The sequence below is a fragment of the Callospermophilus lateralis genome, chromosome 14 (genome assembly GCF_048772815.1).
Source record: "Callospermophilus lateralis isolate mCalLat2 chromosome 14, mCalLat2.hap1, whole genome shotgun sequence".
Classification (NCBI taxonomy): Eukaryota; Metazoa; Chordata; class Mammalia; order Rodentia; family Sciuridae; genus Callospermophilus; species Callospermophilus lateralis.
Window position 1 is genome coordinate 107,912,468 of NC_135318.1, and position 288,358 is coordinate 108,200,825.

The following is a 288,358-nucleotide window of genomic DNA, read 5'->3' on the forward strand; positions in this document are numbered from 1 at the left end:
CTTATTCTATTTATGATACCAGACTTGTGGTTGTCATTGATGTGGAGATTCATTGTGGTGTATTCATATATGTACATAACAAAGTTGTGTCAGATTCATTCCACTGTATTTCGTATTCCTATCATCCCTCCCTTCCTTTCCTTTCAACACATGAATGGATAAAGAAAAAGTGGTGTATATGCACAACGGAATATTACACAGCCATAAAAAGAATGACTTCATGATTTCTGCTGGTTCAATGGAATGATCTGGAGACTTACATGCTAATTCAAGAAAGCCAATGTCAAAATACCAAAGTTCAAATATTCTGTTTGATAGGTGGATGCTAACACACAACAAGCGAGATGGGAAAAATAGAAGTTCAATGGATTAGACAAAGGGAATTTCCTTTCTTTGTATAATGATGAGGTATTATTTTGGTTTTCTTTGCATGATGACAGAGTATTTTCTGGGTCTAAGGTCAGGTTAATTAAAAGAGACCATGAGGTGACTCTTATTCTAAGATGGGGAATACATTTCAAAATGGTATTGCCTCTGTCAAGTTCTACCTAACATTCCCTATAATAACATTGAATTTAAATAGTCTAAACTCTTCAATGAAAAGACATAGATAGGCATATTGGATTTAAGAACAAGTCCCAAAAATATGTTGTTTGCAGGGGACTCACCTTCCAGGAAAAGACACCCACAGACTGAAGATAAAAGTATGGGAAAAGATATATTATCCAAACTGTACCTGCAAACAAGCAGGGGTAACCATTCTCATTCAGACAAAGTAAATTTCAGGCCAAAATTAATCATAAGAGACAAAGAAGCCATAAAAAAGAATGAAATTATGGCATTTTCCAGTAAATGAATGGAAATGAAGACTATCATGCTAAGTGAAATAAGCCAGTCCCAACAACCCAAAGGCTGAATGATTTCTCTGACACATGGATGCTAACCCACAACAAGGGAGGGTAGGGAGGGGAAGAACAGAAGTCCATACAGAAGTCCATTACATTAGATAAAGGGGGATAAAAGGAAGGGAGGGGTGTGGGAATAGAAAAGACAGTAGAATGAATTGGACATATTGTTCCTTTGCTCATATATGAATACACAGCAGTGTAACTACATATTATGTACAATCACAAGGATGGGATCCTAATTGGAATGGATTACTCCATGTATGTATAATATGTCAAAATACACTCTACAGTCTGCATGTTTTAAAATAACAAATAAAAAAATTAGCTGGGATTTTTAAAAAGACAACAAATATCACTTTATACTGGTGAAGGGAATTGTCCAACACCAGGACATGATGATTGTAAATATTTATGCCCTAAACAGTGGTGCATCTACATAGAGAAAACACTCTCTTCTCAACATTAAAAATCAAATAAACCAAAATACAATAATACTGGGTGACTTCAACACACCTCTCTCACCACCAGATAGATCATCCAGACATAAACTAAGATGCTTCAGATCTAAAAGTACTGTTAACCAAATGGACCAAACAGACATCTATAGGATATTTCACCCATCAATGACTGAATTCATATTCTTCTCTGCAGTGCATGGAACATTTTCCAAAATAGACTGTATTTCAAATCACACAAAAAAATCTTAGTAAATAGAAAAAGATAGAGAATGGAGCAAAATTAGAAATCAATGACAAGATAAAAAACAGAAATCATTATAATGCCTGGAAATTAAATAATATACTTGCAAATGGTGAATGGATAGCAGAAGTAATCAGGGGAGAAATAGAAAAAAAATTGCAAACAAATGATAGAACATATCAAAATCTCTGGAAAAGTATAAAGATAGTTCTAAGAGAAAAATTTATAACACTAAGTTTATACATCAAAAAGAAAGAAATATATAATACTGAAGAAATAATCTAAAATTATGTATCAAGGTCCTAGAGAAAGGAGAATAAATCAACAGCAAATTGAGTAGAAAACAGAAAGTAATTAAAATCAGACCCAAAATCAGTAAAATAGAGAATAAAAAATACAAAGGATTAATGAAATGAAGAATTGGTTTTTTGGAAGGATAAACAAGATTGATAAACCCTGAGCCAAATTAACCAAAAGAAAGCAGACTCAAATAAACAAAATTAGAGATGAAAAAGAAAATATCATCATAGATACCAATAAAATGCAGTGGATCATCAGAAACTATTTTGAAAATTTATGATTATTGGAGAAAATATTCTAGAAATTCTTGAAGATATTGACAAATTCCTAGAGACATATCAAATACAAAATCTGAACCATAAGGATAAAGAAAATCTAAACAGATCAGTACCAAGTAATGAAATTGAAGCAGGTCTCCAAAGCTTTCCAACAAATAAAGCCCAGGACTGGATGCATCCTCAACCAAGTTCTGCCAGACACATAAAAAAGAATTAATACCATTCCTCCTCAAATTATTTCATGAAATTAAAAATAAGGAAACACTGCCAAAATTATCCTACAAAAACTGTATAACCCTGATACCAAATCCAAACAAAGACACATCAAGGAAAGAAAATTTCAAGCCAATATCCTTCATGAACATAGATGCAAAAATGTTAGTAAAACATTAACAAACTGCATTACTCCCCCCAAAAAAATTGTAAAAAATACTGTACAACAATCAAGTGAGTTTTCATTCCAGGGTGGTTCAATATATGCAAGTCAACAAGTGTAATCCATCACATAAATAAAATTAAGTACAAGAATCACATGAGTATCCCAATAGATGCAGAAAAAGCACTGGACAAACACCCATTTGTGTTGAAAACACTAGAGAGACTAGGGATAGAAGAAACTTACAGTCATCATTGTAAAGACTATATATGACTAACCCCAGATCACCGTCACATGGAGAAACATTGAGAGCATTTCCTCTAAAATTGGGAACAAGGCAAGGATGCCCAGTTTCACCACTCCTTTCAACTCAGTCCTTGAAACCATGCAAAGCAATCAGACAAGACAAGAAAATTAAGGCAATACAAATAAGAAGAGCTCAAGTTATCTCTGTTTGCTGATGAATGATTTGATATTTAGAAACTTCAACAGAAGACTTCTAGCTCTGATAACAAATTTAGTAAAGTGTAGCAGGATCCAAGATCAGCATATATAAATCAATCACTTTCCTATACTCCAATAACAAACCTACTGAAAATATAATTAGGATAACTATTCCACTAACAATAACCTCAAATGAAATAAAATACTCTGGGATTAATCTAACAAACTATGTTAAGGACCTCTATAATGAAAACTATAGAACACTGAAGAAATAATTGAAGAAGAGCTTAGAAGATGCAAAGACCTTCTGTGTTCTTTATAGGCAGAATTAATATTACTAAAATGACATAAATCAAAAGCACTATACAGATTCAAAAGATTCCCATCAAAATATCCAAGACATTCTTAACAGAACTAGAAAAATATTCTAAAATTTATTTAGAAAAATAAGAGGCCCAGAATAGTCAAAGCAATCCTGAACAAAAAGAGTGATGCGGGCAGCATCACAATACCAGACCTCCAAATATACTTCAGAGCTATAGTAACAAAACAGCATGATACTGGCACCCAAACAGGCATGAAGACCAGTGGAATAGAAGACACAGAGATCAACCCACATAACTACAATTATCTGATACTAAACAAATGTGTCAAAACATTTGGTGGAGAAAAGGGACTTCTAAGAAAATGGTAGGGAGAAAACTGGAACTCCATATGTAAAAAATGAAACAATACAGGTCAAGACCTGTATTGCTCACCCTGTCTTTAAGTCGACTCAATGTGGATCAAAGATCTAGGAATTACACCAGAAACTCTGCAAGTACTAGAAGAAAACATAGGCTCAACATTCCAACATGTGGGCACAGGGACCAATTTCCTTAGCAAGACTCCAAAAGCACAAGTAATAAAATAAAAAATCAAGAAGTGGAATATCATCAAATTGAAATGCTTCTGCACAGCAAAGGAAATAAGCAATCCACACATTTTCCCTTTCCTTTGCCTGGGATGAAAACCACCTTCCCACATGGATCCGAGCTCTTACTTCCCACTTCCATGAACTGCCAGATTCTCCTACATTTCTGCCAGGAGCCCACAGAGCTGTGCAAAGTGCTGGGTGAGGCCAGCAGTTCCAGGGCAGGTCTGCTCCCCGCTGCTCTCCTTTCTCATGGGTGGGAGAAGGCGTCATAACTAGTAGCAATTCCTCTACAACCTTTCTAGATGGATTCTTAAGAGATCCCACCACAAGGTCACTCATTCTGGTTTAATCCAACTATCTGGACGTGGGAAGGAGTTGTGTGTTTTGAATTTCTTCTCAGGTGACTGGTCAGCTGTGGGATCCACAGAATGGCTGCCGTTCCAAGCATGGGCTTCTCTCCACAATTTGGGTCTCAGCTGCTCCACCACCTTTCAATGACTCCAGTGCTACAGATGCATTTTAATTTGATCTATTTTCTTTCCAGCTATTGTTAAGGGGTGAACATTTGTGCTTTTCCTCTCCTTCTGTTTTCCTCTCCCCCAATCCTCATCCTGGGCTGGATTGGGGATTAGGGAATTCAAGACTGATGGGAATTTGAGAAGAGCAGACTGAAGTGTGTACTCCCAGGTCAGCCCCTTGAATCGGAGCTGCTGTTCAGGATTTAAACACCCTCAAGTCTCTCCTGATTTAATAAACACTTACTGTTCCCCTTTTAAGTAGCTGATGACAGGTACCTTCTCTAACTCTTCATCATTCATTTTACTGTGGTCCACAGAAGCCCATTGCAAGTGTTATTTCCAAAGTCTCTGAGGTCCTTATTGCCACTAAAGCCATGAATAGGTTTAAGTCCATATCTTTCTTGATTTGTCTGCATCCTTTGAAATGGTCTCCTCCCTCAACTTCTCTGACAATAAACATGCCAGATTGTTTCTCCTACCTCTATAGCAGTATTTTCTCATTTACTCTCATCTTCTTCTTCAGGAATTTTAAAATTCTTCTCTTTGCTTTTGTTGTTGCTGCTTCTTTGTTTTACTGTTGTTGTTGTTATTTTTTTCTGTTCACTCTTTGAGACATCCATTAAATGACTCCAACTCTTTTTATACACTTAGATATGTATCTTCAGGCTAAATCTTATTCTTGAGCATATTGAACTACTATTTGGATTCCTGTTAGCATCTCAAATTCAACTCATCTAAAACAGAACTCATTACTTTGGACTATAAAATGTATTTTGCTTGGTTTCCTATTTTATCAAATACACCATCAGTTTCCAAGGAAAACATCTTCCTCTCTTTTCCACAGCACATCACCAACACTTTTACCTCCTTAATATTTCATAAACCCTCCTGCTTCCTTCTATTCAAACTGAGTGGTGCCTAGTTGTTATCATAGCCAGCATGGATTTCCTCTTCATTCTTCCTAATTGAATAGAACTCTAGAGTTCACCCTTCTCCACAAACCTTTTGTACCTCAGAGGAAATGGAGCTCAGCCCCAGCTCCAGGAATGAGCCTGACTGCTTCAGAATAAATCCACTCTTCTGAGCAGTGGTCAGGGTAGGAACAGGCATTGACTACCCTTTAGACAGTAAGGGCTGGGAACAGGCAAGCTGAGAATTCAGACCTGCAGGACATTTCCCACTCTTCTGGGACGACTTCAAGAAATCACCATATCACTTCCTCTGGGAGTCTAAGTTGCAATTTTAGATAGGAAGGTGTCACAACAATTGCCAAAAGTTCTTGTTAGGAATAAGGTGCATTTATTGGGTAAATACCTATTATGTACAAAGCACTGTGTGGGGGGCTAGTCCACATTGGAAGAAACATCAAAGAGGGCAGTCATCATGATCCCAAGTGCCACTTACCTTGGGAAATTCTTGATATTATTAGGAATCATCATATTCCTAAAATGAAACCAAGATTTTTAAAATACCTAGACAGGCATGGTGGCACACACCTGTAATCCCAGCAAATCAGGAGGCTGAGGCAGGAGGACAGTCCTGTCCCAAATTAAAACATAAAATGTACTTCAGGTGTAGCTCAGTGGTTAAGTGCCCCGAGGTTTAACCCCTAGGAAAATAAATAATAAAAAATATACAGAAATATTACAAGTATGAAGTTTGTTTTATACTAAAATTATATGTGCATTATTAGGACAATAAATTCCTCTATACTACTAAAGGCAGACTGTGATCAAACAGGCCAATAGTATTTTAAAGATACAAGTCCCATGCTCCTAACATTAGAAGTTCCAAAATATTAAAAGTTGGAGTTCATGTATTTCCTTCATTTTGAGCCAGGACACAGGAATGTACTTGGTCTTAGTTGAAAAATACCCAAAACACTGCATGTGCAATTCTTGCTCTCCTAGGTCACAGAAGACAGTGAAGGGCAATCAGAGAACAGGAGTGGCAATACTCAGAGGAAGTGAACAAGTATTGTCTTGGACCACTTAATTACTCAGTGACTTTGTGTAACGGACTTTATCTTCTCAGAGACTGTTTGCTCATCTTTAAGATATGAATACGAATGGTGATCAAGAATATAGGCCCATACAGCCAGATCAATTTTATAGCAGCACAATTTATAATAGCTAAACTGTGGAACCAACCTAGATGTCCTTCAGTGGATGAATGGATTAAAAAATGTGGCATATATACACAATGGAATATTACTCAGCAATAAAAGAGAATAAAATCATGGCATTTGCAGGTAAATTGGATGGCATTGGAGAAGATAATGCTAAGTGAAGGTAGCCAATCCCAAAATAAACAAATGCCGAATGTTTTTTCTGATATAAGGAGGCTGAATCATAGTGGGGTAAGGAGGGGGAGCATGGGAGGAATAGATGAATTCTAGATAGGACAGAGGGGTGGGAGGGGAAGGGAGCGGGAAGGGGCTTAGCAAGGAATGTGGAATGTGATGGACATCATTATACAAAGTACATGTATGAAAACACAAATTGGTTTGAATATACTTTATATACAACCAGAGATATGAAAAAAATGTGCTGTAATGTGTAATAAGAATTGTAATGCATTCTGCTGTCATTTATTTTTTTTTAAATCAATTAAAATTTTTTTGAAAAAGAATATAGGTCCTGACAAATATTGAAGTATCTTAGAATAAAATGATCATATCTGCTATTTGCACTAAATTATTTCAGGTAAAAAAAATGATATTCACAGTTCAGTAGGAAACAACAGTAAAAATAAGACCAGCCACAAGTTAGTAACTATCGAAGAGGGGTGGTTGAGTACTAGGAATGTGTGTATTTGGAAGTCTTAGATGATAAAAAGTTAAAATCATTATACAACACTTAAAATATCAATACAGTTTCTGGAGTCGGGCTGGATCTTATTGCTAGCTTTTCTGTTTGTGGGCTTCATGATCTTAAGCATGTTCCACAGTCTCTCTAAATTAAAGTTTCCCCTTTTGTAAAAGGGATATATCAATAATATATGCTTATCTTTTTATAATAAATAAATGGAATGAAATAATAAGCATAGACTCAAATGCCTAGAAAGCATCAATTACTCAGAACTTGTCATTCACAAGGCACAGTGGCACATGACTGTAATTCCAGTGACTCAGGAGACTGGGGGTTGCAAGCTCCAGGCCAACCTGGGCAATTTAGTGAGATCCTGTGTCAAAACAAAAAGAAAAAGGATTGTGATATAACTTAGTGGTAGAGTGACCCTGGGTTCAATTCTCAGTACACAAAAAAGTCATTTAAAAAAGAAACGTTATTTTTCCTCCCCCAAACTCTTACCGGAGTTTACTAGTATTGATTGTGTCCATTTCTCCTTCTTTCTCTGACCTTGCCTACAGCTGCTTTCTTACAAACCTGGACTTTATCATTTGACTTTCCATAGGTGCCTCAATCAACATACTGAAAGCTCATTTTTAAAATCATTTTCCATGCCTGCTCTGACTGTAAAATTGCACAGTATCCCCTCCTGTCTTTGAGTTGTTAAGATTTGTTTAAAATTATGCTGTTCATTTCAGAACTGTCGTCTATCTATCCTCATTTGGAAACTTGCTGACCCTGTGTAGCCCCCACTTATCAACTCTCCAAACTTCTCACAATAACTGTTTCAGGCATTTTCCACTTACTATGAGAATCAAACTTATTCTAAGGAGATGACCTTGCTCCCATTTTATTGAAATCAAAACACTACAAATACCCATCACCTATTTTCTAGAAGGGGTCTAGATAGCCCCTAAACTTGAGACACATACCCAACTGCTTTCTTGGCCTTTCCATTTGTATTTAAGGGGTACACATGGGATGTCCTATATAATTACTAATTTTCTGAATGGGTTCCATTGCCCTTCCTGTTCCTTGGGGGAAGAGAGTAACCTGACAATTAACTATCCACAAGGCAAAGCCCTCTTCTTTTCCCTAGTCCTGCTCTTCCTCTAGCTTTTGCTGATTCTATTACATGGGCCAGTGACTGTTCCATGAGTACTGTTTTCAACATGTCCCTGCTGTGCATACATGCATACTGAGCAGGTTCTTGATGCAAGGGGATTTTGGAGAAGCTTTAGGACAAGAAGTAAGAAGTATGGCAACCACCTCCTGGCAACATGCCATAAAGAGAGAGCTGAAGTCTGCACTAGGGACCAAGTAAAAGTAGGCAAAAGGGTTTTGTGTGACATGTGTCAAGAATTGAGGCTTAAGATTTTTTTCCTATTTGCAATTAATCCTGCCACAGTTTAAGGGATGCTGGCAGAAAACCTCAGACTCTGGGGTCAGAGACAAAGAACATTTTATACATAAAAAGAGCAGGAGTAAGTAGAAGAGCATTTTCCTAAAAGTTGATTCCCATGGAAAATGAAAAGACTAATTCTTAGCAGTGTACTGTATTAGAATAAAGGACTATGAGCTTAACATCCTCTAATTTTTAGTAATGATCAGTAAGTCTGTCTCTTCTTTCCTTAAGAAAGAGACATTGTCTTCTAAAGCCAGAACAAATGCAGACTTCTTGTAAAGAAGGTAGAACATAGAGATCCACGGAAAATTGTATCACAGCAGTGTAAAGGAAGTAACCTATAAAATTAGTAAAATTTGATATGTACCCTAGCTCCTATCTTTTACTCTGGGGAAAGAGATTGTGTTTCTTTATTATCTGAATATCCTAACAATAATTAGTTAAATGTAACACTTAATCTGTGAATTGTGACATTCTATGCACACACACACCTCAAAACAACAACAACAACAAAACCCTGGAGTGACCCCTGAATGTTTTAGTCACAAGCAATAGGGCAGTCTAGAACAAGAGAGATCATTGTCTATCTTTCTTAGTGCTCAGATCAAATCTAGAGCACTGTGTTCAGTTGGATGCATCATTCAAAGGGATATTTTCAATCTATGAAACTATGAAGGATTGTAAATCCTGAAAGCCAAGGAAACATGTAACATGAGCAGAATTTAAAATACAAATAAATGTGGTATCAGGTATGTTAGGCCTACAGTGAGAATCTCCAGAAATGAAAAAAAAAAAAAAATGACCAAGAGCCCCAGTCTCCTCTGCCTGAGTCCCACCTTCCCAAAAGGACCCCTCATTCTGCTTCCCACTGCCACAACCACAGTGATCCCATGAACTTGCTCCTTCCCTTCACAACACTGGCTCAGCTACCTACCAAAACTCCTCCTTTGCACTTACTGATCCCAGCTGACACAAGCTTCGTGTTTAAAAAGAGTAAAAATGACTAAGAAAAAAATCTTGTGCCAATTTCCGTTTGTTTCTACACTGCTACTTAATTCTGTGGGTCCCTGGCTACTCAAGGTAGCATCACTCTACTCCCAGACACATGAGTTCCCAGCTCCCTGTCTACTCACCAGCTAAGCAGTTCATTTCTATAAAGAGAGCTTTTGATACAGTCATGGCCTCATTTCACAGTACTAAGTACTTTTTACTAAGCTACTTAAGCCTGCTGCCTTTTCTTTCCATTATAGCCAATTATTCAGTCTAGTCAACATATTGATTGAATTCTACTTCATGCAAAGCACTCTCCTAGGCACTGAAGATATAAATAAGAACCAAAACATGCAGAAATACTTTCTCTTAATGATCTGTTCTGTGTCCTGGAAAACATCAAGGAAACACAACAATGTTAAGCATTGCTTTGGATTTTTTTGTTTTTCATATTTGTAAGTACACCCGTGTGTGCACGTGAGTAATAATGTGAGATTATATTTCTTGATAAGGACTGAGGCTTAAATTTTTGTAAAACACAAAGTGCAGGGAGTAAAGCTGCATTGAAATACTAAGTAGAATGACCACAGAAAAGCTCACGGAGAAGATGACCATCAGGAAAGACCATCAGGAGGTGAGGGTGGAGCCACGTGATCACTGGAGGAAACATCATCCAGGGGAGGGAACAGCAAGTACCAATGGACAGGAAGAGGTAAGTGTTGAGTCTGTAAAGGGGACTGGGAGGTAGACCATGTAGGACCATATAAACCACCGTCAGGACTTGGGGGTTTTGGTGGTGGGGAGCTGCATATGGAGATTGAACTCAGGGGCACTCGACCACTGAGCCACATCCTCAGCTCTGTTTTATATTTTATTTAGAAACATGTCTCACTGAGTTGCTTAGCACCTCACTGTTGCTGAACTGGCTTTGAACTCATAATCCTCTTGCCTTAGTCTCCAGAGCTGCTGGAGAATTTTGATGAAGGATTTTGGTGGGATAGTGAATGGCATTTCACTAAAGTTTGTAGATTGTATACTCACAAGGTCATTGTTGATCTCAGGCTACACAAAGGACAGCTGGCATTATGAATATATAAGTTAATGTCTTTTTTTTGAGGAAATATAGTGAAGTATTTAGGGATAAGTGAACATGTCTGTAATTTACTCTTCATACTTTAGATGGTCTTTGGTCTAAGCCATCCATTCTGTGGTGTTTTATTACAGAAGCCCTAGAAAAGTAATAAACCTATAACCTGATAGAGTAAACACAGAGAAGCCCATCACAAGTAGAAAACAGAATATGAACACCTGAGAATCATAGACATTTATGTTTGAAATTGTTATAAAATTTTACTCAATAAAATAACATATAATGCTGACTGACTACAGCATGTTCATGTTATTCTGGAGTATAATACCAGAGAGCTAATATTTTTTTTTTTTTGTCATGGAAACGAAAGGACTGTTTTGAGAGTCAGAAGTCCTTAGTTCTGGTACTGTCTCTGCCAGTGGCCATTTTGGATTTTAGCAAGTATCTTATCTCTGGTTTCAGTTTCTTATGAGGTATAAAGGTCCAGAGGTTGGAACAGATAAACCAAACTCAATTCACTTCTATTCTAAGCATTATGTTTATCAAAAACATTTAAAATATATAATGTGGCTAAGCCACATCAATTCATGCACACTGGGCTTTATTCATGCTTACATTAAGAGTTGTAACTAAAGCTATACCTTTATAAAGAGCCAAGGATTCGGTTTTCTATATAAAGTTTACTACCATATTCACAACAAAAAAGATCAGGCATCTTCCTGGACCCTCCCTAAGTAACAGGTGCATTCTAATAAACCTCTGTGGGAGATGATAGAATGGTGTCACCATGTATACCAAGCTGATAGATATTTGTACCTATCTAGGGCTTCATAATTTCCTCAATTTACATTTTTTATAATATTACATTTTTGGGGGACTGTTTGTTAACATAGAGCAGTCTCCATGTCTTAAAACAATGTGCCCAGTACCACAGTACATATTATTACAAATTCACTGGCCCTATGTTTTGTTTCCATAACACGTTCAAGGTGGTTTTTATTATCTTTTTGAGATTTTTCCTAATAAAATATAGATATTCTTCCATAAACCTCTGTTACTTTTATGATTATAAGGAAACATTTATTAAATAGATTTTATATAGATATGTTAAGCTAACATATTCTAAAACCAGGAGCCAATATTCAGTTGATAGGATGTGAAATATAGAGAAGACAATATTTCTAAAATCAAAATAAGGTCTTTCAAAATAAGGTGGTGCACACCTGTAATCCCAATGGCTCAGGAGGCTGAGGCAGAATTGTGAGATCAAAACTAGCCTCAGCAACTTAGTGAGGCACTAAGCAACTTAGCAAGACCCTGCATCAAAAACCAAAACCAAAAAGGGCTGGGTGGTCTTGGATGCTTAATAAAGAAATCAAGTGTCTCCCAAAATAAAGAAATCAAGTGTCTCCCTCAAAAAGAAGGAGGAGGAGGAGGAGGAAGAGGAAGAGGAGGAGGAGAGAGAGGAAGGAGAAGGAGAAGAAAAAGGAGAAGAACAAAGAAGAAAGGAGAAAAAGAATCCAAAATCAGAAGCAAAGAGAGAAAAAGAAAACTAAAGAGTCAGAGCCAATGTCCACTTCAAACCAGCTGGCAAAACCACTTTGTCTGCCACCCAGAGAGGTGGGTCTTTGGCCCTTGGCAGAGGAGTTACATTGGGCATCATCAGGGGGACAGAGGAAAAGTGACATCCTAGGAGCCACCGGGCAAGAGGAAGAAGAGACCCAGAGAGGCAAGAGAGACAGCTGAGCCTTGTGGCTTGAGGCTGGGGCACCAGCAGTGGGACTGGAAGCAAGTACCACAACCTGCCAAGGAGGAAGCAGCAGGCACCCAGTGGGCAGCAGGTGAGAGGACAGCTTTGCTCCAGGGCTGGCCCAGTGGCCTCGTGCCTGAGCTCCTTGCCAGCCCTCCTGGCTTTGCAGGGCCCGGGGCACACCCCTGCAGCCTTCCAGGGAGGAGGCCCAGTGCCCCTCTAAAGACCCCAACTTCTCTCGCCTTCTCACATCACCCTGGTCCTCTGGCTTGGAGGCTCCGGTTGGGTGGGGGAGCTATCCCACCAAGGCTTCTCTCCTTACAGTTTTTTTTTCTTTCACCCTCTACTGCACTCCTAACTTTTCTCCCAGTCTGTTTCTTGCCTCTGGAGCCAAAGTTGGATTGAGAATTTGGGGTGCAGAGTAGGGAGATGCCTGCTCCACCCTGCATTCCTCTGCTTGCTCAGCGCCTGTGGCTTCTGGCCTCCAGGGACAGAATCCAGTGGGCCTTGGGGCGCTGAAGTGTGAGGCATGCCCGAACCTGGGCTGCAGGCTGTCTGTGGGGCAAGCCACTGGAGTTCAGCCTTGATCACCAAGGTGGATAAAGCATCCCAGGAAATAGATGAAGTATTGTTTCTAAAAGGATCCCCTTCTGGAAATCTAATAAACCTCTCCTTTACTTTAATAAAAACCATAGAAATTAAAGCCTTTCAGGATTTTCTTCCCTTAGACAGAGTTGCAAACTTTGTGAGTTGATTAGTGGGATGGAAGCTAATACCAGTCAGTCCTCCTTCCACCTTCGGAGGGTGATGACTCTGGATTAATGGGAGAGGTCCCAGAATCTCAACCAACTGGGAGAGGAGGGGACTGGCAGCTCAGGGTGCAGTTGACCTTTAGTTTACTGGTGGGGCAGGATTCAAGAGAATAGGAATCCAGGAAGTGTCCTGACCCTGATGCTCTCACTTTGTCTAAACCTCCTTTAGAGAGACAAGTTCATAGTTTGAACATTTAAATGTATCATGTTTATTCAAGCAGTATGATTTTAAGATAAATTGGGGGGAAATAAAAACACACTCACATAGACACAATAAAGCACCCGCGACACAAACTATTTTGGCTGTACTTGTTATTTAAGGGAGATCCCTGGGAAAGGAAGGGCAGGTACCTAGAAGGCTCTTCATGGTGCAGTGTTTTGGATTGAAATCAATTGCTTAAGTGGTCCTTTGCCCCTGCCTTCCTGATTGCCTTCTCCCACCCTCACCTCACCCTTAAGACCCAGATTGAATGGACATCTCAAAAGCCCATCTGTTTCAGGCATTTACTGATTTCATTTTTAATCTGCCATATCAGGTCATAATACATTAGCCCTCCCAGGAGATTGCAAGTGACAGGGAGTCCTTGTGGACACTAGGTAAGGGAGAGGGCTCTGGGAAACTTCTGGATAGTGCAGTCTCTGAGGCTGGAGAGTTAGACATTGGATGCTCTTTTTCAGGAGGGTAAAACAGTCCTCAGAGACACCTACTATTCTTTTCCTGCCATTGTATCTTTCTGTTTCTCTTCTGGTCACCTCATTTCTTATTGCTGCACCTGGGGAAGCTTCACACAGAGATCTCCTTTGCATCTTCAGGATATCTGAAGCATCTCCACCTGTGTTGCACTCTCCACCAGAGGCCTTAGGTTCTTGTTTCATGCCTGCCGACTTCCCATTCACTGGAGGCGATCTCTCCAGCTTGCTGATACCTGGATTGGTTTAATTCTCCTCCCAGAGGTTTGGGAATTGTGCTCTCAAGTGAGCAGGTTTGAAAGAGAACAGGCTTTACTTAAGGCCAAGGAAATGATGCACTTCTGCTCATCCCTCAGTTTAGGAAAAGCAGCCAAGAACAAAAGCTAGGTCCTGTTCCTGTTTGTGCTGGCTCTGCAATTAGCTGAACAACAGGTCAACGTCCAGAGTCGATTTCCTGTCCATCACGCTGTTTGTGCTCCTTTTTCTGTAGCAAGGCTTTGGTTTGGGAAAACTCAGGGACTAATGAAAAGACAAGGCCTTCATCTACCCAGGTCCCCTTTACAAAACATGGAATTGCCTAACAAATTCTAGATGAAGACGAGGCATGCACACAGTATCATTTTTGTTCGATGCCAAGTCAATTGCATATACGTTGAATTAACAGAGAATCTTTCGGGGGATTCCCTGAAGCAGTGTTTTTTCATTGCATATTTAACTACAATCAAATTGAACAACTTTCAGGAAAAAAAATCACAGCAATATTAAAAGAACCTTGCACACAAATAATTTTATTGCATTGCAAGTTGAGAATACTGTTATATTTTCACTTCTTCCAGAAAAAAAATTTTTATTTTCTGATGTTAAGACAAATGCAGAATGTCTTTGACAGCAGTCTGTAATCAGAGAAAGCACAAGTTCTATCTTCATGTTTTCTGCTCACCCTAGAAGAGCATTTTATAACCACTTTTCAGTAACTTTTTAAATGTTCAAGTTTCACAAGTTCCATTTAAAATAGGAGATTCTCATGTTCCTCTGGGTGAGCTCTGGTAAGCAGCTCTTCAGTTATGAAGGGGCTCATCATTCCATCCACATAAAAAAAATCACCTCCCCAAGAGAGCTGGCTTGATTACCTGGATATTGTATAAATAAAAATACCACATATTTACAGACTTCTATCTCATGACACTTTTTATTAGATTTATAATTTCTTATTTTTTTTCCTACTCGCTTGTTTTAGAACCTTTGTTTTCAGGAGAATGAATAGATATGTCATTCAAATGGCTTTTAAGGCACACCAGATTTTTAAGAAATGGTAATAAAAATTAGAGATTTGAGAGCCCCACTGTCCTCTGCTGGACTCTGTCTGCAAACTACTTGGAAGGCACATCTGCGGATCCCTGTCCCCTTTAATGACCATGTAGGGAGTGAGAGTCAGGGGCCTGTGCCTGTGTTCACTGGTTCATTTTTGTTCTAGAAATGATCTTGAGGACATCCAACTCAGGTCTGTTCTGGGAACATTATGTATTCACACAGGCAGGCAGAAAAAATGCAAGATGCAAGTGGGAACTGCTGATATATTTGTTTCCAAAGCAAACTCCACGGATGAGATGATTAAATAATTTGAAGCTATTTGAAAGTCATTAAAATGGCCATCTGGAATCTCCAATTGTTGCCTCTCTCAATCTTATCTTTATAGAAAAAAAGATGTGCCCTGGGCATCCTCAAATATTCTCAGACACCAAAGTAATGCCTAAAAATATTTGAAATTTTAGAAATTAAAATTAACAACAGGCACAGCTGGATAATCCTATTATTAATACATCCTTAATATTTTGCAATGCTTAACAACAGGAAAACATACAATGCAAAAGTTTTAGAGCTAAGGAGCTTAGAGAAATTACACAGGAAAAAACAAACCTGGATCACTTCTAAAAGCATCTGTCTTGAATTTTGCTCACCTAAATAAGAATACCCTTGCCATCTGTTTATTTAAAAAATAATAATAATTAAATGCCCTGTATCTACTCCCCCAGCCTGAAATTGAATCTAATAAGCTCTTTCTGGATCCACAAAGATTATCATGTATTACCCTTTAATTTAGTTTTAGATAATGAAAGTGGGCGTATGAACCCAAAAGAAACCACCCAGAAGCTGCAGGAGCTATTTCAGGATCCAAGATCAAAAACTTTGTATCAGCAGGATAAGGAGAAAATAAGATTGCATTTTTTTTTTTTTGAGAGAGAGAGAGGAGAGAGAGAGAGAGAGAGAGAATTTTTAATACGTATTTTTTAGTTTTCAGTGGACACAACATCTTTATTTTATTTTTATGTGGTGCTGAGGATCGAACCCAGTGCCCCACACATGCCAGGCGAGCGCGTTACCGCTTGAACCACATCCCCAGCCCGGTGGGAAAGATTTTTAAGGAGTTTCTAGCTCTTCTGCATCTCTTTCCAAAGACTATGCTAATTGAAAAGGTATATAGTGTCCATTTATGCTAAAGGAAAGGTCTCATGTTAACACAAAGCTACAAGACACTATGAGGGATGGAAGGAACAGAATTCTGCAGTTTATGTTACCAAAAAATTTAGATCACTGAGCTGAATTAGTTGTGCTTTCAGAACTGAATAAATTCGCTGAACTCATACCTGAACTTTCTTCTTAAAGCCACATCTAACCATTTCTATGGAAATAATATAGTTTAGATATTAAGGTGGGCAGAACACAGCTATTGTTTATAATGAAAATAGTTACAAAGATAAAACAGAGTTGAGATAAAAAACAGAGTTGGCAGCAGCCATTCTGCCTGAAATGAATTTGCAAGGAACTTTCATATTCCTTGACTAGATCATGAAAAATCCATGATACGGGACATACAAAAATGAGACAAGGATCAAGGTTGTCTATAGGGTGAAAACATTGGGTAAACAAGAACAATAGCATATAAATGGTTCCATATAAAGTAAGCATGAGGCTTACTGTAAATCACTTCCATTTATCAGATCGTTGGAATTTTCTGTGTATTTAGGAGGCTTTCCCTTATACCCCAGGGAGATATGAATATAGCTCCTGTGCCGTAGTCTGGCTGGGCACAAATCACGAGCCACTGAAGCAGGAACAAACTTTATTTTTGAACTGCAAGAAAACACTTCACACTCGCTCCCGGGGAATTCTCCCGAACGCCATGCGGCTCGTCCAGGAACCTGCGCCGGAAAATATCTCCCGGAAATCCCTCCTCCTGCACTTCCCCAACCAATGGGAACTCTTGGGGAATCCCCGAGAAGCCCCACGAGAACTCAAAAGTAGCGGCGGAGGCGAATAGTAATGCCTTGCCTGTCAATCAATACTGTTGGCAAAATGCCAGGGGCCATACAGACTCGGCCATGGCTCTCAGCATCTCCCCGCTTCTGTTTAATTAAACAACAAGCAATGTGGCTTAGGGACCGTGCCTGTTAGGTAGTCCAATTCAACATATGGTCCTTAACCATCATCGGATGAGCTGACCTCTAGGCATCAGCCTCCTGTCTTAGGTTGGTACCATTGCAATTGGATCATACCCGTCACTGACTACCGGTCCAGCATACAGCCATACTTGTGGATAGGCCTTTGCACCAGTGGAGGGGTGAGGTTCTTTGCCTCACCTCTGTTGGCCCCCAAATTTTAGATCATCACGAGTAGAAGGGAGGAGGATGCAAAATGCCATGACACTAAGCCAATTGAGGGCTCCTTTGAAAAATTGTACCACCGGTGACACCATCAGCAAAAATACTCCAGCACTACCACAATTCGCTGCACCAACAGGTAGTTCACAATGCATACAAGTGATACATAGTCCAGGCAAGTTCTGCAAGCAGTTCAAAGCAGAGGAATCTGTCAGTATGTCCATTTCCTCCCAAAGTAAATTCACTCCTTGATTGAGCATCACTTGAGTTATTATTCATTGATGCACCAATTTATACAGTTTGTTGTGATAACTATCAAAGAAGCTGTAGTTTGGTTTTATCTTTGTCTTCACTGGCACTGGGATGAAGATAGGAATTCTGGCAATGATGCTAAAAAAAAATTATGTAACATTCCAACAGGCACTAAGAAAACAATTTTTTGAACAATTTACATTATCCTGAACAGAATTATTAAATATAATGAAAAGGAAAGGTGAAAGTAAACAAACAGATCTGTTAACCTCCTTATTTGTTCACATATTAAAACAATTTTCAACAGCTCTTTACCCAATCTAAATTAAACCATTAAAATCATGTGAATAAAAAAATTCCGGATCCATTTATTCATGAGCGCTCCTCATATATGATATATGGACATACGCACATGCAGACATACAACACAAAACAGAAGTGTGCACACATAACATACAATACATAAGACAATAGTAAAGGCCTTGTAGCTTTACCTAGGTGAATCTCCATTGCAATGTTTAAAAATTCCACAGTCAAAAAATAAAACTGATCAGAAAAACATTAACCTAGGTCTGTATGAGCTCAAAAATAAAATAGAACTTTATGATGTGGGAAAAGGCAATAAAAAAATAGATATTGAAAAAAGCATCCTGGTTAATCACTGTCACAGATGTAAGAATAGCCAAACTGGAGCTCTGGATATCAGCTGTTATGGATTTGAGTCAAATCACCTTTTTTGGGGGGTCTGTAGAATTCGCTTTTGTTAGTTCCTCTGGAATCCAAATCGGCTGCTGTTCTCCCTGTGGAAACACACAAACAGAACCCTGACTCCAGACAATCACTGGATCAGGAACTTAGTTAACCTCTCTGGAATCAAAATCAGCTGCTGTTCTCCCTGTGGAAACACAGAAACAGACCCCCAATTCCAGACAATCACTGGGTCAGGACCTTTCCATTGTCCTGTTAGAATATCCTTCCAAAGTACTTTAGGCTTATGTACATTCTTTGGACACATATGCCTTTCTGCAGTACTAAGCCCAGATGAATCCAAATTTAAAAAGTTTAGAGTAAAAAGGGTTATTTTAAGTTTATCTTTGGGAGATATATACCCCTTCCCAATTCCCTATTTTTGCTTTAATAAGTACATTTTAATAGTTTGATGAGCTCTTTCAACTATGCCTTGTCCCTGAGGATTGTATGGGATTCCTGTTATATGAGTAATGCCAAATGATGAGCAAAATTGTTTAAAAGAGGTAGAAGTATAACCAGGACCATTATTTGTTTTTAACTGTTTTGGAACGCCCACAGTGGCAAAATTTTGTAAGCAATGAGCTATAACATCTTTAGTTTTTTCTCCGGCATGAAGGGAGCCCATCAAATATCTGGAAGAAGTATCAACTGTAACATGCAAATATTTTAATTTTCCAAATTCTGGCAAGTGTGTGACGTCCAACTGCCAAATATGGTTAGGTATCAGTCCTCTAGGATTGACTCCAAGATTAACTTGTGGTAAAAAGGTCACACAATTTTGACATTGTCTTATTATTTGTCTAACTTGATCCTTAGTTATTTTAAAACACTTTTGTAAAGTATTAGCATTGACATGGAACCTTTTATGAAAATGTGTAGCTTCTTCTAGTGTAGAGAAAATATGTATGTCATGTGTAGTTTTATCTGCTAAATCGTTGCCCAAACTAAGGGGTCCAGGCAATCCTGTATGTGCCCTGATAAGTCCTATAAAGAATGGATCTTTTCTGTCCCAGATTAGACTTTGTATAGCAGAAAACAAAGAGAAAACAGTAGAGAAAGGGGAAATCCTACCAGCATCTTCAAGGAATACTATAGCATTAACTATATACTGACTATCAGAAAATAAATTAAATACAGAATCTTAAACATCACAAAAGCTTGTAAAACTGCATTAAGCTCTACCTTTTGAGCTGATTGTTTGGGTACTAAAAATGTAAAAGTTTGATCAGGGGTAACTACTGCTGCTGTACCATTATTTGAACCATCAGTGAATATATTTGGAGCATTCATGATAGGGGTTTTTCTTGTCATTTTTGGAAAAACTACAGGATGCAAAGAACAAAAAGACAACAAAGGATTAGATGGTAAGTGATTATCAAATGAAACATTAGATTTACACATGATTATTGCCCAAGTATTTAACTCATTAGCTAACTCATCAATTGGATCCATAGTATATGGAGTAATAATTTTATTGGGAGAAATTCCAAACACTCCCTTTGCTGCTTTTATTCCTTTGAGTATTAATTGTCCTACAGCCTCAGGATACCTAGTAAGAATAGTGTTAGGAGAATAAGATAAATGTATCCACAATAATGGACCTTCTTGCCAAAATACTCCTGTAGGAATATTTTTTGTTGGTAGTACAATAAATAATAAAGGCAAACTTATATCAATTCTATCCAAATGCATATTTTCCATATATGTTTCAATAATTTTTAATGCCTTTCTTGCTTCAGGCATTAACATGCAAGGTGAATTTGGATCTGATGGACCTTTTAGGATATCAAATAAAGGTCCCAACTCTCCTGTTGGTATGCCTAGATAAGGCCTTATCCAATTTATGTCTCCTAATAACTTTTGAAAGTCGTTAAGTGATTTGAGTTGATCTACTTATATTTGAATTTTTGATGGACGAACCATGGTTGAGGATAATAGAACTCCTAAATAATTAATTGGAAAATTTAATTGTACTTTATCTATTGCTATCTCTAGATTATAATTTTTAAAATAAGTTTGTAAGTGTGGCATAACATTCTAGCAGTGTGCTTTTAGCTTTGTGTGCTAACAATACATCATCCATATAGTGAAATATTTGTAGTTCAGGATTTTGATTTCTAAGTGGCTGGATTGCTTTGTTAACATAAATTTGACACATAGTTGGGCTGTTAGCCATCCTTGAGGGAGTACTTTCCATTCATATCTCTAATCAGGACCTTCATGATTCAGTGCAGGGATAGTAAATGCAAAACGTGGGCTATCCTCAGGATGAATTGGAATTGAACAACAACAAAAAAACAATCTTTAATATCTATAGCTAAAACGTACCAGGTTTTTGGCAAAGCAGACAATTGAGGAATCCCCGATTGAGCAGGTCCCATAATAACCATCTCATTATTAATGGCTCTTAAATCTTGCAATAATCTCCATTTACCAGATTTCTTTTTAATGACAAAAATGGGAGTATTATAGGGAGATACGGAAGGTTGTATATGTCCCTCCACTAATTGTTGTTTGACCAGGTCATGGGCTGCTTGTATCTTTTCTTTAGTCATGGGCCACTGAGGAACCCATACTGGTCTTTCTGATTTCCAAGTAATTTTTATTGCCTCAGTGACCCCTTCTGAAAACCCAGTCTATGTCTATTTATTCCTTGATCTATTTGAATTGGTGCTGCTATACCTTGTTCTCCTAATCTTTTTTCTTTCCTGAAACCTTGTCTAGCCCTAATAGTGGGCGCATTTGAATTGATGTTATTTGTTAATGTCAAACCTAATTGATCTAGGACATCTCATCCCCATAAATTTATAGGAAGATGGTCCAATACATATGGCTGTATAGTTCCTTCACATCCTTCAGGATCCTTCCAATCTAATACCATTGCACTTCTATGGGGGTTAGTTGCCACTCCTAGGCCTCGAAGCGTTTGAGTGGCTTGTTGTAACGGCCAATGTTTTGGCCATTCTTGACGAGATATGATGCTAAGGTCTGCACCTGTGTCCAGTAGCCCATTAAATTCATGTCCTTGAATATTTAGGTTTTTTTATTTTTTATTTTTTTATTTTTTTAGTATTTGGCAGACACAACATCTTTGTTTGTATGTGGTGCTGAGGATCAAACCCAGGCTGCACGCATGCCAGGCGAGCGCACTACCGCTTGAGCCACATCCCCAGCCCAAATATTTAGTTTTAGCATTGGGCAAGAATCTAAATTCAAAGACAGCATAGCCCAATCTACACCTGTGGAGCCTAATCCCCTGGAACCTCTTTCTATACTACTACTGGAAAATTTATCATGTAGGCTGGGTATTATTAATAACTGTGCTATTCTATCTCCTGGTGAAATTACTGATATACCCTTTGGAGAACTAGCTATAATTTTTATTTCACCTTCATAATTGGGATCAATTACCCCGGGACTTATCATAAGTCCTTTTAGCGTAGAAGAACTGAGTCCTAACAATAAGCCTACTGTTCCTTGGGGAAGAGGTCCTTTTACTCCTGTGGGAATGATATGAACTCCCATCTCTGGAGTTAGTACTGCTCTGGCAGAGGCACAGATGTCCAACCCTGTGCTCCCTCTCATTCGTCTGATGAGAGATCTGATGGATAATGTGTCCTGGGCACTACCCTGATGGTGTTTCTGGGTTCCTCCAGTGCCCCATATATTTGTGGTCGTGGGCCCCGGAGCATTGGGTCCCCCTGTCCATTTTTTGGCAATGGAGCCCAATGCCTTTCTCCACTTTATCGTGGGTAAACACCTGGTCCTTGTCCATTTTTTGATAGCGGAGTACCCTCTATGGTGGTTTGAGAACGGCATTCATTAGCCCAATGTCTCCCTCTACGGCATTGTGGGCAAATACCCGGTATTCTATTCCTTTGATACCTAGCTTTGTTAAGCCCTCCTCCTATGGGGCAATTCCTCTTAAAATGTCCTGTTGGTTCACAATTGTAGCATGTTTTTGGCCTGGCTTCTAAAGCCTCTGGTACTGCTGCCAAGACTTGTCCTTGTTCATTAATGTCTCTACATAATTTAATATATGTGTTTAAATCTTCATGTCTCCATGGTCTAATGACCTCTCTGCAGCAACAATTTGCTTGGTCATAAGCCAGTTGTTTTATAAATGGCATTGCTTGTTCTGTATCCCCAAAAATTCTGGAAGCTGTTTGAACAAGCCTATCTACAAATTCAGCGTAAGGTTCATTAGTTCCTTGTATTACCTTAGATAATTGACCTTGTAAATCTCCATGCCCCTGTAAAGTTTTCCATGCCCTAACCGCATCTACAGCAATTTGTGCATATACGCCAGGATCATATTCAATTTGATGCCGCTGACCCTCATAAGGTCCTTTTCCTAACAACATATCTAGATTTCTTTGAGGGTAACCAGCTGCTGCATTTCGCCTAGCCATCTCCATGCAAAATTCCTCATTGGCAACCTTCCATAACAAATATTGTCCTCCATTTAGCACAGATTTACACATACTAGCCCAATCTGCTGGCGTCATGTCCAAGTTGGTAATGGATTCGACAATGCTTATAGTGAAGGGTGCATGAGGACCATAGGTTGTTACAGCCTCCTTTAACTGCTTCACTGTTTTGAAATCTAAAGCACAGTGAATTCGCTGCCCTCCTGCCTGCTCAAGTACAGGGTATGCTAATCTTTGAGGTCCTGTCTCAGGATCCCATCTATCAACTATGGGGGTTGAAGGCCACTCAGCTATCTCCATAGGTGGAGCTGTTGGTTGAATTACGTGCTCTGGTGATAGAATGGTGTTAGTAGCAGCCTCCTGTTGTAGCTGTTTCCCTAATAGCTGTTTCTCCTCTAAGCTTTCTTCCTTTAAATTTTCTTCCTCTGTCTGACTAGCTCGAGAGACCTTCTCTTTTGCTTGATCTAAAATGTTTTTCTCCATGGTCTGAACCTCTAACAATTTACTTAACACTCTTTCAGTTTGTTTTTTACTAATTTCTAATCTGTTATAAAGATAACACAACCCAATAAGATAACACAAAACAAAACCGAAACAGAATGAAACAAAAACAGAACAAAAAATCGTTGTATCAATTTTCCTATTTTCTTGACATGTGCATTTGTGGTCCATTTCTACCTCTTCCTCAGGGGTGAACAACTTCAAACCTTGAGCCAAACATTTTTCCCAGTCTGCCTGAGAAAATTCTAGGGATAGGCAGCTTGAAACAAAAACAAAACCAATCAAAACAAGAACACATTGTTTTTTAAAATGCCACCCATTCTCTCACCTTCCCTCAGGGGCGAGCAATTTCACTTACCCCGAAGCTTCAGATGTTCCCTGCACAGGCTGCCAATTGCCGCAGTCTGGCTGGGCACAAATCACGAGCCACTGAAGCAGGAACAAACTTTATTTTTGAACTGCAAGAAAACACTTCACACACGCTCCCGGGGAATTCTCCCGAACGCCACGCGGCTCGTCCAGAAACCCGAAGCCGGAAAATCTCTCCCGGAAATCCCTCCTCCTGCACTTCCCCAACCAATGGGAACTCTCGGGGAATCCCCGAGAATCCCCACAAGAACTCAAAAATAGTGGCTGAGGCGGATAGTAATGCCTCGCCTGTCAACCAATACTGTTGGCAAAATGCCAGGGGCCATACAGACTCGGCCATGGCTCTCAGCACTCCTGGGCTAGGTGATGCTGTAGAGCTAAATCTGATCCATGTGTTCACTCCCATTTGGTTCGGAAGAAATATCCAAATGAAAAGCTCAAAGTGAGCTTTATATCAGAATTGCCTTCAGCTATTTTCCATTATTGGAAAGTTGGGTACACTGCTTTACATGTTTTCCTGTTTCCCCCTTGGGATTAACTTTTAGGTTGCGGTTGGAGCAGTGGAATAAGAGGAAGTGACTGGGGTTCTGGTTGCAACTTTGCACCATGCTGGAAGGTAGCACCAAGCAAGCTCTGAAGATGAGCCTCACAGGAGAGCAATGAGGAACACAAGTCTTGGAGTCAGCCTGGTCCAAGTTCAGATCTCTAGGTTCCGTCTCCTCATTGGCTGGGTCAGTCCATCATGCGGCCAGCGCAATGGTTTCATTAATGAGGTTCTTGGCATAAAAATTATCTAGTGAGATCGAAATAAACACACAGACTCAGTTACCTTTTTCTATGACCAGGTCCCAGACGGCTCCCCTCTCTGGTTCTCACCTCTAACCGCCCGGCAGGGCAGCAAGGATTACTCAGGGCTAGCAGGAGAGAGAGAGCGAGCACTCCAGGGAGTAGCCTTTTATTGGGGAACAAGAAATTCAGGGGAAAATTCCATCCAATGAAGGTTGAAGGGGGGGCCACACTCCAAGTCAGGGTCAGTGATTGGGCCCCCGGGGTCAGTGGTCAGTCGTACCCCCACACGGACAGGTTCTCTCATCAGGAGAGGGCCGGGAAAGCTCCGACACAGTCAGAATGCCTCAGACCCAAACCGGGAGTCGCCCAGTCACGTGTGAGAATGGCTCCCCACAGGTCAGCTTGGTCAGCCAATTCAAATCTCTACCTCTACCTTTTAGTCTATAAAATTGGGCCAGTTGTAGTTCTTTTTATGTCCCAGGTTTGTTGAAAGGGTTGTATGAGACTGGGTCTGAGAAAGTACTCAGAACCTGGTGGGTCCCATGTGGATAGGAGGGAAAGTGCATTTTTACTCTAAATAGCCAGACCTTGGAAATTTCATACCAGATGGGAAATGAGCTACACACCAATTATCATAGACCCAGGAGTCCAGGGAACTGAAGGAAATCAGGCTGGGTGCATTGGGGGTTTAAAAATTAGCAATACAATGGCTGAGATATTTGGGAGCCTCTGGACCTGAGGCGGGCTTATGCCAGGCTGTCTGGAGCCCTGCAGCAGCTCAGGGAAACTTTCTTCAGGAACAGGAATCACAGAGCTCCCAACAGTCTCAAAAATAGAAATGACGACACCTGCTGGGGCACCGGGGCCCTCGATATACCAGCACTGGACCAACGGCTTTAACCCTGACTCCACTATTTAAATAGCTATTGCTTCTTGAGTTCCCACTCTGGGCCAGCTCCCATTCTAATAGCTGGGTCTGGGAGTGGACAGTATGGCTCTGATCCTGGCAGACTTGCCCTACAGTTGAGGGAAGCAGGAGAATATCCATGTAATGGTATAAAGAAAAAGATGATTTTCATATAGAAAAATACATCATGATAACAATCATTTCATATAAACAAAATTATGAGAGCAGAACTTGGGACAACCTGAGTGTGGGCAGTCAGGGAGACCTCTCATTGGTGGACCTCACTGGGTCTTGTTCCTTACACCTTCCTATGCACACATGCAGGTATAATCCCTGTTTTGCTGACAGGGGTGTGGATAACATGCAAGATAACTCATTTTAATCAAGCTGGGTTTGAAACTCAGCACTCCCTCTTTCCAAGGCCCAAGTTGCTCATCTGTTCTGATTCTTTATCTAGACTGGCCATGGCAATTTATCAAGAAGGACCCTTTTTTGCATCTATTGTGTTGTCTACACCTGTGCTAGGGGTGAGGGATATGGACCTTTCAGGCCAACTACTGTCATGAATGTGCAGTTTATTTCTTTAATGTTGTTTCATGTATGTAAACATGTATTCATGCATTCATTCCTTCATTCAGCAAACAGTGATGGCACACCTACTATGAACCAGGCATCTTTCTCAATGCTGAGGATATAGCAGTGGGGGGAGCGGGGAGAGGAGAAACAATATCCCCTCCCTGGCACAGCTAATATTCTTGTGAGTCTAAAAAAATCTAATGCACAATAAAGTTCCATAATAATTAAATATAGTTATCGAAAAGTGCTAATTGCATTTCACAAAAGTAAACCAGAATTATTGGGCTTTAGAGAGAGAGCGCTGGGAAGATTTTCCTTTACATAGAGTAGTCAAGAGTGGAATTTCTCCAGTGGTGATTCTGTCAGGACTGAAAAAGTGAGAGTCTAGCAATCCACTGAGCTGGTAGAAGCATCTAGGGCAGAGAGAGCAGTAGATACCAAGGACCTGAGTCCAGAATGGACTCGCTTGTCTGAGACCACTGGAAGTGGATGGGTGGAGATGGAAGAGAGTGTTAAGGATGAGACAGGGGCAGAGCGAGGACAGTCTTCTAGATTGCATTCTAAGTGTGGTGGGATTCCACAGAGTGGTTCCAGCAGAAGAGCAATGCAACCTGGTGGGGATATTAGTGGAATATTTGCCTGCATTCCTAAGGTGCAATGAACCTGGGTATGTGTAGGAGCTGTTGTAGGACCAGCCTCCCAGGGAAGGTGAGTGGACGAATGGATATATGGCAGGATGTGTAGATGGATGGATGGATGGAAGGATACATGGCAGTATGGAGGGCAGGATGGAAGGATGGTGGGTGGGTGGATGCGTGGATGGATGACTATGTGGCAGGCTGGCTGGATGAAAGGATGGGTAGATGGCAGGCTGGATGATGCCTGGCTAAAATGAAGGGTGAAAGAATCAATGAGTGAGTGAAGACGATCCGCGGCTGTCCAGGAACTCCGCTCATTGTGTGTTTGTTTCCTGATCTAAGTGTTGAATTCCTATGTCAACAGTGTTGAGCACTAATGTGCTGTGAAGCTCTCCACATTCACAGTTGGCCTTTTTCACTCCTCACTGAGGGTCCTAATGTACTCTGTGCCTTCCTTCCCTCTCCTTTCCTCTCAGAAACTGTCCTCATCAGATGTGCTGACATTTCCAGAAAACCCACTCTGTGCCAGGCATGGTCCCAAATGCCTGGTGCACTTGACCTCATTTGGTCTTCCTCTCAATAGGGAGGTGGGCACACAATGATCTGATATTCTTGATAAGAAACAAGGCTTAGGTCTCCTAAGTAATGTGCTCATACAGTAAACACAGATGAGGCCGACATTTGAGGCCAAGTGTGTTTGACTCCAAAGCCACACTTAGTACACAGCCCCAGCACCTTTAGAAGCCTGGGTGAACCCTGTGGTAGCACACGATACACCATGCATCTTCTGGTGACTCAGTGGAGCCCTGGCTCCAGCAGCTGGGAAGAGAGCCGTGGGATGGGCTGGCCCCAGGGCTCCCTCCTTGACTCCTTCCTTCAGAATCTCTGCACATGCTGGTTGCAGTGTCCACCTGGCAGCATTGTTCCTGTGGCTTAGTGGCCTCCTTCCATGAACCCTGACACATGATCTGGAGGTCTCATCCACCCACGTGTTTCTGCACAACCCCATAATTAGTGACTGGCCTCTGACCCACCAACCTCTGCCAAGAATATGTCCAGGACCTCAGGAGGCAGCCGTGTTGAGGCCAAAGCAAAATCAAGTGGCATTTGCAGCACAAGGGGATGGATACTGGGCCTTGTACTGCCTGCTCTGTAGGGTTAGCATCCAGGCCTTGAAGTCAGTCAGACTGGGGTTCAAATCCAGGTTGCTATTTCCTTTTTGTCTCATTTTAGAAAAGCTATTTAAACTTCTCAGCACTAGTTTCCTAACGCAACATGCATGTGCTTGTGGCTGAACCTGTGTATCTCCAAAGCCACGTGCCCTGGCCACTGCTGCCTTGGGCTGATGCATGTGCAATGCCCTGTCCAGTTGCTCCTGGTGAGCAGCTGCTCACTCACTGTGCTGCACAAGCTGACAGGAAAGGTGATTATGCTGAACAGGAGCCACCTTTGATTTAAAGTTACGGAAGTGCTTATTTAAATGGAGTAGTGATCAGGGGGTTCAACCTGTGCTTGGGGACACTCATCAAGAGCGTCTGGGACTGCTCACAGGGCAATGTTCTGTGGGCCCATCTTTTTCGCCCAGGTGGTCTTAGAAGGCCCTGGGTACCTGGCAGGGGTGCAGTGGAGGCGGTGTGTCAGAAGCTCTCTTTCTCACCTGTCCTCCTAAATGTCACCAGAGGACAAATCAAATCCACTTTCATCACCCTGACCCCTGGACCTGCATTCCTCTGTGCCCAGCCCACTGGCTTTTTCCAGTCACCTTCCAGATGGTCTCAACCCCACCATGACCAGCCTCCCTGGGGGGACTGCAGTCCTGAGATTTCTAACCTGGGTCTCAGCTTAGACATCAACAGCCAAACTCAACCAGTTCCTTAATCCTCTAAGGATTGACTCTGAGATGAGTTCGTGTTTGTAAGATTTCATCTCAATCTCATGTGTGGTTATCATTGCTTTCCAAAGATTACCTGGACACGTGTGTGAGTGTGTGTGTGTGTGCACGCGCGCATGTGTGTGCTTGTGTGTGTTCTTTTAGCAAGCCTAGGATGATTTTAAAAAAGAAGAAGAAAGTGTGGGTGCATAGGTGTTGAGGGCCACAGCCGAGTCGGGATGACGCACGGCATTTTTGCCAGAAGTAGTGGTTGAGAGGTGACGCTAGCGAGCCATTAAGATGATGGCTTTTGAGTTCTGGCGGAGTTCCCATTGAGTTCCACTTGAGCTCTCACGGGGGGATTCCCAGAGAGTTCCCATTGGTTGGGGAAGTGCCGGAGGAGGGATATTTCCGGTTGCTGGTTCCTGGAGGAGCCGTCTGGCATTCGGGGGAGTTCCTGGGAGCGTGTGTGGAGTGTGCTGGTGGAGTTCAGAAATCAAGTTTGTTCCTGCTTCAGTGGCTGGTGATTTGTGCCCAGCCAGACTGCGGCACACAGGGCTGTCTCTCCACTGCCTTCCAGAATTTCTAAGTTGCAACCTCCAGGCAAGGGAGTTCCCACTGGGCAAAGGCACTTGTTCAAGGCAATGTCAACTATTATTGGGGTTGAGTTGAATGTTGGCAGATAAATCAACAGCAGCAACCAGGAAGGAGCAGAGATATCAACTCTTTCTTTCTTTCTCTCTCTTCCTCCCTCCCTCCCTGCTCTATCTATCCTTCATTCCTTCCTTCTTCTATGTGTGTGTGTGTGTGTGTGATTTCCCAAGAATTCCCAAGTTCCAGGCATTGGATTTTGCTCCATGATAATGGTAAGACAGGTTCCTAATATTCAGAGGGGTCTTAGGAAAATCCCTTTTGGCCCTCAGGACAAAGACATGGCCTAAAAACCTTCCTCCCCTAAACTCAGTTCATGGACCAGCAGACTTGCACCTGGGAGCTTATTAGAAATGCGAATTCTCAGGCCCACCCAGACCTAGAACCAGAATCTGCATTTTAGCAAGATGTCCACGTGAGTTGTGACACACACAGATTGGAGAAAGACTCAGCCCCTCACTGCTTGGCTCTGCCCACCTTCTGAGGTGAAATCTCCAAGTTTCTGAGCTGGCCTTGGCCTTCGTCCTGTTCTCATTCCATGTCCAGCTCCAGCCTCCTTCTCTTCTACTCAATGCCTTCACATGGTCCAAATCTGGGCTCCAGCGGCACTTGCTCAGGGAACCATCCTCTGACTCTTTAGATTACATGTCAAGTTCACCTCTGGCTCCGACACAGATCTGAAGGCCACATAGATCTATCTCGCTGCCTTCATGTGTTTAGGGCTGTGCTGTAGGATTCTTGGCTCTGGTGATTCTCATCTGTCACCAATTCCACACAGAATGTAAGTTTCATGAGGGCAAAAGCTGGGTCTGGCTTATTACCCCAAGTCCCAAGACCCTAGCACAGTGTCCAGTATGTGGCAGAAGCTCAATAAATATATTTCAGAAAGCAGATGCAAGTTGTCAGACCTCGTCATTAGGATGTCACAGGCACACTGCTGGCCACTCAGTTTCTCTTTGGGCATGTTCAGAGAACTTCTACAACTGTGGTCTGTTTATAAATTTCCAGGTAATGAGAGAAACCAACACACAGAACTACCACTTTGGGAGCATCTGCTGCTCATTCGACTTCATCCTGTTTGATCCTTACAGTGTTTTCTAAATGATGAACCGAGGCTGAAATCCACGGTTTCAGACCAAATATCTGGGAGGAAAACCAGGCTGCACTTTTGATTGCTGCTTCCAAGACAGAGGAGGCTGGGACTCAGGCCCTGCCCTGGGTGGGCCGGCAGGTTGGCCCCCACAGGTGCATTGCTCCCTACTTCCTGCCCCTGTTAGCACAGGTCTTGGCTGAGCACACTGCCTGGCTGCCCTGCACTGTTCCAGGCCTTGGGAATACCAGTGGGCCAGGTGCTACCAGGCCCTGGCTCTCATGGGAAAAGTCAGAACACATTTTAGATGCCAGGTGGTAAACAGGGCTGAGGAAAACTAAGGGGTGATAAAAGGAGGGAGGTAAGGAAGGGAGGCTGTAGTGTTGAAGGACCTCTGCCTCCTCATGCATTGCTAGCACGTAGTGTGCCATTTAATAGCTCCTCAATGAACACTGGTGGATGACTGGCTGACACATGGAATCCAAGACTCACAAAGAGGGCAAGAACCACCTGTGACCATAAATCAGGGCATAAAAAAAAGGCATTCTGGGGTTTGGAGTTGATTCTGTAATTATGAGATTATGCTCTCTCTGAGCCACAGGTTTTTGGTTGGAATCATCAGATTTGCCTCAAGAACTTAAAAAAAAAAAAAAGTCACTAATGCTCAGCTTATTCCTTGGACAACTTTTGGAATCAGAATTTCCAGAGAATGAAAACTCAGCCTGTTAAAGAGTGATTCCACAGTGGAATCCAAGTGCTTGGAAGGCTGGGATGTCCTCCTTTGAGCACATGAGGAAAAAACACTGTCTCCTATTTTTTGCAAGCCTACTGTGTGTCAGGCAGAGTGCTCAGGACTGCCAGACCCTGGAAAGAAAAGGTGGCGAGATGCTGGCGATGGGTCCAGTGAACACTGACTGGGGCCAGGTGGGGTGCGAGCCCCCCACAACTCCCCTCTCCTCCTAGCCCTCCTGGGAGTGGTCTTATCACGTTCACTGGCTGTTTTAAGAAATTTCAGAGAAGGCTCAAAAAAACATTGGTTTTGTGATTAAAATCAGAGACTATGGCCCCTGAGCCCCCATGCAGCCTACCAGCTGTTTTTATAAGACCTGGGACCCAGACTGGCTGTTTTGTTAAGGGACTAGGAGAAAATGTTGAAATGTGTTTTCTCTTGTGGCATATAAATGCCCACACAATATCCTTGATTTATGCTTTTTGGTCTACAAAGCTCAAGATATTGACTATTTGGTACTTTACAGAAAAAGGTCTACTAGTCCCTACTCTATCATTTCCAAAATGTTGCATTCATAAGAATCATATGAAAGGTAATTTTAAGTGGTATAAGCATGAATAGGTTAATAGTATATTAATTTACTCTGTGTTAGAAGGGAAAAGTAAAACTAACACAATAAATCCATGATTTCATGTTATTGCTAAATACAATGTAAAGAAAAAATTAAATGAGTTCATTTGAAATCAATTTTTATAAATAAGCATATAATGGTTCAGGTAACTGTTAAATAAAACAAAAGTCAAGCCGGTGATAGAGAAAAGATAAACATTGGATAACAGGGCCAGAAAGTGGGATTTATAGGAAAAGAGAAAATCAGGTTAGAATGTAACTTGGATCAGTAACAATAGGAGGCATGACTATAGCTCCTTCCATTCTAATATCTGAGGATGTAGAGTTTCTTTGGACCTGGAGTCTTGAGACTCTTGCTCTCTGGAGGTTTGGGCCAGTCCAGTGGTTCCATGCAGTGATTCCCTGGAGATAGGGACACAAGCTGGGGGCTTTCCAGATACTTCTGGCTCAGAGCACCATACTTCAGCAATGCCTCTGTTGACTTAGATGAGCGGCCTCAGCAGGCTCAGAGGTTTGTTGAGGGAATCTCAAAGGTGCTCCAGTTCAGCCCGTAGAGGAAAAGGGGACAGCAATCTGATAATTACTGTTGCTATTTTTGAGACACAAATAGCAGTGATGGAGAAAGTGTGGTGAAAAAAATCACATAAAGAAAACTCAGAGGGAACAACAGGAACCACTTGGACCCCAGGGAGGCCAGCTTTGGGTTTCCAGTGCCCGAGCTATGTGAGTGTGTGCAAGTGTGTGTGTGTGTGTGTGTGTGTGTGTGTGTGTGTATTTGAGGGATATGCTGATATTTTTAATGCAGAATATTTTCTTCTTTGCAATTAAAGCTTTAGTTTAGTGCTTCAAGATAAACAGAAAAATCTGTGCTATTCTTTACAGGAACACAACAAAGCAGGTTTCTGGGAGCAGTCAAAATGTCTATCAAAGGGGCTGGGGTTATGGCTCAGCAGTAGAGCGCACATCTAGCATGTGTGAGGCCCTGGGTTTGATCCTCATCACCACATCAAAATAAATAATTAAAGGCATTGTGTCCAACTAAAATTGAAAAACAAATATTAAAAAAGAAATTTGTATCAAGGAAGGGAAAAAGATTATGAGGTATTCATGACCCATTTGAAAAACTAGTGTTAAAATCAAGAAGGAAATAAAATTATTCTCAGTGAGCACATTGGGATCGATCCCAGGTTGAACTAGTATAAAGAAGAACTGCTTCTCAGAGCTGATAGGCATGTTTTCATATGGAAACATCTTTGCCATCTGTCATCCAGAGTTACCTGCAGGCAGGAACCTGCATTTCAAGTGAGTTTTCAGAAAGGTCTGATGAATGGGTTTCAAAGAAACTTTGTGAAATTGATCTTTTTAGCAATCCCTCTTGACTTCTCAAAATGGGTGATCCTAGGTGCAAGGAGTCTCTTCTAAGTAAATATTGTAGTTTGGGCCTAAACTTGGCTCTGAAGATGGTTGCTGAAAATATTTTGGGAGTGCAGAAGTGAAGCAGTTTCTGCCAGCAGCTTCCACATTCAGAAACTCACCCTGTTCTCAGTGAGCACACTGAGGTTTTCCACTGGTAAAACTGGCATGAAGAACAACCTCTTATCATGGTGTTAGTCATTTTTCCCATTTATGCATCTATACCATTTGTCAATGGCAGTTCAATGCAGGCAGGCACTTGCATTTCAAGTGAATTTTGTGAAAAAAGATTGAGCAATGGATTTCAATAAACTTTGGGGAATTGATCTTCCCAGCAGGCCCACATTTCTTCTCAAAGTTGCTGAACCTAGGGATAAGAGCTCTCTTGCTAGCATACATGGGCTTGAACTGAGCTCTGAATGTGCTTCCTGAAAATATTTTGGGAGTGCAGCAGAGAAGAAGTTTTTGCAAGCAGCTTCAGTATTAGGAACTAAGTATGTTCTCATTGTGCTCATTGAGCCTTGTACCTGGCTGAAGTGGCATTAATATCAACTGCTTCTGAGAGCTAGCAATAATGATTTCGATTTGAAACATCTATGGTTGGTGAACAGCAAGTTTGTTGCTGGTGGGCACCTGAACTTCAAATGAGTGTTTAGAAAAATTTTAACCAAGGGAATACAATGATGTGCAATTCATCTTCTCAGCAGTCCCAATTTCCTCTTTAATATTGGGGAATCTAGCTAAGAGTACTCTCTCACAAGGAGATATATATATATATATATATATATATATATATATATATATATATATATATATTTCAGGTATTGTGTTCTGAATGTGCATCCTGAGATCCATTTGTAGGGGGCAAACTGAAAATATTTGTGTAAGCAATATCAATTTAATGAAGTTACCTTTCTTCTCAGTTGACACACTGGAAATTTTCCCTGTTAGAACTTGTATGAAGAAAACCTATTCCCAATGCTGATGACAGGGATTCACTCTTAAGAATCTTTGCCCTCAAAAAACAACAGTTCATTGCAGACATATACATGCAATTAAAAAAAAAAGTTTTCAGAATCAATTTGAGGAATACATTCTAAAGAGTCTTTGAGAATGTGATCTACTCAGTAGTCCCATTGTTCCCTCATTTTGGTGCTCCATTGTACAAGGGCTCTCATGGTAGCAGACTTTGTATACTGGGCCTGAACTTCCAAAATATTTTCATCAAGAACCTTCGGAGCACAGTTCTGGCCTGATATAGAAAGTGACCTACCAAAGGGCCCTGTACCTACAATCACCCTCATGAGGTACCTTCCCATCTTTGGTATCGAGGTGTATTTCTCATTGTGGTAGAGATTTCTCCCAGCTCAGTTTTATGCATCAACATCTGACCTAGATTTTTTGCAAACTCTGTGCAGCCCCTACATCTGGACTCTTTGCAAGCCCTGCATAACATGCTCAGATGCTACAGGATTCTGTAGACAAGTCCAGGCAACAGTAAGCACTCATTCATTGACTATGGTCTACAGATTACCAGATGCATGGCATTCATTATCATTAAGAGTGTGTGTATACATATATATATATATATATATATATATATATATATATATATTACATATATATATTACATATATATTACATATATATATATATATATACATGTATGTATATATATTACATACCAATTTGAAAAGCTAGAATCATAAATGTTCCAAAATCAAAACAGTGGATCCCCATTGTGATGATATAAGTAGGAAATTCCACACCCAACCTCAGGGAATGATTCACAGTCAAAACACAGGTGCACGAAATATACTGCATGACATGACCTTCAGATTATGTGTAAAATCGAGTGAGCAGCACTCAGGCATGTCCTTTTTAGACTTGGGTTTCATCTGCAAGACAAGTTATGCAATTGAAAATATTCCAAAATTGGAGAAATGTAAACAATTTCTCCAAAATATTTTAGCATAGACCTGTATGTGTTCCTATGTCCCTTCGTGGTTGATGGTCACTCGGCTACCTTGTCGCAGGGGGTAGAGTTGTGGAATCAACACAGACTCCAGGAACTGGTGAGAGAACTGGCTGGAGACCACCTCAAGTCATCATCCAGTAGCTCAGTTTATTTTTGCAATGCACCCAACTGTTATAGGGTTCGAGTGGGGCGTGCCCGTCAATCATACATGAGCAAGACAATATCCAGAAGCCAATCATCTTCTGCCTAATGTAACCACACTGTGAGGAAACTCTAAATATTGCTGTTGTGGCAAAAAGCAATCTGGAAGGTTCTATGGCCCTCACTGAGTCAGGGATTTCATGCCCTGAAGCCCCTGACTCTTGGTTTCCTGTCGGGCAGTTTGGCAATGCTAACCACAAGTGCTGAGGATGTGGTTTCACCCCATCCTGCAGGCCCTCCTGTCAGGCGTGAAGGAACGTGGATATTTCAAGCACTTCCCAACTGCTCGTAGCTGCCAGCTGTGACTGGAAGTTATTCCAGCATAGACAAACTCAAACTGTCTGTCTCTCAATGAGTGTTTGTGCTGGTGTGTGTGTGCCGTGTGTGCCGTGTGTGTGTGTGTGTGTGTGTGTGTGTGTGTGTGCGTGTGTGTGTGTCTTTGTATTTGTTTGTGTCATGACATCTGATATTTCACTTCTCCCATTGGAAAATTGATTCAGATAATGCCATCGGCCATACTCCTAAAAACAAAATTTCTTTGTGATCGAATGAAACATTCCTCCCTGTTGTTTTTGATTCTTAAAGAATCACTGCTACAACTAATATACTCAAATCATCAAAACAGATCAGACCACAACAACAAAAAAATACATTTTAAAAAGTACTTGGTTTAAATAACAAATACATGATATAGTAATGAATGTGTTACTAAAAGGAATAAATAACAAATATCTAATGTCAACTTCAAAATTTTGAATCAAATATTAATAAATGTAAAGGATGCTTCAGCACTGCCCAGCCACACAGCAGCAGAATGTTCTTAGAAGGATTCTGTGAAGAGCTTGAGCCTCCTATGCCTCACCATAAACCTCTATCACTGGGAATCATTCAATGGTACATATTGCATAAAATAATCTCATTCTAGTCTCTCTCACCCACAATGGAGAAACTGGAGCCAAAGGACTTAGTCCCTTAGTTCCTACCCTAACTCACTGCTCTTTCCATGGCACCAATACATACACTTTGGTAAATTAGACTGCTTTATTTAGTCATCGAAAAATTGTAGGCTCTCTTAGCAATGTCAACCAGGAGCAGGAAGTAAACAAGAAAGGGTTTCTAAAGCAAGCAATAAAAAAAAAAAAAAAAAATGACAGGGGTAAGAGACAACCCCCCCCCAAAGGACACAGACGTGTGACTGTGTCAATTAAAATTGAAATACCTTGGGGGGTCTTTCTTCTAAACCGGCCTCCCTCTCCCCAGGTCACACTTTGCTCATCCTTGGCGCTCCCACTCTGAGGGGACCTGCTGGCCTGGGGGTCGCTTCCCCTTAGCAGTCAGGGTCCCGGAGACTGCTGAGGCCACCGCACCCGGACAGGACCCTGCAGATGCGAGTCAGCCCAGCTGTGAAAAGCATCTCGTGCGAGGAAGGGCCTCAGATGAGGACAAGGACACGGGGGTCGGGCGGCAGTGACCTTGGGGACTCGCACGAGGCGGGCTCTAGGGGACAGGCAGCCCAGGACCGAGTCTGCAGAGCTGCCGCGAGGGGCGCGGGGCGCGGGGCCGGGGCGGAGACAGTCCTCCCGGGCTCCCACCCCGTCCTGTCGCCGAGACCGTGGGAGGCTCCCGGCCAGCGCGCCGTCTCTGCGGCCCGGCTGGGGCCCTAGGAGCCGGGACGGCAGCTCCACCGCCAGGTCGCCACTTCCGCGCCCGCCCTCCTCGGACCTCCGCGCGGCTGCGGTCAAAGCTCGCGCCCTTCGACAGGCCCCGCCCCCTCGTCCCACTGGCAGCGGCTTCCGCTTCCGCCTCTGGGTGCCGGGGGCGGTGCCCTTCGCGCCCTGCTGGAGCCGCTGTCCCCGGAGCTGGTGGCCCAGGGTGCGTCAGGATCTAGCCTCCTCACCTGGACACAGACGCCCTGGTGTGAGGCCTGGTGCCACCTCTTGGCCCTGGGACCGTGGGGACTCGGCCCGAGGCTGGCGATTCCCGCCTGAAACAGCTGCCAGTCAGGGGGACGGGACTGCCGCACAGGGGGACAGGGCCTGGGAAGGCGTCTGCCAGTCTCCTGGCCGTGGGGACCGCGCGGTGGGGTCAGACCGGTGGCCTGGCTGGCCAGGGCGCCGCCCAGGTGGAGCGCTCCCCTGGCATTGCTGGTACGGTGACTGCGGTGGATCGAGACACCAAGCACGAATTGCCGTCTGCATTCATGAAAGTTATTAAGATATCCGTCACGACCGTTTTTCTACTTCTATCATGCGACTGTTTAGGTCCCCCATAAGTGATACCCAGGGGCATGTTTCTTTCTGTACCTGCTCCTGACAATCAGCCTGGAGTTCCCCTGGCATAGTTTGTGCTCCGGGAGTGGAAGCTATATTATGAGGGGTTTATCCTGAATTCATTTATTTAATTAGGTCTATACGGCAGCAGAATACATTTTGATTCATTGTTCACAATTGCAGGACAAAGTTTCACTTTTCTGATGGTACACAATTTGTAGTATCGCACCCTATGTGCAGTCCTACCTAGGGTAACAATGTCCATCTCATTCCACCATTTTTCCTGATCCCAAACGCACTCCCTCTCCTCCCTCACCTTTGCACAAAGTTCCTACATTTTTCCCATGCTCGGCACCTCCCCCCACACCCCGGATTTTGGATTAGCATCCAATTATCTGAGAGACCAGTCAGACTTCAGTTTTTTGGAATTGACTTGCTTTGCTTAGCATGATATTCTCCAACTCCACCCATTTGCCTGAAAATGTCATAATTTTAATCTCTTTTAATGCTGAGTAATATTTCATCGTGTGTGTGTGTGTGTGTGTGTGTGTGTGTGTATACATCACAGTTTATCCATTCATCTATGGAAGGGCATCTGGGTTGCTTCCATTAGTCTAGCTATTGTGAATTGAGTTGCTATAAACATTGGTGTGGCTGTGTTACTATAGTACACTGATTTTAAGTCCTTTGGGTATAAACAGAGTTGGGTAGTTGGGTCAGATGATATTTCCATTCCAAGCTTTCTAAGGAATGATAGGGTTTTGAACTGCCTGTTAGCCTCCAGATGATACTCCATGGGTTCCTCTAAGCCTGGCTTGATCTACCTCTCCTGATACTTGGGGATGAGCCAAGTGCTCAAGCATGCAACTTGGAGGGAAGATGGCTTTGTTATTTCCTGCCCCTCCTTGGCTTCCAGTGCTAGGTCATCCCCCAAAATGGAATTGAGCAATGGATGAGCAGGCACTGTTCGCATATCCTCCTCCCTCATGAAATGGAAGAAACATCCCTGAGGTTTATTGTAGTCCCCTCGCCCAACAGTTTGTCTTTCTCTCATTAAGGGCCTAAGTGACCTCATTCCACTCTTCCCCAAAACAATGCCTTTTCTTCTTGGATCAATACCTCTCATTCAACACCAACATTTGCAAGTTGCTGCAAAGATAAATGTGGGTGAAATGCTAAAATTCTTAGAACAGATCATATAGCATTGAAAATGCTGCAAAGATACTTGGCTACATCACCAAAAAGATCTGTCATTGACTTTATATCCTTCCCTGCTAGGAAATTAGGCAAAGTGCTATCCAGATGTAACTAATCTCTGTTCTCTGGCTTTGATTCTTCAGAATCTCTCTCTCTCTCTCTCTCTCTCTCTCTCTCTCTCTCTCACACACACACACACACACACACACACACACACACACCTGCCCTCAATGAAATAAAATTTGGCCCAGAGCACACATATCAATAAGTTAAATACTAATTATTTACAGATGAAGATTCTAGACCATATGTTTGCTTGATGTTATTGTTTTTGTTATTTTTCAAGAGATTAAGAGCAAAGAGGATCCTGTGGCTCTCATCCTTAAAGTCTTCCATGGCTCTTCCTTTCTGGCAAGTCTTGTGAGTTGTGCAGCCAGGAAGGGGAGTGACTTTGGAGGACAGAGCTAAGGACAGCCCAGCATGTGAAATCAGATTTCTTTCTGGCACAGTTTGGAGCACTGACCACAAGAACCCAAAGATCTTTCCAGAGAGTCAACTTTGAAAACACTTTTCTTTACACATGGAAGGTGCATCTTCATGGAAGACTAAAGGAAAGAAATGTGACTTATAATTACTGTTAAGCATGTATTAGCAGTTGTATATGCTAAAATGGCCCATGATGAATGCCTAATTTATGCCCTTTTTCCATAACACACACACACACACACACACAAATTCTAACACTTAAAACATCCATGACATTCCGTCAAATAATTTTCAAAAATGGGTAAAATTATATGTATAGCAAAGAAATTTCAGAATAACCTGCTGAATTTGTAAAATGAATCAATTTTTAAAACCCATCAATATGATGTCTCGTGGTAAACTATATTAAATATATGTTTATTCAGTGCAAAGTGATTGTTTCCTTCAAGAAAATGTTTCATGATACAAATAGGCCAGGAGCCAAAACCTGGAGATTTTCTCAGTTGAGAGAAGCCAGGAACTTGGTGTTTCATTGGACAGTTTCTGCCTAAATCTCAGAAGCTGGACCTCAATCACATGATCTGATAGTGGGTTTATTGGAGAATGTCCCCCATTCCTACCATGATATAATGAACCATACCCCCGTAGGCCAGGGGTAGTTTTGGCTTCTGCCTTCTATTTGATGCCATTTTCCCCTCTCTGCTCCCCCACAGTTCTCTCTTGAAAGGGCTTCTGTTCTGCCAGCCATAGTGACATCTGCTGGCGGACATAGGAAGTCACAAATCTGTGGGGACCCTCTCAACCAAACCTTGTTAATGCTGCCATTTATCAGAGGGGCAGGGGTGCGGGCTCTGGAGGGCTGGGCGTCATGTCATTTCTCCCATACCCTCTCCCAAGAGAGCAACCATGTCTCAAGCAGCAGTTCCCACCTTCCATTCGCAGAACTGAAAGGCAGGCAGATGCAAACCCCAATGTTAGCGTGGGCCCTGGAAAAGAAGCCACCATTCCAGGTGACAATAGACTTGACTGGATGCTTGGGGACTGAAGCAAGGTAGTTCTTACCCACCTCTGCGCCCTCCTCATTTTCAGCAGGCCTCTGCCTGCAGCTAGGAGAGGAGTGGAGCTTTCTCCCCCACCAGGCCCCGCTGTCTCAGCGCTGCTTTAGGGGCAAACTTGCAACTAGGTGATTCAAAAGGGGATTATTCCAACTCAGAGTTTCTTTTCTTCTGAACTAACACAGGAGATGTCTACTTTGCGATTCTGAGAAGTTCATGGTGTCCTAAGAACTCCACGTCACTTTGGCTACTCAAAATGGAGTCGCTTGGTCAGCAGCACCAGCATCCCTGCTCAGAGATTGTTAGAAACGCTGCCACTCAGAGGTGCTAGAGTTTTGCACTGACAGAAGCCACGTTTGAAACAAGCCCCAAGGGCATACCTTCACACACCCAAGTTCATGTGCTTGTACTCCACACTGGGTTCCTCACCTTGGCGCCACTGGCCCATCAGCCCAGATCCTTCTTGGTCTACAGAGGTCTTCCCGTGCAGTGTAGGCATTCAGCAGCACCCATGGCCTCTACCTGAGTTGTGCACCAGCACCCCTGACTTGTGATAAGTCAAAAGGTCTCCAGGCATTGTCAAATGACCCCAGGGGAGGGGGAAAGTCAGTCACCTGTGTGACCCATCACCTTTAGGGTCACCTGAGTCCTTGTTACAAACACACATTCTCAGACCCCACCCCAGATTGGCAAAACCAGGAGCTCCAGTGGGGCCCGGGAAACTGGGTAACTCTCTGCGAGACACAGGCACTCTGAGGTGGAAGAGGACTCGGGAAAGGCCCTGCAGTGAATCACTATTTGGTGACAAAGAAGTCACAGGGGCCACAGCATGACCAAGAGGTTGCAGGCCATGGTTGATAAAGAGCCCAAATCTGGAGCCACATGGGAGGGTTTGCAGCCACACTTCGCCCTGTGCTATCTCCATGACCTTGCCTATGTGACCTGATCTGTCAGTGCCTCAGTTGCCACCTGTGGACAACAAAAGCACTGTTTCTCCTGCAACTATCAAGGGATGAGAAAGCCTTTACGGTAAGTTGCTTAGAAGAGTGCTTCGCACCAAGAGCTTCGGCCACGTCACCTACTGGTCTCATCTTCACCATCACTTGCCTGTCTTGCCCCCGATTGTTGAGTCCCCTACAAGTCAGCCAGGCAGGTGCTTCATTCTCTGCCACATCCTCAGCAGGGAGCCCTGGCCTGGCCTGCATCAGGCTCTCAATGAATATCAGTGGAGAAAGGCATTGCAGTGCCCACGAGGACATGAGGACACCAGCAGAAGCCCTCTGCCTCAGGGGCTTGATCTTTGCTGTGGATCCTGTATGTTCTGCAAAGGGACCCCAGCTTCCTAGATCCAATTCTATTAGAAGGTGTCCTTGCAAATGTGGCAACTGGGCAAAAGTGAGCTTCTCTATCTGTGTGGATTAAACGGGACATCAGGTAGATCTACAGGCATGCTGTAACCAACAGTCAATCAACACACGCTTAGAAAATCATGGAAAGTCCAATGATGGGGGCGGGGTGCTTCACAGATGCCAGGTGTTTTCTTCCTCTACTTCTAGGAGTATTTCTACCCAACTCCTGAAGTCAGTCATACAACTATCCCCATTTCAGATATGCAAACACTGAGGCCCCAAGAGGTTACAGAACATGCCCAAGGTCATTGTCCAGTAAGCAGTGAAAGTGTTCTTCTCATGCTGGTCTCTGATTCCAAACCCACACCTGCCTTTCTTCCCAGGGCACTTCCTGGTCTGCACACAGGGATTACATGCCTTAAGATTGGGAGGGCAATCCAAATTTCAAACCTTCTACCTCACCTTATGCTGAAGACAATCCTAAGCAGCAGAGCACGTGTCTTATTTGGTTTAAAAACTCCATCTCTGGTAGTAATGAGATCTCTATGCCACAGCAACGCCAGATAGCCACCTGGGAAGAAGGCAGAGTGACCACACGAGTGTGGAGAGAGAGGACAAAATTCGGGAAAGCGAAAGACGTAGAAGCAAGAGCTGAATACACTAGAACAGACAGGACCAGCAGAGAGAGCGCAGCTGAGAGGCCTGGAGCAGGGTTGGGGCGAGCCAGCACATTCCAAGGGGATTGATGAAGGTCTGCTGTGTGCCTGGCACTATGCTGAGAAGTAGACGCTGCATTGGGCACAGTCTCTGACCTTGCCCTGCTAAAGATCCCAGTCTGGGGATTCAAAGCTAGATGACATTGTCCAGCACTATGCCATGTCTTCACACCCCAGCTGACCTCCAGCCCCCAGCACCATGGCCCATTTGCCTACAGTGAAGGCCAGCAGCAGCTTCCTGCCATGGCTGGCAGGAGTGGGTGGAGAACACCCCAGCTCTCTCACCCTGTAAGAGGGCTTCTATTCGTAGCATGATCTACATGGAACCCCAGCACTCCTTAGCAGGCCTGTGCTTGGTCGCTCAGTGACTAATCACTTCCTGTTCCCACCTGGAGTTTTCTAGTATTGCCTCCCAAGAAAACTACTTGCTAACAAATCTGGATCACAGGTCCCCACATTTTAACCTCAGGGAAGCCAGAGCATGAAAGAAGGTTCTAGAAAGGTGTGCAGTGATCCCAGTCTATTTGGCCATTTTACGCTTGTATTTAGTTCTCCTTGGCTGCTCTGACTGCCCTGATAGGTTTAGGAGAAAAGACAAGCCATATTTTGGCATGGAAAAGGCATTCAGGCCAAGTCTCTTTAAAAACACAACCTACCAAGTAGGTGTAGAATCTCATGAAATTTTAAGGATAATAGAATGCCAAATGACTACTCATTCCAGTGAAGACAGGCTGCCAATAAGACTTAGAAGATGTGCGGCAAACAAGACTTAGAAATGGGTCCTCAGAGCAGATTCTACCATTCTGCATTTGCGTCTGAAAGTAGAGGACACCTGTTGGTACACAGTTCTAATAAGCCCAGGAAGACAAGGTTGATGCACAGTTGAGTTGGCATATGATGTACCAGAGCTCAGGACTTCAAGGCAGCTTTCAGGTGGTTCCCGGGCTCTTCTGGTCCTCACCTTCACTCAATGTCTTTTTGTTGGGGATGTAGTTCAGCAATGGATTACTGGGCCAGAGACTTGTTCAGTATTGCTCAGCAATAGCAAAACATGGTCACCAGTTGTAGGTAGCCAACTCCAGGTGAGAAATACGATAGATGTTAATGCTCACGGCTCCACACCCCCAACCTTCCCTTCAGTGAAAATGCTCTCTAAAATGTGCATCATGCTTAATTGTGTGGAAGAATTCTACATCTAGCCAAACCCCATGAGCTTTCAAAAGCCAGTCCAATAACATTGAGAAGATTCACTCTCCAAAGCAAGCTTGCCAATGCCTGAGTGCCCACGGGCACCTCCTTTTAGAATGGAATGCACACATCCACCAAGATATCACTGCCTGTGTTGGTTGAGCTGGCCTTTGCAATGGACGAGGTGGATGTGATGTAACATGTGAATGAATTAGCATTTACCAACAACTGGAAGAAAAAAACTCACTCTAAGATATGATGATGGAGCAGCTCTATGATCTAGACCATCCCCCTCTCCTGCATCCTCTCTGTGTTCCTCTGCCTGGCTAGACCTCCAACTCAGCCCAGAAGGATGTGTCCTTTCTAGTCAGAAGCCCTGTCATTGCTTCCAATTCCAGGCCCTGATTCCTGGTTAATGCAGCCAGATCTCGCTTTCAAGGTAGTCTCTTCAGATCCCTTCCCTACCCTAACCACAGTGTGGGCTCTGGCCCCACCCTTACTCTCTACACCACCATTCCACATTATGGTCTTCCTGTCCCTCTCTGTGACCCAGGACTGCCCGTGACCGACCCCACCCAACAACAAGCTGTTGAACCAGATGCCATCAGAGGGTAGAAATGACCAGAGATTGCTAACTTGAAAATTTCACAGAATAGTTAATAAGACAAAGAATATCCTGAACCAGTCAAATGACATAAGAGGAAGTCAATGAATTCTAACCTCAAGGGCAATCCTACAAAACACTGGCTCTCAAATTCAGCTACACACCGGAGCCACCTGAGAGCTGTGCATAGTACTGACCGCTGGACCACCCACTGGCCTTGGGCTGATGGAATGGCTCTGGGCTAAGATGCGACACTGGGGTTTGTAAATTACCAGTTGAGTATAATATAAAGCAAACTTTGAGAACATTGCTTTTTTCCCCCCACATGAAGAACTAGGTGCATACAGATGCAGAAGTACACAAATCTGCAGCATAAGGCTCCTTCAGGTGCATAGATTAAATGCACTGCAGTGACCAGCACCCTGGCTAGGAACACCACAGCCCCCTGGAAGCCTCCTATTTCCACCTTCCCAGGTGACCACAGCCCTGCCATCCAAGCATGGAGGAGTCCTCCCTGCTGAGAGACATCAATGTGGAGAATGGAGAGCTCCTCTCTCCTGGGAGTCCCTGCTTTGACAACAAGTGCACTGGAGAAGTTTGAATCAAGTGAGAGGCACATGGGCAGGCTTCCTGGATGAGGCCCTATTGAAGGGAGGATGGGATCTGAGGAGTGGACCAGAGAGAGGAAAGATGGGAAAGGGAGGGAAGCTGGCGAGGGCAGGGCGGCAGATCACTGGAAAAGAGGCCCCAGGAGGAAATTCTACAGACTCACAGCTGAAGACACCCGAGCGGGCCTGAGGAGTTTTCAAGCACAGCCTTCCTTGCCAACGTGTGAGCTTCGTGTGCAATAGACATTTCAGATTTTTTTTTTTTTTTTTTTTTATGACAACCACTACCATGCTGGACTTGGATGAGTTTAGTGGTAAATGACATTCAGGGATCTGCATGCAACAAACAAGTTTCCTGATGGCACAAAGGCTTCAAAGTGAAAAGGTGTCTGCCAGTTATTATATGTCATTCTGCGGCACTCTAGTTCAAACAGGGACAGCCACAAATTGCTCACTGGGAATCCACTTTGTTCTGGGAAGTGAAAGCTGCTTGGATGAAGGGCTTCATGTCTGACCTTCTGAACTCTCCTGAGCAAGCACATTCAGACCCCCCTTCTCGACCAATAGGAAAAGTGTACCTGGAAGAGAGCCCTTGTAGCTCCAATCACCAACTTTAAAGAGGAAAGCTGCCCTTTGAAGAAAATACATTTGCCAATGTTTCATTGAAGTCAACGGTTCCCACTCACTCAGAAAACAAACTGGAATTGCAGGAGCCTTCATGCAGGGAACCTGCATTTCCAATAGAACAGATGCTTCAGAGAGAAACTGAGAGTGCCAGCTCTGAGAAGCAGTTCTGCTTCAGGCAGCTTCAACCAGACACAAAACCCAATGTGCTTACAGAGAACAAGACCGTTCCTTCAACTGGAAGCTGCCTGCACAAAATGCTTCCATTCTGCACTTTCAATCTTTTCTCAGCCAGCACTTTCAGACAACACTTTACATCCAAAGTGCAAATTGTGCTACCCAGAGAGCCCTTGGACCTAACATCACCAATATTCACATGGAAAGTTGGGCAGTTGACAAGATCAATGCCCCAGAGTTTCATTGAAATCTTTTTCCTCAAATTTTTTGAAAAGTCACCGGAAATGAAGGTGCCCACGAGCAACAAACTGTGCTTTATACAAGACACAGAAACTTCTAAGTAAAGCCCGTGACTGCTGGCTCTAAGAAGGGGTTCCAATTCCTACTAGTTCAAGCAAGCCAAAATCCCAATGTGCTCTCCAGAAACACTTTTACATCCTGCAGTTGAAGCTGTTTGCACACCCTGCTTCTCTTCTGCACTTCACACGCTTCTCATTGAGCACATTCAGAGAACAGTTCAGGCTCAATATCCAAAGTGTGCTAGCAGGAGAGCCCTTGTACCTCCGAGCACTTGCTCAGATAGGAAGCGATAGGTCTGATGGATGGTTCCATTCCTCGATGAATCTGTGGAATCTATTCCTCAAACGGATTCTGAAAACTATCGTGAAATTGCATGAGCCTGTCTGCAATGACCTGTGCTTTATTGAGTGCATAGATGGTTCCAAGTGAAATGGTGCCATCAGCTCTGACAACAGGTTCTGCTTCCTGCATGTTCAACCAGGGAAAAACCGCCACTGAGAACAAAGCTACTTTGTGCACAAACTTTTTCTGTTTGCCCCCTTCAAATGCATCTCAGGATGCACATTCAGAACACATTTCCTGCAAAACACATGAGAAAGTATCATTGCAAAAGTCCACTCTGGTGTAGCATCACAAATATTATTAGGAAATGAATTGCACAAGGTTTTGTTGTATTCCCATGGTCTCCTTCTTCTAAAAACTCATTGAAACTTTCATGACTGACAGCAACCAACTTACCATTGACCAAGAGCTCAGTTGTTTCCAATGGAAACTGTGCCTGCTAGCTCTCAGAAGCCATTGGATTGAAGGCTACTTCAGCCAGGTACAAAGCTCAATGGGCACGATGAGAAAAAAGTCATTTCCTAATATGAAAGCTGTTTGCCAAAAATCTTCTGTGCTGCACTTCCAAACTATTTTCAGGAAGCACACTCAGAGCACAGTTTCAGCCCATATGCAAAGAGTGCTAGCAAGAGAGCCCTTGGACCTAGGTTCAGCAACTTGGAGGAGAACTGTGGGCCCACTGGGAAGAGCAATTCCCCAAGGTTGATTGAAATCCATTGCTCAATTGTTGGTCACAGAATTCACTTGAAATGCAAATGCCTGCCTGCATTGAACTCCCACTGACCAATTGTACCAATGCTTCAAAGGGAAAGTGCCACCTCTGAGAAGCAGTGGTTCTTCAGGCTAGTTTAAGTAGTGACAAACCCCAATGTGCTCACTGAGAACAGAATGAGCTCCTGAATGTTGAAGCTGCTGAGAGACTGCTTTACTTTTGCACTCCCAAACTACCCTCAGCAAGCACATTCAGAGCCGAGGTCAGGCCCAAAATACAAGTTGGCTGACAAGAGAGTCCTTCCACCCAGGATCACCAATTTTGAGAAGGCCATAGAGACTGCTGAAAAGATCAATTCCACAAAATTCCATGGAAACCCACTCATCAGACCTTTCTGCGAACACTTGAAATGCAGGTTTCTGCATGCAAGGAACTCTGGGTGACAGATGGCAACATTTGCCAAATGCAAACATTCCTACCAGCTCTGAGAAACCGTTCTCATTCACACTGCTTCAACCAGAGAAAAATTCCCATGTGCTCACTGAGAACAAGTTAGCTTCTGCTACTTGAAGCAGCTTCCACAAACAGCTTCACTTCTGCACTTCTAAACTGTTCTCCTCAAGCACATTCAGAGCACAGTTCAGGCATGAAACACAAAGGGTGCTAGAAAGACATCTCTTGAATCTAGCATCACCCACTTGCAGGAGGAAAGAGGACCAGCTGAGAAGATCAGTTCTCCAAAGTCTCATTGACATCCATATGTCACACTTGTTTACAACGTACACTTGAAGTGCAGGTGCCCACATGAGTGAACTGTTTTGGATCAATGGCACAGAGTCTTCAATGTGAAAGCATGCCTGCACCTGTAAGAAGCAGTTTTGCTTTCTTCTAGCTCACCCAGAAAAAAAAAAAAAAAAAAAAACACCATGTGCCCACTTACAATAAAGTTAGTCCTGCAAGTTGAAACTGCTTGCAGCAAATGGCTTCCATTCCCCACTTGCAGCCATCAGTGGTTGACAGATGGCACAAAGGCTTCAATGTGAAACCGTGAATGCCAATCATTACAAGTGCTTCTGACACACTCTAGTTCAACCAGGGACAGCCCAAAGTGCTCAACGAGAACACACTTTGTTCCTGCAAGTGGAAGCAGCTTGCATGAACTGCTTCAATTAGAAAATCCCAAGCTTTTCTCAGCAAGCACATTCAGAGCACAGTTCTGGCCCAATATAAAAAGGGTTCTAGCAAGAGGATCCCGTACTTATGATCACCTTCATAAGGTAGCTTCCCAACTTCTGTGTGGAAGTGTGTTTCTCCTTGGCCATTACGCTGTTGTAGAGACCACTAGGAGCTCAGCTTTGTGCAGGATCATCTGACCAGGACTTTTTGCAAGACCTGTACAGCCCTCACACATGCTCAGATGCTACAGGACTTTGCAGACCAGTCCAGGCAACAGTAGGCACCCATTCATTGCCTACAGTCTCCAGATTCCTAGATGCATGGCATTCATTATCATCAAAGGCAGAATTTTGATCAAAAACCATATATATGTATATATATTTGTCTCCAATCTGAATCAAGAAAATAGAAAATATCCCCAAATCCAAAGAGTGGATCACTATTGTGATGCTACCAGTGGAAAATTCCATAGCTGACCTCATGGGATGATTCACAGTCAAAATACAGCTGCATGAAAAATATTACATGACATGACCTTGGGGTTATGTGGAAAGTGGCATGTGAAGTACACATTCATGTCTTCTTCAGACATGGGATTCATTTGCAGGACACCTTATGCAATTGAAAATACTCCAAAATGAGAGAAATCAGAACCATGTCTCCAAAGTATTTCAGCACAGACCAACTCCATCTATCTATCTCTCATTGAGTGTGAGTGCTCTAGTGTGTGTGTGTGTGTGTGTGTGGGTGTGCTCTAGTGTGTGTTTGTACCATGATGACTAGTCGATACTTCATTGCCCCCATTGGAAAACTGACTCAGATAATGCCATCTGCAAAACTCCTAAAAACCAAAGTTCTTGCTGATAGAATGAAACATTCCTTCCTGTTGGTTTGGATGTGTCCTTTAGGAATCACTGCTACATTTAGTACACTCAAATCATCACAGTAGATCAGGTAACAAAAACATATACATTTTAAAATAATAATATATTAATGGAAACAACAAATACAGGATAGAGTAACAACTGTGTTACTAAACAAGGTCAAGGACAATGGCAAACTATAGGTTCAAACTTTCCAAGCCAATAGTAATCAATGTAAATATTCCTGGGCTGCCTCAGCCCCGCCCAGGCACACAGCAGCAGAATGGTTTTGCAAGCATCCTCAGGAGGGCTGGAGCCTTCTTTGCAGGAAGAGAGGGAGGTTGAGGCTGGATCCACTCATCATTCTTTTGGGAGAGGCTCCTTTTCCTCAGCACGAAGTTGGATTTTGTGTGAGGGTTCTTTGCATAAAATACGTTAGCCTGCGCTGGAATCCTCAGCTCTGGGGAGAGAGGCAAGTACAAAAAGAAGGTGGCACTCAGGAGGTGCTCCCTAGGACACCCCAACATCTGACAGTCTGTGCATGCCAGAAAGGACCTGAGCCACACACCTGAGAGCTCTCCAACTCAGCACCAATACCAACAAAGACAGCCTCCACAGTCCTCCCTGAGCAAAAACTAGGCAGAGCACTTCAACAGACCTAATGTCTGTTCCTTCCAAAGGCTTTGGACTCCAGAACATCCCAGGTCCTCTTGCATCTGCCAAAGCACACCACTAGGGTTTGCATCTGAAATTTCCCACACAAGGCTCCTGTGCCGAAGATTCAGACCCCACATGGGCCGTCTTCATAGGTGGCTTTGGAGGGAAGCATTGGATGGTGAGTGCTCTGATGTCATCATGAAATTCTCATTCAAGATGAACATATTACTGGGAGGTGGGAAGGACTGGAAGAAAGGGTGGGTATGGTTGGAGGAAGACCTAAACAGGGGTGCGCCCTGGACAATAGTACCTTGTCCCTGTTGGCTCCACTGAATCCTCATCCTCCAAGTAGAGGTCCTCCTCTCCTCTGTCTTTCTCTCTCTCCCTCTCTCCCAGCCTCATTCTCTCTCCCAGTCTATGCCTGTTTGGCAAGGGCTGAGGAGCTCCCACTGCCACACACTAGAGCTTTATGGACAGCCTCAGTGCACAAGCAAAGAGAAAGCTAGGAAACCCGGAGAAAAGGCCTAGGATTCCTCTTCTGAGTTATTTTCCTCAAGTATGGCCACAGTGAGGACAGGCTGACCAGAACAGATACCACATTTGAGCCATGCTTCTGCCATTGTTGGTGCCCACCTCCATGTGGACCAGGCTTCTGAGAATGGAGGCCACACTCCAAATGCTGCCCTACTGAGAACAATGGTTCCAAAGACCAGCAAAGGGAATGCTTCCCTCCAACATGGTGTATGGTCCAGTGGTGCCATGACCCCGAGTGGGGGAATACAACAGCCCGCTTCTCCTTCCTCTGCACACCTGTTTCCTGTTGCCCTCCTCTAACCTAGAGCCTGTTCTCCATCCCTTCTGGGTTGGGTGTGTGGATCTCTGCTATGAATTTCTTAGGCTACCAAGGTCCCAGACCGACTTCCTCTTCCATAGACTCTACTGACCTAACATTATGTTAAGATAGGAGAAAATTGATCCTAGAACTCATAGGGGTGGTGGTCTTCAGCGTACATAGGCTGGGATCATGGCTGCTGTGGGTGTTGGGCTCACAAAAACAAACCAACCCACCAAAAAGCGCTGGCATTATTAACAGATGAGCTTTGTGGCCGACGTGCTCAGGAAGCCCTCATGTGAATTTAGTTATTGGTCATAACCTGGCTATTGTGATCACTCCTTGGCAAGTGGACTCAGGTGCGGAAGACCATGGACTTTATCCAAACACAGATGATTCAGGCTGTCTCCCAGGCTGTGTATTCTTCCCAATTTCATCCTGTTACTGCTTGCTAGAATCCTGGCCATGCTCTGCCCAGGCAGTGGTTTTCTGGTCACACAGAAGCTTTCAATATTGCTGATTCAGTCCACAAAAGTGCCAGTTCCATCTTTAGCCCATGCATTCCCATGTTCCTCTGAAACCACTCCTATCCCAGACCACAGCCTGTAAGCAGGCTTTCCTCCTCACTCCTCACTGATGTCAGCTTTAGATGCCTGTTCATGTCCAGGGGAGGGCACCTGGTGGGGAGCCGCAATAGCCACTGGGGTATACCTTAGAACCTCGAGAATTACACCAGCAGAAGTGCAGTTGTCTTTGTACACGAGCCCCAATACACCCTGCTGGAGTGTTCTTGGGGGTCAGAGACTACTCTTTGGTGCTAAGAGTTGACCTGAGTCCACATCCTGACCCTTGCTCCCTGCCACCTGATTGTTCCACTTACTCTGACGGTGAGAGATGATTTGGCCCAGCTCATATTCCTCCGGCTTCTCCTGATCAAGCAAGTGTAGCTCGAGGGCCCTGCGGATGACGACAGGAGCCCTATCGTGGCAGGTCACCTGGAGCAGCATGAGAGACAGGCCTTCAGGAAATGGGCCTTGAAGTGACTACTCAAGGACAGTGGGCAGGGGAATTTTGGAGGCACCTCCACTCTAAATACAAGGACAACATCCATGACCTTACTACCTGAGGCTGGCTTCCTGCTCATCATGTGTGCTCTTCCCATAGGCTACTGGCCCAATCCTTGTACATAGGACTTCCTGGACCTGCCATTGCTCTTTGTGGAGCCCCACTCCACTCGAGGTGAAAGGACTCCACTCCCGGTATACAGATGCAATCTCATCTCACAAGTTGGGAGGAATGGGACAGTGGCCTCCAAGATCCCAGGTTTGCCTGAGGATGCAGGCGGCATTTGGGTGGCCTAGACACAAAACCTAGAGGGCTTTGGTCTGGATTGCCAGTGCCCAAAACAGACCCAGGAACATGACCACACACAGGAGTGCTGAAAGACAGCCACGAGAGCTCCTGGCCTCCAGAGCCTCAGTGCTGGCTGGGGTGTGGGAGGGCACCTCATCCGACAAGGGTGGTCATTGGAAAGGGCTCCTGTCCTGCAGATTACCTGGACATTTAGTGTGCTTGCTCTACACATCCATATCGACTCTGCAGAGGGACCCTCTCAGCTCCTTGTTCAAGGAACATGCAGAACCTCACACTGCTGTCCTCCTCCATGGATGACAGCATCCCATACAGGGGAACCTGCCACCTAGGTCCCGTCCTATTCTCATCTGTCACCCATACCTGCCTCTGCCCTTCTGTACTGCATGCTGCCACCTGACACACAGACTCCCTCAGACGTGGCGGTGGACAGCTGCTGCTCTCCCTCATCTCAGCTCCAGCCCTTCACACTGACCTCTCCCTTCTTGATTCCCATCTATCCTCCTGATCATCCAGAAACTCCAATGCAAGAGGGCATGAGTAGTCCATGGTATTGGACCAGTGTCTGCTCCCCACCCAGGTGTAAGCACCAGGGGACACCCCTGCTCCCAGGCTTACCAGGACAGTCTTGGCCAGCTTTGGACTTTGTGTTTCTAGGTGGACACGAATTAAGCAGGTGTCTCCCACCTGCTTGTGGGAAAGTGGCCTGGAGGACTTGCAGGATGATTCTGAGAACTGTGGGGGATGGAACATCAGCAAACCCAGAAACAGAAAGCCACCCCAGCCTGTCAGTTAGCTCTATGGGCTTCTAGCACATATGTCCAGGTGATGAGGCTTCTTGTTACAAGAAGTGGAATGGCAGCACAAGTACAGCTTGAATAAGGTAGGTGTTTACCTCCTTTCCCTTGACCTGGGGGCGTTTCCTCACGATGAAATGGTATTTTATTCGCGGATTCATGGACAGATACATGAGTGAGTGGTCAGGGACCTTGATTTCTGCAGAGAGAAGTGGAGAGAATTGTTAGGGGGCACTCAAGGATTATACCACAAAACACCCCCAACCCCTGAGAGTCTCCGCCAGGGCAGGCCAGCACCAGACTTGAGAGCCCTCCAATCCAGCTACAGTGCCACCAAAGACTCCCTCAATGATTCTTCCCTGGAGAAGATGATGCACAGGATTTTAACCAAAAGAGCACCTGACAATGGAAATAGCACCTTTGAACTGGCACCCCCTTTCTCCACAGAAAAGCCTTCTACACACATGGCTGATTTGAAGACTGTCAGCAAGAGAGTCCATGGTAGATAAACTTCCTATTTTCATGTCACCCTGTTTACTTGGCCACTGGCTAAGAAGATACCAACACCACAGGTGTTGGACACCTTCTTACTAGTTTTTCACAAACGTATCCAGTATAGTACTTTGAAGAAATGTGCAAACAAGGCCTCTGGCTTTGAGCTGAGCTGCACAGAGATGTCTACATTTTTTTTAAGATAAGTTACAAATGGGCTCCATGGTAACAGCTGGCAGGGGGAGGAAAGAAAGGGGAGAAGAAGCTCTCCCCTTCTCAGGTGTTGTCCTTGAAGAGTTAACTTGCCCACAAAAGTGAAAGAAAAGCTGCTTTTATGTGAACTTCTGCAGACTGTGAACTTCTGAGCCCCTCCCCTTACATGCTGGGTATAAAACCCTGAAACTCCCTGAACTCGGGGTTCAGGGGATTGATTGATTACAGTGAAAGCTGTACCCTCTGAACCTGGCTGCAGCCAAATTAAACTTTTTCCTGCTATCTTCAGTGCCTTGCCTCTTTGGCCCTACAACACCTTGGGCCCCAGAACTTCTCAGTGCAGGTTGCACCTGCCAAAGAGACACTGCTAGACTTTGCATCAGGATTGGCACCCCAAAGGCTCCTGCATGCTTACACATGGGCATTCAGGGAAGCGTTGGATGGTGGGTCAATTCATCCTCTTGCCTGGATGAATTCACTCATGGATGAATACACGGAGGGGAGGTGGTATCCATCAGAGGTGTGTTGGGCATGGACATGGGAGGACTTCAGCAGGGTGGTGCCCTGGAGAACTCTATTGTTTTCTAGGTTCGCTCTCCTTCCCCTTGTTTCTCATCATGACTGTCTACTTGGTGCTTGTATTCTGGTTCTTGTTCTACTTGTGGCTCTTCTTTCTGTCCTGCATCTTCTTGTAGTTCTTTCTGGGTCTTTTTCTTGTTCTTACATGATTCCTTCTTGTTCTTCTTCTTGTGTATCTCCCTCCACACTTCCTTCCGTTTCACCTCCTTTTTTCCTTCTTCTCCTCCTGCTCTTCATCGTGTGATCCTCTCCCCACTCAGGAGTGTCCTCTTTCTCCTCCTCCTCCTCCTCCTTCTCCTTCTTTCTCTGGCAATGGCTGGGCATCTTGAGGAGTTCAAATCTATCACACTCTTCTGCCCAGATGCAGCCCCTCTTCAGAACCCCAAGATGAAATCAGTTCTCAATCAATGGCCGGGAGTGAAACCAAGACCAAAGACATGTGACTTCCTTTCTTTGTCATACTCATAGTCAGGAAAGATTGAATAACAGACACCGCATTCTGGATAGGCTTCTACCTGTGGTAGTCAGCACCTCATCTGGACCAGGATTGCTAAACTAGATTCCACCTCCAAAAAGCTTCCCCAATGAAAACAAGATTTTCAAAATCTAGGAAAGGGCCAGCATCACTGCCACCCTCCTGCCATAAGACATAGATGCCATCACACCTAGTGGGTTCCAGGCCCCCTGATAGTCCTCCCTTTTGACGTTTGTTACACACAAACTTCCCCTGGTCTGGAGCCTGCTCTCAACTGATGCTTGGGTTGAAAGTGTGTTTCTGAAATCACCTTCGTAGATTCTCAGTTTGGTAATTCCTTATTGACTGGCTTATTTTTGTACCAGGGATAAAACCAGAGGCACTTAAGCACTGAGACCATTCCCAGGCCTTTTGACTTGGGTACAGGGTCTCCCTAAGTTTCTGAGGCTATTGGGAACTTCTGGTCCTCCTGCACAGCCTCCCAAGTCCCTGAGATTCGCAGACACTGCCCCCTTGCCCAGCTCCTTGCACCTCAGTCTTCCTCATGTGTAAGACAGAGCCAACCCAAATGAGGTGGTGTGTGAAAATGGGAAAACTCACTTACATGCCCGACAGATGGTGGATTCTATTGTGGACAGGCTGGGATGGTGGAGGCTAGGAGTGTCTGGCTCACAAGAAAGGAAAGAGCACTTTCATTGTGGACAGCTCAGCATTGTGGCCTATGTTCTTCAGATGCCCTTCTTTATTGCTGGAAGGAATCATAACCTGGCCATTCTGGTATCTTCAGGAGATGGGCACCCAGGCACAGAGGACTTGGAATTATTCCAAAAAGAACCCAAACAGGCTGTCCCCTGGCCTTGACTTCCTCTTCACTGAGTCCTGTTCCCAGCTGCTGCCATCCTGACATTCTTGTGAGTAGGCAGGACTTCTCATATCCTGGCCATGGATTGGGACCTGTGCTGCTTCCATCCATAGCAATGCTGATCCAATCAGGACCCATGTTCTCCTCCTCTTCATTTGAAGGCATCCTTATCAGTGAGCCATAAACCAAACTGACGATTGATTAAGCCTCTCTCTTCCTTGCCCCTCATCCATATTAGCTTTGCATTGCCTGACCAGGTCCAGGGGAGAACACATTTAGGGAGGTCCAGCAGCCCCCTGGGGCCTCATTGAGCACCTCCAAATTGGACACGCCCATCACTGCAGTTGGTTTCCTGCACCAGGCCCACCACACTCTGGTTTTTTTAGGGCCAAGGCCCACTTTCTCTAGTGAGTTATCCTGAGCCCACTGTGGATCATTTCTCCCTACTGTCTGATTGTCCTACTTACTCTCCTGCAGAGACATCATTCGCAGCAGCTCATAGTTGTCCACATCCTCATGCTGCAACCTATTTTGGTCCAAGGCCCTGCGGATGAGGCTAGTCACCCTCTCCTGGCAGGTCACCTGGATCAGGGTGGGACAAATGTCATCAGGGAATGGCTTTTAGAGGAGCTACCCAGAAGACTGTGGTCAAACATTCAGGACAAATCTCAGCTACATAGACAAGGGCACAATCTTGTTATCCTGCTACCTGAGTGTGGCCTCCATATACCCCCTGGGTTCTTGCAATGTGCTACTAGAACAATCCTGATACAAATGTCTGCCTGTACCTGCCATCCCCCCTCCCCCTGGGGAGCCACATTCCACTCAGGTCAAAGGACCAAACTGCCTATGCACAGACACACTCTCAACTCACTGAGATGAGAGCAATGGACCAGGGACCTGCGTGCCAAGTGTGCTCTGGGATGCAGGCTGCCTTTGTGGGTGGAAGAGGCAGATACACTAAAAATTTTGGTCCTGACTGCCACTACACAAAACAGACTCAGATACAAGTGTGTGCACTTGAGTGCTTCATGATAGCCTCGAGAGGCCCTGGCCTCTGGAAGCTCGGTGCGGGTCTGGTTGTAATGAGGTACTTGACTCAGCACTGGCAGGCACTGGACATGTCTCCTCTGCAGCTGGACACCTGCAGCATTAGCGTGTCTACTGCACATCCATAGAAATTCTGCCAAGAACCCCTTTAGCTCCCTATTCACATACATGCAAAGGCTGACATTCCGAAGCTTTGGCATGACCCCCCAGGTGATCCCGACCCCAAATTCCCACACCTAGTCATGCTAAGGAGGTTCTCTTCGCAGCCACCAGCAACACATCCCCTCCTACCCATGTGACAAGTCACTGTCACCTCCTCTGCTCCAACCTCACTCATTGAGAATACCAAGTTCTAGGCACTGCAGCCTGCACCCTGGACATTTCTCTGACCTCATCTGCCCACAGCACTTCCGTCTGCACTTCTGGCCTGCAAAACCCACAATACACAGGCCCACTCACCACTGGAGCTGGGCATGCTGAGGCTCTCCCTCCTCAGGGCAAGCCCTTAAGATGGACCTCTCTCTTCTTTATTTCCCACCACAGCCCCGGGGTTGGCTGTGTCTCCTGCCTTCCACTGTGTGGACACCCAGAAGGCAGCCCTGCTGTCAGGCTTACCAGGATGCGCTTTGTCTCCCTCCGGCTCTGTCCCTCTAGGAGGACGTGAACAAAGCGGCTGTCTTCCACCTGCTCGCTGGAGTGAAGCAGTGAGGAGCTGCTACTGGTGACTTTTCTCTTGCCCCACTCATTGCTTTGGGTGGCCTGGGGCAATGGTCCTGCAGCCACTGCAGAGCTGCTGCTCCCAGCTGCTGGGATCCTGGATGCCACTGCCACAGAAGGCTCCGAGAACTGTGGGGGATGACAACATCAGCAAAGCCCAGCACCTGCACCCCACCCAGCCTGGCAGTTGGCTCCGTGGGCATTCTACAACATCCATTCAGAACCTGAGGTTCTTGTCCCCTTGGAGGATGTGGAGTGGCCCCAGGAGTAAAGACTGAAGAAGGTGGCTGATTACCTCCTTTGGCTTGACCTTGAACCACTTTCTGGCAGCTGTTTCCCGAAGAACGAAGTTATAATCCACTCTGCCATCCAGGGCGTAATATACGTTCCCATCAGCAGGGAACCTCAGCTCTGGAGAGGAAGGGGCAGAGGCGTGGTAGGTGATACTCAAGGAATACACTACCCAACATCCCCCACAACTGAGAGCCTCTGCCAGCGCAGGTCTCACACACAGACCTGAGAGCCCGCCAATCCAGCTACTGTTCCACCAAAGACTCCCCACTGATTCCTCCCTGAGGACCCTCTATGCACAGGAGGTCCACTACAGGATCACTTTCAAGGAAATAGCCCCTTGCACCCCAGAACCTCTCAGTTCATGTTGAACCCGCCAAAGAGAAACAGCTAGACTTTGCATCTGGATTGTCCCCCAAAGACTCATGTGTTGAAGGTTTTCTCCCCACTGCAGCAATGATCACAGGTGGGTTTGGGGAAAAACACTTGATGGTGGGTGCCTCCACCTTGCCAGTGCATTCATCCACTCACACGGGGCTACGCTAACTTGAGGGGTATGGTTTGGAGGTGTGTTGAGCGTGGGTGGAGGATGTCCACAGCAGGGCTGTGCCATTCAGAGCAATATATTTCTCTTGAGTTCCCCACTTCTGCATTTCCTCCTCATGAGTATAATTCTCATTCACATTTTTAATCAATTTATTGTTATACTTCTTGTTCTGCTTGTGTTTCTCCTTCTTGTTCTTGTCCTTCTTTATCTTCTCCTCATGCTTCTTCTTATAGTCATCTTGACCATCTAATTCATTGTCCTCTCCTTCAACTCATTTTCACTTTTCTCCTCCTCCTCCTCCTCCTCCTCCTCCTCCTCCTCCTTCTTTCTCCTCTCTCTCTCTCTTTCTCTCTCTCTCTCTCGCTCCAACAAGAGTTTACAAGCTGTGAAGGGTTCTATTCTACCACACACTTCTCTCTAGAAATGGCCTCTGGTCCTAAGTGGACTCAGTTTGCAATGAATAGAAAGATTGGAAGCCAGAAATGATTCTTCATTGAACTGCTTTTCTCATGTACTTGTCTCAGTCAGGAAAGGCTGCCAAAGTAGGCACCCTGTGGTTGTCTGTCTTCTTTGACACAAGACAAAGAAGCCTCTCTTCTGGGTCCCTCATGGATAATAGCTTTGCAATGCCTCCTCAGGCCAAGGAAAGAATACATGGTAGGCAGGTCCACAGTCCCTGGGGAATATGAAGAACCTACAGATTTATGCCCCATCACTACACTTTGTCTTGTGCACAAGTCCCACCATACTCTTCCTGGGCATTTGGTGGACGCACACTGTGTTTTGGCTCCCAGTTTTCTTGAGCCCACTGTGACTCACTGCTCCCTACCCTCTGATGGTTCCACTTACTCTGATGGTTCGAGACAATTTGCAGAAGCTCAAAGTTTTCTGGATCCTCCTGCTGGAGCAAGTGTGCATCTAAGGCCCTGCGGATGATGACTGGAGCCCTGTCCTGGCAGGTCACCTGAGCAGGGTTGGAGAAAGCTCATCAGAGAGGGAATTTGGGAGTAGCTACCCAGAGGACAGTGCTCAAGGACAATCAGAGACAACTGAGCTCTCAACACAAGGGCACCATCTTGTTACCCTGCTACCTGAGGCCTTCATGTGATCATGTGGGGTCTTCCTATGTGCTTCTAGCCCAATCCCAATCTTGGTACAAGAGTTTGCTTCAACCTGCTATGCCCTGCAGGGAGAAGGGAATAAGGACCAAAAGGCTTTACACAGACACACTCTAGTCCCATCAAGTTGGGAGGTATGGTCCAGTGGATTTCCATATCCCTGCTCTGGTCTGGGATGCAGCTGCATTTTTGTGTGGACCAGGCACAAACCCTAGGTGCTTTGGTCCTGACAGCCAGGGCACAACACACACTTAGGACTCTTTAATGATAGGCATGGAAGCTGCTGGGCTCGAGAGTGTCAGTGCTTGCTGGGGTGTCAGGAGGTACAGACCCAGCAGGTGTGGTGGTTCAGCATGGCTCCCCTGCAGCTGGACACCAGAGTCTCATGATGGATACTCCACACCCAGGAAAATCTGCAGAGAGAGCCGCTCACTCTCTATTCACATACATGCAAACTAGGACACTAATGGGCTCCTCCAAGGCCCCCAGTTGTCTGTGACCCACACCTACCCACCTTAATCATCCCACAATGGCTCCCTTCCCTTCAACCAGCAACATGTCCCCTCCCACACATAAGAAAATGATGCCAACTCCTCTGCTTCAAACACCATGGTTCAATATGCTCCTCCTCAATACCAAGGTCAGTAGAGGATGGCCTGTACCCTCGATATTTCTCTGACCTCCTCTGAACCCAGCACTCACTCCTGCACTTCTGACCTGCGCACCCCAAAACACACAGGCCCACTTTCACCCAGACCTGGCATGCTGCTGCTCCCCGCCTCTCAGGTCAAGCTCTTAACACCAAAGTCTCTCTTCCTCATTTTCTGCTCTCCTTCCTGACCTTCCAGAAGCTCCAATTCAAGAAGACAGGCCTAGTCCAAGGTGTTTGCTGTGGACTTGGTCTTCCCCAGTGTGGGCTCCCAAGAGACTCCCCCGCTCGAAGACTCACCAGGATGCTCTTATACTTTGTCCTTTCATTTTCCATGTACACGTGAATGAGGCATCTGCCTCCCACCCGCTTGCTGAATTGGGGCCATGAAGAGTTCCTAGTGGAGACCCCTGATGTCCTGGACTCCGGCTCTGCCCCTTCCCAGGGAGAAGGCTCTGGCTCTGGGGTTGGCTTAGGAGCCGTGACAGGAACTGAGCTGGTAGCTAGAGGAGAAAAGATGCCAACATGACTGCCTTGCCCTGACCTTGGAGCAGACAGACAATGCCCCTGCTGCCAAGAAGACCTCAGGCCCTTAGCCCACACAGGACCTCTTTGCACACTGGGGTCACTTCCTGAGTGGACAAAGGCTTATCCTAATTTCCAGCCCAACACCGGACATACAGACATCCCGCAATGGGACAACACTCGGACCTTTCCTCATGTACCCTTAGGTACTCACCCCAGTCCGCCTGGCTCTCAGGCTCTGCCTGGCTTGATTTGCCATCTTCAATTGCGGCCAGGAGGTGGTGTGCCTGGTGCTCCAGGTTCAAGCCACCCAGCAGGAGCCACATGGATCGCAGCAGCAGCTGCAGACTCAGCGAGCCTGGAGGCTGATGGGAAGCCTCAGTGTGGAAGTTCACCCAGGTCCCCGGGAAGGAAGGTGAGGCACTGTGGGGAGGCAGGTATGGAGTCAGCAAAATCCTGGCCTCGCCTTCGCCGCGGCCTCCAGAGCAAAACTCGGACCGTATACTCCTGAACCTTCCCTGGCTCTGCACACACCAGTCCACCCCAGACAAGACACAGTGGCTGTACAGGCAGGGACAGGACAGGTCGCTAGGCAAAGAACCTTCAACCAAGGAGCGTTAGATCCATGGCATGACCAGCTCTCCCCTCCTCTGGGCAGGCCTGACACTCTTCTTCCTCTTGGCTACGTGCTCTCCAACCTGGAATGCACCTTCCAGGAGTGTCTGTCCTCCTGCCCACTCTTCTCAGGGCTCAAGAGACACCTCCTCCCCTGGCGTGGGCTGCAATGCTACCTCATTCTCTGTGAGCTCTCACTGAGTCCCCCTGAGTAGCAGTGGACCTTTCTTTTCCCATGAGTGCAGGCCACATCTCTGTGGCCCTGGGGGAGGACAGGGAGGTGTAGTGTGGGGGGATCCATTGTCCCAGGGGCTTCCCCAGAGGACCATGACTCCACCTACAACTCCCTGCCTTACCCGTCCTACTGTTGAAGCCCCACACCTTACACTGCAGGCAGAAAACAGAATTGGGGAGAGCAGTCTTTCCTCAGCCTTCCCAAGTCAAATCACCTTACAGGTCCCTATTCTGGAAACAGGAGCCCACCCTCTTGACCCCAAGCCCATTCCATGTTGAAGTTGGTCCAGGGGTCTACCATCTTCACTGAAGAGGACAACGTGCAGTTATGCCTCATGGAGTCAGGGATGCTGTCACATGTAGGATATGTACTCATGGCACCTGCGGTTTCGGGCTGACCCTCATGACAAGGGACACAGTGGCAGTCATTTGTACCCCATTTTTCACTGAATTATGAAACGTGACTGAAAACGTGTCTTCACACAGTGGGTGCTTTCTCCATGTTCATCAGTGAATGAGCCCAAACTGCTGATTCCCACATATCTCTCTGGGTGTGGGAGCTGCCATCTCCAAAGCCCCTGTCCAGCTATATCCCAGCTAGGAAGCTCTGTCCCACTATGTAAACTCACATGTCTTTTATGAACCCAAAAGTGCTTTGCCCAAGGCCTGAGTTATGAGACGCCTCTGGCACAGAACTATTTCTTCACGAAGCCAACATCACACCAGAACGGCCACCTAGCCTCACTGAGTCCACCTGGGAATGAGCTCAGCGTACACCATTGAGCTGTGGTGCCCAGTGTGTGGGGGCTGCTCCACGGACCTCTGTGGACCACCTGGAGTCAGGATGGTTCTCTGCCTGAGAGGGGGAGTTCATTCCCCTTGCAAGGCTGTGGCAGGCACCTCCAGGATTCATCCCACTCGGGACTGACATTCCACTATGAGCGTGGTCCTCTATCTCACTAGGTATCACAAAACTTTGGGTCCCTGAGAGGTACATGGCAGCCCCAAGACCCAGGCATGAGGGGGCTACACACTTGGGCTTGGTGGTCTGGTGCTTACCTTGGGAACAGCAGGTCCAGCACCTGCTGGGTGGGGATGAAATCCCAGTAGATGAACCCCATGTTGCTGCTGAAATCTAGGTTCCTCCCACAAATGACAGGCAGGAGCCGATTCCTAAGCTGGTCTTGCCTGTAAGGTACAAGGCTCTGTACCCTGCAGGGCTCATCCGTGTTCTGATCATTTTCACCCTGGGTTGGGACCAAGAATGGTGGGTTCAAAATGGAAAAGGTGACAAACAGAAAAATGACTTGAGTCAAAGCACAATGGGACAGTTCCCATCAGTACAAACACACACACACACACACACACACACACACACACACACACACACAGTCAGAATAGGAGTCCTGGGCCATTCATCAGGGATCAGACTAGAAGGCCTGCTGGGCTCACCTGCCCTGTGCTACACAGGGTTACTCTTGAGCTCCTCTGCGACATTCGCCAGAGGCTCTGGCATCTAAGATGAAGCCTCCAATGTTTCCCCAAAAGGGCTACTTGGCCCCCCTGAGATTCCTGGGGGCCTGAGGCTCGGCATTGTTTGCAACCACAGGAGAACATCCTTCTCACTCCAGTGACTCCAACCAAATGAGCTCGGATGGCTTGGTCAGTGAAGTGGGTGCCTGGATACCAGGGTTCCATGTTCTGTTTGATCCATTGTCAAGACAATGATGTCATTTCCTGTGCTCCCCATACCTGAGACTCTTTTCACATAAGTCTACTTTGAAAAGCTCTATGGGCTGCTGATTTCTCCCCCGTGCCTACCAACATCAACTGCACATGAGTTCACCAACAAATACCCAAATACCCCCACCAGTGCCTGCCCAGCTTGGTTTCAATAGAATTCCAGCTTGGAGCCTTCCCAAATGCATTCACAACAAGTCCATCCCTCTCACCAGGTTTGGGACTCTGATCCCATCATTGTGCCACTCATGGAGTGCCCAGTCTTTTCTGGAAAGTAGGGTAGCATCTAATTTCTAGGGATTATTGTGTCTATTGGCCCATAAAACCCTGTATTCTCTCGGAGACCAGAGATGGGACTCATAGGTGGCTAAAGCACAAACGTAGAGATGGGACAATCACAAGAAGGGGAGAGACAGAGAATGCACCCTAACTCAATCAGGCCTGTGTCCCACACAGGGACGTGGCCAATGTCCGTCCCATCGTGGCTGAAGTTCCCACTCTACACCATGGCAAGTTGGAGGTGACTGAGATGCAGAGGCTGCTCCCCTCTGCCATACAACTTCCCAAGGCTTCTCCTAAGATTTCAAAAGGGCCAAGTGTGTCTAGTGTTGGGGTCCCACAGAGACTCCGAGGTACCACAGCATCCTGCTGCCCAGAACCAGTTCACCCCTCACCTCAAGAGGGCTCAGACTCTGTCTCTGGATTCATGGGAACAGAACAAATCCATTTAGCAAGTGTGTCCTGGGATAAAGACATGACAATCACCTATCCTCTCATCACAAAAGCCCTGAGGCTAGCCAACATGGATCCCACCAGGAACACAGGCATGAACTCAGACTCTGATCCTCCCAGCCGAGCCTCGGTAGGGCCTGGACTCCCAGCCTCCTGAGACAAGGAAATAGAGGTGCCTACCCAAGCCATCTTGGATGAGCTGCACACAAACTGAACTTATCAATGCCTCTTGCAATTAGTTGTGAATAAGAGGGGAGGTGGCGTTTCACAACCCTGGACATCAAGTGCAGGCTCTAGGCTTTGGGGTGGGCCCTGGCCTCTCTCTATCTGCCCAGGCCCTCCAACCCACACTGGCCTTTTATCCAGCCTCCTTCTAGGGCCAAACTCAATCCTGCCTCTCAATTTCTGCTGCCTTCCCCAACACACTGGTCCCAAAATTGAGCAGGGCTGGCTCTCTGTTATCATGCTGGTGCCAGCACAATGCCACCCCACTGACATAATTCTGAGTCCCAACCTAGGCACGCAGGCTGTCCTTGCCACACCTGGCCTGTTTGGGCTCTGGCTCTTGCTCTTTTCTTTCAAGGGCATGTGTTTGGAGATTTTGTGTCTCTACAGCCACAGATCTACAGTTACAGCAGGGTAGAGCTCATGAGGTTCCATTCTGAGCCATGTTCAAGCCTGTCAGGACTGTTAACTGTGGTGACTGCTGGAACACGGTGATGAGTGAACACATGAGAGGTGGTTGGACTCACCTTGCCTCTCAGGGGATCCTTTCAGGACAGGAGTGCTAGGGATGGGAGCCCCTGGTGTGGGATGCTTTAGACAAGGCGTGACCATGGGCTCTCTTCCCTGGAAACACTGGCTCCACTGAGCATGGAGAGCACTGTCATTCCTGGTGGCTAACACCAGCCCTGGACCCCAGTAAGGACCCCAAACTCAAGACCTACCCCTGAGTGTGGGTGTCCTTGAGGAAATGAGGTCTCCTGATCCCAGGTGCAAAGGGGTAAGTCCTCTCAAGTCCAGGGACAATGAAGGGACATCTGAGTTTCCCTTGTCCTTCTTTCCCTCTGCTGAACCCAGGGTGTCCTCACACTAACCACAGGTAGGACCCTGGCATCAACCTCAATGAGGATCATTAGGCTCCATAAAGGACAGTCTCTAAGGTGTTCAGTGGACAAACACCCTCTGCACAACCCATAACCCTATTCATGAAGATGCAAGAGGATTTCTATTCAGGAAAACCAGGAAAGGGAGAGCATTTCTCAAGGACACAAGGACATTAGTGGGTGAGGGAGTACTTAATGGATGGAGAACTATGGCCACCACCAACTTCCAGGAGCATATGTGGCCCTTTGGGCACAGGTCCATACCCTTTTTTCCCATCAAATTTTTCAGAGAAGTGAAGCTGTCTCTTAGATGGAACCTCCACACCAGGAGGGTCTCCTATTTCTTCCACAAGAAAATAGTGGGCAACGGGCTTCCTACTATGTGCTTCTGAATCATTCAGGGGGCATCTGTAGCCTTTCAAGACCCTGGGAACCATGGGGGCACCCAGCACCAGCAGAGCATTTCTGCACATCACAACAATCACCCCGGGTGGGAACTCTCCATTCCACTCTGTACTATGCCCTGTCATCTGACCTGATCAGTCGGACCCCTCTCCTTTCTGTTTCTTGATTGTACTGCTATGGTTCCAGACATGGATGCCAGGGTGCTTGTGGCCCACCACAACCGTCTGGGTACCAGGAACAAATGACACAGTGGAATGTGTCTGGGAACTTATGGATGATGGGAAGTCCCACCCTCCAGGTTTTCATCTTCAATGCAATGAGTGCAGAGGGAGCCAGGAGGGCTCTGTCAGGTAGAGAGAGGTGGGAGCTCACTGAGCCTCAACTAAGTGCCCAGGACTCTGGGTTCAGAGCTGGTGTTATGTGGAATTGTTGAGAGATGTGAAGAAAACCCAGCTCACTGTATGCAGAGACAGCAGATGCCCTCATAGTGGTCGGGCAGCTGTGCTTCTCAGAGCCCTGAGATGTCCCATGGGTGTGGAGCTGGGGAACCCAAGTGCCATCCCAGGCTGCTCCTGAGCACCTCGACCTGGATTCGAAGTATGTGACTCTGCATCAGAGTCATCACATCAATATATCCCGGCCCCCCACCCCAAAAGTTCTCTCAGAGACACTGAGATTCCGCTGGCTCTGGACTTGCCCTTTCCTCTGGGATCCTGAGGGCCTATTAATTAGGAGGTCACACCAATTCTCAGCACACGGGCTGGGCCCCCTCACATCCCAGGAGTATCCAGGCATTGGTTCTATTTATAGTCCATCATGACCTACAACACAATGGACACATCCTGCAATCAGCTAAAGAAACCACCAGGCACAGAGCCTTCATGCACACTGGCCTGTAGAGACCTGGAGGAGGAGGGGACTTAAAGGCTGCGTGGAACCCAAGACCCTAGATCCTGGGATCTGAGCTGGACAGACGACAGCTCATGTGAACACAACCACCACTGTCACTGAGAATGCAATTGAGACACCCGCAGATTTGGCAGTGGACCTGGTATGCCCACGAGTGGGGGTGAACTGCATCCCTTGAAAATGATGATGTCCAGAGAAAAACAAATTTTGTAGGATCTCACTCATCTCAGGTTCCCAATTATCAGGTTCATCAAAAGATAAAGTACAATGTTTTTTGCCTGGGCCTGGGAGGCCACTAGAATTCAGTACTGATGGCAAGAGTATATCCATGTGAGTTCTAGAGATGCATGGTGGCGATGCCTATGCACCAATATGAACATGCTTAATGCCACTCAACTGTGCACTCCAAAATGGTTCAATTACAAAATGGATGTTTGGTGTTGATTACCACAATGTAAACACTTGGGAAACTACTGATTGACTCATCTTAGCATAGTTTGTGTTGTGATGGCAGAATACAAGACACTCTTAATTCATAGCTCAGATTTTATTTCTCAAATTTGGGAGGCTGGAAGACAAAGACCGGGGGCCAACTTGTAAGAATGTTCTTGTTGTGTCCTCCTGGGGAAGCAGGTGAAACAGGGACAAGGGCTGCTTTGAGAAGACTCTTCCCAGGAAAGAAGAATCCATGGCCTAAGCACATCTTCAAGTTGCCACCCTCTAACACATCATAATGCAGAGACAGAATAGAATGACAGCCCATGCTCCCCAGAACATCCCAACTTCTTGCCATGAGTCCATTTCTGCAACATTTCACAAGTCATGATTTTGGATAAAAGACAAGAGCTAAGCTAAACACATGGGGAGAGAACTCCCTTCTCATCTGCTGCTTGCAGTGTTGCATGTGGCCTTACAAGCCATCACTGAGGTTCTGCACAACAGCTCCGACTGCCCCCCTATCACATCCCCATGGGGCTGACTCACACTCAAGTCCTGAACACTCCCAAGCCCAAAAACCAGAAATGTCACAGGAAATCCAAGGGAGATTTGTTCAAAGTCCTCCAAAAACACCAGCCACACAGGCTCAAGTCTCTTACAAAAATGCCAGAGTATTTGCATCTAAATGCTGCATATCTTCTTCCTGTAGCACTTCCATTATCTCCAGATGACTTCTGACACCTAATACAATGAAAGGGCAGTGTCATTCTCTGTAACACTGTAAGATCCAGGAAACAAGGAGGAGAGAAGTATCTGTCCAGAGAGACACAACTCCTTTCCTGATAGTTTGGATTTCCAGCTGGTGGGGACCATGGATGCAGAAGAATGGGTGCAGGGCCAACTGCACTTTCTTGCTTTGCATTGAGGCGAGGAAACACTGCAGCCAGGATGAGGGCTTCTAGGAGCTGATATCCTTCCAGTCAACATCTGGACACATCTGACCTTCAGGCCAGAAGAGTTTCTTGCAGGGGATCCAAGGACTTGCCTACTGTGGGAGGAATCCAAAAGAATAACTTACTTCAAAGGGCATCAAAGAGGTTCAGGAGGGAGGGAGCCAACCCAATTGTCTAGACACCTTTAGAGGTCAGGGGGTGGGTTCCAATGCAAACACCGCAGTCCCATGGAGAATTCTGCAGTGTGTTGGTGATTAAAGAGAATGTATGAATCTAGGGGTCACTAGGTCCTCTCAGCCATAAGGAAGAAACCTGCCATAAAGGAATTAGAACAAGGGTGCAAGGAAGGCTCAGTGGGGAGAGATCTGAAGGAAGGAAAGTTTACTCATTAGAAAAGTGTCCCCTGAAAATTCTTAGCCACCCAAAATTCGTGCGAACTTGTGTAGAAAAAGAGTCTTTGCACAGTGATGAAGCTAAGAGCTCACATGATGGAATACAGCATCAACTGGGCCCAAATCCAATATCTGATATTCTTGTAGGAAGAGGAGAGTCTGGACCCAGAGACCAGGGAGACTTGGGAACACTGCCTACGTGAGGTTGGAGTCAGGAGGGGATGCCCATATGGGAACCACAGATCGTGGGCAGCCGGAGGAGAGTGGGCAAGGGCTGACAGAGTTGGGGGGACACTCCCCTAGAAACCTGGGAGGGGTTTTGGCACTGGGACAGCCCAACACCTACTGTGTTGAGCCTCTGGATTTCAACCAGAGGCCCTTCCTCTGCTGTAGGCCACCCAGTTGATAGGGTTTGGTTGCAGCGCTTAGGACCCAGCTGAAGGTCTGAGCATGTTGGCCATGCAGGGTGGATCTAGGTCACAGACACACTCTAATGACTGTAGGGTCTCAGCCCTGAAGCAAGAAAAGCGCCAAGTCAGGCCAGGTGGGGAAAGGGCTAGGAACACACTGTGGGGGCTGGTGCCTGTGTTACTGGGAGCACTTCTGATCCCAATTCCCTAATCTGCTGCCAACAAAGGCTACGAGGAGGGTACAGGGACACAGAGCAGGGATCTGCCCCACTCAGTGGGCCCAGGCATATACCACATCCAGCAACCTCGTGCCATACCCAGTGAGTCCCAAAGTGGCCCCCTCTTCCTATCCTGAGAGCTCTTCCCTTCCTCATGTGCCGCTACCTCCCCACTGTCTCTGGCAATATCTACTCGGTGAGATGACAACATCCCTGGGTACTGCTCTCTCATCCCAGGACAGTGTGGTTCCACACACCCTGATGAAATGGTCCACCTGGACGCTGGACCTGGAGGTTTTTGAGGCTGAATGGCAGGTGCGGTCCTCTGGCACTTTATTATTTAAGTAAAAAAAACAAACAAAAAAAAAAAAAAAAAAAAAAAACCAGGTCTTGGTGCTCAAAAATATTTGATTTGTACATCCTCATACCACAAACCCAATATTTTCATTATTTCTTCAACATATGAAATTTGACTAGCAGAAAGTTAATTTTGTATAATACAAAGTTGATTGAAATGACATTGGTATAAATAATCAATCACCATACTTTCAATTTTTGTTCTCCTTTCCTGTTAGAAACCGCTTGGATACAAGAGAACAGAGGACAGACTCATGGAAATGCTTGAAATGACAAGAAGCTCCCATTCAAGCTCAGCATTCAGTCCTGGACAGGGTAAGACCAGGCCACTTTGATGTATGCTCCAAAGAGTCTAACAGACAGAATCCTCTGACTGATCCCTGACTGAGTCATAGGAAATGGCTAGAAAAGCCTTCACATCCTGAATACATTCTTCACCTCAGAATACTGGACAAGCTTTGATATCCATCTCTCGTCACCTTGCTCCCCAGCCAACCATTTTTCAACAAATTCAAAGGAGCAACTCATGTAAGCACACAGACAGAGATATTCAATACACAAATCAATGTGTGAAAAAGACAACTGGTATTTCTTGTTTGGGCTATTTCAAATGAAATCCCTTCTGCATGACCTCCACAAACCAAAGGAAAATATTTGTGAAATTCCCAAGTACAAGACAAGATACACTTGCCAAGGAGACAGCGCCATGAATTTTGACACTGCAAATGTAGTGTGTGTGTTTAGGAGGCAGTCACAGTTCCCATGAGAGAGTCCCATGAAATCAATTAGGAAGATCCATGCTCTAGCCCGATTATACAAGTGATGTGACCTTGAAAGAGTCACTTGGTCTTAGCAACCATCATCACTAACCACTAAGTCAATGAATAAAGGTCCTCAGGTGTCAAGCCACACGATGCAGGATGAGCATGGATGAGGATGGGTGGGAGAAGTCTCCCCCTCTAACACAATTGGGGAACGCTGTGCCTGCCCTCAAGTGGTGGGGGGCCTGGGATCCTGCCACAGAGGGGGATTCCAGACCTCACATCCCCTGACCCAGGCCAGAAGACCAAGTAGAGTCCAAGGACCCTGGAGCAGCCCAATGGCAAAAAAGGTCCAAAGGAACTAGGGATCTGCCTGGACGCTCAAACCCAAGACGAGGGCAGAGGCCATCCACAGCAATCTGCCTTTACAGGAAAACGGAGGGACTGCAGGCTGCCTCTGGCTCCCTGAATCAGGGTGGTGTTTTCACAAAGCAAGACCACTTCCTCACATTTGAGCAGCAGCTCATGCGCTGACAGCATCATGGCTGGCTTGACTCAGGCCCTGAGAAATGACATAGAAAATTCATAGCAAACCCATCTTTAGCTCTTCCACATCATCAGGGGCTCTGATTCATTTCCGTCAACAAAGATGTCTGAAATGGTGTCTAAACATGCTGGGGACTCACCTCTGTGTGGAACTTTTCAGGAAAAGGGGGATCAAATCTCATGCAGCAACTCTTCTCTCTTCTAGCCCATGGGCAATGCAAGGAACCTGCATGATACCAGAGGCTCACTTCTCTCTTCTCATGTCTTCTGGAAAGGAATCATTAATGCTTCCTTCAAGGTGAAGCAGAAACCTGGATTCCCAGCTGCACAGAAGTGTTTGAGGGCACTGTCTCCCTTAAAACCCAAGAAGAAAAAACAGGTCATTAAAGAGGCATACGGATTAGAGTACTAGTTCAATGATCCGTCCTCCCTGGAGCCCTCCACATGACCATCTTCCGATTTCACAAAGCAATGCTTGGCCATTCTAAAGACCAGGAGACCATGATGCGCATCACCAGGAAGTCATTAAAGGACTCGAACAGAGCAGCATGGATTGCAGAAGGTGGCACACCAAGGATCTTCAGCACAGCTGCTAGAACACAGAAGCTTAACTTCGGTATTGACTTTCTGCCACCTACCAAGTACGATGTTAGTGTCAAGCACAACACGCAGACATCCAAGTAGCAGGTGACACCCCGCATCCATTCACAGAAGTGGGCAACATCTGCATCGGAACAAGGAAGTATCTTATCCTTACTCATAAAAATCATCATACACAAAGAAAAAAATGGATGCAAGATTTCTCATTTCACTATTATGTAGCTGTTGAAATTCCCCATTAAATAATACCTCCTCCAAAATAAAAAGTATCTCAGACATATGTCAACTGCACAATGAATGACATTTTAAAAATTACGGTCTTTACTTAATAATTACGTATGCAATATGCCTAGTAAGACTCTTTGGGAGAGGAGCACATAGAATTGCATCTTGGAAAAGCGAACATTTGCTGATAAATATTACTGCTGATGTCAGGCATGGTGATGTGAAAACTGGATTACTTTAAATACTCAAAGAATGCAATGTTGTAGGACTGGAATCCCTGATTCATAGACAGCATGTGGTTTCTATGAAAGCCAGTGACGGAGCTGGAGGAATGAAGCTGATTGAACAGATGATGTCGGGGGGATACTGAGGGATAGGCCAAACTGAAGAACCTGTTCCAGCTAACTACTGGCATGTGGGCTCGTGAGCCCAAACCTGTGTTTGAAAAAGCACTCATGTAAAAAGGTCTACCATTTAAAAGTGTGTCATTTAAATGGGATCTAGTTGCACATCTGATAAAATGGCCTGTAAATTGATGAACTTCATGCAAGCGAAAAAAAACAGATGATGGTAGATATAAAGATAAATCCTTGTCTGCACCAGGATGCCTAGAAATAGGTTTTATTTGGCTAAGATGCAAATATCTTTAAACAGAATTTGTGATTTCTCAATGACCTTATTCAATATGATACTACACAGATCACAAGGTTTTCTTTACAGAATAGTCTCTTCTTCAAGCCTCACATAGAAAATGTCTCACAGGACATATGAGGGGAATGATCTAAGGGATGAGAAAATGGCTGGAACCATTCTCAAATGTGCACATGGAGCCTGAAGGGGGGAAATGGGACCAGACACATTGCCTCTTCAAGACTGCACTAGAGTTGCAAGTGTATCAACAACTGTCATGGCTCCATGTCACTAACTATGCCGAGGACAGCTAACAACCTCAGTTTGAAGGCACCTAAGACAACCTAAAAGAACTATCACCCTATTGGATCCATGAATTAATACATATCACAACTTGACCACTTAAACCAAATCCCAGAAAATTGGAAACAGATGATTATTTCCTCAGATACCCTGACTTCCATTTCATTGCCCAGAGATATTTTGGAAAGAATAAAATAGAACCTCATGCTTTGAATATATCATCCAACACTTTTCTTCCCAAAATGCTAGCACAATTTCTGGGCTCACTTTCTCTTTAGGAATTTACTAATTGTTTGAAAGTTCTAGAGGGCCTGTGTTGGTCTCATAATGGACAAATAATCCAACATCTCCAGAGAACTTACATGTGCGATAAGAAAAAAACAAGGTCAAGCAGAGGAATGGGTAGGGGGATCCAGAGGAAGCTCATTTTCACGGGAGAGAATCCCCCAATGAAAAGCATCAGAATAGACACTAAGAAAAATACCAACAAAAACAGTGTGCTAGCTACTCAACATGCACAAGTCAGAAACCTAGAGAAGAGAATGCTGGCCATATGTGGACAGGTTGAGCTCTTCAGAAGAGCCACCTGGCACTGCTTAGTCAAAGATGTAAACAGACATTCTTTGACCCAGAAATTCCACCTGTCCTTACTTTACCTACATATTGCTTAAGCAAGGGGACATGCATAGGGATATTTATCCTCATGTTCCTTATAGACTTGTCTGTGTTGACAGGGAGTTGAGGGCCATCAGGATGCCCACAGCTGGGAAAGTCAAGAGCTAAAACTGTGACGGCTGCCAATCTGGATCTATTCAAAGAAATCAATGAAAAACAACAGATGGACACATGACAGTCAAATCCCTGAATTCAAGTTCTTCCTATCCTACCTACCAACAATCATGCTTGGTCAACACACTGGCATACCTCAAGGCAAAATAAAAAATTTTTTTAAAAAAAGAAAATATTATGTCATGATTACTTTTCTTCAATGCAACAAAGGAAATGTCAATATTTCCCCATCCGAGATCTGTTACTCAGTTAAGCACACTACATGAGATTATTGTGGACATGCTTACAAATAATTATCTACTCAGATACTTTCTGTGACTCACCAAATGCAAAGATCTAGGAAGAATTAAAGTCTCCATACGTGAGTTCATCATCAAAAGCCTTGAGTCAACAGGTGCTTCACAAAATGGCTTCTCGGCCAACTTGATGACCTCCTCCTCGGGCAATGTTTCCACCTGAAAGATGTCACCAACTCGTTCTCATTCACATCTCCACAGTGCCAGTAAAAAGAAACAAAGTCTGATATTCCATTGAATAAATCCTCAAGTGGACCAAACTCCATACTTCCTTCTATATTTTAAAATGAACAAATGCAATTCAACTCAATAACTTGTATTAGGGAACATGCAACCCTCACCTCGCACACTGTGCTCTTTTACAGACTCACATGTCCTAGGTTCTGACTTAACATACATGGAGCAGTCAGAACACGTGCTAGTTCACGTTCCTTACAGGTGTCCAATTCATTCTCTGCCAAGCTGAATATAAACCCCTGGTCACAGGAGAAGGGAAGCCCATCTCCCACAACAACATGCATCAGGAAACACTGAGGTTTTCAATAAAAACTCGGGCACCGCCCTTTTGAAAACCACTTAACCCTGCCAGCTCACTTTCCTCACCTCTAAACAGAAGGTCCCCAGGACTGTCCACCTCGTGGTTCCATGGAGTTTCCTAGAGGAATCAGGGCTTAGGCTGGTGTCTGAAACCAAGCAAGCAGACAACACGTTTTAGCAACCAACCGCCATCGCTGGGATCATCCCGTGGCACAGACTGCAAAACCGTCCTCAGGCGACTCTCTCACAGTGGAGACCCTGGAGCCAGGACGCACTCCCTGTCCCACCCTAAGTCGCTGCTCTCTCCGAGGCACTTCCAGTAACTACACGATTAAAACCCCGCAGGGTCTCTGCCCAGTGCTCACCAGGAGCAGGAGGACACAGGAAAGGGTTTTTAAAGCGAGGACTTAAGACAAGACCCACAGGTGGACAGGAAACAGAAGGACACAGAGTCAGTGAGACCCAAGTACCTGGGCGGGTCCCTCTGTAAACCGCCTCCTGCTCCCAGGTCACCTGGCTCCTCGTCGCCCTCCCCTCTCCAGGGGCCTGCGGGTCAGGCCACCTCTTCTCCTCTGAGGTCCGCGGCGCAGGCCACACTGCTGAGGCCACCGCATCCTGAACAGGACCCTGCAGATCAGAACCCACCAGCTGTGGCCAGCAGCTCCGCTGAGGAGAGCCCTCAGGTGAGGACCGGGACAGCGGGGTCCGGGTGGGCGCTGTGGGGACCGCCCTGGCGGCTCCGGGGACAGGCAGCCGGGACCGAGGCTCCAAGGCGGCGGCAGCGTCCTCCCGGGTCGCACCCTCGTGTGGGCGCCTAGACCGGGGCCGCTCCCGGCAGCTCACCTTCTCCTGTCACGGACCCCGCGAGCCAACCCGCCAGGACCTGCAGCCCCGCCGCCGGGCGCTACTTCCGGGCTCCTCCCACACGGAGCTCCGCGAGACAGCCGCTCCAAGTTCGCGCTCTGGATAGGCCCCGCCCCCGTCTCCCTGGCGACGGCTCCGCTTCCCCTTAGGGTTGGCCCCCTGGGGGCGGTGCCCTCCGCGCGACCGCGGCTCCATGTTCCCGCCCTGGCAGAGGCCCCGCCCCCGTCTCCCTGGCGACGGCTCCGCTTCCCCTTAGGGTTGGCCTGCTGGGGGCGGTGCCCTCCGCGCGACCGCGGCTCCAAGTTCCCGCCCTGGATAGGCCCCGCCCCCGTCTCCCTGGCGACGGCTCCGCTTCCCCTTAGGGTTGGCCTGCTGGGGGCGGTGCCCTCCACGCGACCGCGGCTCCAAGTTCCCGCCCTGGAAGAGGCCCCGCCCCCGTCTCCCTGGCGACGGCTCCGCTTCCCCTTAGGGTTGGCCTGCTGGGGGCGGTGCCCTCCGCGCGCTCCGCCTGCTGGCCTGTCCCCTCAGCTGGTTACCTAGGTTGCCACCAGATCCTCACCTAGACACAAACTCCCTAGTGTGAGGCCTGCGGCTGCCCCCTAGTGGCCGTGGGACCCTGTGCACTGGGCCGGATGCTGGGCTTTCTGGTCTGAAACAGCTAGACAGGGTGACAGGTGACAGTTAGACAGGGTGACAGGACTGCTGCACAGGAGGACAGGGGCCCCGGGAAGGCACAGCAGGACCATGCTATATCATTGTGTTTTGTCTCTACTTAGTGGTTTTATACTTTCAACGTGTGTCTCCTGAATATGATGTGTTAACAGGTGGGGACATTAAGAGGTCATTAGGCCATGGAGACTCCTTCCTTGAGAATGGCATTAAGGTCCTTACAAAGGAGGCTTCTCAAAGCCGCCCTTGTCCCACCCTGTTTTACCTTCTGACACAGGAGGTCACGGCAAGAATGTTCTCAGAACGTGGCACCTGATATTGGATTTCCAACCTCCAGAACTTTGAGAAATAAAGGCTCTTCTATAAATTACACGGTCTCTGCCATCACAACACGAACAACCCCAAGGAGTAAATCAACAATTTCTCTAATTTTGTAATTGTGTAAAATACATGAAACATCCATTTTGTAATTTTAGCCATTTTTATGTGCACAGTTCAATGGAATTAAGTACATTCATGTTGCTGCACAGCCGTCACCACCATCTATCCCCAGGACTCTCATTTTGCTGTCAAGACTGAATTCTAGTGCCCTCCCCAGGCCCAAGAAAAGAAAATTCTACTTTATATTTTTATGAACCTGATTACTGGGAATGTGAGATAAGTGAAATTCTAAAACATTTATGTTTTTGTGAAAACTGTCATTGTAATTGGATGCAGTTTACCCCCACTCCTGGGAATACCAGGTCAACTTCAACTCTGCAGGTGTCTCAATTGAATTCTCAGTGACAGGTAGTGGTGACTATGTGCTATGACCTGTTTGTTCATGTCAGTGGACTGCTCTGATGATAGGATCTAGGGTCTTGGGTCCCAGCCTGTGGGTTCCCTCCTCTCCAGGTCTCTACAGGCCAATGTACAGACGTGAGCATGCTAAGAAGTGGGCTGGGGCCATCCCCATGGTGAAGAGGAATCTGATTTTGTCCATCCACACACTGTCTTGTGGGTCATGAAGGCTAGAGGTAGAAAAAACACTACCTGGATTCTCCTGGGATCTGAATGCGCCCAGTCTGTGGGCTAAGAATTGGTGTTGTCTCCTAAAGAACAGGGACTAGGGAGTCCAGAGGACAGGGCTATTTCAGACCTGAGTGTCTTTAAGCCCACTTTCAGAGGGGGTTACATTGTTCTGATGATCCCTGAGGCAGATACACATGCTTCAAATCCAGATAGAGGTGCCCAGGTGCAGACTGGGATGTTATGTGGACTCCCACCTCCACACACCTGGGATGTCCCAGGGTTCTGAGAAGCACAGCAGCATGACCAGACTGAGGGAGTCCACCTTCTCTTTGCATCAAGGTAAATAGGTTTTCTTCAGGGTCCCCAGCAATTCCACATAAAACTAACTCTGCACCCAAGACCTGGGCACCTTTGGAGGCTCAGTCAGTTCTCACACCTGTCTCTATCTGGCAGAACCTTTCTGGCTCCCTTTCGACACATTACCTTGAAGATGAAAACCTGGAGGGTGGGGCTTTCCATCATACACAGGTTCCCAGACATATTCCACAGTGTCACTACTTTCTCTATAGATCTCAACAGTTGATCCCAGAAGGGTAGGGTGGGCCACAAGCCCCCTGGGTTCCATGAACTAACCGTAGAAGGACAATCAAGGAACCATGACAGGAAAGAGGAAGGACTGTTCAAGGCACATGACAGGGGCAGAGTCCAGAGTGGAATGTAGGGCTCTCACCTGGGATCTTTGCATGTGAAGTGGAGAAATGCTATGCTGTTTGTGGAATGTCCCCAAGGTTCCCTAGGGTCAGGATGGGCTGGGGATGCCCCAGCATGCTCTTGAAAGACATGGTATGAGGTCCATTGCCCACCACTTGTTCCCATGGAAGAAGTAAGAGATGCCTTAGTGTGGGGGTGCCACATGAGAAGCCTCACTTCCTCTAAAAAATCAATGTGGGAAGAAAATCCAGGTGCATGAGCCAGGGATGCAAGGTCCATGTATGCTCCCAGTAGTTTCTGGTGGCGACAGTTCACCATCTATGAATCACTTGCCTAACATGATCCTTGGAAAATTATCTTCCTTTCCCAGGTTTTCTCAAGAGCAAGAAGCTTGGGGTTAGGGGGAACAGGGACTTGGATTGTGCAGAGGGTTGTTAGATTGGGCCACTCCTCCTGGTATCGTGGGGCATGTCACTCAGAAAACACACACGTCCCAGTTTTGTCCAAATTGAAGAGTCTTTATTTAGCCAGACAGCCAGTGACTGCTCCCCGCACTCCCATAACTGTTTCTGCAAGGAACAGCCCCAAGCCTGAACATTTTAGAATATTTAAAGGCAAAAAACCATCTGGGGTGACGTAGCTCCAAGCAAGCAGGTACAGAAACTGAATTAGGCAGTTAGCAAGACAATGCAATGGGTACGTTGGTATTTCCCATGGGACTTTCCAGGTTGGCATAGCAGCAAGCAAGCAAGAAGGGAAGTGGGTCAAAATGACCCTAGTTCAGTACAAGTTAGAAAATGGATACTAACGTCTAGACAATCAATCTCTGAGAAGGTACATTGCCCAAGAAAAATGGAAACCAAAAAGAACAATTTTACATTGTATAAGAATTGCTATTTTGTGTTGCCAAGTATGTTATGCTAGGTAACTATTAATAGGTACAGAGGAGGGGCTTTCCCATGGGAGAAGCATTTGTTACATGATATGGAGTCTCACTGTAAAATGGGATGTGTTTGGTCATTGCCCAGATAGCCTGGCCCATAACACTGGGTCCAATGAAAGGACTGTCCTTTTGAAATCTAATGATCCTCATTTGGGTATGGGGCCAGGGTCATAGCCCTGGCTGAAGTGAGGACAACACTCTGGGTCCTGCAGAGGGAAAAAAGAAACAAGGGAGACTCTGATTTCCCTTCATTCCCCTGGAATTTAGAGGATTTACTGCTTTGCACCAGGGACTCTGAGATCTCATTGCCTTGGGAATACCCACACTCAGGTCAAGGTTTTGATTTGGGGTTTCCTCCCTGGGGCATAGTGCTGATGCTGACCACCAGGGGTTGCAGTATTATCCATGCTCAGAGGGCCCTAGTCATGGTATGTCCAAAGTGTCCCATGCCATGGGACCTCCCATCATTAGCATTCCTGTGCATAGTAGGAGCAACTAAGAGGCAGGGGGTTTCTGAATCCATTTCTTCACTCATCACTGTATTCCAGCACTCACCCTACCTAAAGGTCATGCTGGGCCTGCACAGGCTCTGAAAATCACCACCATGAGCCCTACCCTCTGGTAGCTGCACATCTGCAGCTGGAGGTGCACAAAATCACAAAGCAGATGCACGTGAAAGAATAGAACAAGAGCCAGAGGCAAAATAGGGCCCAGTGTGAAGGAAAGCTGGAGTCACTAGGTGGGGACTGAGAACCATCTCTGTGATGTGGCATTGCTGCAGGAACTAGAATGACAAAAGGAAGCCAGTCCTGCTCATTTTGGGAACAGTGTGTTGGGGAAGGTATGGCCACATAGAAATTGGAAGTCCTGATTCAGTGTGGCCACAAGAGGAGGATGGATAAAAGACCAATACGGCTGGAGGGCCTGGGCAGATAGGGATAGGTTAGGCCACACCGCACAGCCTGGAGACTGCACTCAGTGTCCAGAGTTGTGGATCATCACCTGCTAACTCACAACTGAAAGCCATGGGCATTTATAAGGTCAAGTTTCTGTGCAACTGGGTCCAAGGTGGCTCAGCTGGATGCCTCTGTCTCCATGTCCCTGGAGGCTTTGACTGCAGATCCCACTGAGGCTTAGCTGGGAGAATCTGCCCCTGAGCTCATGCCTGTGATCCTGGTAAAAAACCAGTTTGGCTGAGACTCAACACTTTTCTGATGGGAGGACTGGTCTTTATCACAAAGTTGTATACAAAGACAGCATATCATTTCATTCCTTGGATCAAGATTGAAAGGGAGACAGAGTTGGGGAAAATGCTGGAGAGGGAGCCAGACAGAAGTAAGACTTCCCATAACTCAATCTTGGAGATGACATCCCATCACTTTTGCCCAATTCTATTCCTTAGACACAAGAGGGAACCAGGAAGCTATGGTATCTTAGAGTCTCTGTGGGTTACCTATCTCCTAGACTGAGAAGAGGCACTTGGGCCAATGTGAAATCTCACAAGAAGTCTTGGGAAGTTCTATGCTAGAGGATTGACAGTCTGAATCCCAATAGCTTCAAACTGACTATAGATCAGAGTGGGAACTGCAAACAAGAGGGGAAAGTGGCATTGCCCAGGTCCCTGCGTGGGACACAGGCCTGAATGGGTTATGTTTCATTGTTTCCTTCTTGTAATTGTGAATCCTGTCTTTGAGTTTCACAGACAATACAGACATTTATGGGCACATTTGCCCAATGACATCCTAGGAAGTGGTGTGACAGTAATTCCCAGGGAAGAGCTGAGGACACTGGAGCACCAATGAGGCACAAAGGTAGGTCTACCATCACAAAGCTCGTGAGGAGGGGGGGACTGGTTATGAATCCCTGTGACAGTAATTCCCAGGGAAGAGCTGGGGACACTGGAGCACCCATGAGGCACAAAGGTAGGTCTAGCATCACAAAGCTGGTGAGGAGGGGGGACTGGTTATGAATCCAGTTTTTGAATCCTCAAAGCTGGAGCTCTAGCTGAAGCCAAGCCGGGCAAGGGATGATGGGGATCGTTAGTGAAAATCTGTTCAGTTGTGTACTTGATGTGGGTGGGTGTGGGGACAGTCAGCAGTCCATGGGGCTTTGGAGTGGTCTTGTGTGAATAAAAGGCTCAGGTACAGGGACAACAGGAAGTGCTTTCACTTGGTGGATGGTTAAAAAATAAAAAAGGTACCCACTTTCCTCACAAAGCTGTCCCAGCTCTCTTGCTTGGGGAGGCTGGAGTAAGAGGGGTGTTCTGTTCCACAGCATGCTGAGGCTCAGGCCTCAGGAAATCTCAGGGGTGCCCCATTGCCCAAGAGTGGGAACACTGGTTGAGCCTTTGCCCTAGTTGCCAGAGCCTCTGGCGATTTTTCCAGAGAAGCCCAAGACTAACACTGAGTAGCAAAGGGAAGGTTAGCTGAGGCAGGCCTTCATGTCTGATCACTCATTCATGGCCCAGAATTCCAACTCTTCGCCCCCCCCCACCGTGTGTGTGTGTGTGTGTGTGTGTGTGTGTGTGTGTGTGTACACTGAGGACAACTGTTCTGCAATGGTTTTACTTTACTTTATTGGAAGGAGTCATTTTTCTGTTTGCTGCTATTTCCATCTTTAAACCCACCATTCTTGGTCCCACCCCAGTGTGAAAATTAGCCCACTCAGAACATGGATGGTATCTGTAGAGATCATTGAGTCAAATAGGGAGGAAGAGTTCATGAAGCAGTTCATGCCTGTCTTGTATGCAGGAACCCAGACTTAGGTACCACCTTTGTGTGCAACTACTCAAGGTTCATCACTACTCAGCAGGTGCTGCACCTGCGGAGCTCCCAAGCTAAACACCCAACCTCTAACCCAAAGATACCACCACCTAGCTGAACTTGAGAATGGCCTGTAACTTTCTAAGTCCCAATTTGCTGTGTGAAAACTGAGGAGTTTAGAGGACCATCCTCACAGTGTATTGTCAGGACCAATGGGATGAGTCCTGGAAGTGTCTGCCACTGCCTTGCATTAGAAAGTGGATTCACCTTGTCACCCAGACTAAAACACCCTGTCTCCAGCCGGGCCACAGAAGTATGTGGAGCAGCCTACTCACACTGGGGGGCCTCACTCCTTGATATTGTGTTCCCAGCTCATTTCCAAGTGGACTCAGTGAGGGCTGTGGGTTTCTCTAGTGTGACATTGAAGAAGGTGTCTGCCAGGGGCCTCACTTAACTTGGGCAAAGCAATTTTGCATTCATAAAGCATGTTCCAGATTCCATAGAGAGAAATTCCCATCCTAGTTATAGCCAGAGAAGGGCCGGGGGGCTGGCAGCTCCCATGCCCGGTGAGATATGTGGTAAACAACTGGTTGGGCTCATTCTTTGATGAGCATATATAAGAAGCACCTATTGTGTGAAGACGTTTCTCAGCACATCACATAATTTAGTGAAAAATGGGGGGAATCCGTGCCATCTTTCTTCAGAAAGTTATCCCAGCTCTCTTGCTTGGGGAGGCCAAGCAAGATAAAATTGCCATATAATTATATCAGAATCAGAAACCTCGGGTGTCATAAGTACATATTCTAATTATCACATCAACCTGTCCTCTAGAAGACATGGCTGCATCTTGTCCTACTCCAGTGAAGATGGTGGACCACTGGATCAACTAAAAATGGAGTTGACTTGGGGTCAAGATGGAGGGCTCCTATCTCCAGTGTGGGGATATATAAGGTTTTGTGGCTTGGGAAGACTGAGAAAACACTGGTTCTCACAATTTTTTTTAACATTTTTTATTATTGTTTTTTAGTTGTAAGTGGACACAATACCCTCATTTTATTTTTATGTGGTGCTGAGGGTCGAACCCAGTGCCTCACACATGCTAGGTGAGCGCTCTACCTCTGAGCTACAACTCCAGCTCTGGTTCCCACACTTTTGAGTCCTGCTTGCAGTATAAGGCCTGGAGCCTCAATTGTAGAAGAAGGTAGGAGATGTAGGTGGAATCTTGGTCATTTGGGGAATAAGGAGACTTTGGCCTCAAAGCCAGCTCATGTGCAAATCGACCCCACCACACCCATCCCATTCTGAATGCACCACCCCCTGTTCTCTCCCCTAGGGCCACCGAAATTTCTAGAATAGTAGCACTCATCCAAGGCCTCACTTTTTGGAAATGAGAGCTAGAATCTTGCTCCCCACTGACACTATTCTTTTAGAGGGCACTCAGGCACTCAGCGAGTGCCCTCTAAAAGAATAGTGTCAGTGGGGAGCAAGATACACAGAGAGATTACAGAGAATGAGGTAGCATGGCAGAAACCTGGGTATGAGGTGCAATAGAGCCCTGACAATGATGGACAGGAGGACAGACCCTCCTGGAGATTGCATTCCAGTTTGGAAAGCATATGGCAAACCAAAAGAAGAGTGTCAGGCCTCTTCCACGGTACAGGAGAGCTGGTCACACCATGGATCTAGAGTTTGGTTTTTTTTGGAAGGAGAGAGACCTGTCCTGTCACTGCCTGTATAGCCACTGTGTCTTGGCTGGTGTGGACTGGCCTGTGGAGAGACAGGGGAGGTACAGAAGTCAAGGTCCATAGGAGTGCTATAGAAGGCTGTGGGAAGGAAAGGCCAGGCTTTTGCTGACTGCACACCTGCCTGCCCACGGTGCCATGCCTTTCATTCTGAGCACTGGGATAGAGAGATTTCCATCAGCCTCCAGGCCTTCTGTGCCTTCAGCTGCTGTTGCCTTTCATGCAGCTCAACATGGGTGGCTTGAACCTGGAGCACGGTGCCCACTACCTGCAGGCCCAGCTTGAGGACATGAAGGGCACGCTATGAGGCAGAGCCTGAAGGCAAGGAGGCCTAGGGTGAGTACATAAGGGTAAATGAAGAAACAGTTATATTTTAGCCCACTGAATGGAATCTCTTGAGTCTGGTGTTGGACTGGGAACAATTATAATGCTTTGACCACTCAGGCAATGGCCCCAGTCTGGAGAAAGGTCCTGAGTGGGCTCTGGGGCCAAGGTCTTCCTGGCAGATAGAGGTATAGGCAAGGCAGTCATGCTGGAATCTTTTCTCCTATAGCTACAGCCTCAGGTCCAGCGCAAACTCTAAAATCACCTGCAGAGAGAGCGCCTTCTCCAGGAGCTACACTGCTGCCCAGTCAAGTGGCAGCACTAACGTCAGATCCAGAGCTCAAGTCAGCTCCAGCATCTCTTTGGAAGCAAGAGGTGGTTCCAGTGTTAGATGTAGTGTCAGCTCCAGAGCTAAAGGTAGCTTCAGCTCTTGCTCCACTGCTGGATCCAAGTCTGTCCCCAACTCTAGATCTGGAGTCCACCCTAGTGCCAGTTCTATCAGTAGAGCTTGCCAGTCTTATCCTGTGGCCACAGAGAAAGTGCTGAGGGAGGAAAAGCCTCAGGTGTTAACATTCCCTCCAGACCTGGGGGCAGAGAGCTTTGTGCTGATGGATGAGGTGTATTGGCATGGCTGATCAGGGCGGTTGAACTTCCTTCTGGTCTCTGCTGCCTAGAACTGCTGTTCCATGCTCCAGAGCCTGTGTTCCTGTCCCAACCCCAGGTCACCATTGCAGCCAGGGGTGCTGACTCCTGGGAGGTGACGAGGTTCCAAAGGAAATGATATGTCCATGAACTCCGAGCAGGGCAGGTGAATCAGGACAGCATCAATGGCAGCAAAGTGACAGTCCTCCCAATGTCAGTGGGGTAGGTGTGCCTTTGTACTTTCCAGAAGGAGCAGCATGCAGAGAGAAGCAAGGTAACCAAAAGTACAAGCGGCATTTTGGGGGATAAAGAACCTTTAGAAGCAGACCCTGTGCAAAGTTCAGCTTCCCTGTTTGGTGGCAGAATGTGAGGACAATGCTGTCTCTGACTGCATCCTCAATCTTTGTCCAACCCAAGGAGCCAAGATGGCTCATGCATGGGTATAATTTCCAGAACCCCCCAAACAGAACTGTGAACCTGATGTATCCCGCAGTTTCTGAGATTCTACTGATGTTGCCATCCCCATGGTTCTTGGAGTCAAATTCAGAGTCCTCGGCAATGATGTCCAGCATCACTGCATCTTTGAGCAGCACCTCTTTATGTCATCCAGGACCTTTCCCATGGCCATCAAAAGCAACATTGAGTCCAGTATCTCATGGGTATCCAGTAGCAGTTCCTCACTGCCACATATCCAGCTAGAGGAGCAGAGCATGGAGTGCAAGAGCATCCTAGTGTGGCTGACAGCAGGGGTGTCACCTGGGTGCCCACACTGGAAAAGGCAGAAAACATAGCAAACACCATGACGAGTCCTGTCCTCTTGAACAGGAGCATCTGGATGGTCAGGAATGATAAGATGGGAATGAAAGAGAAGGCTTTGACCTGAGAGGAGGGAGAGCACCATTATGCCCAGATCCAGGTGTGAGTGGGCCTGCATGCTGTGGGGTTTGCAGGCCACAAGTGCAAGAGCAAGGGCTGGAGGAAGATAAAGTTAGAGACGTATCCAGGGTGGAGTCTACACAGTGTGGACCTTGGTGTTTCTGAGCCAGACTCTGGGGTTTGTTACAGAGGAGGTGGCAGGGATTTCTCCAATGTATGGGAGGGGATTTGTTGCTGGTGGGGAGGGGCTGAGAGCCTCCTTGGCATGATATAGGTCTGTTATTTGGGGTCTACACTTACCTAGGAGCCATGAAAGAGGCCAGGAATGTCAGAGTCTGCATATCCCTTGAACGAAGAATTGGAGGGTCTCTTTGTAGAAAAATTTGTATGGATGTGCAGTATATTCCCAATATTCCAGATGTCCAGCTGCAGAGGAGCCATGTTCAATCCTCCCCCTGCTGACTAAGGGGTTTGTTTGGTGTCTTGGCTGTCAGGACTAAAGCCTTTAGAGTTTCTACCTGAGATAAGCAGATTCATCCTGCATCCCAGAGTAAATCTGGCATATAGGGTGCCACTGGCCCGTTCCTCTGATCTCAGTGGAAGTGGAAAGTAGAATGGAACTTCTACTCGAGTGAAATGTGGCTCCACATAGGACAATGGCAGATACAGACAGTCTTTTGTATGAAGATTGGGCTAGTAGCCCGTCAGAAGACCCCATATAATTACATGGGGACCAGACACTAGAAGCAGGATAACAAGATGGTGCCCTTGCATTCATAGCTAAGGTGTCTCCTGAATGTCCCAGACCACTATCCAGTGGGTATCGCCTCCGGGGCACATACCCTGATGACCTGTCTCCCACCCTGATCCAGGTGACCAGCCAGGGTAGAGGGCTTTAGACCAACACTTGCTTAAGGAGGAGGGAGGATCTGAATAAATTTGAGCTGCTGCAAATCATCTCCAAGCATTAGAGTAAGTGGGACAATCAGACAGTGGGGAGAAATGATCAATGAGCAGGCTCAGGACAACTCAACCCAATGGAAGAGTGCCTTAGCCTAAAAAAACAGGCAGAATGTGTAGTGGGCCTTGTGCACCAAGGAAACTGCACTGAAGTGGGCCTAAATTCTGTAGTAGATTCTCTGTGCGGCCCCAGGGCCTGTTGGACCTCCCTAACATGTATCCTCCCCTGCACCTGATCAGCCATTGAAAAGCTAACATCCATAGGGGCAAAGAAGAAAAGCTCCTTCAAGCAGCAGTATAACATGGGTCACTGATAGGGATGATTTAACACTAACATGGGAAGAAATGGGCTACAAGTGAATCAGCACTGATGTGGACTGAAGCAGCACATGTTAAAAACCAGGTGTAGGACCTGAGAAGCCCTGCCTACTGGGAGAAATGTCAGTATTGTAGCAACTGGGAACAGGACACAATAACACATAAAGGCCAGGAGACAGCCTGTTTGAGCTGTCTTTTGAATATTCCAAGTCCTTTGTGCGTGGGTGCCCATCTCCAAATGAGATCAGAACAGCCAGGTTATTATCCCTTCCTGTGTCAGCTAAGGGCATCCTAAACACATAGGCCAAAAAGCTGATCTGTATATAATTTCATTGCTGTTTTCTTTCCTGTGAGCCAGGAACTCATAGCAGCCAGGATCCCAGTCTGTCCACAGTGAAACATACCATCCCTATGGGCTCATATGATCAGTTCTCTAACATTTTCATAAATAACCAAATCTGAGGTTGGAGTGTCTTACATGCAAGGAAGGCTCAGGCCAAGATTGGCTAAGTTGCAGGCATGGTGTCTCATGCCTGTAATCCCAGCCTCTTGGGAGGGTGAGGCAGGATGATCACAAGTTTCAAGCCAGCCTCAGCAACTTAGCAAGACCCTGTCTAAAATGAAAAAACCTGGGAATATGGACCAGTCGTTAAGGCCTCTGGGTTCAATCCCTGTAACCGCCCACCCCCCCAACAAAAGAATAGCCTAAGAAAGTGGAATCAAAAGTAGACACATCCAATCCATCATTGATTGAGAGCAAGCTCTGGGCCAGTGAGGATTGTGGGTAACAGATGTCCAAAGAAAGGACAAGCTGGATGCATGAAACCCACTTTGTGTTATGACATATGAATTATGGCAGGAGGGTTGCAGTGATGCCAGACCTCTCCTGGTCATTGGACTCTTGTTTGCATTAGGGGAACTATGGAGTGTGGCCTCTACTTTAGAAAGCCTGGTCCAGCTGGAGGTGGTCGCCACCAAGAGAGGAAGCATGGTCACAGTGGGGCGCCTGGTTAGACATTCTTTCTCTCATGACTGTGACAAGCACCTGGAAAATCCTTAAATGAAGAGACATTTCTTTCGGCTTCTGGGTGCACTACTTTCCATTCTTTGTGAACTCACTCCATTTTGGGGTCCTTAACAGAGGCCATACATAGGCAGAAGTGTGTGGGAGAGGCAAGCTACTCAGAGCAGGCCAATAGGCCATAGAGAGAAAAAGAAGAAGGATAAGGGGAAGCAAGATATGAGAGGAGGAGGAGGAGGAGGAGGAGGAGGAGGAGGAGGAGGAGGAGGAGGAGGAGGAGGAGGAGGAATATAAAAAGCACACGAAGATATGAAATAACCAGAATGAGATTCCAAATCAGAAGGTTAATGATGAGGAGGAAGAGGAAGTGGAGCTGATCTAAAAAATATATAGTTCCTTAAGTCATCCTTCATCCATGCACAAAAGACTTCCAATTTATACCACCTCCCAGGACTGTATTCATTTATGAATGGATTAATCCACTAAGAAGGTCAAAGCACTCACCATCAAATGCTTCCCCGAAAACCCATGTGTGGACATGACTTCACTGGGAGAAGAGCTTCAGCACAGGAGCCACTGGGGCAGATCCTGATGCAGACTCTAGCAGTGTCTCTTCAGCAGGTCCAACCTCAACTGAGACATTCTGGAGTCCAAGGTGCTTTTTCACTGAAAGGTGGTAGTTTGGTTTAGTTCCTGTGCACAGTCTTTCCTCAGGAAAGAATCACTGAGAAAGCCTTTGGTAGAACTGTAGCTGGATTAGAGGGCTCTCAGGTCTGTGGCTCAGGCCTGACCCTGGCAGAGACTCTCAGGTGTTGCACGTGTCCTGTGGTGTACCCCTTGAGAGTCACTTACCACCCATTGGCCCTCTCTTCAGAGCTGAAGATCCCTGACAAAGGAAATGTCTTTTATTCCATGAATACTCGAGTCAAATATGACTTCAGAGAAACCATACACCAGCAAGTGAGACAAGGTAAAGGAAGGAAGATAAACACCCTCCTTATTCACTCTTTCCTCCTGGTGCCACTGCACATCCACACGAGGAGGTAAAAACCCTCAGCTCCTGGATATATGTTCTAGAAACAGGCTGGGGTGGGTTATATTTTCTGGGCTTTGCTGATGTTGCCATACCCCACAGTTTTTCAGATCAACTTTGGAGTCCTCTGCAATGATGTCCAGCATCACTCCAACCTTGAACGGCACCTCTTTTCCAAAAGCAAGACCTAGGTTCATGGCCACCAAATGGATCAAGATGTCCAGTGTCACTGGAGGCATTATTTGCAGATCCTCAAGGACCTTCTACAATAAGCGTGTGGGAGACAGCTGTTTGGTTCATTTCAGCTCAGAGGAGCAGAGCAGAAAAAAGTACAAGAATGTCCTGATAAGCCTGGCAGCAGGGGTGTCTCCTGGTGCTTAGCCCAGGGAGGGAACTAACACATATCAAAGGCCACTTAGAACTGGAGCTTTGCCACAGTCTGCTGGCACAATTCAGGAGCCACTTGACAAAAGTAATGAACTTTATTTTTAGAACACACACACCAAACCACACAGCTCCTCAGGAAAAACCTTCAGAGCCCAACTGCCACCACCGGCTTCCCACAAACCTCTCAACCTCCCCCACTCCTCCTGCTCTTGAGGCCGATTGACTGGGTCGGTGGGCAGAGTCCAAAAAAGTCCCCCAATGAGCAGCTCCATGGTCTGAAAGGGCCGGGAAATAGCCCAATGAGCATCACCGCAGAGGAGCCAATCAGTTGGCAGCTAGAAGTTTGCTGGGGCCTCTGTGAGCCAATCATCAGCTGGCAGCTGGAAGTTTGCTGGGGCCCCTTTTGGCTGTGGCTCTCAACAGAGCTTCTGGATGGTCAGGAAGGATAGACAGAAAAAAGAGAGAGGTCAATATGAAGAGCTTGACCTGAGATGAGGGAGAGCACCAGCATGTCCACCCCACATCTGGGGGAGTCTGTGGTTTAGATCCTGTGCATAATCTTCCTTCAGGGAAGAATCATTGAGGAAGTCTTTGGTGGAACTGTAGCTGGATCAGAGGGCTCTCAAGTCTGTGGCGCAGGCCTGCCCTGGCAGAGACTCTCAGGGGTTGGGGGTGTCTTGTGCTAGAATCCTTGAGTGTCACCTACCAATCCTCTCCACCTCTCTCTGCAGAAGTAATGTCCCTGACCATGCAATCATCTATTTCTCCATGCATCCTCAAATGAAGTATCATTTACTCGTGAGAAAACATCCCACCATGAAGAGGACCCAGGTCAAGGGAAAGGAGGTAAGCACCCACCTTATTCATGCTGACTCCTGGTGCCATTCCACATCCACACAAGGTGATAAGAAGCCTCATATGGACATATGTTCTAGAATGCCCATAGAGCAAACTGGCAAGTTGGGGTGGCCTTCAGTTTCTGGGCTTTGCTGATGTCCATCCCCCACAGTTCTCAGAATCAACAGCTCACAGTTTTCAGTATTCATTGTGATTCTCATTCTGTGATTCCAGGGAAATTAAGCACACTTGCTATTCACAGTTTAGAGCAGAAGCCCACCACAGACACAGTGGTCAGCCTAGGCCATTCTACTTTTCCACACCTCAGGGGATTCCCACAACCACAGTGGTGTCACAGGGTTGTGTGTCCTTCTGACGAACAATCAGTGGCCATGCTGGAACTGACCTCAACCCCAGATCAAGCTGGGCCCAAGAGTCACTAGTCTTGGGTGCCTTGTGAGAAACATTAAAATATCTCCCCCTGCCTCCTGCCACCACATGATATGGCTACTGCCATGGTCTGGGGACATTTCTATCAAAGGTAGAAATACATCACAATTCCTTTGGGTCAGATCTATGGGCTCTCCCCGTTAGATGTCTAGCTGACTTAGATGCCCTGGCCAGAGCAGGACTTCTGGATAGAGCTCTGGACACAATTCCATACTGAAACATCGACCAGGCACCTTATGTCATTGTCTGGTAAACATTTCAATGATCTGAACTAGTTCATGTTTAAAACTTACTAAGAATAAAAATGCTTCATAATTCCCAATTAATAAAAACAAAATAGTTATCAATTGCCATATTAAAAATGATTCAAAGTTCAAGGCCAACCTCATAAACTTAGCAAGTCCCCATGCAACATAGTGTCACCCTAATAAAATAAAAAATAAAAGGGGCTAGAGATGTGCTCAGTGGTAAAGTACCCCTGTGTTCCATCTTTGTATGAAAATTAAAAAAGAAAAATGAGCTGTTTCTGGAAGGTTGACCTTTTGTGAGATAAGTGTTCTTTTTTCCTAACCTATGATATATTACTGGTTATTGTCATTAATCCATTTCAATATCCTTTCTACCCTCTTTTGTATCAAATCTTCACTTTTCTCTTGACTCTGATTATAGAATATAGAGTATGAAATTCAGAATCCAGCAGAACTTATTGGAAAGAAATCAGATGACAAAGTTCCAGATAAAGGTATCCATTATACCACATTTGATGTTAAGAAGCAGAATCCATGCCAAAATATTCATCATGTCCTGCTGAAATAATGATGTAATTTATGCCTCTATCATGGGAAAATGTTTTCATATTTTCTTTTGGTCAAAAGAATTTTTTTAAAAAAATTGCTGAATATTTCAGAGGATTTGGAGAGTTTCCTGTGGGTCAGAAAGATAACATCTGTGATGAACAAGTCAGTGAAAGGGACTACTTAAAAAACAATAAATGTAACCAAAGTGTTTCATTAGCCACTACAGGAAAGGGAAGTTTGTGGTCTAAAACCAACCACCTGTCCCCAGTTTCCCTCCAGAGTTCTGGCTGATAAGGTAAAAATACACAAAATTTAGTCAGAGGTGGTAAAGACACTTCACAGAAGGTTTTATATATCAGAAGGATTCTTTCATTCAAAAATACTTTTTGAGGAGTCATTGTGTACTTGGCAAAGTTCAAGGTACAGTTTAAAGCAATGAACAAAATCAAATCCTTTCCTTGTGAAACTTACATTGTAGTGATGAGAAAAAAATGAACATGAATAATATATGTTAGCTGGATGTTTTAATATGACACAGGGAAAGGTACTAGGGATTGCAATAACAGAATTGAAGGAATCACCTTTACTCTTCCTCAAAATTACACCTTCAGACTTCCTAGGCTTTCTTGGTCAGATGATATGCAACAGGGAACCAGAAAAAGACAACAGAGGCCTCAGACCACTTATTTTTCACACAGTGGTCTCAATGCCCAATACCCTTGGCCAGCCAGGCAGTAGCCTCTCCCTGAGTCACAATCCAGTCTCCCATTGATTTTGGTTTGAATGAATGGACTCACAAGGCCACCTGCCTCCTGGCTATTGGTGAACACAATGAAAAGAATAGGCGAACTCTGGACAGGACAGAGGGGTGAGAGGGGAAGGGAGGGGACAGGTGATGTGGAATGATGGAGACAGCAATGATGGTGGAATGTGATGGACATCATTATCCAAAGGACATGTACGAAGACACGAATTGGTGTGAACATACTTTATATACAGAGATATGAAAAATTGTGCTCTATGTGTGTAATAAGAATTGTAATGCATTCCACTCTCGTTGTTTAAAAAATAAAATCAATTAAATATTTAAAAAATAAAAATAATAATAAAAACAAAAAAGAAGTACATGTCATAATAATTGAAACTTAAATCTCATGAAAGAGAAATAAAAACTCATTCTCAGGGCTCATCTGATCTGGAGAAGAGGAAAACTGCAACTTCAGGCTGTGTTTGCTGGCATGGGGGGAAGGGAAATTATGAACTCCCTCTAACCTTCCATGTGGAGGAAAATCTCCCCTTCCAACCTAAGGGGAAGGGTGGAGGAGAAAGTGAATTTCACTGAAGATGATCAGACTCCAGCACACATGGTCACCAAAATACTAAGTTATAAACCCAGGACCACAGAAAATTCTCTTTCTTAGACATCATACCCACACAGAGGCTTCAAAGTGAAACTGTGTCTGCCAGTTATTACATGTCATTCTGCCACATTCTAGTTCATCCAGAGACAGCCACAAATTGCTAATTGAGAACACACTTTGTTCCTGCAAGTGGAAGCTGCTTGCAGGAACTGCTTCACTTCTGAACTTCTAAGCTCTCCTGAGCAAGCACATTCAGAACCCACTTCTGGCCCAATAGGAAAAGTGTACCTGCAAGAGAGCCCCTGTAGCTCCAATCACCAACTTTAAAGAGGAAAGCTGCCCTTTGAAGAAAATCCATTTGCCAATGTTTCACTGAAATGAATGGTTCCCACTCATTCAGAAAACTTAACTGGAAACGCAGGTGCCTTCATGCAGGGAACCTGCATTTCCAATGTAACAGAGGCTAAAGAGAAACAGAGAGTGCTGGTTCTGAGAAGCGGTACTGCTTCATGAAGCTTCAACCAGAAACAAAGACCCTTCCTTCAATTGGAAGCTGCCTGCACAAAATGCTTCCATTCTGCACACTTCCAAGCTTTTCTCAGCCAGCAACTTCAGACAACACTTTACACCCAAAGTACAAACTGTGCTACCCAGAGAGCCCTTGGACCTAACATCACCAATATTCACGTGGAAAGTTGGACGGCTGACAAGATCAGTTGCCCAGTTTCATTGAAATCCTCTTCTCAAATTTTTCTGAAAACTCATTGGAAATGAAGGTGCCCACGAGCAACAAACTCTGCTTTATATAAGACACAGAAACTTCTAAGTAAAGCCAGTGACTGCTGGATCTCAGAAGGGGTTCCAATTCGGATTAGTTCAGCCAGGACCAAATCTCAATGTGCTCTCTAGGAACACTTTTACATCCTGCAATTGAAGCTGTTTGCACACCCTGCTTCTCTTCTGCACTTCACACTCTTCTCATTGAGCACATTCAGAGAACAGTTCAGGCTCAATATCCAAAGTGTGCTAGCAGGAAAGCCCTTGTACCTCGGAGCACTTGCTCAGATAGGAAGCGATGGGACTGCTGGGTGGGTCAATTCCTTAAAGATTCTTTGGAATCCATTCCTCAAACAGATTCTGAAAACCATCTTGAAATTGCATGAGCCTGTCTGCAATGACCTATGCTTTACTGAGTGTGTAGATGGTTGCAAGTGAAACTGTGCCATCAGCTCTGACAAGAGGTTCTGCTTCTTGCAAGTTCAACCAGGGAAACCCCCCATGTGTTCACTGAGAACAAAGCTACTTTGATGCTTCTTGCACAAACTGTTTCTGTTTTCCCCCTACAAATGGATCTCAGGATGCACATTCAGAACACATTTCCTGAAAGACATTACAAAGTATCATTGCAAAAGTCCACTCTTGTCTAGCATCACCAACATTGATTAGGAAGGTGGTCTTGCTGAGAAGATGAATTGCACAAAGTATCCTTGTATTCCCTTACTCAATCTTCGCTGACAATTCCTTGAAACTGCAGGTGCCTGACAGCAAAAAATTTAACAATGGCACAGTTTCAAATTGAAACAGTGCCCAGAGCTCCCAGAAGCATTTTGATTTAATGCTAGTTCAGCCAGGTACAAAGCTTAATGTGCACACTGAGAAGAAAGTTATTTCCTAATATTAAAACTGCTTGCAAAATTATTCAGTGCTGCACTTCCAAAATATTTTCAGGAATTACATTCAGAGCACAGTTTCAGCCCATATACAAAGGATGCTAGCAAGAGAGCCCTATACCTAGGGTTTAACAACTTTGAGAAAAAAATGTGAGCCTTCTGGAAAGATCAGTTTTACCAAGGTTGATTGAAATCCATTGCTCAATCTTTTGTCACAAAATTCACTTGAAATGCAAGTGCCTGCCTGCAATGAATCGCATTGACCAATTGTACCCATGCTTCAAAGGGAAACTGCCACCTCTGAGAAGCAGTTGTTCTTCATGTTAATTTAAGCAGCGACAAACCCCAATGTACTCACTGAGAACAAGGTAAGTTCCTGAATGTTGAAGCTGCTGAGAGACTACTTCACTTATGCACCCCAAAATATTCTCAGCAAGCTCATTCAGAGCCGAGGTCAGGCCCAAAATACAATGTTGGCTTACAAGAGATTCCTTGCACCTAGGATCACCAATTTTGAGAAGGCAAGATCAATTCAACCAAATTTCTTGGAAACCCATTCATCAGACCTTTCTGAAAACTCACTTGAAATGCAGGTTTCTGCATGCAAGGAACTCTAGATGACTGATGGCAAAGACATCTCCAAATGCAAACATGCCTATCAGCTCTGAGAAGCAGTTCTCATTTTCACTGTTTCAGCCGGGGAAAAATCCCCACGTGCTCACTGGGAACAAGTTAGTTTGTGCTACTTAAAGCTGCTTCCACAAACAGCTTCACTTCTGCACTTCTAAGCTGTTCTCACCAAGCACATTCAGAGCACAGTTCAGGCATGAAACACAAAGTGTGCCAGAAAGAGATCTCTTGTATCTATCATCACCAACTTGCAGGAGGAAAGAGGACAAGCCGAGAAGATCAGTTCTCCAAAGTGTTATTGACATCCATTTGTCAAACTAGTTGACAACATACATTTGAAGTGCAGGTACCCACATGAATTAACTGGTTTTTGTTTGTTTTTTGGCACAGATGCTTCAATGTGAAAGCGTGCTTGTCACCTCTAAGAAGCGGTTCTGCTTCATTCTAGTTCAACCAGAAAAAACACCATGTGCTCACTTACAACTAAGTTAGTCCTGCAAGTTGAACTGCTTTGCAGAAGTGGTTTCAATTCTCCATTACCTAGCTGTTTTCAGTAAGCACATTCCATCCCAATGTGTGCTACCAAGAAAGCCCTTGTACCTTACATCACCAAATATAGGGAGGCAAGGGGAATGCTCAGAAGATCTATTCTCTAAAGTTCCATTGAAATCCGTAAGTCATACTTTTTCAGAAAACTCATTGAAACGCTGGCCCCACAGGCAACAAACTGTGGTTTACAGATGGCACAGATGCTTCAATGTGAAACCGTGAATGCCAATCATTACAAGTGTTTCTGACACACTCTAATTCAACCAGGGACAGTCCCAGAGTACTCACTGAGAACACGCTTTGTTCCTGCAAGTGGAAGCAGCTTTCACAAACTATTTCAGTTCTGAAATGTCAAACCCTTCTCAGAAAACACATTCAGAGCACAGTTTTGGCCCAATAGAAAAAGTGTCCTAGCAAGAGGGCCCCACACCTATGATCACCTTCATAAGGTAGCTTCCCAGCTTCTGAGCGGAAGTGTACTTCTCATTGGCCCTTATGCTGTGGTGGAGATTTCTAGGAGCTCAGTTTGATGCAGGATTTTTTGCAAGCCCTATGCAGCCCTCACACATGCTCAAATGTTACAGGATCCTGCAGACCAGTCCAGGCAGCAGTAGGCATCCATTCATTTTCTATGGGCCTACAGATTCCTAGATGTATAAAATTCATTATCTGTAAATTATATACTACATATATAATACATAACATATACACTATATATGTTATATATCATTAAAATCTGAACAATTAAAATTGGAAATATTCCAAAATCAAAACAGTGGAACCCCATTGTGATGCTACAAGTAGAAAATTCCACACTGGACCTCTGGGGATGGTTCACAGTCAAAATCAGCTTCACTAAAAATATTGCATGAAATTACCTTCAGATAATGTATAAAGTTGCATGTGAAGCACACAGGCATGTCCCTTTAGACTTAGGTTTCATCCACAAGATACCTTATGAAATTGAAAATACTCCAAAATTGGAGAAATCTGAAAGACTTCTCCAAAGTATTTCAGCATAGACCAACTCAAACTGTCTATCTATCCTTCAACAAGTGTGTGTGTGCACTTTGGAGAAGTTTTTCAGATTTGTTTGTGTGTCTTTCTTTGTGTTTGTGTCATGATGCCTGATATTTCATTGCTCCCATTAGAAAATTAACTCATTTAATACCATCTGTCAAACTCCTAAAAACAAAATTTCTTTGTGATTAAATGAAACATTTCTTCCTCTGGGCTTATATGTTTCTTCTAGGAATCAACTACTACAATTAATACACTCAAATCATCAAAGTAGATCAGATAACAAAAAAATTATATTTTAAAAAGTGCTTAGTTTAAATAACAAATATATGATATAGTAATGAATATGTTACTAAAGGGAATATATAACAAATATCTAATGCCACACTATAGATTGGCAACTTCAAAATTTTGAAGCAAATATTAATAAATGTAAATGATCATAGGATGCTTCAGCACTGCCCAACCAAACAGCAGAAGAATGTTCTTAGAAGGATCCTATGGAGAGCTTGAGCCTCTTTTGCATCATAAGGGGTAGGTTTGGGCTGGATCCACTCATCCTTCTTCTTAGAGATGGTCCTCTTCCTCAGCACAAAGTCGTATTCAATGTGAGGGTTCATAGCATAAAAAACATTGCAATGGTGAGGAATCTTCAGCTCTGGGAGGAGAGGAGTATATGGGAAGAAGTTGGCATGCAAGAGGTACAACATGGGACACCCCAAAATATGAAAAGCTCGGCCAGAAACGACCTGAGCCACAGACCTGGGAGCTCTCCAATTCAGCACCAATACCAACAAAGACAGCCTCCACAGTCCTCCCTGAGCAAAAACTAGGCAGAGCACTTCATCACACCTAATGTCTATTCCTTCCAAAGGCTTTAGACTCCAGAACATCCCAGGTCCTCTTGCATCTTCCAAAGCACACCCCTAGGGTTTGCATCTGAAATCTCCCACAAAAGGCTCCTGTGCTGAAGATTCAGACCCCACATGGGCCGTCTTCATAGGTGGCTTTGGAGGGAAGCATTGGATGGTGAGTGCTCTGATGTCATCATGAAATTCTCATTCAAGATGAACACACTACTGGGAGGTGGGAGGGACTGGAAGAAAGGTTGGGTATGGTTGGAGGAAGACCTAAACAGGGGTGCGCACTGGACAATAGTACCTTGGCCCTGTTGGCTCCACTGAATCCTCATCCTCCAAGTAGAGGTCCTCCTCTCCTCTCTGTCTTTCTCTCTCTCCCTCTCTCCCAGCCTCGTTCTCTCTCTCCCAGTCTATGCCTGTTTGGCAAGGGCTGAGGAGCTCTCCACTGCCACACACTAGAGCTTTATGGACAGCCTCAGTGCACAACCAGAGAGAAAGCTAGGAAACCCGGAGAAAAGGCCTAGGATTCCTCCTCTGAGTTATTTTCCTCAAGTATGGCCACAGTGAGGACAGGCTGACCACAACAGATACCACATTAGAGCCATGCTTCTGCATTGGTGGAGCCAGCCTCCATGTGGACCAGGCTTCCGAGAATGGAGGCCACATTCCAAATGCAGCCCTACTGAGAACAATGATTCCAAAGACCAGCAAAGGGACTGCTTCCCTCCAACATGGTGTATGGTCCAGTGGTGCCATGACCCCGAGTGGGGAAATACAACAGCCCGCTTCTCCTTCCTCTGCACACCTGTTTCCTGTCACCCTCCTCTAACCTAGAGCCTGTTCTCCATCATTTCTGGGTTGGATGAGGGGATCTCTGCTATGAATTTCTTAGGCTACCAAGGTCCCAGACCGACTTCCTCTTCTATAGACTCTACTGACCTAACAGTAGGTTAAGATGGGAGAAAACTGATCCTAGAACTCATAGGGGTGGTGGTCTTCAGTGTACATAGGCTGGGATCATGGCTGCTGTGGGTGTTGGGCTCACAAAAACAAACCAACCCACCAAAAAGCGCTGGCATTATTAACAGATGAGCTTTGTGGCCGATGTGCTCAGGAAGCCCTCATGTGACTTCAGTTAGGGGTCTGTGATCACTTCTGGGCAGGTGGACTCAGGTACAGACAACCAGGGAATTTGTCCAAACACAGATGATTCAGCCTGTCTCACAGCCTGTTCTCTCTTCCCAATTTCATCCTGTTACTGCTTGCTAGGATCCTGGGCATGCTCTGCCCAGGCAGTTTTTTTCTGGTCACACAGAAGCTTTCAATATTGCTGATTCAGTCCACAAAAGTGCCAGTTCCATCTTTAGCCCATGCATTCCCATGTTCCTCTAAACCACTCCTATCAGAGAGCCGTGGGGCCCTACATTCTCTGGAAGGAGGCTTTCCTCTTCGCTACTCCTGATGTCAGCATTGGATGCCTGTTCATGACCAGAGGAGGACACCTGGTAGGGAGTCACATTAGAGTCACACCTAGAGACTTTACACCAGCTCTAATTCAGTATTCTTTGTGCACGAGAGCCCACACACACTTTTGAGTGTACAAGAGTCAGAGACTACTCTTTGGTGCTATGAGTTGACCTGAGTCCACTTCCTGATCATCTGACTGTCCCACTTACTCCAATGGTTAGAGATGATTTGGCCCAGCTCATAATCCTCCGGCTTCTCCTGAGTAAGCAAGTGTAGCTTGAGGGCCCTGCGGATGACGACAGGAGCCCTATCGTGGCAGGTCGCCTGGAGCAGCATGGGAGACAGGCCTTCAGGAAATGGGCCTTGAAGTGACTACTCAAGGACAGTGGACATGGGCATTCTGGAGGCACCTCCACTCTAAATACAAGGGCAACATCCATGACCCTACCACCTGAGGCTGGCCTCCTGCTCATCGTGTGGGCTCTTCCCATAGGCTACTGGCCCAATCCATGTACATAGGACTTTCTGGACCTGCCATTGCTCTTTGTGGAGCCGCACTCCACTCGAAGTGAAAGGACCCCACTCCCTGTATACAGATGCAATCTCATCTCACAAGTTGGGAGGAATGGGACAGTGGCCTCCAAGATCCCAGGTCTGCCTGAGGATGCAGGTGGCATTTGGGGTGGCCCAGACACAAAACCTAGAGGCTTTGGTCTGGATTGCCAGGGCCCAAAACAGACCCAGGAACATGACCACACACAGGAGTGCTGAAAGACAGCCACGAGAGCTCCTGGCCTCCAGAGGCTCAGTGCTGGCTGGGGTGTAGGAGGGCACCTGATCCGGCAAGGGTGGTCATTGGAAAAGGCTCCTGTCCTGCAGGTTACCTGGACATTTCATGTGTTTACTCCACATCCTTATCGATTCTGCAGAGAGACCCTCTCAGCTCCTTGTTGAAAAAACATGCAGAACCTCATACTGCTGTCCTCCTCCATGGACGCCAGCATCCCATACAGGGGAATCTGAACCCTAAGTCCTATCCTGTTTTAATCGGCCAACAATACCTGCCCCTGCTCTTCTGGACTGCACGCTGCCACCTGACACACAGACTCCCTCAGTCATGGTGGTGGACATGCTGCTGCTCTCCCTCATCTCAGGTCAAGTCCTTCACACTGACCTCTGCCTCCTTTATTCCTATCTCTCCTCCTGACCAACCAGAAGGTCCAATTCAAGAGGGCTCATGAGTAGTTCATGGTATTGGATTAGTATTTGTTTCCTGCCCAGGGGTAAGCACCAGGGGACACCCCTGCTCCCAGGCTTACCAGGACAGTCTTGGACGTCTTTGGGCTTTGTGTCTCTAAGTGGAAGTGAATTAAAAAGGTGTCTCCCACCTGCTTGTGGGAAAGCCACCTGGAGGACTTGCAGGTTGATTCTGAGAATGTGGGGGAAGCAACATCAGCAAACCCAGAAACAGAAAGCTAGCCCAGCCTGTCAGTTGGCTCTATGGGCTTCTAGCACATATGTCCAGGTGATGAGGCTTCTTATTTCCCTAGGTGGATGTGGAATGGCAGCACAAGTACAGCTTGAATAAGGTAGGTGTTTTCCTCCTTTCCCTTGCTTGTTTCCTCTTGATGGTGGGATGTTTTCTCGGGATGAAATGATACTTTATTCCGGGATTCATGGACAGATACATGACTGCATGGTCAGGGACCTTTACTTCTGCAGAGAGGTGGAGGCGATTGGTAGGTGACACTCATGGATTATACCACAGACACCCCCAACCCCTGAGAGTCTCTGCCAGGGCAGGCCAGCACCAGATTTGAGAGCCCTCCAATCCAGCTACAGTGCCACCAAAGACTCCCTCAGTGATTCTTCCATGAACGAAGATGATGCACAGGATCTAAACCAAAAGAGCACCTGACAATGGAAACAGCACCTGGGGCCCCAGAACTTCTCAGTGCAGGTTGGACCTGCCATAGAGACACTGCTAGGCTTTGCATCAGGATTGCCCCAAAGGCTCCTGTGCTTAGGCCTTTCTCCCCAGGGCAGCCACGCTCACACATGGGCATTCAGGGAAGTGTTGGATGGTGGGTCAATTCATCCCCTTGCCCTGGATGAATCCACTCATGGATGAATACGCAGAGGGGAGGTGTATCCATCAGAGGTGTGTTGGGCATGGATATGGAGGACTTCAGCAGGGTGGTGCCCTGAGAACTCTATAGGTTCGCTCTCCTCCCCCTTATTTCTCATCATGAGCTGTCTGCTTGGTACTTTTATTCTGGTTCTTGTTCTACTTCTGGATCTTCTTTCTGTCCTGCATCTTCTTTTAGTTCTTTCTGGGTCTTTTTCTTGTTCTTACATGATTTCTTCTTGTTCTTCTTCTGTGTATCTCCCTCCACCCTTCCTTCTGTTTTGCCTCCTTCTTTTTCTTCTTCTTCCTCCTGCTCTTCATCTTTGATCCTCTCCCCACTCAGGAGTGTCCTCTTTCTCCTCCTCCTCCTTCTCCTTGTTTCTCTGGCAATGGTGGGGCGTCCTCTAAGGAGTTCAAATCTATCACACTCTTCTGCCCAGATGCAGCCTCTCTTCAGAACCCCAAGATGAAATCAGTTCTCAATCAATGGCCGGGAGTGAAACCAAGACTTGACAAGTAACTTCCTTTCTTTGTCATTGTCACAGTCAGGAAAGACTTCCTAACAGACACCGTATTCTGGATAGGCTTCTACCTGTGGTAGTCAGCACCTCATCTGGACCAGGATTGCTAAACTAGATTCCACCTCCAAAAAGCTTCCCCAATGAAAACAAGATTTTCAAAATCTAGGAAAGGGCCAGCATCACTGCCACCCTCCTGCCATAAGGCATAGATGCCATCACACCTAGTGGGTTCCAGGCCCCCGGTAGTCCTCCCTTTTGACGTCTGTTAAACACAAACCTCCCCTGGTCTGGAGCCTGCTCTCAACTGATGCTTGGGTTGAAAGTGTCTGTTTCTGAAATCACCTTCATAGACTCTCAGTTTTGTAATTCCTTATTGACTGGCTTTTTTTTTTTTTTTTTTTTTTTTTTTACCAGAGATTGAACCCAGAGTCACTGCACTGAGACACATTTCTAGGCCTTTTTACTTTGATTCAGGCTCCCCTGAACCAGGCCCTGGCCTCTGGAAGCTCAGTGTGGGCCTGGTTGTAATGAGGTACTTGACTCGGCACTGGCAGGCACTAAGTTTCCAAGGCTCTTTTGAACTTCTGATCCTCCTGCACAGCCTCCCAAGCACTGAGATTCCTAGCCACTGTTACCTTGCCCAGCTCCTTGGACTATCTGGACCTCAGTCTTCCTCATGTGTAAGACAGAGCTAAGCGAACCGACTTGGTGTGTGAAAATGGGAAAACTGACCACAAATGCCCTAAAGATAGTGGGTTCTATTGTGGACAGGCTGGGATGGTGGAGGCTAGGAGTGTCTGGCTCACAAGAAAGGAAGAGCACTGGCAGTGTGGACAGCTCAGCATTGTGGCCTATGATCTTCAGATGCCCTTCTTTGATGCTGGCAGAAATAATAACCTGGCCATTCTGATATCTTTGGGAGATGGACACCCAGGCACAGAGGACTTGGAATTGCTCCAAAAACAAACCAAACACGCTATCCCCTGGCCTTGACTTCCTCTTCACTGAGTCCTCTTCCCAGTTGCTGCAATCCTGACATTCCTGTGACTAGGCGGGACTTCTCATGTCCTGCCCATGGATTTTAACATGTGCTGCGTCAGTCCACATCAGTGCTGATCCCATCTGAAGGCATCCTTATCAGTGAGCTATAAACCAACTGCTGATTGATTGAGCCCTTCTTCTTTGCCCCTCATGGATATTAGCTTTGCAATGCCTGCCCAGGTTCAGGGCAGGACACATTTAGGGAGGTCTAGCAGCCCCCTGGGGCCTCTTTGAGAACCTGCAGATTTCACACGCCCATCACTGCAGTTGGTTTCCTGCACCAGGCCCACCACACTGGCTGTTTTGGGGACTAAGGCCCACTTTCTCTTAGCTGTGAGTTATCTTGAGCCCACTGTGCATCATTTCTCCCAATTATCTGATTGTCACACTTATTCTCATGCTGAGAGACCATTTTGAGCAGCTCAAAGTCTTCTGGATTCTTGTTCTTGAGAAAATAGTGGTCAAGGCCCTGTGGATGATGCCCGTAATCTTCTCCTGGCAGGTCACCTGGATCAGGATGAGAGAAATTTCATCAGAGAACTGATTTTGGAGGAGCTACACAAAGGACAGCAGTCGAGGACATTCAGGAGAAACCTCAGCTGTATATACAAGGGCACAATCTTGTTATCCTGCTACCTGAGTGTGGCCTCCATATACCCCCTGGGTTCTTGCAATGTGCTACTAGAACAATCCTGATACAAATATCTGCCTGTACCTGCCATCCCCCCTCCCCCTGGGGAGCCACATTCCACTCAGGTCAAAGGACCAAACTGCCTATGCACAGACACACTCTCAACTCACTGAGATGAGAGCAATGGGTCAGGGACCTGCGTGCCAAGTGTGCTCTGGGATGCAGGCTGCCTTTGTGGGTGGAAGAGGCAGATACACTAAAAATTTTGGTCCTGACTGCCACTACACAAAACAGACTCAGATACAAGAGTGTGCACTTGAGTGCTTCATGATAGCCTCGAGAGGCCCTGGCCTCTGGAAGCTCGGTGCGGGTCTGGTTGTAATGAGGTACTTGACTCAGCACTGGCAGGCACTGGACATGTCTCCTCTGCAGCTGGACACCTGCAGCATTAGCGTGTCTACTGCACATCCATAGAAATTCTGCCAAGAACCCCTTTAGCTCCCTATTCACATACATGCAAAGGCTGACATTCCGAAGCTTTGGCATGACCCCCCAGGTGATCCCGACCCCAAATTCCCACACCTAGTCATGCTAAGGAGGTTCTCTTCCCAGCCACCAGCAACACATCCCCTCCTACCCATGTGACAAGTCACTGCCACCTCCTCTGCTCCAACCTCACTCATTGAGAATACCAAGTTCTAGGCATTGCAGCCGGCACCCTGGACATTTCTCTGACCTCATCTGCCCACAGCACTTCCGTCTGCACTTCTGGCCTGCAAAACCCACAATACACAGGCCCACTCACCACTGGAGCTGGGCATGCTGAGGCTCTCCCTCCTCAGGTCAAGCCCTTAAGATGGACCTCTCTCTTCTTTATTTCCCACCACAGCCCCGGGGTTGGCTGTGTCTCCTGCCTTCCACGATGTGGACACCCAGGAGGCAGCCCTGCTGTCAGGCTTACCAGGGTGCGCTTTGTCTCCCTCCGGCTCTGTCCCTCTAGGAGGACGTGAACAAAGCAGCTGTCTTCCACCTGCTTGCTGGAGTGAAGCAGTGAGGAGCTGCTACTGGTGATTTTTCTCTTGCAGCACTCATTGCTTTGGGTGGCCTGGGGCAATGGTCTGGCGGCTGCAGAAGAGGTGATGCTCAAGGCTGGTGGGTTCCTGGATGTGTTCTTAGGAGACTCCAAGAACTGCAGGGAATGACAACATCAGCAAAGCCCAGCAGCTAAACCCCACCCAGCCTGTCAGTTGGCTCTGTGGGTGTTCTACAACATCCATCCAGAAGCTGAGGTGCTTGTCACCTTGGAGGAGGTGGAGTGGCACTAGGAAGAAGGTGGGTGTTTACCTCCTTTTGCTTAACCTTGAACCACTTGCTGGCAGGTCTTTCCCTGAGGATAAAATGGTAGTTCACTCTGCCATTCATAGCATAATACACATTTCCATCAACAGGCATCCTCAGCTCTGGAGAGGGAGGGGCACAGGTGTGGTAAATGATACTCAAAGAGTACACAACAGAAAATCCCCCCCATAACTGAGAGTTTCTGCCAGGTCAGACCTGAGAAACAGAACTGAGAGCCCTCTAACCTAGCTACTGTTCCACCCAAGACTACCTCAGTGATTCATTCCTCCCTGAGGACCCACTATGCACAGGATCTAACCTTTCAGGAAAAAAGCCCTTTGCACCTCAGAACCTCTCACGTCAGGTTGAAACTTCCAAAGAGACAGTGCTAGAGTTTGCATCCAGATTCAAAGACTTATGTGGTAAAGATTTTCTCCCTGGTGCAGCAATGATCACATGTGAGTTTGTGGGGAAGACTTGATGGTGGGTGCTTTGACCTTGCCAGTGGATTAATCCATCCATAGGTGAATACACTAATGGCAGGGGGTATAAATTGGAGGTCTGTTGGAATGGAGGATGTCCACAGGAGCTGTCCCTCAAAAATAATATGTTTTTTGAGTTCCTTACTTCTCCATTTCTTTTCATCATTATAATTCTGATCACATTTTTAATCTATTTATCATACTTCTTGTTCTTCTTGTGTTTCTCCTTCTTGTTCTGTTTCTTCTTCTTCATCTTCTCTGAATATTCTTTTTCTAGTCTTCTTCATGTTCTTATTCATTGTCTCCTCCTTCAACTCATTTTCCTCTTCTTTTTCTCCTCCTTCTTTTTATTTCTCTTCCACTCCAGTTCACCAAGCTGTGAAGAGTTCTATTCTACCACACACTTCTGCCTAGATATGTCCTCTGGTCCTAAATGGAGTCAGTTTGCAATGAACAGAAAGATTGGAAACCAGGTGTCTAAAAGACATGATTCTTCATTGAACTGCTCTTAACATGTACTTGTCACAGTCATGAAAGGCTGACTAAATAGATACGCTGTGGTTGCCTATCCTTTGATAGAAGACATAGATTCCTATCTTCTTTTCCCCTCATGGATATTAGCTCTGCAATGCATGATCAGGTCCATGGGAGGACACATGTTAGAGAGGTCCAGCGGCCATGGGGGCAAAGTTAAGTACCTGTAGATTTATGCCCCCATCGTTGCAGTTTGTTTTGTGCACCACTCCCACCACACTCTGCCTATTTTTCAGGCTAACGCACACTGTGTTTGGGCTGCAAGTTATTCTGAGCCCACTGTGACTCATTGCTCCACACCATCTAATTGTTCCACTTTTACTCTAATAGTCTGAGACAATATGCAGAAGCTCAAAGTTTTCTGGATCTTCCTGCTGGAGCAAGTGTTCATCTAAGGCCCTGCACACTCGTCAACAATACCAAGGTCCATAGAGTGCAGCCTGCAGCCTACATATTTCTCTGAGTCTTCTCAACCCAGCACTTTCATCTGCACTCTGGCCTGCACACCCCAAAACACATAGGCCCACTCACTCATGGAACTGGGTATCCTGGTACTCTCCCATCCCTCAAGTCAAGCTCTTAGCATGACCTCTCTCTCTCTCCTTTATTCCCTGCTCTCCTTCCTGACCTTCCAGAAGCTCTAATTCAAGAAGACAGGCCTAGTCCAAGGTGTTTGCTGTGGACTCGGTCTTCCCCAGTGTGGGCTCCCAGGAGACTCCGCTGCTAGAAGACTCACCAGGATGCTCTTCTACTGTGTTGTCCTTTCGTTTTCCAGGTAGATGTGAATGAGGCAGCTGCCTCCAACCCGCTTGTTGTACTGGGGCCGTGAGGAGTACCTAGTGGAGACCCCTGATCTCCTGGACTCCAGCTCTGGATGACATACTGTTGCTGCCCCTTCCCAGGGCACCAGAGCCATTCCTGGAGAAGGCTCTAGCTCTGGGGTTGGCTTAGGAGCCTTCATTGGAACTGAGCTTGTAGCTAGAGGAGAAAGATGCCCACATGACTGCCTTGCCCTGAGCTTGGCACAGACAGACAATACCCCTGCTGACAGGAAGATCTCAGCTCTGAGCCCACAGGGGCCTCTTTGCAGACAGGGGCCATTGCCTGAGTGGATAAAGGCTTATCCTTGTTCCCAGCCCAACACCAGCCATACACATCCCACCCAGTGGGGAAAAAACCTGGACCTTTCTTCATCTACCCTTATGTACCTCTCCCAACCCCACCCAGGCCTCCTGGCTCTCAGGCTCTGCCTCAGTTGACTTGCCATCTTCAATCTGGGCCAGCGGGTGGTGTGCTTGGTGCTCCAGGTTCAAGCCACCCAGGAGGAGCCGCATGTATGGCAGCAGCAGCTGGAGAATCAGAGATCCTGGAGGCTGATGGGAAGCCTCAGTGTACAAGTCCATCCAGATACCTGCGAAGGAAGGTGTGGCACTGTGGGGAGGCAGGTGTGCAGAAGCCTGGTCTCTCCTTCCCTGCAGCCTCCAGTAACAAAACTGTAAACCTGGACTTCTGAATTTTCCCTGTCTCTGCATAGACCAGTCCACCCAGATAAGACATAGTGGCTGTACAGGCAGCGACAGGTCAGGTCTCTAGGCAAAGAAACTACATTGAAAGGAACATTAGATCCATGGTATGACCAGCTCTGCCCGCCTCGGGACATATGCCTGACACTTTTCTCTTTGCTACATGCTCTCCAACCTGGAATTCAACCTCCAGAAGTTATCTGTTCTCATGCCCACTATTATCAGGGATGCAGGGATGCCTCCTCTCCTGGCTTGGGCTGCCATGCTACTTTATTCTCTTGAGCTCTCACCGAGTTCCTTGGAGAAGCAACTGATCTCTCTTTTTCAACAAGTGAAGCCAACATCTCTGTGGCCCTGGAGGAGGACAGAGGAGTGTAGTTGGACTGGGATTGGCTATGGCGGGGTCAATTGTCACAGGAGCTTTCTCTGAGGCCAACATCTCCTCTCAGTTCCCCAGAGGACCATGACTCTACCTATAGCTCTTTGCCTTATTCCTCCTTCAGTTAAAGCTCTAGACCTTAAGCTGCATGCAGGAAACAGAACTGGAGCAACCAGTGTTTGCTCAGCCTTCCCAGTCAAATCACCTTGCAGGTCCCTACTCTGGAAACAGGAGCCGACCCTCTTGACCCCAAGCCTATTCCATGTTGAAGTTGGTCCAGGGGTCCACCATGTTCACTGAAGAGGACAACGTGCAGTTATGCCTCATGGAGTCAGGGATGCTGTCACATGTAGGATATGTACTCATGGCACCTGCGGCTTCAGGCTGACCCCCATGAAAAGGGACACAATGGCAGAAATTTTGACCCCATTGTTCACTGAATTATGCAACATGCCTGGAAACATGTCTTCAGGCAGTGAGTGTTTTCTCCATGCTCACTGGTGAATGAGCCCAACCTGCTGCTTCCCACGTATCTCTCTGGGCCTGGGAGCTACCATCTCCAAAGGCCCTGTCCAGCTATATCTCAGATAGGAAGTTCTGATCCACTATGGAACCTGGCACATCCCTTATTAACACTAAATGCTTTGATCAACGCCTGAGTTATGAGATGCCCCTGGCACCGAGCTTTTTCATACAAAAAGAAAATATTATACCCGACAAAGCCCCAGGCCTCTCTGAGTCCACCTGGGAATGAGCTCAGCACACACCTTTGAGCTGTGGTGCCCAGGGTTTGGGGACTGCTCCACACACTTTGGTGACCAGCTGGTGTCAGGATGGTTTCCTCTGCCTGAGAGGGAGAGTTCACTCCCCTTGCAAGGCTGTGGTAGGCACCTCCAGGACTCATCCTACTCGGGGCTGACATTCCACTATGAGCCTGGTCCTCTATCTCATTAGGGATCACAAACCTTTGGGTCCCTGAGAGGTACATGGCAGCCCCAAGACCCAGGCATGAGGGGGCTACACACTTGGGCTTGGTGGTCTGGTGCTTACCTTGGGAACAGCAGGTCCAGCACCTGCTGGGTGGGGATGAAATCCCAGTAGATGAACTCCAAGTTGCTGCTGAAATCTAGGTTCCTCCCACAAATGACAGGCAGGAGCTCATTCCTAAGCTGGTCCTGCCTGTAAGGTTCAAGGCTCTCTACGCTGCAGGGCTCATCTGTGTTCTGATCATTTTCACCCTGGGTTGGGACCAAGAATGGTGGGTTCAAAAATGGAAATGGTGACAAACAGAAAAATGACTTGTGCCAATACACTAGAGTCAAAGCACAATGGGACAGTTCCCATCAGTACACACACACACACACACACACACACACACACACACACACAGAGTCAGAATAGGAGTCCTGGGCCATTCATCAGGGATCAGACTAGAGGGCCTGCTGGGCTCACCTGCCCTGTGCTACTCACTGTTACTCTTGAGCTCCTCTGCGACAATCGCCAGAGGCTCTGGAGTCTAGGACAAAGCCCCACCCAGTGTTCCCCCAAAAGGGCAAGGCGGCCCCCCTGAGATTCCTGGGGGGTTGAGGCTCGACATGGTTTGAAACCACAGGAGAGCATCCTTCTCACTCCAGTGTCTCCAATCAAGTGAGCTCAGATGGCTTGGTCAGTGAGGTGGGTGCCTGGGTACCAGGGTTCCATGCTGTTTCATTCATTGTCAAGGCAATAATATCACTTCTTGCGGTGCCCATACCTGAGCCTCCTTTTCTCTTAAGACCACTTTCAAAGCCCTATGGGCTGCTGATTTCTCCCCTGTACCCACCCATATCAAGTTTAGCAAAAACTTCCCAATTACCCGCACCAGCCCCTACCCAACTTGGCTGCCACTAGAGTTCCAGCTTTGAGGATTAACAACTGGATTCACCAGTTCATCCTTCTCACCAGCTGCGTGATCATGGTTCCATCATTGTGTCACTCATGGGCTCCCCAGTGTCCCTAGCTCTTTCTAGAAATCAGTGTAGCATCTAATTTCTAGGATTTATTGGGCACATTTGCCCATAAGAGCCTACATTATCGCTGAAACCAGAGATGGGACTCACAGGTGGCTAAAGCTCAAACATAGAGATGGGAGAATCACGAAAAGGGGGAGAGACAAAGAATGCACCTCAGCTCAAACAGGCCTGTGTTTCACACAGGGCTTGGCATGTCAGTTCCCTTTTGGTTGTAGTCCCCACTCTGAACCATAACAAGGTTGAGGTGACTGAGGTTCAGAGGCTGTCCCTTTCTGGCATACAGCTTCCCAAGGTTTCTCCTAAGACTTCAGACTGCCCAAGTGCTTCTACTCAGTCTAGCGGTTGGGGGCATCAAAAAGATTCCATGGTACCACAGTATCCTGCTGCCCAAAGCCAGGACACTCCTCACCTCAAGATGGCTCAGACTCTGCCTCTGAAATCATGGTAATAGAAGTGGGCACAGGTGATGGGATATCATCTCCAAGATTGAGTTGTGCAAAGTTCTGACTTCTCTCTGGATCCCTGTCTCCAGCACCTCTCTCTTTACTTCATCTTAAATCCAAGCAAATTGATTTAGCATGAGATGTCTATGGACACACCCCTGTGATAAAGACAGGACATAGTCCCATCCTCCCATTAGAAAAGTACTGAGGCTCAGCCAACATGGATCCCACCAGGAACACAGGCATGAACTCAGACTCTGATCCTCCCAGCTGAGCCTCATTGGAACTTGGAGTCCCAGCCTCCTGAGACAAGGAAACAGAGGTGCCTAGCCGAGCCACCTTGGATGCAGCTGCACATAAACTGAACTCATCAATGCCTCTTGCTCTCAGTTGTGAATAAGAGGGGAGGTGGCCTTTCACAACCCTGGACATCAAGTGCAGTCTCTAGGCTTTGGGGTGTGCCCTGGCCTCTCTCTATCTGCCCAGGCCCTCCAACCCACACTGGCCTTTTACCCAACCTCCTCCTAGGGCCAAACTCAATCCTGCCTCTCAATTTCTGCTGCCTTCCCCAACACACTGCTACCAAAATTGAGCAGGGCTGGCTCTCTGTTATCATGCTGGTGCCAGCAGCAATGCCACCCCACTGACATAATTCTGAGTCCCAACCTAGGGACTCAGGCTGTCCTTGCCACAACTGGCCTATTTGGGCTCTGGCTCTTGCTCTTTTCTTTCAAGTGCATTTGTTTTGAGATTTTGTCTCTACAGCCATAGATCTGCAGCTACAGCAGGGTAGAGCTCATGAGGTTCCATTCTGAGCCATGTTCAAGCCTGTCAGGACTGTTAACTGGGGTGACTGCTGGAACACGGTGATGAGTGAACACATGAGACGTGGTTGGACCCACCTTGCCTCTCAGGGGCTTCCTTTCAGGACAGGAGTGCTAGGGATGGGAGCCCCTGGTGTGAGATGCTTTAGACAAGGCGTGACCATGGGCTCTCTTCCCTGGAAACACTGGCTCCACTGAGCATGGACAGCACTGTCATTCCTGGTGGCTCACAACATCCCTGGACCCCAGTGAGGACCCCAAACTCAAGACCTACCCCTGAGTGTGGGTGTCCTTGAGGAAATGAGGTCTCCTGATCCCAGGTGCAAAGGGGTAAGTCCTCTCAAGTCCAGGGACAATGAAGGGACATCTGAGTTTCCCTTGTCCTTCTTTCCCTCTGCTGAACCCAGGGTGTCCTCACACTAACCACAGGTAGGACCCTGGCCTCAACCTCAATGAGGATCATTAGGCTCCATAAAGGACAGTCTCTAAGATGTTCAGTGGACCAACACCCTCTGCACAACCCATAACCCTATTCACCCAAGATGCAAGAGGATTTCTATTCAGGAAAACCAGGAAAGGGAGAGCATTTCTCAAGGACACAAGGACATTAGTGGGTGAGGGAGTCCTTAATGGATGGAGAACTATGGCCACCACCAACTTCCAGGAGCATATGTGGCCCTTTGGGCACAGGTCCTTACCCTTTTTTTCCCATCAATTTTTTTTTTCAAAAAAGTGAGTCTTTCTCTCAGATGGCACCTCTACACTAAGGGGGTCTCCTACTTCCACAGAATGTTGGAAGTGGGCAACGGGCCTCCCATTATGTGTATCTGAGAACATTCTGGGGGCATTGCAGCCTTTCAAGACCCCGGGAACCATGGGGGCACCCAGCACCAGCAGAGCATTTCTGCACATCACAACAATCACCCCGGGTGAGAACTCTCCATTCCACTCTGTACTATGCCCTGTCATCTGACCTGATCAGTCGGACCCCTCTCCTGTTTCTTGATTGTACTGCTATGGTTCCCACACATGGATGCCAGCGTGCTTGTGGCCCACCCCAACCATCTGTGTGCCAGGAATAAATGACAATGGGGAATGTGGCTGGGAAATCTGGATGACTGAAAGTCCCACTCTCCAAGTTTTCATCTTCAGCATAATGAGTTACAAGGGGACAGGAGGTCTCTGCCAGGTAGAGATGAGTAGACAATGACTGAGCCTCAAATAAGTGCCTGGGATTCTGGGTTCAGGGCTGGCTTTAGGTGGAATTGCTAAGGGACCAATGTACTCTATGAAAAGGGACAGTGGATGCCCTCAGTGTTGCATGTGGCCTCAGCTGTGCTGTTCAGAGCCCTGGGATATCCCAGGTGTGTGAAGGTGGGGAATCCACGAGCCATCTCAGGCTGCTCCTGAGCACCTCTACCTGGATTCGAAGCTTGTGACTTTGCATCAGAGTCATCACATCAATGTTTCCGGGCCTCCCACCCCAAAAGTGCTCTTAAAGACACTGAGGTTCTGCTGGCTCTGGACTCACCCTTTCCTCTGAGATCCTGTTTATTAGGAGGTCACACCAATTCTCAATACATAGGCTGGGCTCGCTCAGATCCCAGGAGAATCAGGCTTTGCTTCTACTTGTAGTCCATCATGACCCACGACACAATGCCTGGCCACACAAATCCAGAGTCCTTTATGCCACAGACGGCCCTACTCCCTGCTCAGGACACATCCTCCAGTCAACAACAGAAACCACCAGGCACAGGGCCTTGGTGCATACTGGCCTGCAAAGACCTGGGGGTCAAAGACCTGGGGGAGGAGGGAATCTCCCAGGCTGGGTGGGACCCAAGACCCTAGATCCTGGGATACAGCTGCCCACTGACATGGACAGACAGCTTATGTGCACACAGTCAGTATTGCTGTCACTGAGAGGCCAAATGAGATACCAGCAGACTTGGCAGTGGACCTGGTATACCCAAGGAGTTGGGGTAAACTGCATCCATTGAAAATGTTGGTGTTCAGAGAAAGACAAATTTTCTAGAATTTCACTTGTTTCATATTCCTGATAATCAGGTTTATAAAAACATAAAGGACAATGTTCTTTTCCTGGGCCTGGGGAGGGAAGTAGGATTCAGTATTAATGGCAAGAGTATGTCAACGTGAGTTCTAGAGATGGATAGTGGCGATGGCTATCAACAATATGAACATGTTTAATGCTACTAAACTGTGTACTTCAAAAATGGTTCAATTACAAAATGGATGTTGGTGTAGATTACCACAATGTAAACATTAGAGAGATTGCTGATTTACTTGTCTTCAGATTGTTTGTGTTGTGATAGCAGAATACAAGAGACTGGGTGATTAATAGGACAGATTTTATTTCTCAAATTCTGGAGGCTGGATGTCTAAGATCAGGGGCCAACTTCTGAGGACGTTCTTGTTGTGTCCTCCTGGGGCAGAAGGTAAAACAGGAACAAAGGCTGCTATGAAAACCCCTTCCCAGGGAAGGAGACTCCATGGCCTAAGCACAACTTCAAGTTCCCAGCTGCTAGCACTTCATATCAAAGAGACCAAATAGAATGACAGCCCATGCTCCCCAGATCATCCCAACTTCTTGGGATGACTCAATTTCTGCAAGTTTACAAGTCATGATTTTGGATAAGAAAAGAGTTAAGCTTAACACATGGGGAGAGGGCTCCCTTCTCTGCTGCTGCTTGCAGTGTTGCATGTGGCCTTACAAGTCATTACTGAGGTTCTGCACAACAGCTCTGACTGCCCTCCTACCACATCCCCATGGGGCTGACTCACACTCAAGTCCAGAAATCAGAAATGTCACAGGAAATCCATGGGAGATTTGTTCAAAGACCACTGAAAACACCACAGTTCACACATGCTCAAGTCTCTTACAAAAATGGCAGAACAATGCATATCTTCTTCCTGTATTGTTTACATTATCTCTACATGACTTCTGACACCTAATACAGTGAAAGGGCACTGTAGTTGTCTGTCTTACTACATAATCTAGGAAACAATGACGGGAGAAGTATCTGTCCGTAGAGACATAACAGATTTCCTGATATTTTTTATTTGCAGCGAGTGGGGACTTTGGATGGAGAAGGATGGTACAGGGCCAACTCTTCTTTCTTGCTTTGCATTGAGGGGAGAAAACAATGAAGCCAAGACAAGGGCTTAAAGGAGCTGATATCCTTCAAGTCACCATCTGGACACATTTGACCTTCAGTCTGGAAGACTTTCTGGGAGAGGATCCAAGGACTTGCCTACTGTGGAAGGAATCCAAAAGAATAACTTACTGCAAAGGGTGTCAAACACTGATCTTTCAGGAGGGAGGGAGTCAATCCAATTGCTAGACCATGTTTTCAGGTCAGAGGGTGGGTTCCAATGCAAAACACTGCAGAGTCCCATGGAGAACGCTGGAGAATGTTGGTGATTTCAGAAAATGTGTGAATCCAGGAGTCACAAGGTCCTCTCAGACATAAGGAAGGAACCTGCCATGACAGGAATTAGGACAACAGATACCAGGAAGCCTCACTGGGGAGAGATCTGAAGAAAGGCAAGTGTACTGGATAGAATAGTTTCCCCTGAATTCTTGTCCACCCAAAAGTGGGTGTGACCTTGTGTGGAAACAGTCTTTGCACAGTGCTCAAGCTAATAAGAGCTCACATGATGGAACACAGCATCAACTAGCCCTAAATCCAATATGTGGTGTTCTTGAAGGAAGAGGGGAGTTTGGACCCAAAGACTAGGGAGACCTGGGGAAACAGACTGTGTGAGGTTTGAGGCAGAGACTGGATTCCCATAAGGGAACCACAGATTGTGGGCAGCAGCAAGAGAGTGGACAAAGGCTGGCAGAGCTGGGGGGATACTCCCCTAGACCCTGTGACGAGTGTGGCACTGAAACAGCCCACACCGGCGTTGTGTTCAGCCTCTGGATCGCAAGGGAAGGCCTTTCTTCTGTTGTAGGCCACCCAGATGGCTCAGTTTGGTTGCAGCAACCCAGGACCCGCCTGAAGGTCTGAGCATGTTGGCCATGCAGGTGGGATCTGGGTCACAGATACACTCTGATGACTGCACGGTCTCAGCCCTGAGGCAAGACAAGCGCCAAGTAGGAAGATGGGGAAAGGGCTAGGCACACATTGTGGCAGACGGTGCCTGTGTCACTGGGAGCACTTACGACCCCAGTTCCCTGATCTGCTGCCAACATAGCCTACATAGGAGTGTAGAGGGACAGAGAGCACGGATCTGTCCCACTCGGTGTGCTCAGGCATGCACCATGGCCAGCAGCCTCATGCCATGCCTAGTGAGTCCCTAAGTGAGTGGCCCCTTCTTCCCATCCTGAGAGCTCCTCCCCTCCTCATGTACTACTACCTCCCCACTGCCTCTGGCAATATCTATTCAGTGCAAGGACAACATCCCTGGGAACTGCTGTCTGTTGAATAGAAGGGGAGCCTATGATCCCAGGACAGTGTGCTTCCACACACCCTAATGGAGTTGGCCACCTGGAGGCTGGAACTAAAGGTTATTAAGGCTCAATTACAGGTGTGCACTTCTGGCACTTTGTTTTTTAAGTTAAATAAAACATATTTGATTTGCAAATCCTCACCCCCTCCTGATATTTTAATTATTTCCTCAACATATGAAATTTGACCAGTGTAAAGTTAATTTTGTATTATAGAAAGTTGATTGAAATAACATTTATATAAATAATCAATCACCAAACCTTGAATTTTTCTTCTCCTTTTTTATCAGGAACTGCTTGGATACAAGAGAACACAGTACAGACTCATGGAAATGCTTGAAATGAACACCGAAGCTTAGCATTGAGTCCTGGACAGGGTTTGACAAGGTCACTTGATATCTGCTCCCAAGAGTCTACCAGACAGAATCCTCTGGCTGATCCCTGACTCAGCCATAGGAACTGGCTAGAAAATCCTTCACATCCTCAATACATTCTTCACTTCAGAATACTGGACAACGATTGGTATCCATCTCTCGTTACCTTGCTCCCCAGCCAACCATTCTTCAACAAAGTCAAAGGAGCAACTCATGCAAGCACACAGAAAGGGATGTTCACTACACACATCCATGTATGAAAAAGACAACTGGTATTTCTTGTTTGGGCTATTTCAAATGAAATCCCTTTTGCATGACCTCCACAAACCAAATGAAAATATTTGTTAATTTCCAAAGAAGAAGACAAGATCCACTTGCCAAGGAGGCAGTGCCAAGAATTTTGACACTCCAGATGTAGAGTGTGTGTTTAGGAGGCAGTCACAGTTTCCATGAGAGAGTCCCATGAAATCAATTAGGAAGATCCATGCTCTAGCCCTACTATGCAAGTGATGTGTCCTTGAAAGAGTCACTTGGTCTTAGCAACCATCATCACTAACCACTGAGTCAATGAATAAAGGTCCTCAGGTGTCAAGCCACACGATGCGGGATGAGCATGGATGAGGATGGGTGGGAGAAGTCTCCCCCTCTAACACAATTGGGGAAGGCTGTGCCTGCCCTCAAGTGGCTGTGGGGCCTGGGATCCTGCCACAGAGGGGGGATTCCAAACCTCACATCCACTGACCCAGGCCAGAAGACCAGGTAGAGTCCAAGGACCCTGGGCCGGCCCAATGGCAAAAAAGGTCCAAAGGAACTACGAATGTGCCTGGACCCTCAATCCCCTACTCTGAGTAGGGCTGCATGACAAGGCCAGAGGCTATCCACAGCAATCTGCCTTTACAGGAAAACAGGGACTGCAGGCTGCCTCTGGCTCCCTGAATCAGGGTGGTGTTTTCACAAAGCAAGACCACTTCCTCACATTTGAGCAGCAGCTCATGCGTTGACAGCATCATGGCTGGCTTGACTCAGGTCCTGAGAAATGACATAGAAAATTCATAGCAAACCCATCTTTAGCTCTTCCACATCATCAGGGGCTCTGATTCATTTCCGTCACACAAAGATGTCTGAAATGGTGTCTACACATGCTGGGGACTCACCTCTGTGTGGAACTTTTCAGGAAAAAGGGGATCAAATCTCATGCAGCAACTCTTCTCTCTTCTAGCCCATGGGCAATGCAAGGAACCTGCAGGATACCAGAGGCTCACTTCTCATGTCTTCTGGAAATGAATCATTAATGCTTCCTTCAAGGTGAAGCAGAAGCCTGGATTCCCAGCTGCACAGAAGTGTTTGAGGGCACTGTCTCCCTTAAAACCCAGGAAGAAAAAACAGGTCATTAAAGAGGCATATGGATTAGAGTACATGATCAATGATCCCTCCTCCCTGGAGTCTTCCACATGCCCATCTTCCACATTCACAGAGCAATGCTTGGACATTCTCAAAGACCAGGAGACCATGATGCTCATCACCAGGAAGTCAATAAGGAACATGAACAGAGCAGCATGGATTGCAGAAGGTGGCACACCAAGGATCTTCAGCACAGCTGCTAGAACACAAGAGCTTAACTTCAGTATTGACTTTCTGCCACCTACCAAGTACGATGTTAGTGTCAAGCACAACATGCAGACATGCAAGTAGCAGGTGACACCCCGCATCCATTCACAGAAGTGGGCAACATCTGCATCGGAACAAGGAAGTATCTTACCCTTACTCATAAAAAATCATCAGAAACAAAAAATAAAATGGATGTAAGTTTTCTCATTTCACTATTACGTAGCTGTTGGAATTCCCTATTATATAATACCTCCAAAATAAAAGGTACCTCAGACTTGTGTCAACTATTCATTGGATGACATTTTAAAAACTACGGCCTTTACTTAATATTTATGTATGCTTTATCCCTGCCCTAATGCTCTTTGGGAAAGGAGCACATAAAACTGAATCTTGGAAAATCTCACATTTGCTGACAAATGTTACTATGTCAGGCATGGCGAAGTGAAAAGTGGGACTTTGGATACTCAAAGAACACAATGTGTGGGATTGGTGTCCCTGATTCATACATAGCATATGGTTTCTAGGAAAGCCAGTGAGGGAGCAGGAGTAACAAAGCTGAACAGGTGACCTGAGGGGATACTGGCAGATAGGCCAAACTGAAGAACATGTTCCAGCTAACATTGGTGTTTGGGCTCCTGATCCCAGACCTGTTTTTTAAAAAGGTGCAGACAGGCAGTGTTCATGTACTGTCTACCATTTAAGAGTGGGTAATATCAAAGGCATCTAGTTACACATCTGATAGAATGAAATTCATAAATTGGCAGACCATTTTAACAAAAAAAAGATGATACATATAAAGGAAAAACCTTGTCTTTACCAGGATGCCTAGAAATCTGTTTTATTTGGCTTAGATGCAAATATCTTTCAATAGAATTTCTGATATCTGAATGACTTTATTCAATATTATACTGCACAGATCACATGGCTTTCCTTATAGAATATTCTCTTCTTCTTGAAGCCTCACATAGAAAATGTCTCACAGGACATATGAGGGAAATGACTCAAAGGATGAGAGAATGGCTGGAACCCTTCTCAAATGAGCACATATAGCCTGAAGTTTGAAGGCATCTAATTGTAGTCTAAAACAATTATGAACCTATTTGATCCATTAATTAATAAATATCACCATTTTACCACTTGAACCAAATCACAGAAAATTGGAAACAGATGATCATTGGCTTTGATACCTTTACTTCCATTTCATTACCCAGAGATGATCAACTCTATACTTCAAGTGATGCAGATTTATTACAGAATGCCTAAGATCCTGAGGATCTATTTTGGCTCAGACCATGGTACTGCTTCAATATTTTATTATTTTGTAAGTAATGTTGGATGATAATTTCATGCCTTGAATATATCATGTTGGATGATATATTCAAGGCATGAAATTATCATCCAACATTGTTCTTCCCAAAACATTAGCCCAATTTACTCTTTAGGAATTTTACTAATTGTTTGAATGTTCTAGAGGACCTGTTAGACTTGTAATTGGCAAACGATCCAACATACTCCAGAGAACATATGAGTGCCATAAGAACAAAATAAGGTCAGCCTATAGCAATGGGCAGCTGGGAGAAGCACTGGGAGAAGTGCTGGGAGAAGCACTGGCCATGGCACCAGGGCTGCTGGGCAGCAGAAGCCTCCACAGCCCTGCAGGGAGCCTGGAGCACAGCTCTGCATAACCATGCTCAGCCCTGGACAGATGCACATGAGTTCCCATCACAGGCTACAGTGTGACAGTCCCAGGTGCAAGCCTGTCATGCCAACCACCAGGGAGGTTGGAACGTTTGAGGCAAGAGGAATGTCTGAGGTCAGCCTTGGCAACTTAGACCCCATGGCCAAGGGGATAAACGTTTACAGGGGTCTCTGAGGGTGTAGCACAGGTAGGTCACTTGCCTAACAGGCTCAGGGCCCTAGGATCAATCTCCAGAACCACACATACACCAAAAAGTGACCTTGGAACATGGTTTAAAATGATGGGTCAGGTACACAGAAGGAAAGAGGAAAGGGTTTTTAAAGCAAGAACTTAAAAAACAACAACAAAAAAAACAAAACAAAAAAAACCACTCACAGGTGCAGCAGGAAAACCAGGCACAGAGTGAGAACTGAAATACCTGGGCGAGTCTGTCTTTTAAACCTCCTCCTGCTCCCCAGGTCACACTGGGCTCCTCTGTAGCCCACCCCTCTCCAGGGGCCTGTGCGTCGGGCCACCTCTTCTCCTCTGAGGTCCGCGGCCCAGGCCACACTGCTGAGGGCACCGCATCCTGAACAGGACCCTGCAAATCAAAACCCACCAGCTGTGACCAGCAGCTCCGCTGAGGAGAGCCCTCAGGTGAGGACCGGGACAGCGGGGTCGGGGGTGGGCGCTGTGGGGACCGCCCTGGCGGCTCCGGGGGACAGGCAGCCGGGACCGAGGCTCCAAGACGGCGGCAGAGTCCTCCCGGGTCCCACCGTCGTGTGGGCGCCTAGACCGGGGCCGCTCAGGCCAGCTCACCTTCTCCCGTCATGGACCCGCGAGCCGGACCCCACAACCGGGACCCGCAGGCCCGCTGCCCCGCCGCCCTGTGCTACTTCTGGGCTCCTCCCGCTCTGAGCTCCAGGGGACCAGGCTCAAAGTTCCCGCCCTGGCTTAGGCCCCGCCCCCGTCTCCCTGGCGACGGCCCCACCCCTCTTCCGCGACCCACTCAGCGTGCTGTGGGCGGTGCTGTGGGCGGGGCTCTGGGCGCCCAGCCTGCTGCTGTCAGCTCAGCTGGTGACCTAGGGTGGAACAGCAACTAACTAGCCTCCTCACCTGTCCCCAACTTCCTGGGTGTGAGGCCTGCGGCTGCCCCTCGTGGCCATGGCAACCTGTGGACGCGGCCCTGGATGCTGGGCTTTTCCATGGGAAATGGCTCCTCAGCCAGGGACAGGGGACAACTGCCTAGGAGGACAGGGCCCCTGAAAAGGCGGCTGCCACTCTCTTTGCTTGCAAGGGGACACTGTGACATAAGGCCAGGCAGGGAGAGTGGCCCAGAGCAAGGCCCAGACAGAGCGCTGGATGAGCATTGCTTGTAAAATGACTGCTGTGGGTCAGGACACCAACAACCAATTGCCATCTGCCTTAATAGTCATTAGGAAAAAGTCGCTCACAACCATTTTTCTACCTCTAATATGTGACTGTGTTCCATTCCCCATGAGTAAGGTCACCGGCATGTGTCGTTCTGTCTTGCTACTGTCTCTTATCCCAGAGGCCCCTGGTACTCTTTGTGCCCCAGGACTGTAAGCTCTCTTACCATAGGGGTTTTTTGTTAATTGATTTTTTAAAATTCAGTATATGTGACAGCAGAATGCATTTGGATTCATTGTACACTATTGCAACACAACTTTTCATTTACCTAATTGGACACGATGTAGCATTGCACCCTAGGTTACTCATCCATGTACCTGGGGGAATAATGTCCATCTCATTCCACCATCTATCCTGGCCCATACGTCCTCCCCTCCCCTCCCTCCCATTTGGTCAAAATTTCTCCATTTCTCACATTCCCCCCATTTGGGATCAGAATCCAGTTCTTAGAGAGAACATTCAGCTTCTGGGTTTATGAAATTGGTTTACTTCACTTAGCATGATAGTCTCCAATTCCAACCACTTACCTGCAAATGCCATCATTATATTTTCTTTTAATGCTGAGTAGTAGTCCATTGTGTTTATATAGGACAATTTTTTTTTGTATCCACAGCAGAACATCTAGGTTGCTTCCACAGTTTATCTATTATGAATTGAGTTGCTATAAACATTGGTGTGGCTGCTTACTACAGTATGCTGATATTAAGTCCTTTGGGTATAGACGGAGGAGTGGGGTAGCTGGGCCAAATGGTGGTTCCATTCCAAGTTTTCTAAGGAACAATAGAATTTTGAACTGGCTGTTGGTCACCTGATAGTACTCCATGGGTTTGTCCAAGCCTGACTTTCATCTGCCTCCCTCCATCCTCTGGGATGAGCTAGATGCTCAGTTGTGTCATCTGCATTAAAGATGGCTTTCCTATGTCCTGTCCCTCATCAGCTTGCAGTGCTGGGTCTGCCCCCAAGATGGAACTGAGCAGTGGATGCACAGGCATTGCTCCAATGTCCTGCTACCTCCTGACATGGAAGGAACATCTCTGAGGTTTGTTGAATATCTACCCCCACCCCTGCTTTTGCTGTCTCTCCTTTAATTCTTAAGTGACCTCATTCCACTGGTTCTAACAAGACTTTAGACATTCTGCTTCTCCAAAACAATGGCTTTTCTCCTCTGATCCATACCCCTCATTCAACACCCACATTTGCAAGTTGCTGCAAAGATAAAAAAAAATTAGGTGCTATACTAAAATTCTCAGAACAGATGCTCTAGCATTGAAAATGCTGCAGAGACACTTGGCTACACCACAAACAAGCTCTGCCATTGACTTCAGGTCCTTCCCTGCTAAGAAAGGAGGCCAAGTGCTATCCAGATGAAGCTAATAGAATTATCTCTGTTCTCTGGCTTTGATTCTTCAGAATCAAACACACACACACACACACACACACACACACACACAGAGACCCTCTCAATGAAATAAAATTTGGACCACGGCACACGTATCAATATGTTAAATACTAATTATTTACAGAAGAAGGATCTATACCATGTGTTTGCTTGATGTTATTGTTTTTATTATTTTCTCAAGAGGCTAGGAGCAAAGAGGATCCTGTGGCTGTCCTCATTAAAGTCTTCCATGGCTCTTCCTTTCTGCCAAATATCATGGGTTGTACAGCCAGGAAGGGGAAAGAATTTGGAGGCCAGAGCTAAGGACAGCCCAGCCTGTGAAATCAGATTTGGGGTTTTCTGGCACAGTTTGGAACACTGACCACCTGAGCCCAAAGATCTGTCCAGAGAGTCAACTTTGAAAACACTTGTCTTTACACATGGAAGGCACATCTTTAGGAAAAGATTAAAGGAAGGAAATGTGACTTGTAATTACTGTGAAGCATGTGTTAGCAGTTGTATATACTAACATGGCCCATGAAGAATGCCAAATTTATGCCCTGTTTCCAAACCACACACTGACACACACACACACACATGCACACACAAATTCTAACAATTAAAACATCCATGACATCCTATCAAATAGTTGTCAAAAATGGGTAAAATTATCTGTATAGCAAAGGAATTTCTGAATAAGCTTCTGAATTTGTAAAATGAATCAATTTTTAAAACCCATCAATATGATGTCTCGGGGTAAGCTACATCAAATATATGTTTATTCAAACAAGCCTCAAGGCCATACCTGCACACACCCAAGTTCATGTGCTTGTACTCCACACTGGGTTCCTCACCTTGGCGCCCCTGGCCCATCAGGCCTGATCCTTCTTGGTCTGCAGAGGTCTTCCCGTGCAGTGTAGCCATTCAGCAGCACCCATGGCCTCTACCTGAGTTGCGCACCAGCACCTCTGACTTGTGATAAGTCAAAAGGTCTCCAGGCATTGTCAAATGACCCCAGGGGAGGGGGAAAGTCACCTGTGTGACCCATCACCTTTAGGGTCACCTGAGACCTCTTTACAAACACACATTCTCAGACCCCGCCCCAGATTGGCAAAACCAGGAGCTCCAGTGGGGCCCGGGAAACTAAGTAACTCTCTGCGAGACACAGGCACTCTGAGGTGGAAGAGGACTCAGGAAAGGCCCTGCAGTGAATCACTATTTGGTGACAGAGAAGTCACAGGGGCCCAGCATGACCAAGAGGTTGCAGGCCATGGGTGATAAAGAGCCCAAATCTGGAGCCACATGGGAGGGTTTGCAGCCACACTTCCCCCTGTGCTATCTCCATGACCTTGCCTATGTGACCTGATCTGTCAGTGCCTCAGTTGCCACCTGTGGACAACAAAAGCACTGTTTCTCCTGCAACTATCAAGGGATGAGAAAGCCTTTATGGTAAGTTGCTTAGAAGAGTGCTCAGCACCAAGAGCTTCGGACACGTCACCTACTGGTCTCATCTTCACCATCACTTGCCTGTCTTGCCCCCGATTGTTGAGTCCCCTACAAGTCAGCCAGGCAGGTGCTTCATTCTCTGCCACATCCTCACCAGGGAGCCCTGGCCTGGCCTGCATCAGGCTCTCAATGAATATCAGTGGAGAAAGGCATTGCAGTGCCCATGAGAACATGAGGACACCAGCAGAAGCCCTCTGCCTCAGGGGCTTGAACTTTGCTGTGGATCCTGTATGTTCTGAAAAGGGCCCTCAGATTCCTAGATCGAATTCTATTAGAAGGTGTCCTTGCAAATGGGCAACTGGGCAAAAGTGAGCTTCTCTATCTGTGTGGATTAGACGGGACCTAAGGTAAATCTACATGTATGCAGTAACCAACAGTCAACACATGCTTAGAAAATCATGGAAAGTCTAATGATGGGAGCGGGTGCTTCACAGATGCCAGGTGTTTTCTTCCTCTACTTCTAGGAGTCTTTCTACCCAACTCCTGAAGTCAGTCATACAACTATCCCCATTTCAGACATGCAAACACTGAGGCTCCAAGAGGTTACAGAACATGCCCAAGGTCATTGTCTAGTAAGCAGTGAAAGTGTTCTTCTCATGCTGGTCTCTGATTCCAAACCCACACCTGCCTTTCTTCCCAGGGCACTTCCTGGTCTGCATACAGGGATTACATGCCTTAAGATTGGGAGGGCAATCCAAATTTCAAACCTTCTACCTCACCTTATGCTGAAGACAATCCTAAGCAGCACAGCACATGTCATATTTGGTTTAAAAACTCCATCTCTGGTAGTAATGAGATGTCTATGCCACAGGCCCGCCACACAGTCACCTGGGAAGAAGGCAGAGTGACCACACTAGTGTGGAGAGAGAGGACAAAATTTGGGACAGCGAAAGACGTAGAAGCAAGAGCTGAATACACTAGAACAGACAGGACCAGGAGAGAGCGCAGCTGAGAGGACTGGAGTAGGGCTGGGGCGAGCCAGCACATTCCACGGGGATTGATGAAGGTCTGCTGTGTGCCTGGCACTATGCTGAGAAGTAGACGCTGCATTGGGCACAGTCTCTGACCTTGCTCTGCTAAAGATCCCAGTCTGGGGATTCAAAGCTGGAAGTCACTGTTCAGCACTATGCCATTTCTTCACACCCCAGCTGACCTCCAGCCCCCAGCAGCATGGCCCATTTGCCTATAGTGAAGGCCAACAGCAGCTTCCTGCCATGGCTGGAAGGAGTGGGTGGAGAACACCCAAGCTCTCTCACCCTGTAAGAGGGCTTCTATTAGTAGCATGATCTACATGGAACCCCAGCACTCCTTAGCAGGCCTGTGCTTGGTCGCTCAGTGGCAACAACTGGCTGGTACACCCTGACTTCCAGTTCCTAATCACTTCCTGTTCCCACCTGGAGTTTTCTAGAATTGCCTCCCAAGAAAACTACTTGCTAACAAATCTGGATCACAGGTCCCCCCATTTTAACCTCAGGGAAGCCAGAGCATGAAAGAAGGTTCTAGAAAGGTGTGCAGTGATCCCAGTCTATTTGGCCATTTTACGCTTGTATTTAGTTCTCCTTGGCTGCTCTGACTGCCCTGATAGGTTTAGGAGAAAAGACAAGCCATATTTTGGCATGGAAAATGATTTCAGGCCAAGTCTCTTTAAAAACACAACCTACCAAGTAGGTGTAGAATCTCATGAAATTTTAAGGACAATAGAATGCCAAATGACTACTCATTCCAGTGAAGACATGCTGCCAATAAGACGTAGAAGATGTGCGGCAAACAAGACTTAGAAATGGGTCCTCAGAGCAGATTCTATCATTCTGCATTTGCTTCTGAAAATAGAGGACACCTGTTGGTACACAATTCTAATAAGCCCAGGAAGACAAGGTTGATACACGGTTGAGTTGGCATGTGATGTACCAGAGCTCAGGACTTCAAGGCAGCTGTCAGGTGGTTCCCGGGCTCTTCTGGTCCTCACCTTCACTCAATGTCTTTTTGTTGGTGATGTAGTTCAGCAATGGATTACTGGGCCAGAGACTTGTTCAGTATTGCTCAGCAATAGCAAAACACGGTCACCAGTTGTAGGTAGCCAACTCCAGGTGAGAAACACGATAGATGTTAATGCTCACGGCTCCACACCCCCAACCTTCCCTTCAGTGAAAATGCTCTCTAAAATGTACATCATGCTTAATTGTGTGGAAGAATTCTACATCTAGCCAAACCACATGAGCTTTCAAAAGCCAGTCCAATAACATTGAGAAGATTCACTCTCCAAAGCAAGCTTGCCAATGCCTGAGTGCCCACGGGCACCTCCTTTTAGAATGGAATGCACACATCCACCAAGATATCACTGCCTGTGTTGGTTGAGCTGGCCTTTGCAATGGACGAGGTGGATGTGATGTAACATGTGAATGAATTAGCATTTACCAACAACTGGAAGAAAAAAATTCACTCTAAGGTATGATGATGGAGCAGCTCTATGATCTAGACCATCCCCCTCTCCTGCATCCTCTCTGTGTTCCTCTGCCTGGCTGGACCTCCAATTCAGCCCACAAGGATGTGTCCTTTCTAGTCAGAAGCCCTGTCATTGCTTCCAATTCCAGGCCCTGATTCCTGGTTAATGCAGCCAGATCTCGCTTTCAAGGTAGTCTCTTCAGATCCCTTCCCTACCCTAACCACAGTGTGGGCTCTGGCCCCACCCTTACTCTCTACACCACCATTCCACATTATGGTCTTCCTGTCCCTCTCTGTGACCCAGGACTGCCTGTGACCGACCCCACCCAACAATAAGCTGTTGAACCAGATGCCATCAGAGGGTAGAAATGACCAGAGATTGCTAACTTGAAAATTTCACAGAATAGTTAATAAGACAAAGAATATCCTGAACCAGTCAAATGACATAAGAGGAAGTCAGTGAATTCTAACCTCAAGGGCAATCCTACGGAACACTGGCTCTCAAATTCAGCTGCACACTGGAACCACCTGGGAACTGTACATAGTACTGACCGCTGGACCACCCACTGGCCTTGGGCTGATGGAATGGCTCTGGGCTAAGATGCGACACTGGGGTTTGTAAATTACCAGTTGAGTATAATATAAAGCAAACTTTGAGAACATTGCTTTTTTCCCCCCACATGAAGAACTAGGTGCATACAGATGCAGAAGTACACAAATCTGCAGCATAAGGCTCCTTCAGGTGCATAGATTAAATGCACTGCAGTGACCAGCACCCTGGCTAGGAACACCACAGCCCCCTGGAAGCCTCCTATTTCCACCTTCCCAGGTGACCACAGCCCTGCCATCCAAGCATGGAGGAGTCCTCCCTGCTGAGAGACATCAATGTGGAGCATGGAGAGCTCCTCTCTCCTGGGAGTCCCTGCTTTGACAACAAGTGCACTGGAGAAGTTTGAATCAAGTGAGAGGCACATGGGCAGGCTTCCTGGATGAGGCCCTATTGAAGGGAGGATGGGATCTGAGGAGTGGACCAGAGAGAGGAAAGATGGGAAAGGGAGGGAAGCTGGCGAGGGCAGGGCGGCAGATCACTGGAAAAGAGGCCCCAGGAGGAAATTCTACAGACTCACAGCTGAAGACACCCGAGCGGGCCTGAGGAGTTTTCAAGCACAGCCTTCCTTGCCAACGTGTGAGCTTCGTGTGCAATAGACATTTCAGATTTTTTTTTTTTTTTTTTTTTTATGACAACCACTACCATGCTGGACTTGGATGAGTTTAGTGGTAAATGACATTCAGGGATCTGCATGCAACAAACAAGTTTCCTGATGGCACAAAGGCTTCAAAGTGAAAAGGTGTCTGCCAGTTATTATATGTCATTCTGCGGCACTCTAGTTCAAACAGGGACAGCCACAAATTGCTCACTGGGAATCCACTTTGTTCTGGGAAGTGAAAGCTGCTTGGATGAAGGGCTTCATGTCTGACCTTCTGAACTCTCCTGAGCAAGCACATTCAGACCCCCCTTCTCGACCAATAGGAAAAGTGTACCTGGAAGAGAGCCCTTGTAGCTCCAATCACCAACTTTAAAGAGGAAAGCTGCCCTTTGAAGAAAATACATTTGCCAATGTTTCATTGAAGTCAACGGTTCCCACTCACTCAGAAAACAAACTGGAATTGCAGGAGCCTTCATGCAGGGAACCTGCATTTCCAATAGAACAGATGCTTCAGAGAGAAACCGAGAGTGCCAGCTCTGAGAAGCAGTTCTGCTTCAGGCAGCTTCAACCAGACACAAAACCCAATGTGCTTACAGAGAACAAGACCGTTCCTTCAACTGGAAGCTGCCTGCACAAAATGCTTCCATTCTGCACTTTCAATCTTTTCTCAGCCAGCACTTTCAGACAACACTTTACATCCAAAGTGCAAATTGTGCTACCCAGAGAGCCCTTGGACCTAACATCACCAATATTCACATGGAAAGTTGGGCAGTTGACAAGATCAATGGCCCAGAGTTTCATTGAAATCTCTCTCTCAAATTTTTCTGAAAACTCACTGGAAATGAAGGTGCCCACGAGCAACAAACTGTACTTTATACAAGCACAGAAATTTCAAAGTAAAGCCAGTGACTGCTGGCTCTGAGAAGGGGTCCCAATTCCTACTAGTTCAACCAGGCCCAAATCCCAATGTGCTCTCTAGGAACACTTTTACATTCTATGATTGAAGCTGTTTGCACACCCTGCTTCTCTTCTGCACTTCACACTCTTCTCATTGAGCACATTCAGAGAATAGTTCAGGCACAATATGCAAAGTAGGCTAGCGGGAGAGCCCTTGTAACTGGGAGCACTTGCTCAGATAGGACGCAATTGATGGGTGGGTCAATTCCTCAAAGATTCTTTGGAATCCATTCCTCAAACAGATTCTGAAAACTATCTTGAAATTGCATGAGCCCATCTGCAGTGACCTGTGCTTTACTGAGTGCGTAGATGGTTCCAAGTGAAACTAGGCCATCAGCTCTGACAAGAGTTTCTGCTTCCTGAAAGTTCAACCAGGGAAAAACCGCCAGGTGTTCACTGAGAACAAAGCTACTTTGTGCACAAACCTTTTCTGTTTGCCCCCTACAAATGGATCTCAGGATGCACATTCAAAACACATCTGCTACAAAAACATGACAAAGTATCATTGAAAAGTCCACTCTGGTGTAGCATCACAAACATTGATTAGGAAATGAATTGCACAAGGTTTCATTGTATTCCCTTGGTCTCCCTCTTCTAAAAACTCATTGATACTGCAGGGGCGTGACAGCAACCAACTTGCCATTGACCAAGAGCTCAGTTGTTTCCAATGGAAACTGTGCCTGCTAGCTCTCAGAAGCAGTTGGATTTAAGACTACTTCAGCCTGGTACAAAAGCTCAATGGTCACGATGAGAAAAAAAAGTCATTTCCTAATATGGAAGCTGCTTGCCAAAATTCTTCTGTGCTGCACTTCCAAACTATTTTCAGGAAGCACACTCAGAGCACAGTTTCAGCCCATATGCAAAGAGTGCTAGCAAGAGAGCCCTAGGACCTAGGTTCAGCAACTTGGAGGAGAACTGTGGGCCCACTGGGAAGAGCAATTCCCCAAGGTTGATTGAAATCCATTGCTCAATTGTTTGTCACAGAATTCACTTGAAATGCAAGTGCCTGCCTCCATTGAACTCGCACTGACCAATTGTATCAATGCTTCAAAGGGAAACTGCTACCTATGAGAAGCAGCGGTTCTTCATGCTAGTTTAAGTAGTGACAAACCCCAATGTGCTCACTGAGAAAAAAATGAGCTCCTGAATGTTGAAGCTGCAGAGAGACTGTTTGGTGTTTGCACTCCCAAACTCCTCTCAGCAAGCACATTCAGAGCTCAAATACAATGTTGGCTGACAAGAGAGTCCTTGCACCCAGCATCACCAATTTTGAGAAGGCAATAGAGACTGCTGAAAAGATCAATTCCACAAAATTCCATGGAAACCCACTCATCAGACCTTTCTGAGAACACTTGAAATGCAGGTTTCTGCATGCAAGCAACTCTGGGTGACAGATGGCAACATTTGCCAAATGCAAACATTCCTACCAGCTCTGAGAAGCCGTTCTCATTCACACTGCTTCAACCAGGGAAAAATTCCCATGTGCTCACTGAGAACAAGTTAGCTTCTGCTACTTGAAGCTGCTTCCACAAACAGCTTCACTTCTGCACTTCTAAGCTGTTCTCCTCAAGCACATTCAGAGCACAGTTCAGGCATGAAACACAAAGGGTGCCAGAAAGACATCTCTTGAATCTAGCATCACCCACTTGCAGGAGGAAAGAGGACCAGCTGAGAAGATCAGTTCTCCAAAGTCTCATTGACATCCATATGTCACACTTGTTTACAACATACACTTGAAGTGCAGGTGCCCACATGAGTGAACTGTTTTGGATCAATGGCACAGAGTCTTCAATGTGAAAGCATGCCTGCACCTGTAAGAAGCAGTTTTGCTTTCTTCTAGCTCACCCAGAAAAAAAAAAAAAAAAAAAAAAAAAAACACCATGTGCCCACTTACAACAAAGTTAGTCCTGCAAGTTGAAACTGCTTGCAGCAAATGGCTTCCATTCCCCACTTGCAGCCATCAGTGGTTGACAGATGGCACAAAGGCTTCAATGTGAAACCGTGAATGCCAATCATTACAAGTGCTTCTGACACACTCTAGTTCAACCAGGGACAGCCCAAAGTGCTCAACGAGAACACACTTTGTTCCTGCAAGTGGAAGCAGCTTGCACGAACTGCTTCAATTAGAAAATTCCAAGCTCTTCTCAGCAAGCACATTCAGAGCACAGTTCTGGTCCAATAGAAAAAGGGTTCCACAAGAGGATCCTGTACCTATGATCACCTTCATAAGGTAGCTTCCCAACTTCTGTGTGGAAGTGTGTTTCTCCTTGGCCATTACGCTGTTGTAGAGACCACTAGGAGCTCAGCTTTGTGCAGGATCATCTGACCTGGACTTTTTGCAAGACCTGTACAGCCCTCACACATGCTCAGATGCTACAGGACTTTGCAGACCAGTCCAGGCAACACTAGGCACCCATTCATTGCCTAAAGTCTACAGATTCCTAGATGCATGGCATTCATTATCATCAAAGGCAGAATTTTGATCAAAAACCATATATATATATTTGGATCCAAAGAGAGGATCCCTATTGTGATGCTACAAGTGGAAAATTCTACAGCTGACCTCATGGGATGATTCACAGTCAAAATACAGCTGCATGAAAAATATTACATGACATGACCTTGGGGTTATGTGGAAAGTGGCATGTGAAGCACACATTCATGTCTTCTTCAGACATGGGATTCATTTGCAGGACATCTTATGCAATTGAAGATACTCCACAATGAGAGAAATCAGAACCATGTCTCCAAAGTATTTCAGCACAGACCAAGCCATCTATCTATCTCTCAGTGAGTGTGTGTGCTCTAGTGTGTGTGTGTGTGTGTGTGTGTGTGTGTGTGTGTGTGTGTGTTTGTGCGCTCTAGTGTGTGTTTGTACCATGATGACTAGTCGATACTTCATTGCCCCCATTGGAAAACTGACTCAGATAATGCCATCTGCAAAACTCCTAAAAACCAAAGTTCTTGCTGATAGAATGAAACATTCCTTCCTGTTGGTTTGGATGTGTCCTTTAGGAATCACTGCTACATTTAGTACACTCAAATCATCACAGTAGATCAGGTAACAAAAACATATACCTTTTAAAATAATAATATATTAATGGAAACAACAAATACAGGATAGAGTAACAACTGTGTTACTAGACAAGGTCAAGGACAATGGCAAACTATAGGTTCAAACTTTCCAAGCCAATAGTAATCAATATAAATATTCCTGGGCTGCCTCAGCCCCGCCCAGGCACACAGCAGCAGAATGGTTTTGCGAGCATCCTCAGGAGGGCTGGAGCCTTCTTTGCAGGACGAGAGGGAGGTTGAGGCTGGATCCACTCATCATTCTTTTGGGAGAGGCTCCTTTTCCTCAGCACGAAGTTGGATTTTGTGTGAGGGTTCTTTGCATAAAATACGTTGGCCTGCGCTGGAATCCTCAGCTCTGGGGAGAGAGGCAAGTACAAAAAGAAGGTGGCACTCAGGAGGTGCTCCCTAGGACACCCCAACATCTGAGAGCCTGTGCGTGCCAGAAAGGACCCGAGCCACACACCTGAGAGCTCTCCAACTCAGCACCAATACCAACAAAGACAGCCTCCACAGTCCTCCCTGAGCAAAAACTAGGCAGAGCACTTCAACAGACCTAATGTCTGTTCCTTCCAAAGGCTTTGGACTCCAGAACATCCCAGGTCCTCTTGCATCTGCCAAAGCACACCACTAGGGTTTGCATCTGAAATCTCCCACACAAGGCTCCTGTGCCGAAGATTCAGACCCCACATGGGCCGTCTTCATAGGTGGCTTTGGAGGGAAGCATTGGATGGTGAGTGCTCTGATGTCATCATGAAATTCTCATTCAAGATGAACATATTACTGGGAGGTGGGAAGGACTGGAAGAAAGGGTGGGTATGGTTGGAGGAAGACCTAAACAGGGGTGCGCCCTGGACAATAGTACCTTGTCCCTGTTGGCTCCACTGAATCCTCATCCTCCAAGTAGAGGTCCTCCTCTCCTCTGTCTTTCTCTCTCTCCCTCTCTCCCAGCCTCATTCTCTCTCCCAGTCTATGCCTGTTTGGCAAGGGCTGAGGAGCTCTCCACTGCCACACACTAGAGCTTTATGGACAGCCTCAGTGCACAAGCAAAGAGAAAGCTAGGAAACCCGGAGAAAAGGCCTAGGATTCCTCTTCTGAGTTATTTTCCTCAAGTATGGCCACAGTGAGGACAGGCTGACCAGAACAGATACCACATTTGAGCCATGCTTCTGCCATTGTTGGTGCCCACCTCCATGTGGACCAGGCTTCTGAGAATGGAGGCCACACTCCAAATGCTGCCCTACTGAGAACAATGGTTCCAAAGACCAGCAAAGGGAATGCTTCCCTCCAACATGGTGTATGGTCCAGTGGTGCCACGACCCCGAGTGGGGGAATACAACAGCCCACTTCTCCTTCCTCTGAACACCTGTTTCCTTTCAGCCTCGTCTAACCTAGAACCTGTTCTCCATCCCTTCTGGGTTGGATGTGTGGATCTCTGCTATGAATTTCTTAGGCTACCAAGGCCCCAGACAGACTTCCTCTTCCATAGATTCTACTAACCTAACAGTATGTTAAGATAGGAGAAAAATGATCCTAGATCTCATAGGGGTGGTGGTCTTCAGCATACATAGGCTGGGATCATGGCTGCTGTGGGTGTTGGGCTCACAAAAACAAACCAACCCACCAAAAAGTGCTGGCATTATTAACAGATGAGCTTTGTGGCCGACGTGCTCAGGAAGCCCTCATGTGACTTCAGTTAGGGGTCATAACCTGGCTATTGTGATCTCTCCTTGGCAAGTGGACTCAGGTGCGGAAGACCATGGACTTTATCCAAACACAGATGATTCAGGCTGTCTCCCAGGCTGTGTATTCTTCCCAATTTCATCCTGTTACTGCTTGCTAGAATCCTGGCCATGCTCTGCCCAGGCAGTGGTTTTCTGGTCACACAGAAGCTTTCAATATTGCTGATTCAGTCCACAAAAGTGCCAGTTCCATCTTTAGCCCATGCATTCCCATGTTCCTCTGAAACCACTCCTATCCCAGACCACAGCCTGTAAGCAGGCTTTCCTCCTCACTCCTCACTGATGTCAGCTTTAGATGCCTGTTCATGTCCAGGGGAGGGCACCTGGTGGGGAGCCGCAATAGCCACTGGGGTATACCTTAGAACCTCGAGAATTACACCAGCAGAAGTGCAGTTGTCTTTGTACACGAGCCCCAATACACCCTGCTGGAGTGTTCTTGGGGGTCAGAGACTACTCTTTGGTGCTAAGAGTTGACCTGAGTCCACATCCTGACCCTTGCTCCCTGCCACCTGATTGTTCCACTTACTCTGACGGTGAGAGATGATTTGGCCCAGCTCATATTCCTCCGGCTTCTCCTGATCAAGCAAGTGTAGCTCGAGGGCCCTGCGGATGACGACAGGAGCCCTATCGTGGCAGGTCACCTGGAGCAGCATGAGAGACAGGCCTTCAGGAAATGGGCCTTGAAGTGACTACTCAAGGACAGTGGGCAGGGGAATTTTGGAGGCACCTCCACTCTAAATACAAGGACAACATCCATGACCTTACTACCTGAGGCTGGCTTCCTGCTCATCATGTGTGCTCTTCCCATAGGCTACTGGCCCAATCCTTGTACATAGGATTTCCTGGACCTGCCATTGCTCTTTGTGGAGCCCCACTCCACTCGAGGTGAAAGGACTCCACTCCCTGTATACAGATGCAATCTCATCTCACAAGTTGGGAGGAATGGGACAGTGGCCTCCAAGATCCCAGGTTTGCCTGAGGATGCAGGCGGCATTTGGGTGGCCTAGACACAAAACCTAGAGGGCTTTGGTCTGGATTGCCAGGGCCCAAAACAGACCCAAAAACATGACCACATACAGGAGTGCTGAAAGACAGCCACGAGAGCTCCTGGCCTCCAGAGGCTCAGTGCTGGCTGGGGTGTGGGAGGGCACCTCATCCGACAAGGGTGGTCATTGGAAAGGGCTCCTGTCCTGCAGATTACCTGGACATTTAGTGTGCTTGCTCTACACATCCATATCGACTCTGCAGCGGGACCCTCTCAGCTCCTTGTTCAAGGAACATGCAGAACCTCACACTGCTGTCCTCCTCCATGGATGACAGCATCCCATATAGGGGAACCTGCCACCTAGGTCCTGTCCTATTCTCATCTGTCACCCATACCTGCCTCTGCCCTTCTGTACTGCATGCTGCCACCTGACACACAGACTCCCTCAGACGTGGCGGTGGACAGCTGCTGCTCTCCCTCATCTCAGCTCCAGCCCTTCACACTGACCTCTCCCTTCTTGATTCCCATCTATCCTCCTGATCATCCTGAAACTCCAATGCAAGAGGGCATGAGTAGTCCATGGTATTGGACCAGTGTCTGCTCCCCACCCAGGTGTAAGCACCAGGGGACACCCCTGCTCCCAGGCTTACCAGGACAGTCTTGGCCAGCTTTGGACTTTGTGTTTCTAGGTGGACACGAATTAAGCAGGTGTCTCCCACCTGCTTGTGGGAAAGTGGCCTGGAGGACTTGCAGGATGATTCTGAGAACTGTGGGGGATGGAACATCAGCAAACCCAGAAACAGAAAGCCACCCCAGCCTGTCAGTTAGCTCTATGGGCTTCTAGCACATATGTCCAGGTGATGAGGCTTCTTGTTACAAGAAGTGGAATGGCAGCACAAGTACAGCTTGAATAAGGTAGGTGTTTACCTCCTTTCCCTTGACCTGGGGGCGTTTCCTCACGATGAAATGGTATTTTATTCGCGGATTCATGGACAGATACATGAGTGAGTGGTCAGGGACCTTGATTTCTGCAGAGAGAAGTGGAGAGAATTGTTAGGGGGCACTCAAGGATTATACCACAAAACACCCCCAACCCCTGAGAGTCTCCACCAGGGCAGGCCAGCACCAGACTTGAGAGCCCTCCAATCCAGCTACAGTGCCACCAAAGACTCCCTCAATGATTCTTCCCTGGAGAAGATGATGCACAGGATTTTAACCAAAAGAGCACCTGACAATGGAAATAGCACCTTTGAACTGGCACCCCCTTTCTCCACAGAAAAGCCTTCTACACACATGGCTGATTTGAAGACTGTCAGCAAGAGAGTCCATCGTAGATAAACTTCCTATATTCATGTCACCCTGTTTACTTGGCCACTGGCTAAGAAGATACCAACACTCCAGGTGTTGGACACCTTCTTACTAGTTTTTCACAAACGTATCCAGTATAGTACTTTGAAGAAATGTGCAAACAAGGCCTCTGGCTTTGAGCTGAGCTTCACAGAGATGTCTACATTTTTTTTAAGATAAGTTACAAATGGGCTCCATGGTAACAGCTGGCAGGGGGAGGAAAGAAAGGGGAGAAGAAGCTCTCCCCTTCTCAGGTGTTGTCCTTGAAGAGTTAACTTGCCCACAAAAGTGAAAGAAAAGCTGCTTTTATGTGAACTTCTGCAGACTGTGAACTTCTGAGCCCCTCCCCTTACATGCTGGGTATAAAACCCTGAAACTCCCTGAACTCGGGGTTCAGGGGATTGATTGATTACAGCGAAAGCTGTACCCTCTGAACCTGGCTGCAGCCAAATTAAACTGTTTCCTGCTATCAACACCTTGGGCCCCAGAACTTCTCAGTGCAGGTTGCACCTGCCAAAGAGACACTGCTAGACTTTGCATCAGGATTGGCACCCCAAAGGCTCCTGCATGCTTACACATGGGCATTCAGGGAAGCGTTGGATGGTGGGTCAATTCATCCTCTTGCCTGGATGAATTCACTCATGGATGAATACACGGAGGGGAGGTGGTATCCATCAGAGGTGTGTTGGGCATGGACATGGGAGGACTTCAGCAGGGTGGTGCCCTGGAGAACTCTATTGTTTTCTAGGTTCGCTCTCCTTCCCCTTGTTTCTCATCATGACTGTCTGCTTGGTGCTTGTATTCTGGTTCTTGTTCTACTTGTGGCTCTTCTTTCTGTCCTGCATCTTCTTGTAGTTCTTTCTGGGTCTTTTTCTTGTTCTTACATGATTCCTTCTTGTTCTTCTTCTTGTGTATCTCCCTCCACACTTCCTTCCGTTTCACCTCCTTTTTTCCTTCTTCTCCTCCTGCTCTTCATCGTGTGATCCTCTCCCCACTCAGGAGTGTCCTCTTTCTCCTCCTCCTCCTCCTCCTTCTCCTTCTTTCTCTGGCAATGGCTGGGCATCTTGAGGAGTTCAAATCTATCACACTCTTCTGCCCAGATGCAGCCCCTCTTCAGAACCCCAAGATGAAATCAGTTCTCAATCAATGGCCGGGAGTGAAACCAAGACCAAAGACATGTGACTTCCTTTCTTTGTCATACTCATAGTCAGGAAAGATTGAATAACAGACACCGCATTCTGGATAGGCTTCTACCTGTGGTAGTCAGCACCTCATCTGGACCAGGATTGCTAAACTAGATTCCACCTCCAAAAAGCTTCCCCAATGAAAACAAGATTTTCAAAATCTAGGAAAGGGCCAGCATCACTGCCACCCTCCTGCCATAAGACATAGATGCCATCACACCTAGTGGGTTCCAGGCCCCCTGCTAGTCCTCCCTTTTGACGTTTGTTACACACAAACTTCCCCTGGTCTGGAGCCTGCTCTCAACTGATGCTTGGGTTGAAAGTGTGTTTCTGAAATCACCTTCGTAGATTCTCAGTTTGGTAATTCCTTATTGACTGGCTTATTTTTGTACCAGGGATAAAACCAGAGGCACTTAAGCACTGAGACCATTCCCAGGCCTTTTGACTTGGGTACAGGGTCTCCCTAAGTTTCTGAGGCTGTTGGGAACTTCTGGTCCTCCTGCACAGCCTCCCAAGTCCCTGAGATTCGCAGACACTGCCCCCTTGCCCAGCTCCTTGCACCTCAGTCTTCCTCATGTGTAAGACAGAGCCAACCCAAATGAGGTGGTGTGTGAAAATGGGAAAACTCACTTACATGCCCGACAGATGGTGGATTCTATTGTGGACAGGCTGGGATGGTGGAGGCTAGGAGTGTCTGGCTCACAAGAAAGGAAAGAGCACTTTCATTGTGGACAGCTCAGCATTGTGGCCTATGTTCTTCAGATGCCCTTCTTTATTGCTGGAAGGAATCATAACCTGGCCATTCTGGTATCTTCAGGAGATGGGCACCCAGGCACAGAGGACTTGGAATTATTCCAAAAAGAACCCAAACAGGCTGTCCCCTGGCCTTGACTTCCTCTTCACTGAGTCCTGTTCCCAGCTGCTGCCATCCTGACATTCTTGTGAGTAGGCAGGACTTCTCATATCCTGGCCATGGATTGGGACCTGTGCTGCTTCCGTCCATAGCAATGCTGATCCAATCAGGACCCATGTTCTCCTCCTCTTCATTTGAAGGCATCCTTATCAGTGAGCCATAAACCAAACTGATGATTGATTAAGCCTCTCTCTTCCTTGCCCCTCATCCATATTAGCTTTGCATTGCCTGACCAGGTCCAGGGGAGAACACATTTAGGGAGGTCCAGCAGCCCCCTGGGGCCTCATTGAGCACCTCCAAATTGGACACGCCCATCACTGCAGTTGGTTTCCTGCACCAGGCCCACCACACTCTGGTTTTTTTAGGGCCAAGGCCCACTTTCTCTAGTGAGTTATCCTGAGCCCACTGTGGATCATTTCTCCCTACTGTCTGATTGTCCTACTTACTCTCCTGCAGAGACATCATTCGCAGAAGCTCATAGTTGTCCACATCCTCATGCTGCAACCTATTTTGGTCCAAGGCCCTGCGGATGAGGCTAGTCACCCTCTCCTGGCAGGTCACCTGGATCAGGGTGGGACAAATGTCATCAGGGAATGGCTTTTAGAGGAGCTACCCAGAAGACTGTGGTCAAACATTCAGGACAAATCTCAGCTACATAGACAAGGGCACAATCTTGTTATCCTGCTACCTGAGTGTGGCCTCCATATACCCCCTGGGTTCTTGCAATGTGCTACTAGAACAATCCTGATACTAATGTCTGCCTGTACCTGCCATCCCCCCTCCCCCTGGGGAGCCACATTCCACTCAGGTCAAAGGACCAAACTGCCTATGCACAGACACACTCTCAACTCACTGAGATGAGAGCAATGGACCAGGGACCTGCGTGCCAAGTGTGCTCTGGGATGCAGGCTGCCTTTGTGGGTGGAAGAGGCAGATACACTAAAAATTTTGGTCCTGACTGCCACTACACAAAACAGACTCAGATACAAGAGTGTGCACTTGAGTGCTTCATGATAGCCTCGAGAGGCCCTGGCCTCTGGAAGCTCGGTGCGGGTCTGGTTGTAATGAGGTACTTGACTCAGCACTGGCAGGCACTGGACATGTCTCCTCTGCAGCTGGACACCTGCAGCATTAGCGTGTCTACTGCACATCCATAGAAATTCTGCCAAGAACCCCTTTAGCTCCCTATTCACATACATGCAAAGGCTGACATTCCGAAGCTTTGGCATGACCCCCCAGGTGATCCCGACCCCAAATTCCCACACCTAGTCATGCTAAGGAGGTTCTCTTCCCAGCCACCAGCAACACATCCCCTCCTACCCATGTGACAAGTCACTGTCACCTCCTCTGCTCCAACCTCACTCATTGAGAATACCAAGTTCTAGGCACTGCAGCCTGCACCCTGGACATTTCTCTGACCTCATCTGCCCACAGCACTTCCGTCTGCACTTCTGGCCTGCAAAACCCACAATACACAGGCCCACTCACCACTGGAGCTGGGCATGCTGAGGCTCTCCCTCCTCAGGGCAAGCCCTTAAGATGGACCTCTCTCTTCTTTATTTCCCACCACAGCCCCGGGGTTGGCTGTGTCTCCTGCCTTCCACTGTGTGGACACCCAGAAGGCAGCCCTGCTGTCAGGCTTACCAGGATGCGCTTTGTCTCCCTCCGGCTCTGTCCCTCTAGGAGGACGTGAACAAAGCGGCTGTCTTCCACCTGCTCGCTGGAGTGAAGCAGTGAGGAGCTGCTACTGGTGACTTTTCTCTTGCCCCACTCATTGCTTTGGGTGGCCTGGGGCAATGGTCCTGCAGCCACTGCAGAGCTGCTGCTCCCAGCTGCTGGGATCCTGGATGCCACTGCCACAGAAGGCTCCGAGAACTGTGGGGGATGACAACATCAGCAAAGCCCAGCACCTGCACCCCACCCAGCCTGGCAGTTGGCTCCGTGGGCATTCTACAACATCCATTCAGAACCTGAGGTTCTTGTCCCCTTGGAGGATGTGGAGTGGCCCCAGGAGTAAAGACTGAAGAAGGTGGCTGATTACCTCTTTTGGCTTGACCTTGAACCACTTTCTGGCAGCTGTTTCCCGAAGAACGAAGTTATAATCCACTCTGCCATCCAGGGCGTAATATACGTTCCCATCAGCAGGGATCCTCAGCTCTGGATAGGAAGGGGCAGAGGCGTGGTAGGTGACACTCAAGGAATACACTACCCAACATCCCCCACAACTGAGAGCCTCTGCCAGCGCAGGTCTCACACACAGACCTGAGAGCCCGCCAATCCAGCTACTGTTCCACCAAAGACTCCCCACTGATTCCTCCCTGAGGACCCTCTATGCACAGGAGGTCCACTACAGGATCACTTTCAAGGAAATAGCCCCTTGCACCCCAGAACCTCTCAGTTCATGTTGAACCCGCCAAAGAGAAACAGCTAGACTTTGCATCTGGATTGTCCCCCAAAGACTCATGTGTTGAAGGTTTTCTCCCCACTGCAGCAATGATCACAGGTGGGTTTGGGGAAAAACACTTGATGGTGGGTGCCTCCACCTTGCCAGTGCATTCATCCACTCACACGGGGCTACGCTAACTTGAGGGGTATGGTTTGGAGGTGTGTTGAGCGTGGGTGGAGGATGTCCACAGCAGGGCTGTGCCATTCAGAGCAATATATTTCTCTTGAGTTCCCCACTTCTGCATTTCCTCCTCATGAGTATAATTCTCATTCACATTTTTAATCAATTTATTGTTATACTTCTTGTTCTGCTTGTGTTTCTCCTTCTTGTTCTTGTCCTTCTTTATCTTCTCCTCATGCTTCTTCTTATAGTCATCTTGACCATCTAATTCATTGTCCTCTCCTTCAACTCATTTTCACTTTCTCTCCTCCTCCTCCTCCTCCTCCTCCTCCTCCTCCTTCTTTCTCCTCTCTCTCTCTCTTTCTCTCTCTCTCTCTCGCTCCAACAAGAGTTTACAAGCTGTGAAGGGTTCTATTCTACCACACACTTCTCTCTAGAAATGGCCTCTGGTCCTAAGTGGACTCAGTTTGCAATGAATAGAAAGATTGGAAGCCAGAAATGATTCTTCATTGAACTGCTTTTCTCATGTACTTGTCTCAGTCAGGAAAGGCTGCCAAAGTAGGCACCCTGTGGTTGTCTGTTTTTTTGACACAAGACAAAGAAGCCTCTCTTCTTGGTCCCTCATGGATAATAGCTTTGCAATGCCTCCTCAGGCCAAGGAAAGAATACATGGTAGGCAGGTCCACAGTCCCTGGGGAATATGAAGAACCTACAGATTTATGCCCCATCACTACACTTTGTCTTATGCACAAGTGCCACCATACTCTTCCTGGGCATTTGGTGGACGCACACTGTGTTTTGGCTCCCAGTTTTCTTGAGCCCACTGTGACTCACTGCTCCCTACCCTCTGATGGTTTCACTTACTCTGATGGTTCGAGACAATTTGCAGAAGCTCAGAGTTTTCTGGATCCTCCTGCTGGAGCAAGTGTGCATCTAAGGCCCTGCGGATGATGACTGGAGCCCTGTCCTGGCAGGTCACCTGAGCAGGGTTGGAGAAAGCTCATCAGAGAGGGAATTTGGGAGTAGCTACCCAGAGGACAGTGCTCAAGGACAATCAGAGACAACTGAGCTCTCAACACAAGGGCACCATCTTGTTACCCTGCTACCTGAGGCCTTCATGTGATCATGTGGGGTCTTCCTATGTGCTTCTAGCCCAATCCCAATCTTGGTACAAGAGTTTGCTTCAACCTGCTATGCCCTGCAGGGAGAAGGGAATAAGGACCAAAAGGCTTTGCACAGACACACTCTAGTCCCATCAAGATGGGAGGTGTGGTCCAGTGGACTTCCATATCCCTGCTCTGGTCTGGGATGCAGCTGCATTTTTGTGTGGACCAGGCACAAACCCTAGGTGCTTTGGTCCTGACAGCCAGGGCACAACACACACTTAGGACTCTTTAATGATAGGCATGGAAGCTGCTGGGCTCGAGAGTGTCAGTGCTTGCTGGGGTGTCAGGAGGTACAGACCCAGCAGGTGTGGTGGTTCAGCATGGCTCCCCTGCAGCTGGACACCAGAGTCTCATGATGGATACTCCACACCCAGGAAAATTCTGCAGAGAGAGCCGCTCACTCTCTATTCACATACATACAAACTAGGACACTAATGGGCTCCTCCAAGGCCCCCAGTTGTCTGTGACCCACACCTACCCACCTTAATCATCCCACAATGGCTCCCTTCCCTTCAACCAGCAACATGTCCCCTCCCACACATAAGAAAATGATGCCAACTCCTCTGCTTCAAACTCCATGGTTCAATATGCTCCTCCTCAATACCAAGGTCAGTAGAGGATGGCCTGTACCCTCGATATTTCTCTGACCTCCTCTGAACCCAGCACTCACTCCTGCACTTCTGAACTGCGCACCCCAAAACACACAGGCCCACTTTCACCCAGACCTGGCATGCTGCTGCTCCCCGCCTCTCAGGTCAAGCTCTTAACACCAAAGTCTCTCTTCCTCATTTTCTGCTCTCCTTCCTGACCTTCCAGAAGCTCCAATTCAAGAAGACAGGCCTAGTCCAAGGTGTTTGCTGTGGACTTGGTCTTCCCCAGTGTGGGCTCCCAGGAGTCTCCCCCGCTCGAAGACTCACCAGGATGCTCTTATACTTTGTCCTTTCATTTTCCATGTACACGTGAATGAGGCATCTGCCTCCCACCCGCTTGCTGAATTGGGGCCGTGAAGAGTTCCTAGTGGAGACCCCTGATGTCCTGGACTCCGGCTCTGCCCCTTCCCAGGGAGAAGGCTCTGGCTCTGGGGTTGGCTTAGGAGCCGTGACAGGAACTGAGCTGGTAGCTAGAGGAGAAAAGATGCCAACATGACTGCCTTGCCCTGACCTTGGAGCAGACAGACAATGCCCCTGCTGCCAAGAAGACCTCAGGCCCTTAGCCCACACAGGACCTCTTTGCACACTGGGGTCACTTCCTGAGTGGACAAAGGCTTATCCTAATTTCCAGCCCAACACCGGACATACAGACATCCCGCAGTGGGACAACACTCGGACCTTTCCTCATGTACCCTTAGGTACTCACCCCAGTCTGCCTGGCTCTCAGGCTCTGCCTGGCTTGATTTGCCATCTTCAATTGCGGCCAGGAGGTGGTGTGCCTGGTGCTCCAGGTTCAAGCCACCCAGCAGGAGCCACATGGATCGCAGCAGCAGCTGCAGACTCAGCGAGCCTGGAGGCTGATGGGAAGCCTCACTGTGGAAGTTCGCCCAGGTCCCCGGGAAGGAAGGTGAGGCACTGTGGGGAGGCAGGTATGGAGTCAGCAAAATCCTGGCCTCGCCTTCGCCGCGGCCTCCAGAGCAAAACTCGGACCGTATACTCCTGAACCTTCCCTGGCTCTGCACACACCAGTCCACCCCAGACAAGACACAGTGGCTGTACAGGCAGGGACAGGACAGGTCGCTAGGCAAAGAACCTTCAACCAAGGAGCGTTAGATCCATGGCATGACCAGCTCTCCCCTCCTCTGGGCAGGCCTGACACTCTTCTTCCTCTTGGCTACGTGCTCTCCAACCTGGAATGCACCTTCCAGGAGTGTCTGTCCTCCTGCCCACTCTTCTCAGGGCTCAAGAGACCCCTCCTCCCCTGGCGTGGGCTGCAATGCTACCTCATTCTCTGTGAGCTCTCACTGAGTCCCCCTGAGTAGCAGTGGACCTTTCTTTTCCCATGAGTGCAGGCCACATCTCTGTGGCCCTGGGGGAGGACAGGGAGGTGTAGTGTGGGGGGATCCATTGTCCCAGGGGCTTCCCCAGAGGACCATGACTCCACCTACAACTCCCTGCCTTACCCGTCCTACTGTTGAAGCCCCACACCTTACACTGCAGGCAGAAAACAGAATTGGGGAGAGCAGTCTTTCCTCAGCCTTCCCAAGTCAAATCACCTTGCAGGTTCCTATTCTGGAAACAGGAGCCCACCCTCTTGACCCCAAGCCCATTCCATGTTGAAGTTGGTCCAGGGGTCTACCATGTTCACTGAAGAGGACAACGTGCAGTTATGCCTCATGGAGTCAGGGATGCTGTCACATGTAGGATATGTACTCATGGCACCTGCGGTTTCGGGCTGACCCTCATGACAAGGGACACAGTGGCAGTCATTTGTACCCCATTTTTCACTGAATTATGAAACGTGACTGAAAACGTGTCTTCACACAGTGGGTGCTTTCTCCATGTTCATCAGTGAATGAGCCCAAACTGCTGATTCCCACATATCTCTCTGGGTGTGGGAGCTGCCATCTCCAAAGCCCCTGTCCAGCTATATCCCAGCTAGGAAGCTCTGTCCCACTATGTAAACTCACATGTCTTTTATGAACCCAAAAGTGCTTTGCCCAAGGCCTGAGTTATGAGACGCCTCTGGCACAGAACTATTTCTTCACGAAGCCAACATCACACCAGAACGGCCACCTAGCCTCACTGAGTCCACCTGGGAAGGAGCTCAGCGTACACCATTGAGCTGTGGTGCCCAGTGTGTGGGGGCTGCTCCACGGACCTCTGTGGACCACCTGGAGTCAGGATGGTTCTCTGCCTGAGAGGGGGAGTTCATTCCCCTTGCAAGGCTGTGGCAGGCACCTCCAGGATTCATCCCACTCGGGACTGACATTCCACTATGAGCGTGGTCCTCTATCTCACTAGGTATCACAAAACTTTGGGTCCCTGAGAGGTACATGGCAGCCCCAAGACCCAGGCATGAGGGGGCTACACACTTGGGCTTGGTGGTCTGGTGCTTACCTTGGGAACAGCAGGTCCAGCACCTGCTGGGTGGGGATGAAATCCCAGTAGATGAACCCCATGTTGCTGCTGAAATCTAGGTTCCTCCCACAAATGACAGGCAGGAGCCGATTCCTAAGCTGGTCTTGCCTGTAAGGTACAAGGCTCTGTACCCTGCAGGGCTCATCCGTGTTCTGATCATTTTCACCCTGGGTTGGGACCAAGAATGGTGGGTTCAAAATGGAAAAGGTGACAAACAGAAAAATGACTTGAGTCAAAGCACAATGGGACAGTTCCCATCAGTACAAACACACACACACACACACACACACACACACACACACACACACAGTCAGAATAGGAGTCCTGGGCCATTCATCAGGGATCAGACTAGAAGGCCTGCTGGGCTCACCTGCCCTGTGCTACACAGGGTTACTCTTGAGCTCCTCTGCGACATTCGCCAGAGGCTCTGGCATCTAAGATGAAGCCTCCAATGTTTCCCCAAAAGGGCTACTTGGCCCCCCTGAGATTCCTGGGGGCCTGAGGCTCGGCATTGTTTGCAACCACAGGAGAACATCCTTCTCACTCCAGTGACTCCAACCAAATGAGCTCGGATGGCTTGGTCAGTGAAGTGGGTGCCTGGATACCAGGGTTCCATGTTCTGTTTGATCCATTGTCAAGACAATGATGTCATTTCCTGTGCTCCCCATACCTGAGACTCTTTTCACATAAGTCCACTTTGAAAAGCTCTATGGGCTGCTGATTTCTCCCCCGTGCCTACCAACATCAACTGCACATGAGTTCACCAACAAATACCCAAATATCCCCACCAGTGCCTGCCCAGCTTGGTTTCAATAGAATTCCAGCTTGGAGCCTTCACAAATGCATTCACAACAAGTCCATCCCTCTCACCAGCTTTGGGACTCTGATCCCATCATTGTGCCACTCATGGAGTGCCCAGTCTTTTCTGGAAAGTAGGCTAGCATCTAATTTCTAGGGATTATTGTGTCTATTGGCCCATAAAACCCTGTATTCTCTCGGAGACCAGAGATGGGACTCATAGGTGGCTAAAGCACAAACGTAGAGATGGGACAATCACAAGAAGGGGAGAGACAGAGAATGCACCCTAACTCAATCAGGCCTGTGTCCCACACAGGGACGTGGCCAATGTCCGTCCCATCGTGGCTGAAGTTCCCACTCTACACCATGGCAAGTTGGAGGTGACTGAGATGCAGAGGCTGCTCCCCTCTGCCATACAACTTCCCAAGGCTTCTCCTAAGATTTCAAAAGGGCCAAGTGTGTCTAGTGTTGGGGTCCCACAGAGACTCCGAGGTACCACAGCATCCTGCTGCCCAGAACCAGTTCACCCCTCACCTCAAGAGGGCTCAGACTCTGTCTCTGGATTCATGGGAACAGAACAAATCCATTTAGCAAGTGTGTCCTGGGATAAAGACATGACAATCACCTATCCTCTCATCACAAAAGCCCTGAGGCTAGCCAACATGGATCCCACCAGGAACACAGGCATGAACTCAGACTCTGATCCTCCCAGCCGAGCCTCGGTAGGGCCTGGACTCCCAGCCTCCTGAGACAAGGAAATAGAGGTGCCTACCCAAGCCATCTTGGATGAGCTGCACACAAACTGAACTTATCAATGCCTCTTGCAATTAGTTGTGAATAAGAGGGGAGGTGGCGTTTCACAACCCTGGACATCAAGTGCAGGCTCTAGGCTTTGGGGTGGGCCCTGGCCTCTCTCTATCTGCCCAGGCCCTCCAACCCACACTGGCCTTTTATCCAGCCTCCTTCTAGGGCCAAACTCAATCCTGCCTCTCAATTTCTGCTGCCTTCCCCAACACACTGGTCCCAAAATTGAGCAGGGCTGGCTCTCTGTTTTCATGCTGGTGCCAGCAGCAATGCCACCCCACTGACATAATTCTGAGTCCCAACCTAGGCACTCAGGCTGTCCTTGCCACAACTGGCCTGTTTGGGCGCTGGCTCTTGCTCTTTTCTTTCAAGTGCATATGTTTTGAGATTTTGTGTCTCTACAGCCACAGATCTGCAGCTACAGCAGGGTAGAGCTCATGAGGTTCCATTCTGAGCCATGTTCAAGCCTGTCAGGACTGTTAACTGGGGTGACTGTTGGAACACGGTGATGAGTGAACACATGAGACGTGGTTGGACCCACCTTGCCTCTCAGGGGCTTCCTTTCAGGACAGGAGTGCTAGGGATGGGAGCCCCTGGTGTGGGATGCTTTAGACAAGGCGTGACCATGGGCTCTCTTCCCTGGAAACACTGGCTCCACTGAGCATGGAGAGCACTGTCATTCCTGGTGGCTAACAACAGCCCTGGACCCCAGTAAGGACCCCAAACTCAAGACCTACCCCTGAGTGTGGGTGTCCTTGAGGAAATGAGGTCTCCTGATCCCAGGTGCAAAGGGGTAAGTCCTCTCAAGTCCAGGGACAATGAAGGGACAGTCTGAGTTTCCCTTGTCCTTCTTTCCCTCTGCTGAACCCAGGGTGTCCTCACACTAACCACAGGTAGGACCCTGGCCTCAACCTCAATGAGGAGCATTAGGCTCCATAAAGGACAGTCTCTAAGGTGTTCAGTGGACAAACACCCTCTGCACAACCCATAACCCTATTCACCCATGCAAAAGAATTTCTATTCAGGAAAACCAGGAAAGGGAGAGCATTTCTCAAGGACACAAGGACATTAGTGGGTGAGGGAGTATTTAATTGATGGAGAACTATGGCCACCACCAACCTCCAGGAGCATATGGCCCTTTGGGCACAGGTCCATACCCTTTTTTTCCCATCAATTTTTTCAGAGAAGTGAGGCTGTCTCTTAGATGGCACCTCCACACTAGGAGGGTCTCCTACTTCTTCCACAAGAAAATAGTGGGCAACGGGCTTCCTACTATGTGCATCTGAATCATTCAGGGGGCATCTGTAGCCTTTCAAGACCCTGGGAACCATGGGGGCACCCAGCACCAGCAGAGCATTTCTGCACATCACAACAATCACCCCGGGTGGGAACTCTCCATTCCACTCTGTACTATGCCCTGTCATCTGACCTGATCAGTCGGACCCCTCTCCTTTCTGTTTCTTGATTGTACTGCTATGGTTCCAGACATGGATGCCAGGGTGCTTGTGGCCCACCACAACCGTCTGGGTGCCAGGAACAAATGACACAGTGGAATGTGTCTGGGAACTTCGGGATGATGGGAAGTCCCACCCTCCAGGTTTTCATCTTCAACGCAATGAGTGCAGAGGGAGCCAGGAGTGCTCTGTCAGGTAGAGAGAGGTGGGAGCTCACTAAGCCTCAACTAAGTGCCCAGGACTCTGGGTTCAGAGCTGGTGTTATGTGGAATTGTTGAGAGACGTGAAGAAAACCCAGCTCACTGTATGCAGAGACAGCAGATGCCCTCATTGTGGTCGGGCAGCTGTGCTTCTCAGAGCCCTGAGATGTCCCATGGGTGTGGAGGTGGGGAACCCAAGTGCCATCCCAGGCTGCTCCTGAGCACCTCGACCTGGATTCGAAGTACGTGACTCTCCATCAGAGTCATCACATCAATATATCCCAGCCCCCCACCCCAAAAGTTCTCTCAGAGACACTGAGATTCCGCTGGCTCTGGACTTGCCCTTTCCTCTGGGATCCTGAGGGCCTATTAATTAGGAGGTCACACCAATTCTCAGCACACGGGCTGGGCCCCCTCACATCCCAGGAGTATCCAGGCATTGGTTCTATTTATAGTCCATCATGACCTACAACACAATGGACACATCCTGCAATCAGCTAAAGAAACCACCAGGCACAGAGCCTTCATGCACACTGGCCTGTAGAGACCTGGAGGAGGAGGGGACTTAAAGGCTGTGTGGAACCCAAGACCCTAGATCCTGGGATCTGAGCTGGACAGACGACAGCTCATGTGAACAAAACCACCACTGTCACTGAGAATGCAATTGAGACACCCACAGATTTGGCAGCGGTCCTGGTATGTCCACGAGTGGGGGTGAACTGCATCCCTTGAAAATGATGATGTCCAGAGAAAAACAAATTTTGTAGGATCTCACTCATCTCAGGTTCCCAATTATCAGGTTCCACAAAAGATAAAGTACAATGTTTTTTGCCTGGGCCTGGGAGGGCACTAGAATTCAGTATTGATGGCAAGAGCATGTCCATGTGAGTTCTAGAGATGCATGGTGGCGATGCCTATGCACCAATATGAACATGCTTAATGCCACTCAACTGTGCACTCCAAAATGGTTCAATTACAAAATGGATGTTTGGTGTTGATTACCACAATGGAAACACTTGGGAGACTACTGATTGACTCATCTTAGCATAGTTTGTGTTGTGATGGCAGAATACAAGACACTGTTAATTCATAGCTCAGATTTTATTTCTCAAATTTGGGAGGCTGGAAGACAAAGACTGGGGGCCAACTTGTAAGAATGTTCTTGTTGTGTCCTCCTGGGGAAGCAGGTGAAACAGGGACAAGGGCTGCTTTGAGAAGACTCTTCCCAGGAAAGAAGAATCCATGGCCTAAGCACATCTTCAAGTTCCCACCCTCTAACACATCATAATGCAGAGACAGAATAGAATGACAGCCCATGCTCCCCAGAACATCCCAACTTCTTGGCATGAGTCCATTTCTGCAACATTTCACAAGTCATGATTTTGGATAAAAGACAAGAGCTAAGCTAAACACATGGGGAGAGAACTCCCTTCTCATCTGCTGCTTGCAGTGTTGCATGTGGCCTTACAAGCCATCACTGAGGTTCTGCACAACAGCTCCGACTGCCCCCTATCACATCCCCATGGGGCTGACTCACACTCAAGTCCTGAACACTCCCAAGCCCAAAAACCAGAAATGTCACAGGAAATCCAAGGGAGATTTGTTCAAAGTCCTCCAAAAACACCAGCCACACAGGCTCAAGTCTCTTACAAAAATGCCAGAGTATTTGCATCTAAATGCTGCATATCTTCTTCCTGTAGCACTTCCATTATCTCCAGATGACTTCTGACACCTAATACAATGAAAGGGCAGTGTCATTCTCTGTAACACTGTAAGATCCAGGAAACAAGGAGGAGAGAAGTATCTGTCCAGAGAGACACAACTCCTTTCCTGATAGTTTGGATTTCCAGCTGGTGGGGACCATGGATGCAGAAGAATGGGTGCAGGGCCAACTGCACTTTCTTGCTTTGCATTGAGGCGAGGAAACACTGCAGCCAGGATGAGGGCTTCTAGGAGCTGATATCCTTCAAGTCAACATCTGGACACATCTGACCTTCAGGCCAGAAGAGTTTCTTGCAGGGGATCCAAGGACTTGCCTACTGTGGGAGGAATCCAAAAGAATAACTTACTTCAAAGGACATCAAAGAGGTTCAGGAGGGAGGGAGCCAACCCAATTGTCTAGACACTTTTAGAGGTCAGGGGGTGGGTTCCAATGCAAACACCGCAGTCCCATGGAGAATTCTGCAGTGTGTTGGTGATTAAAGAGAATGTATGAATCTAGGGGTCACTAGGTCCTCTCAGCCATAAGGAAGAAACCTGCCATAAAGGAATTAGAACAAGGGTGCAAGGAAGGCTCAGTGGGGAGAGATCTGAAGGAAGGAAAGTTTACTCATTAGAAAAGTGTCCCCTGAAAATTCTTAGCCACCCAAAATTCGTGCGAACTTGTGTAGAAAAAGAGTCTTTGCACAGTGATGAAGCTAAGAGCTCACATGATGGAATACAGCATCAACTGGGCCCAAATCCAATATCTGATATTCTTGTAGGAAGAGGAAAGTCTGGACCCAGAGACCAGGGAGACTTGGGAACACTGCCTACGTGAGGTTGGAGTCAGGAGGGGATGCCCATACGGGAACCACAGATCGTGGGCAGCCGGAGGAGAGTGGGCAAGGGCTGACAGAGTTGGGGGGACACTCCCCTAGAAACCTGGGAGGGGTTTTGGCACTGGGACAGCCCAACACCTACTGTGTTGAGCCTCTGGATTTCAACCGAAGGCCCTTCCTCTGCTGTAGGCCACCCAGTTGATAGGGTTTGGTTGCAGCGCTTAGGACCCAGCTGAAGGTCTGAGCATGTTGGCCATGCAGGGTGGATCTAGGTCACAGACACACTCTAATGACTGTAGGGTCTCAGCCCTGAAGCAAGAAAAGCGCCAAGTCAGGCCAGGTGGGGAAAGGGCTAGGAACACACTGTGGGGGCTGGTGCCTGTGTTACTGGGAGCACTTCTGATCCCAATTCCCTAATCTGCTGCCAACAAAGGCTACGAGGAGGGTACAGGGACACAGAGCAGGGATCTGCCCCACTCAGTGGTCCCAGGCATATACCACATCCAGCAGCCTCGTGCCATACCCAGTGAGTCCCAAAGTGGCCCCCTCTTCCTATCCTGAGAGCTCTTCCCTTCCTCATGTGCCGCTACCTCCCCACTGTCTCTGGCAATATCTACTCGGTGAGATGACAACATCCCTGGGTACTGCTCTCTCATCCCAGGACAGTGTGGTTCCACACACCCTGATGAAATGGTCCACCTGGACGCTGGACCTGGAGGTTTTTGAGGCTGAATGGCAGGTGCGGTCCTCTGGCACTTTATTATTTAAGTAAAAAAAACAAACAAACAAACAAAAAAAACAGGTCTTGGTGCTCAAAAATATTTGATTTGTACATCCTCATACCCCAAACCCAATATTTTCATTATTTCTTCAACATATGAAATTTGACTAGCAGAAAGTTAATTTTGTATAATACAAAGTTGATTGAAATGACATTGGTATAAATAATCAATCACCATACTTTCAATTTTTGTTCTCCTTTCCTGTTAGAAACCGCTTGGATACAAGAGAACAGAGGACAGACTCATGGAAATGCTTGAAATGACAAGAAGCTCCCATTCAAGCTCAGCATTCAGTCCTGGACAGGGTAAGACCAGGCCACTTTGATGTATGCTCCAAAGAGTCTACCAGACAGAATCCTCTGACTGATCCCTGACTGAGTCATAGGAAATGGCTAGAAAAGCCTTCACATCCTGAATACATTCTTCACCTCAGAATACTGGACAAGCTTTGATATCCATCTCTCGTCACCTTGCTCCCCAGCCAACCATTTTTCAACAAATTCAAAGGAGCAACTCATGTAAGCACACAGACAGAGATATTCAATACACAAATCAATGTGTGAAAAAGACAACTGGTATTTCTTGTTTGGGCTATTTCAAATGAAATCCCTTCTGCATGACCTCCACAAACCAAAGGAAAATATTTGTGAAATTCCCAAGTACAAGACAAGATACACTTGCCAAGGAGACAGCGCCATGAATTTTGACACTGCAAATGTAGTGTGTGTGTTTAGGAGGCAGTCACAGTTCCCATGAGAGAGTCCCATGAAATCAATTAGGAAGATCCATGCTCTAGCCCTATTATACAAGTGATGTGACCTTGAAAGAGTCACTTGGTCTTAGCAACCATCATCACTAACCACTAAGTCAATGAATAAAGGTCCTCAGGTGTCAAGCCACACGATGCGGGATGAGCATGGATGAGGATGGGTGGGAGAAGTCTCCCCCTCTAACACAATTGGGGAACGCTGTGCCTGCCCTCAAGTGGTGGGGGGCCTGGGATCCTGCCACAGAGGGGGATTCCAAACCTCACATCCACTGACCCAGGCCAGAAGACCAGGTAGAGTCCAAGGACCCTGGGGCGGCCCAATGGCAAAAAAGGTCCAAAGGAACTAAGGATCTGCCTGGACCCTCAATCCCCTACTCTGAGCAGGGCTGCATGACAAGGCCAGAGGCCATCCACAGCAATCTGCCTTTACAGGAAAACAAAGGGACTGCAGGCTGCCTCTGGCTCCCTGAATCAGGGTGGTGTTTTCACAAAGCAAGACCACTTCCTCACATTTGAGCAGCAGCTCATGCGTTGACAGCATCATGGCTGGCTTGACTCAGGCCCTGAGAAATGACATAGAAAATTCATAGCAAACCCATCTTTAGCTCTTCCACATCATCAGGGGCTCTGATTCATTTCCGTCAACAAAGATGTCTGAAATGGTGTCTAAACATGCTGGGGACTCACCTCTGTGTGGAACTTTTCAGGAAAAGGGGGATCAAATCTCATGCAGCAACTCTTCTCTCTTCTAGCCCATGGGCAATGCAAGGAACCTGCATGATACCAGAGGCTCACTTCTCTCTTCTCATGTCTTCTGGAAAGGAATCATTAATGCTTCCTTCAAGGTGAAGCAGAAACCTGGATTCCCAGCTGCACAGAAGTGTTTGAGGGCACTGTCTCCCTTAAAACCCAAGAAGAAAAAACAGGTCATTAAAGAGGCATACGGATTAGAGTACTAGTTCAATGATCCGTCCTCCCTGGAGCCCTCCACATGACCATCTTCCGATTTCACAAAGCAATGCTTGGCCATTCTAAAGACCAGGAGACCATGATGCGCATCACCAGGAAGTCATTAAAGGACTCGAACAGAGCAGCATGGATTGCAGAAGGTGGCACACCAAGGATCTTCAGCACAGCTGCTAGAACACAGAAGCTTAACTTCGGTATTGACTTTCTGCCACCTACCAAGTACGATGTTAGTGTCAAGCACAACACGCAGACATCCAAGTAGCAGGTGACACCCCGCATCCATTCACAGAAGTGGGCAACATCTGCATCGGAACAAGGAAGTATCTTATCCTTACTCATAAAAATCATCATACACAAAGAAAAAAATGGATGCAAGATTTCTCATTTCACTATTACGTAGCTGTTGAAATTCCCCATTAAATAATACCTCCTCCAAAATAAAAAGTATCTCAGACATATGTCAACTGCACAATGAATGACATTTTAAACATTACGGTCTTTACTTAATAATTACGTATGCAATATGCCTAGTAAGACTCTTTGGGAGAGGAGCACATAGAATTGCATCTTGGAAAAGCGAACATTTGCTGATAAATATTACTGCTGATGTCAGGCATGGTGATGTGAAAACTGGATTACTTTAAATACTCAAAGAATGCAATGTTGTAGGACTGGAATCCCTGATTCATAGACAGCATGTGGTTTCTATGAAAGCCAGTGACGGAGCTGGAGGAATGAAGCTGATTGAATAGATGATGTCGGGGGGATACTGAGGGATAGGCCAAACTGAAGAACCTGTTCCAGCTAACTACTGGCATGTGGGCTCGTGAGCCCAAACCTGTGTTTGAAAAAGCACTCATGTAAAAAGGTCTACCATTTAAAAGTGTGTCATTTAAATGGGATCTAGTTGCACATCTGATAAAATGGCCTGTAAATTGATGAACTTCATGCAAGCGAAAAAAAACAGATGATGGTAGATATAAAGATAAATCCTTGTCTGCACCAGGATGCCTAGAAATAGGTTTTATTTGGCTAAGATGCAAATATCTTTAAACAGAATTTGTGATTTCTCAATGACCTTATTCAATATGATACTACACAGATCACAAGGTTTTCTTTACAGAATAGTCTCTTCTTCAAGCCTCACATAGAAAATGTCTCACAGGACATATGAGGGGAATGATCTAAGGGATGAGAAAATGGCTGGAACCATTCTCAAATGTGCACATGGAGCCTGAAGGGGGGAAATGGGACCAGACACATTGCCTCTTCAAGACTGCACTAGAGTTGCAAGTGTATCAACAACTGTCATGGCTCCATGTCACTAACTATGCCGAGGACAGCTAACAACCTCAGTTTGAAGGCACCTAAGACAACCTAAAAGAACTATCACCCTATTGGATCCATGAATTAATACATATCACAACTTGACCACTTAAACCAAATCCCAGAAAATTGGAAACAGATGATTATTTCCTCAGATACCCTGACTTCCATTTCATTGCCCAGAGATATTTTGGAAAGAATAAAATAGAACCTCATGCTTTGAATATATCATCCAACACTTTTCTTCCCAAAATGCTAGCACAATTTCTGGGCTCACTTTCTCTTTAGGAATTTACTAATTGTTTGAAAGTTCTAGAGGGCCTGTGTTGGTCTCATAATGGACAAATAATCCAACATCTCCAGAGAACTTACATGTGCGATAAGAAAAAAACAAGGTCAAGCAGAGGAATGGGTAGGGGGATCCAGAGGAAGCTCATTTTCACGGGAGAGAATCCCCCAATGAAAAGCATCAGAATAGACACTAAGAAAAATACCAACAAAAACAGTGTGCTAGCTACTCAACATGCACAAGTCAGAAACCTAGAGAAGAGAATGCTGGCCATATGTGGACAGGTTGAGCTCTTCAGAAGAGCCACCTGGCACTGCTTAGTCAAAGATGTAAACAGACATTCTTTGACCCAGAAATTCCACCTGTCCTTACTTTACCTACATATTGCTTAAGCAAGGGGACATGCATAGGGATATTTATCCTCATGTTCCTTATAGACTTGTCTGTGTTGACAGGGAGTTGAGGGCCATCAGGATGCCCACAGCTGGGAAAGTCAAGAGCTAAAACTGTGACGGCTGCCAATCTGGATCTATTCAAAGAAATCAATGAAAAACAACAGATGGACACATGACAGTCAAATCCCTGAATTCAAGTTCTTCCTATCCTACCTACCAACAATCATGCTTGGTCAACACACTGGCATACCTCAAGGCAAAATAAAAAATTTTTTTAAAAAAAGAAAATATTATGTCATGATTACTTTTCTTCAATGCAACAAAGGAAATGTCAATATTTCCCCATCCGAGATCTGTTACTCAGTTAAGCACACTACATGAGATTATTGTGGACATGCTTACAAATAATTATCTACTCAGATACTTTCTGTGACTCACCAAATGCAAAGATCTAGGAAGAATTAAAGTCTCCATACGTGAGTTCATCATCAAAAGCCTTGAGTCAACAGGTGCTTCACAAAATGGCTTCTCGGCCAACTTGATGACCTCCTCCTCGGGCAATGTTTCCACCTGAAAGATGTCACCAACTCGTTCTCATTCACATCTCCACAGTGCCAGTAAAAAGAAACAAAGTCTGATATTCCATTGAATAAATCCTCAAGTGGACCAAACTCCATACTTCCTTCTATATTTTAAAATGAACAAATGCAATTCAACTCAATAACTTGTATTAGGGAACATGCAACCCTCACCTCGCACACTGTGCTCTTTTACAGACTCACATGTCCTAGGTTCTGACTTAACATACATGGAGCAGTCAGAACACGTGCTAGTTCACGTTCCTTACAGGTGTCCAATTCATTCTCTGCCAAGCTGAATAGAAACCCCTGGTCACAGGAGAAGGGAAGCACATCTCCCACAACAACATGCATCAGGAAACACTGAGGTTTTCAATAAAAACTCGGGCACCGTCCTTTTGAAAACCACTTAACCCTGCCAGCTCACTTTCCTCACCTCTAAAACAGAAGGTCCCCAGGACTGTCCACCTCGTGGTTCCATGGAGTTTCCTAGAGGAATCAGGGCTTAGGCTGGTGTCTGAAACCAAGCAAGCAGACAACACGTTTTAGCAACCAACCGCCATCGCTGGGATCATCCCGTGGCACAGACTGCAAAACCGTCCTCAGGCGACTCTCTCACAGTGGAGACCCTGGAGCCAGGACGCACTCCCTTGATTCCCACCCTAAGTCGCTGCTCTCTCCGAGGCACTTCCAGTAACTACACGATTAAAACCCCGCAGGGTCTCTGCCCAGTGCTCACCAGGAGCAGGAGGACACAGGAAAGGGTTTTTAAAGCGAGGACTTAAGACAAGACCCACAGGTGGACAGGAAACAGAAGGACACAGAGTCAGTGAGACCCAAGTACCTGGGCGGGTCCCTCTGTAAACCGCCTCCTGCTCCCAGGTCACCTGGCTCCTCGTCGCCCTCCCCTCTCCAGGGGCCTGCGGGTCAGGCCACCTCTTCTCCTCTGAGGTCCGCGGCGCAGGCCACACTGCTGAGGCCACCGCATCCTGAACAGGACCCTGCAGATCAGAACCCACCAGCTGTGGCCAGCAGCTCCGCTGAGGAGAGCCCTCAGGTGAGGACCGGGACAGCGGGGTCCGGGTGGGCGCTGTGGGGACCGCCCTGGCGGCTCCGGGGACAGGCAGCCGGGACCGAGGCTCCAAGGCGGCGGCAGCGTCCTCCCGGGTCGCACCCTCGTGTGGGCGCCTAGACCGGGGCCGCTCCCGGCAGCTCACCTTCTCCTGTCACGGACCCCGCGAGCCAACCCGCCAGGACCTGCAGCCCCGCCGCCGGGCGCTACTTCCGGGCTCCTCCCACACGGAGCTCCGCGAGACAGCCGCTCCAAGTTCGCGCTCTGGATAGGCCCCGCCCCCGTCTCCCTGGCGACGGCTCCGCTTCCCCTTAGGGTTGGCCCCCTGGGGGCGGTGCCCTCCGCGCGACCGCGGCTCCATGTTCCCGCCCTGGCAGAGGCCCCGCCCCCGTCTCCCTGGCGACGGCTCCGCTTCCCCTTAGGGTTGGCCTGCTGGGGGCGGTGCCCTCCGCGCGACCGCGGCTCCAAGTTCCCGCCCTGGATAGGCCCCGCCCCCGTCTCCCTGGCGACGGCTCCGCTTCCCCTTAGGGTTGGCCTGCTGGGGGCGGTGCCCTCCACGCGACCGCGGCTCCAAGTTCCCGCCCTGGAAGAGGCCCCGCCCCCGTCTCCCTGGCGACGGCTCCGCTTCCCCTTAGGGTTGGCCTGCTGGGGGCGGTGCCCTCCGCGCGCTCCGCCTGCTGGCCTGTCCCCTCAGCTGGTTACCTAGGTTGCCACCAGATCCTCACCTAGACACAAACTCCCTAGTGTGAGGCCTGCGGCTGCCCCCTAGTGGCCGTGGGACCCTGTGCACTGGGCCGGATGCTGGGCTTTCTGGTCTGAAACAGCTAGACAGGGTGACAGGTGACAGTTAGACAGGGTGACAGGACTGCTGCACAGGAGGACAGGGGCCCCGGGAAGGCACAGCAGGACCATGCTATATCATTGTGTTTTGTCTCTACTTAGTGGTTTTATACTTTCAACGTGTGTCTCCTGAATATGATGTGTTAACAGGTGGGGACATTAAGAGGTCATTAGGCCATGGAGACTCCTTCCTTGAGAATGGCATTAAGGTCCTTACAAAGGAGGCTTCTCAAAGCCGCCCTTGTCCCACCCTGTTTTACCTTCTGACACAGGAGGTCACGGCAAGAATGTTCTCAGAACGTGGCACCTGATATTGGATTTCCAACCTCCAGAACTTTGAGAAATAAAGGCTCTTCTATAAATTACACGGTCTCTGCCATCACAACACGAACAACCCCAAGGAGTAAATCAACAATTTCTCTAATTTTGTAATTGTGTAAAATACATGAAACATCCATTTTGTAATTTTAGCCATTTTTATGTGCACAGTTCAATGGAATTAAGTACATTCATGTTGCTGCACAGCCGTCACCACCATCTATCCCCAGGACTCTCATTTTGCTGTCAAGACTGAATTCTAGTGCCCTCCCCAGGCCCAAGAAAAGAAAATTCTACTTTATATTTTTATGAACCTGATTACTGGGAATGTGAGATAAGTGAAATTCTAAAACATTTATGTTTTTGTGAAAACTGTCATTGTAATTGGATGCAGTTTACCCCCACTCCTGGGAATACCAGGTCAACTTCAACTCTGCAGGTGTCTCAATTGAATTCTCAGTGACAGGTAGTGGTGACTATGTGCTATGACCTGTTTGTTCATGTCAGTGGACTGCTCTGATGATAGGATCTAGGGTCTTGGGTCCCAGCCTGTGGGTTCCCTCCTCTCCAGGTCTCTACAGGCCAATGTACAGACGTGAGCATGCTAAGAAGTGGGCTGGGGCCATCCCCATGGTGAAGAGGAATCTGATTTTGTCCATCCACACACTGTCTTGTGGGTCATGAAGGCTAGAGGTAGAAAAAACACTACCTGGATTCTCCTGGGATCTGAATGCGCCCAGTCTGTGGGCTAAGAATTGGTGTTGTCTCCTAAAGAACAGGGACTAGGGAGTCCAGAGGACAGGGCTATTTCAGACCTGAGTGTCTTTAAGCCCACTTTCAGAGGGGGTTACATTGTTCTGATGATCCCTGAGGCAGATACACATGCTTCAAATCCAGATAGAGGTGCCCAGGTGCAGACTGGGATGTTATGTGGACTCCCACCTCCACACACCTGGGATGTCCCAGGGTTCTGAGAAGCACAGCAGCATGACCAGACTGAGGGAGTCCACCTTCTCTTTGCATCAAGGTAAATAGGTTTTCTTCAGGGTCCCCAGCAATTCCACATAAAACTAACTCTGCACCCAAGACCTGGGCACCTTTGGAGGCTCAGTCAGTTCTCACACCTGTCTCTATCTGGCAGAACCTTTCTGGCTCCCTTTCGACACATTACCTTGAAGATGAAAACCTGGAGGGTGGGGCTTTCCATCATACACAGGTTCCCAGACATATTCCACAGTGTCACTACTTTCTCTATAGATCTCAACAGTTGATCCCAGAAGGGTAGGGTGGGCCACAAGCCCCCTGGGTTCCATGAACTAACCGTAGAAGGACAATCAAGGAACCATGACAGGAAAGAGGAAGGACTGTTCAAGGCACATGACAGGGGCAGAGTCCAGAGTGGAATGTAGGGCTCTCACCTGGGATCTTTGCATGTGAAGTGGAGAAATGCTATGCTGTTTGTGGAATGTCCCCAAGGTTCCCTAGGGTCAGGATGGGCTGGGGATGCCCCAGCATGCTCTTGAAAGACATGGTATGAGGTCCATTGCCCACCACTTGTTCCCATGGAAGAAGTAAGAGATGCCTTAGTGTGGGGGTGCCACATGAGAAGCCTCACTTCCTCTAAAAAATCAATGTGGGAAGAAAATCCAGGTGCATGAGCCAGGGATGCAAGGTCCATGTATGCTCCCAGTAGTTTCTGGTGGCGACAGTTCACCATCTATGAATCACTTGCCTAACATGATCCTTGGAAAATTATCTTCCTTTCCCAGGTTTTCTCAAGAGCAAGAAGCTTGGGGTTAGGGGGAACAGGGACTTGGATTGTGCAGAGGGTTGTTAGATTGGGCCACTCCTCCTGGTATCGTGGGGCATGTCACTCAGAAAACACACACGTCCCAGTTTTGTCCAAATTGAAGAGTCTTTATTTAGCCAGACAGCCAGTGACTGCTCCCCGCACTCCCATAACTGTTTCTGCAAGGAACAGCCCCAAGCCTGAACATTTTAGAATATTTAAAGGCAAAAAACCATCTGGGGTGACGTAGCTCCAAGCAAGCAGGTACAGAAACTGAATTAGGCAGTTAGCAAGACAATGCAATGGGTACGTTGGTATTTCCCATGGGACTTTCCAGGTTGGCATAGCAGCAAGCAAGCAAGAAGGGAAGTGGGTCAAAATGACCCTAGTTCAGTACAAGTTAGAAAATGGATACTAACGTCTAGACAATCAATCTCTGAGAAGGTACATTGCCCAAGAAAAATGGAAACCAAAAAGAACAATTTTACATTGTATAAGAATTGCTATTTTGTGTTGCCAAGTATGTTATGCTAGGTAACTATTAATAGGTACAGAGGAGGGGCTTTCCCATGGGAGAAGCATTTGTTACATGATATGGAGTCTCACTGTAAAATGGGATGTGTTTGGTCATTGCCCAGATAGCCTGGCCCATAACACTGGGTCCAATGAAAGGACTGTCCTTTTGAAATCTAATGATCCTCATTTGGGTATGGGGCCAGGGTCATAGCCCTGGCTGAAGTGAGGACAACACTCTGGGTCCTGCAGAGGGAAAAAAGAAACAAGGGAGACTCTGATTTCCCTTCATTCCCCTGGAATTTAGAGGATTTACTGCTTTGCACCAGGGACTCTGAGATCTCATTGCCTTGGGAATACCCACACTCAGGTCAAGGTTTTGATTTGGGGTTTCCTCCCTGGGGCATAGTGCTGATGCTGACCACCAGGGGTTGCAGTATTATCCATGCTCAGAGGGCCCTAGTCATGGTATGTCCAAAGTGTCCCATGCCATGGGACCTCCCATCATTAGCATTCCTGTGCATAGTAGGAGCAACTAAGAGGCAGGGGGTTTCTGAATCCATTTCTTCACTCATCACTGTATTCCAGCACTCACCCTACCTAAAGGTCATGCTGGGCCTGCACAGGCTCTGAAAATCACCACCATGAGCCCTACCCTCTGGTAGCTGCACATCTGCAGCTGGAGGTGCACAAAATCACAAAGCAGATGCACGTGAAAGAATAGAACAAGAGCCAGAGGCAAAATAGGGCCCAGTGTGAAGGAAAGCTGGAGTCACTAGGTGGGGACTGAGAACCATCTCTGTGATGTGGCATTGCTGCAGGAACTAGAATGACAAAAGGAAGCCAGTCCTGCTCATTTTGGGAACAGTGTGTTGGGGAAGGTATGGCCACATAGAAATTGGAAGTCCTGATTCAGTGTGGCCACAAGAGGAGGATGGATAAAAGACCAATACGGCTGGAGGGCCTGGGCAGATAGGGATAGGTTAGGCCACACCGCACAGCCTGGAGACTGCACTCAGTGTCCAGAGTTGTGGATCATCACCTGCTAACTCACAACTGAAAGCCATGGGCATTTATAAGGTCAAGTTTCTGTGCAACTGGGTCCAAGGTGGCTCAGCTGGATGCCTCTGTCTCCATGTCCCTGGAGGCTTTGACTGCAGATCCCACTGAGGCTTAGCTGGGAGAATCTGCCCCTGAGCTCATGCCTGTGATCCTGGTAAAAAACCAGTTTGGCTGAGACTCAACACTTTTCTGATGGGAGGACTGGTCTTTATCACAAAGTTGTATACAAAGACAGCATATCATTTCATTCCTTGGATCAAGATTGAAAGGGAGACAGAGTTGGGGAAAATGCTGGAGAGGGAGCCAGACAGAAGTAAGACTTCCCATAACTCAATCTTGGAGATGACATCCCATCACTTTTGCCCAATTCTATTCCTTAGACACAAGAGGGAACCAGGAAGCTATGGTATCTTAGAGTCTCTGTGGGTTACCTATCTCCTAGACTGAGAAGAGGCACTTGGGCCAATGTGAAATCTCACAAGAAGTCTTGGGAAGTTCTATGCTAGAGGATTGACAGTCTGAATCCCAATAGCTTCAAACTGACTATAGATCAGAGTGGGAACTGCAAACAAGAGGGGAAAGTGGCATTGCCCAGGTCCCTGCGTGGGACACAGGCCTGAATGGGTTATGTTTCATTGTTTCCTTCTTGTAATTGTGAATCCTGTCTTTGAGTTTCACAGACAATACAGACATTTATGGGCACATTTGCCCAATGACATCCTAGGAAGTGGTGTGACAGTAATTCCCAGGGAAGAGCTGAGGACACTGGAGCACCAATGAGGCACAAAGGTAGGTCTACCATCACAAAGCTCGTGAGGAGGGGGGGACTGGTTATGAATCCCTGTGACAGTAATTCCCAGGGAAGAGCTGGGGACACTGGAGCACCCATGAGGCACAAAGGTAGGTCTAGCATCACAAAGCTGGTGAGGAGGGGGGACTGGTTATGAATCCAGTTTTTGAATCCTCAAAGCTGGAGCTCTAGCTGAAGCCAAGCCGGGCAAGGGATGATGGGGATCGTTAGTGAAAATCTGTTCAGTTGTGTACTTGATGTGGGTGGGTGTGGGGACAGTCAGCAGTCCATGGGGCTTTGGAGTGGTCTTGTGTGAATAAAAGGCTCAGGTACAGGGACAACAGGAAGTGCTTTCACTTGGTGGATGGTTAAAAAATAAAAAAGGTACCCACTTTCCTCACAAAGCTGTCCCAGCTCTCTTGCTTGGGGAGGCTGGAGTAAGAGGGGTGTTCTGTTCCACAGCATGCTGAGGCTCAGGCCTCAGGAAATCTCAGGGGTGCCCCATTGCCCAAGAGTGGGAACACTGGTTGAGCCTTTGCCCTAGTTGCCAGAGCCTCTGGCGATTTTTCCAGAGAAGCCCAAGACTAACACTGAGTAGCAAAGGGAAGGTTAGCTGAGGCAGGCCTTCATGTCTGATCACTCATTCATGGCCCAGAATTCCAACTCTTCGCCCCCCCCCACCGTGTGTGTGTGTGTGTGTGTGTGTGTGTGTGTGTGTGTGTACACTGAGGACAACTGTTCTGCAATGGTTTTACTTTACTTTATTGGAAGGAGTCATTTTTCTGTTTGCTGCTATTTCCATCTTTAAACCCACCATTCTTGGTCCCACCCCAGTGTGAAAATTAGCCCACTCAGAACATGGATGGTATCTGTAGAGATCATTGAGTCAAATAGGGAGGAAGAGTTCATGAAGCAGTTCATGCCTGTCTTGTATGCAGGAACCCAGACTTAGGTACCACCTTTGTGTGCAACTACTCAAGGTTCATCACTACTCAGCAGGTGCTGCACCTGCGGAGCTCCCAAGCTAAACACCCAACCTCTAACCCAAAGATACCACCACCTAGCTGAACTTGAGAATGGCCTGTAACTTTCTAAGTCCCAATTTGCTGTGTGAAAACTGAGGAGTTTAGAGGACCATCCTCACAGTGTATTGTCAGGACCAATGGGATGAGTCCTGGAAGTGTCTGCCACTGCCTTGCATTAGAAAGTGGATTCACCTTGTCACCCAGACTAAAACACCCTGTCTCCAGCCGGGCCACAGAAGTATGTGGAGCAGCCTACTCACACTGGGGGGCCTCACTCCTTGATATTGTGTTCCCAGCTCATTTCCAAGTGGACTCAGTGAGGGCTGTGGGTTTCTCTAGTGTGACATTGAAGAAGGTGTCTGCCAGGGGCCTCACTTAACTTGGGCAAAGCAATTTTGCATTCATAAAGCATGTTCCAGATTCCATAGAGAGAAATTCCCATCCTAGTTATAGCCAGAGAAGGGCCGGGGGGCTGGCAGCTCCCATGCCCGGTGAGATATGTGGTAAACAACTGGTTGGGCTCATTCTTTGATGAGCATATATAAGAAGCACCTATTGTGTGAAGACGTTTCTCAGCACATCACATAATTTAGTGAAAAATGGGGGGAATCCGTGCCATCTTTCTTCAGAAAGTTATCCCAGCTCTCTTGCTTGGGGAGGCCAAGCAAGATAAAATTGCCATATAATTATATCAGAATCAGAAACCTCGGGTGTCATAAGTACATATTCTAATTATCACATCAACCTGTCCTCTAGAAGACATGGCTGCATCTTGTCCTACTCCAGTGAAGATGGTGGACCACTGGATCAACTAAAAATGGAGTTGACTTGGGGTCAAGATGGAGGGCTCCTATCTCCAGTGTGGGGATATATAAGGTTTTGTGGCTTGGGAAGACTGAGAAAACACTGGTTCTCACAATTTTTTTTAACATTTTTTATTATTGTTTTTTAGTTGTAAGTGGACACAATACCCTCATTTTATTTTTATGTGGTGCTGAGGGTCGAACCCAGTGCCTCACACATGCTAGGTGAGCGCTCTACCTCTGAGCTACAACTCCAGCTCTGGTTCCCACACTTTTGAGTCCTGCTTGCAGTATAAGGCCTGGAGCCTCAATTGTAGAAGAAGGTAGGAGATGTAGGTGGAATCTTGGTCATTTGGGGAATAAGGAGACTTTGGCCTCAAAGCCAGCTCATGTGCAAATCGACCCCACCACACCCATCCCATTCTGAATGCACCACCCCCTGTTCTCTCCCCTAGGGCCACCGAAATTTCTAGAATAGTAGCACTCATCCAAGGCCTCACTTTTTGGAAATGAGAGCTAGAATCTTGCTCCCCACTGACACTATTCTTTTAGAGGGCACTCAGGCACTCAGCGAGTGCCCTCTAAAAGAATAGTGTCAGTGGGGAGCAAGATACACAGAGAGATTACAGAGAATGAGGTAGCATGGCAGAAACCTGGGTATGAGGTGCAATAGAGCCCTGACAATGATGGACAGGAGGACAGACCCTCCTGGAGATTGCATTCCAGTTTGGAAAGCATATGGCAAACCAAAAGAAGAGTGTCAGGCCTCTTCCACGGTACAGGAGAGCTGGTCACACCATGGATCTAGAGTTTGGTTTTTTTTGGAAGGAGAGAGACCTGTCCTGTCACTGCCTGTATAGCCACTGTGTCTTGGCTGGTGTGGACTGGCCTGTGGAGAGACAGGGGAGGTACAGAAGTCAAGGTCCATAGGAGTGCTATAGAAGGCTGTGGGAAGGAAAGGCCAGGCTTTTGCTGACTGCACACCTGCCTGCCCACGGTGCCATGCCTTTCATTCTGAGCACTGGGATAGAGAGATTTCCATCAGCCTCCAGGCCTTCTGTGCCTTCAGCTGCTGTTGCCTTTCATGCAGCTCAACATGGGTGGCTTGAACCTGGAGCACGGTGCCCACTACCTGCAGGCCCAGCTTGAGGACATGAAGGGCACGCTATGAGGCAGAGCCTGAAGGCAAGGAGGCCTAGGGTGAGTACATAAGGGTAAATGAAGAAACAGTTATATTTTAGCCCACTGAATGGAATCTCTTGAGTCTGGTGTTGGACTGGGAACAATTATAATGCTTTGACCACTCAGGCAATGGCCCCAGTCTGGAGAAAGGTCCTGAGTGGGCTCTGGGGCCAAGGTCTTCCTGGCAGATAGAGGTATAGGCAAGGCAGTCATGCTGGAATCTTTTCTCCTATAGCTACAGCCTCAGGTCCAGCGCAAACTCTAAAATCACCTGCAGAGAGAGCGCCTTCTCCAGGAGCTACACTGCTGCCCAGTCAAGTGGCAGCACTAACGTCAGATCCAGAGCTCAAGTCAGCTCCAGCATCTCTTTGGAAGCAAGAGGTGGTTCCAGTGTTAGATGTAGTGTCAGCTCCAGAGCTAAAGGTAGCTTCAGCTCTTGCTCCACTGCTGGATCCAAGTCTGTCCCCAACTCTAGATCTGGAGTCCACCCTAGTGCCAGTTCTATCAGTAGAGCTTGCCAGTCTTATCCTGTGGCCACAGAGAAAGTGCTGAGGGAGGAAAAGCCTCAGGTGTTAACATTCCCTCCAGACCTGGGGGCAGAGAGCTTTGTGCTGATGGATGAGGTGTATTGGCATGGCTGATCAGGGCGGTTGAACTTCCTTCTGGTCTCTGCTGCCTAGAACTGCTGTTCCATGCTCCAGAGCCTGTGTTCCTGTCCCAACCCCAGGTCACCATTGCAGCCAGGGGTGCTGACTCCTGGGAGGTGACGAGGTTCCAAAGGAAATGATATGTCCATGAACTCCGAGCAGGGCAGGTGAATCAGGACAGCATCAATGGCAGCAAAGTGACAGTCCTCCCAATGTCAGTGGGGTAGGTGTGCCTTTGTACTTTCCAGAAGGAGCAGCATGCAGAGAGAAGCAAGGTAACCAAAAGTACAAGCGGCATTTTGGGGGATAAAGAACCTTTAGAAGCAGACCCTGTGCAAAGTTCAGCTTCCCTGTTTGGTGGCAGAATGTGAGGACAATGCTGTCTCTGACTGCATCCTCAATCTTTGTCCAACCCAAGGAGCCAAGATGGCTCATGCATGGGTATAATTTCCAGAACCCCCCAAACAGAACTGTGAACCTGATGTATCCCGCAGTTTCTGAGATTCTACTGATGTTGCCATCCCCATGGTTCTTGGAGTCAAATTCAGAGTCCTCGGCAATGATGTCCAGCATCACTGCATCTTTGAGCAGCACCTCTTTATGTCATCCAGGACCTTTCCCATGGCCATCAAAAGCAACATTGAGTCCAGTATCTCATGGGTATCCAGTAGCAGTTCCTCACTGCCACATATCCAGCTAGAGGAGCAGAGCATGGAGTGCAAGAGCATCCTAGTGTGGCTGACAGCAGGGGTGTCACCTGGGTGCCCACACTGGAAAAGGCAGAAAACATAGCAAACACCATGACGAGTCCTGTCCTCTTGAACAGGAGCATCTGGATGGTCAGGAATGATAAGATGGGAATGAAAGAGAAGGCTTTGACCTGAGAGGAGGGAGAGCACCATTATGCCCAGATCCAGGTGTGAGTGGGCCTGCATGCTGTGGGGTTTGCAGGCCACAAGTGCAAGAGCAAGGGCTGGAGGAAGATAAAGTTAGAGACGTATCCAGGGTGGAGTCTACACAGTGTGGACCTTGGTGTTTCTGAGCCAGACTCTGGGGTTTGTTACAGAGGAGGTGGCAGGGATTTCTCCAATGTATGGGAGGGGATTTGTTGCTGGTGGGGAGGGGCTGAGAGCCTCCTTGGCATGATATAGGTCTGTTATTTGGGGTCTACACTTACCTAGGAGCCATGAAAGAGGCCAGGAATGTCAGAGTCTGCATATCCCTTGAACGAAGAATTGGAGGGTCTCTTTGTAGAAAAATTTGTATGGATGTGCAGTATATTCCCAATATTCCAGATGTCCAGCTGCAGAGGAGCCATGTTCAATCCTCCCCCTGCTGACTAAGGGGTTTGTTTGGTGTCTTGGCTGTCAGGACTAAAGCCTTTAGAGTTTCTACCTGAGATAAGCAGATTCATCCTGCATCCCAGAGTAAATCTGGCATATAGGGTGCCACTGGCCCGTTCCTCTGATCTCAGTGGAAGTGGAAAGTAGAATGGAACTTCTACTCGAGTGAAATGTGGCTCCACATAGGACAATGGCAGATACAGACAGTCTTTTGTATGAAGATTGGGCTAGTAGCCCGTCAGAAGACCCCATATAATTACATGGGGACCAGACACTAGAAGCAGGATAACAAGATGGTGCCCTTGCATTCATAGCTAAGGTGTCTCCTGAATGTCCCAGACCACTATCCAGTGGGTATCGCCTCCGGGGCACATACCCTGATGACCTGTCTCCCACCCTGATCCAGGTGACCAGCCAGGGTAGAGGGCTTTAGACCAACACTTGCTTAAGGAGGAGGGAGGATCTGAATAAATTTGAGCTGCTGCAAATCATCTCCAAGCATTAGAGTAAGTGGGACAATCAGACAGTGGGGAGAAATGATCAATGAGCAGGCTCAGGACAACTCAACCCAATGGAAGAGTGCCTTAGCCTAAAAAAACAGGCAGAATGTGTAGTGGGCCTTGTGCACCAAGGAAACTGCACTGAAGTGGGCCTAAATTCTGTAGTAGATTCTCTGTGCGGCCCCAGGGCCTGTTGGACCTCCCTAACATGTATCCTCCCCTGCACCTGATCAGCCATTGAAAAGCTAACATCCATAGGGGCAAAGAAGAAAAGCTCCTTCAAGCAGCAGTATAACATGGGTCACTGATAGGGATGATTTAACACTAACATGGGAAGAAATGGGCTACAAGTGAATCAGCACTGATGTGGACTGAAGCAGCACATGTTAAAAACCAGGTGTAGGACCTGAGAAGCCCTGCCTACTGGGAGAAATGTCAGTATTGTAGCAACTGGGAACAGGACACAATAACACATAAAGGCCAGGAGACAGCCTGTTTGAGCTGTCTTTTGAATATTCCAAGTCCTTTGTGCGTGGGTGCCCATCTCCAAATGAGATCAGAACAGCCAGGTTATTATCCCTTCCTGTGTCAGCTAAGGGCATCCTAAACACATAGGCCAAAAAGCTGATCTGTATATAATTTCATTGCTGTTTTCTTTCCTGTGAGCCAGGAACTCATAGCAGCCAGGATCCCAGTCTGTCCACAGTGAAACATACCATCCCTATGGGCTCATATGATCAGTTCTCTAACATTTTCATAAATAACCAAATCTGAGGTTGGAGTGTCTTACATGCAAGGAAGGCTCAGGCCAAGATTGGCTAAGTTGCAGGCATGGTGTCTCATGCCTGTAATCCCAGCCTCTTGGGAGGGTGAGGCAGGATGATCACAAGTTTCAAGCCAGCCTCAGCAACTTAGCAAGACCCTGTCTAAAATGAAAAAACCTGGGAATATGGACCAGTCGTTAAGGCCTCTGGGTTCAATCCCTGTAACCGCCCACCCCCCCAACAAAAGAATAGCCTAAGAAAGTGGAATCAAAAGTAGACACATCCAATCCATCATTGATTGAGAGCAAGCTCTGGGCCAGTGAGGATTGTGGGTAACAGATGTCCAAAGAAAGGACAAGCTGGATGCATGAAACCCACTTTGTGTTATGACATATGAATTATGGCAGGAGGGTTGCAGTGATGCCAGACCTCTCCTGGTCATTGGACTCTTGTTTGCATTAGGGGAACTATGGAGTGTGGCCTCTACTTTAGAAAGCCTGGTCCAGCTGGAGGTGGTCGCCACCAAGAGAGGAAGCATGGTCACAGTGGGGCGCCTGGTTAGACATTCTTTCTCTCATGACTGTGACAAGCACCTGGAAAATCCTTAAATGAAGAGACATTTCTTTCGGCTTCTGGGTGCACTACTTTCCATTCTTTGTGAACTCACTCCATTTTGGGGTCCTTAACAGAGGCCATACATAGGCAGAAGTGTGTGGGAGAGGCAAGCTACTCAGAGCAGGCCAATAGGCCATAGAGAGAAAAAGAAGAAGGATAAGGGGAAGCAAGATATGAGGAGGAGGAGGAGGAGGAGGAGGAGGAGGAGGAGGAGGAGGAGGAGGAGGAGGAGGAGGAGGAATATAAAAAGCACACGAAGATATGAAATAACCAGAATGAGATTCCAAATCAGAAGGTTAATGATGAGGAGGAAGAGGAAGTGGAGCTGATCTAAAAAATATATAGTTCCTTAAGTCATCCTTCATCCATGCACAAAAGACTTCCAATTTATACCACCTCCCAGGACTGTATTCATTTATGAATGGATTAATCCACTAAGAAGGTCAAAGCACTCACCATCAAATGCTTCCCCGAAAACCCATGTGTGGACATGACTTCACTGGGAGAAGAGCTTCAGCACAGGAGCCACTGGGGCAGATCCTGATGCAGACTCTAGCAGTGTCTCTTCAGCAGGTCCAACCTCAACTGAGACATTCTGGAGTCCAAGGTGCTTTTTCACTGAAAGGTGGTAGTTTGGTTTAGTTCCTGTGCACAGTCTTTCCTCAGGAAAGAATCACTGAGAAAGCCTTTGGTAGAACTGTAGCTGGATTAGAGGGCTCTCAGGTCTGTGGCTCAGGCCTGACCCTGGCAGAGACTCTCAGGTGTTGCACGTGTCCTGTGGTGTACCCCTTGAGAGTCACTTACCACCCATTGGCCCTCTCTTCAGAGCTGAAGATCCCTGACAAAGGAAATGTCTTTTATTCCATGAATACTCGAGTCAAATATGACTTCAGAGAAACCATACACCAGCAAGTGAGACAAGGTAAAGGAAGGAAGATAAACACCCTCCTTATTCACTCTTTCCTCCTGGTGCCACTGCACATCCACACGAGGAGGTAAAAACCCTCAGCTCCTGGATATATGTTCTAGAAACAGGCTGGGGTGGGTTATATTTTCTGGGCTTTGCTGATGTTGCCATACCCCACAGTTTTTCAGATCAACTTTGGAGTCCTCTGCAATGATGTCCAGCATCACTCCAACCTTGAACGGCACCTCTTTTCCAAAAGCAAGACCTAGGTTCATGGCCACCAAATGGATCAAGATGTCCAGTGTCACTGGAGGCATTATTTGCAGATCCTCAAGGACCTTCTACAATAAGCGTGTGGGAGACAGCTGTTTGGTTCATTTCAGCTCAGAGGAGCAGAGCAGAAAAAAGTACAAGAATGTCCTGATAAGCCTGGCAGCAGGGGTGTCTCCTGGTGCTTAGCCCAGGGAGGGAACTAACACATATCAAAGGCCACTTAGAACTGGAGCTTTGCCACAGTCTGCTGGCACAATTCAGGAGCCACTTGACAAAAGTAATGAACTTTATTTTTAGAACACACACACCAAACCACACAGCTCCTCAGGAAAAACCTTCAGAGCCCAACTGCCACCACCGGCTTCCCACAAACCTCTCAACCTCCCCCACTCCTCCTGCTCTTGAGGCCGATTGACTGGGTCGGTGGGCAGAGTCCAAAAAAGTCCCCCAATGAGCAGCTCCATGGTCTGAAAGGGCCGGGAAATAGCCCAATGAGCATCACCGCAGAGGAGCCAATCAGTTGGCAGCTAGAAGTTTGCTGGGGCCTCTGTGAGCCAATCATCAGCTGGCAGCTGGAAGTTTGCTGGGGCCCCTTTTGGCTGTGGCTCTCAACAGAGCTTCTGGATGGTCAGGAAGGATAGACAGAAAAAAGAGAGAGGTCAATATGAAGAGCTTGACCTGAGATGAGGGAGAGCACCAGCATGTCCACCCCACATCTGGGGGAGTCTGTGGTTTAGATCCTGTGCATAATCTTCCTTCAGGGAAGAATCATTGAGGAAGTCTTTGGTGGAACTGTAGCTGGATCAGAGGGCTCTCAAGTCTGTGGCGCAGGCCTGCCCTGGCAGAGACTCTCAGGGGTTGGGGGTGTCTTGTGCTAGAATCCTTGAGTGTCACCTACCAATCCTCTCCACCTCTCTCTGCAGAAGTAATGTCCCTGACCATGCAATCATCTATTTCTCCATGCATCCTCAAATGAAGTATCATTTACTCGTGAGAAAACATCCCACCATGAAGAGGACCCAGGTCAAGGGAAAGGAGGTAAGCACCCACCTTATTCATGCTGACTCCTGGTGCCATTCCACATCCACACAAGGTGATAAGAAGCCTCATATGGACATATGTTCTAGAATGCCCATAGAGCAAACTGGCAAGTTGGGGTGGCCTTCAGTTTCTGGGCTTTGCTGATGTCCATCCCCCACAGTTCTCAGAATCAACAGCTCACAGTTTTCAGTATTCATTGTGATTCTCATTCTGTGATTCCAGGGAAATTAAGCACACTTGCTATTCACAGTTTAGAGCAGAAGCCCACCACAGACACAGTGGTCAGCCTAGGCCATTCTACTTTTCCACACCTCAGGGGATTCCCACAACCACAGTGGTGTCACAGGGTTGTGTGTCCTTCTGACGAACAATCAGTGGCCATGCTGGAACTGACCTCAACCCCAGATCAAGCTGGGCCCAAGAGTCACTAGTCTTGGGTGCCTTGTGAGAAACATTAAAATATCTCCCCCTGCCTCCTGCCACCACATGATATGGCTACTGCCATGGTCTGGGGACATTTCTATCAAAGGTAGAAATACATCACAATTCCTTTGGGTCAGATCTATGGGCTCTCCCCGTTAGATGTCTAGCTGACTTAGATGCCCTGGCCAGAGCAGGACTTCTGGATAGAGCTCTGGACACAATTCCATACTGAAACATCGACCAGGCACCTTATGTCATTGTCTGGTAAACATTTCAATGATCTGAACTAGTTCATGTTTAAAACTTACTAAGAATAAAAATGCTTCATAATTCCCAATTAATAAAAACAAAATAGTTATCAATTGCCATATTAAAAATGATTCAAAGTTCAAGGCCAACCTCATAAACTTAGCAAGTCCCCATGCAACATAGTGTCACCCTAATAAAATAAAAAATAAAAGGGGCTAGAGATGTGCTCAGTGGTAAAGTACCCCTGTGTTCCATCTTTGTATGAAAATTAAAAAAGAAAAATGAGCTGTTTCTGGAAGGTTGACCTTTTGTGAGATAAGTGTTCTTTTTTCCTAACCTATGATATATTACTGGTTATTGTCATTAATCCATTTCAATATCCTTTCTACCCTCTTTTGTATCAAATCTTCACTTTTCTCTTGACTCTGATTATAGAATATAGAGTATGAAATTCAGAATCCAGCAGAACTTATTGGAAAGAAATCAGATGACAAAGTTCCAGATAAAGGTATCCATTATACCACATTTGATGTTAAGAAGCAGAATCCATGCCAAAATATTCATCATGTCCTGCTGAAATAATGATGTAATTTATGCCTCTATCATGGGAAAATGTTTTCATATTTTCTTTTGGTCAAAAGAATTTTTTTAAAAAAATTGCTGAATATTTCAGAGGATTTGGAGAGTTTCCTGTGGGTCAGAAAGATAACATCTGTGATGAACAAGTCAGTGAAAGGGACTACTTAAAAAACAATAAATGTAACCAAAGTGTTTCATTAGCCACTACAGGAAAGGGAAGTTTGTGGTCTAAAACCAACCACCTGTCCCCAGTTTCCCTCCAGAGTTCTGGCTGATAAGGTAAAAATACACAAAATTTAGTCAGAGGTGGTAAAGACACTTCACAGAAGGTTTTATATATCAGAAGGATTCTTTCATTCAAAAATACTTTTTGAGGAGTCATTGTGTACTTGGCAAAGTTCAAGGTACAGTTTAAAGCAATGAACAAAATCAAATCCTTTCCTTGTGAAACTTACATTGTAGTGATGAGAAAAAAATGAACATGAATAATATATGTTAGCTGGATGTTTTAATATGACACAGGGAAAGGTACTAGGGATTGCAATAACAGAATTGAAGGAATCACCTTTACTCTTCCTCAAAATTACACCTTCAGACTTCCTAGGCTTTCTTGGTCAGATGATATGCAACAGGGAACCAGAAAAAGACAACAGAGGCCTCAGACCACTTATTTTTCACACAGTGGTCTCAATGCCCAATACCCTTGGCCAGCCAGGCAGTAGCCTCTCCCTGAGTCACAATCCAGTCTCCCATTGATTTTGGTTTGAATGAATGGACTCACAAGGCCACCTGCCTCCTGGCTATTGGTGAACACAATGAAAAGAATAGGCGAACTCTGGACAGGACAGAGGGGTGAGAGGGGAAGGGAGGGGACAGGTGATGTGGAATGATGGAGACAGCAATGATGGTGGAATGTGATGGACATCATTATCCAAAGGACATGTACGAAGACACGAATTGGTGTGAACATACTTTATATACAGAGATATGAAAAATTGTGCTCTATGTGTGTAATAAGAATTGTAATGCATTCCACTCTCGTTGTTTAAAAAATAAAATCAATTAAATATTTAAAAAATAAAAATAATAATAAAAACAAAAAAGAAGTACATGTCATAATAATTGAAACTTAAATCTCATGAAAGAGAAATAAAAACTCATTCTCAGGGCTCATCTGATCTGGAGAAGAGGAAAACTGCAACTTCAGGCTGTGTTTGCTGGCATGGGGGGAAGGGAAATTATGAACTCCCTCTAACCTTCCATGTGGAGGAAAATCTCCCCTTCCAACCTAAGGGGAAGGGTGGAGGAGAAAGTGAATTTCACTGAAGATGATCAGACTCCAGCACACATGGTCACCAAAATACTAAGTTATAAACCCAGGACCACAGAAAATTCTCTTTCTTAGACATCATACCCACACAGAGGCTTCAAAGTGAAACTGTGTCTGCCAGTTATTACATGTCATTCTGCCACATTCTAGTTCATCCAGAGACAGCCACAAATTGCTAATTGAGAACACACTTTGTTCCTGCAAGTGGAAGCTGCTTGCAGGAACTGCTTCACTTCTGAACTTCTAAGCTCTCCTGAGCAAGCACATTCAGAACCCACTTCTGGCCCAATAGGAAAAGTGTACCTGCAAGAGAGCCCCTGTAGCTCCAATCACCAACTTTAAAGAGGAAAGCTGCCCTTTGAAGAAAATCCATTTGCCAATGTTTCACTGAAATGAATGGTTCCCACTCATTCAGAAAACTTAACTGGAAACGCAGGTGCCTTCATGCAGGGAACCTGCATTTCCAATGTAACAGAGGCTAAAGAGAAACAGAGAGTGCTGGTTCTGAGAAGCGGTACTGCTTCATGAAGCTTCAACCAGAAACAAAGACCCTTCCTTCAATTGGAAGCTGCCTGCACAAAATGCTTCCATTCTGCACACTTCCAAGCTTTTCTCAGCCAGCAACTTCAGACAACACTTTACACCCAAAGTACAAACTGTGCTACCCAGAGAGCCCTTGGACCTAACATCACCAATATTCACGTGGAAAGTTGGACGGCTGACAAGATCAGTTGCCCAGTTTCATTGAAATCCTCTTCTCAAATTTTTCTGAAAACTCATTGGAAATGAAGGTGCCCACGAGCAACAAACTCTGCTTTATATAAGACACAGAAACTTCTAAGTAAAGCCAGTGACTGCTGGATCTCAGAAGGGGTTCCAATTCGGATTAGTTCAGCCAGGACCAAATCTCAATGTGCTCTCTAGGAACACTTTTACATCCTGCAATTGAAGCTGTTTGCACACCCTGCTTCTCTTCTGCACTTCACACTCTTCTCATTGAGCACATTCAGAGAACAGTTCAGGCTCAATATCCAAAGTGTGCTAGCAGGAAAGCCCTTGTACCTCGGAGCACTTGCTCAGATAGGAAGCGATGGGACTGCTGGGTGGGTCAATTCCTTAAAGATTCTTTGGAATCCATTCCTCAAACAGATTCTGAAAACCATCTTGAAATTGCATGAGCCTGTCTGCAATGACCTATGCTTTACTGAGTGTGTAGATGGTTGCAAGTGAAACTGTGCCATCAGCTCTGACAAGAGGTTCTGCTTCTTGCAAGTTCAACCAGGGAAACCCCCCATGTGTTCACTGAGAACAAAGCTACTTTGATGCTTCTTGCACAAACTGTTTCTGTTTTCCCCCTACAAATGGATCTCAGGATGCACATTCAGAACACATTTCCTGAAAGACATTACAAAGTATCATTGCAAAAGTCCACTCTTGTCTAGCATCACCAACATTGATTAGGAAGGTGGTCTTGCTGAGAAGATGAATTGCACAAAGTATCCTTGTATTCCCTTACTCAATCTTCGCTGACAATTCCTTGAAACTGCAGGTGCCTGACAGCAAAAAATTTAACAATGGCACAGTTTCAAATTGAAACAGTGCCCAGAGCTCCCAGAAGCATTTTGATTTAATGCTAGTTCAGCCAGGTACAAAGCTTAATGTGCACACTGAGAAGAAAGTTATTTCCTAATATTAAAACTGCTTGCAAAATTATTCAGTGCTGCACTTCCAAAATATTTTCAGGAATTACATTCAGAGCACAGTTTCAGCCCATATACAAAGGATGCTAGCAAGAGAGCCCTATACCTAGGGTTTAACAACTTTGAGAAAAAAATGTGAGCCTTCTGGAAAGATCAGTTTTACCAAGGTTGATTGAAATCCATTGCTCAATCTTTTGTCACAAAATTCACTTGAAATGCAAGTGCCTGCCTGCAATGAATCGCATTGACCAATTGTACCCATGCTTCAAAGGGAAACTGCCACCTCTGAGAAGCAGTTGTTCTTCATGTTAATTTAAGCAGCGACAAACCCCAATGTACTCACTGAGAACAAGGTAAGTTCCTGAATGTTGAAGCTGCTGAGAGACTACTTCACTTATGCACCCCAAAATATTCTCAGCAAGCTCATTCAGAGCCGAGGTCAGGCCCAAAATACAATGTTGGCTTACAAGAGATTCCTTGCACCTAGGATCACCAATTTTGAGAAGGCAAGATCAATTCAACCAAATTTCTTGGAAACCCATTCATCAGACCTTTCTGAAAACTCACTTGAAATGCAGGTTTCTGCATGCAAGGAACTCTAGATGACTGATGGCAAAGACATCTCCAAATGCAAACATGCCTATCAGCTCTGAGAAGCAGTTCTCATTTTCACTGTATCAGCCGGGGAAAAATCCCCACGTGCTCACTGGGAACAAGTTAGTTTGTGCTACTTAAAGCTGCTTCCACAAACAGCTTCACTTCTGCACTTCTAAGCTGTTCTCACCAAGCACATTCAGAGCACAGTTCAGGCATGAAACACAAAGTGTGCCAGAAAGAGATCTCTTGTATCTATCATCACCAACTTGCAGGAGGAAAGAGGACCAGCCGAGAAGATCAGTTCTCCAAAGTGTTATTGACATCCATTTGTCAAACTAGTTGACAACATACATTTGAAGTGCAGGTACCCACATGAATTAACTGGTTTTTGTTTGTTTTTTGGCACAGATGCTTCAATGTGAAAGCGTGCTTGTCACCTCTAAGAAGCGGTTCTGCTTCATTCTAGTTCAACCAGAAAAAACACCATGTGCTCACTTACAACTAAGTTAGTCCTGCAAGTTGAACTGCTTTGCAGAAGTGGTTTCAATTCTCCATTACCTAGCTGTTTTCAGTAAGCACATTCCATCCCAATGTGTGCTACCAAGAGAGCCCTTGTACCTTACATCACCAAATATAGGGAGGCAAGGGGAATGCTCAGAAGATCTATTCTCTAAAGTTCCATTGAAATCCGTAAGTCATACTTTTTCAGAAAACTCATTGAAACGCTGGCCCCACAGGCAACAAACTGTGGTTTACAGATGGCACAGATGCTTCAATGTGAAACCGTGAATGCCAATCATTACAAGTGTTTCTGACACACTCTAATTCAACCAGGGACAGTCCCAGAGTACTCACTGAGAACACGCTTTGTTCCTGCAAGTGGAAGCAGCTTTCACAAACTATTTCAGTTCTGAAATGTCAAACCCTTCTCAGAAAACACATTCAGAGCACAGTTTTGGCCCAATAGAAAAAGTGTCCTAGCAAGAGGGCCCCACACCTATGATCACCTTCATAAGGTAGCTTCCCAGCTTCTGAGCGGAAGTGTACTTCTCATTGGCCCTTATGCTGTGGTGGAGATTTCTAGGAGCTCAGTTTGATGCAGGATTTTTTGCAAGCCCTATGCAGCCCTCACACATGCTCAAAGGTTACAGGATCCTGCAGACCAGTCCAGGCAGCAGTAGGCATCCATTCATTTTTTATGGGCCTACAGATTCCTAGATGTATAAAATTCATTATCTGTAAATTATATACTATATATATATATATATAATACATAACATATACACTATATATGTTATATATCATTAAAATCTGAACAATTAAAATTGGAAATATTGCAAAATCAAAACAGTGGAACCCCATTGTGATGCTACAAGTAGAAAATTCCACACCGGACCTCTGGGGATGGTTCACAGTCAAAATCAGCTTCACTAAAAATATTGCATGAAATTACCTTCAGATAATGTATAAAGTTGCATGTGAAGCACACAGGCATGTCCCTTTAGACTTAGGTTTCATCCACAAGATACCTTATGAAATTGAAAATACTCCAAAATTGGAGAAATCTGAAAGACTTCTCCAAAGTATTTCAGCATAGACCAACTCAAACTGTCTATCTATCCTTCAACAAGTGTGTGTGTGCACTTTGGAGAAGTCTTTCAGATTTGTTTGTGTGTCTTTCTTTGTGTTTGTGTCATGATGCCTGATATTTCATTGCTCCCATTAGAAAATTAACTCATTTAATACCATCTGTCAAACTCCTAAAAACAAAATTTCTTTGTGATTAAATGAAACATTTCTTCCTCTGGGCTTATATGTTTCTTCTAGGAATCAACTACTACAATTAATACACTCAAATCATCAAAGTAGATCAGATAACAAAAAAATTATATTTTAAAAAGTGCTTAGTTTAAATAACAAATATATGATATAGTAATGAATATGTTACTAAAGGGAATATATAACAAATATCTAATGCCACACTATAGATTGGCAACTTCAAAATTTTGAAGCAAATATTAATAAATGTAAATGATCATAGGATGCTTCAGCACTGCCCAACCAAACAGCAGAAGAATGTTCTTAGAAGGATCCTATGGAGAGCTTGAGCCTCTTTTGCATCATAAGGGGTAGGTTTGGGCTGGATCCACTCATCCTTCTTCTTAGAGATGGTCCTCTTCCTCAGCACAAAGTCGTATTCAATGTGAGGGTTCATAGCATAAAAAACATTGCAATGGTGAGGAATCTTCAGCTCTGGGAGGAGAGGAGTATATGGGAAGAAGTTGGCATGCAAGAGGTACAACATGGGACACCCCAAAATATGAAAAGCTCGGCCAGAAACGACCTGAGCCACAGACCTGGGAGCTCTCCAATTCAGCACCAATACCAACAAAGACAGCCTCCACAGTCCTCCCTGAGCAAAAACTAGGCAGAGCACTTCAACACACCTAATGTTTATTCCTTCCAAAGGCTTTAGACTCCAGAACATCCCAGGTCCTCTTGCATCTTCCAAAGCACACCCCTAGGGTTTGCATCTGAAATCTCCCACAAAAGGCTCCTGTGCTGAAGATTCAGACCCCACATGGGCCGTCTTCATAGGTGGCTTTGGAGGGAAGCATTGGATGGTGAGTGCTCTGATGTCATCATGAAATTCTCATTCAAGATGAACACACTACTGGGAGGTGGGAGGGACTGGAAGAAAGGTTGGGTATGGTTGGAGGAAGACCTAAACAGGGGTGCGCACTGGACAATAGTACCTTGTCCCTGTTGGCTCCACTGAATCCTCATCCTCCAAGTAGAGGTCCTCCTCTCCTCTCTGTCTTTCTCTCTCTCCCTCTCTCCCAGCCTCGTTCTCTCTCTCCCAGTCTATGCCTGTTTGGCAAGGGCTGAGGAGCTCTCCACTGCCACACACTAGAGCTTTATGGACAGCCTCAGTGCACAACCAGAGAGAAAGCTAGGAAACCCGGAGAAAAGGCCTAGGATTCCTCCTCTGAGTTATTTTCCTCAAGTATGGCCACAGTGAGGACAGGCTGACCACAACAGATACCACATTAGAGCCATGCTTCTGCATTGGTGGAGCCAGCCTCCATGTGGACCAGGCTTCCGAGAATGGAGGCCACATTCCAAATGCAGCCCTACTGAGAACAATGATTCCAAAGACCAGCAAAGGGACTGCTTCCCTCCAACATGGTGTATGGTCCAGTGGTGCCATGACCCCGAGTGGAGAAATACAACAGCCCGCTTCTCCTTCCTCTGCACACCTGTTTCCTGTCACCCTCCTCTAACCTAGAGCCTGTTCTCCATCATTTCTGGGTTGGATGAGGGGATCTCTGCTATGAATTTCTTAGGCTACCAAGGTCCCAGACCGACTTCCTCTTCTATAGACTCTACTGACCTAACAGTAGGTTAAGATGGGAGAAAACTGATCCTAGAACTCATAGGGGTGGTGGTCTTCAGTGTACATAGGCTGGGATCATGGCTGCTGTGGGTGTTGGGCTCACAAAAACAAACCAACCCACCAAAAAGCGCTGGCATTATTAACAGATGAGCTTTGTGGCCGACGTGCTCAGGAAGCCCTCATGTGACTTTAGTTAGGGGTCTGTGATCACTTCTGGGCAGGTGGACTCAGGTACAGACAACCAAGGAATTTGTCCAAACACAGATGATTCAGCCTGTCTCACAGCCTGTTCTCTCTTCCCAATTTCATCCTGTTACTGCTTGCTAGGATCCTGGGCATGCTCTGCCCAGGCAGTGGTTTTCTGGTCACACAGAAGGCTTTCAATATTGCTGATTCAGTCCACAAAAGTGCCAGTTCCATCGTTAGCCCATGCATTCCCATGTTCCTCTAAACCACTCCTATCAGAGAGCCGTGGGGCCCTACATTCTCTGGAAGGAGGCTTTCCTCTTCGCTACTCCTGATGTCAGCATTGGATGCCTGTTCATGACCAGAGGAGGACACCTGGTAGGGAGTCACATTAGAGTCACACCTAGAGACTTTACACCAGCTCTAATTCAGTATTCTTTGTGCACGAGAGCCCACACACACTTTTGAGTGTACAAGAGTCAGAGACTACTCTTTGGTGCTATGAGTTGACCTGAGTCCACTTCCTGATCATCTGACTGTCCCACTTACTCCAATGGTTAGAGATGATTTGGCCCAGCTCATAATCCTCCGGCTTCTCCTGATCAAGCAAGTGTAGCTCGAGGGCCCTGCGGATGACGACAGGAGCCCTATCGTGGCAGGTCGCCTGGAGCAGCATGGGAGACAGGCCTTCAGGAAATGGGCCTTGAAGTGACTACTCAAGGACAGTGGACATGGGCATTCTGGAGGCACCTCCACTCTAAATACAAGGGCAACATCCATGACCCTACCACCTGAGGCTGGCCTCCTGCTCATCGTGTGGGCTCTTCCCATAGGCTACTGGCCCAATCCATGTACATAGGACTTTCTGGACCTGCCATTGCTCTTTGTGGAGCCGCACTCCACTCGAAGTGAAAGGACCCCACTCCCTGTATACAGATGCAATCTCATCTCACAAGTTGGGAGGAATGGGACAGTGGCCTCCAAGATCCCAGGTCTGCCTGAGGATGCAGGTGGCATTTGGGGTGGCCCAGACACAAAACCTAGAGGCTTTGGTCTGGATTGCCAGGGCCCAAAACAGACCCAGGAACATGACCACACACAGGAGTGCTGAAAGACAGCCACGAGAGCTCCTGGCCTCCAGAGGCTCAGTGCTGGCTGGGGTGTGGGAGGGCACCTCATCCGGCAAGGGTGGTCATTGGAAAAGGCTCCTGTCCTGCAGGTTACCTGGACATTTCATGTGTTTACTCCACATCCTTATCGATTCTGCAGAGAGACCCTCTCAGCTCCTTGTTGAAAAAACATGCAGAACCTCATACTGCTGTCCTCCTCCATGGACGCCAGCATCCCATACAGGGGAATCTGAACCCTAAGTCCTATCCTGTTTTAATCGGCCACCAATACCTGCCCCTGCTCTTCTGGACTGCACGCTGCCACCCGACACACAGACTCCCTCAGTCATGGTGGTGGACATGCTGCTGCTCTCCCTCATCTCAGGTCAAGTCCTTCACACTGACCTCTGCCTCCTTTATTCCTATCTCTCCTCCTGACCAACCAGAAGGTCCAATTCAAGAGGGCTCATGAGTAGTTCATGGTATTGGATTAGTATTTGTTTCCTGCCCAGGGGTAAGCACCAGGGGACACCCCTGCTCCCAGGCTTACCAGGACAGTCTTGGACGTCTTTGGGCTTTGTGTCTCTAAGTGGATGCGAATTAAGCAGGTATCTCCCACCTGCTTGTGGGAAAGCCGCCTGGAGGACTTGCAGGTTGATTCTGAGAATGTGGGGGAAGCAACATCAGCAAACCCAGAAACAGAAAGCTAGCCCAGCCTGTCAGTTGGCTCTATGGGCTTCTAGCACATATGTCCAGGTGATGAGGCTTCTTATTTCCAAGGTGGATGTGGAATGGCAGCACAAGTACAGCTTGAATAAGGTAGGTGTTTTCCTCCTTTCCCTTGCTTGTTTCCTCTTGATGGTGGGATGTTTTCTCGGGATGAAATGATACTTTATTCCGGGATTCATGGACAGATACATGACTGCATGGTCAGGGACCTTTACTTCTGCAGAGAGGTGGAGGCGATTGGTAGGTGACACTCATGGATTATACCACAGACACCCCCAACCCCTGAGAGTCTCTGCCAGGGCAGGCCAGCACCAGATTTGAGAGCCCTCCAATCCAGCTACAGTGCCACCAAAGACTCCCTCAGTGATTCTTCCATGAACGAAGATGATGCACAGGATCTAAACCAAAAGAGCACCTGACAATGGAAACAGCACCTGGGGCCCCAGAACTTCTCAGTGCAGGTTGGACCTGCCATAGAGACACTGCTAGGCTTTGCATCAGGATTGCCCCAAAGGCTCCTGTGCTTAGGCCTTTCTCCCCAGGGCAGCCACGCTCACACATGGGCATTCAGGGAAGTGTTGGATGGTGGGTCAATTCATCCCCTTGCCCTGGATGAATCCACTCATGGATGAATACGCAGAGGGGAGGTGTATCCATCAGAGGTGTGTTGGGCATGGATATGGAGGACTTCAGCAGGGTGGTGCCCTGAGAACTCTATAGGTTCGCTCTCCTCCCCCTTGTTTCTCATCATGAGCTGTCTGCTTGGTACTTTTATTCTGGTTCTTGTTCTACTTCTGGATCTTCTTTCTGTCCTGCATCTTCTTTTAGTTCTTTCTGGGTCTTTTTCTTGTTCTTACATGATTTCTTCTTGTTCTTCTTCTGTGTATCTCCCTCCACCCTTCCTTCTGTTTTGCCTCCTTCTTTTTCTTCTTCTTCCTCCTGCTCTTCATCTTTGATCCTCTCCCCACTCAGGAGTGTCCTCTTTCTCCTCCTCCTCCTTCTCCTTGTTTCTCTGGCAATGGTGGGGCGTCCTCTAAGGAGTTCAAATCTATCACACTCTTCTGCCCAGATGCAGCCTCTCTTCAGAACCCCAAGATGAAATCAGTTCTCAATCAATGGCCAGGAGTGAAACCAAGACTTGACAAGTAACTTCCTTTCTTTGTCATTGTCACAGTCAGGAAAGACTTCCTAACAGACACCGTATTCTGGATAGGCTTCTACCTGTGGTAGTCAGCACCTGATCTGGACCAGGATTGCTAAAATAGATTCCACCTCCAAAAAGCTTCCCCAATGAAAACAAGGTTTCCAAGATCTAGGAGAGGGCCAGCATCACTGCCACCCTCCTGCCATAAGACATAGATGCCATCACACCTAGTGGGTTCCAGGCCCCCGGTAGTCCTCCCTTTTGACGTCTGTTAAACACAAACCTCCCCTGGTCTGGAGCCTGCTCTCAACTGATGCTTGGGTTGAAAGTGTCTGTTTCTGAAATCACCTTCATAGACTCTCAGTTTTGTAATTCCTTATTGACTGGCTTTTTTTTTTTTTTTTTTTTACCAGAGATTGAACCCAGAGTCACTGCACTGAGACACATTTCTAGGCCTTTTTACTTTGATTCAGGCTCCCCTGAACCAGGCCCTGGCCTCTGGAAGCTCAGTGTGGGCCTGGTTGTAATGAGGTACTTGACTCGGCACTGGCAGGCACTAAGTTTCCAAGGCTCTTTTGAACTTCTGATCCTCCTGCACAGCCTCCCAAGCACTGAGATTCCTAGCCACTGTTACCTTGCCCAGCTCCTTGGACTATCTGGACCTCAGTCTTCCTCATGTGTAAGACAGAGCTAAGCGAACCGACTTGGTGTGTGAAAATGGGAAAACTGACCACAAATGCCCTAAAGATAGTGGGTTCTATTGTGGACAGGCTGGGATGGTGGAGGCTAGGAGTGTCTGGCTCACAAGAAAGGAAGAGCACTGGCAGTGTGGACAGCTCAGCATTGTGGCCTATGATCTTCAGATGCCCTTCTTTGATGCTGGCAGAAATAATAACCTGGCCATTCTGATATCTTTGGGAGATGGACACCCAGGCACAGAGGACTTGGAATTGCTCCAAAAACAAACCAAACACGCTATCCCCTGGCCTTGACTTCCTCTTCACTGAGTCCTCTTCCCAGTTGCTGCAATCCTGACATTCCTGTGACTAGGCGGGACTTCTCATGTCCTGCCCATGGATTTTAACATGTGCTGCGTCAGTCCACATCAGTGCTGATCCCATCTGAAGGCATCCTTATCAGTGAGCTATAAACCAACTGCTGATTGACTGAGCCCTTCTTCTTTGCCCCTCATGGATATTAGCTTTGCAATGCCTGCCCAGGTTCAGGGCAGGACACATTTAGGGAGGTCTAGCAGCCCCCTGGGGCCTCTTTGAGAACCTGCAGATTTCACACGCCCATCACTGCAGTTGGTTTCCTGCACCAGGCCCACCACACTGGCTGTTTTGGGGACTAAGGCCCACTTTCTCTTAGCTGTGAGTTATCTTGAGCCCACTGTGCATCATTTCTCCCAATTATCTGATTGTCACACTTATTCTCATGCTGAGAGACCATTTTGAGCAGCTCAAAGTCTTCTGGATTCTTGTTCTTGAGAAAATAGTGGTCAAGGCCCTGTGGATGATGCCCGTAATCTTCTCCTGGCAGGTCACCTGGATCAGGATGAGAGAAATTTCATCAGAGAACTGATTTTGGAGGAGCTACACAAAGGACAGCAGTCGAGGACATTCAGGAGAAACCTCAGCTGTATATACAAGGGCACAATCTTGTTATCCTGCTACCTGAGTGTGGCCTCCATATACCCCCTGGGTTCTTGCAATGTGCTACTAGAACAATCCTGATACAAATATCTGCCTGTACCTGCCATCCCCCCTCCCCCTGGGGAGCCACATTCCACTCAGGTCAAAGGACCAAACTGCCTATGCACAGACACACTCTCAACTCACTGAGATGAGAGCAATGGGTCAGGGACCTGCGTGCCAAGTGTGCTCTGGGATGCAGGCTGCCTTTGTGGGTGGAAGAGGCAGATACACTAAAAATTTTGGTCCTGACTGCCACTACACAAAACAGACTCAGATACAAGAGTGTGCACTTGAGTGCTTCATGATAGCCTCGAGAGGCCCTGGCCTCTGGAAGCTCGGTGCGGGTCTGGTTGTAATGAGGTACTTGACTCAGCACTGGCAGGCACTGGACATGTCTCCTCTGCAGCTGGACACCTGCAGCATTAGCGTGTCTACTGCACATCCATAGAAATTCTGCCAAGAACCCCTTTAGCTCCCTATTCACATACATGCAAAGGCTGACATTCCGAAGCTTTGGCATGACCCCCCAGGTGATCCCGACCCCAAATTCCCATACCTAGTCATGCTAAGGAGGTTCTCTTCCCAGCCACCAGCAACACATCCCCTCCTACCCATGTGACAAGTCACTGCCACCTCCTCTGCTCCAACCTCACTCATTGAGAATACCAAGTTCTAGGCATTGCAGCCGGCACCCTGGACATTTCTCTGACCTCATCTGCCCACAGCACTTCCGTCTGCACTTCTGGCCTGCAAAACCCACAATACACAGGCCCACTCACCACTGGAGCTGGGCATGCTGAGGCTCTCCCTCCTCAGGTCAAGCCCTTAAGATGGACCTCTCTCTTCTTTATTTCCCACCACAGCCCCGGGGTTGGCTGTGTCTCCTGCCTTCCACGATGTGGACACCCAGGAGGCAGCCCTGCTGTCAGGCTTACCAGGGTGCGCTTTGTCTCCCTCCGGCTCTGTCCCTCTAGGAGGACGTGAACAAAGCAGCTGTCTTCCACCTGCTTGCTGGAGTGAAGCAGTGAGGAGCTGCTACTGGTGATTTTTCTCTTGCAGCACTCATTGCTTTGGGTGGCCTGGGGCAATGGTCTGGCGGCTGCAGAAGAGGTGATGCTCAAGGCTGGTGGGTTCCTGGATGTGTTCTTAGGAGACTCCAAGAACTGCAGGGAATGACAACATCAGCAAAGCCCAGCAGCTAAACCCCACCCAGCCTGTCAGTTGGCTCTGTGGGTGTTCTACAACATCCATCCAGAAGCTGAGGTGCTTGTCACCTTGGAGGAGGTGGAGTGGCACTAGGAAGAAGGTGGGTGTTTACCTCCTTTTGCTTAACCTTGAACCACTTGCTGGCAGGTCTTTCCCTGAGGATAAAATGGTAGTTCACTCTGCCATTCATAGCATAATACACATTTCCATCAACAGGCATCCTCAGCTCTGGAGAGGGAGGGGCACAGGTGTGGTAAATGATACTCAAAGAGTACACAACAGAAAATCCCCCCCATAACTGAGAGTTTCTGCCAGGTCAGACCTGAGAAACAGAACTGAGAGCCCTCTAACCTAGCTACTGTTCCACCCAAGACTACCTCAGTGATTCATTCCTCCCTGAGGACCCACTATGCACAGGATCTAACCTTTCAGGAAAAAAGCCCTTTGCACCTCAGAACCTCTCACGTCAGGTTGAAACTTCCAAAGAGACAGTGCTAGAGTTTGCATCCAGATTCAAAGACTTATGTGGTAAAGATTTTCTCCCTGGTGCAGCAATGATCACATGTGAGTTTGTGGGGAAGACTTGATGGTGGGTGCTTTGACCTTGCCAGTGGATTAATCCATCCATAGGTGAATACACTAATGGCAGGGGGTATAAATTGGAGGTCTGTTGGAATGGAGGATGTCCACAGGAGCTGTCCCTCAAAAATAATATGTTTTTTGAGTTCCTTACTTCTCCATTTCTTTTCATCATTATAATTCTGATCACATTTTTAATCTATTTATCATACTTCTTGTTCTTCTTGTGTTTCTCCTTCTTGTTCTGTTTCTTCTTCTTCATCTTCTCTGAATATTCTTTTTCTAGTCTTCTTCATGTTCTTATTCATTGTCTCCTCCTTCAACTCATTTTCCTCTTCTTTTTCTCCTCCTTCTTTTTATTTCTCTTCCACTCCAGTTCACCAAGCTGTGAAGAGTTCTATTCTACCACACACTTCTGCCTAGATATGTCCTCTGGTCCTAAATGGAGTCAGTTTGCAATGAACAGAAAGATTGGAAACCAGGTGTCTAAAAGACATGATTCTTCATTGAACTGCTCTTAACATGTACTTGTCACAGTCATGAAAGGCTGACTAAATAGATACGCTGTGGTTGCCTATCCTTTGATAGAAGACATAGATTCCTATCTTCTTTTCCCCTCATGGATATTAGCTCTGCAATGCATGATCAGGTCCATGGGAGGACACATGTTAGAGAGGTCCAGCGGCCATGGGGGCAAAGTTAAGTACCTGTAGATTTATGCCCCCATCGTTGCAGTTTGTTTTGTGCACCACTCCCACCACACTCTGCCTATTTTTCAGGCTAACGCACACTGTGTTTGGGCTGCAAGTTATTCTGAGCCCACTGTGACTCATTGCTCCACACCATCTAATTGTTCCACTTTTACTCTAATAGTCTGAGACAATATGCAGAAGCTCAAAGTTTTCTGGATCTTCCTGCTGGAGCAAGTGTTCATCTAAGGCCCTGCACACTCGTCAACAATACCAAGGTCCATAGAGTGCAGCCTGCAGCCTACATATTTCTCTGAGTCTTCTCAACCCAGCACTTTCATCTGCACTCTGGCCTGCACACCCCAAAACACATAGGCCCACTCACTCATGGAACTGGGTATCCTGGTACTCTCCCATCCCTCAAGTCAAGCTCTTAGCATGACCTCTCTCTCTCTCCTTTATTCCCTGCTCTCCTTCCTGACCTTCCAGAAGCTCTAATTCAAGAAGACAGGCCTAGTCCAAGGTGTTTGCTGTGGACTCGGTCTTCCCCAGTGTGGGCTCCCAGGAGACTCCGCTGCTAGAAGACTCACCAGGATGCTCTTCTACTGTGTTGTCCTTTCGTTTTCCAGGTAGATGTGAATGAGGCAGCTGCCTCCAACCCGCTTGTTGTACTGGGGCCGTGAGGAGTACCTAGTGGAGACCCCTGATCTCCTGGACTCCAGCTCTGGATGACATACTGTTGCTGCCCCTTCCCAGGGCACCAGAGCCATTCCTGGAGAAGGCTCTAGCTCTGGGGTTGGCTTAGGAGCCTTCATTGGAACTGAGCTTGTAGCTAGAGGAGAAAGATGCCCACATGACTGCCTTGCCCTGAGCTTGGCACAGACAGACAATACCCCTGCTGACAGGAAGATCTCAGCTCTGAGCCCACAGGGGCCTCTTTGCAGACAGGGGCCATTGCCTGAGTGGATAAAGGCTTATCCTTGTTCCCAGCCCAACACCAGCCATACACATCCCACCCAGTGGGGAAAAAACCTGGACCTTTCTTCATCTACCCTTATGTACCTCTCCCAACCCCACCCAGGCCTCCTGGCTCTCAGGCTCTGCCTCAGTTGACTTGCCATCTTCAATCTGGGCCAGCGGGTGGTGTGCTTGGTGCTCCAGGTTCAAGCCACCCAGGAGGAGCCGCATGTATGGCAGCAGCAGCTGGAGAATCAGAGATCCTGGAGGCTGATGGGAAGCCTCAGTGTACAAGTCCATCCAGATACCTGCGAAGGAAGGTGTGGCACTGTGGGGAGGCAGGTGTGCAGAAGCCTGGTCTCTCCTTCCCTGCAGCCTCCAGTAACAAAACTGTAAACCTGGACTTCTGAATTTTCCCTGTCTCTGCATAGACCAGTCCACCCAGATAAGACATAGTGGCTGTACAGGCAGCGACAGGTCAGGTCTCTAGGCAAAGAAACTACATTGAAAGGAACATTAGATCCATGGTATGACCAGCTCTGCCCGCCTCGGGACATATGCCTGACACTTTTCTCTTTGCTACATGCTCTCCAACCTGGAATTCAACCTCCAGAAGTTATCTGTTCTCATGCCCACTATTATCAGGGATGCAGGGATGCCTCCTCTCCTGGCTTGGGCTGCCATGCTACTTTATTCTCTTGAGCTCTCACCGAGTTCCTTGGAGAAGCAACTGATCTCTCTTTTTCAACAAGTGAAGCCAACATCTCTGTGGCCCTGGAGGAGGACAGAGGAGTGTAGTTGGACTGGGATTGGCTATGGCGGGGTCAATTGTCACAGGAGCTTTCTCTGAGGCCAACATCTCCTCTCAGTTCCCCAGAGGACCATGACTCTACCTATAGCTCTTTGCCTTATTCCTCCTTCAGTTAAAGCTCTAGACCTTAAGCTGCATGCAGGAAACAGAACTGGAGCAACCAGTGTTTGCTCAGCCTTCCCAGTCAAATCACCTTGCAGGTCCCTACTCTGGAAACAGGAGCCGACCCTCTTGACCCCAAGCCTATTCCATGTTGAAGTTGGTCCAGGGGTCCACCATGTTCACTGAAGAGGACAACGTGCAGTTATGCCTCATGGAGTCAGGGATGCTGTCACATGTAGGATATGTACTCATGGCACCTGCGGCTTCAGGCTGACCCCCATGAAAAGGGACACAATGGCAGAAATTTTGACCCCATTGTTCACTGAATTATGCAACATGCCTGGAAACATGTCTTCAGGCAGTGAGTGTTTTCTCCATGCTCACTGGTGAATGAGCCCAACCTGCTGCTTCCCACGTATCTCTCTGGGCCTGGGAGCTACCATCTCCAAAGGCCCTGTCCAGCTATATCTCAGATAGGAAGTTCTGATCCACTATGGAACCTGGCACATCCCTTATTAACACTAAATGCTTTGATCAACGCCTGAGTTATGAGATGCCCCTGGCACCGAGCTTTTTCATACAAAAAGAAAATATTATACCCGACAAAGCCCCAGGCCTCTCTGAGTCCACCTGGGAATGAGCTCAGCACACACCTTTGAGCTGTGGTGCCCAGGGTTTGGGGACTGCTCCACACACTTTGGTGACCAGCTGGTGTCAGGATGGTTTCCTCTGCCTGAGAGGGAGAGTTCACTCCCCTTGCAAGGCTGTGGTAGGCACCTCCAGGACTCATCCTACTCGGGGCTGACATTCCACTATGAGCCTGGTCCTCTATCTCATTAGGGATCACAAACCTTTGGGTCCCTGAGAGGTACATGGCAGCCCCAAGACCCAGGCATGAGGGGGCTACACACTTGGGCTTGGTGGTCTGGTGCTTACCTTGGGAACAGCAGGTCCAGCACCTGCTGGGTGGGGATGAAATCCCAGTAGATGAACTCCAAGTTGCTGCTGAAATCTAGGTTCCTCCCACAAATGACAGGCAGGAGCTCATTCCTAAGCTGGTCCTGCCTGTAAGGTTCAAGGCTCTCTACGCTGCAGGGCTCATCTGTGTTCTGATCATTTTCACCCTGGGTTGGGACCAAGAATGGTGGGTTCAAAAATGGAAATGGTGACAAACAGAAAAATGACTTGTGCCAATACACTAGAGTCAAAGCACAATGGGACAGTTCCCATCAGTACACACACACACACACACACACACACACACACACACACAGAGTCAGAATAGGAGTCCTGGGCCATTCATCAGGGATCAGACTAGAGGGCCTGCTGGGCTCACCTGCCCTGTGCTACTCACTGTTACTCTTGAGCTCCTCTGCGACAATCGCCAGAGGCTCTGGAGTCTAGGACAAAGCCCCACCCAGTGTTCCCCCAAAAGGGCAAGGCGGCCCCCCTGAGATTCCTGGGGGGTTGAGGCTCGACATGGTTTGAAACCACAGGAGAGCATCCTTCTCACTCCAGTGTCTCCAATCAAGTGAGCTCAGATGGCTTGGTCAGTGAGGTGGGTGCCTGGGTACCAGGGTTCCATGCTGTTTCATTCATTGTCAAGGCAATAATATCACTTCTTGCGGTGCCCATACCTGAGCCTCCTTTTCTCTTAAGACCACTTTCAAAGCCCTATGGGCTGCTGATTTCTCCCCTGTACCCACCCATATCAAGTTTAGCAAAAACTTCCCAATTACCCGCACCAGCCCCTACCCAACTTGGCTGCCACTAGAGTTCCAGCTTTGAGGATTAACAACTGGATTCACCAGTTCATCCTTCTCACCAGCTGCGTGATCATGGTTCCATCATTGTGTCACTCATGGGCTCCCCAGTGTCCCTAGCTCTTTCTAGAAATCAGTGTAGCATCTAATTTCTAGGATTTATTGGGCACATTTGCCCATAAGAGCCTACATTATCGCTGAAACCAGAGATGGGACTCACAGGTGGCTAAAGCTCAAACATAGAGATGGGAGAATCACGAAAAGGGGGAGAGACAAAGAATGCACCTCAGCTCAATCAGGCCTGTGTTTCACACAGGGCTTGGCATGTCAGTTCCCTTTTGGTTGTAGTCCCCACTCTGAACCATAACAAGGTTGAGGTGACTGAGGTTCAGAGGCTGTCCCTTTCTGGCATACAGCTTCCCAAGGTTTCTCCTAAGACTTCAGACTGCCCAAGTGCTTCTACTCAGTCTAGCGGTTGGGGGCATCAAAAAGATTCCATGGTACCACAGTATCCTGCTGCCCAAAGCCAGGACACTCCTCACCTCAAGATGGCTCAGACTCTGCCTCTGAAATCATGGTAATAGAAGTGGGCACAGGTGATGGGATATCATCTCCAAGATTGAGTTGTGCAAAGTTCTGACTTCTCTCTGGATCCCTGTCTCCAGCACCTCTCTCTTTACTTCATCTTAAATCCAAGCAAATTGATTTAGCATAAGATGTCTATGGACACACCCCTGTGATAAAGACAGGACATAGTCCCATCCTCCCATTAGAAAAGTACTGAGGCTCAGCCAACATGGATCCCACCAGGAACACAGGCATGAACTCAGACTCTGATCCTCCCAGCTGAGCCTCATTGGAACTTGGAGTCCCAGCCTCCTGAGACAAGGAAACAGAGGTGCCTAGCCGAGCCACCTTGGATGCAGCTGCACATAAACTGAACTCATCAATGCCTCTTGCTCTCAGTTGTGAATAAGAGGGGAGGTGGCCTTTCACAACCCTGGACATCAAGTGCAGTCTCTAGGCTTTGGGGTGTGCCCTGGCCTCTCTCTATCTGCCCAGGCCCTCCAACCCACACTGGCCTTTTACCCAACCTCCTCCTAGGGCCAAACTCAATCCTGCCTCTCAATTTCTGCTGCCTTCCCCAACACACTGCTACCAAAATTGAGCAGGGCTGGCTCTCTGTTATCATGCTGGTGCCAGCAGCAATGCCACCCCACTGACATAATTCTGAGTCCCAACCTAGGGACTCAGGCTGTCCTTGCCACAACTGGCCTATTTGGGCTCTGGCTCTTGCTCTTTTCTTTCAAGTGCATTTGTTTTGAGATTTTGTCTCTACAGCCATAGATCTGCAGCTACAGCAGGGTAGAGCTCATGAGGTTCCATTCTGAGCCATGTTCAAGCCTGTCAGGACTGTTAACTGGGGTGACTGCTGGAACACGGTGATGAGTGAACACATGAGACGTGGTTGGACCCACCTTGCCTCTCAGGGGCTTCCTTTCAGGACAGGAGTGCTAGGGATGGGAGCCCCTGGTGTGAGATGCTTTAGACAAGGCGTGACCATGGGCTCTCTTCCCTGGAAACACTGGCTCCACTGAGCATGGACAGCACTGTCATTCCTGGTGGCTAACAACATCCCTGGACCCCAGTAAGGACCCCAAACTCAAGACCTACCCCTGAGTGTGGGTGTCCTTGAGGAAATGAGGTCTCCTGATCCCAGGTGCAAAGGGGTAAGTCCTCTCAAGTCCAGGGACAATGAAGGGACATCTGAGTTTCCCTTGTCCTTCTTTCCCTCTGCTGAACCCAGGGTGTCCTCACACTAACCACAGGTAGGACCCTGGCCTCAACCTCAATGAGGATCATTAGGCTCCATAAAGGACAGTCTCTAAGATGTTCAGTGGACCAACACCCTCTGCACAACCCATAACCCTATTCACCCAAGATGCAAGAGGATTTCTATTCAGGAAAACCAGGAAAGGGAGAGCATTTCTCAAGGACACAAGGACATTAGTGGGTGAGGGAGTCCTTAATGGATGGAGAACTATGGCCACCACCAACTTCCAGGAGCATATGTGGCCCTTTGGGCACAGGTCCTTACCCTTTTTTTCCCATCAATTTTTTTTTTCAAAAAAGTGAGTCTTTCTCTCAGATGGCACCTCTACACTAAGGGGGTCTCCTACTTCCACAGAATGTTGGAAGTGGGCAACGGGCCTCCCATTATGTGTATCTGAGAACATTCTGGGGGCATTGCAGCCTTTCAAGACCCCGGGAACCATGGGGGCACCCAGCACCAGCAGAGCATTTCTGCACATCACAACAATCACCCTGGGTGAGAACTCTCCATTCCACTCTGTACTATGCCCTGTCATCTGACCTGATCAGTCGGACCCCTCTCCTGTTTCTTGATTGTACTGCTATGGTTCCCACACATGGATGCCAGCGTGCTTGTGGCCCACCCCAACCATCTGTGTGCCAGGAATAAATGACAATGGGGAATGTGGCTGGGAAATCTGGATGACTGAAAGTCCCACTCTCCAAGTTTTCATCTTCAGCATAATGAGTTACAAGGGGACAGGAGGTCTCTGCCAGGTAGAGATGAGTAGACAATGACTGAGCCTCAAATAAGTGCCTGGGATTCTGGGTTCAGGGCTGGCTTTAGGTGGAATTGCTAAGGGACCAATGTACTCTATGAAAAGGGACAGTGGATGCCCTCAGTGTTGCATGTGGCCTCAGCTGTGCTGTTCAGAGCCCTGGGATATCCCAGGTGTGTGAAGGTGGGGAATCCACGAGCCATCTCAGGCTGCTCCTGAGCACCTCTACCTGGATTCGAAGCTTGTGACTTTGCATCAGAGTCATCACATCAATGTTTCCGGGCCTCCCACCCCAAAAGTGCTCTTAAAGACACTGAGGTTCTGCTGGCTCTGGACTCACCCTTTCCTCTGAGATCCTGTTTATTAGGAGGTCACACCAATTCTCAATACATAGGCTGGGCTCGCTCAGATCCCAGGAGAATCAGGCTTTGCTTCTACTTGTAGTCCATCATGACCCACGACACAATGCCTGGCCACACAAATCCAGAGTCCTTTATGCCACAGACGGCCCTACTCCCTGCTCAGGACACATCCTCCAGTCAACAACAGAAACCACCAGGCACAGGGCCTTGGTGCATACTGGCCTGCAAAGACCTGGGGGTCAAAGACCTGGGGGAGGAGGGAATCTCCCAGGCTGGGTGGGACCCAAGACCCTAGATCCTGGGATACAGCTGCCCACTGACATGGACAGACAGCTTATGTGCACACAGTCAGTATTGCTGTCACTGAGAGGCCAAATGAGATACCAGCAGACTTGGCAGTGGACCTGGTATACCCAAGGAGTTGGGGTAAACTGCATCCATTGAAAATGTTGGTGTTCAGAGAAAGACAAATTTTCTAGAATTTCACTTGTTTCATATTCCTGATAATCAGGTTTATAAAAACATAAAGGACAATGTTCTTTTCCTGGGCCTGGGGAGGGAAGTAGGATTCAGTATTAATGGCAAGAGTATGTCAACGTGAGTTCTAGAGATGGATAGTGGCGATGGCTATCAACAATATGAACATGTTTAATGCTACTAAACTGTGTACTTCAAAAATGGTTCAATTACAAAATGGATGTTGGTGTAGATTACCACAATGTAAACATTAGAGAGATTGCTGATTTACTTGTCTTCAGATTGTTTGTGTTGTGATAGCAGAATACAAGAGACTGGGTGATTAATAGGACAGATTTTATTTCTCAAATTCTGGAGGCTGGATGTCTAAGATCAGGGGCCAACTTCTGAGGACGTTCTTGTTGTGTCCTCCTGGGGCAGAAGGTAAAACAGGAACAAAGGCTGCTATGAAAACCCCTTCCCAGGGAAGGAGACTCCATGGCCTAAGCACAACTTCAAGTTCCCAGCTGCTAGCACTTCATATCAAAGAGACCAAATAGAATGACAGCCCATGCTCCCCAGATCATCCCAACTTCTTGGGATGACTCAATTTCTGCAAGTTTACAAGTCATGATTTTGGATAAGAAAAGAGTTAAGCTTAACACATGGGGAGAGGGCTCCCTTCTCTGCTGCTGCTTGCAGTGTTGCATGTGGCCTTACAAGTCATTACTGAGGTTCTGCACAACAGCTCTGACTGCCCTCCTACCACATCCCCATGGGGCTGACTCACACTCAAGTCCAGAAATCAGAAATGTCACAGGAAATCCATGGGAGATTTGTTCAAAGACCACTGAAAACACCACAGTTCACACATGCTCAAGTCTCTTACAAAAATGGCAGAACAATGCATATCTTCTTCCTGTATTGTTTACATTATCTCTACATGACTTCTGACACCTAATACAGTGAAAGGGCACTGTAGTTGTCTGTCTTACTACATAATCTAGGAAACAATGACGGGAGAAGTATCTGTCCGTAGAGACATAACAGATTTCCTGATATTTTTTATTTGCAGCGAGTGGGGACTTTGGATGGAGAAGGATGGTACAGGGCCAACTCTTCTTTCTTGCTTTGCATTGAGGGGAGAAAACAATGAAGCCAAGACAAGGGCTTAAAGGAGCTGATATCCTTCAAGTCACCATCTGGACACATTTGACCTTCAGTCTGGAAGACTTTCTGGGAGAGGATCCAAGGACTTGCCTACTGTGGAAGGAATCCAAAAGAATAACTTACTGCAAAGGGTGTCAAACACTGATCTTTCAGGAGGGAGGGAGTCAATCCAATTGCTAGACCATGTTTTCAGGTCAGAGGGTGGGTTCCAATGCAAAACACTGCAGAGTCCCATGGAGAACGCTGGAGAATGTTGGTGATTTCAGAAAATGTGTGAATCCAGGAGTCACAAGGTCCTCTCAGACATAAGGAAGGAACCTGCCATGACAGGAATTAGGACAACAGATACCAGGAAGCCTCACTGGGGAGAGATCTGAAGAAAGGCAAGTGTACTGGATAGAATAGTTTCCCCTGAATTCTTGTCCACCCAAAAGTGGGTGTGACCTTGTGTGGAAACAGTCTTTGCACAGTGCTCAAGCTAATAAGAGCTCACATGATGGAACACAGCATCAACTAGCCCTAAATCCAATATGTGGTGTTCTTGAAGGAAGAGGGGAGTTTGGACCCAAAGACTAGGGAGACCTGGGGAAACAGACTGTGTGAGGTTTGAGGCAGAGACTGGATTCCCATAAGGGAACCACAGATTGTGGGCAGCAGCAAGAGAGTGGACAAAGGCTGGCAGAGCTGGGGGGACACTCCCCTAGACCCTGTGACGAGTGTGGCACTGAAACAGCCCACACCGGCGTTGTGTTCAGCCTCTGGATCGCAAGGGAAGGCCTTTCTTCTGTTGTAGGCCACCCAGATGGCTCAGTTTGGTTGCAGCAACCCAGGACCCGCCTGAAGGTCTGAGCATGTTGGCCATGCAGGTGGGATCTGGGTCACAGATACACTCTGATGACTGCACGGTCTCAGCCCTGAGGCAAGACAAGCGCCAAGTAGGAAGATGGGGAAAGGGCTAGGCACACATTGTGGCAGACGGTGCCTGTGTCACTGGGAGCACTTACGACCCCAGTTCCCTGATCTGCTGCCAACATAGCCTACATAGGAGTGTAGAGGGACAGAGAGAACGGATCTGTCCCACTCGGTGTGCTCAGGCATGCACCATGGCCAGCAGCCTCATGCCATGCCTAGTGAGTCCCTAAGTGAGTGGCCCCTTCTTCCCATCCTGAGAGCTCCTCCCCTCCTCATGTACTACTACCTCCCCACTGCCTCTGGCAATATCTATTCAGTGCAAGGACAACATCCCTGGGAACTGCTGTCTGTTGAATAGAAGGGGAGCCTATGATCCCAGGACAGTGTGCTTCCACACACCCTAATGGAGTTGGCCACCTGGAGGCTGGAACTAAAGGTTATTAAGGCTCAATTACAGGTGTGCACTTCTGGCACTTTGTTTTTTAAGTTAAATAAAACATATTTGATTTGCAAATCCTCACCCCCTCCTGATATTTTAATTATTTCCTCAACATATGAAATTTGACCAGTGTAAAGTTAATTTTGTATTATAGAAAGTTGATTGAAATAACATTTATATAAATAATCAATCACCAAACCTTGAATTTTTCTTCTCCTTTTTTATCAGGAACTGCTTGGATACAAGAGAACACAGTACAGACTCATGGAAATGCTTGAAATGAACACCGAAGCTTAGCATTGAGTCCTGGACAGGGTTTGACAAGGTCACTTGATATCTGCTCCCAAGAGTCTACCAGACAGAATCCTCTGGCTGATCCCTGACTCAGCCATAGGAACTGGCTAGAAAATCCTTCACATCCTCAATACATTCTTCACTTCAGAATACTGGACAACGATTGGTATCCATCTCTCGTTACCTTGCTCCCCAGCCAACCATTCTTCAACAAAGTCAAAGGAGCAACTCATGCAAGCACACAGAAAGGGATGTTCACTACACACATCCATGTATGAAAAAGACAACTGGTATTTCTTGTTTGGGCTATTTCAAATGAAATCCCTTTTGCATGACCTCCACAAACCAAATGAAAATATTTGTTAATTTCCAAAGAAGAAGACAAGATCCACTTGCCAAGGAGGCAGTGCCAAGAATTTTGACACTCCAGATGTAGAGTGTGTGTTTAGGAGGCAGTCACAGTTTCCATGAGAGAGTCCCATGAAATCAATTAGGAAGATCCATGCTCTAGCCCTACTATGCAAGTGATGTGTCCTTGAAAGAGTCACTTGGTCTTAGCAACCATCATCACTAACCACTGAGTCAATGAATAAAGGTCCTCAGGTGTCAAGCCACACGATGCGGGATGAGCATGGATGAGGATGGGTGGGAGAAGTCTCCCCCTCTAACACAATTGGGGAAGGCTGTGCCTGCCCTCAAGTGGCTGTGGGGCCTGGGATCCTGCCACAGAGGGGGGATTCCAAACCTCACATCCACTGACCCAGGCCAGAAGACCAGGTAGAGTCCAAGGACCCTGGGCCGGCCCAATGGCAAAAAAGGTCCAAAGGAACTACGAATGTGCCTGGACCCTCAATCCCCTACTCTGAGTAGGGCTGCATGACAAGGCCAGAGGCTATCCACAGCAATCTGCCTTTACAGGAAAACAGGGACTGCAGGCTGCCTCTGGCTCCCTGAATCAGGGTGGTGTTTTCACAAAGCAAGACCACTTCCTCACATTTGAGCAGCAGCTCATGCGTTGACAGCATCATGGCTGGCTTGACTCAGGTCCTGAGAAATGACATAGAAAATTCATAGCAAACCCATCTTTAGCTCTTCCACATCATCAGGGGCTCTGATTCATTTCCGTCACACAAAGATGTCTGAAATGGTGTCTACACATGCTGGGGACTCACCTCTGTGTGGAACTTTTCAGGAAAAAGGGGATCAAATCTCATGCAGCAACTCTTCTCTCTTCTAGCCCATGGGCAATGCAAGGAACCTGCAGGATACCAGAGGCTCACTTCTCATGTCTTCTGGAAATGAATCATTAATGCTTCCTTCAAGGTGAAGCAGAAGCCTGGATTCCCAGCTGCACAGAAGTGTTTGAGGGCACTGTCTCCCTTAAAACCCAGGAAGAAAAAACAGGTCATTAAAGAGGCATATGGATTAGAGTACATGATCAATGATCCCTCCTCCCTGGAGTCTTCCACATGCCCATCTTCCACATTCACAGAGCAATGCTTGGACATTCTCAAAGACCAGGAGACCATGATGCTCATCACCAGGAAGTCAATAAGGAACATGAACAGAGCAGCATGGATTGCAGAAGGTGGCACACCAAGGATCTTCAGCACAGCTGCTAGAACACAAGAGCTTAACTTCAGTATTGACTTTCTGCCACCTACCAAGTACGATGTTAGTGTCAAGCACAACATGCAGACATGCAAGTAGCAGGTGACACCCCGCATCCATTCACAGAAGTGGGCAACATCTGCATCGGAACAAGGAAGTATCTTACCCTTACTCATAAAAAATCATCAGAAACAAAAAATAAAATGGATGTAAGTTTTCTCATTTCACTATTACGTAGCTGTTGGAATTCCCTATTATATAATACCTCCAAAATAAAAGGTACCTCAGACTTGTGTCAACTATTCATTGGATGACATTTTAAAAACTACGGCCTTTACTTAATATTTATGTATGCTTTATCCCTGCCCTAATGCTCTTTGGGAAAGGAGCACATAAAACTGAATCTTGGAAAATCTCACATTTGCTGACAAATGTTACTATGTCAGGCATGGCGAAGTGAAAAGTGGGACTTTGGATACTCAAAGAACACAATGTGTGGGATTGGTGTCCCTGATTCATACATAGCATATGGTTTCTAGGAAAGCCAGTGAGGGAGCAGGAGTAACAAAGCTGAACAGGTGACCTGAGGGGATACTGGCAGATAGGCCAAACTGAAGAACATGTTCCAGCTAACATTGGTGTTTGGGCTCCTGATCCCAGACCTGTTTTTTAAAAAGGTGCAGACAGGCAGTGTTCATGTACTGTCTACCATTTAAGAGTGGGTAATATCAAAGGCATCTAGTTACACATCTGATAGAATGAAATTCATAAATTGGCAGACCATTTTAACAAAAAAAAGATGATACATATAAAGGAAAAACCTTGTCTTTACCAGGATGCCTAGAAATCTGTTTTATTTGGCTTAGATGCAAATATCTTTCAATAGAATTTCTGATATCTGAATGACTTTATTCAATATTATACTGCACAGATCACATGGCTTTCCTTATAGAATATTCTCTTCTTCTTGAAGCCTCACATAGAAAATGTCTCACAGGACATATGAGGGAAATGACTCAAAGAATGAGAGAATGGCTGGAACCCTTCTCAAATGAGCACATATAGCCTGAAGTTTGAAGGCATCTAATTGTAGTCTAAAACAATTATGAACCTATTTGATCCATTAATTAATAAATATCACCATTTTACCACTTGAACCAAATCACAGAAAATTGGAAACAGATGATCATTGGCTTTGATACCTTTACTTCCATTTCATTACCCAGAGATGATCAACTCTATACTTCAAGTGATGCAGATTTATTACAGAATGCCTAAGATCCTGAGGATCTATTTTGGCTCAGACCATGGTACTGCTTCAATATTTTATTATTTTGTAAGTAATGTTGGATGATAATTTCATGCCTTGAATATATCATGTTGGATGATATATTCAAGGCATGAAATTATCATCCAACATTGTTCTTCCCAAAACATTAGCCCAATTTACTCTTTAGGAATTTTACTAATTGTTTGAATGTTCTAGAGGACCTGTTAGACTTGTAATTGGCAAACGATCCAACATACTCCAGAGAACATATGAGTGCCATAAGAACAAAATAAGGTCAGCCTATAGCAATGGGCAGCTGGGAGAAGCACTGGGAGAAGTGCTGGGAGAAGCACTGGCCATGGCACCAGGGCTGCTGGGCAGCAGAAGCCTCCACAGCCCTGCAGGGAGCCTGGAGCACAGCTCTGCATAACCATGCTCAGCCCTGGACAGATGCACATGAGTTCCCATCACAGGCTACAGTGTGACAGTCCCAGGTGCAAGCCTGTCATGCCAACCACCAGGGAGGTTGGAACGTTTGAGGCAAGAGGAATGTCTGAGGTCAGCCTTGGCAACTTAGACCCCATGGCCAAGGGGATAAACGTTTACAGGGGTCTCTGAGGGTGTAGCACAGGTAGGTCACTTGCCTAACAGGCTCAGGGCCCTAGGATCAATCTCCAGAACCACACATACACCAAAAAGTGACCTTGGAACATGGTTTAAAATGATGGGTCAGGTACACAGAAGGAAAGAGGAAAGGGTTTTTAAAGCAAGAACTTAAAAAACAACAACAAAAAAAACAAAACAAAAAAAACCACTCACAGGTGCAGCAGGAAAACCAGGCACAGAGTGAGAACTGAAATACCTGGGCGAGTCTGTCTTTTAAACCTCCTCCTGCTCCCCAGGTCACACTGGGCTCCTCTGTAGCCCACCCCTCTCCAGGGGCCTGTGCGTCGGGCCACCTCTTCTCCTCTGAGGTCCGCGGCCCAGGCCACACTGCTGAGGGCACCGCATCCTGAACAGGACCCTGCAAATCAAAACCCACCAGCTGTGACCAGCAGCTCCGCTGAGGAGAGCCCTCAGGTGAGGACCGGGACAGCGGGGTCGGGGGTGGGCGCTGTGGGGACCGCCCTGGCGGCTCCGGGGGACAGGCAGCCGGGACCGAGGCTCCAAGACGGCGGCAGAGTCCTCCCGGGTCCCACCGTCGTGTGGGCGCCTAGACCGGGGCCGCTCAGGCCAGCTCACCTTCTCCCGTCATGGACCCGCGAGCCGGACCCCACAACCGGGACCCGCAGGCCCGCTGCCCCGCCGCCCTGTGCTACTTCTGGGCTCCTCCCGCTCTGAGCTCCAGGGGACCAGGCTCAAAGTTCCCGCCCTGGCTTAGGCCCCGCCCCCGTCTCCCTGGCGACGGCCCCACCCCTCTTCCGCGACCCACTCAGCGTGCTGTGGGCGGTGCTGTGGGCGGGGCTCTGGGCGCCCAGCCTGCTGCTGTCAGCTCAGCTGGTGACCTAGGGTGGAACAGCAACTAACTAGCCTCCTCACCTGTCCCCAACTTCCTGGGTGTGAGGCCTGCGGCTGCCCCTCGTGGCCATGGCAACCTGTGGACGCGGCCCTGGATGCTGGGCTTTTCCATGGGAAATGGCTCCTCAGCCAGGGACAGGGGACAACTGCCTAGGAGGACAGGGCCCCTGAAAAGGCGGCTGCCACTCTCTTTGCTTGCAAGGGGACACTGTGACATAAGGCCAGGCAGGGAGAGTGGCCCAGAGCAAGGCCCAGACAGAGCGCTGGATGAGCATTGCTTGTAAAATGACTGCTGTGGGTCAGGACACCAACAACCAATTGCCATCTGCCTTAATAGTCATTAGGAAAAAGTCGCTCACAACCATTTTTCTACCTCTAATATGTGACTGTGTTCCATTCCCCATGAGTAAGGTCACCGGCATGTGTCGTTCTGTCTTGCTACTGTCTCTTATCCCAGAGGCCCCTGGTACTCTTTGTGCCCCAGGACTGTAAGCTCTCTTACCATAGGGGTTTTTTGTTAATTGATTTTTTAAAATTCAGTGTATGTGACAGCAGAATGTATTTGGATTCATTGTACACTATTGCAACACAACTTTTCATTTACCTAATTGGACACGATGTAGCATTGCACCCTAGGTTACTCATCCATGTACCTGGGGGAATAATGTCCATCTCATTCCACCATCTATCCTGGCCCATACGTCCTCCCCTCCCCTCCCTCCCATTTGGTCAAAATTTCTCCATTTCTCACATTCCCCCCATTTGGGATCAGAATCCAGTTCTTAGAGAGAACATTCAGCTTCTGGGTTTATGAAATTGGTTTACTTCACTTAGCATGATAGTCTCCAATTCCAACCACTTACCTGCAAATGCCATCATTATATTTTCTTTTAATGCTGAGTAGTAGTCCATTGTGTTTATATAGGACAATTTTTTTTTGTATCCACAGCAGAACATCTAGGTTGCTTCCACAGTTTATCTATTATGAATTGAGTTGCTATAAACATTGGTGTGGCTGCTTACTACAGTATGCTGATATTAAGTCCTTTGGGTATAGACGGAGGAGTGGGGTAGCTGGGCCAAATGGTGGTTCCATTCCAAGTTTTCTAAGGAACAATAGAATTTTGAACTGGCTGTTGGTCACCTGATAGTACTCCATGGGTTTGTCCAAGCCTGACTTTCATCTGCCTCCCTCCATCCTCTGGGATGAGCTAGATGCTCAGTTGTGTCATCTGCATTAAAGATGGCTTTCCTATGTCCTGTCCCTCATCAGCTTGCAGTGCTGGGTCTGCCCCCAAGATGGAACTGAGCAGTGGATGCACAGGCATTGCTCCAATGTCCTGCTACCTCCTGACATGGAAGGAACATCTCTGAGGTTTGTTGAATATCTACCCCCACCCCTGCTTTTGCTGTCTCTCCTTTAATTCTTAAGTGACCTCATTCCACTGGTTCTAACAAGACTTTAGACATTCTGCTTCTCCAAAACAATGGCTTTTCTCCTCTGATCCATACCCCTCATTCAACACCCACATTTGCAAGTTGCTGCAAAGATAAAAAAAAATTAGGTGCTATACTAAAATTCTCAGAACAGATGCTCTAGCATTGAAAATGCTGCAGAGACACTTGGCTACACCACAAACAAGCTCTGCCATTGACTTCAGGTCCTTCCCTGCTAAGAAAGGAGGCCAAGTGCTATCCAGATGAAGCTAATAGAATTATCTCTGTTCTCTGGCTTTGATTCTTCAGAATCAAACACACACACACACACACACACACACACACACACAGAGACCCTCTCAATGAAATAAAATTTGGACCACGGCACACGTATCAATATGTTAAATACTAATTATTTACAGAAGAAGGATCTATACCATGTGTTTGCTTGATGTTATTGTTTTTATTATTTTCTCAAGAGGCTAGGAGCAAAGAGGATCCTGTGGCTGTCCTCATTAAAGTCTTCCATGGCTCTTCCTTTCTGCCAAATATCATGGGTTGTACAGCCAGGAAGGGGAAAGAATTTGGAGGCCAGAGCTAAGGACAGCCCAGCCTGTGAAATCAGATTTGGGGTTTTCTGGCACAGTTTGGAACACTGACCACCTGAGCCCAAAGATCTGTCCAGAGAGTCAACTTTGAAAACACTTGTCTTTACACATGGAAGGCACATCTTTAGGAAAAGATTAAAGGAAGGAAATGTGACTTGTAATTACTGTGAAGCATGTGTTAGCAGTTGTATATACTAACATGGCCCATGAAGAATGCCAAATTTATGCCCTGTTTCCAAACCACACACTGACACACACACACACACATGCACACACAAATTCTAACAATTAAAACATCCATGACATCCTATCAAATAGTTGTCAAAAATGGGTAAAATTATCTGTATAGCAAAGGAATTTCTGAATAAGCTTCTGAATTTGTAAAATGAATCAATTTTTAAAACCCATCAATATGATGTCTCGGGGTAAGCTACATCAAATATATGTTTATTCAAACAAGCCTCAAGGCCATACCTGCACACACCCAAGTTCATGTGCTTGTACTCCACACTGGGTTCCTCACCTTGGCGCCCCTGGCCCATCAGGCCTGATCCTTCTTGGTCTGCAGAGGTCTTCCCGTGCAGTGTAGCCATTCAGCAGCACCCATGGCCTCTACCTGAGTTGCGCACCAGCACCTCTGACTTGTGATAAGTCAAAAGGTCTCCAGGCATTGTCAAATGACCCCAGGGGAGGGGGAAAGTCACCTGTGTGACCCATCACCTTTAGGGTCACCTGAGACCTCTTTACAAACACACATTCTCAGACCCCGCCCCAGATTGGCAAAACCAGGAGCTCCAGTGGGGCCCGGGAAACTAAGTAACTCTCTGCGAGACACAGGCACTCTGAGGTGGAAGAGGACTCAGGAAAGGCCCTGCAGTGAATCACTATTTGGTGACAGAGAAGTCACAGGGGCCCAGCATGACCAAGAGGTTGCAGGCCATGGGTGATAAAGAGCCCAAATCTGGAGCCACATGGGAGGGTTTGCAGCCACACTTCCCCCTGTGCTATCTCCATGACCTTGCCTATGTGACCTGATCTGTCAGTGCCTCAGTTGCCACCTGTGGACAACAAAAGCACTGTTTCTCCTGCAACTATCAAGGGATGAGAAAGCCTTTATGGTAAGTTGCTTAGAAGAGTGCTCAGCACCAAGAGCTTCGGACACGTCACCTACTGGTCTCATCTTCACCATCACTTGCCTGTCTTGCCCCCGATTGTTGAGTCCCCTACAAGTCAGCCAGGCAGGTGCTTCATTCTCTGCCACATCCTCACCAGGGAGCCCTGGCCTGGCCTGCATCAGGCTCTCAATGAATATCAGTGGAGAAAGGCATTGCAGTGCCCATGAGAACATGAGGACACCAGCAGAAGCCCTCTGCCTCAGGGGCTTGAACTTTGCTGTGGATCCTGTATGTTCTGAAAAGGGCCCTCAGATTCCTAGATCGAATTCTATTAGAAGGTGTCCTTGCAAATGGGCAACTGGGCAAAAGTGAGCTTCTCTATCTGTGTGGATTAGACGGGACCTAAGGTAAATCTACATGTATGCAGTAACCAACAGTCAACACATGCTTAGAAAATCATGGAAAGTCTAATGATGGGAGCGGGTGCTTCACAGATGCCAGGTGTTTTCTTCCTCTACTTCTAGGAGTCTTTCTACCCAACTCCTGAAGTCAGTCATACAACTATCCCCATTTCAGACATGCAAACACTGAGGCCCCAAGAGGTTACAGAACATGCCCAAGGTCATTGTCTAGTAAGCAGTGAAAGTGTTCTTCTCATGCTGGTCTCTGATTCCAAACCCACACCTGCCTTTCTTCCCAGGGCACTTCCTGGTCTGCATACAGGGATTACATGCCTTAAGATTGGGAGGGCAATCCAAATTTCAAACCTTCTACCTCACCTTATGCTGAAGACAATCCTAAGCAGCACAGCACATGTCATATTTGGTTTAAAAACTCCATCTCTGGTAGTAATGAGATGTCTATGCCACAGGCCCGCCACACAGTCACCTGGGAAGAAGGCAGAGTGACCACACTAGTGTGGAGAGAGAGGACAAAATTTGGGACAGCGAAAGACGTAGAAGCAAGAGCTGAATACACTAGAACAGACAGGACCAGGAGAGAGCGCAGCTGAGAGGACTGGAGTAGGGCTGGGGCGAGCCAGCACATTCCACGGGGATTGATGAAGGTCTGCTGTGTGCCTGGCACTATGCTGAGAAGTAGACGCTGCATTGGGCACAGTCTCTGACCTTGCTCTGCTAAAGATCCCAGTCTGGGGATTCAAAGCTGGAAGTCACTGTTCAGCACTATGCCATTTCTTCACACCCCAGCTGACCTCCAGCCCCCAGCAGCATGGCCCATTTGCCTATAGTGAAGGCCAACAGCAGCTTCCTGCCATGGCTGGAAGGAGTGGGTGGAGAACACCCAAGCTCTCTCACCCTGTAAGAGGGCTTCTATTAGTAGCATGATCTACATGGAACCCCAGCACTCCTTAGCAGGCCTGTGCTTGGTCGCTCAGTGGCAACAACTGGCTGGTACACCCTGACTTCCAGTTCCTAATCACTTCCTGTTCCCACCTGGAGTTTTCTAGAATTGCCTCCCAAGAAAACTACTTGCTAACAAATCTGGATCACAGGTCCCCCCATTTTAACCTCAGGGAAGCCAGAGCATGAAAGAAGGTTCTAGAAAGGTGTGCAGTGATCCCAGTCTATTTGGCCATTTTACGCTTGTATTTAGTTCTCCTTGGCTGCTCTGACTGCCCTGATAGGTTTAGGAGAAAAGACAAGCCATATTTTGGCATGGAAAATGATTTCAGGCCAAGTCTCTTTAAAAACACAACCTACCAAGTAGGTGTAGAATCTCATGAAATTTTAAGGACAATAGAATGCCAAATGACTACTCATTCCAGTGAAGACATGCTGCCAATAAGACGTAGAAGATGTGCGGCAAACAAGACTTAGAAATGGGTCCTCAGAGCAGATTCTATCATTCTGCATTTGCTTCTGAAAATAGAGGACACCTGTTGGTACACAATTCTAATAAGCCCAGGAAGACAAGGTTGATACACGGTTGAGTTGGCATGTGATGTACCAGAGCTCAGGACTTCAAGGCAGCTGTCAGGTGGTTCCCGGGCTCTTCTGGTCCTCACCTTCACTCAATGTCTTTTTGTTGGTGATGTAGTTCAGCAATGGATTACTGGGCCAGAGACTTGTTCAGTATTGCTCAGCAATAGCAAAACACGGTCACCAGTTGTAGGTAGCCAACTCCAGGTGAGAAACACGATAGATGTTAATGCTCACGGCTCCACACCCCCAACCTTCCCTTCAGTGAAAATGCTCTCTAAAATGTACATCATGCTTAATTGTGTGGAAGAATTCTACATCTAGCCAAACCACATGAGCTTTCAAAAGCCAGTCCAATAACATTGAGAAGATTCACTCTCCAAAGCAAGCTTGCCAATGCCTGAGTGCCCACGGGCACCTCCTTTTAGAATGGAATGCACACATCCACCAAGATATCACTGCCTGTGTTGGTTGAGCTGGCCTTTGCAATGGACGAGGTGGATGTGATGTAACATGTGAATGAATTAGCATTTACCAACAACTGGAAGAAAAAAATTCACTCTAAGGTATGATGATGGAGCAGCTCTATGATCTAGACCATCCCCCTCTCCTGCATCCTCTCTGTGTTCCTCTGCCTGGCTGGACCTCCAATTCAGCCCACAAGGATGTGTCCTTTCTAGTCAGAAGCCCTGTCATTGCTTCCAATTCCAGGCCCTGATTCCTGGTTAATGCAGCCAGATCTCGCTTTCAAGGTAGTCTCTTCAGATCCCTTCCCTACCCTAACCACAGTGTGGGCTCTGGCCCCACCCTTACTCTCTACACCACCATTCCACATTATGGTCTTCCTGTCCCTCTCTGTGACCCAGGACTGCCTGTGACCGACCCCACCCAACAATAAGCTGTTGAACCAGATGCCATCAGAGGGTAGAAATGACCAGAGATTGCTAACTTGAAAATTTCACAGAATAGTTAATAAGACAAAGAATATCCTGAACCAGTCAAATGACATAAGAGGAAGTCAGTGAATTCTAACCTCAAGGGCAATCCTACGGAACACTGGCTCTCAAATTCAGCTGCACACTGGAACCACCTGGGAACTGTACATAGTACTGACCGCTGGACCACCCACTGGCCTTGGGCTGATGGAATGGCTCTGGGCTAAGATGCGACACTGGGGTTTGTAAATTACCAGTTGAGTATAATATAAAGCAAACTTTGAGAACATTGCTTTTTTCCCCCCACATGAAGAACTAGGTGCATACAGATGCAGAAGTACACAAATCTGCAGCATAAGGCTCCTTCAGGTGCATAGATTAAATGCACTGCAGTGACCAGCACCCTGGCTAGGAACACCACAGCCCCCTGGAAGCCTCCTATTTCCACCTTCCCAGGTGACCACAGCCCTGCCATCCAAGCATGGAGGAGTCCTCCCTGCTGAGAGACATCAATGTGGAGCATGGAGAGCTCCTCTCTCCTGGGAGTCCCTGCTTTGACAACAAGTGCACTGGAGAAGTTTGAATCAAGTGAGAGGCACATGGGCAGGCTTCCTGGATGAGGCCCTATTGAAGGGAGGATGGGATCTGAGGAGTGGACCAGAGAGAGGAAAGATGGGAAAGGGAGGGAAGCTGGCGAGGGCAGGGCGGCAGATCACTGGAAAAGAGGCCCCAGGAGGAAATTCTACAGACTCACAGCTGAAGACACCCGAGCGGGCCTGAGGAGTTTTCAAGCACAGCCTTCCTTGCCAACGTGTGAGCTTCGTGTGCAATAGACATTTCAGATTTTTTTTTTTTTTTTTTTTTATGACAACCACTACCATGCTGGACTTGGATGAGTTTAGTGGTAAATGACATTCAGGGATCTGCATGCAACAAACAAGTTTCCTGATGGCACAAAGGCTTCAAAGTGAAAAGGTGTCTGCCAGTTATTATATGTCATTCTGCGGCACTCTAGTTCAAACAGGGACAGCCACAAATTGCTCACTGGGAATCCACTTTGTTCTGGGAAGTGAAAGCTGCTTGGATGAAGGGCTTCATGTCTGACCTTCTGAACTCTCCTGAGCAAGCACATTCAGACCCCCCTTCTCGCCCAATAGGAAAAGTGTACCTGGAAGAGAGCCCTTGTAGCTCCAATCACCAACTTTAAAGAGGAAAGCTGCCCTTTGAAGAAAATACATTTGCCAATGTTTCATTGAAGTCAACGGTTCCCACTCACTCAGAAAACAAACTGGAATTGCAGGAGCCTTCATGCAGGGAACCTGCATTTCCAATAGAACAGATGCTTCAGAGAGAAACCGAGAGTGCCAGCTCTGAGAAGCAGTTCTGCTTCAGGCAGCTTCAACCAGACACAAAACCCAATGTGCTTACAGAGAACAAGACCGTTCCTTCAACTGGAAGCTGCCTGCACAAAATGCTTCCATTCTGCACTTTCAATCTTTTCTCAGCCAGCACTTTCAGACAACACTTTACATCCAAAGTGCAAATTGTGCTACCCAGAGAGCCCTTGGACCTAACATCACCAATATTCACATGGAAAGTTGGGCAGTTGACAAGATCAATGGCCCAGAGTTTCATTGAAATCTCTCTCTCAAATTTTTCTGAAAACTCACTGGAAATGAAGGTGCCCACGAGCAACAAACTGTACTTTATACAAGCACAGAAATTTCAAAGTAAAGCCAGTGACTGCTGGCTCTGAGAAGGGGTCCCAATTCCTACTAGTTCAACCAGGCCCAAATCCCAATGTGCTCTCTAGGAACACTTTTACATTCTATGATTGAAGCTGTTTGCACACCCTGCTTCTCTTCTGCACTTCACACTCTTCTCATTGAGCACATTCAGAGAATAGTTCAGGCACAATATGCAAAGTAGGCTAGCAGGAGAGCCCTTGTAACTGGGAGCACTTGCTCAGATAGGACGCAATTGATGGGTGGGTCAATTCCTCAAAGATTCTTTGGAATCCATTCCTCAAACAGATTCTGAAAACTATCTTGAAATTGCATGAGCCCATCTGCAGTGACCTGTGCTTTACTGAGTGCGTAGATGGTTCCAAGTGAAACTAGGCCATCAGCTCTGACAAGAGTTTCTGCTTCCTGAAAGTTCAACCAGGGAAAAACCGCCAGGTGTTCACTGAGAACAAAGCTACTTTGTGCACAAACCTTTTCTGTTTGCCCCCTACAAATGGATCTCAGGATGCACATTCAAAACACATTTGCTACAAAAACATGACAAAGTATCATTGAAAAGTCCACTCTGGTGTAGCATCACAAACATTGATTAGGAAATGAATTGCACAAGGTTTCATTGTATTCCCTTGGTCTCCCTCTTCTAAAAACTCATTGATACTGCAGGGGCGTGACAGCAACCAACTTGCCATTGACCAAGAGCTCAGTTGTTTCCAATGGAAACTGTGCCTGCTAGCTCTCAGAAGCAGTTGGATTTAAGACTACTTCAGCCTGGTACAAAAGCTCAATGGTCACGATGAGAAAAAAAAGTCATTTCCTAATATGGAAGCTGCTTGCCAAAATTCTTCTGTGCTGCACTTCCAAACTATTTTCAGGAAGCACACTCAGAGCACAGTTTCAGCCCATATGCAAAGAGTGCTAGCAAGAGAGCCCTAGGACCTAGGTTCAGCAACTTGGAGGAGAACTGTGGGCCCACTGGGAAGAGCAATTCCCCAAGGTTGATTGAAATCCATTGCTCAATTGTTTGTCACAGAATTCACTTGAAATGCAAGTGCCTGCCTCCATTGAACTCGCACTGACCAATTGTATCAATGCTTCAAAGGGAAACTGCTACCTATGAGAAGCAGCGGTTCTTCATGCTAGTTTAAGTAGTGACAAACCCCAATGTGCTCACTGAGAAAAAAATGAGCTCCTGAATGTTGAAGCTGCAGAGAGACTGTTTGGTGTTTGCACTCCCAAACTCCTCTCAGCAAGCACATTCAGAGCTCAAATACAATGTTGGCTGACAAGAGAGTCCTTGCACCCAGCATCACCAATTTTGAGAAGGCAATAGAGACTGCTGAAAAGATCAATTCCACAAAATTCCATGGAAACCCACTCATCAGACCTTTCTGAGAACACTTGAAATGCAGGTTTCTGCATGCAAGCAACTCTGGGTGACAGATGGCAACATTTGCCAAATGCAAACATTCCTACCAGCTCTGAGAAGCCGTTCTCATTCACACTGCTTCAACCAGGGAAAAATTCCCATGTGCTCACTGAGAACAAGTTAGCTTCTGCTACTTGAAGCTGCTTCCACAAACAGCTTCACTTCTGCACTTCTAAGCTGTTCTCCTCAAGCACATTCAGAGCACAGTTCAGGCATGAAACACAAAGGGTGCCAGAAAGACATCTCTTGAATCTAGCATCACCCACTTGCAGGAGGAAAGAGGACCAGCTGAGAAGATCAGTTCTCCAAAGTCTCATTGACATCCATATGTCACACTTGTTTACAACATACACTTGAAGTGCAGGTGCCCACATGAGTGAACTGTTTTGGATCAATGGCACAGAGTCTTCAATGTGAAAGCATGCCTGCACCTGTAAGAAGCAGTTTTGCTTTCTTCTAGCTCACCCAGAAAAAAAAAAAAAAAAAAAAAACACCATGTGCCCACTTACAACAAAGTTAGTCCTGCAAGTTGAAACTGCTTGCAGCAAATGGCTTCCATTCCCCACTTGCAGCCATCAGTGGTTGACAGATGGCACAAAGGCTTCAATGTGAAACCGTGAATGCCAATCATTACAAGTGCTTCTGACACACTCTAGTTCAACCAGGGACAGCCCAAAGTGCTCAACGAGAACACACTTTGTTCCTGCAAGTGGAAGCAGCTTGCACGAACTGCTTCAATTAGAAAATTCCAAGCTCTTCTCAGCAAGCACATTCAGAGCACAGTTCTGGTCCAATAGAAAAAGGGTTCCACAAGAGGATCCTGTACCTATGATCACCTTCATAAGGTAGCTTCCCAACTTCTGTGTGGAAGTGTGTTTCTCCTTGGCCATTACGCTGTTGTAGAGACCACTAGGAGCTCAGCTTTGTGCAGGATCATCTGACCTGGACTTTTTGCAAGACCTGTACAGCCCTCACACATGCTCAGATGCTACAGGACTTTGCAGACCAGTCCAGGCAACACTAGGCACCCATTCATTGCCTAAAGTCTACAGATTCCTAGATGCATGGCATTCATTATCATCAAAGGCAGAATTTTGATCAAAAACCATATATATATATTTGGATCCAAAGAGAGGATCCCTATTGTGATGCTACAAGTGGAAAATTCTACAGCTGACCTCATGGGATGATTCACAGTCAAAATACAGCTGCATGAAAAATATTACATGACATGACCTTGGGGTTATGTGGAAAGTGGCATGTGAAGCACACATTCATGTCTTCTTCAGACATGGGATTCATTTGCAGGACATCTTATGCAATTGAAGATACTCCACAATGAGAGAAATCAGAACCATGTCTCCAAAGTATTTCAGCACAGACCAAGCCATCTATCTATCTCTCAGTGAGTGTGTGTGCTCTAGTGTGTGTGTGTGTGTGTGTGTGTGTGTGTGTGTGTGTTTGTGCGCTCTAGTGTGTGTTTGTACCATGATGACTAGTCGATACTTCATTGCCCCCATTGGAAAACTGACTCAGATAATGCCATCTGCAAAACTCCTAAAAACCAAAGTTCTTGCTGATAGAATGAAACATTCCTTCCTGTTGGTTTGGATGTGTCCTTTAGGAATCACTGCTACATTTAGTACACTCAAATCATCACAGTAGATCAGGTAACAAAAACATATACCTTTTAAAATAATAATATATTAATGGAAACAACAAATACAGGATAGAGTAACAACTGTGTTACTAGACAAGGTCAAGGACAATGGCAAACTATAGGTTCAAACTTTCCAAGCCAATAGTAATCAATATAAATATTCCTGGGCTGCCTCAGCCCCGCCCAGGCACACAGCAGCAGAATGGTTTTGCGAGCATCCTCAGGAGGGCTGGAGCCTTCTTTGCAGGACGAGAGGGAGGTTGAGGCTGGATCCACTCATCATTCTTTTGGGAGAGGCTCCTTTTCCTCAGCACGAAGTTGGATTTTGTGTGAGGGTTCTTTGCATAAAATACGTTGGCCTGCGCTGGAATCCTCAGCTCTGGGGAGAGAGGCAAGTACAAAAAGAAGGTGGCACTCAGGAGGTGCTCCCTAGGACACCCCAACATCTGAGAGCCTGTGCGTGCCAGAAAGGACCCGAGCCACACACCTGAGAGCTCTCCAACTCAGCACCAATACCAACAAAGACAGCCTCCACAGTCCTCCCTGAGCAAAAACTAGGCAGAGCACTTCAACAGACCTAATGTCTGTTCCTTCCAAAGGCTTTGGACTCCAGAACATCCCAGGTCCTCTTGCATCTGCCAAAGCACACCACTAGGGTTTGCATCTGAAATCTCCCACACAAGGCTCCTGTGCCGAAGATTCAGACCCCACATGGGCCGTCTTCATAGGTGGCTTTGGAGGGAAGCATTGGATGGTGAGTGCTCTGATGTCATCATGAAATTCTCATTCAAGATGAACATATTACTGGGAGGTGGGAAGGACTGGAAGAAAGGGTGGGTATGGTTGGAGGAAGACCTAAACAGGGGTGCGCCCTGGACAATAGTACCTTGTCCCTGTTGGCTCCACTGAATCCTCATCCTCCAAGTAGAGGTCCTCCTCTCCTCTGTCTTTCTCTCTCTCCCTCTCTCCCAGCCTCATTCTCTCTCCCAGTCTATGCCTGTTTGGCAAGGGCTGAGGAGCTCTCCACTGCCACACACTAGAGCTTTATGGACAGCCTCAGTGCACAAGCAAAGAGAAAGCTAGGAAACCCGGAGAAAAGGCCTAGGATTCCTCTTCTGAGTTATTTTCCTCAAGTATGGCCACAGTGAGGACAGGCTGACCAGAACAGATACCACATTTGAGCCATGCTTCTGCCATTGTTGGTGCCCACCTCCATGTGGACCAGGCTTCTGAGAATGGAGGCCACACTCCAAATGCTGCCCTACTGAGAACAATGGTTCCAAAGACCAGCAAAGGGAATGCTTCCCTCCAACATGGTGTATGGTCCAGTGGTGCCACGACCCCGAGTGGGGGAATACAACAGCCCACTTCTCCTTCCTCTGAACACCTGTTTCCTTTCAGCCTCGTCTAACCTAGAACCTGTTCTCCATCCCTTCTGGGTTGGATGTGTGGATCTCTGCTATGAATTTCTTAGGCTACCAAGGCCCCAGACAGACTTCCTCTTCCATAGATTCTACTAACCTAACAGTATGTTAAGATAGGAGAAAAATGATCCTAGATCTCATAGGGGTGGTGGTCTTCAGCATACATAGGCTGGGATCATGGCTGCTGTGGGTGTTGGGCTCACAAAAACAAACCAACCCACCAAAAAGTGCTGGCATTATTAACAGATGAGCTTTGTGGCCGACGTGCTCAGGAAGCCCTCATGTGACTTCAGTTAGGGGTCATAACCTGGCTATTGTGATCTCTCCTTGGCAAGTGGACTCAGGTGCGGAAGACCATGGACTTTATCCAAACACAGATGATTCAGGCTGTCTCCCAGGCTGTGTATTCTTCCCAATTTCATCCTGTTACTGCTTGCTAGAATCCTGGCCATGCTCTGCCCAGGCAGTGGTTTTCTGGTCACACAGAAGCTTTCAATATTGCTGATTCAGTCCACAAAAGTGCCAGTTCCATCTTTAGCCCATGCATTCCCATGTTCCTCTGAAACCACTCCTATCCCAGACCACAGCCTGTAAGCAGGCTTTCCTCCTCACTCCTCACTGATGTCAGCTTTAGATGCCTGTTCATGTCCAGGGGAGGGCACCTGGTGGGGAGCCGCAATAGCCACTGGGGTATACCTTAGAACCTCGAGAATTACACCAGCAGAAGTGCAGTTGTCTTTGTACACGAGCCCCAATACACCCTGCTGGAGTGTTCTTGGGGGTCAGAGACTACTCTTTGGTGCTAAGAGTTGACCTGAGTCCACATCCTGACCCTTGCTCCCTGCCACCTGATTGTTCCACTTACTCTGACGGTGAGAGATGATTTGGCCCAGCTCATATTCCTCCGGCTTCTCCTGATCAAGCAAGTGTAGCTCGAGGGCCCTGCGGATGACGACAGGAGCCCTATCGTGGCAGGTCACCTGGAGCAGCATGAGAGACAGGCCTTCAGGAAATGGGCCTTGAAGTGACTACTCAAGGACAGTGGGCAGGGGAATTTTGGAGGCACCTCCACTCTAAATACAAGGACAACATCCATGACCTTACTACCTGAGGCTGGCTTCCTGCTCATCATGTGTGCTCTTCCCATAGGCTACTGGCCCAATCCTTGTACATAGGATTTCCTGGACCTGCCATTGCTCTTTGTGGAGCCCCACTCCACTCGAGGTGAAAGGACTCCACTCCCTGTATACAGATGCAATCTCATCTCACAAGTTGGGAGGAATGGGACAGTGGCCTCCAAGATCCCAGGTTTGCCTGAGGATGCAGGCGGCATTTGGGTGGCCTAGACACAAAACCTAGAGGGCTTTGGTCTGGATTGCCAGGGCCCAAAACAGACCCAAAAACATGATCACATACAGGAGTGCTGAAAGACAGCCACGAGAGCTCCTGGCCTCCAGAGGCTCAGTGCTGGCTGGGGTGTGGGAGGGCACCTCATCCGACAAGGGTGGTCATTGGAAAGGGCTCCTGTCCTGCAGATTACCTGGACATTTAGTGTGCTTGCTCTACACATCCATATCGACTCTGCAGCGGGACCCTCTCAGCTCCTTGTTCAAGGAACATGCAGAACCTCACACTGCTGTCCTCCTCCATGGATGACAGCATCCCATATAGGGGAACCTGCCACCTAGGTCCTGTCCTATTCTCATCTGTCACCCATACCTGCCTCTGCCCTTCTGTACTGCATGCTGCCACCTGACACACAGACTCCCTCAGACGTGGCGGTGGACAGCTGCTGCTCTCCCTCATCTCAGCTCCAGCCCTTCACACTGACCTCTCCCTTCTTGATTCCCATCTATCCTCCTGATCATCCTGAAACTCCAATGCAAGAGGGCATGAGTAGTCCATGGTATTGGACCAGTGTCTGCTCCCCACCCAGGTGTAAGCACCAGGGGACACCCCTGCTCCCAGGCTTACCAGGACAGTCTTGGCCAGCTTTGGACTTTGTGTTTCTAGGTGGACACGAATTAAGCAGGTGTCTCCCACCTGCTTGTGGGAAAGTGGCCTGGAGGACTTGCAGGATGATTCTGAGAACTGTGGGGGATGGAACATCAGCAAACCCAGAAACAGAAAGCCACCCCAGCCTGTCAGTTAGCTCTATGGGCTTCTAGCACATATGTCCAGGTGATGAGGCTTCTTGTTACAAGAAGTGGAATGGCAGCACAAGTACAGCTTGAATAAGGTAGGTGTTTACCTCCTTTCCCTTGACCTGGGGGCGTTTCCTCACGATGAAATGGTATTTTATTCGCGGATTCATGGACAGATACATGAGTGAGTGGTCAGGGACCTTGATTTCTGCAGAGAGAAGTGGAGAGAATTGTTAGGGGGCACTCAAGGATTATACCACAAAACACCCCCAACCCCTGAGAGTCTCCACCAGGGCAGGCCAGCACCAGACTTGAGAGCCCTCCAATCCAGCTACAGTGCCACCAAAGACTCCCTCAATGATTCTTCCCTGGAGAAGATGATGCACAGGATTTTAACCAAAAGAGCACCTGACAATGGAAATAGCACCTTTGAACTGGCACCCCCTTTCTCCACAGAAAAGCCTTCTACACACATGGCTGATTTGAAGACTGTCAGCAAGAGAGTCCATCGTAGATAAACTTCCTATATTCATGTCACCCTGTTTACTTGGCCACTGGCTAAGAAGATACCAACACTCCAGGTGTTGGACACCTTCTTACTAGTTTTTCACAAACGTATCCAGTATAGTACTTTGAAGAAATGTGCAAACAAGGCCTCTGGCTTTGAGCTGAGCTTCACAGAGATGTCTACATTTTTTTTAAGATAAGTTACAAATGGGCTCCATGGTAACAGCTGGCAGGGGGAGGAAAGAAAGGGGAGAAGAAGCTCTCCCCTTCTCAGGTGTTGTCCTTGAAGAGTTAACTTGCCCACAAAAGTGAAAGAAAAGCTGCTTTTATGTGAACTTCTGCAGACTGTGAACTTCTGAGCCCCTCCCCTTACATGCTGGGTATAAAACCCTGAAACTCCCTGAACTCGGGGTTCAGGGGATTGATTGATTACAGCGAAAGCTGTACCCTCTGAACCTGGCTGCAGCCAAATTAAACTGTTTCCTGCTATCAACACCTTGGGCCCCAGAACTTCTCAGTGCAGGTTGCACCTGCCAAAGAGACACTGCTAGACTTTGCATCAGGATTGGCACCCCAAAGGCTCCTGCATGCTTACACATGGGCATTCAGGGAAGCGTTGGATGGTGGGTCAATTCATCCTCTTGCCTGGATGAATTCACTCATGGATGAATACACGGAGGGGAGGTGGTATCCATCAGAGGTGTGTTGGGCATGGACATGGGAGGACTTCAGCAGGGTGGTGCCCTGGAGAACTCTATTGTTTTCTAGGTTCGCTCTCCTTCCCCTTGTTTCTCATCATGACTGTCTGCTTGGTGCTTGTATTCTGGTTCTTGTTCTACTTGTGGCTCTTCTTTCTGTCCTGCATCTTCTTGTAGTTCTTTCTGGGTCTTTTTCTTGTTCTTACATGATTCCTTCTTGTTCTTCTTCTTGTGTATCTCCCTCCACACTTCCTTCCGTTTCACCTCCTTTTTTCCTTCTTCTCCTCCTGCTCTTCATCGTGTGATCCTCTCCCCACTCAGGAGTGTCCTCTTTCTCCTCCTCCTCCTCCTCCTTCTCCTTCTTTCTCTGGCAATGGCTGGGCATCTTGAGGAGTTCAAATCTATCACACTCTTCTGCCCAGATGCAGCCCCTCTTCAGAACCCCAAGATGAAATCAGTTCTCAATCAATGGCCGGGAGTGAAACCAAGACCAAAGACATGTGACTTCCTTTCTTTGTCATACTCATAGTCAGGAAAGATTGAATAACAGACACCGCATTCTGGATAGGCTTCTACCTGTGGTAGTCAGCACCTCATCTGGACCAGGATTGCTAAACTAGATTCCACCTCCAAAAAGCTTCCCCAATGAAAACAAGATTTTCAAAATCTAGGAAAGGGCCAGCATCACTGCCACCCTCCTGCCATAAGACATAGATGCCATCACACCTAGTGGGTTCCAGGCCCCCTGATAGTCCTCCCTTTTGACGTTTGTTACACACAAACTTCCCCTGGTCTGGAGCCTGCTCTCAACTGATGCTTGGGTTGAAAGTGTGTTTCTGAAATCACCTTCGTAGATTCTCAGTTTGGTAATTCCTTATTGACTGGCTTATTTTTGTACCAGGGATAAAACCAGAGGCACTTAAGCACTGAGACCATTCCCAGGCCTTTTGACTTGGGTACAGGGTCTCCCTAAGTTTCTGAGGCTGTTGGGAACTTCTGGTCCTCCTGCACAGCCTCCCAAGTCCCTGAGATTCGCAGACACTGCCCCCTTGCCCAGCTCCTTGCACCTCAGTCTTCCTCATGTGTAAGACAGAGCCAACCCAAATGAGGTGGTGTGTGAAAATGGGAAAACTCACTTACATGCCCGACAGATGGTGGATTCTATTGTGGACAGGCTGGGATGGTGGAGGCTAGGAGTGTCTGGCTCACAAGAAAGGAAAGAGCACTTTCATTGTGGACAGCTCAGCATTGTGGCCTATGTTCTTCAGATGCCCTTCTTTATTGCTGGAAGGAATCATAACCTGGCCATTCTGGTATCTTCAGGAGATGGGCACCCAGGCACAGAGGACTTGGAATTATTCCAAAAAGAACCCAAACAGGCTGTCCCCTGGCCTTGACTTCCTCTTCACTGAGTCCTGTTCCCAGCTGCTGCCATCCTGACATTCTTGTGAGTAGGCAGGACTTCTCATATCCTGGCCATGGATTGGGACCTGTGCTGCTTCCGTCCATAGCAATGCTGATCCAATCAGGACCCATGTTCTCCTCCTCTTCATTTGAAGGCATCCTTATCAGTGAGCCATAAACCAAACTGACGATTGATTAAGCCTCTCTCTTCCTTGCCCCTCATCCATATTAGCTTTGCATTGCCTGACCAGGTCCAGGGGAGAACACATTTAGGGAGGTCCAGCAGCCCCCTGGGGCCTCATTGAGCACCTCCAAATTGGACACGCCCATCACTGCAGTTGGTTTCCTGCACCAGGCCCACCACACTCTGGTTTTTTTAGGGCCAAGGCCCACTTTCTCTAGTGAGTTATCCTGAGCCCACTGTGGATCATTTCTCCCTACTGTCTGATTGTCCTACTTACTCTCCTGCAGAGACATCATTCGCAGAAGCTCATAGTTGTCCACATCCTCATGCTGCAACCTATTTTGGTCCAAGGCCCTGCGGATGAGGCTAGTCACCCTCTCCTGGCAGGTCACCTGGATCAGGGTGGGACAAATGTCATCAGGGAATGGCTTTTAGAGGAGCTACCCAGAAGACTGTGGTCAAACATTCAGGACAAATCTCAGCTACATAGACAAGGGCACAATCTTGTTATCCTGCTACCTGAGTGTGGCCTCCATATACCCCCTGGGTTCTTGCAATGTGCTACTAGAACAATCCTGATACTAATGTCTGCCTGTACCTGCCATCCCCCCTCCCCCTGGGGAGCCACATTCCACTCAGGTCAAAGGACCAAACTGCCTATGCACAGACACACTCTCAACTCACTGAGATGAGAGCAATGGACCAGGGACCTGCGTGCCAAGTGTGCTCTGGGATGCAGGCTGCCTTTGTGGGTGGAAGAGGCAGATACACTAAAAATTTTGGTCCTGACTGCCACTACACAAAACAGACTCAGATACAAGAGTGTGCACTTGAGTGCTTCATGATAGCCTCGAGAGGCCCTGGCCTCTGGAAGCTCGGTGCGGGTCTGGTTGTAATGAGGTACTTGACTCAGCACTGGCAGGCACTGGACATGTCTCCTCTGCAGCTGGACACCTGCAGCATTAGCGTGTCTACTGCACATCCATAGAAATTCTGCCAAGAACCCCTTTAGCTCCCTATTCACATACATGCAAAGGCTGACATTCCGAAGCTTTGGCATGACCCCCCAGGTGATCCCGACCCCAAATTCCCACACCTAGTCATGCTAAGGAGGTTCTCTTCCCAGCCACCAGCAACACATCCCCTCCTACCCATGTGACAAGTCACTGTCACCTCCTCTGCTCCAACCTCACTCATTGAGAATACCAAGTTCTAGGCACTGCAGCCTGCACCCTGGACATTTCTCTGACCTCATCTGCCCACAGCACTTCCGTCTGCACTTCTGGCCTGCAAAACCCACAATACACAGGCCCACTCACCACTGGAGCTGGGCATGCTGAGGCTCTCCCTCCTCAGGGCAAGCCCTTAAGATGGACCTCTCTCTTCTTTATTTCCCACCACAGCCCCGGGGTTGGCTGTGTCTCCTGCCTTCCACTGTGTGGACACCCAGAAGGCAGCCCTGCTGTCAGGCTTACCAGGATGCGCTTTGTCTCCCTCCGGCTCTGTCCCTCTAGGAGGACGTGAACAAAGCGGCTGTCTTCCACCTGCTCGCTGGAGTGAAGCAGTGAGGAGCTGCTACTGGTGACTTTTCTCTTGCCCCACTCATTGCTTTGGGTGGCCTGGGGCAATGGTCCTGCAGCCACTGCAGAGCTGCTGCTCCCAGCTGCTGGGATCCTGGATGCCACTGCCACAGAAGGCTCCGAGAACTGTGGGGGATGACAACATCAGCAAAGCCCAGCACCTGCACCCCACCCAGCCTGGCAGTTGGCTCCGTGGGCATTCTACAACATCCATTCAGAACCTGAGGTTCTTGTCCCCTTGGAGGATGTGGAGTGGCCCCAGGAGTAAAGACTGAAGAAGGTGGCTGATTACCTCTTTTGGCTTGACCTTGAACCACTTTCTGGCAGCTGTTTCCCGAAGAACGAAGTTATAATCCACTCTGCCATCCAGGGCGTAATATACGTTCCCATCAGCAGGGATCCTCAGCTCTGGATAGGAAGGGGCAGAGGCGTGGTAGGTGACACTCAAGGAATACACTACCCAACATCCCCCACAACTGAGAGCCTCTGCCAGCGCAGGTCTCACACACAGACCTGAGAGCCCGCCAATCCAGCTACTGTTCCACCAAAGACTCCCCACTGATTCCTCCCTGAGGACCCTCTATGCACAGGAGGTCCACTACAGGATCACTTTCAAGGAAATAGCCCCTTGCACCCCAGAACCTCTCAGTTCATGTTGAACCCGCCAAAGAGAAACAGCTAGACTTTGCATCTGGATTGTCCCCCAAAGACTCATGTGTTGAAGGTTTTCTCCCCACTGCAGCAATGATCACAGGTGGGTTTGGGGAAAAACACTTGATGGTGGGTGCCTCCACCTTGCCAGTGCATTCATCCACTCACACGGGGCTACGCTAACTTGAGGGGTATGGTTTGGAGGTGTGTTGAGCGTGGGTGGAGGATGTCCACAGCAGGGCTGTGCCATTCAGAGCAATATATTTCTCTTGAGTTCCCCACTTCTGCATTTCCTCCTCATGAGTATAATTCTCATTCACATTTTTAATCAATTTATTGTTATACTTCTTGTTCTGCTTGTGTTTCTCCTTCTTGTTCTTGTCCTTCTTTATCTTCTCCTCATGCTTCTTCTTATAGTCATCTTGACCATCTAATTCATTGTCCTCTCCTTCAACTCATTTTCACTTTTCTCCTCCTCCTCCTCCTCCTCCTCCTCCTCCTCCTCCTTCTTTCTCCTCTCTCTCTCTCTTTCTCTCTCTCTCTCTCGCTCCAACAAGAGTTTACAAGCTGTGAAGGGTTCTATTCTACCACACACTTCTCTCTAGAAATGGCCTCTGGTCCTAAGTGGACTCAGTTTGCAATGAATAGAAAGATTGGAAGCCAGAAATGATTCTTCATTGAACTGCTTTTCTCATGTACTTGTCTCAGTCAGGAAAGGCTGCCAAAGTAGGCACCCTGTGGTTGTCTGTTTTTTTGACACAAGACAAAGAAGCCTCTCTTCTTGGTCCCTCATGGATAATAGCTTTGCAATGCCTCCTCAGGCCAAGGAAAGAATACATGGTAGGCAGGTCCACAGTCCCTGGGGAATATGAAGAACCTACAGATTTATGCCCCATCACTACACTTTGTCTTATGCACAAGTGCCACCATACTCTTCCTGGGCATTTGGTGGACGCACACTGTGTTTTGGCTCCCAGTTTTCTTGAGCCCACTGTGACTCACTGCTCCCTACCCTCTGATGGTTTCACTTACTCTGATGGTTCGAGACAATTTGCAGAAGCTCAGAGTTTTCTGGATCCTCCTGCTGGAGCAAGTGTGCATCTAAGGCCCTGCGGATGATGACTGGAGCCCTGTCCTGGCAGGTCACCTGAGCAGGGTTGGAGAAAGCTCATCAGAGAGGGAATTTGGGAGTAGCTACCCAGAGGACAGTGCTCAAGGACAATCAGAGACAACTGAGCTCTCAACACAAGGGCACCATCTTGTTACCCTGCTACCTGAGGCCTTCATGTGATCATGTGGGGTCTTCCTATGTGCTTCTAGCCCAATCCCAATCTTGGTACAAGAGTTTGCTTCAACCTGCTATGCCCTGCAGGGAGAAGGGAATAAGGACCAAAAGGCTTTGCACAGACACACTCTAGTCCCATCAAGATGGGAGGTGTGGTCCAGTGGACTTCCATATCCCTGCTCTGGTCTGGGATGCAGCTGCATTTTTGTGTGGACCAGGCACAAACCCTAGGTGCTTTGGTCCTGACAGCCAGGGCACAACACACACTTAGGACTCTTTAATGATAGGCATGGAAGCTGCTGGGCTCGAGAGTGTCAGTGCTTGCTGGGGTGTCAGGAGGTACAGACCCAGCAGGTGTGGTGGTTCAGCATGGCTCCCCTGCAGCTGGACACCAGAGTCTCATGATGGATACTCCACACCCAGGAAAATTCTGCAGAGAGAGCCGCTCACTCTCTATTCACATACATACAAACTAGGACACTAATGGGCTCCTCCAAGGCCCCCAGTTGTCTGTGACCCACACCTACCCACCTTAATCATCCCACAATGGCTCCCTTCCCTTCAACCAGCAACATGTCCCCTCCCACACATAAGAAAATGATGCCAACTCCTCTGCTTCAAACTCCATGGTTCAATATGCTCCTCCTCAATACCAAGGTCAGTAGAGGATGGCCTGTACCCTCGATATTTCTCTGACCTCCTCTGAACCCAGCACTCACTCCTGCACTTCTGAACTGCGCACCCCAAAACACACAGGCCCACTTTCACCCAGACCTGGCATGCTGCTGCTCCCCGCCTCTCAGGTCAAGCTCTTAACACCAAAGTCTCTCTTCCTCATTTTCTGCTCTCCTTCCTGACCTTCCAGAAGCTCCAATTCAAGAAGACAGGCCTAGTCCAAGGTGTTTGCTGTGGACTTGGTCTTCCCCAGTGTGGGCTCCCAGGAGTCTCCCCCGCTCGAAGACTCACCAGGATGCTCTTATACTTTGTCCTTTCATTTTCCATGTACACGTGAATGAGGCATCTGCCTCCCACCCGCTTGCTGAATTGGGGCCGTGAAGAGTTCCTAGTGGAGACCCCTGATGTCCTGGACTCCGGCTCTGCCCCTTCCCAGGGAGAAGGCTCTGGCTCTGGGGTTGGCTTAGGAGCCGTGACAGGAACTGAGCTGGTAGCTAGAGGAGAAAAGATGCCAACATGACTGCCTTGCCCTGACCTTGGAGCAGACAGACAATGCCCCTGCTGCCAAGAAGACCTCAGGCCCTTAGCCCACACAGGACCTCTTTGCACACTGGGGTCACTTCCTGAGTGGACAAAGGCTTATCCTAATTTCCAGCCCAACACCGGACATACAGACATCCCGCAGTGGGACAACACTCGGACCTTTCCTCATGTACCCTTAGGTACTCACCCCAGTCTGCCTGGCTCTCAGGCTCTGCCTGGCTTGATTTGCCATCTTCAATTGCGGCCAGGAGGTGGTGTGCCTGGTGCTCCAGGTTCAAGCCACCCAGCAGGAGCCACATGGATCGCAGCAGCAGCTGCAGACTCAGCGAGCCTGGAGGCTGATGGGAAGCCTCACTGTGGAAGTTCGCCCAGGTCCCCGGGAAGGAAGGTGAGGCACTGTGGGGAGGCAGGTATGGAGTCAGCAAAATCCTGGCCTCGCCTTCGCCGCGGCCTCCAGAGCAAAACTCGGACCGTATACTCCTGAACCTTCCCTGGCTCTGCACACACCAGTCCACCCCAGACAAGACACAGTGGCTGTACAGGCAGGGACAGGACAGGTCGCTAGGCAAAGAACCTTCAACCAAGGAGCGTTAGATCCATGGCATGACCAGCTCTCCCCTCCTCTGGGCAGGCCTGACACTCTTCTTCCTCTTGGCTACGTGCTCTCCAACCTGCACCTTCCAGGAGTGTCTGTCCTCCTGCCCACTCTTCTCAGGGCTCAAGAGACCCCTCCTCCCCTGGCGTGGGCTGCAATGCTACCTCATTCTCTGTGAGCTCTCACTGAGTCCCCCTGAGTAGCAGTGGACCTTTCTTTTCCCATGAGTGCAGGCCACATCTCTGTGGCCCTGGGGGAGGACAGGGAGGTGTAGTGTGGGGGGATCCATTGTCCCAGGGGCTTCCCCAGAGGACCATGACTCCACCTACAACTCCCTGCCTTACCCGTCCTACTGTTGAAGCCCCACACCTTACACTGCAGGCAGAAAACAGAATTGGGGAGAGCAGTCTTTCCTCAGCCTTCCCAAGTCAAATCACCTTGCAGGTCCCTATTCTGGAAACAGGAGCCCACCCTCTTGACCCCAAGCCCATTCCATGTTGAAGTTGGTCCAGGGGTCTACCATGTTCACTGAAGAGGACAACGTGCAGTTATGCCTCATGGAGTCAGGGATGCTGTCACATGTAGGATATGTACTCATGGCACCTGCGGTTTCGGGCTGACCCTCATGACAAGGGACACAGTGGCAGTCATTTGTACCCCATTTTTCACTGAATTATGAAACGTGACTGAAAACGTGTCTTCACACAGTGGGTGCTTTCTCCATGTTCATCAGTGAATGAGCCCAAACTGCTGATTCCCACATATCTCTCTGGGTGTGGGAGCTGCCATCTCCAAAGCCCCTGTCCAGCTATATCCCAGCTAGGAAGCTCTGTCCCACTATGTAAACTCACATGTCTTTTATGAACCCAAAAGTGCTTTGCCCAAGGCCTGAGTTATGAGACGCCTCTGGCACAGAACTATTTCTTCACGAAGCCAACATCACACCAGAACGGCCACCTAGCCTCACTGAGTCCACCTGGGAAGGAGCTCAGCGTACACCATTGAGCTGTGGTGCCCAGTGTGTGGGGGCTGCTCCACGGACCTCTGTGGACCACCTGGAGTCAGGATGGTTCTCTGCCTGAGAGGGGGAGTTCATTCCCCTTGCAAGGCTGTGGCAGGCACCTCCAGGATTCATCCCACTCGGGACTGACATTCCACTATGAGCGTGGTCCTCTATCTCACTAGGTATCACAAAACTTTGGGTCCCTGAGAGGTACATGGCAGCCCCAAGACCCAGGCATGAGGGGGCTACACACTTGGGCTTGGTGGTCTGGTGCTTACCTTGGGAACAGCAGGTCCAGCACCTGCTGGGTGGGGATGAAATCCCAGTAGATGAACCCCATGTTGCTGCTAAAATCTAGGTTCCTCCCACAAATGACAGGCAGGAGCCGATTCCTAAGCTGGTCTTGCCTGTAAGGTACAAGGCTCTGTACCCTGCAGGGCTCATCCGTGTTCTGATCATTTTCACCCTGGGTTGGGACCAAGAATGGTGGGTTCAAAATGGAAAAGGTGACAAACAGAAAAATGACTTGAGTCAAAGCACAATGGGACAGTTCCCATCAGTACAAACACACACACACACACACACACACACACACACACACACACACACACAGTCAGAATAGGAGTCCTGGGCCATTCATCAGGGATCAGACTAGAAGGCCTGCTGGGCTCACCTGCCCTGTGCTACACAGGGTTACTCTTGAGCTCCTCTGCGACATTCGCCAGAGGCTCTGGCATCTAAGATGAAGCCTCCAATGTTTCCCCAAAAGGGCTACTTGGCCCCCCTGAGATTCCTGGGGGCCTGAGGCTCGGCATTGTTTGCAACCACAGGAGAACATCCTTCTCACTCCAGTGACTCCAACCAAATGAGCTCGGATGGCTTGGTCAGTGAAGTGGGTGCCTGGATACCAGGGTTCCATGTTCTGTTTGATCCATTGTCAAGACAATGATGTCATTTCCTGTGCTCCCCATACCTGAGACTCTTTTCACATAAGTCCACTTTGAAAAGCTCTATGGGCTGCTGATTTCTCCCCCGTGCCTACCAACATCAACTGCACATGAGTTCACCAACAAATACCCAAATATCCCCACCAGTGCCTGCCCAGCTTGGTTTCAATAGAATTCCAGCTTGGAGCCTTCACAAATGCATTCACAACAAGTCCATCCCTCTCACCAGCTTTGGGACTCTGATCCCATCATTGTGCCACTCATGGAGTGCCCAGTCTTTTCTGGAAAGTAGGCTAGCATCTAATTTCTAGGGATTATTGTGTCTATTGGCCCATAAAACCCTGTATTCTCTCGGAGACCAGAGATGGGACTCATAGGTGGCTAAAGCACAAACGTAGAGATGGGACAATCACAAGAAGGGGAGAGACAGAGAATGCACCCTAACTCAATCAGGCCTGTGTCCCACACAGGGACGTGGCCAATGTCCGTCCCATCGTGGCTGCAGTTCCCACTCTACACCATGGCAAGTTGGAGGTGACTGAGATGCAGAGGCTGCTCCCCTCTGCCATACAACTTCCCAAGGCTTCTCCTAAGATTTCAAAAGGGCCAAGTGTGTCTAGTGTCGGGGTCTCACAGAGACTCCGAGGTACCACAGCATCCTGCTGCCCAGAACCAGTTCACCCCTCACCTCAAGGGGGCTCAGACTCTGTCTCTGGATTCATGGGAACAGAACAAATCCATTTAGCAAGTGTGTCCTGGGATAAAGACATGACAATCACCTATCCTCTCATCACAAAAGCCCTGAGGCTAGCCAACATGGATCCCACCAGGAACACAGGCATGAACTCAGACTCTGATCCTCCCAGCCGAGCCTCGGTAGAGCCTGGACTCCCAGTCTCCTGAGACAAGGAAATAGACGTGCCTACCCGAGCCATCTTGGATGAGCTGCACACAAACTGAACTTATCAATGCCTCTTGCTCTCAGTTGTGAGTAAGAGGGGAGGTGGCGTTTCACAACCCTGGACATCAAGTGCAGGCTCTAGGCTTTGGGGTGTGCCCTGGCCTCTCTCTATCTGCCCAGGCCCTCCAACCCACACTGGCCTTTTATCCAGCCTCCTTCTAGGGCCAAATTCAATCCTGCCTCTCAATTTCTGCTGCCTTCCCCAACACACTGGTCCCAAAATTGAGCAGGGCTGGCTCTCTGTTATCATGCTGGTGCCAGCAGCAATGCCACCCCACTGACATAATTCTGAGTCCCAACCTAGGCACTCAGGCTGTCCTTGCCACACCTGGCCTGTTTGGGCTCTGGCTCTTGCTCTTTTCTTTCAAATGCATGTGTTTTGAGATTTTGTGTCTCTACAGCCACAGATCTACAGTTACAGCAGGGTAGAGCTCATGAGGTTCCATTCTGAGCCATGTTCAAGCCTGTCAGGACTGTTAACTGGGGTGACTGCTGGAACACGGTGATGAGTGAACACATGAGAGGTGGTTGGACTCACCTTGCCTCTCAGGGGCTTCCTTTCAGGACAGGAGTAATAGGGATGGGAGCCCCTGGTGTGGGATGCTTTAGACAAGGTGTGACCATGGGCTCTCTTCCCTGGAAACACTGGCTCCACTGAGCATGGAGAGCACTGTCATTCCTGGTGGCTAACAACAGCCCTGGACCCCAGAAAGGACCCCAAACTCAAGACCTACCCCTGAGTGTGGGTGTCCTTGAGGAAATGAGGTCTCCTGATCCCAGGTGCAAAGGGGTAAGTCCTCTCAAGTCCAGGGACAATGAAGGGACATCTGAGTTTCCCTTGTCCTTCTTTCCCTCTGCTGAACCCAGGGTGTCCTCACACTAAGCACAGTTAGCACCCTGGCCTCAACCTCAATGAGGATCATTAGGCTCCATAAAGGACAGTCTCTAAGATGTTCAGTGGACAAACACCCTGTGCACAACCCATAACCCTATTCATGAAGATGCAAGAGGATTTCTATTCAGGAAAACCAGGAAAGGGAGAGCATTTCTCAAGGACACAAGGACATTAGTGGGTGAGGGAGTACTTAATGGATGGAGAACTATGGCCACCACCAACTTCCAGGAGCATATGTGGCCCTTTGGGCACAGGTCCATACCCTTTTTTTCCCATCAATTTTTTCAGAGAAGTGAGGCTGTCTCTTAGATGGAACCTCCACACCAGGAGGGTCTCCTATTTCTTCCACAAGAAAATAGTGGGCAACGGGCTTCCTACTATGTGCTTCTGAATCATTCAGGGGGCATCTGTAGCCTTTCAAGACCCTGGGAACCATGGGGGCACCCAGCACCAGCAGAGCATTTCTGCACATCACAACAATCACCCCGGGTGGGAACTCTCCATTCCACTCTGTACTATGCCCTGTCATCTGACCTGATCAGTCGGACCCCTCTCCTTTCTGTTTCTTGATTGTACTGCTATGGTTCCAGACATGGATGCCAGGGTGCTTGTGGCCCACCACAACCGTCTGGGTACCAGGAACAAATGACACAGTGGAATGTGTCTGGGATCTTATGGATGATGGGAAGTCCCACCCTCCAGGTTTTCTTCTTCAACGCAATGAGTGCAGAGGGAGCCAGGAGGGCTCTGTCAGGTAGAGAGAGGTGGGAGCTCACTGAGCCTCAACTAAGTGCCCAGGACTCTGGGTTCAGAGCTGGTGTTATGTGGAATTGTTGAGAGACGTGAAGAAAACCCAGCTCACTGTATGCAGAGACAGCAGATGCCCTCATTGTGGTGGGGCAGCTGTGCTTCTCAGAGCCCTGAGATGTCCCATGGGTGTGGAGCTGGGGAACCCAAGTGCCATCCCAGGCTGCTCCTGAGCACCTCGACCTGGATTCGAAGTACGTGACTCTGCATCAGAGTCATCACATCAATATATCCCGGCCCCCCACGCCAAAAGTTCTCTCAGAGACACTGAGATTCCGCTGGCTCTGGACTTGCCCTTTCCTCTGGGATCCTGAGGGCCTATTAATTAGGAGGTCACACCAATTCTCAGCACACGGGCTGGGCCCCCTCACATCTCAGGAGTATCCAGGCATTGGTTCTATTTATAGTCCATCATGACTTACAACGCAATGGACACATCCTGCAATCAGCTAAAGAAACCACCAGGCACAGAGCCTTCATGCACACTGGCCTGTAGAGACCTGGAGGAGGAGGGGACTTAAAGGCTGCGTGGAACCCAAGACCCTAGATCCTGGGATCTGAGCTGGACAGACGACAGCTCATGTGAACACAACCACCACTGTCACTGAGAATGCAATTGAGACACCCGCAGATTTGGCAGTGGACCTGGTATGCCCACGAGTGGGGGTGAACTGCATCCCTTGAAAATGATGGTGTCTAGAGAAAAACAAATTTTGTAGGATCTCACTCATCTCAGGTTCCCAATTATCAGGTTCCACAAAAGATAAAGTACAATGTTTTTTGCCTGGGCCTGGGAGGCCACTAGAATTCAGTACTGATGGCAAGAGTATGTCCATGTGAGTTCTAGAGATGCATGGTGGCGATGCCTATGCACCAATATGAACATGCTTAATGCCACTCAACTGTGCACTCCAAAATGGTTCAATTACAAAATGGATGTTTGGTGTTGATTACCACAATGTAAACACTTGGGAGACTACTGATTGACTCATCTTAGCATAGTTTGTGTTGTGATGGCAGAATACAAGACACTGTTAATTCATAGCTCAGATTTTATTTCTCAAATTTGGGAGGCTGGAAGACCAAGACCGGGGGCCAACTTGTAAGAATGTTCTTGTTGTGTCCTCCTGGGGAAGCAGGTGAAACAGGGACAAGGGCTGCTTTGAGAAGCCCCTTCCCAGGAAAGAAGAATCCGTGGCCTAAGCACATCTTCAAGTTCCCACCCTCTAACACATCATAATGCAGAGACAGAATAGAATGACAGCCCATGCTCCCCAGAACATCCCAACTTCTTGCCATGAGTCCATTTCTGCAACATTTCACAAGTCATGATTTTGGATAAAAGACAAGAGCTCAGCTAAACACATGGGGAGAGGGCTCCCTTCTCATCTGCTGCTTTCAGTGTTGCATGTGGCCTTACAAGCCATCACTGAGGTTCTGCACAACAGCTCCCACTGCCCCCCTATCACATCCCCATGGGGCTGACTCACACTCAAGTCCTGAACACTCCCAAGTCCAGAAACCAGAAATGTCACAGGAAATCCAAGGGAGATTTGTTCAAAGTCCTCCAAAAACACCAGCCACACAGGCTCAAGTCTCTTACAAAAATGCCAGAGTATTTGCATCTAAATGCTGCATATCTTCTTCCTGTAGCACTTCCATTATCTCCAGATGACTTCTGACACCTAATACAATGAAAGGGCAGTGTCATTCTCTGTAACACTGTAAGATCCAGGAAACAAGGAGGAGAGAAGTATCTGTCCAGAGAGACACAACTCCTTTCCTGATAGTTTGGATTTCCAGCTGGTGGGGATCATGGATGCAGAAGAATGGGTGCAGGGCCAACTGCACTTTCTTGCTTTGCATTGAGGCGAGGAAACACTGCAGCCAGGATGAGGGCTTCTAGGAGCTGATATCCTTCAAGTCAACATCTGGACACATCTGACCTTCAGGCCAGAAGACTTTCTTGCAGGGGATCCAAGGACTTGCCTACTGTGGGAGGAATCCATAAGAATAACTTACTTCAAAGGGCATCAAAGAGGTTCAGGAGGGAGGGAGCCAACCCAATTGTCTAGACACTTTTAGAGGTCAGGGGGTGGGTTCCAATGCAAACACCACAGTCCCATGGAGAATTCTGCAGTGTGTTGGTGATTAAAGAGAATGTATGAATCTAGGGGTCACTAGGTCCTCTCAGCCATAAGGAGGAAACCTGCCATAAAGGAATTAGAACAAGGGTGCAAGGAAGGCTCAGTGGGGAGAGATCTGAAGGAAGGAAAGTTTACTCATTAGAAAAGTGTCCCCTGAAAATTCTTAGCCACCCAAAATTCGTGCGAACTTGTGTAGAAAAAGAGTCTTTGCACAGTGATGAAGCTAAGAGCTCACATGATGGAATACAGCATCAACTGGGCCCAAATCCAATATCTGATATTCTAGTAGGAAGAGGAGAGTCTGGACCCAGAGACCAGGGAGACTTGGGGACACTGCTTACGTGAGGTTGGAGTCAGGATGGGATGCCCATACGGGAACCACAGATTGTGGGCAGCCGTAGGAGAGTGGGCAAGGGCTGACAGAGTTGGGGGGACACTCCCCTAGAATCCTGGGAGGGGTTTTGGCACTGGACAGCCCAACACCTAGGAGCTGATATCCTTCAAGTCAACATCTGGATGTTGAGCCTCTGGATTTCAACCGAAGGCCCTTCCTCTGCTGTAGGCCACCCAGTTGATAGGGTTTGGTTGCAGCGCTTAGGACCCAGCTGAAGGTCTGAGCATGTTGGCCATGCAGGGTGGATCTGGGCCACAGACACACTCTAATGACTGTAGGGTCTCAGCCCTGAAGCAAGAAAAGCGCCAAGTCAGGCCAGGTGGGGAAAGGGCTAGGAGCACACTGTGGGGGCTGGTGCCTGTGTTACTGGGAGCACTTCTGATCCCAATTCCCTAATCTGCTGCCAACACAGGCTACGAGGAGGGTACAGGGACACAGAGCAGGGATCTGCCCCACTCAGTGGGCCCAGTCATATACCACATCCAGCAACCTCGTGCCATACCCAGTGAGTCCCAAAGTGGCCCCCTCTTCCTATCCTGAGAGCTCTTCCCTTCCTCATGTGCCGCTACCTCCCCACTGTCTCTGGCAATATCTACTCGGTGAGATGACAACATCCCTGGGTACTGCTCTCTCATCCCAGGACAGTGTGGTTCCACACACCCTGATGTAATGGTCCACCTGGACGCTGGACCTGGAGGTTTTTGAGGCTGAATGGCAGGTGTGGTCCTCTGGTACTTTATTATTTAAGTAAAAAAACAAACAAACAAACAAAAAAAAACAGGTCTTGGTGCTCAAAAATATTTGATTTGTACATCCTCATCCCCCAAACCCAATATTTTCATTATTTCTTCAATATATGAAATTTGACTAGCAGAAAGTTAATTTTGTGTAATACAAAGTTGATTGAAATGACATTGGTATAAATAATCAATCACCATACTTTCAATTTTTGTTCTCCTTTCCTGTTAGAAACCGCTTGGATACAAGAGAACAGAGGACAGACTCATGGAAATGCTTGAAATGACAAGAAGCTCCCATTCAAGCTCAGCATTCAGTCCTGGATTGGGTAAGACCAGGCCACTTTGATGTCTGCTCCAAAGACTCTACCAGACAGAATCCTCTGACTGATCCCTGACTGAGTCATAGGAACTGGCTAGAAAAGCCTTCACATCCTAAATACATTCTTCACCTCAGAATACTGGATAAGCTTTGATATCCATCTCTCGTTACCTTGCTCCCCAGCCAACCATTCTTCAACAAATTCGAAGGAGCAACTCATGCAAGCACACAGACAGAGATATTCAATACACAAATCAATGTGTGAAAAAGACAACTGGTATTTCTTGTTTGGGCTATTTCAAATGAAATCCCTTCTGCATGACCTCCACAAACCAAAGGAAAATATTTGTGAAATTCCCAAGTACAAGACAAGATACATTTGCCAAGGAGACAGCGCCATGAATTTTGACACTGCAAATGTAGTGTGTGTGTTTAGGAGGCAGTCACAGTTTCCATGAGAGAGTCCCATGAAATCAATTAGGAAGATCCATGCTCTAGCCCTATTATACAAGTGATGTGACCTTGAAAGAGTCACTTGGTCTTAGCAACCATCATCACTAACCACTAAGTCAATGAATAAAGGTCCTTAGGTGTCAAGCCACACGATGCGGGATGAGCATGGATGAGGATGGGTGGGAGAAGTCTCCCTCTCTAACACAATTAGGGAAGGCTGTGCCTGCCCTCAAGTGGTGGGGGGCCTGGGATCCTGCCACAGAGGGGGATTCCAAACCTCACATCCCCTGACCCAGGCCAGAAGACCAAGTAGAGTCCAAGGACCCTGGGGCGGCCCAATGGCAATAAAGGTCAAAAGGAACTAGGGATCTGCCTGGACCCTCAAACCCAAGACGAGGGCAGAGGCCATCCACAGCAATCTGCCTTTACAGGAAAACAGAGACTGCAGGCTGCCTCTGGCTCCCTGAATCAGGGTGGTGTTTTCACAAAGCAAGACCACTTCCTCACATTTGAGCAGCAGCTCATGTGCTGACAGCATAATGGCTGGCTTGACTCAGGCCCTGAGAAATAAAATAGAAAATTCATAGCAAACCCATCTTTAGCTCTTCCACATCATCAGGGGCTCTGATTCATTTCCGTCACACAAAGATGTCTGAAATGGTATCTAAACATGCTGGGGACTCACCTCTGTGTGGAACTCTTCAGGAAAAAGGAGATCAAATCTCATGCAGCAACTCTTCTCTCTTCTAGCCCATGGGCAATGCAAGGAACCTGCATGATACCAGAGGCTCACTTCTCATGTCTTCTGGAAAGGAATCATTAATGCTTTCTTCAAGGTGAAGCAGAAGCCAGGATTCCCAGCTGCACAGAAGTGTTTGAGGGCACTGTCTCCCTTAAAACCCAAGAAGAAAAAACAGGTCATTAAAGAGGCATACGGATTAGAGTAGTACATGTTCAATGATCCCTCCTCCCTGGAGCCCTCCACATGATCATCTTCCACATTCACAAAGCAATGCTTGGCCGTTCTAAAGACCAGGAGACCATGATGCTCATCACCAGGAAGTCATTAAAGGACTCGAACAGAGCAGCATGGATTGCAGAAGGTGGCACACCAAGGATCTTCAGCACAGCTGCTAGAACACAGAAGCTTAACTTCAGTATTGACTTTCTGCCACCTACCAAGTACGATGTTGTGTCAAGCACAACACGCAGACATCCAAGTAGCAGGTGACTCTCTGCATACATTCACAGAAGTGGGCATCATCTGCATTGGAACAAGGAAGTATCTTATCCTTACTCATAAAAATCATCATACACAAAGAAAAAAATGGATGCAAGATTTCTCATTTCACTATTACGTAGCTGTTGAAATTCCCCATTAAATAATACCTCCTCCAAAATAAAAAGTATCTCAGACATATGTCAACTGCACAATGAATGACATTTTAAAAATTACGATCTTTACTTAATAATTACGTATGCAATATGCCTAGTAAGACTCTTTGGGAGAGGAGCACATAGAATTGCATCTTGGAAAAGCGAACATTTGCTGATAAGTATTACTGCTGATGTCAGGCATGGTGATGTGAAAACTGGATTACTTTAAATACTCAAAGAATGCAATGTTGTAGGACTGGAATCCCTGATTCATAGACAGCATGTGGTTTCTATGAAAGCCAGTGACGGAGCTGGAGAAATGAAGCTGATTGAACAGATGACGTCGGGGGGATACTGAGGGATAGGCCAAACTGAAGAACCTGTTCCAGCTAACTACTGGCACGTGGGCTCGTGAGCCCAAACCTGTGTTTGAAAAAGCACTCATGTAAAAAGGTCTACCATTTAAAAGTGTGTCATTTAAATGGGATCTAGTTGCACATCTGATAAAATGGCCTGTAAATTGATGAACTTCATGCAAGCGAAAAAAAACAGATGATGGTAGATATAAAGATAAATCCTTGTCTGCACCAGGATGCCTAGAAATAGGTTTTATTTGGCTAAGATGCAAATATCTTTAAACAGAATTTGTGATTCCTCAATGACCTTATTCAATATTATACTACACAGATCACAAGGTTTTCTTTACAGAATAGTCTCTTCTTCAAGCCTCACATAGAAAATGTCTCACAGGACATATGAGGGGAATGATCTAAGGGATGAGAAAATGGCTGGAACCATTCTCAAATGTGCACATGGAGCCTGAAGCGGGGAAATGGGACCAGACAAATTGCCTCTTCAAGACTGCACTAGAGTTGCAAGTGTATCAACAACTGTCATGGCTCCATGTCACTAACTATGCCTAGGACAGCCAACAACCTCAGTTTGAAGGCACCTAAGATAACCTAAAAGAACTATCACCCTATTGGATCCATGAATTAATACATATCACAACTTGACCACTTAAACCAAATCCCAGAAAATTGGAAACAGATGATTATTTCCTCAGATACCCTGACTTCCATTTCATTGCCCAGAGATATTTTGGAAAGAATAAAATAGAACCTCATGCTTTGAATATATCATCCAACACTTTTCTTCCCAAAATGCTAGCACAATTTCTGGGCTCACTTTCTCTTTAGGAATTTACTAATTGTTTGAAAGTTCTAGAGGGCCTGTGTTGGTCTCATAATGGACAAACAATCCAACATCTCCAGAGAACTTACATGTGTGATAAGAAAAAAACAAGGTCAAGCAGAGGAATGGGTAGGGGGATCCAGAGGAAGCTCATTTTCACGGGAGAGAATCCCCCAATGAAAAGCATCAGAATAGACACTAAGAAAAATACCAACAAAAACAGTGTGCTAGCTACTCAACATGCACAAGTCAGAAACCTAGAGAAGAGAATGCTGGCCATATGTGGACAGGTTGAGCTCTTCAGAAGAGCCACCTGGCACTGCTTAGTCAAAGATGTAAACAGACATTCTTTGACCCAGAAATTCCACCTGTCTGTACTTTACCTACATATTGCTTAAGCAAGGGGACATGCATAGGGATATTTATTCTCATGTTCCTTATAGACTTGTCTGTGTTGACAGGGAGTTGAGGGCCATCAGGATGCCCACAGCTGAGAAAGTCAAAAGCTAAAACTGTGACGGCTGCCAATCTGGATCTATTCAAAGAAATCAATGAAAAACAACAGATGGACACATGACAGTCAAATCCCTGAATTCAAGTTCTTGCTATCCTACCTACCAACAATCATGCTTGGTCAACACACTGGCATACCTCAAGGCAAAATAAAAACTTTTTTTAAAAAAAGAAAATATTATGTCATGATTACTTTTCTTCAATGCAACAAAGGAAATGGCAATATTTCCCCATCCGAGATCTGTTACTCAGTTAAGCACACTACATGAGATTATTGTGGACATGCTTACAAATAATCATCTACTCAGATACTTTCTGTGACTCACCAAATGCAAAGATCTAGGAAGAATTAAAGTCTCCATACGTGAGTTCATCATCAAAAGCCTTGAGTCAACAGGTGCTTCACAAAATGGCTTCTCGGCCAACAGGATGACCTCCTCCTCGGGCAATGTTTCCACCTGAAAGATGTCACCAACTTGTTCTCATTCACATCTCCACAGTGCCAGTAAAAAGAAACAGTCTGATATTCCATTGAATAAATCCTCAAGTGGACCAAACTCCATACTTGCTTCTATATTTTAAAATGAACAAATGCAACTTCAACTCAATAACTTGTATTAGGGAACATGCAACCGTCACCTCGCACACTGTGCTCTTTTACAGACTCACATGTCCTAGGTTCTGACTTAAGATACATGGAGCAGTCAGAACACGTGCTAGTTCACGTTCCTTACAGGTGTCCAATTCATTCTCTGCCAAGCTGAATATAAACCCCTGGTCACAGGAGAAGGGAAGCCCATCTCCCACAACAACATGCATCAGGAAACACTGAGGTTTTCAATAAAACATCCGGCACCGCCCTTTTGAAAACCACTTAACCCTGCCAGCTCACTTTCCTCACCTCTAAAACAGAAGGTCCCCAGGACTGTCCACCTCGTGGTCCCATGGAGTTTCCTAGAGGAACAGGCTTAGGCTGGTGTCTGAAACCAAGCAAGCAGACAACACGTTTTAGCAACCAACCGCCATCGCTGGGATCATCCCGTGGCACAGACTGCAGAACTGTCCTCAGGCGACTCTCTCACAGTGGAGACCCTGGAGCCAGGACGCACTCCCTGTCCCACCCTAAGTCGCTGCTCTCTCCGAGGCACTTCCATGAAATACACAATTAAAACCCCGCAGGGTCTCTCCCCAGTGCTCACCAGGAGCAGGAGGACACAGGAAAGGGTTTTTAAAGCGAGGACTTAAGACAAGACCCACAGGTGGACAGGAAACAGAAGGACACAGAGTCAGTGAGACCGAAGTACCTGGGCGGGTCCTTCTGTAAACCGCCTCCTGCCCCAGGTCACCTGGCTCCTCGTCGCCCTCCCCTCTCCAGGGTCCTGCGGGTCAGGCCACCTCTTCTCCTCTGAGGTCCGCGGCGCAGGCCACACTGCTGAGGCCACCGCATCCTGAACAGGACCCTGCAGATCAGAACCCACCAGCTGTGGCCAGCGGCTCCGCTGAGGAGAGTCCTCAGGTGAGGACCGGACAGCGGGGTCGGGGTGGGCGCTGCGGGGACAGGCAGCCGGGACCGAGGCTCCAAGGCGGCGGCAGCGTCCTCCCGGGTCGCACCCTCGTGTGGGTGCCTAGACCGGGGCCGCTCCCGGCAGCGCACCTTCTCCTGTCACGGACCCCGCGAGCCAACCCGCCAGGACCTGCAGCCCCGCCGCCGGCCGCTACTTCCGGGCTCCTCCCACACGAAGCTCCGCGCGACAGCCCCTCCAAGTTCGCGCCCTGGATAGGCCCCGCCCCCGTCTCCCTGGCGACGGCTCCGCTTCCCCTTAGGGTGGGCCCCCTGGGGGCGGTGCCCTCCGCGCAATCGCGGCTCCAAGTTCCCGCCCCGGCTTAGGCCCCGCCCCCGTCTCCCTGGCGACGGCTCCGCTTCCCCTTAGGGTTGGCCTGCTGGGGGCGGTGCCCTCCGCGCGCTCTGCCTGCTGACCTGTCCCCTCAGCTGGTGACCTAGGTTGCCACCAGATCTTCACCTAGATACAAACTCCCTAGTGTGAGGCCTGCGGCTGCCCCTAGTGGCCGTGGGACCGAGTGGACGGGGCCCCGACGCTGATGCTCGGGTTTCCCGTCTCAAACAGCTCGTCAGGGGGATGGGACTGCTGCCCAGGGGGACAGGGGACCTGGGGAGGCCCCCGCCACGCTCCTTGCTGTGAGGTGACCACCTCCAAGGGCCTCCTGGACAGCCAGCTGCTGGCGAGGGCTCTCCTGGGCACATGTTGTGAGTCTGCCCCAGCCTCAGGTCGGGAAGTGGGCTCGTCCTTCGAGCAGGCAGGACACTCAGGGAGCACTGCCCTCTGGTGGCCCTGTGCAGTCAGGGATGTGTAGAAAACAGTCTCCCAGGGTGTCGGGGCTAAGCACCTAGGAGAAACCACACCAAAAGAAGCCAAGGACCCTCGCTTCCCAGGCTGCCCAGGAGATGGGCCTTGGAGTCCCCAGGGCGGCTGTGCCCTGATGGGCCCTCCAGTTCCCCCAGCAGCCTTCCTGCTGAAGTGCTGAAGAGTTTGCTGTCACCCTGACCTTCCATAGTGTTTCCCGTACAATCCATAACTAAGGTAACCTGGAAAGATGACTCAGTTCCCTGTTGTTTGACATAGCCAAAAGGACGCGAAGAGGCAGCACACGGTATGGATCAAATAGATGGCAGCCGATTCTATTAGGTAAAGGAAGTGTCAACTAAAAGAGAATGACTACTGGAGACATGAGGGTGCCCTCTCTGTCATCTACTCGTCCCCTTCTACAATGTGTAGCATTCCTGGTGCTTGGCTGTGGTTGGTTCAAGGATAACAGATGTGGTAAGATGTACAGTCACTGAGGTTGGGGACTTCTGCTTACTATTTTGGTTTATTCATAATTTTTTAACCTTTGATTGCTGCCGTCAGAATTTGCCACTACAGTAGAAGGCTGCCTGAAGACAAAATTGCTAAGAGGAAAAAGGCAGGCCCAAGACCACCATGGAGAAGAGAAGATGGAGTCCAAGTCCATCTATGAGCAGTGAGTGAAATTCATTTTGGTAATTAAGCCAGTTAGCACTGGGATTTGATATGACTTGTAACAGTGTACCAAATAATTTGGAAGGTTTTCCAACTAGATAAAAATGATGCCCCATAGTGAGACAGTTTGAGAAAATGCCTATAAAGCTGTACATTGTACAATGTGTAAAATGACCAACTTCCCTATGGGACTAGAAAACTGATATCAAACAATTATTTAGAAAACTAACTCCTAAGAGCCACCAGAATTTTTAATATTTTTATAACAACAAATGCTGTTAAAGGAGGGTGGATAAATGGATTTGCAGAAGGTATTCAAAGCCTTAGATGGAAAGAGAATTTTGTCCTGCCTTTTCTCCACAAGTAAGTTGCCTTTATTTGGCTGTTACTCCATGGACACTTCATTGAATCTATTAATTATTTGATGTAGAAAAAGATCAAAGGACAAGAACTGAAGATCACCAGTCAGGTTTTTTTTTTTTTTTTCCAGGTTTTGAGAAGGGTTGGAAAAGAAAATCCAGGGATATTTTTTCTATCTATTAATCAAAAGGATATTATATCATTTTTCCTTTCCTGTGTGATCTGGGTATTGTTTATGTCAGGTCTCTTCAGGTTTCTTTATTTGGAATATGTTTCTCCTTTTCTTGGTCTTTTATAAAATTAATATTTGAGGATTACCATCCTCATTTTTGTTTTCATTTGTTGTACAGTCAAATGGACTTTTCTATTAGCTTACAATTCTTTGAGTTTAAGTAACATTGAGACTCAAGCAACCAGCAGCACCATTGAGTAGGATGTTAGTTGTAGGTTTGTTGTGGCTGCCCTTTACAAAACCTCTGAATCTGCCACTTAATCATCATATGTCCGTAGTGTGAAAATCAAATGCGAGTCTAGGGAAGTAAAGAGAAGAATTTCCTCAGTTCACTGCACTTCAGTAAATGCCTCTCATTTTGCCATATCCCCTTTGGCTCACTTAAGTAGCCCACTCCTGCTTTAGGTACTCTTAGGTGATATTTTCATTTCACTTGTGTCTTTGAAGCATGTCCCCAAAGGTTGTGTTCTTCTTTATTTAGGTTTGCTCTACTATGATAACATGTCCAAGGAAGTAGTTTAACTTTTATTAACCTATATATCCATGTATCTGTCACTCCATCCATCCATCTCTCTTCTCTATCACAGACATATGCGCATCCATGTATATTCATCATCTGTTCTCAATAATTGACAACACGTGGGTAAGTTTGTTTTGTTTTTACTTACATTTACTACTGCCCTGGGTTTCCATATTATTTAGAAATAAGTGCAAGGCATCATATTATTTCACTCATAAATTCTTTTTGATTTTTCCAGTGTCAGCAATAGAACTGAAAGCTGCAGTACTGTCAGGCATGCATTTTAACCCTGAGCTACATCTGCAGCCCTCTCCTAAGTTTTTGTTTCAAAACAGGATATCACTAAATTACCCAGTTTGGCCTCAAACTTGTTATCCTCCGGCTTCAGACTCTGAGTTGCTAATAACCATTGCTTCTTAATATTATCACACAGACAACCAGTGTTTATATTTCTCCAGTTTTCCTAACAAAATACTCTTTTAGGATTTGGTTATTTGGTTCATAGGATGAGAAGGCCTATGCTTTGCAATTGAATTCACCTGTCTCTTAAGTTTCTTTATTCTGAAGATTCTCTATTTTTTCTTGCAGTTAAGGTAACTGAATTATTTGTCCTGAAGAACTTCTTACACTGGGGTGTTGCTGATTGTCTCCCTATGTTCTCACCAATCATTCTCTATGTCTCACTATCTTCCTATCATCAGTAGTTACATTGAAGAGCTCAGTCTCTGATTTTTGTTTGTGTACATGTTTGTATGTGCATGTACACATATGAAGAACAGTTTACAGGTGGTGTAATTCTAACAGGAGTTGTGCGAAATCTGTCATCATATGATTTGGGCAGTTATTGATGATCATTGCTTGGATTAATTTATTCATCAGGAGATATAAAATATTGATATTCTGGTCCTATCATTCTTTATTATTAGCCGGGGTACTTCTCTAAGAAGAAACTTCCCTTCATTAACATTTTTCTTCCCTGAGGATCAATGTCTGATTCCCACGATGCTAAGTAGTTTTCAAAGCAATCCTCCCAAAGTGACCACTTCTTCTTTTGCAGAATCATTTAACATTCATGGAGTCCAAAAAGATTGAATGAGTTTCAGTTTATTGTAGCTCTTTTCCTTCCCACTGTTCAGATTGTCCTATTCTTGGCTTTGAGAGGGATCCTTTCCAAGTTGGTTCTGGAGTTGACAATATCCTGTTCCATACACCTTTAACTCTTCAGTTTGGTTGGGACCTTAGAAGTTTGCTGCTTCAACCTTTCTTCTTTTCCATTGAAGCTCATTTTTTTCTCATCATTCAGAGACTTCCTTAGGGCCCTAATTATGTATCTACACTAACTTCTTTCTTCTGCTAATTGACGTGTTTCATGTCAACACAGCAATCATTCTTGATTGATTTTAGAATATTTGGGGGGCATTTTTGCTGTAACCTGACAATTCTACAATAGAAATCAATCCACATTTATAGAATCTGGGATAAGCTCTAAAGTTATTCAGCATGTTATCCTATTATTTTTCAACTCCTTTAATCTCAGAGTCCCTAAAAATTTTGTTCCTCTTAATTGAGGACAAACAACATCATCTCTAAAGAAGATAAAACCCCAGGGTTGGTTGGGGTTTTATCCCATTTATCTTCTTTGAATCAATGCTCCCAGGTGAGAGGAAAAATTGATTGCTTTGAATTTCTGAGCCTCTCAAGGAGCACAAACAATGAAATTGTAGTAAATGGCACACATGAGGTTGTGTGTGTGTCACCTTTAATATGCAAATATAAATACTGTATTATAAATTTATGTGTATGTACAAGATGTATATATACATGTAAACCCTAAGTAACCCCAAGAATATTCTGTTTCTCAACCCAAATTGCTTTCCTTTAATGCCATAACAAATTTCTTCTTGATATATGAGACCCTTAGGAGAGATTCTTATTGATAGACCCAACCTCATCTTTTCTTAAAATTGGGAGCCATCTTGCCACAGAGCCATGAAATGATAATTTCGACTTTACTATAAATTACTGTAAATTCTGAACCTGCTTGGAATGCCTGCCCGTGCTTTGAACTCACCCATGCCTGGCTCTCTGACCAGACAGCAGCCCTCTCTGAAACTTTAGTGACGCCTCACAAATCTTGGCCTTCCCTGGCCAGATACCGACCCTCTCTGAGGCTCTAATGACCTTCATAAATTCTGATGTTGGGGCCAGCAAAAATGTAAACTACCATTAGTGTGATGCTCCTCAGAGTTTTGTTATCTGTAACCCCCCTTTGTGTAACTTTCTGAGCTATAAAGCTGGGCTGCAGGAAAGCTGCAGTGGCTGTCTTGTTCCCGTGGTTTGGGGTGGGAGAGGCAGCCCGGCCAGTCAAAATAATAAGCTTGCTTTAATTTGATTTTAATTGGAGTCAGTGGTCTTTTCTTGCGTCATGGTCTAACACTATTTTCGTGAATACTTTGAAGAAATCACTTATTAAAAAAGAGCAGATTAAGAAGATACCGTGGAGAAGAAAGATGGTGGATTAGTGGAAAATTGTGGTTTTCACATCTCCATGAGTTGAGATTCAAACAGTGAGGAATCTCCTTCTCCAGGAGGTGAGTGAGAAGAAAAAAAACACTCCACTGACACTCAATATCAGGAGAAATCCTTGAACACTGGGAGAGTTGGGTTACATCAGACAAGGCTAAGGAACAGAATTGAAATACAAGGTCTGAAAAGATCTACAAGTGCTGATATATGTTGGTGTGGGGAACCCCAGGATTAGAGAGGGAGCCCACCCTGGGTAAGCCCAGATGCTAGTCAGCCCAATAAACTGGTACACAAAAATCATAGTCTTTCAGCCATACACAGGGAGCATAGACTTAAATACCTCCATGAAACCAAGCTGAAATCTCACATGAATCTGACAGGTGCCATCTGCAAGATCTAAAGTGAGAGAAAAAAGGAGAATCTCTAGCATAGAGATGTTCTGACATGGAGACAACCTGGCCTGGGGGCAATATAGATCAGAGAGTCCAGAGAGCCCATGCCCCTCTCCCTGACTCCACTGAATCATCAGCAACCAGGACCAGCATCAGGGAGAAACCAAGTGGGGCAAAGAGACAGAGCTCAGTGCTCAGAAACAGCTTTGCCTGGAAATAATATAGAATCCAGAGGCCAGAGAAAGCCTGTGACCCTTGCCCCCTGCATTGAACCTGTGGCCAACAGTGCACAGAACCAGTAGCAGGAAGAAACTGAATGAGGAGGAGTGACTGAGTTCAGTGCGCTAAACCACCCCACATGAGAAGCCAAAAACAAGCACATAACCAACCCGCAGTATCCCTGATAAACAGCACCAGTGAAGGATCAACTTTCTCTACCATGGGTGGTTCCCTGTACAGAGTAGTGGGATACAGTCCTGAAATCTCACTGAATCTTTAATGCCTGAAAAACCCCACCCTCATAAAAAAATACCTGGGAAAATAGCAGATCAAATTCCCACCCCTGGGAGCTTTACTTGTAGCAGCCCATTGCACAGATCCCAAAGACAACACTCAGGAAGTCAAGCTGATAGCATCTTCCACAGCTCGTCTTGAAGGGTTCATTTTATGTATGTAGATGCTCCATGGTTTGGGGCCTAAATATTTATGATTGTTGTGTCTTGTTGATGTATAGTTCTCTTAAGCAGTATGAAATGTCAAATAGATGATAACACAGTAATGGACTTCAGCACACCTTTCACCATCAATAGATCTTCAAATCAAACACTAAATAAAGAAGCTGACATGGTGCTGACATGGTCAAGTTTGCAAGTCTTTTTCTTTGTGAAGGAAGAAAGTATTTAAGGTTTTTGTGGGCCACAGGGTCCTTGCACAGCTAGTTAATGCTGCCATTGAGGCAGGAAGGATCTATGGGTTAGACCTAAGTGAATGAGCACAGGTATGTTTCCCCCAAAACACTTTATTTATGAAAATAGGTGGCAACAGGATTTGACTCATGGGCCATAGTTTGCTAACCCCTTATACAATAGTAAGAGAGAGAGGAAAAGAGAATGTCCTAACTCAGTTCCTTTAACTCAGTTAACTAATGAGAGAGATTTTTTTTTAATTTTTCTGTTTTCCTTTAAGTCTGGGGAGATGCTAATCAAAAATTTTGGAACTGTGTATTTTTTTTCCTGTATTTCTTATGCTAACAAGTTTAGGACTGAGTAAGTCTTGCAGTCTACATCTCAGCCTTCTTGTCTCCTGTCAACTCTCACTACTGCCAAGACAGTGACTTTGCTTCTGGGTCAGATCAGCTATTCCCTAAATGGCTTGTGTTCATCTGCACTTCAAATGCCTGGATTTGAGGGGGACAAACCCTAGAGCCCAGCACTCTTTTTGCTCCACATGTACTTATGCAGGCAATGCATTATTCAGCTCAATTGAATGCTCAGGACTACAAAGCCACTGTGTGTCACGTGTCCTCCACCCTGCCAGGGACATCATTCAAACACCTGATGCTTGGGGTCCTTTTGCTGCTTAGCTAGCTCCCTTATCTTAGCTGAAAATAAATCGCAAACATCATCAACAAGATTCCTTAAGTAAATCTTCCTGTGCCTGCTCATATCAATACTCCATAGAAAATAATTTGAAATAATCTCTTTATTTCTCAGATTTAATTTTTTGAATTTCCCAGGAACCTTGAAGTGTGGGTCGGGGGACAGTCAGATCTGGGCAACATTGGCACATTTTGTCTTAGAAGCTGACTCTTCACACTTTCCTGGTCCCTCCTGATTCTTTCAGTAAGGGTCCAAATAATGTTTAAAAAATGCTAAGAATGATAATGGCTAATATTTGTTAAACACTCAGCACTTTTCTTGAAATTTCCTATTTAACTCCCCCAACAAGACTACTAGGGAGCTGTGACTAAAATCCCTAGATTTGCAGAGCCAAGCTTTGGTCCCCAGTTTCTGGTTGACTCCCCCACTTGCACTATGTTCTGTGGATCCACATCACCCACACTCCAAGCCCTTGGACTTTCCAGCCTGTCTGGCTTCTTAGTCAGGTAGCCTTTTTGTTGATGGGAAAACAAAATAATGATCACAAAAGTAAATTTCTGTTTCTTTATGAAAACTTTCAGGTTCACACACGTCACTTTCTATTATCCCAAACAGGTCAGGCAGGCTAAAATAGAATTGAAAAGAAAAACCATAATATTTAAAGATGAAAAAAAAGATGATTTCCCCATTCACATAGGTAGAAACTAGCAGAGTTGGGAACTCAGTTCAGGCTACTTGTTAGGTCTGCTAAAGTGTCCTTTCAGGGTGCTATGGTTCTCCTCAGAAATTCTCTTTCCCCAGGGAAGTTCAATGCTTTCTTGTGATTAAGGCCCAATGGAACCAACCTAGGTACCCTTCATCAGATGAATGGATAAAGAAAATATGTCATATATACACAATGGAACATTACTCATTCAGAATGACATCATGGCATTTGCTGGTAAATGGATAGAGCTGGTGAATATCATGCTAAGTGAAATAAGCCAATCCCCCAAAACCAAAGGCCAAATGTTTTCTCTGATATGCAGATGCTAACTTCCAGTAAGAGCAGGGGTGCTAGGGAAGAATAGAGATGCTTTAATTTAGGTAGAGGAGAGTGAAGGAAGGGAAGGAGGTATGAGGGCAGGAAGGATAGTAAAATGAATGGGACTTTACTACCCTATGTACATATATGACTGAATGACCAGTGGGATTCTACATCAGGTACAACCAGAAAAATGAGAAATTATATTCCATTTATGCATGGAGTATTGTAGTGAATTCTCCTGTCATGTATAACTAATTAAATTGAAAACAAATAATTGAGTTTAAGTTCATTTTTGGCATCTCTCTGTACGAAGAAAACAAATAAGTAAACATGCAGAGACTTCATGCTCCTGGGGCCTCCTAGAAATTTCTGGAACCTTGTAGTATAGCCCTCTCCTCTTCCCCACCACTTCACATCACTCTTTTCAGACACCTACTGCAAGTCACCAGTGAGGAACAGCACAGCAAACTGGGAGAAAAAAGGAAATTCTGACAGCCAGATTTTTATGCCAAATTCAAAATTCTAACTTTTTAAAAGTGACTTTCATCATTTCTCACTGCCATTTTAAGTTTCCATTTCTCACTGTCCCACACAGCATCTTTTCTTAAACAGGTGTTCTCTGGAATAGAGAATGTGGAATTCCACCTGAGGCCTGTGAGGACAGAGAGCCACTGATTACATATATTTGAGGAACTGCAGCACCTTCGAGCTTCTTTTTGGAAAGTGGGAATGTGCAGAGGGTATTCCAGGCTTTGGCTCCCTGCATTCATGAGCACTGAATACTTCCATGGAATTCTTGGGAAACTCCTGTGAATTGGTGTTGAAAACATTCTAGCAACTCTGAAAAGAGAAGGAAAGTGTAGGCCCCTGGAGACAGCCCTACAGAATTTACTTATACCAAATCTACCAATCTCATCACTCTACTGACTTCCTCTTTCTTCCATGCATGCCCATCTTGTGCATTCCCAGTACACAGAATTCTCTTGTGCATGCTCACGGCTGTCTCTCTGCCCTCTGGTCTTATCTTCTTACAGCCTTCTGGGTGTCTCAGTGGGCTCATTAGTGGAACAGAGGGTACCATGGCCCCTGTTTACTCCATCTGTCTCTCATCTCACTATCTCTTTTTCCCACTCTTCTCTCAGTGCTGCGCTTCCTGTCTCTGACCCACCCTTTCTTTGTCTGCAAATGGGGAGGAGAGCACACTGTATCTGATAAGATTCCATGAGAAGTACCTGGAATAGGGAATGTGAAGACTTATGGGTAAAGTATTATCAGTGAGCCCCTTACTGAAAACTAACCCTAAGCCCAGCTCTCCCACTTCTAGTATTCCATGAGAAGTACCTGGAATAGGGAATGTGAAGACTTATGGGTAAAGTATTATCAGTGAGTCCCTTACTTAAAACTATCCCTAAGCCCTATCTACCACTTATAAGAACACAATTCCAGAACCATCCAGGCTTCGTCTTCCTTGAGAATACTATATATTGTGTTCTCTCTGGATTTTAAAGCCTTTTAAAAAGCATTTTGAAAGCCACATGTTCTTAACAGTGGGGTTCAAAGAATGTTAATGTGCTGTGAGTTCAAATAAAGGAGGCTTGATTGCTAAAAACTTAATGTTTAAACATCCTAAATACATATATGTTATCCCTAAAGGCAGAGAGTCAACTCTCATCAGACTGTTGAGGGCAGAGTGTGACAGGACATACATTATGAATTCCAGGATATTGGATAGAAGTGTCCAAAGCCCAATTAGGCAATGACATTTTGAAAATAATGTTTGCATACAAAAAACCTTAACTTCACAGTGTACTCTTCCCCTGCGGTCTCACTATCACAGGGACCAATGAGGAGAAGGAAGAGGGAGGACCACTACAGTGTCACTCGCATGGCCAGTGCCAAGGCTGCCATCCTCCAGCCAAAATCAGACCTCTTCCATGTCCCTTGGACTCCACCATCCTCCTGTTTCCAGGCCATGTACTGGAATTGTCCCTCATGGCTTGTTCTTCTTCCTACTTGCAACCAGTCTCCCAGATGTCTCAAGTCCGGCTCTAAAACCTTGACCATCCAGACTTGTTGTCTTGTCCCATGAACTTTCTCCTGAACTCTCCTCCATCACAGTCAGTCCTTAGGACCCTGAATGTTCACTCTGATTCCTTTTGGTTTACCATGACCATGTATAGTTCATGGGAAATCCTAAATCTCCATCTTCAAAATGTGCCCAGAACCTGACTACCTTCACTATTCTCTCCCAAGTCCAAAGGATCAACTGTTCTTGCCTGTATTTTTTTCTCCATCATTTCTTGACTGGTCCTGGTCACTGTTCCTTTTCCTGCAGAACTAGATTTCTCAGCCCTGGCACTGTTGACACGGGGTACATATCATTATTTATTGCAGGGGACTGTCCAGGGCATGTGGAATGTTTAACAGATCAGCATCCCTGGTCCCTAGCCCCCACCCACCTACACATGCACAGCAGCTTCCCTTATCCTGCACAGGAATGTGCTAAGGTCATTGGAGTGCACCCTGCCTGACCACATCTTACTGTTCTGACCCCCTGCTTTCTGCCCCTCTATCCCCTGCTTTCCCTGCCATAGCCCTGCCAGCCTGCAGGGCAGGTTCCTAGTGTTCCCTCCACTGGGAAGTGTCATCCCCCAGATATCCACATGGTTTACTCTTTCATCTGCTTAAAGTGACACCTCCAGGTCTTCATGTGAAGCTATATGCTGCACTCAGCAAAATTATGCTTTAACATCTGACAACTTGGTTATGTTCCCAAAGTATCATTAGATTACAAAGGATGACTTAAAATATATATATATATATATATATATATATATATATATATATATATATATATATATATATATATAAAACATGATCTTCATTTTGCTAATGGAAACACCACATGCACAGTTATATATACATTACTAGTAATAAATAAAAACATCAACACTAGAAGGAGAGCCATACAAATGCTGTGTCCGTCTCTGTGTACCAGCAATCTAAGCAGTTTGTTTTCTGATTACTTCATTGTGTGGTCCATATTTTCTATTATAAAGATATTTTCTTTTTATTATCAAAATAATAAATGAGCACTACTTTAAAAAAAAAAGAAGAACATGATCCTAAATATCTCTGAGATTCAAAGTGAGGCATGATAAATTTGGGTGCATGCTGGCCTGGAAACTCTTCATGAGAATCAAGAGCATCTAGAGAGAGAGAGAGAGAGAGAGAGAGAGAGCGAGCGCTAAATTAAGTAACCTGGGATGTTTACATTTATGGAGACCTTGGCAATCTTAGAATTTAACACCTTCTTCTTTAATAGGGTAGTAGCTCCAGAGAAATCAACTAACCCAAAGTCACATGGTTAAATAATGGCAGAGATTAGATTGTTCAATTATTTTTTTCATCAAACCTTTATTAAGCCTCTACTACATGCTGGCTGATAGAGGTACAGTAGTGAAGGATAAGTCTAACCCCACTCTTGAGGGTAGTCGGGTAGAAGCACAAAAGTACTTCAAGTAGGCCATGTGGTACAGGTGCCATGGGCCATGTGTAGCTGCCCAGTACCTGAAGTAGTGTTAACTGAGTAGTGTTAAATAGTGTTAACTGAGATATGCTATGAGTATAAAACATTCACTGGAGTTACACAAAGGATGTAAAATTCCCAGTGCTATTTTTCATGCTGATTGTATGCCAACCACATTACTTTGAATATAGTCATCCCTCTGTATCTGAAGGGGATTGGCTCCAGGACTCATCCCAAACTAAAATCTGGAGATGCTCCTATCCTTTATATAAAAGGGCATAGTATTTGGACATAACCTATGTGTATCCTCCTGTATGTTTTAAATTACCTTTAGATTTATAATATCCATTATAAATTAATACTATGTTAATATATATTTACATATTATATTGCATTGTTTAGGGAATAATAATAAGAAAAAAATCTGCATATGTTCAATAAATATGCCATTTTTTTCCCTGAATATTTTTTAATCCTAACTTGGTTGCAGAAACCACAAGTATGGAGGGCCAATGCTATTTGGTCAGACAAGATGTATTGTTATAACTGATTTTCCCTTCTCCCTTCTGCTTTTCTGCACTTGGCTACAGAGACCTCTAGTCACATGCTGCTTACATTCTATTTGTACTTGAAAGAGGTACAGCTGTGTCTACTCTACAGGATGCTCAGGATGAATGGGGGTTCACAGGAACACCCTTACTCAGCCACGGGGACAGAGAAGGCCTGCAGAAGGATGTGACAATAAAACTGTCATCTGGATGGCAAGTGAGATTTAGGCCAAGAATAGGCCAGTGGTGGGGTTGGAGGATAACTTGAAGGCAGAACAGGGTATTTAGAGAAGGCCACCATTTGCAAAGTCAGATCATCATGATTTTCTTTTATTAAGTAGCAGTTACAGCCACTTTTTAAAAGTGGGCTTTCTCTTCTAATGCAAGACTTTGATGGCCCCTATATTGGAAGCCTGGCAGCAGAAGGGCGGGCCTCAGTGATGCCAAATTCCCCCACATGGGCTATCCCCCCTAATATCTTAACATAAGCTAAAGCTCATTTTAGGGAAGGGTAAATTCTCTTGGACCAGAGGAAACATAGTGACATTGAATTAGCTAGAAAGTTGGCAACAAGTAATCTGAGTGATTACCTTGGACTTGGGCTGGGCAGGCAGGTCAGCGTTGGCTGGAGGACCTCTGATTATGCAATTTATCCTCATCCATGGAAATGAATGTGCACTTAAAAAGTTCTGGAAGAACATTTTAGTGAAAAACAATAGAAAATTTTAAGACAGATTAAGGTTTAGTGTCACAGAAGATAATAGTGTGAGCAGACTGTCCTCATAGGGATCAGTTTAACTGTTCACAACAGGAGGAGATATGAGCTGCAAGGATATTTGACATGAGAAATGTGAATTTGCCCTCTCAGTGTTGACTAGCATTTGCAAGTAGCAGGAGATGAGATATGAAATATACTGCCAAGCATTCAGTGTTCAAAATATAATGCACTACTTTAAGTTGAGTTTTTAGCTTTCTGAGATCCTCACTCTCAATTTGTCCACCTCTGGGATAGATAGATTGGCCTCACATGGTGCCTCCCAAACCCTAATGGCAAGCTGCTGCAGCAAAAATAGGATGGGGCTTTCCAAAGTCACTTACTCCTGCCTGTTCCTTGCCTCCCTGGATCAGAGGCAGAATGGTAAGGCCAGCCCCTCTGTACCAAGTGAGGGTCACTGGCTTACTCTGTCCAGTAAGATTTGGGCATTAGTGTCTAGGGAGAATGTTCTCCCAGACAGAAAACCCAAAGCACTACTGGCAGGGAACCCATGCCCTTTTCCTCACTACCTCCTCCAGCCTGGTGTCCAGAAGGAGGACACACATTCAGGAACAATGCAGAATGCTTCCATGATGGTGCGCAAAGGGCAACTTTCCCAAGTTGCCCAAGACACCTTCTTTGTCCCAGTGCATGGACCAAGTCTCTGAACCTCCCTATAATTCTGAAGAGGAAAATCTTGTAACAGCAGGGACCTCCAGATCTGAACCTTAGTGAAATAGTTAGGGTATCACTTCTGGAAGTGCAGAGGACCTGTAACCATGGGCTCTCAAGCTAAAATCAGGATGGAAAGTGCAGTTTTACAGGAATCCTGTTTTAGCATGGCCTGGTAAAGCCAAAGTACTTGGAATTTAGAGCCCAAGACTTACTTACTATTGCATGACACAAGCCTCTGTGGTGTGGTTTCCCTTCCCACATCTGAAAAACAATTAATGTTAGTTTTAATACTTAAGCCAAGAGATTCCCCGCCCCCAGCCTACTCAGACACACCATGTGAGTGTTTACTGCTACTCTGGATCTCACTGCCTTTCCTGCAGCCCTCCTCTCTAAAGTCCAGCTTTCTCTGGTCATGTCCAAATATGAGGTGTTGCTCAAACGATATTTATTATATGAATCAATGAATGAAATAAAACAATTGAATGTGAAACAGAAAGAGTTTTTTTATTTTTATTTATTTTATTTTTTTTTTAAAGAGAGAGTGGGAGGGGGAGAGAGAGAAAGAGAGAGAAAGAGAGAGAGAGAGAGAGAGAGAGAGGGAGAGAGAATTTTTTAATATTTATTTTTTAGTTCTTGGTGGACACAACATCTTTGTTTGTATGTGGTGCTGAGGATCGAACCCAGGCCGCACGCACGCTGGGCGAGCGCGCTACCGCTTGAGCCACATCCCCAGTCCCAAGAGTTTTTTTTTTAATGTCTGGCTTTTACAGTCATTTTGCTTAGAGACTCTAAGAAATTTACTCCCTACTTCCCTCTTTCATTCTCCCCTGCTCTTTTCTACACACTCCCTCTTCCTCTCATGTAATCAGTGTGGATGGAGCTGGTTACCTACTGGGGGTTGCTCTAAGTTCCCAGGACACAGCGCTTGGAGGACAGACCTGAGTCCTCGCCTTCCAGGATCTTACATTCTAGAGCAGCACAGGAAGACAGAAATGTCAGTCTGTCACACAGCAGGCTACAACAAAGGCCACAGTGAATCAGACAGAGTTGGAGGATGAAGAGCAATGGAACTGCCATCGCAGAAGTGACAGGCACCCTCAAAGGAGGTGACACTTCAGCAGAGATTTGAATAAATGGGGACAGGAGTCTGGCAAGGACTGAAGGAAGAACAGTTCAGGCAAAGAGACCCCACACCCAAGGCACTTGAGGGCTGGACTTGTCCTGCCACAGGGAAAAGGCCTGTGGGAGCAGAGCAGAGAGGGAGGGGCAGGGGTGGACATTGGAGAGGCAAGGGCTTCTCTTCTTTCCCACTTCTCATCATGTTAGTTGGACAATAGAAGCCTCTGTCCATGAACAGGTCCACAGGTAAGGGTAGTAAGACCTGGTGTTGATGATATTTCAAGTTCCCTAGCTACTGGGGCTTGGTTGGCCTCTTGGATTACCATAAATACTTTGCAGGCTCAAAATCTTGCTCCCAATTCAGTCTGAAGCACAGCACAGCTCCAGCTGGATGAGCTGTTTCCTTTTGTCTAGATGCTCATTGTTGCATCCTGTGCCCAGACTGTGTCTGGCACACAGTAGGTGCTAAATAAACATGTTGAATGAGTAACAATTGGATGCCACTGCTTCCCATGAAGCCCAGGGGAGAGTCAATTCATGAGGGAAAGTCCTGGCTTCTTGGCTGGAAAACATGGTATTGGTGAAGGACAGGCCCCTATAACATTAGACACCAACAAGTGCGTCAGTATTTGTAAAAGAACAGTAAGTGGGCCTCAAGAAGATGCACACATGCTCTTGGAGAGAATCACAGACAGAAGTGTCATCTTTTACCAGCCCCCAGCAGCCTGCTGACCCTCGCATGTTAAAGCCATTGAAGAGCTCACAATGAGTTTTTCTGGCATAGTGTATTTAAGCAGAAGCCTCCTTGAAATGTAACTGTCTCTTCCTCTTGTTCTCATCAAGAAATCCACTGTTTGACATTAAAATGCTGATATTTAATAGCCATCTTTTTTTTCTTTTTGATACCAATTAAAATTGTTAAGTGCATTTAGCCAAATCATGGTTAGACTGAATTAGATTGGTTGGTCAGGTGGGAGTCAAACCTTGGGTTTTAATAATTATTTGGAGGTTCTTCATTGAGATAATGAAGATCATTCTACTGACTCTCCCTCTACAGAAGCCAGATGCATTGTTGATTTGTACCTGCTGTCCATTTAGCATCTGGAAAATGTCAATCCAAACATACACATATGCATGTAGACATGTAATATATGTATCATACAATACATGTGACTAGATGATGCTTTTCATATATACCATCTCAAAATGCCTTCTGCATGTGTATATGTATATGTATATGCACACCAGTGATCTATGGCTTTGTACGTTCCCAACCTCACGTAGAGTTTCTCTTCTATATGTGGGAGTTGGGGTCCCACCTACCCCACTGGTCTCTACATAGTTTCCTATCATCAAAGTGTCATGTCCACCAATGACTTGCTCCTGACATTTGGGTGCCTCCAACTGCCAAATGGGGTGTGACGCAGCTTTTGTATTCTTTGGCCCCTAACACCAAACTCTTCCCTCTTATCACCCTGCTCTCAAGGGAGGTGGCCACAGGGCAGGAGGACACAGAAGCACCCGCCCGCATCCTCCTTTGTAAGGGCCCACCATGCTTGTGTCCTCTGCTGACCTCTCTGAGGAATTAGAAAGGTAGGAAAAGAAAACAAATGAAACAGAATCTGGGGTAGTAAGACCTGGTGTTGATGAAGTTTTTTCACTCCAGGGGTCTCCTACTCACAAACTCATTTGATCCTCACGAGAACCCGTGAGCAATCATGATTGCTCTTTTACAGGTGCATGAAAAAGATTCAGAGAAGCCAAGTGATTTGCTTAATGTTACACAGATAGTAAATTTTTAGAGCCAGAAGGAGAAATTCAACATTTTACAAACTCCCCATTCAGCCAGTTTTTGATCATACTTTTTATTTCATGTACTTTTTATTTTAGCAAAAGACATTATTTTTCAAATCATGGTCCAAATAGCAAATTTATTAACCTAATAACACATTCTGAAACCTACAGGGTGCAGAACTTTACTTTTAGGAATTATCCAGTTCTACCTGCTTCATTTAGATCTCAAAGGCCAGGTTTGGAGAGGAGATTCGGTCCATTCATTATTCCCCTCCCAAAGGAAGCTGCAAATGGAAAACAAAGCATTGGCTGCATCTGTCCTGACTCTATGCTGAGTCTTGCATGAGCCAACTGACAGCCGTGTCCAAGCGCCTTCCCTCATCCCTATCCATCCGCCTGCCTGCCTCTCTAGCAGGACCCCTTTGGGCTACTGTTACAGAGTTGGTGCCTTCTGAGAAAGTGAGGCACCACGAAGACCCCTTCCTGAAACCATGATCCATGCAACCAAGGTAGAAAAATTTCAAACTTGTGTCTCAGAGTAAGAGGCATGAGTTTATTGAAGGCATAGGAAAATGGGAAAGGGGAGACTCTCAAGGGAGAGAGCGGGTCCTCTCAGGAGGGGGCAATGTGCCTCTCCTGATTCACAGTTCCACTGGGAACTCCAGAGAAATTTCCAGAAAGTCTCACCCAGGCTCACCACTTGACTATGACTGACAGGAGGGTGACATCAGACTTCCAAGTCCCCAAGTGCATGGCAACTCTAGGGCACCTTAGCTCATGCCAACCAGTTTTAACTGCATCCTTAACCCTATATTCTTATATATTTTATTGCCGCAGTCTCTGGCTGGGCACAAATCACGAGTCTCCACACAGCTTGTAGATTCAAACATCAATTCTTTATTCCCGAACTCACACCGGCCGTCTACAAACACGTTCTGGGGGAATCCACGTTCTCTGCCCAAATCCATACTCTGCCCAAATCCACTACTCCTGGGCTTCTGTCTCCCAAAATATACTGTCTGACCCTAAGAACTCAAGAGGAACTCAGCAGCAGGATACGCCCTATTCTAAAGGGGGAACACCCTAATCTCCTATTATGCTAAACCACCCTATTCTAAAGGGGGAACACCCTAATCTCCTATTTTGCTAAACCCGGGACACCCTAAACACGGATCCGCCCTGGTCCTTGAGCAAGGTCACCTTTCAAGAGTCCTTCCACTAGACAGCATGGGAGCAGCTGGCAAGGAAATTGTCATACCTACTTGGCTGATGGCTCTCAGCATTTTATGGTATGGAGAAACTATTCTCATCACCCAGAGTTTCAGGATCTGTTTACAAAAGCTCCCTTTCAGGGTAACTTGGTTCCTGTCATCAACATTATTTCAGCCCTTCATTTCTCCTGCAGTGAATAGGTAGTTTGCAGAGGAATGTGACTTATCCTGTCCACTGAGGCCGGGCAGGGCTGCAGGTAAATTGCTGCTAGGAAAAGAAAGCATCAGCACCGTGGGCACATTTTATGGAACTATTTCCTTAACCTCAGGCCCCCAACATCCTCATCTGTCTCTCCCCTAACCCTGCCTCAGTGCTTCTCCTCCTTTTCCCCACAAGATGGCCAGAGTGAAGGATGCCAGTGTACAGCTAGCTCCAGAACTATATATGAGCTCCTGAGTGTCCCGTTTCCAGGATTCTCAAATGTTTCTTTCCCAACTAGAGACAAATATCCAACTTGGAATATAGACTGCCTGTGAAATTAGGGGGACATGAGGAGGAGGAACAAGAATCAGGAATTCTTTGAGGGTTGATGTAATGATCAGTGCAACTTTAATCACTTTTTAAAAATTCCATGTCAACTGAATATCAGGAATGAATTTTAAAATCTCACCCTACTCAGGGCTGCCAAGAGCAAAGAGTCCCTTAGAGCCACAACAGTTTTGCCTACTGTGCTCCCTAAGCTAAGAAATCAAGTGTCTAAATCCATATCTTCACTTTCCCTAAAAATGGAAGGATATGTAAGCCAATTTCCATTTTTGGTAAATCCACTAAAGTGGCCAAATATGAGATTCAGTCTCAATGTAACATTTCTTCCAATAATAATGCACTTGCATTGTGCCCAAAGGTATAGGAATGTAGTAATAGTAATGACATTAAGAACTACTTGCTTGAGAATATGTCTTTCAAAATGAATTTTGGAAAGTGAGGCTCTAGTATTTTTGGATAGAATTCAGTGAAATTATATTCAAAAGTGAACTGGGCCATGCTCCTTGCAAAGGAAAGTTGAAGATACAGGATAATTGATGGCACTGCATCCCTTGCTGAGGGTTTTGCTAGGTGACTGCTTCTTGGCTGCGGTCATTATGAGGGGGTTGAAAGGCCACCCCTTTTCACTCAGGCTTTTGGATGTGGAGAATATGGTATGAATGGACAAGCTCATTTTGGTGACATCTACACAGCCTGTCCTTGACAAGCGTTCAGAAGTGGGAGGTTGAGACCGGGTGAGGGGCATGCACAAGCATACAGGTCCCAGCTCTCTCTCCAAGTGTAGGGAAGCCTAGTGTCCATTCTCTTGTTTGTGGGTTCATGCTATTGTGTGACTGTGTCCCCCCAAAAGCAAGTGCTGGAAACTGAATCCCTAGTGCAGCAGCATTGGAAGGCAGGGTCTACTGGGGGGTGTTGAGATCTGGTGTGCTCCACCAGTGAATGCATCCACACTCACTATGGAAGGGCTTGGCTGTGAGTCCAGTCTCTTGCCCTCTCACCTGGCACAATGAGATGACACAATAAGACCTTTGCCACATGCTGGTCCCTTGATTTCAGACTTTGACAGATGCCAGGCTTTTGATCTTAGATTTCTCGGCCTCCCAAACCATGATTTAATAAATTTCTTCTCCCTAGAAATTACCCAGGTTGAGGCATTTAGTTATAGCAGAATAAAATCACCTGAACAGACAACCTCCAATAAGACCCAGACTCCTGGCTCTTGGACTTCTGTACTTGCACTATTTCCTGAACTCTTACCTTGTAACCCCACCAGACAGTCATATCCATTTTTTTAACCTCTCTTTTGTCTTCCTTCAAGGCCTTGCTTTCCAACATGCCTAATCAGGTTAATTAACTGACAAGAAAAGTGTGTGAACATTAGCTTTATTAGCTATCCTGTGAGCTCTAGCACCCACATAAAGTGAGGGCATTGCCCTACCATGAGCCACCAAGCATCGAGGACTTTCCCAGGGACCCTGCCACCCAGCAGTCAAGTCAAGGGTATAGGATCTCATGTCAATCACTTCTTTTTGTAAATTTCCAAGCTGCCTCCTCTTGCCATATGCATTCCATTGTAAAATGCTTGATGTCTCAGTACCACCTTCTTAGTTATCATAAAAATTTGCCAAAAAAAATTTAAAAATCACCCTATCAGGAGAGGGAAAGAAACTGCTGCTTTCATTCAATGAGTGACTAAGAATGGAAATTTTAAACCAAACATAGATTATTTTTTCTTAGTGAGTATCTAGATATCTAGAGTTGCAAACTCTCTTTTAGTTTTTCCTCATCCCTCCCCCTCCCTACTTCCTTTCATCTTTCCCTCCTTCCTTCCTTTCTTTTCTCAAGATTTGCTTCATTTGCAAATGTACAACAGGGAATTCTTGGAAAAAAGAAGATTGAACTTAAAGTCAGAAGATAGAATCTGAAGTTCAAGGCCCTGTGTGTATCAATGACAGTGGACAAATAATTTAAGCCATCTGAGCATCCTAAGTGATTTTACAGCTGTAGAACAATGCTCAAAGAGGTCAGAGTGAGTGAACTGCCAAGTGTGGCACAGCAGCACTAGTTAGAGCTGGACTTTGAACACTGGACTCTGGAACCAGACTAGAATTAAGTGGGGACAAAGAATATTAAAGACCTGGACTTTTGACCAAGAGCACTTAGTCCACATTGGAACCTTTAGCATCAAGTATTTCCAGGTGTGTCTTTGTGTGGCCCTCTTGTTGAGAGGCATCTCAATTTTCCCTTCCAAACCCTGTTTGATTGGGTACAAGTCTGCTTCCTGAAGGCGCTGTCCTCAGGGATGGCATGCAGAGGAGGGCAGATGGATCCCAGGGCATGAGATCACCCTTTGTTTCAACCATGATGTTCCTCTTCCATCCCTTCATCAAGTGAGTTTCTACCCAAAATTTAACTTGAGGAAAGCCACCTGCTGCTCATCTCCCCATACACACACAAGCTTCAAAGTCACAGTCTTGGCCAGTCTTTCTATGTTACACAATAAGTAGCTGAGTTCTTAAAGGCAGTGAAAAAAAAAGTGAAACTTGGAAGCCAGCAGGCACATGTCCCCAGTGTACCAGGGACTCTAAGTCAGGACAGAATTTGATGCCACTTGGGGACAAGCAGGTGGACTAACTTGTCCCTAGTGTCTGAATCAAGGCCTCAAATGGTGGCGTTTGGGTCACAGCTATAGGAGAGTGGTCTCTCTGTTCAACAGGTTGTTATCAGTACTTCTCACTGTTTTCCTTTTTACAAAAATTCTTTAGATTACTGGAATATTAGCTGCATTATGAGAAGAATTAAAAACCAAGCCATGCTAAAACAGATCGTCCTAATTATCATTGATCGTCACTCTGGTATCACCATGCTTGACTGTCATCCTTACTCAGTTCCCCTGCCTGTCTTGGCATCACACTCTGTGTTTGCTGTCCCAACTCAGTTCTCTTAAAACCACATGAAACAAATCCCCACAGTTTCAGCAAATGCTTGCTCTTCCTTTGGCAACCTTACCTGTGTTCTAAGCTTCCTCAATGTCTCATTATTTTTAAACAACTACATTTTTTCTCTCTCACATAACAGTAAGTCTAGAGATACAGGGTTGTTGCCCCTGATCATTCTGTATGGTGATCAGAATCTCTGAGACGCTCTTTCTCTTCTGGTCCTGGTTTTAAGATGGCAGCTGTAGCTCTTGGAGGAACATTCTCATTGAGGAAAAGGAGGAGTGTGAAGGGCCTCTTTTATCATCTGCTTCTCTCCACAGTGGACATCATTTATTCTCTCTTGTTGTAGGTGACAGATTTGCTATAAGTATATGTTTACCTTGGGATAGCAAAGGTAAATTTTACACATCAATCAACATTTAGCGATCTATTTGTGCCCTAGAACACCACTGCAGTTGTATTTCTTATTGTCTTGAGAGTGGAATGATACATGTGACCTCTAAAGACAAAATATACAAACCAGAGAAGGAAGGCCAGGCAAGCCTGGGGTTGCATGCCAGGTTTCAAAGTCTCCATGAATCGGTCCTGGTTTACTGCTCCAATCTCAGTTCTTATCTTCCTAGTTCAGGGCCATTTTGTCACACCAGATGGATTCCTGCTCAGGCTTGCTCCTAATATATGGCCTTTATACCTGACAATACGTTGACCTGAAATATGTATCCCTGGCTGTAACACAATTGGTACCCCAGCATTTATTTTTAGCTTCAATGTCACCTCCTTTTGAAAACCCTCTGTGACTACAGCATCTATATTTAGCCAACCCTGACTTGCCCTCAGTCACACTGCTTAGTTTTATTTCTTCACAGCATTTTTCCATCTGAAATTGTGTTGCTCATTTACTTCTTGTGTCTTTATTGTTATTATAAGGACCTTAAGTTCCATGACCTGCGAATCGTGTTTGGCCTAGATCTACTCACTTCTTGGATGAGCACCTAAGCATGAGTTGAATGCTTGCTTGAGAAAGTGAGCAAATGACATCAAAGAGGTGCCTTGATTTCAGGGAAGGTGGATGACTTATTGAAGAGCAGAACTTACCTATGAAAACAAATATATCCACCAGCCATAATGATGTGCCAACAATTATGGCTCCCGGTGTGAGAAGGGACAGGTGAGAATGGGTTTCACCACAAATCCTCAAACACTGAAGGTCACATAGATTTGAACTTGAAAACAAAAACCATAGCACTGAGAATGTCATTCTTAACCCTCTTTCAAAGAAAGAAATTATATAGCCTGGGCAGGGGCCACAATTGCTATTTTAACAACTACTGAATCTTCTGGTAATTTGATGATGTAAATGCAGCAATTTTGTATGATTTTGTTTCCTTAAAAGAAAAAAAGAACAAAATCCCATATCCCTACAGGGACTCGAAGGCAGAGGTGAAGCAGGCAAAGGGGAGGCCAGGCCACTTGATTTTCTTAGCCACCTGTTCTTAAATCCCATTTTTTTAAATAAACACCCCAGTCAGGTTGTATTTTGATGATTGCAACTCCACCTTAACCAGGTGACAAGACTGCTCTAAGCTTATATGTTTATTTCTGGACACGTGGCCTGAGGCAGGCTCCTAATCCAGAGTCCTCCTCCTGATTGTTCTGCAATTGGGGGTTCAGAGCCTCACCTGCAGTCACCTGATTCTGTGTGTACCAGTCTTCTTGCATTATTTCATGTGGCAAAGTCAATTTAAGAGTTAATAATAACTTCCCAATATACAAATAAAAGTATGCCACCTTAAATTTCTGGCAGTGAGCTGGCATTTTATCATTTAGTCATTTCACGTCACTACACTGCAATATGGAATGTAATGACATGACACATAAATGGCACACACTTGGTCTCTCCTGAATGAAAAGAAATGAAGTAACAGAAAACAATTATATCTTAAAGGTTGCCCGGTGTACTTCCACAACTTGAGGTTAGGACGCTGATCAAACGCAAGGTGTAGAAACGGACATTTTCCCCTACAGATGTCCTGTGTGGGACCCAGTATGGTGAGTGGATTGTCCCCATCCACAAGAGGACATTGCTGATGTCGTGAATGTCCTCTTTCCAGGGACCCATGAGACTGAGGAGGAGGGAGATTGTGGCAGACAACTTCTTCTTTTTTTAAACATGATTTTCTGCTGTCCTATGTTAAAAATACCAAGCCCCTGCCTAATTATTGTTCAAGTTCCACATTTGGAAATGATGGAAGTTCTGTGCAATGGCCCCACTCACCAATTCTAGTCTTGGGAAAGCATCTCCCTACTGCAAACCAGGTCTTTTTTTCCTGTAAAATCTTAAATGCATTTTGGATTCAGCAGGCTCACAATAGAGCTGACAGCTCTTTAGCATGACCTTGTTTTGTTCTCAGAATTTATCCCCTGAATGAAAAAAGAAATTAATAATTAGTATGAAAAAAATCACATCATTTACTTGTTTGAGAATAAACAAACAAATCAAAAGCAAAATTATCAGAAAATCGTAAAGGGAAAAAATATAAAAGCTAAATAGCACAGGTAGAAATATACTTCATGTCAACTTGATTAATTTCTAATTTCCAACTGGTCAAATGTTGACAATTTCATCTGGTTCAATATAATTTGAAATAAATTATAGAAATAGCATCTGGTGAATTTTTTTCCATTGTAGGGTGCCTTGCTCAATTTTCCAATGGTAGTACCATTCAAAGGGGCTGTGGATAGTGCCTGAGTTTTTGCCTGATAAATGGAAAGAGCAAGAAAGAGAGACAGAGAAAAGCACGGGCAGAGATGCTGAAGGAGTTCCCAGTGATACCTTAGAGCCAAAAGCCAGGGTCCTACAGACTGACATTTCAGTGTCAGGAGGTTGAAAAATCCCCACTGCAGAAGTGACCTCCCTCAGTCTATTTGCATCTAAGCAGCCCAAAGAAGTCAGGAGGTCTGAATGCAAGGACCCTTCACCTCCACCTGCCTTGGCCCCCACACTCAGCATGAGTGACACTGCCTGAGTCCTCTTCAACTGCTAACAGAATGAGGAGAATCTGCCACCACAACAGGTCCAGCCCATAAGACAGACTCACTGGAAGAATGACTCCTGTAGCCTTTCCTCTCCCCCACCTCAAATTTCCTGAGCATGTGGGTCTCTTCTAGAAACCAGTCAAGTCAATTATTTTTGACTAGAGGGAGAGGCAACAAAACCTCTGCTGTGAGTAGGGGCAGTGTTCAGATGGATTGCACCAGTGATGGTGTGCCCCACCTCTAAATATTCAAAATATTTGGAAAGGTGAGATGAACACAAGACTCATCTGACAAGAGAAAAGGTTGGGAGCAAGCAAGCTAGCTAATCCAACAGACAACGTGCTGTCTCACTAAAGCATCTGGAGGTGTGCTGCTTTTAAGGCTTCCTGCTAAGTCTATGGTAAATATTCATTAAACCAAATTGCATACAAGGAACTGGCAATGTTCATCGTAAAGAAGAGAAGGTAGAAGAAAAGGAGGAGAGATATGGGACATGGGAGCAACATGCTATGGCTGTTTTCAGCTGTCTGCAGAGCACCAATTCACAGGAGTTTGAGCTTCCATAAGACCTAAAATACTGATGGTTCTGGTCTCCTGAACAATAAATCAAAACTTATCAGGACTAAAATGTTTTGTGTATGTGGCTTTCAAAATTGTCACTTGGAGATTCTTTGAAAGTGTATCCATACCTGGGCCCATTGCATGCCAATCTCCAGCATGGGGGCCCAGACCTCTGTGTTTTGTGGCACAGGGCAGATTGAGAAGCTCTGCTCTTGTAATGTAATTCCAACACTTCAGGTTCATTATCACTTCCTTCTTTGCTCAGAGCCCTTGCCCCATTGGTCTCTTTTTGGTTCCTGGAATATTTCAGGCTCATCTCAAAATCATGGCTTTTGCTCTTCCTGGTTCTATGCTTCCAGAGTCTTTTTTTCTGACTGCAATTGGCTCATTAGCCAATATGTTCCAGTTTTGTTTCTTTTATTTTAGCAAGAGAATTGCATAGAGATAATGTGCTGTAAGCAGAGGTTCAGTCATTACCATGTATGCATTATACAGTAATAGGAAATGTTCTGCTCCTCTTAGCTTGATGACAACTTGTGCAAGAGCCCTAGACTTCTTCAGGTAGTAGCCACCTCCTTGATTTATAATCCAATGGTGGTGGAAGAGATTAGCTGCGTAATTTAAATCACTAGATTTCACCAATGAACTGGGGCCAGGGAGAAAGCACTTTACATTGAAAAGGCTCCATTTCACATTCTGTGAGTCCCACATACTTTGTCTCTTAATGTTTACATTATATATATGGGAAATTGTTTTCTGCCAGAAAATTGAGTGATCAAAGAGTCTTCGCAGATACAGTTTCTTCTACAAGTGGCTGCAAATCAGACTGCGCTCTCTGGGAAACAAGAATAGGGTTACCAGAGATAGCCAGAAAAAATACAGGATGCCAGCTAAAACTGGATATCAGACAAACAGCAAATAATTCAATATTTGTGGCATAGTTATAGTAAATACTTTTGGTTCTTATCAAACATTTAAATATAACTGGGCACCTGGAATCCTAAGCTAAGAGGAAGGTGGAAAAGTGGCATTTTTAACCCAGGGAAGGCCTTTGTGTACACTCTGAAAAGCTTGGCCTAAACTTGCAGTAAAGTGTCTGACCTCTCTGATTCTCACTGGAGCAGTTTAACTCAGAAGATTGCTACAGGCTTCACTGAGTTTGGAAATAAATTGTTGGTCACTTTTTCCCCACATGGATATGCAAGTTTTAAATGATGTTTTCTTCATATTAACCTAATGACATTTTTCTACTGTTATGTTTTGTATAAAGAAAATATTCAGTGGGTCAAACCTGAGAATTCTTAGAACCACCAACCATCACCACAACAAATACCAAACCTCTCCCTGGGTCTCCACAGATGTGATTTTACAAACACAGACCATGAATACACCCATGTCACTGAAGACAGCTGCACAGGCAAGTACTTGCAGATGTGAATCCAGAGTAGCACCATTGGAAATAATCAAAAGGCTGCAAGACAACCCTGAGGGCCATGGTAGAGACACTCTGGTGGATGAATAGATAATTAAGTTGCTGTCTATACCTGGGATGGAGTTTCTTCCCCCACAAAAAAAGAAGAAAATACTGATACACGCTACAATGTGCATGAACTTGAAAACTGCTGAGGGAAAGAAGCAAGACACAAAAAGTAAAGAGTTGTGTGGTTTTCTTTGCACAAGACATATCCAAATAAGGACATCTATAGAAATTTGGAATAGATGAGTGGTGGTCAGGAGGCTGGCTGGGAGGAGTAGGTGGGGAGGTGACTGCTAAAGAGAACAGCTTCTCTTTGGGTGAGGAATGTTCTGGAAGTAGACAAGGTGGTAATGGCATAGCAGTGTCAGTGTATAAATGTCACTGAACTCTTCACTTAAAAATGGCTTATTTTATATTCTGTGAATGTCAACTCTATAAAAATCAACCAATCAATCAATTGTTGATTTTTATTTGACCATTGGATCCATTAGTCTATCTTGATCTGGTTTTCAACTCTGTACCAGCTGCATACACACAGTTGACAGCTGTTTGTCAACTGGAAGCATCTCAAGGTAAGATATTACCTCAAACAGCATGGGTGGAGCATCTGGAGGTCCTGGGGAGCAATGCAATTAGAACATAGCCCCAGTCCCTATCTCCGAGGGACAGCTCCTTGCAGACTGTTCACAGCTAGTGCTTATTTGTATTAAATTCTCTCTCCCTTCTTTCTCAATTAGGATGGAAGAGTGAATTTAATTATATTGAAAACCACTTGTATCAGCCCCTGCCTGCAAAACAAATAGTGTTACCAGATATAGCCAGCAAAAATACAGGATGTATTTTTGGCCTAGGAGGTGAGTAATAGTAATAGTCCTGAAGGGTTCACGAGGTACTTCAATGGAGTGGCTCAATGTGCACTTGTGACAGACCACAAGGAACCTCAGTGGCAGTGTGACACAGGAAATTCCTTAAATCTTGGGAACCAGTTTTCCTATCTCTAATAGAAGGATATGGGTTGAAAATCCCTTATTTCAAGTGCTTGGGACCAGTTGTTTCTGATTTCCAGTATTTTAGAATTTTTGGATCTTTTGTTATCTGTTACCTGAGAAGTAATCAACCTGCGGTGTGTTGGGAATTAAATCTGAGTCTAAACAAGAAATTTATTTAAGTTTTTTATGTACCTCCTCTGCACAGCTGGAAGGTAAGCATTTACATACTTAAAATAATTTTGTGCATGAGACAAAGTTTTATAGTATTAGATTCTCTACTGTGGCAGTATCAATGCTCAATGCTCAAAAGTTTTGAAGTTTGGAGCCTTTTGAATTTCAGATATTTGGATTAAGGCTCCTTAGTTTGTGATTACACTTACCTCCAAGGGTCATTAGGGGATTGAGTCGGTTCTTTTAAAGAACCGACTATCTATTAAAGATTGGCAAAACTGAGCGCTAGTGGCATTGAGGAACCACTGGATCTTTTCCATGTTTCTCTCTGTTGGGAATGTACACACCAGAGTGTCTCTACCATGGAAATTTGTGTAGCAGATTTTTGTTATTTTTGTTTTGTTTTGTTTTTTGGTTCTGGGGCTTGAACTGAGGGGTTCTCTTACCATTGATCTATATTCCCAGCCCTATTTATTCATTTATTTTTTATATTTTGAGACAGGTTTTCACTAAGTTGTTGATACTTGTCTTGACCTTGTGGCCCTCCTGCCTCGTGGTCCTCCTAAATCACTGGAATTACAGGTGTGTGCCACTGCACCCTGCTTAGCAGTTCCTTAGAGTTAAAATCTGTCTACCTTACCAGTTAGTACTTTCATTCTCAAATCTTTAACTCTTAAGAAATAAAAATCTCTTCCCAGGCTCCTGTGCACATCTGCAAGGCTTTTCTTGTGGGCGCCTGAGATACAGGGGAGGGTCTGCTGTTGGTGGGAATGACCTGGAGCCTATTCTGGGTTTCAGCTACCACTCAGGTCATTGAGGCTGAAATGGGCTGGGATTGGCCACCAGCGAATGTCTGTTGGTGGGCAGTCAGTCCTGGTCCAAACCTGAGCTCTGCATGGAGCTGCTGGAGGTTGGAGGCAGTCCTGGGCAGAACCTGAGCTCTGATACCAGTCTCTGGAGGCGTGGATGGACTCAGGCTACCCTGGGCCCCTTATCCTGCACAGGACCTCATGGTAGATCTGGACTGGATCTCAGCTTCTGCAGTGGTCTGCCGGTGGACACAGGAAGTCCTGGCCTGAGTCTCAGCTCCTGGGAGGTTAAGCCAGTGTTGGGATAGACCCTGACCTACCCTTTCCCGGGCTCCTTGCAGGTTTGTGTGGCTGATCTGTGCAGAGCCTGAGCTCCAGCTGTGGTCCTGGACCAGACCTGAGCTTAGGACAGGTCTCCCGGTGGAGAAATGGATGCCAGCCTACCCTGTGTCTGACCTCCTGCGCAGGTCGGTGGGGGCAGATCCGGACTGTAGATGAGCTCTTCTTGGTGTCCGCAGGTAAGAGGAAACGGTCCTAGGCTGAGTCTGAGCATCCCACTGGTGGCGGGATAAAACCAGGCTACTCTGGGCCCCAGCTCCAGTGCATCTTGGAAGGGCCTGAGCTCTGGCTGGTGTCTCTAGACCATTATTTTATTTATTTGTTAGTAGGTGGTACTGAGAATCAAAGCCATTGCCTCACACGTTCGAGATAAGAGCTCTATCATTGAGTCACAACCCCATCCCTATTTGCTTCTTCTTGACCTTTAATCATACTATCTTTTGGTTCTATATAATTTGTTCATGCATGCATTTGAATTTTAACAAGTAGCTATTATGTGATATCACCAGCAATGCTTCCCAAGCTGGCCCCATATCAGACCTGGTCCTCAGCTAGATTACATCCCACACATCCACATCATCACCTATGGCATTGGTGCAAAAGAGAGATGACTAAGACATGGTTCATCACTCTCAACTTTTGGGAAAAAATTGTTTTGAAGAGGTAAATGTTAATGGGTCACTTGACAGAGATCCTGCAGAACGCAGAGCAGGCATGTTATTGAATGAGGATTTATGTATTGATAAAGTTTGTTTATTTTCTTTTTGCTGGTGTTCATTTAGCTGAATTTTGTTTTTCTTTTTTCTTTTTGGAACAGGGATTGAACTCATGGCTTTGAGAATGTGAGGCAAGCACTTTTGCAGCTTTGGGCTTTGCCATTGAGCTCCTTCACAACCCATTCATTCATTGTCAATGTGGGAATTTGGGGCTGCATTTATGAATGAATCTACTATAAATATTAGAAAGAGACTGACCAATGGCGTTTGCATGTGTCTAACCCAATTAGAATAACTTTGAGCCAATAGCATTGGTATGTCTTTCAAGTCCTAATTAGCATAAATTTGGACCAATAGCATTGAACCAAGTGCTATGTAAATGCTTTGGAGGCTATTCTGAGGAAGAGAAGCAGCCTACATCATGGAGATTGCTGAGCTAGAGTTCTTCTAGAATTCTGCAGGAGTTCCCCCTGAGTTCCACGGAAGTTCCAGCCTGCTTTGGTTCCGGGAGATGATTCTTTGACTTTGAACAGACTGCTAAAAGAAGAAGAAATGGTTGAGGATCTGCTGGGGTGTGTTGCAACGCTGTATGTAATGGCCCACCATGAAGAGCTAGGACTCCTATCTGCTTACAGAGTCCTCCCCTCCCTGCATGTGCAGACCCCTACCTGTCAGCAGAAGCCATGGAGTTTCATCTTCAAACTCCGGTTTCAAAGGTATTGTTATATGGGTATTGTTATATGCTAGATAATTAGAGCCTAAATATTGAGATTTGTTAATTTTAATTTCTAGTAGTGAAAATTATGAGATTCATAAATAAAAGAAAATTATTTCCCACAGTTTTGGAGGTCATAAGCAGGAAAAAGTCTGTCCCAATATTTGTGTCATCATTTGGTAGAAAAGTGGGAGAGACTAAACCCACTCAAAAGCCCTTTTACTTTCCATTCATTTGAAGTTGATTTCAGTGTTCTAAAATGTTTAAAGGAATCTAGGAAATGTTTCATTTTATTAATTTTCATGTATTGGTTATTTTTAGTTATAAAATCCATTTTTAAAAAAATTTTTAAGTTGTTAATGGACTGTTTATTTTATTTTATTTATATGCGGTACTGAGAACTAAACCCAGTGCCTCACACATGTTAAGAAAGTGCTCTACCACAACCCTGGCCCATAAAATTCATTTTTATATAGTCCATATTTGTATAATTATACATTAACTATTTAGAGTTGCATTCTTAGGATGTACATGGTGGTGGAATTCACTGTGTTGTTTTCATGTGTATACATGGGAAAGCTGTGTCAGAGTCTTTCCATACTCTTTCCTTTGCTTATGCCCCCTCCTTTCCCTCCATTCACCATTGTCTATTCTACTGCACTTGTTCCCATCACTTGTCCTGTTGTGAGTTAGCTTCCACATATCAGATAAAATATTTGTTCTTTTCTTTTTTTTTTTTAAAACTGGCTTAGCTTCATTTAGCATGATTTTCTCCAGGTGGATCTACTTTGGGGCAGATATTGTAGTCATGTTTTTTTTCTGAAGATTGTTGTGTTTTCTTTAATATACTTTTGAAACAATTTTTTATAATTCTACAGAACAATAGGATGCACTTTGACATATCATACATAAATGTAGTATGATTTCTCATGCTTCTGGTTGTGCAGGATGTAGCATCGCACCAGTCATGTATTTGTATATGTACTTTGGGTGATAATGTCTGATTCATTCTACTATCCATTCTATCCACTATACCCCTTCCCCTCTCTTTACTGCTCCATGCAATCTAAAGCAAATCTATTCTTCCCTACCCCCCCCTTTCTGTGATTAGCAGAAGTGTATCAGGGAAAAATTTCAACCTTAGTTTTTTTTGGAATGCCTTATCATTTAGCATGATAAGATCCATCCATTTACCAGCAAATGTCATAATTTCATTCTTCTTTAAGGCAGAGTTATATTCCATCATATAAATGTGTGTAAAATTGTTCTTTTGTGTATGTGTATGTGTATGTATGTATATGTATATGTATATGTGTGTATATATATATATATATATATATATATATATATATATATATATATATATATATACTCATACATACTACATTTTCTTTATTCATTTATCTGTTGAAAGGCACCTAGGTTAGTTCCATAGTTTAGCTGTTAGGAGTTGAGCTGCTGTAAACATAATATGGCTGTGTCATTGTAATATCCTGATTTTAAGTTATTTGGGTTTTAAATGAGAAAATGGATAGCCATTTCAGATGTTGGTTCCATTCCATGTTTTCTGAGGAATCTTCATACTGCTTTCCATATTGGTTGCACCAGTTTGCAGTCCCACAAGCAATGTGTGCATTCACCCTTTTCCCCACATCCTCACCAACATTTCTTGTTACTTGATCATTGTATTCTTGATAATCATGTTTGTGACTGGGGTGAGATGAAATATTGGAGTAGTTTTTATTTACTTTCTGCTAATGGCTAAATGTTGAGCCTTTTTTCATGTATTTGTTGCTTCTTCTGTGAAGTGTCTGTTCAGTTCCTTAGCCCATTTATTGATTTGGTTATTTGTTTTTTGTTTGTTTGTTTGTTTGTTTTTGATGTTGTTTTTTGAGTTCTGCATATATCCTGGAGATTAATGCTCTGAGGTGCATGTGGTGAAAATTTTCTCCCATTCTGTAGGCTCTCTTTTCACATTATTGATTGCTTTCTTTGCTGAGAATATGCTTTTTGGTTTTAATCTGTCCTGTTTATTGATTATTGAACTTACTTCTTGGAATGTAGAAGTCTCTTTAAGGAAGTCAGATCTTAGGCTACTTTGGGGCCTACTTTTTTCTTCTAGTAGGAGCAGGGTCTTTGCTCTAGTTTGTATGTTTTGATCCATTTTAAGTTGAATTTTGTGTACAGTGAGAGAGGGCTTTACTTTCTTTCTGTTTTATGTGGCTTTACAATTTCCCCTGAACCATTTGTTGAATAGGCTTTTTTTTTTCTTTAATGTATGTTTCTGGCGCCTTTGTCTAGTATGAGATAACTGTGTTTTTGTGAGTTTGTCTCTGTCTTCTATTCTGTATCATTCATTGGTGTCATTTTGGTGCTGATATGATACAATGCTGTTTTTGTTACCATGACTCTGTAGTACAGTTTAAGCTCTACTATTATGATATGTCTTACTTCACTCTTCTTGCTAAGTACTGCTTTGGCTATTCTGCATCTCTTATTTTTCCACATGAATTTCATGGTTGCTTTTTCTAGTTCTGTGAAGAATTGTCTTTGGGGATTTTTATATGAATTGCATTAAAAATTTATGACCAAGCACAAATTAGTTAAAACTATGAAAAATAATCCCAGCTCACCATGGACCTGACAGCTGTCTGGTCACTGGTATCTGTTGACCCAGCCACTATCTCCTGCACACTGGTGGTGGCTAAGCTGAGGTTACTCGTTGCATTTTGGTGTTGAGGGTGTCTTAGAGTTGAGTCTACTCTGCATGTTGGTGCTGAGGTCTGGGTTTTTTAAACTTTTAATTGTGTCTGAAAATTTCTTTGAGTCCTGTAATCACTTTGCTTGATCAACTTATATGTGCTAGGCACTATACTAGGTGTGGAGTACAGAGTGAATAGGCCAAGGCCATGCTTCCATGGAACTTAATGAAGTTAGTAGGATAATTATAGCATCTACCTCAATGTTACTGTGAAACTTAGGAGACAGTGTGTCTGTTAATAACTGCAGTGCTGAGGACTGTAATATTGTTGAGGAAATTCACAGATGATGTCATCAGGCATCACCTTGCTTTTGTCTGGAAAGTCTGAGTAATGTAAAGTTGTTACTTTTTCTATAATAAAAACAGACATTTAACACAGTTTATATCTGAAGCCTGTGAACTTCAGGGATGCCTGTGGGTTGCCTGTCTCCAGGTCAGACTCACAGTCCTATGCTTACTCAATATAGGTTTGGAGACTCTTGAAGCCTTTTCTGTAACCATTAGAGCCAGTGCTTCATAGTCATCAGGCCAATTCCGAGTCTCTAGGTTACATAGATGACACATCCCTATGGTGCTGACTTATCCCCAATCAGTTCATCTCATGTCTTCTCACACTCACTGGTCACCATTTAGCTGGATGGCTCCTGTTTCATAATGGGAATTTTATAACCTTTGCCTTAATTGTCCAGAGCTTTTGGAGAGGGACCTGGTCTTTCCTAATCACCCAGAACTATCTCTGTGTCTTCTTCACATGGTCCTGTTATTACTGGCTGTGAATGTGCTTTGTGCAGATGGTGGGGTGGTGTACTACATTCATTTTGTGTCCTCTTCTCTATAGCACTTAACAAGGTGCTGAGAATTTGTCTGAAAAAATGATCTTAAACTTCATGACGATATAAATAGTTAGGAAAACCTAGGGATTGGAGGTGATAATAGTATGAAGAGAAACCAATTCCTCCTAGGGAAACACATGCACAATCAAACTTCATTGTAGTGAAATGACATCCTGCACACCAAAATCAAGCAAATCTAGATGGATTTCAGAAAGTTAAAAAAATCATGGGAAAACAGAACTAAAAGATATAATTGAATAGTTTTTCAATTTCTGCTTGGGAGACGGTTCTCACTTTCAGATCACACTGCTCTTGCTGGGGATCATGATTATCACATGAAGTGAGAGATATACAAACACATCTCCAGTTACTTGTCTTGTTATGACACAGCACATTTCCTTAGTCTTTTATGAGGGAAAAATTACACATTTCCTTTAAATATTGCTCCTAATGAATGCTGTGCTAGGGCTGTTCTGCCTCAGCCATTAAAAACCTCCTGGGCTTTGTTCAGAGGGATCCAATTTTTTAGAAAAAGGCTAAGCAGCAGAGAGACACACATATCAAATCAGTTTCCAGAACAGGACTCCACTGTGACTATAAATGCTGAGCAATCACTTGTGGTTCTGTGTTTTTATTATCTCTGCTGCCTGTCCACATGGTGGTCTTTAACTGATAGCTGCCTTTTGACATTGGCCTGCATAAGGACACCACAGGAGAGGACTTGGGGATGGTGGAGAGCCTGGCTGGGGTTGGGTTGGACGTTTGGGTGAGATGCCATGGAAGATGCATTAGACCAATGTCCTCGTGGGTAGAGTCAGGAAAAAGTGCTTTCTTCTTGACATTTTGATAGAGGGAGGAAGTGTGAATTTTTCCTAATGGAAATCCCCATGTAATTAGTTGAATATTCAAGGTAGGTTTCAAACTCTATTATTTCATGAGTTTGGAGGAGAAAACTAGTACTTACTTTTCAGCTTACTGGGTGTTAACTATCGTACTGTGCACTGGTTAGTTTATAAAATATTACCACATATCTCTCATTTTAATCAGATTTTGAGTATACCCATGTAAGGTACTCAATGTCAACATTCAAACAAAAAGTAGAGAATGAAAACCTCTTTCATTTCTCTGCCCTTTAGGCATTGTGCTGAATTGAATATCTGTTAAGGAGATACGCATTTCTATGTTTTTGAAACAAAAATGTCATATATTAATGCACTTATACTTTTGGAAAGTCAAAATAAGAGAACTCTTCTCAGTTCTCTGAGGACTTTAGACTTATTTGATAAACCTCTGTACAGTAAGGCTCATTATTTTTTTTTTACAAAGAGTATTCATGGCTTTTGTAATTGTAATGTCATGAGACCAAGTAGAGAAAGAATGGAAGTAGTCCAAATTTATTCCATTCAGGGGAGGATTCAGCCCATCCTCTCACTCCTTCCAGAAATGCTTTCTGCTGGGTTGTGTGTGTAGCTCTATGGTAGAGCCCTTTCCCAGTGTGAAAGGCCCTGGGGTGGAGTCCCTGGTTCTGCAGAAATGAGCAAAGCAGCACAACAGCAAACAGGGCTGGAGTTACAGCTCAGTGGTAGAACATTTGCCTAGCTTGTGTGAGGTACTGGGTTTAAATCTCAGAACCACATTTTAATAAATAAATAAAATGAAGGCTAATTGACAAATAAATAAATAAATAAAAATCAACAGCAAATATTTTCTGGAATGCTGTTGCACAGTAGGTAGTTGAATATTAATAACAGTTAGATATAGTATATTTCATCAAGCTGGAAGAAAAGAGCCCACACATTTTCACCATGTACAAAGGGAAAATGTTTAAGGAGGCAGGTGTCTTAACCTGATTTAAACATTGTTCCTTATTTAGTGTCTCAAAACATCACATGGTACTCTATAAATACATACAATTTTTACATTTTATATATCAGTTAGCTACCAATTTAAAATATTTTGCATATTCTCTGAAGTTTTACAAACAAAAAAATGGATAAAAAGTTACCTATGAATCTAATCAATAACTTCTGAGAATTCTAGGCAGGCATTCTCATTTTTATTACATATTCTATAGGCTCAGTAATATTTTTGCATTTTTCTAGGGTTTTGGTATTCTTTTGAATATATCTGGCACACTATGAAATGATAATCAAATTCAAGGTTGCTCTTCAGCAGACATACAAGACAGGTTTTGGAACCTGTGTTCCTATGATAAGATGTTAGAATGACAGTTAGTCCCTGTCCCTGCATCAGATCCTTTGTGATACACTGCCCAACCCCCATATATCTACTTTTTCTGAATTAATGGATTTTTTATTGTCTTATTATTTGTTGTCTGCTTCTCTTCATCAGAATGACACCCACAAGGCAGGTGATTATGTTTCTTGTTTATTGATGTATCGTAAGCTACTGAGAAGCAGTGGTTGGCAAATAGTGGGTACAGAATAAATGCATATGTGAGTGAATGCAAAACTACCTACAACTCTAAAATGTGGATCTAGTGAATAAAGATAAGGAATTCTACCAGGTGACCTGCAAGTAAGAGAGATTGTGTAAGAAAAGCATCATGAGGCACAGGCCACATATTGACTCTGAGGATGCTTCAGAAATATTATTGGATTACTCCTTCATTCAGTCATGCAAAATTAACTTTTATTGAGTGTATAGAGTATGTTACTTGGAGCTGGGAAAACCAGGACAGCTTCCCCTGAAGGATAGGAGATTTTCTACCTCAGGGCCAAGTGTTCTGGGATAAAGGCCAAGGGAAGGTGTGGATTACCATCTATGCTACTCATTTTCTTCTCTCTGAATGTAGATTTAAATGAGGAAATACATGGAAATGAAATCCCTTTTTCTTAAAAATTCAGTGGTTACCAAAGCAGCAGATTTCTGGGGTCACCAATCAACAAACAACGTGAGTTCAGGGACAAAGCAGCCACATTTGTCACCGGATCAGTTCCCTCACTCCCAGGGCAGGTGGCTGCAGACACCCCAGGCCCCACCTTGTGGCAACTAAAGCTGCAGGAAGCCTTCCTGCCAAAGGCACCTTCCCATTGGATGATATGTTGACAAAGGGTACACCAAGACTCTCCTGGGATCTAGACAGACAACACCCCTGGACCAGGTGAATGCTGGATGTGTCTGCATTACCTGCTGGGCCCTGGCCAGGCACCCTCAGCTAGTGGGAGATCAGAAACAAAGTTACAGGTACCTGCCAGGGAAAAGAATGCAAGCCAGGGGAACTGGAACTCTCATTGCTGCAAAGCAGATTTCCCTGACATCTACCTGCATATTGCTGTTTCACCCCAGCGGTGACCAATACCGTCCTAAGGTGAAAGAGTTTGTTATTGTCTGGTTGTGCAACAAAGGAAGGAGAAGCAGAGGCCTGACCTTGTGTCTCCTATTATTTTTTCTTTTTAAAAAATTCTTTTGTGCTGCTGGGGATAGAATATGGAGGCCTCAAACATGCCAGGCAAGTGCTATGCCCCTGAGCTCCACCCTGGTGCCATCTTCTCTTTCTTGAGTTGTCATCAGCTGTGCTGGTTCTTTTCCATTGCATCCAGAAACTGGCCTCCCCTCCATGCCTCCATTGGTCTGGCCTCCGTGGTCAAGCTGTGGTCTCTCCTGGCTGCTGGAATAACCCCAGGTGGGCTCCTGGCTTCTCCCACCTGTAGACTCCTGAATGTAGGAAAAGCCCAGTAGAGGGTATACTTCCAATCCTTTCCTTTTTAAATTAAGCACTGCCTCTACTAAATTTTGAATCTGAAATGTCCCCTACAGATCCAAGTGGGAAAGCTTTGGCCTCAGCCACAGGTGCTATTGGAAAGAGGTGGGACCTTTATGAGGGGTGGCCTAGTGGGGGGTTTCCTGTTAGGGGCCTCCTTTCAGGGGGCTGAGAAACCCTGGCCTATTAATTTCCCACTCTCTGCTTCCCAGCCACCATGAAGTGAGTCACTTGCCACCATGCACTCCCAGGGTGATATGTGGTTTCACCCCAGGCCCAAGAGGAACAGGGCAACCAACCATGGACTGAACACTTCAAAAAGGAAGCCAGAATATACCTTTGTCTTTCTAACCTGATTACCCCAGATATTTGTCACAGTAATGAAAAGCAACACAAGTACAAAGCAGGGGAGGGGACCACAGTGAAAAAGGTGTAATTTAGTGAAAAATTGGGAGAAATACCCTAGAACCAAGTCAAGAATAGCACCTTGCCAGCATCTCACATGGCTGCATCCAAGCCCTAGTCCCTCCTCCCTCCAGAAGTACCAGCCCTATGGACGACATGCTCAAAGGCTAAGACACCCCATGCACCACTTGGTATGTCTTGGTGTAGGCTTGGTTTGCAGGTTCCCCACCATGTGTGTCTTTTCCTTGGACTCTCTTTGTTACAGTGGCAGGCCCTGTGACCCATGGAGGTTCTCACATCTGGATTCTGCTTATTCATATTTAGTACATAGTCCACAACTTCCTTTCTCTTTCCTCCATATCTCTTGCAAAATGGTAGCAGGATGTAGAGACCCATTCAGAGTGACCTGTGATGCTGAAAAAAGTTCTGAATATTAAAGTAGATATTGGGACCTGAGGGAAAGAACATTAGAAACAAGATCACAATGCTGATGTCCACCAATTAAAGATCACCAGGCTGTCACCTGTGGTCAGAGTCAGTTTACTTAGATTTCTGGTGGCTCCACAGCCACACAGAAGCATCTCAGAAAAAAGCATGAAGCAGTGTACCTTAGAGGATTATGGCTTCTATTCAAGGACTCCAAGATGTGAGTCAGGACAGGGTCAAGAAATGAGGTAGGTTGGGGATTGGACATCTTAATTATTGTTGTCTCAGGGGTGGGAAGATTACTGCAGAGTCACAGTCTATGTTGGTAAAGAGGCAGATGTCACTCATATTAGGAAAAGGATGGACTCAGTGATTTTTGTGACCTCAGAGTCAGTCTCCAACTAGTTTTCTATATGACCACCATGTGGTCCTGCCTGAGGTTTTCATTCTATAAGCAGTGTGTGTTTTGACTTAGGGAGAACATGGATGAGCCACCTATTGTCAGGAAGGTCATTTCCCTTTCTCAGTTCCTCTCATGGTCTAGATGAAAACAGCACTGATTTTATTTTATCATTGGCCATATTGCTGAAGGCCTTGAGTTTCAGTGAGAGGAGTTTATACCTGGTAAGGTATATGCTATTTAGATAGGAGGTGTCTCCCGAAAGCTGATATGAAGACAATATGGAATTTTTCAGAGGTGAAATGATTATATCATGAAAGATGAAACCTAAGCAGTGGATTAATGAATTTGGTGGGTTAATAATTTGAAGGGGTTTATAGGTGACAATTATAGGTGAATAGGATGTAAGCAGGTCATTGGGGGTGGGTTTTTTTTTTTTTTGTTGTTGTTGTTTATATTTTGTTCCTGGCCACTGAATTCTCTCCTGATGGCCATAAGCTAGAAGCATTCCTCCATCTTCCACCACAATGTTCTGCCTCACCTGAGGTCCAGAGTGATGGAGTTCACCAGGCAAGCTTTTCCTCCTCTAGGGAGTTTCTTGGGTATTTTTGTAACAGTGATGGAAAGCCAACTCACAGAGTGGGTAAGAGAGCCAAAATGGGTGCTGAAGTGCTCAGCTGAGCACAATGCTTGAGGGATCAGCATCCATCAGTTTTTGGGGAGACAGATGATCTGAGGCAGGTCTAGGAAGAGGAAGTTCCAGAGATGCACCTGAGGGAAGGAAATGACAAGGCTGCAGCCCAAGCAGGACACTGTCAGAGAAGGGAGCGAATGGGGAACCTGAAGTCTGCCTCTGGACCGTGCCCACTCCTCTGCCTGCTGCATGATTTTTTTGTAGGCAAAATGGAAAGGAATGGTGAGCTGTCAAAACCAGTCCTGGCTCTCCCAGTCACTTGGTCAGACACCTCTGGGATCCCTTTTGTGAGGGTTGCCCATGACTTTACTCTGGCTAATGGAGTCCTGGGAAAGGTTCTTATATCTTGTCAATGTAGGGATTTAAAGAGGCTGCTCTCTAAATGGCCATTTTCCCTTTGTTCTGGGGTAGGTAATGCCTGGTGTCATCCTTCCAGGTTTTGTTCTAAATTTCTTGCCATTTTCAGAACTTAATTAGTTGGGAATGTGGTTTCTTGTAGCCCAAAGCATCCCCATCGCTGTGCCAGAGACAACTGGACTATCTGAGGTCGCAACATACCTGGTCATGGAGCCTGAAGAGGTATGGAAAGTTGGGGGAGAAGCTGTACTGGGGATGGGTAAAGAAAAAGAAAATTTTGTTAGAATCTTCCAAGGGGTATGTTGACAGTGAATGTCAGGATCTTGTTCTTGGAACAGAGGCTACAGCCTGTGAGGAAGCAGGCAGAACCTTGGCCCCAGGGTGTGGATTATATCACAGGAGAGGAATCCAGAAAGTGATGAGGGATCCTTGGTAAACAGAGACATTTTTTTCTCCGTGTTTTCAGATATTGCTGTTAGGAATTGGTGAGTTCAGGGCCTGGCTGTGTTTCTGCACTTCCAAGCCCTGCCAGGAAAATAAACCACATAGCTTGTAACTATACAGCCACCACCAACTCCTCACAGGAGATTTTCTTTCTCCTCTTCTGTGCCTTTGTTTTCTTTGCATTTTTTCAATGTTCCACACGCAACTGTCACCACACTCTCTAAGAACCTATGCATCAGCAGAGTGGCCTGCAGGAGGGATAGAGCCTATGCAAGCAGGAGGAGGAGGGCATGGAGGTGTGGGGTGCAGGGCTAATACTGTAGGTCAGGATGCACAGACCTCATGGTGAGTCAGAGTTTGAGGGTGGGGAGGAGGCTTGGGAGGATCCCTGGTCTTCTAACCCCTCTCTTTCTCTTAAAATATTCACATCTAGTAACTTTAAAGCATGAACATCTGCAGGGAAAGTGAGTCACAGAGTTTCCCATTTTTCTAAAACCAGGGATTAATTTGGCATTGGATCCAGATCTACTTCTTGATCTTGCTGCCTTCCCTTCTTGTCACTGAGAATAAGATGAATAATCAACAGAGGGCTTGGAGCAGAGGACTCATAGGGCCTGCTCTATGCTGAAGGACATCATTCAGTGTGCTCTCTTGAGCAGAAGAGGCTGGGAGTTCTTAGAGGCCTGAAGGGGAAGAGGTAAGAGGCTGGGAGAGATGGAGCTGAGATCCAGTGGGGACAGTGGAGGAAAGCTTGGGGTGGGCTTCTTATGTTCCAGAGATGGGGTTGATTTTTCAGATGGACTGCTTAAAGTGAGGTGACAAATGTGACTCCCAGGATAGGTCCTGAGAACTGGAACCATGATCTTGCCATTGACTGAGATGTTCCAGGAGCAGCAGGTTTAGAGGGAGGTTGTCTCCATCATTGCTAGAACCAAATGCCATAGACCAAGTAGCTTATGCATGACAGAAAGTCATTCCTCAGCATCCTGGAGGCTGGACAGTCAGAGATAAAGATGCCAGCAGATTTCATGTCTTGTGCTTTCTGGCTCATAGCGAGGCCTTCTGCTTGCATCCTTACAGGTGAATGAGCTCCTGGGCCTCTTTGATGAGGATGCTAATTTCACTCATAAAGACATATCCACATGACCTAATCCCCTCCCTGAGGCCCCTCCTGATACTTTTGAGGTCAGGATTCAGCCTTTGGTGTGGGGGCAACCAGCATTAAGGCTACAGTGAAGGCATGAAAATTTTCACTTGGACAGGTTGCATTTTGATTTATCTGGGCAGTTGAGGGATGAGTCAGAGTTCAAGAGAGTTTCATGCCAGAGATAACAATATGGGGGCACCTGGGAGGTGTTTAAAATCTCTAGCTTCAGAGGATCTCCCAAGAGAGAACGCAAATCTTCTCAAATATGGGGGCCCCTGTACCATCCCGGGTAAGCCATGCCACCGATTGAGCCTTTTTCTTGACTGTAAAGATGTGAATTAAAGCAGTTTTTCTCCAACTTCCTGTCCTGCTCTGAGTTTCTGCAGTAGAATGTCTTCAAAACAAAAAAGATTGATCCAGACTGACCAAATGGGTGCTGTTCACACTTCAGTGCTGATCTTCTCTAGGTGACGATCTGGGTTACTTGGGTTATCATGGGACTGACACTGCGGGTGCTCCTGGAGTGAGATCTGGGATGGCTCCCAGTTCTTCATCCTGCTCAGCAGGAGCAGTTATCTCTAGGAAGTCAGAACTACTCAAAAAACCAGTCCACTGGGACCAGTAACCTCTGAAGTCATATCCCCAAAACCTGTTTGCAATCTGTTTCCCTGCCAGCTGTTAAGCCGAGGACTACAGAAATAACCAGAGTCTTCCTGTCCAATATCCTCTCCTGCTGCAGGGCATTGACATTCCTATTGCAATCATTGAAGGAGACAGACATTACAAGATGACCTTACTCTGTTTTATCACAGGCTGATGCATTAGAAGTAGGGCCCCGGAAAATGAGGAGGTCGGTCTTTGCAGGTCAGGTGGGCTATTCCAAGGAACAGAGAATAACATGGCCACTAGAACAGAGTGAAGAGGTTTATGGGATGGACTGGAAACTCCCAGCAGCTGCATGGTTAAGGTCAGGAGGGTGCCAAGCAGGCTGTGCTGAGACCCACAGGAGAACTTGCACACACAGCCCTCCATGCAAAAGTAGATGGGGTGGCCTGGAGCCAGAACACTGGGAATGTCGCTGCAATTTGAGGCCAGAGATCTGACCCTGGGCACCCAGGAAATCAGGTCCAGGCACTCGTTCCAAAACCAAACTGGAAGTAATGGAGAAAACAAGGAAGGAGCTTTCCTCACCATGGCCATGTCAGGAAAGACAAGTGAGCTACAGAGTCTTGGTCCTGTCCATGGGCTGCTCTCATGAGCTTTCAGGTTAAATATAGGAGGGATTGAGACAGAGCAAGAGGGCTGAACAAGGATGCAGCCCCGGGCAAACTAATCTGGTCATCATCATCTCCCTGATGCTCCTAGGAGGGGCTTCTTGTCTATTGGTCTGTAGGTCCAGAAGGGGGCAATTTGGTTCCAACTGGACATGTGTACCTGCTTGATGGGGCCAGCCTTGTCACCAGGTGATCTCTGCTGCAAGGTTCTGCTGTTCCTCAGAGGTGTATGGCAATGACTGGAGACTTCTAGGCCACTCCAGGGCTGTGGAACAGGACGATGTAAAAGCTGACACTGAATGTCCCTGAAAACCTTGGAAATCCCTTAGTCCTCATCTCATCATTGTGTCCCTGTTGAAGACTAGGTAAATCAGGGCTTATAAACCTTGTGTTACCAGGTTTTAGAAGAACACTCCTTAAAGGAGAACACACCTTTATGCAGAGCTGAGCAGGAGTTTGAAGACAAATAAAAAAGGAAGGCAGAGATGCCAGGCTTCCTCCTGTTTGGTGCCAATATAATTAGCAGCTTGTAATTCTTTGATGGGGACCTGCACACCCCCTCAGCTAGAATCCTGCTTCTGTCATTTTCTGTCATCTTGGTTGAGTGAGTTCTCCATGTTTAGAAGTTTGATATGAAAAAACGGATGCAAAACTGTGCCATTTCATTAGATCACGCTGAGGACCCAAGGAACGTTATTCCTCAGAGCAACACTTGGAGCAAGGTGAGTGTACTTAAGACTTGTTCTTCCCCAGGACCGAATGATTCTGTAGCCAAATCCCATATTCTCCATACTCTGAAAGATTGCCAGGAGCACATCTGGGTTCAGAAGTGTCTCAGTACCTCAGAGGAAGACCTCAGTTGATGGTTCTTCCCACTCCATGAGCTCTCTCATCAGATGACAACAGTTATTGACTGTGGTCTGGGCAACTCAGAACCTTTAGATGGAGATGTGAAGCCAAGACACAAGCATATCACTGATACACAGAAAGAGGCACCAAGAGACATTCAGGATCATGATGAGGATGTGTCAAAGGGCAGTACATGACAAATGGTTGGATGCTTGATGAGACAGAAATGATAGGGATGTGAACATAGAATCAGCAGATCATTAGTGTACTCAGAAGGCCCCAGAGAATCAGTTACAAGTGTCAGATCTTATAATTGTGTGCAAAAGCCCACAAGTATGCTGGGGCTCAGTCTGTCAGTAAAACAGCCATATGAACAAGAGCACAGTAAAGGAACCCTAGGAGTTTAAGGCAGGACTTTTAGGAAGAGCTCACTCCACTAGACTTTCTGTTGATTCTAGAATGAATACAAAGATGACAGGAGTCTTGTGTGTTAAGCATAGAGTGCTTGAGCCTGGTATCCTGTCACATGGAGGCTGAGGCAGTAGTTCAAAGCCAGCTTCACACATGCGGATTTTGAAGATAAAGCTGGGGTCAAGTGGAGTTCTGCTATCTGATGGAGTAGCAGATCTAAAGAGGCAAACTTGTAGTTGTGGACAAACTGGCCCAGAGTCATTTAGGCATTGAGGGGGTCTTATGGATAGTTGGAGGGAATTTAGGGATCTCACAAAGTGGGCTAGGCACTGCTACTCGTGTTGGTGGAACCCTTACTTTTCTGTATTTTATTAAAATTGTGCAGTAAGACACACATCCAGAAAGAGCACATGCCTTTATGATCATTAACAGGCAGTTGAAATGAACAATCAGGTGCCATATTAAGTTGCAGGCGTTTCTGGAAGGCTTCTGTCCACTTGCCCAACCACAGCCTCTGAAGTCATCACTTGATGACACAGGCAGTGGCTTCCTGTGTTCCTCTGTTTCCACACTGCCCAATGCTGCTGAATAACGTCACATCTGAGTTTTACTTGATTCAGACATCATGTACATTCTTCTGATTCTTCTGATTCATGTCTGATTTTGCAGGATGTCGCTTCATCCTGTCAGTCATGGTGGATAATGTGCCTTCAGATGGGCATGCCCAGGTGCTTACCTGTCTGCTGCAAAGAGGCTGCTTGGGTCATCTCCAGGCCCAGGGACTATTCCCTATGCCACAGTACTGTAGTAGAGACTGTGAACATGTGTCCCATGGCATTTCTGCTGAGGACACACCAAAAATGTTGAGACCCGTAATCTCCATAACTTCAATTCTATTAGACAAACTGCTTTTCACAGGGCAGGAAGCACCCACATGCTCCATAGACATGGTGGGTTCCCATGTCCTCACCAATGCTTGTCAGGAGCTTCTGTGCTCACTCAGATCCCTGCCCTTGGCCACAGGCTTTCCTATATCCATGGAGGCCAGGACTCAGGATGAGCCTCTTCAGGCAGCAGTGGGGACAGTGTGTCCTGTCTACTCAGAAGGCCAGTCCTCAGAATGGCTTAGAAACCCATCCCTGGAACTCCCATCTTAGCTGCTCCTCTTGCTAACTGTGTAATCATGGGTGATTTAATTAACCTCCCTGTGCCTCTATGTCCTGGGGTGTGGAGCATGGGTGAGAACTATGCCTCCCTGGGCCATCTTGACAATTAACAAGTGAAGGCTACTGAACATTTGGAAGGAGGCAAGTACGCTCTAGGGGATCCATATCTGTGAGCCAGAACTGGAGCCTTCCTAGGACACAGTGATCACTATGTTCTACAGATGGCTTAGAAGACAGACATGGGGCTTATTCCACAACACTGGTAGAGCTCTGTGTGTCTAGGTGTGTCACCTCTCAGGGAGGGACAGGCATCAGCCTTTCCAAGCTGAGTCCATATGAGGGTGTTAGCTGTTTCCAAGGACCAGTGTTCATGTGTTGTTCATCACAGTGACCAAAATGCCCCACAATAACAATTTACATGAGGAAAACCTTATTTGGGCTCATGGGTTCACAGATCTCAGTCCATGGTTGGCCCAACTCTATTGCTCTGGGCCTAAGAGGGAGGCAGAATATCATGCAGCAGAATTTAGCACAGGAAAGTTGTTCAGCTCATGGCTGAGGGAGGAACTTGGGGGACAAAATATAATCCCCAAGGGCATGTCCACAGTGACCTATTTCCTCAAGTCATGCCCCATCTAGGTATGGTTACCACCTAGTACAGTAGTCTTCAAATCCATCAAGTGGATTAATCCACTGATTAGGGTCATGGTTCTTATATTGTAATCATTTCAGCTCTAAACACTGCTACCTTGTGTATCATGAGCTCTTAGGAGGACACCTTACATCCAAACCATAACAGGGCTGGTCATGTTGTAGGAAAATATTTTCTCTTTCAAGAGCAAGAGTGCTTCTGCTCCATGAGATGTTCAGAGGGCAGCAGCACAGTGAATAGCAACAGGCTCGGAAAAGAGCACATGGGCTTCTGGTCCATGCTTACCTTGCCTTCTGACTAGAAGATGGCCATGGTGGCTAGTGCTGGTCCTTCCCTTTGGCAGAATGCACAGATGAAATAGTTTCAGTTTCATGCAGCTGAGGATGTGATGGTACTCAAGACGAGTGGAGGGTTCCAGGACCCAGCAATGGGCAAGGCTGCAGCCCATCCAGCACTGGTTCTGATAAAATTCATTTTAAATCTTCTGATCACATTAGGAGGAACTTTCAGGGTAGTCCTGGGAGTCCTGAGTCACTAACATGTGTGTATCTTCCTTTGGGAAAAAGGAGAAAACTGACCTGCCCAGAGCCACCAGAGCCCATGTCTGCGCAGAATGTACCATCAGTGTTTGTCTTCATTGGCTAGGATTCTCTTCTTCCTGGCCAGCATCTGAGAGCTCTAGCTGGGTGTTATCCATGAGGCATTAGTCTGTGCAGCTACTCTAAGGTAAAATCCAATGGAGTCACATCAGCCCTTGAAAACCCATAAGGAGCTTGGCGAACAAGAGTCTGCATACCTAACCCTGGGCAACTGACCCAGTGATGCTCAGCATATGACAAAGTACATGTGTGCAAACTCAGATGATGGTACATTTTTAGATACTTGGTTTCTTTCAAGTTAGCCCACACATCATTAAATCCACTCTTGTAAATCAATCCTCTCTCCCACCTCAGGGCATGCATCCTGTGCACAGCCCCAGAGGTATTAGCCATTACCACCATCTAGTTTGACTACAAAGTCACTGATTTTCAAACATTGTGCTGTGATCTCTGGTCAGGAGAGGTACTTCCTAGTTTGAGAAGGAGGAGGCTGTGAGATTTATCCCACTACCTGCTCTTACTCTTCTCTGCCTTCACAGTTCCTTTTGATTTGCTTTCATGCATTGGGGTTCTTTGCAAATTTTAGGTTTGAAAATCCATGGTTTGAAATTTTTAGGAAAAAGCTTAAAAAGTTCTGGCTTAGGCAGTTCAATTGTTATGAGGTTGCTTCATAATATTAACATTCCCTGATTATCTATATCCATTTTCTTACCTGCATGAAAACATACATCCTGCCTGATAAGCCCTCATAACATCTCTGAGATCTCTTGTAATCCCAAAATTCCAGGCCCAGGACTGGGCAAATCAGAGGGTTTCATGAATGTCTACCAGATCAGTGAGTGAGCTCTCGGTTAACTGCTGCCAGTGTGCAAGATAGGCGGGGGACAGAGAAAGACTTTCAGTATGTTGTAATAGGTCATCAGTGACATTTCACTGAACATGTTGTATCCTACACTGAGCCTTGCATCTTAGCAAACTTTTTTTTTTCTTTAAAACAATAAGCAAATAAATAACCAAGGGTGCCGTCAGTGCTGGTGGTCATGACAACAAGAGACAAAAATGTCTTTTATGCCTTAGGGTTGTGAGCCAGGCCAGCTGGTTCCATTAGCTCCTCCTCTGTTTTCCCAAGTGCTATCCTTTTCATGTCTCTTCAGGCTTTTGCCACCTGGTCTGGACCCCTTCCATCACTGGACCCTGCTCTAGCAATCTCAGTTTCTCAGGCCTATGCCTCAGCAACGTGCTCTCCACTGTTTGCACTCCGTGAGATACTGGGCCAAAAGGTTCTTGTTCTCTGCTGTGATTCAGTTCTGGTCACTTGTTGAAGTTAAAATGGTATATCACCATTGCTCTGAAAAGAGGATCATTGTCTGAGGTCTGAGGAGTCTTTTACCTAGACAGACATTTCAAAGATGTAGTGCACCCTGCAAATGCTGTCATGGAGAGTGGGCTGTTGATGTAAAGCTACTAGCAGGTAGTGGAGGACAGTTGGTGAGAAGCAGAAAGTGCCAGAGTGATTCAGTCTCTTGTTTCCTACTGGTATGTTTCCTCTTCACTAGAGAGATGCGCACAGAGGCATGGTTGATTGTTCTCATCAAGTGAGTGGAGCATGTCCCCATGACTGCATTTAATGGCGCTGAACAGGCTTGCCTCTTCTCCACAGTGTTGAAATCATGGCAGAGGCACCACACTGGGGGCCAAAAGGCTGGGGTGGAATTCATGTGGTATCTGGTATTTGTCATCTTTTGTAGAACTTATGTTCTTCCTGTAGAGATGCCAATAGCCAGAATTTGTGTCTCATTTAATTTATCTTGCCTCTCTATATTGTGTATTTCTGTCTGGATTGAAATGGAGACCCTTACTGAGGCCCTACCTGTGTTTCACAGGTCAGGGCATGTATAATCTGCTCCTTTTTCTAAGCAAATTATACAACCAGCCTGGCTCTCAGCAAGCCACTTCTGTATCCCGCACAATAAATCAGTTGTGTTGCAACAAAGAAATGCATGCATTAATGTTGCTTTGATTCCTTAAAAAAATTATATATATATATTTTTTTTTTTTTTAAATTGCCAGAAACTATATACCCTATTATTAAATTAGTATATATATATTTTTTGGATTTAAATTGATGAAACATAACAGATCCAAATACCTCCTATTAATTGTAACTGTTGATTTTAAGAGACATCCAAAAATATGTATTTTAAGATACATATTTAGAAATTTAAATGTGAAAAACTTTGTCTTGCAAGGATGGACGTATATCTTTTGAGTACCTTGCCTTTTTTCATATAACTCTCTTAGGAGGTAAAAAAGCATTGCTCTAAAACACACCTAATTGAGCTATGTAATATGAGATTAGAAGAAACTAATTTTACATTGGTAATATGAGAACTTCTGGGGCAATTTTGTTGTTTCATTAGCTAAATAATAGCACATTGCATTTGATAACTTAATTTTTTTTTTTACTTTTCATTATGCTGACCCCTTTGTCATCATGCATTTGAGGAAACACAATACAAACAAAACTGGAATCCATTTATATTAAAATAAAACGACTATGAAAGAATTCAAGATATACACTCCAAAGTCAAAATACCTTATTAATTTCTCCCTTTAGTTTATCTATTTAACAGTTAGTTGAAAAGTACAATATAGGAGCCAGGAAGGTGGCCCATACCAGTAATCCCAACAGCTAGGGAGGCTGAGACAAGAGGATCCTGAGTTCAAAGCCAGCCTCAGCAATGGTGGGGCACTAAGCTACTCAGTGAGACCTTGTCTCTGAGTCAAACACAAAATAGGGCTGGGATGTGGCTCAGCAGTTGAGTACCCCTGAGTTCAATCCCCAGTCTAAAATATAAATCATTTTTTGCTAACTTGTATTTTTAAACATTAAGACTTCAGTTTAAGTAAAGGAGCTTTGATTTGTTTTTAGGAAGTTTCTGAATGTAGCATGGGTGTGTGCATGTGAAGTAGTGAAAACTCTTCCTTAAATTTCTTTTTTCCAGATTAAAACTGACATCAGCAAAAGTGCAGTGAAAATCATATCTGAAGTGTGTGAATTATAGAATTCTATTTATAACCTTTTTTAAGAGGAAAATATTTAAATATTTGACTAAAATTACATTTAGCATACATCTTTTTTGATTTGCAATCCTGTGATTTTCTGGAATATCTGAACAATCTTCCAAATGGGATATCCCATTATACAAATATTACTTAAGTATTTAAGCATGTATTAATGAGACAGGGCACCTGCAGTCTTTATATTTTGGCTGTAAGTTTCTGAGGGTCCAGGAGCAATCCAACCCTTTGTAGCCAACTCTTGATAAGCTGTGTGGTTGAGTGTAACGGTAGTGCACAGTTGTTATGGCATCATACTGTGGGCCACCCACCCAGCCTGTGTGGAATTCAGGTGGAAACGAAATTAGATGCAGATGTGGCAAAGGTTTCCTAGAGAGATATTGCTTCAGTTCAGCACTACTGTTTCAGAGTCTTCAACTGGGTGAAGAGGGTCTTTATGGAGCGTGTGGAATGGTAAAAGAATTATGATTTTTGTGATCATGGATTTGAGATGGGTCATTGGGGGAAGGGAAGGCAAGTAGCAATTTTGGTGGCAAGAAGTATATATATATATATATATATATACATATTTGTAGTTGTTGATTTGTTTTATTTTATTTGTAGTTGGACACGCTACCTTTATTTAATTTTTATGTGGTACTGAGGATTGAACCCAGCACCATGCATGTGTTAGGTGAGTGCTCTACCACTGAGGCACAACCCCAGCCCCTTACTTATATAATATTAATGGAATAATCCAGGTGAGTAATGACACTTCGCAGATCAAGAGAAAAAGAGGAAACTGTGTTTGCACACTTAGTGTTGCACACATAAAGATGGATGATCATGATTTTTCTCATTAGCAATTCCAGTCTCAGAAAATTGGAATTATCATCTCATTGTATAACTATTCCATTACCAAGCATTCTTAATTTTTTCTCCTGAAATCTAATTTTACTCCTTCTTTCCAATCCAGCCTGAACCCTCATTATTTAGTATCTGATGTCATTCTTAGGATTTCCTGACTGGTCCCCCTGTCTCTGAATTTGCTGTGTAACTGCACACTCCTTCCATCATCCCTCCAGCAGGGGTGCTCCTTCTTTTTTTAATATTTATTTTTTAGTTGTAGTTGGACAAAATACCTTTATTTATTTATATGTGGTGCTGAGGATCGAACCCAGGGCCTCATATGTGCTAGGTGAGCATTCTACCACTGAGCCACAACCCCAGCCCTAGGGGTGCTTCTTCTTGCTTACACCATACACTCTCCATGACTATATCTTCTCACAGCCCCATGTATATGGCCTCAGCACTTCTATGCATTTTACACGTTTTTAAAAAATTATTTTTAACATCTTTATTTCATTTATTTATTTATTTATTTTGTGGTGCTGACATGCTAGGCAAGCGCCCTACTGCTGAGCCACAACCCAAGCCCTGCATTTTACACTTTTTACATCATAAATCGAGTGATGGGTACTACCATTTTGGTTATTATGAACATTTCATTTGGTCTTAACTGTTTAAAGGAAAGCCTTCAACGCCATTATACATTATCCCACTGGGCAGAAAACATCCATGGTGTACCATCATTTAAATGTCAAAATCATTTGGGAATCAAAAGCAAATATGCAAGTGTTCATAAAACTGAGCATGTGGCCTCCTTCTTCCTGTCCTGCAGTATTGTATTGGAAGAGGTGAATAATGCAGGTGACATACTACCATTACCTTTGGGAACCTTTTACCCAAGTCATATGAGAGCCTGGATTAGAGAGAAGTTTCAAATGCACAGTGAAAGTGAACCATGGAAGAATAATCTTAGTCTTTTTGTCTTTCTACCCATATGTACTGAGAGATGATTTTAAAATTAAATAAATCTGTTTTAGAGTAGTGTGTCTTAGGGGTCATGAATTTGAACTTTTCTCCTATTTTGAAACCCCTTCTGTAGTACCCTACTAAATATCCACTGACTCTTCCTTTCCCATTTCCATTCATGGTCATACACTTGGTTCTTCATCATATTAATTATTATTCCCATCCTATGATATTAGTAAAAAAATGGTTCTCAAGTTGTTATGTTTTATGTTGTGCTTCTTGTCTTCATCATCATCATCCTCTTATTATTATTATGTTTGTTGTTCAGGAAAAACCTGTTTCCCTTGCCAAGATTTCAACATTCTGTGTTAAAAGTCAGAGGCCAGAACAGCAGATTCTGTTATTTGACAACATCTGTATCACTGGCTGTTCATTTCCTACCTCTTTTTTCCTTTCCCAAATCAAAATTATCAACTAAAATAAGGAATAAAAAACAGTATTTACGTACCCAACATGCTCAGTCCCTATGTAGAACTTTGCAGTACCTGGGAGGCCACTCTCATCAATTTTTATTACATTGTTATTTACCTATTGGTGGTCAGGATATTTGTTGAGTTTAGTGAAATCTTTCAGTATTAATGTCTTATTTACTTAAGCCACTTTAAGTTACATTTTAAAATGGCACCTTGTGAGGACTGAGTCATCCTGTGTAGAGTTTTCACATCTGGTTTTTGCTTTTCCAAATGTTTCTACCATTATGGCTTTAATATTTGTAGGGTAATTCTCTATAAATAGAGAGCAAAAATTTTGTGCCCTCTGAGGACCAGCACAAGCCCCAGGCAGGAGAGGAGAGAAGCTCTAATTAAAGACCCTAAATAAACAAACAAGCCAACAACAGCAAAAGCCTGGAGTATGGCTCAGTCGAGTGTATCACCCCAAACATCAAGTTTTTAGTAACAAAAACAAAACAAAACAAAAAAACTCACAAGATGTGAAGAAGCATGTCTTAGCTCAGCCTGCTATAAGAAATTATGACAGACAGGGTAATTTCAGACACATTTTTTTTAATAGTTCTGGAGGGTAATAAGCTGGATGCCATAGTGCTGACAGATTTGGGGACTGCAGAGCTAAAAAGAGCCTTCCTTGCCTGCACAGCCCTGCCTTCCCACTGTGGTCTTTGCAGGGCTGGGCCTCAGTGCATGCAGAGGGAGGAGAGAATCTGCCATCTTCCTTTGATGCAGCACATGAGCCCCATCATAAGGGTCCTGTCTTTATGACCTCATCTACACCTAATGATACCTCAGAGGCCCACCTCCAAAAATCATCACATTGGAGGTTAGAGCTTCAACACATGGATTTGATGGAAGGACACAACAGAGTCCACAGTAAACAGAAAAGTGTTACCCATCCACAGGGGGGGAAATGCAGGTTCCAGAAACTTCCTATGAGAACTCAGATGTTAATGTTGGAAAGATTTGAAAATATGTAAAATATATTATATAATATGTAAACATATCATATATATTACATGTTATAATAATACATATAAAACTATAAATTTTTAAATAATAAAAGTATAGTAATTTGATGATGTCTTAATAGTTAAATGGACATAAAATAACTAGTGAACATTTTCTGAAAATATTAGAAAGCAAAATTATTTTTTAGAAAAAAAATCCTGAGATTTAAAAAAGGACAAAATTTGAAATAAAAAAAAATAGAGAAGATCAAAAGTATAGATGAGGTGGACAGAAAGAAGAAGCCAAGCTGAGAGATTGATAGAGATTATACAACCCAAAGAACAAAGGAAAAGACAATGATAAAAGTGAACAGAGCATTAGAGAAATGTGGGCCACCAAGCTCACCAATAGACATGTACCAGGAACTCTAGAAGGAGGGAAGAAGAAGAAGCAGAAAAGGGATTAAGATATAATGACTAAAACCATTCCAGACGTGATAAAACCATTACAGGTCCAAGAAGTCCATAACAAGTAGGATACACACTGAGACTCTCACATTTGTACACATCACAGTAAGAATTTTGAAAGACAAAGAGAATATAATACAAACATCAAAAGAACAGTTATTCATCACATTCAAGAGAAACTCAAATTAACATCTGACTTGTCAGACATAATGGAACCAGAAAGTTAGAGAATACCATCCAAAAGGCTCAAAAGGGATTGTCAATCAAGAGTCATATATACACCCAGCAAAATTATATTTCAAAAATGAAGGCAAAATAAATGTATTTCTGAAAGTTCTTCAAGCTTAGAGAAAGTTATCTATACAAAGCTTTTAACCCACATTAAAAATCCTATTAAAAGTAATTGACTAGACATAAAAGTATAAATGCATACTTGTTTTCCTTTCTTAAACCGATATTAAAAGCAATTATCTTTAGCAGTATGCATTGCGGGAGAGGGGGAGGGGGTGTGGAGGAGAAGGGCCCTGCGGGGTGAGGGCAGTGGCCCTTTGGGGGAGGTGTGGTGCAGTAGAAGGGCGGTGTAGGAGAGGGGGAGGGGCGGTGAGGGAGAGGGGCTGTGATGGAGATGGAGAGGGGCAGTGAGGGAGAGGGGCTGTGGGGGAGATGGGGAGGGGCGGTGAGGGAGAGCTGATGAGATGGAGATGGGGAGGGCCGGTGAGGGAGAGGGGCTGTGATGGAGATGGGGAGGGGCGGTGAGGGAGAGGGGCTGTGATGGAGATGGGGAGGGGCGGTGAGGGAGAGGGGCTGTGATGGAGATGGGAAGGGGCTTGAGGGAGAGGGGCGGTGGGGGAAATGGGGAGGGGCCGTGAGGTAGA